The sequence below is a fragment of the Gigantopelta aegis genome, chromosome 4, assembly GCF_016097555.1.
Source record: "Gigantopelta aegis isolate Gae_Host chromosome 4, Gae_host_genome, whole genome shotgun sequence".
Classification (NCBI taxonomy): Eukaryota; Metazoa; Mollusca; class Gastropoda; order Neomphalida; family Peltospiridae; genus Gigantopelta; species Gigantopelta aegis.
In genome coordinates this window covers 66625440-66872939 of record NC_054702.1, presented here as the reverse complement: position 1 = coordinate 66872939, position 247500 = coordinate 66625440, and the positions used below count along the sequence as shown (strand labels likewise).

At 36.3% G+C, this 247500-nt stretch overlaps 4 protein-coding genes across 9 annotated transcripts; 1 reads left to right on the top strand and 3 right to left on the bottom strand.

The window, feature by feature from the left end:
- The first annotated feature begins 33734 nt into the window (after positions 1-33734).
- Positions 33735-212825, top strand: LOC121370965 (activating signal cointegrator 1 complex subunit 3-like). Its single transcript, XM_041496524.1, has 43 exons — positions 33735-33796; positions 36992-37260; positions 38420-38994; positions 39967-40087; positions 40951-41006; positions 41380-41513; positions 41997-42138; positions 43906-44031; positions 45586-45786; positions 46623-46763; positions 49665-49829; positions 50348-50504; positions 51039-51130; positions 51907-52041; positions 52740-52931; positions 53455-53679; positions 60135-60254; positions 60717-60881; positions 61661-61747; positions 62309-62485; positions 64624-64849; positions 66474-66628; positions 67173-67271; positions 67993-68161; positions 68916-69136; positions 70976-71061; positions 72000-72166; positions 73428-73573; positions 75008-75128; positions 76355-76497; positions 94570-94707; positions 95963-96083; positions 99292-99424; positions 101153-101278; positions 198672-198783; positions 202776-202910; positions 204158-204213; positions 205117-205279; positions 206363-206514; positions 207764-207917; positions 208256-208370; positions 209067-209158; positions 211318-212825. The coding sequence occupies exons 2-43, from the start codon at positions 37017-37019 to the stop codon at positions 211639-211641; spliced, it is 6609 nt and encodes a 2202-aa protein (XP_041352458.1). The 5' UTR covers positions 33735-33796; positions 36992-37016; the 3' UTR covers positions 211642-212825.
- On the bottom strand, positions 105180-181339 carry LOC121370966. 6 transcript variants are annotated; one of them, XM_041496525.1, is made up of 8 exons: positions 180560-181339; positions 143630-143732; positions 113521-113636; positions 112612-112893; positions 110940-111284; positions 109612-109800; positions 109076-109151; positions 105180-108608 (listed from the first exon to the last, which is right to left on the bottom strand). In XM_041496525.1, exons 3-8 carry the CDS (start codon positions 113609-113611, stop codon positions 108488-108490), a joined length of 1104 nt encoding a protein of 367 aa, XP_041352459.1. In that variant the 5' UTR covers positions 113612-113636; positions 143630-143732; positions 180560-181339; the 3' UTR covers positions 105180-108487. The 6 variants fall into 6 exon arrangements, with proteins under 6 accessions (XP_041352459.1, XP_041352461.1, XP_041352462.1 ...); XM_041496527.1 differs by lacking the exon at positions 180560-181339 and adding an exon at positions 163487-163607; XM_041496528.1 differs by lacking the exon at positions 180560-181339 and adding an exon at positions 154204-154514.
- Positions 212826-218408: 5583 nt separating the features above from the next.
- Positions 218409-222810, bottom strand: LOC121372406. Its single transcript, XM_041498711.1, has 3 exons — positions 222022-222810; positions 220665-220772; positions 218409-219669 (listed from the first exon to the last, which is right to left on the bottom strand). Exons 2-3 carry the CDS (start codon positions 220724-220726, stop codon positions 219258-219260), a joined length of 474 nt encoding a protein of 157 aa, XP_041354645.1. The 5' UTR covers positions 220727-220772; positions 222022-222810; the 3' UTR covers positions 218409-219257.
- A 14853-nt stretch (positions 222811-237663) lies between these two features.
- Positions 237664-243253, bottom strand: LOC121369949. Its single transcript, XM_041495031.1, has 4 exons — positions 243189-243253; positions 240306-240626; positions 239498-239591; positions 237664-238507 (listed from the first exon to the last, which is right to left on the bottom strand). Exons 1-4 carry the CDS (start codon positions 243238-243240, stop codon positions 237664-237666), a joined length of 1311 nt encoding a protein of 436 aa, XP_041350965.1. The 5' UTR covers positions 243241-243253.
- Positions 243254-247500: the final 4247 nt, after the last annotated feature.

Sequence of the window (247500 nt, the reverse complement as noted above, 5' to 3'; positions counted from 1 at the left end):
GTTCATTTATTTCTTTCAAATCAGTATACTTTTCTGCTAAGTTTTCCATTAAACATTCTGTGAACTGTACATACCAATATATTCTTAGTTGTCTGAATCCAAACTGGTTACGGTTTGTATGGCGTAAAAGTCTATAACCTAATTATGTCGTTTAAACATATTACACCACACATTTACTGTTATGGATAGTGATAGGCCACCACTTTGAGCGTCATCGGTCACGTCACAGCAATTCGTTTCCCGTTTTTTACGATTAAAAGTAACAAATTTCGTGGCTAATATATACGGTAATTAATAAAATAATAATAATAATAAAAAAAGAAAAGACAAAATACACTTTTGAGACATAGCCTAGTGTTAAAAAGCGCTCGCTTGATGCGTGGTCGGTTTGGGATCGATCCTCGTTGGTGGGCCAATTGGGCTGTTTCTCGTTCCAGCCAGTGCTCCACAACTGGTGTAACAAAGGCCGTGGTATGCACTATCCTGTCTGTGGGATGGTGCATATAAAAGGTTCCTTGCTGCTAATCGAAAAGAGTTTCCTCTCTCAGTATCTGTGTGGTCCTTCACCATATGTCCGACGCCACATATAAAAGTAAATAAAATGTGTTGAGTGCGTCGTTAAATAAAACATTTCCTTCCTTCCTGCCTTCCGTAACAGTAATTGTAATCTCTATTATATATACTTAGCACGAAGTCTGTTAGAATCAAACAGATTTTGTGAATTCAGCAGGCTTACGCAAGAAGGCAAGTCGTGAGTGGTTTGTGAGTAATTAAATTGCACCCAGTGTACACCTGTGTGTCCTCCAGTGTCACATCGTCTTGCCCATTCTGCATCTGCATGTTTGAACCTACACCACTTCAAAAGTGTCGTCTGGGTGGGGTAAAATGTTGCTTTCACCGACGTTCGATCATCAGAGTGCAGACAAGAGGCGTTCCAGTTGGATAAGACAGACGAGCAGTGTCACAGGAAATTATAGCCACCTTCGTTCATGTTGATTACGTAAAACTATTATAGCGCAAAGGATTTTCAAAAACGAAAGGTTGAAAAATCCCATCGTCGGTTATAGCAAAGCAAGGCAAGGCAAGGCAAAGCAAATCAAAGCAAGGTAAAGCAAAGCAAAGAAAAAAGAAGAAAAAAAAGAGATTGGTCTAATATACATGCTGTTGCGTTTTTGATTTTTAATAAATAATGTATCTGTCTGTCTGTCTGTCTATCATCAGATTCAAGGCTGGTTGGTACTGGGTTCGCATGCCGATACAAAAATGGTTAACATCCAATAGCCGATGATTAATAAATAAATGTGTTCTAGTAGTGATGTTAAACAAAACTAAAACTTTAACTTTTTGTACCTAGTAAATTCTTCAATTGACGTAACGAATCGAATGCATGCTTCGTACACGCTAAAATTATTCCATTACTTGAATACTTGCAATTGACATTTATATATTTAATTCTATTAATAATAGTTCCCAAACGAGCCATGACATTAAATGTTCAGCCTCTTGTTATTACCAGGAAACATCGAATATTTACTTAAAGGTAATCAAGAGTGAACAAAGATTAATTTAACGTACGAGTAATCCTGTTATTGTTGTAAAAATAGTATAGATAATTATTAGTTTTATAGAAAAGTAAGCACCCCAAAAACATGCTTAGTAATTAATAACAAAAACAGACTTGCTATACACATTATTATCTCGCACTTTACAAACATAAAATAAAATAACAGTAAATTAAATAATAATTCCAGAACAGCAAGTTCGCATCCCAGTAACAGCAACTACCCAGACTGAGATTTTACGGATCTTTCCTGGATAGGGGACGGGATTTAGCTCAGCAGGTTGAGCGCTCGCCTGATGTGCTTGCGTCGCAGGATCGAACCACCTCAGTGAATGCATTCAACTGAAAAAAATTCTCGTTCCAACCAGTGCACCACAACTGATCAAAGGCCGTGGTAAGTGCTTTCCTGTGTGTGGGAAAGTGCATATAAAAGATCCTTTGCTGCATTAGGAAAATGTAGCGGGTTTCCTCTGTTGGCTACGAGTCGGAATTACCACATGTTTGGCAATCAAAAGCCGATGATTAATTAATCAATGTGCTCCAGTGGTGTCGTTACACAAAACAAACTTCTTCTTCTTCTCTCCTGGACAGAAAACCCATATAGCTGATGTGTATGCCTGGACAGCGTGCTTCAAGCTTAATTTAAATCTTTAATAAGAGTATTCTATGTTAGGTGATATGTTAAATACCTCTCACACTAACATAGCGCAAATAAAGTGTCATCATCAAGCTATGATTAATATAAAAAGTTAAAATCGGTTTTGTTTAACGACACCCCTAGAGCTAATTGATTTATCAATAATTGGCTACTGGATGTCAACTATTTGGTAATTTTGACATATGGTCTTAGAGAGGAAACCCTCTATATTTTTCCATTAGTAGCAAGGGATCTTTTATATATGCACCATCCCACATACATGGTAGCACATACCACGGACTTTGATATACCAGTCATGGTGCACTGGCTGGAACATGATTAATATAAAGGTACTATCCTGAGTTTGTTGCCTTTTTAACATATTTACGACCAACAGATCCTTTTTTATGACTAAAATTACATATTAAAATATTTTCCTGTTTACAATATAAATGTTTAAAAAACCAACAAAAAACCCAAGATGTTTGTTGTTGTCCTAATATTGTTTGTTAATAGCCCAAACCAGATTTAACCTTCCAATAATATCGTACGCACGAACAATATAGGCCTATATTGCATAAAATAAATAATAACACATTAGCACACGGACACAAACACATTGGATATACAGACACGAATATTCTAAACAAGAACACGGATTTAAAGGCGCAGATCCTAGTTTCAGTCTGTGGAATTGAACACTAAGTTTAGTTAATCTACTATTTAGATACGGTTATAACAGAGAGAAGCTAAAGTTTGTTATGTTTAAACGGGGCAAACGCCGTCTAAGTATTACTAGAGCTTGTCTCGATAACTATTACTTCTCAGACGAACATGCGTTTTTAGAATTATGAAAAATGCCTTTTGGAGTATTACAAAAAGCTAAATGACCAGAACCACTTCAGGTGCACGAAAATGAATATTCTAAATAATAAAATGTAAGTATTCTTAATTTACATTATCAAAAACGGCTTTAAATTTAACAGTGAAAAATACGTCGCAGGGTTTAAAAACTAGGGTCTGTTACTTTAATATGTAATTTTAGTCGCCAAAACTCAGGATAGTCCCTTTAATGTTAATTATTGAAACGAGAAAATATGTTTGCAAATGGTAATTTCGGAATTTTTTGTTATCGATTTATCTAACATTATAGACAATTTGACATTTACTTCCCTTTCCGTTGGCAAGAACGACAGGGCCATTTCCATTCTACGCCGGAAGTGACTGTAACTTATGCATAATGCATGTCGCTTTAGCACATTTTGCACTTCTGTGTGCTTTTTACAATGACGTTTATTAATAAAGGCTCATGGTAGTTCACTTGATGCTTAACAGATACAGCGAATACAAATGAGACAAATACCATTTGCGTGCTCGCAAACACACACACACACACACACATACACATACACACACACACACACGCACTTACAGAGAGAGAGAGAGAGAGAGAGAGAGAGAGAGAGAGAGAGAGAGAGAGAGAGAGAGAGAGAGAGAGAGAGAGAGAGAGAGAGAGGGGGGAGAGACAGGGAGAGAGAAACAGAAAGAGAGAATGTGTGTGTGTGTGTGTGTGTATTTGTTTTGTTTAACGACACAACTAGAACGTAAAAATATCCAATCAGTTGAATGGATCAAGCGAGGTGGTTTGATCATGCAATGCAAACATATCAAGCGAGTACTCAACCGTCTGAGCTAAATCCCGCCCCAGAGAGAGAGAGAGAGAGAGAGAGAGAGAGAGAGAGAGAGAGAGAGAGAGAGAGAGAGAGAGAGAGATAGAGAGAGAGAGAGAGGAGAGAAGAAAGAGAGAGTGAGTGAGTGAGTAAGATATATTATATATTATATTAAACGTGTTCTGGCTTTTGGTGAAGATATGAAATGATTATTATGTACTAACATATATTATGCGCAATGAACTGAAAGAATACTAATTCACGCAGCTCTCTTCAAGATTAAGGCTCTCAGAAAAAAAACACGGTGAACATCTCCTGCTAAAAAAATCAACAACAGGAAGTGCTCCAAGTCTATAAGAAATGGTTAGTGGCTATCCCATCTGTCATCTTTGACGTTCCTGGAGTCGGAGCAAAAGAAGACCACGCAGCAATAGAACTGAAAACCCTGACCCTTGAAATGTCTTCCTCACTGATTGACGAGCTCTTCTCCAGAATCTTCAGTCCACACAGATAGACCAAATCCTCCAGGACACCAGAAGGGAACTCTAACACACGGTTCCAAAACAAACCTGGTGTTTCAGTGGATACCCTCCCACTGTGGTGTTATGGGCAATGAAAAAACTGACAGACTCTCCAACTCTCCAAGCTGGGCAACAAACAGAAGCAAACTGCCCACGAAATGTCATATGAAGAAGTCAAGACCCTTCTGAAAAACCACTTCAAAAACACGTGGAGGCGGCGTCTGCAGACAGGGCCTGAAGGAAATGGCATCTACCAGCTGGACAGGGCACAACAGATCATCATCTTCAGACTGAGAACAGGACATTGTCAGCTCCTCTCGCATCTTTTCAGGCTGAAAATCTCTCACACGGACGAGTGTCCGTGTGGCACTGATCCACAGACGCCAGCCCACATTCTCCAATCCTGCCCCACCTTTGACACCCTGCGACAGCAAACGTGGCCCAGTGCAGTGGATCTGAGGGAGAAGCTGTGGGGTCCTGCGACGTCGCTAAGGCAGACGGCGAGCTTCGTCCACAATACCAGACTACCCATCTGACATGGCCGGGATCGCTGAAGAAAAAGAAGCCGACCTAATACGGGATGTATCTGATGCGATACGATACGTGTGATGATGCCTGTGATACGATTTTAGTCGATACGAAGCCATCAGGTCGTACCTTGGCGTGTCCAATTTTTTTAAATAAATGTATTGTAGCGTAGATGATCTCGTATCGCACAGCGCTCCTGTCACAGCACTGTTATTTTTGCCGTCTTTCGCCAGTACTGGAGCAAATCCTCAAATTCGGACAAAAACGATAGAGATATTCGGGCAAAACGAGCTGGTCTGAACTTTGTTTAGCATGTATTTCCATCATTTTACTCTCAACATTAGTTGTAATCCATGCAAAAATCCGTAGTGATTCGTTTGCAACACTATATACCTGTTTGGCAGTAATCAGAATATGAATAAAATTTAATGTTATTATCCAAATTCGGGCTTTTCTTTTTAATTCTGGAAAAAATTCGGCCTGCCCCCCACCCCACCCCACCCTCCATACAAAAATGGGAGCCCGCAGCCTGAGATTATCCAAGATGAGTTTTCTTTTATCGTGTATCGTACTGCAGCAAATATGCACCGTATGAGGCCGGCTTTAGGCCCCAGGTGTCTTTGGTACTGTTACATTGAAAAATCTAATAATTTGATGCTGTGGGTTTTTTTTTTCTTTTTCGGATGCCTTGTTAAACAGTGTGTTTGTCTATCAGGGAAATCGTTTTCTTACTGTCGACAATGTAATATGTACTTCAAGTTTTGAAAAAAAAAAAAAAAAACATTTTTTTTTTTATTTAAAAACACGCCACACAGAGACATAGACATTTTTTGTATTTTTGGACATTACAAACATGGATGATGATGAGATGAATGGTGAAGCCGCAGTATTTCCATTTCGGTATGGGACTACTTGACAGGTCCGTGCTCCACGCTTGCTGTCAGTTGAGCTATCTCGGTATTACCCGAACCAGGGGTACACAGAACCTGCAGTGCATGTCGGGTAATCATCCCCCATGTAGGGTCATACACTCGGGAGAGACACCCATAATCGCACCCGTGAAGTGGGTGAAACTCGGTGTATGTGGCCTTACACCTACCGATTGAGCCTAGCGGTGCACTCATCTGGGTTGGAACCGGTACTGGCATGAAAAATCCCCCATTGCCTCAGATGGGATACGAACCCAGTACCTACCAGCCAATGGCAGTCCGATGGCATAACCACTACACCACCGAGGCCGGTCAATATATACTAAGTTATTTATTTCTGAACCGATTGTTTTTTTTAAATTGCACACAAAAATAGTGTTTTTTGTTATTTAAAAACAAAAAAACCCCAACACTTTTACTTTTCTTCTTACGTCAAATCAAAGTAAAATTATTTACAAAAACAAAACAACAACAACAACAACAACAACAACAACAAAAACCCACAATTTTCACAGAGGCTGGGACGGACCATAGGTGATGATACACAAATCGCACAAATCTAAAGGTTCCATACCACCATTAATTACTCCATACAGTTCAATACAATTTCTATGTTAGAATTTTTCTGTGAAAAATACAACACTATCGAGAGGCTCATGTGACTATTAATTTTAGGGAGTGCTCTCAACTGACAACTACAGTGTAAAAAAAATCAACATGGTCGACCACATTTTTCATTTTGTCAGAGTACCGCCCCGTGTTGCTGTTAAACAAGTGGCACCATACCACTTGCACGGTTGTTAGTACTACATTATAACAAGTAGCACCAAACGAATGATTTATTTAAATACTACAAACGTCAACCTACTTGTAGTCATCAAAGAAAGATTTCAAAAGGCATATCAGAATTTTGGAGTATTTTTTTATGAGGAACAATTTCCTAAACCGGAATGTATACAGCAAGTAACGACACGACGAATGGTTGTGTGTTGCCTAAAGTTAAGCGTGAAAAAGAAACGTGTGTGATGTCGCAAAAACAGGTTTTAATAAAATACTTATGACTGGTTCAACACCACACCAGCCAACCCACACGCCTGCTAGGTAACAACCGGAACCGGTTTCATCCTATTTTAGAAGGGCGGGACGTAGCCCAGTGGAAAAGCGTTCGCTTGATGTTCGGTCGGTCTGGGATCGATCCCCGTCGGTGGGCCCATTGGACTATTTCTCGCTCCAACCAGTGCACCACGACTGGTATTCCAAAGGCCGTGGTATGTGTTATCCTGTCTGTGGGAAGGCGCATATAAAAGATCCCTCGCTGCTGATCGAAAAAGTAGTCCATGAAGTGGCGACAGCGGGATTCCTCTCTCAATATCTGTGTTGTCCTTAACCATATGTCCGACGCCATATAACCGTAAATAAAATGTGTTGAGTGCGTCGTTAAATAAAACATTTCCTTCCTTCCTTCCTAATTTAGAAGATCTAAGCAAATTTGTTTTCCAAACCCGATTCGATTAACATTTGTGTAATAATTAAACTATCAAATCCAAATGGATTCGCGTGAAAACGGCTGAAGTTTCAGCATTGCCAGGATACAAAACAACAAATACTATAAGTTATAACATCGACATGCGAATATTGAAGACTAGCCCAGCGAACTGAGTTGCGTATCAATTACGGGATGCAGACAAAATGTCAACGGACAAAACGTCCATGGTCAGTATGCTAACGGACATTTTGAAATGTCAACGAACAAAATGTCAACTGCCACAATGCGTACCGTTAAAGGAGGGGACAATTAAGGCATTTGGTCTGTATTCAACGATATATAATGCACATTATTGCTTAATATTAACAAGTATAATCGTATAGTTAATTAATAAAACGGTTAGATTTGACGGCTATTATATATAACGGGCGCAGCCATTTTGTACCATCTCAGTGAATACGCCCTCTGGCGAGCTGCTGGTTACGTCACGTCAGGAATTAGTCTTCGAACTGAAGAAACAAAACATACCTGATTTTTGCGGATGCATCGCAATGTTCTGTAATAATAGCCATCCCAGTATGCCAGCAACAATTTTATATTATTTTTCAATACAAAATAAACCACCGTTGTCAAAGTGTTGAAATAACTGTATTGTTTTGTACATAAATTAACCCATGTACTGAAATAATAATCGGAGTGTTTTCTTGATTAATTGGTCTTTTCTTTCCGTGGCCTGTACCTGTGGTTCCTGATTGGCAGGTGTATACTTAAACGCTCCCCAATCACTGTGTCTAGACACACTAAAAGGACGTGCCTCTTTTATTAAGATCACAAGGTATTGTGTGATAACCGCACGGATACCCATCAAATCGCAATGGACATTATCAGCCATCCTGCTTTATTACTGTAAGTAATTCTGTAAAACCCTTAATTAAGTAGACTTTCCCATCTAAAATCACAAAACTGACAAATTACGTCGTCCCAAAGAAAAGAAAAGTATCACTTGGGTATTGCGAGTCATCGTTTTTACTCGAACGTATCCTACCAATAGGCCTAATAATATGCATTTTTTCTTTATTTTTTTTTTAAAAAGAGAAATACTTTAACTCCATTTCGTTCTATTGATGCAAACTGAAGTATATTTAGTTAAATAGTTTATTATACTATCAAGTCATTTATGTTGGTTTACAAGTCAGGTTGATGAAAGCGAAGCGCTTTGTCGTACATTAGAGCGTTTGTCCACACTGTGCATAGAGGAGATGGACGGAGCTGACGTCACTTCGCCCCAAGCTATACCACCGGACGTCACAAAAACGAAACAAAATGGCTGCCCCCAGTTAGCAGGAATAATCATGGTTTTTTATTAACTCTAAAATTACGCGTTTTTCGTTTGTTAAAGTATCATTATGTGTTGGTGGTCCGGGTATGTATCTTTCCAACACATAAGGCTCTTGTTTGAGTTGACCCTACCTTTAATGTGGTATATTGGTCAAAAAGGTCAAAAGCTGAAATATTTTTTTTAAATCGATATTTTAAGCGTATGTTGTTTGGTGGGGTTTTTTGGTGGGTTTTTTTCATATGAATAGAAAATTACCAACGAGTGTGAATGTCCCATTGAATACTATAGCTTTTTTATAAAATTATTAATAAACGGATTATAATGGGAAACACTAGTGTTTCCTAACATTGCAATCGTTGAAAGCATGTCAACAGTCGAGAAAATAAGTCCCTAGTTCTTGACAAGATTTTGAATAATTAAACGATGCACTATTGTTAGACTACTCAGTAGCCAACCTGTCATTGGTGTTAAAAAAAAAAAAGTTACTAAGCATGTTAATGTGTGAAAGCGAAATACGTTATCGAAAACAATCGCCTACAGGCAGAATCGGATTTCACGCTCTACAACAGGTGTCGAAATTATCTCGCTCGACACCCAATGGCTGCCAGTTAAACAACGTAATGGGTGTCGTTACATTGCTAGTCTTTTCCGTTTCATAGTGCCGGACCGTACCTAAATGGGGGTGGGTGGTGGGTGGGGAGTGGGCTTTGGAGGAGGGGGCAGTCGAAAAAGAATCAGTGCACACTAATACATGGTCTTCTCCTGCTAAACATAAAAGGGCAAACTTCTGGAAGAGGAAACTGCTATCCTTTTTTCATCGCCAACTGCGGCCCGCTAGGTAGCTACAATCTCATTACACTTGTAGTCCATGGACCAGGACTCAAATTTCAGTCGATTGGTGCCAAATGGTAGTACTAATCAAAACCTGGTTTATTTCACTAGCAGTAGTATGCAATAAGACGTTGCACACGATACAGCAGCCAGTCTAAGTAGGTCACCGGTCTAGATCAAAGGAAAGTGGGGCAAGGTCATAGGGAAAGTAGGCCAATGTCACGAAAAGTAGGTTATGATTCTATATAGGCCCCCATACTACTACTAGCTTATTATCTAAAGTTTTTAAAACTACTTGCTGGACATCCACACCTGGTAGCGTTTTGGTAGAAATCTGCCGTGAAAGACATGCACTGTGACATAACATGTCAGCCGTTTTAGATCCTGTATATTGTATCTGTCATGAATCCAGATATTCTGTGTTTCATCTCAGTATTTAATATGCACCACACTTTAATCTCTGGTATTTGGTTAGGTGACCAAAATATTAAAGGATTTAATGAGGAGTGTCATGTTTCGATTTATTGTGTGTGTGTGTGTGTGATGTATGTGTGTGTGTGTGTGTGTGTTGTAGGGTGTGTGTGTGTGTGTTTGTGTGTGTGTGTATAATTGGTAGAAGATCACAGTTATTTGTGAATCTTCAGCTAAGATTTATGTATGCCATCCCTTGGTATCCTCAATGCCCACCTATGGTTTAAAAAAAAAAGATACAGATATTTATAGTCATACACATACGATAATCAGGGAGAGTTGCAAAGTTGTAGTTTTATTTTTAAACCACTTACAATATTCAAAAGTACAGTATATACATATACACTCATCCAAAAACACCACGCAGACGAAGGCATGTTTCCCACTAACAAATAAATTCATTTCATGTATTCATTTGCTACCATCCGGATTTTTCAGGTCTCTTCAAAATTCGATGGTGGGAGAGGTGCACTCCTTCAGAAGCTCCCCTGGATCCGTGTCTGTGCAACGCTTCAAGAAAATGACCATTTCTCTAAAAAAAAATCTGTCTAAACGTCAAAACCTCATTTGTTAATTCATTCGAGGAACTCTCGCCAGTGACCATACCAATCGTTATAAGCTGCTATCGGAAATTGGAGACGGACCTCATCATTCTGCGAGATGGCACGTCCACCTAATCGTTAAATGTGGAGAATCGTTCTCTCTGATTCCTACATTAAGTCATGGACATGTCTTCAGGTTCAAGTCCAGATTGAACCATCTTTCAAAACAGCAGATCAGTAAGCACAACGGCGGAAACATGGGTTCTTCGTAAGAGGGATGGTGGCGGAAATATATAATTTTCACTAATTTTTGGTGCTTAAGACCGCTACAGACCCCTGTGCCCATGTGCAATTTTAATTGCATGCGACAAAAAATGTACGACATTGCACAGAGAACCCATAACTACGATGAGATTTTCCCTGCATGCAAATGAAATTGCACATTTTCGCAAAGGTCTGCGGAGGGCTTTTAAGATATATTGTAAAACAAATTTAAAGTTACAATCTCGCCTCACCATAGCATCATTTGCTGAAGCCAAACACGAATATACCTACAGGTCAAAGTTCAAAGAGAGTGTTGGTTGTAAGAAATAGTTTCATCTGGGCAAATATTGTATGTAATTCTATTTCATCGTGTACGACTGTGTCAAGTAGCCTTGTGCTTGAAACATGTATGGAGTACCTGTAAAAAAAGTACTAAAATTTTGTGCGGAACTAGGGTAGTCATAGACGCTATCTGTTATCTCTGAAATGAGCAGCTTGACCTCTAATTTTTTTCTGATTCACTTTAAGGGTGAGGGGTGCTAGTATTTATATCCGTGGTGTTTATGTCGATCGATACGCTGTAGGTAGGAGTAGCCTTAGTAACAATGGAGAATAATACATGTTTGTGATCTAGATTTATAAATACATGTATTACAGAAGGATATCAAAGACGTGCGATAGTAAGAAATGTGGATATCTAAGCTAGATGATTAAATAATACAAATATAATCAAAATAGCTGCTTTAAAATATTCATACATAGAATCCTTTTTGAATGCGGGATCCGTTCATGGAGAGTATACATAAATTATCACAATGGACAAATGTAGAAAGTTACAGTTTGCTTTGTTTAACGACACCAGTTGAGCACATTCACCATCGACTATTGGATGTCAAATAGTTGGTTATTCTGACACGTAGTCTTCAGGCGTGACCCTCATCATATTCCCATTAGACAAAAGGGACCTTTTATATAGATAGTACTACATGAATGACCGTTAGATACCATTCATCTTACAACAATATGTTTCAAAACATATCTAATACCCTCAAAAACTAGATTTTCCATCAATGTAAACGTCTTTTTCAACAAACATTTACGGCCACACGGCCACAGTAAACTTGTGTCACAGCGTAATTAGTTCCAGGTTAACTTATACGTCACAGGACAACCAATTTTGATCGTACTTTTTTCATTGGATGGTATGGTTGCGACTAGCGGATGAGCACCTAAGAAGAGCCAATCGTATGTCTCTAAATCGATATCGCATGTATGTGTGTTATCAGTGTGTGTTATCATTAATATTATGATAATCAATAATGTTCTCACCAAAGGGCAAGAAATAAACAGCAGATATCGCGGACTTTCATATACCAGTCGTGTGGCACTGGATGGAACAAGAAAACACCCAGAGGTTCCGCCGAAGAGGTTCTATCTTACGACATAATTGAAACATCTTAGGCGAGCGCTTTACCAACTGAGCTAAATCCCACGCCATTGATTTTATTTTTAAATGCGGACATGGGCGCGTAAACGTAGCAAGTCTACACATTCAAACTGGTGTGTTATTATGACGACATATAGCTGACACAACCTGTTTTGCTACTCCACTAGCCAATGGTGCTTTGCAATTTAAATGCAAATTTCTAATTGCATATCGTAGTAAACTAAACGATTCCAACGTCTGTACCATGGTCATCAAATCACATTTTACATTTAATCCATGTGCGAAATGATTTCGATTTTTGTCATGATTTTTAAATGTGTATTTGAATTGTTTTCTTGTTACACAGTCATTGTAATGTGTCTGAGTGTTGTTTAATACATCTTGAAGAAAGGGAAGAAATAATATTTCACTAATCATATGATAAACGACTAACCCTGGACAATGCAACACACATAAGAGGTCCATCATCATGATTCATGTGGCCAAATGTTAGCAGTCGATGACAACACTGGATTTGTTATTCTAACGTTAAATGAATGTGACTGGACAGGTTGGAAACCAGTCAATTTTTTCTCGAGCGCCCCCACCCCCTCACTACTCTAATGATGCATGTTCCTGGGACATAACTGATGCATGTTCAGGGGGACATAATGCATGTTCAGGGGAAACACTGTGCATGTTCAGGCGGACATAATGCATGTTGGGGGGGGGGGGGGGGAGGGGGGCATATTGCATATTCAGGGACATTACGCTCGCAGACGCTCGCAGACGCCACAGTTGTTTAGAGAGGAGGAAAAAAACCCAAACAAAAATCCTCAATCAATTTCGCTTGGTAGGCATTACTTCCAGTTAGCATTAACAGTGTATGCATTTCCCCCACATACAGGACAATGCATACCATAGTCTTTACTAGTTGAAACAAGAAATTAATTAATGAGCCACCAATCGGAGTCAATTCTATGATTCATAAAATGTGTACCTCAAGCAAGAATTATATCAAAACTAGAAAAAGTATATTAAAAGATTTAATCGGCCAACTACGTGACGGTTGTCACGTAAAGTATGACATTAGAGTTTAAACATTTTAAGAAAGGTTGTAAGGAAAAATCAAACTATATGAAACTATGTATTAGACAAAAGTCCATACTTTATCATTATATTGACCCACTGGTCGCTAATAAGTCGGGGAACGTGCACAAAGACACGAGATTATGGATTCACAAAGCTTTTATTCATATACATCGTGCACCATTTGTTAATATATATGTCATATGTTTTTTGTCATCTTTTAAAAATACTAGTAATTACTTAGTCACGATCTCATTATAATCCACAATCTGCTGTGCTCTTTGTTACCAAAAAAAAAAAAAAGAGAGAGAGAGAGAGAGAGAAAAAAAAGAGAAAAATAATAACAAAATACTGCTATCTGAAATAATTAAAATAAACAGAACCTTAACGATGCTTTAAAGGAGACGGTACGCTCGTGAAATAGTACGCCACGAGCGTTTCCGAAAGCAACTCAATAAAAACATAAAACAGTTTGACCGAAACCCGACAGCACCATAAATAGCATATTGCACTGAATGCATCATTATTTAATACTGTCAGTCAAATGTTTTAAAAACAACAACAATTATCAGCAGCAAAAAAAAACCCGAACAACCCCAAAACAACAAAACAAATAGAGAAAAAAAAAGAGAGAGAGAAAAAAAAAAAAAAAAAAAAAAAAAAAAGAAGAAGAAAAAAGCGCGTTATTTCCTTTGTATCCACTAAATACCTAAACGCATTCGCAAACATCAACGAAAGAAGCGTTTTACATATATTACCATAGGTACCGTCCTTTATCAACATTAATACAAATAAATTAGCACTCTGTCCAATATCATTATTATTTTTTTTTCAACTAGTTTATACAGATATGTACAGGACTATCTCTTGGTTGATACCTGGATTTTGGTTGACAAGTTTTTAGTTTTTAACACTGCGCATTTTCAATTTATAATTTATTTGTGTACATGTTCTTTAATGGAACAACTCTTAATAATATTATAATCCTTTATAAAACACATTCCTCACTCTATCCATCTGACCCGTCCCCTTACCCATATTTTTATTATTTAAATCATTTCTCCTTTTCCACGTCGCCAGCCCAGCCCCTGGTTATTATTATTATTATTATTATTTTTTTTAGTATTATGTTGTTTGTTTTTTTACTTGAAATCGATCTAGTCTTTATGCATAGACACAGTGCAATTACACCAATATTAACTTAATTAATTATTCTGGACGGGAAACCAATTTTCTCTCCAGATTAACCCTTACACGTGTCATAGGTCACAAGCGTGACCTCTTTCTTTAAGTTTAACTGGAATAATGTCAGCATGATTTTTTTTCTTTCTGTCCCAACCAGTGCTACACGACTGGTATATCAATGTCGTAGTATATGCGGTCCTGTCTGTGGGAAAGTGCATATAAAAATCCCTTGCTGCTAATGGAGAAATGTAGTAGGTTTCCTCTGAAGACTTCGGGTCAAACTGTTTGACATCCAATAGCAGATAATTAATTAATGTGTTCCAGTGGTGTCATGGACAAAAACAAAATTTAAGAGGAAGGTTATTACAACAACAAAACATGTTTTGTAGAAGAAATAAGGACTTATCGTAAACAGATCTTTTGTCAAATCAGTGCAGTCTTCGAAATAAATATTTTCCATTTGTGCTGACTGTATTCCAATGGTTATTCAGTGGACAATTTCGAACAGTCAAAAACATCGCTGTTGTGAATAAACAAACCACTTATCTGAACAAACCACTTATTTTAAGAGTGGGGCGGGACATAGCCCAGTGGTAACGCGCTCACAATGGCGGTGGTGTGTGCTATCTTGTCTGTGGGATGGTGCATATAAATGATTCTTTGCTAATAATGGGAAAATGTAGTGGGTTGTCTATCTAAGACTCTGTGTCAAAATTCAATGTTCTCTGGTAGTGTCATTAAACCAACAAACCAACACCCCCCACCCCCATCCCCCCAAAAACCCTTAACAACAAAACAAAACAAAAAACTCCTCTTATTTGAACCAGTGGAAATATTGGCAGATAAGCAGGGGTTTTTAAAAATGTATTTGTCTAGTGAACTACTTAATAGTAAAATATTGGTTAGTTCTATTACTGCAGTGGTGGGCACGCTAAATCTCTCGAGTTAGAATAGGAAGAGGAAGTAGATGTGATACTCTAAACAGGATATGAATTGAAGTACGAATTAATAAATGTTTTTAAAACAATACTAATACTGAATATAATGTCATATTTTGTAGATTACATATATGATTGTGGTTTCTTTTCACATACAGTGTTAACTTTATTTCAAGGCTTCGATTCCTAATTTTCTGAGACAGTATATTACTAGTATTGTTCCTGACAAAAAAATATTACTTGAACAATAAATTTGAAATGTTATTTCTCAGCTGGCAGCAGTTTCGTGAGAAATGCTATTTAAGGACACCAGCACAAAAAAAACAAAAACAAAAAAAACAAACAAAAAAACAACAAAAAACCCAAACAAACAACATCGGCTATTGGACGTAAGTAAACACAGACAAACATACCACGGTGCTTCCAAGAAGAAGACTGGTTTTGTTATTCAGACAATTCCAGAAAAAATAGACCTGTGCAGGGTTTTTTTTTGTGGGTTTTTTTCAAGGAAAGAACATTTAATAACAGCTTGTCTGTATCTGCTACAGTTCCCAAGTTATTATTATTATTTTTTATTCGAATATTGCAAGACAAGACAAGGCAAGATATTTATTCAGTTATTGAGGCCACATGACCAAGACAAGTACTTTAATTTTTTTTATTAATTGTGCGCTACGCGTGTACAAATTACAATACATGTATAATCAATTTAAACTGGCAGATTTCTTTTTAAAAAACAAGGCTATTCCTTTAATACACTTTATATTTTCGGTAGAAATCAATAAACTAAATTTTTCTCTTTGAGGATTTACTATAAAGTATTCTGATATGAAATATTTCCTGCTCAAAGCGTAATATGGACATACTAAAAGAAAATGATATTCATCTTCCACTTGATTCGAATATTGCATTTACTAGTAAGATCATAAAAGTATATGTTATAACATGTCAGTCAGATCATTAAAACTCGAATCCAAAATGACCATTTAAAATTCTTGGAGTGGACAATAAGATCGAACTAGCGGAATCGTTCAGTGGGGCGAGCGATCGCAGTCACCACTTCTTAAAATGCCTGGTTTTTGCGTCTAACGTTAAATCAAAGTGATATGATAGATGACGAAGGTACCAGTCAAAACTTTTGGCTAGCACACGGCCCTCCTGATCAGGAAACAGATGGCATATCCAGTGATTAATATTTTCATTTCGGCAGAGATTAACTGATTCGTGTATTTAGCGGAAACGAACAATTAGCACCGCTAAAGTTCTGACAACTTAAAGGTTTAAAAGGTTCACAGAAGTTGTAAGTGTAAAAACTATTAATTGACTATATGCGTTGATAAAAGGTTAGATGCTTTTGGCTTTCCACTTACCACTATATTGAATTCACTGGTGCACACTACTAAACACTACTCCTATCACAGAGAGTCGTTCAAATGGACTCTTTCCCCCTTGGAGGTATTCAATTATGCGACAGAGTTGAAACAACCGCACTTGTGTACAGCTGCAAATTATTTCCTCCTTTTATCAGTGTTGGTATTTTGGACAGCCGAACTACATGTATGGATACACAGGATAATAAACCGAGTATAACTAATATGAAACAGTATGGTTTTTATAATCAAGAATATTCATAAAGAATTATATTCTGTTTGAGAGAAATTATGATTAAAATTTGTTTCTTCTTCTGTGTTCAACTTGTCCTTGATCATGCATTAAATAGGACTGCGGTCGTGTTGATAATTTAAGATGTGTTTAAAAATAATAAAAGAGAAAGGACGACGCACCCAGTGGTAAAGCGCTCGCCTGATGCGCGGTCGGTCTAGGATTGACCCCCGTCGGTGGGCCCATTGAGCTATTTCTCGTTCTAGCCAGTGCACTACGACTGGTATATCCAAGACCGTGGTATGTGCTATCATGTCTGTGGGATGGTGCATATATAATATTCCTTGCTACTAATGGGAAAAATGTAGCGGGTTTCCTCTCTATGACTGTGTTAAAATGACCATATGTTTGACATCCAATAACCGATGATTAATACATCAATGTGCTCTAGTGGTGTCGTTAAACAAAACAAACTTTTTTTTCAACATAATTCATTTTAATTCCAGTTATATAATGCCGGACATATTGCTAAAGGACTAGACAGACAATGGGAGAGGAACCAGAAAGAAATGGGTTATTTAACGACGCGCTCAACACATTTTATTTACGGTTATATGACGTCAGACATATGGTTAAGGACCACACAAATATTGAGAGAGGAAACCCGCTGTCGCCACTTCATGGGCTACTCTTTTCGATTACAAGCAAGGAATCTTTTATATGCACCACCCCACAGACAGGGTAGTAAATACCACGGCCTTTGATATACCAGTCATGGTGCACATGCTGGAACGAGAAATAGCCCAATGAGCCCACCGACGGGGATCGATCCCAGACCGACCACGCATCGAGCGAGCGCTTTACCACTGGGCTACGTCCCGCCCCAGAGAGGAACCACTGCCTCCACGCAATGGGCTACTCTTTTTGATTAGCAGCGAGCGATATTTTATATGCAGCATCCCACAGACAGGATAATACATATGATACCACGGTCTTCGTTACACCAATTGAAGAGCACTGGTTGGAGCGAGAAACGGACAAGAGGACCAACCGACGATGATAGATCCTAGATCGACCGCGCATCTGGCAGGCTTTTACCACTAGGCTTTTTAAACATAATATACAAAAGTTTTATGTACTAAACAACATGGGGAAAACAACTGGTATGTGGTTCTGTATATTTATATATTAATAAAAAAATAGTCTATATTGACGTAATTTGAACCTATCTTACTGCATCAAATAGCATAAAATTTGGCAGTTCTTGGCGTCAACAACTTAGCAAAAAAAAAAAAAAACAGAAAAAAATAACAGAAAAAAAAAAAATAATAATAATAATAATAATAATTAAAATAAAGTAAATTAAATTAAAAGACTGAAGTGTCCATCTTAATATTCAACATTGGGTATCCTTATTTCAAAATGTTCTGGGGAGCATGCCTCCGAACCACTACAAAAACTTGTTCCTTTGGGGAATTCGGCTAATTTGTCTTCGGGAAACGAATACTTGCCCTTTTTAAAATGTTTGCGACTCCCTTTACTAAATCCTGGATTGGCCCCTGTATTTTCTGTTCAAGAGAATATTACTATATTTAAATATGTTTAAATTAACTCAATTCATCGTCTATTTCTCGTCCCAGTCAGTGCACCACGACTGATATATCAAAAGCCGTGGTATGTGCTATTATGTCTGTGAGATGCTGCATATAAAAGATCCATTGCTACTAATAGAAAAATGTAGCTGGTTTTCTTTAAGACTATATGTGAAAATTACTAAATGTTTGACATCAACACATTCATGCGAAGATTATCTTTTTCATTTATCGGAGAAACTATTGACAGTCTACATTCGATTCCGAACTAGTAATCATTATTTACCAGTTGAAACTGGCCGATGGCAAAACATTGAAAGACAAGACAGAATATGTCCTCTTTGTAACACTGCTTTAGGTGACGAATATCATTATTTATTTCAATGTCCTTATTTTACAAATGAAAGATCAACATATCTAAACAAATACTACTACAACAGACCTAACACTTTCAAATTTTATCAGTTATTTAATTCTACAACGTTATCAACCACAAAGACATTATGTATGTTCCTCACAATCTAATTAAAATGAGCTCCACTGGTTGATTCCTATTACCTGTGGATCTAACAGCACCAATCTAATTAAAATTAGCTCCACAATTACATGTGGATCTAACACCAGCCAGTTGGAGCTCATGTCCACCAATCAAAACCTTACTTGTAGAATCCTGCCAGTGATTTAAAAATAATTTGAAAACATTCCGTATACGACATGTTTCGTGTGAATTACGAATGCCTTAAAACATGTTTTATTTTATAAAATAAATAATTTGTAATGTAAAACTGAAGACTGATTTAGTTGGGTTTTTTTTTATAAATAAATAAATAATTTTTAATGTAAAATTGAAGACTGATAATCCACCCCGTACTTATTGGTATGGTTCGCTGTACTGCGGCCACTAAAATAGACTCGCCCGATATTTTTAGAATTTGTCTGCTCCCAAATAACGTTATAAAAGGCGAAGTGTGATTGGTCAATATTTAAATTATTATTTACAGACGAAATGTTACCTGGACATTGGGGACTACGCAGTGTTGTTAGTTTTAAATCACTGGCAGGATTCTGCAAGTAAGGTTTTGATTGGTGGACTGGCTGGTATTAGATCCACATGTAATTGTGGAGCTAATTTTAATTAAATTGTAACAGCACCTCGGTGGAGCTCATGTCCAGTTGACCTTTCATTCGACCAATCAAAACCTTACTTGCAAAATCATGCGAGTGATTTGAAAAGAATTTGAAAACATTCTCCCGAATAACGTTATAAAAGGCGAAGTGTGATTGGTCGATATTTAAATTATTATTCCTCCCGCCCCGGAATCGACAACTGGCGATGTCAGAGGCTGAATCCGGGGTGGGCGTGCCTGAACCCTCGTGGATAGGGGCACGTAAATACAGTTACCCATACCCATAAATTATTATTTATAGACGAAATGTCACCTGGACATTGGAGTCCATGCAATGTTAGATCTATTGGTAGACCAGTAGAGCTAATTTTAATCAGATTGTGTTCCTCAATGCTAGTAACAAACTTTACTTTACCATTCATCATATAAAACTGTTTGCTCCTCTTTCCCTTCCTTCCTTCCTTATTCCGGTTCCGCATCTTGACTTTTCTATTATTCTGCCTATCCTAGCCATAGGGGAAATAGTTTTATTGCGTTCGTTTCCGTCATCTTCATTTACTAAATATGCGTATGTGTTAAATGTTGGCCAACCCCAAACGCTGTATTTGATTGCCTAATTTATAAATATATGTAAATATTGTTTAAATACGCACGCACGTACACGCAAACGCACAGACAGACACAGAGAGACAGACACATACACGCACATAATACATACATAAATTTCACTGCAGGAACCAATGTGTTGTGTTTTGTATTGATGAAACAATTTTCATTTTGATATATTTCTTACTTGTTAAAAAGTACTATACCAGTGAAAACATACTTAACATCTACTGTAGGTATGAAAAGAGAGGTCCATTGACACACCATTGTTTTATTATTATAGCTCATAATCGTTTTTGTGCAGGATGAAATACACTTTGTTTTTGCCTCCTGGATGTCAAAAGCACTTCTACAAGTGGAATCTTCCACAGGCCACTGTCTATAAGCATACAGTCGAGGGACATACTTGTAAAAAGAAAATCTCAAAACATTGGTGCAACACCCCACCCCCTAAAAAACCCAAACAAAAACAAAACAAATACAAAATAATAATACCCCCCCAAACCCCCCCCCCAAAAAAAAAAACCCAACCCCAAACAAACCAACACATAAAGGAATAAAGAAGTACTTTTTATTGTAGAATTTGTTTTTACTAGTGACTCCCCCCCCCCCCCCCCCCCGCCCCACATACACTATGTCGCAGTAGCGATGATTTATATATATATATTTTACATGTATTTATGATACTATGTGTTGCAGCGCGCGTCATTTTAAAAGTAAGCCAAGTATCAAAATGAAAGTCTTTTCCGCTATTAAACGTTTAAAAAGTAGGACCCTTTTTGTTTAATGACCCAATATATTCAGCAAGTAATGAGTTGCAATTTGGGTTTATGGTACACTCGGTGACTACACAATTCAGCAGCAGAAACACTGACTTGTTAAAGATCATTTCAGTTTCTGCATAGAAAGGTCATATAAAAAGAGCATACCCTAGAGACAATGTGCAGCTGTGCAAGTCAAGCAATTACCCGACGCCTCGAGCTTCGTGGCTAATTTTAAACGTTTACAGATCTTGCAATGGGACAGTAAAAAAGTTAATGTGATTTTAACTAATATTCAAATCTTGTTCATCTTTTCAACATATTCAAAATTCCAAGGACCCCATTGATTCCCACGCCCATGGCACCCCAAAATCAAGGGGCGTATACAAGATGAGGAGAGGGATTTCATAGACGACCACCCTCCCCCGTTCAAGCAAATTTTATTTTTAATACATTTTCCGGGGGAGCATGACTCGACCTCCTCCTAAACTTCGCTTGCCAGTAGCCTTCCAAAAATTCTACACACGCGCCTGAAACCTTATGGTAACGTCTGATTTACATGTATTATATATTATAGTATTACTAATTGGTAAAACAAAATATACAAGCGGTAAAAGATAACTCATCAAGAGATCGTTACACCGGCAAACTCATTATAACGGCACTACAAGCACAGAACAAAACGTGGCCGTTACAACGAATGTTGAGTTTACCATACTGTACTATACTATACTATACTATACTATACTATACTATACTATACTATACTATACTATACTATACTATACTATACTATACTATACTATACTATACTTAAGTTTCCCCTGCATGTGAATGTGAATGCATATGTAGACAGTTTGTTATATATACTATGTGTATCTATAATTTTACATTTATTTATTTTTATAAACATCATGTTAATACTCATGCTCGCAATGTCACTAATGTAACCGAATCATGTGTCAATATGATTTTACGTTATAAATGTTGTATACTAACATTATATCTCTGTATTTATGTCCCCTGCGTGTGCTGTAACCTCACCGTGGTGCAGGGGTGTAACATTCTTTGAGAATGGCCAATACAGCACAAAATTGAAGTTTTGAGTAAAATTCAGTATCCGTAAAATTCTGTGATATTTGTCTTTTTGCACAGTTCTTTACACTGTTTTTGTTTAAACCTTGAATTTTTATATTGATGTTGATCATCACTTTATTTATTTGCATTACCATAGTTTGACACCCAATAGCCGATGTATTTTTCGTGCTGGGGTGTCGTTAAACATTCATTCATCCATCCATCCATCCATCCATCCATCCATCTGTATTTATGTATATATTATGTGTTCAAGGGCCATTTGGCATAACGCGAATAAAGTTATTATGCCATACTGTTGGCCATAGAATTCGTCTTACGAGAAGTATGTTATTTACATGTACATCCTCATACGGGAGGTATGTTATCAACATCATCTTCGATATCTGCTTTAAGTCATTGAACCACATGAGATTTTAGTTCCGTGTCCTACTGATCTGAATAGAATGACTTGCGGATCAAATAATCTTAGACAGCACAATAAATCTTAGTTTTATTGAATTTAGTATTTTAAAGGATTAACAGGTACGGTTCCATGAGTACATTTTCAAGCCGTTTGGGCTGTACCGTGTCATTTGGGTAAACCATTGTATTAGTATATTAAAGCCTAGGACAAAACAACACTTAACTGATATGTCCCCGCATACTACACCCAGCAGGTGCAAACCGTATATACACCAAAGAAAAGTTTAATGTTTCCCACTTGAGTTAAGGCATGATACAGAAGTGTCAGTCGATTCAATCGCTGACAATCAGTAAAAAAATCACATATTCCCCACGACACCACTAGAGCATATTGATTTATTAGTCCCCTACCGGTTCCACCGGTGAGGGGCTATAGATTTCTACTCCGTCCGTCTGTCTGTCCGTCTGTCACACATATAGTTTTTCGGACGTTTTTTTTTTCTCACAATGCCTCAAGATATTGAGTTGATAGCTTATCATGTTTGACTTTCATGGCTATTTAAGGTGCTTTAGTGGTGTCGTTAAACAAAACAAAGTATAACGTTTTCATAGCTATTTACTCATTTTGCATGGAGTTATGGCCCGGAAGGGGAGATGATTTGCTTAAAGCAGTACTCTCAGAATGCTTGTTAATCATTGGCTATTGGATGTCAAACATTTGATAATTTCACTCGTAGTCTTCAGTCGTTCGAGCCAGTGCACCACGACTGGTATATCCAAGGCCGTGGTATGTACTACCCTGTCTATGGGATGGTGCATATAAAAGAAGCCTTGCTGCTAATCGAAAAGAGTAGCTCATGAAGTGGCGACAGCGGGTTTCCTGTCTCTATCTGTGTGGTCTTTAACCATATGTCTGACTCCATATAACCGTAAATAAAATGTGTTGAGTGCGTCGTTAAATCAAACATTTTTTTCTTTCTTTCTTTCTTTCTTTCGTAGTCTTCAGAGGAAACCCGCTACATTATTCCATTAACAGCAAGGGATATTTTATATGCACCATCCGACAGACAGGAAAACACTAGCTGGGTCACTGATCCCCACATCATGACACTTCAACCGATATAGACGTTTATGTGCGTATACATCTTAACGCGAACGCATTAAATTTAGAATGTTACTCGTAACGGTTTACTCAAAATGAAATGGATTACCTAAAATGCTGCTTTGCGTAATGGCCGCCTTCCATGTGTTTGGTTCTGTGCGGGCGCAGAACACGAAAAATGGACGCATAAATAAATCGATTCTATGGTTATCAATAGCAGCGTTTTCATATGGATGATGATGTTTTTGATAACCGCGCCCGCGACGCGTCAGAAACAGCACGCATTAAAAAATTACCGTGAAGGCGATGTCACACAATTTGAGTATCTCGTATGACAATAGCCGATTGAATAGTAACCAGTGAAATCGCTTTTCTCGTGGCTTAGCTCGTACGAGGCACTCATATCGTGTGAAGTCGCCTTCAGGCAACATTTCTTTTCTCGAAGGCCTATTAATTATAATATATGCACCAAAATGTTTTTTAATTACCCACGCACCCTAAAATTATTATAACGATAATAAAATACTTTATCACGAACATGGTTAAAACTATCTTGGTACATATCAAAGTGATACGTCCCACCAGAACGCCAAGTGGGACGTAAAACTTCGTGACGTCATCGACTGGCGCACAGGAACGTCAACCACACGAGTTGAGTGATATAAATTAAGATCGATTATGGGTAATAAATAGGATATTTAACTCGCTATCATTCCATATCTTGTTTATGTCCCTTGTGAAATTATTTCACTTGAGACATAAGCATGATACGAAATGGAAGCTGGTTTAATATCCTATAAATGTTTATAGGTGTTATTATCATTTTGTTATAACGAATTTAAATTTTCTTGTTATGAGTATTGCGACATTCTACAAACTCGTCAGCTTAACGGGTCCAGAGTATGCCATGCAGTGCGTGCTTAAATAGTATTTAAATATGCTGCAGCTATTTGGGTCCTTTCAGCTTAATGTAAATCAGCAAGTATTAGGATTACGGCTAATTTTGTATATTAAAAAAACAAACCTTTTAATTAAATACCTCTAACAAAAGATTAATACAAACTTCACCCACCCTAACATTTTCATAACAGTAGTAAAATAATATATGTGTGATTATTATTTTGTTATAGATAATTTAACGCCACTAGAGCTGAATGATTTTTTTATCTTATCATCGGCTATTGGACGTCAAAAATATGGTCATTCTGACATTGTTTTTAAGAGAAAACCCGCTGTCACCACATAGGCTACTCTTTTACGACAGGCAGGAAGGGATATTTTATTTACGCTTCCCACAGGCAGGATAGCACAAACCATGACCTTTGTTGAACCAGTTATGGATCACTGGTTGGTGCAAGTGGTTTACACCTATCCATTGAGCCTTGCGGAGCACTCACTCAGGGTTTGGTGTCCGAACCCAGTACCTACCAGCCTGTAGACCGATGGCCTAACCACAACGCATCCCTTGCTGCCTGTCGTAAAAAGAGTAGCCTATGTGGCGACAGCGGGTTTCCTCTAAAAAAAACAGTGTCAGAATGACCATATGTTTGACGTCCAATAGCCGATGATAAGATTTAAAAAAATCAATGTGCTCTAGTGGCGTCGTTAAATAAAACAAACTTTACTTTAACCACAACGCCACCGAGGCCTGTTATAGATAATATTTATTTTTAAATATTGTGACATTTTACCAACTCGTGGGCTTAACTCCAATGTATGCCATGCAGTGCGTGCTTAAATGTTATTTAATTATGCTGCAGCAAGTTGGGTCCTTTGAGCTTAATGTAAGTCACCAAGTGTTGAGATTATGGCTTATTTTGTGTGGCTAATCGGACTTGAATTTAGACAGCAAATTAAATCAGTCTTCTTGAAATCTTCATGCTGCATCGGCGAACAGTTCGAGATGTTCCGGCGACGTGTGCAATCGATGACTAGAAACGCACGTCTGCTCGAGAAATTGAAGGCAATAAACGTCATGCGCAAAACAATCTGTACTGATTATTTTGACATGAGTCTCGGAACGCGCTAAAGCTTCCATTTGTGACCTCGGAAACGAGATTTCCTGCAAATGTAAACATACCATCGAACCTACTGTAACGAGCATTACGTGCACAACGGTGTTACAGCATCTAAGTCGCTTAAATGGAATATGGTCCTTTTTATACTAATGCATACTAATGCATAAAGCGAGCGCTTTACCACTGAGCTACGTCTCGCCCCATGGCCATCTAAGTTACTTAACTGAAATATCATACAAATGCATGTATTTTAAAGCTGCAATCTCGCCTGACCATATATATATATTTTTATTACATAATTGTAACAAATACAAATACAGAAAAACCACGCGCCCCTACAAATAAAAAGAAAAAAAGAAGAAACATCCCTCAAAAAAAAAAAAATCCAATCCACCAAAAAAACATCGGTAGACTTTGACTAAACATGGACCTATTATATGGCATGCTTTGGTGGAAACACTATTATATTGAGAGCACGTTTTGGTTAGTTACATTTCTTTGTCTATCTTTCTGTTTGTATGTATGTCTTTCTGTCTTTAACTGTGTTTCTCTCTCAAACAGACCACAAAATAACCACATGTTAGAAACCAAATTGCCATAAAATGTGCAGAGGTGTCGTTAAACAAATATTCCTTTCTATCCATTTAACTTGCAATACATACCGAGCAGCCACACTCTAATGAAGACGAGTTCCTGCAAGTTAATTAGATCTTGTAGAAGGCCTGCCATTAATTGCAACAGGGTGCGAGCGAGAATAGTTACGCAGGGATGTTTAATGGAAGGCAAATGGTGTCATTTCTTTGGGATCAACAATTCTCCATTTTACTCCCAGGTTCTTTTTATAGTCCGTCTTTCTCGTAATTACTCTTCATTTCCTTCACCAGGGGCGTTTCGGTGCTAACACTTCCTTAATTCACTCGTCCAATTATTTTGGCATCGTTGGTTCTTTACTGGTTCTTATACAGACGAACAGTAATAAAATAATGGGAGTGATATAGCGTAGTTTTGGTTTCTCATTCAACTAAGGTCCAATCGTGATAACCTGGAACGCGAATCGTCTACCCCTGGTCTGTCCAAGACAACTGCTAGAGAGAGAAAAAACGGCGGACGTCTTCAGACAGAGAAGAAAAACGCTCGCGGGGATATGTTGCAGAACAGGGTTAAACAACGGGATAACACAGCTTCGAAAAACATATTGCAGGCTTATTGACACTGCATAATAACATGTAAAATCCATTTTGAAACATGCTATAGCATGTGTGTAAAACGTAGGCTGTTGAAACTTGCTATGTAAAAATATTGTTTTATTTTATGGCATTTTGGACTTCGTCAAAAGGGTGGTGAACACACATACACATACACATACATACACGCACAGAAATCCCAAGACAAAACAAAAAACATTATCTCGCCTTCATGTAAAAATTCTTTAATCTCATTGGTTGTTTGCCGTTGGACAAATCCCTTATACCCCTGTGGGCGGAGCCAAATTCTCTTATACCCCGTCTGTAATTTCCAACAGTTTCCAGCCACCCCAGTTAATGCTAAAGCAATAATTAGATTATAAATAACATTGATAATCAATCAAGTATACATAATTAATTTTATTTTTACTATAAAATACACTATTTCAATACTTTTAAAAGATGCAATGTTGAACTGGGCCACCTAATTACGGTCGTGGTGTTATTGTATTAATGCGCGATTAGCAACAGTTTTTTGTTTGTTTTTTATTTTTAATATTTTAATTTTTTCACTACATACATTTCTGATTAAAACAAGATTGTTTTTTTTTCTTCTGTTTTTTATTAATATCTGTTTCACAAACAAACTGTATTACAAACATTTGAAGTTAAAAACTCGTTTATCGATGGAACTATTTTTCGTCACTGGCAAGTGGTTTCGTTCGCGTCCGCGTGGTACAGCTCCAATTGATATACCATCCTTGGTATGTATGTATGTATGTATGTATGTATGCATGTACGCATGCATGTACGTATGTATTATATGCATGCAGGTATGTAAATTGCAATTCACCATGCTTTTGCGTTACCGGGGTTGGTTGTCACGTGTTATTGTATGTGACAACCAACCCCCGACACCGTGTGACAACCTGCCCCCTCACGACCCATTCACAATAATTACTGTCCGTCAGACCAATGTACTAGTCTATTGCTTATAAGTTCACTCCATAAGAAGCAGACTTTCATATCTGTCTAACACTGTACTAATCTGAAACAAAATGTACAAATGGTAAAAACTAGAATATAATGAAATTAATATTAAAAAAATACATACAGAGCGAAAAAAAAATGTCAAGTTTTGAAATCTCAAAAAAATGCCGTGAATTCTTTGTAATTTAAATATGACGGAATACAAACATTTCAAGCCATATACCTGTCTTAGTCCAGTACGCTTACGCCGTTTAATGGAAGAGATATGGCCACTGTGACTACCAACCCGTGTGACAACCAACCCCGGTCTCCCCTACATAAAAATCCATATACCCCTCGTGATGCTTCTACAACTTATAATAGCACCAAAAACCCACCCACCCCACCACAAACAACAATAAAAACGACAACATATATTTAAAAACAATTAAAAGTGATAAAATGCCTTTAAATTTCAACCATAATTTTCAAAATCAAATTTGTTAGATCGTAAAACCACGTTTTCTACTTAATGTGTATTTTCAATTTGTTAAATGGAACGTTCTTTGTAGGCCTAAGGCATGCGATGATTCGTTTAGTATTGATATATCCAGTCTAATTTTAATGGAGCACGGTTTCTAGACACTCGCTTTTGGCCTACAGCTACAGAGGGTCCTCGTGCACACACACACACGCACACACGCACGCACGCACATACACACGCACGCACACGCACGTACGCACGCACACACATACACACACACGCACGCACGCACGCGCGCGCACGCATACGCAACGCTACTATATTACGTTTCTTAGAATAGGTCCTGAACATGAAACTAACTAGTAAGTTAGTAACAGTGAAATAATTGGAATCCACAACTCATTTGTCACCAGTGTTTGAGGGTACCCAAGCATGTGTCTCTTTTTTGTTTGTTGACGTCAGGCCCTAAACCCCTGCGCGTGCTGTAACCTCACCGTGGTGCAGGGGTGTAACATTCTCTTTGAGAATGTCCAATACAGCACAAATTGAAGTTTAGAATAAAATTCGGTGTCCGTAAAATTCTGTGATATTTGTATTTGTATTTTTGCACAGTTCTTTACACTGTTTTTGTTTAAACCTTGAATTTTTATATTGATGTTGATCATCACTTTATTTATTTGCATTACTATAGTTTGACACCCAATAGCCGATGTATTTTTCGTGCTGGGGTGTCGTTCATTCATTCATTCATTCATTCATTCATTCATTCATTCATTCATTCAGGCCCTAATCGGAACTCTCTCATTTTTGTGCACCAAAATACCCACACATGCGTCAGTGACATGTATTACATATCAAATCAAAGCTTATGATCCACTGGACCACGTGTTATGCTTTAATGTAGAATATCCACTAAAATTCTATGACTAAGTCAGCGTTAAGTGACCAAAGCCCACTTTCCCTTGCGGCTTCCCATAAACTATCTAAAGGAACTTTATCCAAGAAATCTGATGATTTCAACCAATTTTCGAAAAAAAAAATTCCCTACATGACCCCACCCCATTCCACCCCCCATTATTTTCTTAAGGGTTAGCATGAAAACTTATATACATTGTATGTAAATTATGTTTATTTTTGACATTGTTGAGTCCATTTAAATTAATTCAAGAATTGATAATTCGATCAAATAATTTTCAGAATCTAAGATGGCCGCAATATTGCTCAACATTCAAAATGGCCGCCAAAATGGTGAAATGTTCTAATGGGTTCACCATCAAATCCTCTTAATATATGTATATGTATAGCTAAACTATTGTAACAGGTAATGTGAAAGACTCGATAAAACTTAAAAATTACTTTCAATGGCGACCGCAGAAACAAAATGGCCACCTACAAAAACAATATAGGCCACATATAGTGAACTGTAATCTAAATTTATTTGTAGTTCTGTGACAAGTCCAAATTTGGGCGATATTGTGTCACGTTGGCCCAAAGCACCAAATTTGGTACAATTGTATCTTAGGACCATACAATTGTTTTGAAAGGGGGGCTACCCGATTTTAGAGGTCAAGGTCAAAGTCAGGTCACGGTAAAAGTTCAAATTTAGACAATGTCAGTAAAAGCACGTTTAAAGCACTAAACTGAACACACTGTACTTTAAGATTATAAACAATATCTAACATAGATCTGCCCACTGTTAAAATTCTAGGTCTTTCCAAGGTCAAGGTCAAATTAAAATTTATCGCACTGGCTGCCAAAACATATAAATTGCTATTTCTCACTTAAGCCAAAACATGATAGGACTTTAGTAGTAATACATTTCATTTATAATAACGTCTTGCTAACTAGGACAGAACCGTCATTTGAATCCAAGATGGCCACCAAAATAGTCGCCCAAAGAAAAATGTTAGTCAGCCGGCAAGGCACTGAACCTTGCAGTTCGAATGTTTTTTTTCTTCGAATGTGTACCCATTGACCTTTAATTACCTCTGGTGACCCACACACACTTTTTAAAGCTGACCTCCAGCACATCATCCTACATTGAATAACCATGGTGGTTGCTTTGACTATCACCGGTAAAACGATATGGTATTTGAAACCATTTTTTTTTTTTTTTTTTTTTTAAATCAGTTGAACTGAGACAAATGACATTAAAGTTGAGGTTGTATATTGAATACTATGCAAATCGACATTTTAAAGCAACAGTGTGGATAATTCAGTGTGTTGTTTGTGTTGGACTATGAAGATAATATTTATGAAGAAAAAAAAAAAAAAAAAAAAAAAATCGTCAAATGTGTACCCCCTTGACCTTTATTGACCTCTGGTGACCCCCCCCCCCCCCCCACACACTTTTCAAAGTTGACCTCCACTGGAATATGATAGCGCACATCATTCTACATGAAATAACTATGGTGTTCGCTTTGATTCTCTTGAGTAGAACGAAATCCTAAACATGTGGATTCTGCCTCGAGACTAATTTAGAGGGAATTAAAGGGACAATAAAAGCTAGGTTAATTGGGGGAAAAAGGTTAAAACAAGTATACAATTCTACACTATGTTGTTGAAAAACATTCCACGGAGTCCACATGCGATTTCTCTCTTCCAGCTTCTGGTGTAAAATACAAACCTGGGACCTAATTCACTAAACTCTCGCATCTTTGCAATATCGCAGTGCAATGCTAAAAGACTTGCAAAGAGGATGCTTTGTTGTCTAGCAGTGACTAAGAGAGCTTTGTGAATTAGGCCCCTTTTCTGTCGCCTTGTGAGTGAACTCTGGTAATTCTAACAATATGGAAGGTGAAAATGTCTCTCTAGCATTTCTACTTTGATTTCAAGAATAGACGTCAGATACAGTTGATAAAGTAGTAAGCCGAACGAACAAAACAAAATCGACACCACCGCTCTCTGGAGGAATGGCCACATGGTTGGACTCATTCATGGAAATGATAGATGTCTTCCTAAATATAACCCATTTCCAACGTACAACACATTGGGAAGAATTCTTAGCATGGTGTTTTGGTTTGAATCGGCAAAACTTTGCCTGAAACATGACTTATGTTTATGATAACATGCAAAATATCAAAACGCAAATCTCTAGTGCTTAAACATATTTCAAAGGAGGTTTTAGTATTTTTCTGCCAGCAGCCACCCCCTCCCCTCTAGCTAAGATACCAGTGCATGAGATGAAGGAAGTAACAACCAACAGACTCCCCACGGCAATCAAAGTGGGCGGGACGTAGGCCAATGGTAAAGTGCTCGCTCGATGCGCGGTCGGTCTGGGGTCGATCCCCGTCGGTGGGCCCATTGGGCTATTTCTCGTTCCAGCCAATGCACCACGACTGGCATATCAAAGGCCGTGATATATACTACCCTGTCTGTGGGATGGTGATACTATTATAAAAGATCCTTTGCTGCTAATCGAAAAGAGTAGTCCATGAAGTGGCGACAGCGGGTTTCCTCTATCAATATCTGTGTGGTCCTTAACCATATGTCTGACGCCATATAACCGTAAATAAAATGGGTTGAGTGCGTCGTTAAATAAATCATTTCCTTCTTTCTTTCCAAGGTGAGCAACAATGCTTTACACATCACCCTCATCATTCTGCATGTGCTTTGCACCAAGATCAGTATGCGTGTAGTTCGTGTCCTTTCTCTCTTTATATACTATATAGTATATGATGTCAGGGTGCAGCCAAATAATGATTTATGTGCATACATCGTTCACTTGCACAAACGATTTCAATTTTACCTGGATTGTTAACGTGAGTACCAACAATTTGGTCACCAAGCCAACCACTAATCAACATTGCAACAGAAATGTCAGCACCCATTGATAAATGTCACCACAGAAGAAATGTCACCATGACACAAGAACGCAGAGAACGAACTAGGAGACAGTTATTTTTTTTGTGAATTGTGGCAGGATTTAACTCAGTCGTTTGAGTGCTCGCTTAAGGTGCTTGCGTTGCAAGATCGAACCACCTCGGTGGATCCATTCAGCTGATTTATTTTTTCTCTCTTCCAACCAGTGCACCACAACTGGACAAGGGAAGGAAATGTTTTTTTAACGACGCACTCAACACGTTTTATTTACGGTTATAAGGCGTCGGACATATGGTTAAGGACCACACAGATATTGAGAGAGGAAACCCGCTGTCGCCACTTCATGGGCTACTCTTTTCGATCGGCAGCAAGGGATCTTTTACATCCACCATCCCACAGACAGGATAGTACATACCACGGTCTTTGTTACACCAGTTGTGGAGCACTGGCTGGAACGACACAACTGGACAAAGACTCAGGTATGGCCTTTCTTGTCTGTGGGAAGGTGCATATAAAAAGATCTCTTGCTGCATTAGGAAAAGATGTAGCGGGTTTCCTCTGATGACTACGAGTCAGAATTACTAAATGTTTGAAATCTAATAGCTGATGATTAATTAATCAATGTGTCATTAAACAAAATAAACATTTTCTTTTCTTCTTTTTTTGCGAATCACACAAACAAATCCGAAACAGTTCTGGGATTCAGCAACCATCTTCAATTTCTTCAGAAACTACTGTCGGCCAGTGTTGTAATGTTGGGCACATTTGAGCAAAAATCAGTTGGCACCACTGCATTCCTTGGAAAAGTTCATTTAGAAGTAACTTCAAAGTAAACACTATTTTCCTGAAGAGCGCAATTCTGAGACCGATATTTCGGATTACAATAGTAAAATTAGGTAAACCCCAATCATGTTCTGTAGGAAAGTGCATACAAAAGATCCCTTGCTGCTAATGGAAAAATGTAGCGGGTTTCCTTTGATGACTACAAGTGATAATTACCAAATGTTTGACAAATGGCTGATGATTAATTAATCAATGTGTTCTAGTGGTGACATTAAACATAAACCTTTTTTTTTTTTTTTTGTAGACTCAGTCTTTTACAACATTTTATTATCTACGCACCTTAGCAAATAGACCGTCAAGGCTTTTCTTTAAAAATATGAGAGACAGTATGGTTTATGTTTATGTAGCTGGGAGAGAGAGAGAGAGAGAAAGAGAGAGAGAGAACGAGAACCATAGCAAGCGTCGAACCCCTCACCTCAAAGCGATAAATCCTCTTTTAACTTCGCTTATCACGGTAAATTTAGACTCCCATGAAAAATTAACTGTACACGCGCTAGCTCTCTCTCTCTCTCTCTCTCTCTCTCTCTCTCTCTCTCTCTCTCTCTCTCTCTCTCTCTCTCTCTCTCTCTCTCTCTCTCTCTCTCTCTCTCTCTCTCTCTCTCATCAATAAACATATACAAATAAAAATAAAAGTATGGAGTGCAACCTGATGTCAAAAAAAAAAAAAAAAAAGGAAGATAACTCTCATTGCTTGAAAATATATTATTGCAAAACGTGCTGAAACTGAAAGTGGCTGATACCTGGCGAAAGAAAGTAGAAAATTAAAAAGGTTAATGTTTAGTTTAATATTTTAGACAAAATACATAATCAGAATATTGGTTTAGGTAGTAATGGCGTTCTTTAAAAGTCTTTATTGATAAATGATATTCTAGCAGCTGGTTATAATTGGACCCTGTCCCTGGTCTGGACCGGTATCGCTAAAGTAAAGATCGAGAGGCGTCCTAAGTCAAGAAGCGTCCTATTTTTACGTACGGCTTGTTTATTACGAATCTGCGCACACGTGAACTTTGACAACAATAATTCTGAACCAGGAAGTACTTGCTATTGATAAAGAAAAAAAATGAGGAAAAAACAGGTGAAAGTTATTTTTATACAAAATGCATTATAGACGATCGTTATTTTAAATAGTAGCATCGATTAAAAATCATATGCTATATTAATACCTAACAGCATCTAAATAATCAACACTTGTCAACAGCGAAAGAATCCGGTCGCTGTCATGTCTGCTTTCATCTTTGGGTCAGGTCACGTGACGTATCATCTTGGTATGTATTATGACGCGGTATGTATTTTGGCACGCTATCTTTAAATAGCAATTGTGCATCATCAAAGAAAAGTTACGATGTCAAATGGAGATTTTATTTTTGACGGAAGTATTTTTTATTGATAAGAATAAAGCAATGTTTACAATTTGCCAGTTTGTGGTAAGTATAAAAAACAATTAAAAATACCATATAAGTAAAAGTACTATTTTCCGTAAGGCACTTTTTTAACATACATAAACATCCCTCTATCTCCAAATTTTCTCAATGAATTTTACTCATCTGCTGCACGAAACATTGTCGTCTGCTACTATTGAAATAAACAAAAGGCAATTAGATCACCCCTACGTCAATCTATTTTTATGGACATCCTTATTTTATATGCACTTCATATGATTATATTGGGTCAGTATTAAACGACGTTCAAGTGCATATTACATCTTAAAATAATATCTATTTCACATGAAATGTAAAGTGGACATTGTTTTGAATAATACAAATAATAAACAAACAAAAAAGTCTCGAATGGCTGTCAAATTTACTCCCACCCTATCAATGTACAAATAGTGAATATGTTTGCATTGGGCTATATGGTTTACATGTGACAATCTGGATAAAATGTATTTTAATGGTGTTATTTTGTACGTGTATTATTAATATGGAATTTATGGACCACCACACATTGTTTCCAGTTGTTTGGAGTTTTTTTTTTTTGAATATTGGTCATTCACAAATTATCTGGATGTTCCGCGTCAAAATAAATACTGCATCAAAAAGATTAGTATATTACAGTATGCACATGTAAGCTAAAACTGAAACTAAAAATCTCACTATATATTGAATTTAATGTTTATATTTTAATGATATATATGTACATTAGGTTATGTCTTTGTAAATAATAACAAGAAAAACATTGTTATTTTTACACTATGCGAGATCGTTGCTTATCTGTGTCAAAACCCATACCGCGAGGATATGTATTCTTTCAACAAAAACAAATTATGGAAGCCCATCTTACCTATAGGACGCTTTCCGATCCAGCCCTCGGAATGTACACATTCAACTGTGGCATGTGTTTTATCTATTGATGGAATACACTGGTAAGGTTATAAACATTTTATAAATTGATATTTGTAGTTAACTGAATACGGTAATAGATCAAATAATCAAATTGATTGTGCAATTACAATGCGTGTGCGTTGTAGCCATTTTCACGTTAATAGGACGCTTCACAATCCTTCGAGGATACTTTTTATTTTGACGTCAAGTTTCGGTTAACAATTAAGTTTGTTTTGTTTAATGACACCACTAAGGAACATTAATTTATTAATTTAATAAAAAAGTGACGAGGAAAATGCAGAAGTTTACTGTATAAATTTGAAGGTGTTTTTTTTGCGCTAAGATGCCATATGAAATGATATCAAAAGTAAATCAGAAATAAGTAACTGATTGTCAGCTGACGTTGTTATTGACTAACTGTATGACACATGCTTTTTCAGGCCCTAATCTTGCCGGTGAAATAAACGTTTTCTTTGCCAAAATTAGTTATTAGCAGTAATGACAAGTCGAGTTGCTGTAATATTTTGAACCTAATCCGATTTTAAATACGAAATCACACAACAGACGTCAAGACCCCAACTTGTTTAGTGTCATAGCTCAGTTGGCACCTTGTCGCTGTATGTCGGTCAGTGTTTTTACTTTGGTGCCAAACTACATCGACGAATGTTGCACTGTTTGCAGTGATCAGTCAAACATTGTTAATCCTTGGCCACATTCAGTTTAGTAATGCCAGAACATACTAATTATTACTTTTATTTTAACATTATAACACATTATCACTACTTAGTATTATCACATTTTTAATGAAACTTAAAACTATTTTGTTTAAATTTTATTACTGTAAGTAGTAATAGTATTTTATATCAAAATATTACGATAAGGACCTAGTGTATACTTCAGAATTTTTTCAAATGAACGCGGAACATTGCAAAACGTTACGAAATTTTCACTTCGCCTATTTTTATCAAACTTCTCCCCTTTCTCCTACTTTTTTAATTCTAGATTAAGTTTATAGTCGGGGTTGTATTCAGCAAACCAATTTTTTTTTCCTCAGATGTAGCACATTTTTTTATTTTAAAAGGCCTCTGCTACATGGAACAGTTTTGGATAATGGTTACAAAATAACAATACTGTCTGCGATGGGACATTGTGACACTAGCCGGGGGCGGGATTTGACTCAGTCAGTTGAGTGCTAACTTGAGGTGCTTGCATTGCAGGATTGAACCACCACGGTGGATCCATTCAGCTCATTGGGGGTTTTCTCATTCCAACCAGTGCACCACAACTGGACAAAGGCCTTGATATGTGTTTTCCTGTCTGTGGGGAAATGCATATAAAAGATCCCTTGCTGCATTAGAAAAAATGTAGCAGGTTTTCTCTGATGACGAGTCAGAGTTACCAAATGTTTGACAACCAATAGCCGTTGATCAGTTAATCGATCTGTTCCAGTGGTGTTAAACAAAACAAACAAACTTCTTCTTCTTGTGACACTAGTCAGCAGTTTGGCTTTAAGAAAAGCGAATAGAGTTGTAGTCCTGTCCTTACTGTTTTTTCTTTTACAGTTTACAAATAGCAGATAACATATATATATAATCAACATTTTGTTATTATTTTGAATATAAATTTGTATGTATGTTTTTCAGAATGGTTTAGGATTTTTATACTAGCATGGCCAATCTGCCACGGCTAACAGGAGCCCTCAGGGCATTTGCAAATGTGTCGTCACAGGACAGTCACAGTGTGAATACAAGCAGGGACCTGTTGGAGAGACGCCGACTGCAGACCGAACTACAGAGCAAGGACAGCGATGCCTGGCAGAGTCTGGTGTCTCTGGTGAAGAACAATGCTGATGCTCAGATACAGGACATCAACGCGGCACTCAAGCAGCTCACTGTCAGTGCAAAGGCTGTTGGTAAGTTCCATTTGACGATGTAGGTTACAATGATGTTTTATTCCTCCTGAAACACATCTGATGGGAACGAATAGTCTGCAAAAACATATTGATGGCACAGACGGCAATTGCCGTCGTTGAGATATAAATTGCCATAGGTAGAGAGCATCACTGACAGCACTTTTGTGTCATCGATAAAGCTCCTCAACAATAATAAAATTTATTACATAATGAAAATATATCTGTATTCTTATTGGTAAAAAACCAGTCACATGACTTTCCGTAAATAGTGATATTGCCCTGAGATGGTCCCACCAGTCCATCAAAAGTGATATTCTGACCAATGAAAATAAAGATGAGACAAAATTCTATTTAATTAATGAGTAAGTAACGTAATACAACGTCAACTGCTAATTCTAATGTAAACAAGCACAAACTTGTAACTGAATGCTTTGCTGTTCTTCAACAAAAAGATAACATCTTTAATCATACTAAGTTTAATTCTGCAAATACTACAAAAACAAGGTCAGTAATCGTCAAGTTGTGTATGGAATATCTTGCAGATTTATAAACATACATGATACATCAAAATGCAGTTGGAATCAGCACTCTCAGGATGTGTTTACATACACCAAAATCACCTTTCAGTCATGTTTATTTGCTGCAAATGTCACTTTTTTCAACATTGCCATATGCAGGCTCAAAATTGCCATCAGTGTTGTTGTTTTTATTGATGTTATATATTATATAATTCTCATCTCTGTTTGGTGACATCAGATTGTTTGGTATTAAGCAATAAAATAAATTGAATTGAACTATCATACGTTGATATAAATGTGCGGGTATATGGACACAATCAACACTGACACAGATTCACAGACTCACACAATACTTATGGAAACCGTGCATATGGAATTGTAGCTTAAGAGGTGTTATATTCTTTCTTCTGGGTGCTGGACATAGCCCAGTGGTGGAGGCTCACTAGAATAAAACCTCTCTAAACCTGATGTATACCCTAAAACTGAGTTTACTGTGTTTATTAGTGTTTCATTTTATTGCTGCAACTTATATATATTTTTAATGACATAGAAAGCATTATATATCTTATAATAATGGTTCATGTTATCGTCTTTGAAAACTATGTCCTCATTAATCTATACATGTTTTTTTTCCCTTTCAGTTGGCAATGAAGCAAGCTCAGACACAGTGGAAGGTGCAGCATCATACCTGTTTGATGTTTTCAAATTTTCCCGACATGTTGGTTCTCGAGAAACTGCCAAGATTCGTAACATATTTGGACCATTCCCAGCCTCAGCTGCAACAAAAGCCTGTGAAGTTGTCCAGAAGATAGTATCATGGCTACCGGAAGACGTTTTGTCCGAGTCGGACGAACCAGGGAGACAGGAAGCAGATGGGGCAGCCATTATTCAAGAGTTTGGAAAAAATTTGAAGTTTTCTTCCCCTGACTCGGATGGTATTAATGAGGTTCTTTCTAGTTCAGAATCAGAGGAGGAAAAAGAAGAACTGAATTTTGACTTAAAATATAACAGCTGTTCTCGTTCAGTGCCCAGCAAGGTAGAGAAAACAATCGAAGGAGCGGAATCTAAACGGTTTGATTATGCCTGGTTGCTAAGCGAAGTGAAGATATATTTTCCACATGAAGAGACATCGCTCGGGCTCACAGTTACAGATCTTGCCACCAGTTTGTTTGATGTTCTGTGTTCCATAAAGACGGATGAAGAGTTGCAGAATGAGGTAATTACCACAAGGGAAAGATTGATTGTTTGTTAATAACTGACGTGGTTATTTTAAACACTTGTTCGAGAAAGTGAGAGGTAAAACCCACTGCCATCACATATGTTACTCATACTGATTGGCAGCAATACATTTGTCATACATGTGCATTTTCCCCACAGACAGGACAGTACACAGAGATGCCAACCATTATGAATTTGGTGGAATCATTACGAATTTAAAGCATAGATTATGCTATTACGATTGTCTTGTTCGAAATTCCGATTTTTAGAAAGACAATCGTAATTTCGCATATTTGGTGTTGGATCGTATTTTGAGAGGCACAAATGTTGTTAACACTGGAGAAATGGAACTTTTCCCCTCTTCACTGTCAACAATCGTAGATTGATTTCCTGCCTTGTTCTTTAAACTTATGGATTCTGAATAGCGAGCATAGCAAGCGTGGCGATATAGAATAAACCAGTCTAGCAATCGGTCTTCTGAACAGCCCTGATGTTTGCCAATTGGGTACGGCCTTGAACTTGACTTTACCAAAATGTTGAAAAACGTGTTCCTGACCCATCACTGATAACATTCCTATTTTGAGGGGTGGGATTCCTATGACACTCTCTGCAGTACTTACCATGGCTTTGATGGGGATGGGAAGACCTGATGAGCAATTGATCCTATAACCCATTAAGCCTTAGGCAAGATCTTTACTACTGAGCAATGTCCACTCACACACACACACACACACACACACACACACACACACACACACACATACACACACACACAGTCCCCAGAATAAGAAGAATTTATATCAAGCAATATAATTTTAATACCACGCACATGACCACATGATATGGGTATGAGTACTGAAATCATTGGTATCCTTGTGAATTATGCATTATCTTTTGACACTGTATTTAATACACATCTTCTTCTATAGATATTTCTGAACATAGTGATGCTAACATCCTGTTCTTTCAGTTGTTTGAATTGCTCGGATTTGATCGGTTTGAGATGATTGAGAGTCTCCTTGGCAACCGACGCAGTTTGATGCAGTCACTGATTGAGGAGTCTGCAAAACCCATTGCTACTGCAGGACAAAGTAAGTCATTTGTAGAGTTTTCCAGGGCTCCGAGTTAACAGTTTAAACTAGGTGCATGAAGTGCCTAAAACAAGGGAAATAAGAGCAAAATATTTATTTTTTGAGCAAAATTTTGATTAATAAAAATGTAAAAATAACAGTAATTTATGACACTCTACTGAATGTTTAACATTTTAAGCACCTGTTTTGATATTTTTGGAGCAAAGTATTTTAAAGTTATGCAATACTGTTGCATGTTTATATTGCACTATTTAGAAGCCAGTTATCATGTTTCTGACATAGACAATTGAATTAAAATGGATAGTATTTTCATATATCACTTGCATCAAATCTAAACTATTTTACATAATGTAATCAACCGAACTTCATCAGTTTTTTAAAACAAGATTACAAGTAGTTTCTGTGGAGTAATATTAGAGAGATGGACAAGACCATGTGTAAATTAAAATATCCATGTTAAATGTTACAAGTACATGTAAGTGCTTTTTGCTGTACAGTTGGTAAACGTAACTGAATAAATGATAATAGACTAATGGTCAAAGTTCAGGTCGGATTAAAGCAATTTATTTATGAGCAGACATCAAATTATGGTCGCACTTGTGAGAAAATAGTTGATAATTTGAGTCCTGTTTTCTATTAACTAACAGGGGACAGTATTTAAAATTTTTAGTTATCCAGAAATCCGTTCACACATGTATGAGTTAATAGTTAGTGAGAGACAGGTCATTGTAGTGACCTAACAACTGCCTTTTGAGCTAGTACTAGTTTGTTTTGTTCAATGGCACCACTGGAGCACATTGATCACATGGATCTAAAACATAAAATGTTAAACACAAAATTAATTTAGAGATTTGTTTTTACAGAGAAAAAAGGAGATCCTCAAAATAGGCCAGCTTATGGATGTCAAGTAACTATTCAAGTAAGTTTTTATGTCTAAATGTTAATCAGCCGGAATAGATAAACATAAATTTTTTAATTTTTTTAAAATGCATTTGTTCTGAATTTATGAACTAATATTTTTCATATAATAATATTGAATCACTTTTCTGAGACTGAACTTTAAAAATAGGTGTCGTGCAATTTAATTGTCTCATTAAGAGTGCTACAACTCATAATATTTTGTACAGAGTTTACACTGGAAATAATGTTGTCTTAGCCAATTTTCAGATATGTTTCCTGAACATTTTTGAAAACTTGCTAATACATCCAAAATTATATTAACCAAATACAAAATGTTTACAGTGGTGAATTATTTTCTGTTAAATTTTTCCCCTTGTTATTTAATTGTTTAGACTGAAGATGAGAAGCTCTTGAAGAAACAAATTAGAAAAGAGGAAAAAAAGATTTCTCGGAGAGATGGTAGGAAAGTGGAGGATGGTTCTGATCAAGGCATGGACTTCGACCCGCAGAAAATGAGAACACAGAGGTAAGACAGGAAGTTTTGTCATCCCATTTTACATTGGTGTGGCCACCTGTAAAATGCACAGTACATTGGTTTCAGTTATTAGCAAGACTCTGCTTTGCAGGTGCAAAATGTTTAAAAAAAATTAATGTTAGAAAAGTGATATGGGGCTGTTCTTATAATACTTTTAATGTCCTAACTCGAGGCTTTAACAGTCTTTCCAGACTTTAATTGCATGCTGTTTGCATGGTTGACACTAAACTTGATTGAAACCTTCAGTCTAGATTTTAAGTTTGATAAACATGGAGTCCAAGCTACATTTAAAAAAAAAACCCACCCCAAAAAACAAAACAACCACTAACAAAATTACAAAACATATATAAATTATTGTCTATTAATTATATATTTTATATCGTATTATAGTGTTTGCATTTCTTTTAAACTGTTGTGTAAAATTGCATGCCAGTTCATTTGGTAAAATAATCGTCTTGATTTTATGTATTGTAGAGAAGAAGCATTGCAAGCTGCGGCTATGACCCCCTTGTTTCCCCAGCGTTCAAGCCACTATCAACCAAGAGAAAAGTTCCCTTTTGTGTTTGATACTTACGAGGAAGCCAGACACTCCTCAGCATATGTTGGTGGATGCAAGGTAAAGACATACAACACTTTGTGTAGTACATTAACATTGTGCATTACCTGGATTCATTTAAATAATTATTTCTTTAGATGAAATATTTATTCCGTAGACATAATAAAATATTAAATTAGTAGTGTGTGGTAGTGGGTGAGCACTGGTGAATGATTCAGTATTACATGTATGTATACTCACGGAATTGATAACATCTTCAAGCAGTAGTGCAGGGCTAGAAATGAAAAAAAAAATCTACATGCATGCTGAAAAAAAGTTACATGCACCATTAAAATTCTGCATGCACCAAAAATAAGGCAACTTCGTTTTTTTTATATATATACGAAGCTATTCGGAATTATTCGGCAATACCTATATTTATTTATTAACAGTACCGGAACGTTATACAACTCTGTTTGAAACTTTCACCCAACGTAAATGTCTTACAGAAATCTATAATAGGCCTATTACAAAAACATACGAATATTTGTGTTTTGTATTAAGCAAGTTATCAACTTTTTTAACTCGATAAGATCTGTTGGAATAATATAAATTAGCCTACGGAATTCGACGAGAAGTTGCGATTGAAATAATCACTGGCTGACTTCGAGCCAACTACGCGAGTAACGCACCTGCACGTTCGCAATCATCTGATCAAGTGCCCATATCTGAGGTCGAAAATGTTCAAGGCAGTTACGGTACTTTGTATTGATCACAGATCTGGCGGAGTTCAATTTGTCAGTGACGACAACAACTGTGTTATGCGCGTTGATACCCCAAAGTCGGTCTCGACCACCTTCCCTAATACCGTTCACGGATATAACTGAGATATTGCCAGCAATTTTCGCAAATATATTTCACGCAAATGACCGAAAGGGCGCCATTGTTGTAAGTAGGATTATGGGATACAAAATGGATGCGCCCATAAGATAAAAGTTATCGTTTTCATGTGGCGAACAGATTACGAAATGCATATATGCAAAATTCAACAACGTGAGTCTGAATCTGGTAGACAACAGGATACTAGTATACGCAATACACAGTACTTGAAAAATATTAGCATGCACTGCGTGCATCCAGTTTTAATAGTTACATGCACACGCAAAAATCGGCATGCACCGGTGCATGTACTAACACTGCATTTCGAGCCCTGTAGTGTCTTCCAATGGTTGAGCACTTGTGATTGATTCAATATTATGTATACTCACGGAATTGATAACATCTTCAAGCAGTAGTGTCTTCCAATGGTTGAGCGCTTGTGATTGATTCAATATTATGTATACTCACGGAATTGATAACATCTTCAAGCAGTAGTGTCTTCCAATGGTTGAGCGCTTGTGATTGATTCAATATTATGTATACTCACGGAATTGATAACATCTTCAAGCAGTAGTGTCTTCCAATGGTTGAGCGCTTGTGATTGATTCAATATTATGTATACTCACGGAATTGATAACATCTTCAAGCAGTAGTGTCTTCCAATGGGTAAGCGCTTGTGATTGAGTCAATATTATGTATACTCACGGAATTGTTAACATCTTCAAGCACTTCCTATTGAAACATGCTACAGTTCTGTAAACAATTGTGATGCACTGTGGGTAAGTGTTTGAACAGTTTGAATCAAAGTGATTTGTTGGTGAACTGGAGTTTGTCAGAGATGATTGGGGATGATATTTGGTGACATCAAAAAGAGATGTAATATCTTTATTAAAATATAAAGATGTGTAAAACTTGATATCTTTGTTATATGATAAATGTATGTAATAGTTACTATGATGTTTATTGCAGCTAGTCCTTCCAGCGGGGTTTGAGAGAAAGGAGGAGAAGACGTTCGAAGAAGTCAATATTCCTCCAATCCAAGCCGGTCTCACAAATGTGGGCAAGGAGCTTATTCCTATATCGTCTCTAGATGAGGTATGTTAGCTTCTTTATTCATGCTAGGATACTGTGTAAGATAACATATTCTCTCATCCTCGGGTATATGGAACAGAGCTACCCCATGAAAGGAAGCTATTTAAGAAATTTCTATCTTACATGGGATATCACGCACTTGCGTTTAACATGACGTCGTTGGTAATATATGATGTCATATTAATTTGAGATGGTGACGTGAGGTCATTAGACACAGTTTTAAATTAATATTTTGTTATTAAAACCTTCATTTTAAAAGATATCTAGTTAATTTGTAGTGTTAAATTTTATTTAACATATGAAACAAACACAGCAAATACAATAGTGTAGTTTATTTGTGATAAAATGGTCAAATAAAAAAGTTACTTGTTCAGCCAACTTTTGTTTGTTTGTGTAAAATAATAGTTTATTTACCGAATGAATGAGAGAAAAAGACTCCATGGTATGCGGTCATGTGGAATACAAAAAGTACACCGTCGGTGGTGAAATATTTCGACCATGGGACTCGAGAAGCCTCGGTAGTGAAAATTTCAACCATGGGACTTGGCAAGCCTCATCCCAGGTCGAAAGTTTCACCAACGGTGTACTTTTTCTATCCCACATGAACGCATATGATGGAGTCTTATACTCCCCACAAAGAATTAAACAGCAAGGTTTTTTTTCATAAATCATCTTTCCAGCTGTATGTTAACTTATTTCAACAATATCAATACTATATGACACACACATGCCTGTGCCAAAACACCCTAAAAATTTTGAGTATCATTACTTGAACTGGAACTGACATCTGTCTTGCTGAAATTGCAATTAAAAGATACAGCATGTGCTGTTATGTCTTTGGGAAAATGCATAATAATTATATATAAAAGATACTTTGCTGTTATTGGGTAGGAGCAGTGTGTTTTGCAGCATTACGTTTCATCTCTCACTGTTTAAACCAGGTGTTGAAATAATATGTTTGACACCATGTGAAAGCTTAGGTAAAGATCATATTGGCTATTTGGTATTCAGACTTGTAGTCTTCAGAGGAAACCTGATGCATTTTGTTTGCAATACCCAACAAGTGATCTTTTATATGTGCTTACCCACAAACTAGACACATATCTCTGCATTTGATATACCACTCATGGGCCACTTGTAGGTAGAGGTGGTGGGTGCCAGTGGGGTGGTCGAGGGGGGTTGATCTTATGACCCAAGCACGTCAGGTGAACACTCTACTAAGATAAAATCTAGTCCCTTAGAAATCATCTAGCCATCATTTAAAATGTGTTGAAATATATATTTAAATTACCTATGCCTTAGTTCTTATTTATAACAACTAACATTGTAAGGTATACACTGTGTTTTGATTTTAAATATTCAGTATAGGGTAATTATTATTTTTTTTTACAATTTCCTTTTCTTTTGAGTATAATAATGTGTGTTTTACCTTTTTTTATCCATGTTTTTATTTTTATTAACTGTTTTTAACACTTGTATGTATCAAAACATATAATTACATTTTAATTATCGGTTTGGTAATGAAAACAGTTAATAATTTTCTTCCTTTATTGACAGATTGGCCAGCTTGCGTTCAGAGGAATGAAGTCACTGAACAGAATCCAGTCGGTGGTGTTTGAGTCGGCGTACAGAACCAACGAAAACCTGCTCATTTGTGCTCCGACTGGTGCTGGCAAGACGAACATTGCAATGTTGGCCATCCTTCATGAGATAAAACAACACTTGTCGCAGGGTGTTATCAAGAAAGATGAATTTAAGGTAGTAATCTTACATGTTTTCAGCAACTGGGTGATATGTACCATACAGATACATGTACTTAAATGATCACACGTTTGTTGATTGATGTCATGTAAATAATTATGTGCAAGGTCCTCAATGTCTTTATGAAATTCAAATTGAACAAGCATTCAGAGAAGACTGCTGAAGTAATACATGTCCCCTACCAAGCTCCACAAATTGGATTATATCTTCTTTCTTCTCCTATATTTCCCAGTCCTTTCCATTCTATGAGTCATAGCAATTTGTTTAGTTTTTTGCCAATCTTTAATTTATACAGTAACATTACAAAAGCATTTATGTATCAAATTGTTATATATGACTGAATAACATTATTATACCACAAATTAGATGTAATGTACTTGTATATAAATTATATCACTTTGATGTAAGGCCATGAATTCAAGGTTTCTCCTAAGTTCACGAACCATAACTCTGTCAAACATGATAAACGATACACAAAATTTTAACTCAATGTCTTGAGGCATTGTGAAAAAAAAGTTCAAAAAAATATATGTGGGACAGACAGAGACAAAACATATAGTCCTCTCTGGTTGGAATAGTAAGGAACTATATTAGAAGGAAAATTTCTCACTTTTGAATTGTTACAAGTCTATGCTATACAGTTATGTATTTAGTGTTTCTATGAAATGGCAAAAATTAAATACTGATGATCTTACAATAAATAAGTAAAACCTTAGACTGAACTAAAACATCATACACATTTGTATGACATTATTATAGACCCTTCAATTTAATCTAAAATATATTTGTAAAATATTTAGTTTTTATAGCTTTGTGTGTTTTTTTTCTTACAGATTGTTTATGTTGCTCCAATGAAAGCGTTGGCTGCGGAGATGGTTCGTAATTTTGGAGGTCGACTGGAGCCGCTTGGTCTGGTCGTGAGAGAACTGACAGGAGACATGTCACTCACCAAGGCTGAGATTCTTAAAACACAGGTGAACTTTCACAGTCTCTGTTAGTCTGTTGTCTGTTTAAAGGAGAAAGTATTCAAAAAATAAAAATAATTTTAAAAGCTTATAAATATTAACCAAGGCTGAGATTCCTAAAACACTGATGAACTGTCAGTCTCTGTTAGTCTGTTGTCTGTTGGAGAAAATATTCAGAGAATAAAAACTTATAAATATTAAAAAAGGCTGAGATTCCTAAATCAGAGGTGAATATTCAGTCTCTGTCAGTCTATTAGAGAAAGTATTCAGAAAATATACATAACTTCAAAAGATCATAAATATTAATTTTTAATTAATGTTTAAAAATATTTTTTCATAAACCTTTAAAGTTCGGAGTTTCACATTTTTAGCGTGTCCAGATGACTGGTCTGATAAGTATTCAAACAGTCCTGCCATGTGCATGATAGATGATGTATCGAATGATCTAGTATATTTTTTAACTGGTTTTAAAATGGCTCATTTCATCTATACTAAGAGGCATTTACCTTTTCTTGATTTGGTATTTTTAAAACATTTTTATAAACAGTATAGATCAGACAGAATAATGTTAAAGGAAACATGTCACGTAAACCATATTTGGCACCAACCATGTACAATTAATTATAAATTGAATCACCTAAAAAAAAAAATTATAAAAAATTAATTACTTAAAATATCTCCATAAAAGAACCCCAGATACGAGCTCTTAGCGGAAATTGCCGATCTTTAATGAGCAGGGCAATCACGAGGTCCGTGACGTCAGAGACGCGTCGCTTGATCTGAAGCCTTACACTTAAAAGCATTAGTCCGTACCACTCATAAAGAATCTAAGACTTGCACAGCTTACCCAAAACAATGGAGTGTTCGTTCGCAAAACGTTTTGCCGTATCAATATGAGCTGTTAGTAAATGAAGAAAGACACACATTTACTTACAACAGTGATACTGATGAAAAAACGGATAGCGAGTCGGAGGGTGGAGAAACTGATGGTGCCAGACCAGACCGGTCGACCAATTTACAGCCCGGAGCCCGAAAGTGACCCGGAGACAAAACCAAAACTCGGATGCTAATGCCGAGGTGTATACTGTTCATATTTAGCATAAAGATACACCTCGATATGATGTATTTAAATATGTAAAAAATATAAATGTAGGACAAACATTTTTTGGTGTTTTTTTTTTTTAGAAAATATCGCATTTTTTATGTTCGGGCTATACATAATGAAATCTGTATGCACAGTGTAAACAAACGCTCTAATTTACGACAAGGCGCTTCACTTTCATTAACCTGGCTTGTAAAACAACATAAATAACTTGAGAGTATAATAAACTTTTAAACTAAATATATTTCTATTTGCATCAATAGAACGAAATGGGGTTATAGTATTTTTCTCTCATAAAAAAAGTAGCATATTATTAGGCCTATTGGTAGGGTGCGTTAGAGTAAAAACGACCACTCACGATACCCAAGTGATAATTTTCTTTTCTTTTGTACTACGTAATTGGTCAGTTTTGTAATTTTAGATGGGAAAGTCTACTTAATCAAGGGTTTTACAGCATTATTTACAGTAATGAAGCAGGGCGGCTGATAATGTCCATTAACATTGTACTATAGTCGCGATAGGTTACGCCACAATACCCTGTGATCTTAAAAAAACTGGCACGTATTTTGTACGTATGTCTAGACCGTGGTAATCACTTACCTGGTCGATACCCTGCAATATACACCTGCCAATCAGGAATCACATGTGCAGGCCACGGAAAGAAAGGACCAATTAACTAAAACAACACTCCAATTCTCAAGTCAGCCCGTGGATGAAACATAATAGTTATTTCGACACCGACAGTAGTGGTTTATTTTGTATTGAACTTCGTTGTTGCTTTGGGGCTTCGGGCGATGAGGAACGTTTTTGTGACGTATTCCGCCCGAAGATTAAAAACATTATTTAAAATTATTATTGTTTTCTACACGTTTTTTAAAAAACATATTTAAATACATCGTACTGAGATGTATCCTCATGCCAAATCCCATGTTTGTATATGCCATATTTAATTACTTGTTGACGTTTCCTTCTTCGGACGGTGAATACAGATTTTGTTATGTAGGCCTACAGCCCTAACATGAAAAATCTTCTTTTTTTTCCAAAAAAATAAATAAATAAAACATTCTACATTTTTGTTTTAACATATATAAATACATCATGCTGAGGTGTATCTGTGTGCCAAATATGTACAATGTACACCTCGGCATTCGCAAACCGAGTACTGTTTTTGTCTCGGGTAACGTTCGGGCTCCGGGCTGTAAATAGGCTGACACCAAAGTACTATGCGGTGTTGGTGTCCAATCTTTTCTTTTGCGATAAAATACACGCGTCTTTCTTCGGATACAATCCTTTGGAAAACCATAAAAAGACAATCCCGATCGTTTAAACTGTTTATTTTTACACCCAAAGGCCGCGCAGTACGGCACTGTTGGACTGAAAAGATCGTAAGCCCCTTACTCCATATATAAACAGTTAACAACAATGGAAGAGTACAGCGGCTCTGACGTCACTTCCCTTTTTTTCCGAACGCTCACGAAGAAATATGCATAAATCGTACTTTGATACTGATTAGCGTAATTTCTTCATTTTAAGTTAACTACACGTATTTTATTGTTATAAAGTTATTTGTATATTATTTTTATATCATTTTTCTTTTAAAATGAGCTATAATATGGTCTCGTGTCATGTTTCCTTTAAATATGCAGTAAACCAAATAATTGTTTTACTTGTGAGTAATGAATATCTGTAATACAATAATATATCCAGTGATCTACAACATGATACAACAAGCTGTTTGAATGGTGCTTAAAATTAATGAATAGTAAAACCTGGTTGTGTGTTATTGAATTTTTTTATTTTTTATTTAGATGCTGGTAACAACACCTGAAAAGTGGGATGTGGTGACCCGGAAAAGCACAGGTGATGTTGCTTTGGCTCAACTTGTTAAACTGCTAATTTTTGATGAGATCCACTTACTGCACGATGACAGAGGACCAGTCATTGAGAGTCTGGTTGCTAGGACGATTAGACAGGTACACTTATTATTATAACATACAGTTTAAATCTGGTATCTGTCATTGTGTTTAATTTTAGTTGTATTTTTTGTTTGTTTTATCATAAGATACAAGTACTCCAGTGCATCCACAGTATATACAGTTGATTGACATTTCATAGTGACTACGGTAATCACAGTCGCATGTTAATTCAAATTTCCATACATGAACTATGTATTTGACAAAACAATTCATCCTTTACAAATCTACTGTAATTTTAATAAATTGTGCCAACTGTATCAAATATACAGATGTACATGTTTGTTATTTCATATCATTCAAATGGATCTTAAACAAACATTTAACCTGAATCCAAACCATTATATTCTCATAGTTTTTATTGGTTTTCTTTTAAGATACGTTGTACAACAATATTTTAATCAATCTCTTCAACTTGTCAGATTTGTGCATTCTTTCTAACAGAGTGGTCGCACTCTAATCTTGACCATCAAGTCATTATCTTCTGCTGATTTGAAGTTTTGACTGTGTACTTGAAGGTGGAGAGTTCACAGAGTATGATCCGGATTATCGGACTGTCGGCCACACTGCCCAACTACCTGGATGTGGCCCACTTCCTCAACGTCAACCCGTACGTCGGACTCTTCTTCTTTGATGGAAGGTTTAGACCTGTTCCTCTCAGTCAAACATTCATTGGTGAGCACTTTAACTTAAGAAGATTATTTCATCAGTGTCAGATGATTTAGAGGATATGATCTGATTAATAAATTAAATAAACCTGTTAATAACTTGATTTTTGTGGTGAGCCAAAAATTGACTCATCTATCAATATTTGGTTTGTTTCAAAGAGATTTTTCATGATTAAACTTAAATGGTATCAGATAATCAATAATAGATTTGGAAGTAACAAAAATATATTATTAGTTCTGTGAATTTAATAATAATAAGAATTTAGAGAGAAGCAAAATTTTCTGGTTTTGAAATTCACAGAAATGTTAAAAAAATTTATGATCTAACATAGTTTTCATTAATTACTATTTCCAGAAGTGTCTTTTCTTTTTGTCTTTAATTTGATCATACTAACATTATATTGAATAAGAATGTAAAAAAATAAATTAATTAGCCTCTAAGTTCAGTTGTAAATGAGTTAATGTATGTATGGGTCGAGACAAAAACAGTGTTGTCTAATTGCTATAACTATGTTTTTAAAAATGTGATGCTTGTTTTCAGGTATTAAAACCACATCTACTATGCAACAGATGATGGAGTTCAACCATGTCTGTTATGAGAAAGTTCTGTTCCAAGTCAAAGCAGGCTACCAGGTTCAGTAACAAACATCTTTCTTTGCCACACTAAACACCTCCACAAGGGACATAACCCACTCACACAGGGAATCAAATGTCAAGTCTACGGATTACTTTTATTTGTCAATTGACCTGGTTTTATAATTCTATTTATCTAGTTACACCTAGATTAATGTGGATCTTTTAAATAATATTTATGTCGGACATTTTAGTAGTATGCATGTGTTTCAACAATTTGGATAAACCTCCAACAGCAAGAGATGTTAGTGATGTCATTTATGTTAATATTTGGTCCCTGCCGAACATCCAGCTTATCTAGTGACATGATTTGGGTATATCTCTGATCTGGGAATCCCAACAGAGGTGTTGACAGTTGTTTTTATCAACAGAGTGATGTCTTTTTTAGTTTAAATATTATACTAACCCCAAAAAGTTTAGCAATTTGGTAAATGTGCTTAAATAAAAGAAGATTTGTGACTTTCAAAGTGAAATCCGACACTGGCTTTAATTGTGCATCATTTGTCAGTATAAGTAACTGGAGATTTTCAATACAAAATGAAATATGTAACTGTCACGTCACTAAATATAGCTTATATTTTAAAGTACTATACAGTGCAACCAAATTGCTAAACATTTTTATTTGGTACATGATGATGCACTACTACTGTTGAGTGGAAGTAGGTGTGAGAATAACACATGCTGTTTAGTATTTAGACTACAAAGGTGTACATGAAAATAGTTGTAGTTTTTTTTTAGTACAACTTGAACAATTGTGAATGTCTTTTCTGCTACAGGTTATGGTGTTTGTCCATGCGAGAAATGAAACAGTACGCACAGCAATGGTGCTCAGGGATTTAGCAAAGAATAAACACCAGATTGGATTCTTCCTGCCTCCACAGGGACCCAAGTTTGGAGAAGCACAGAAAGTTGTGAGTTTTTCTTCTGCTACTATCAAATAATTTTGATTTTACATTTAATTGTACAGTTGACTCTGTCTAACCTGGATTCAAGGGGGACCGATGAAATGCACCAGTATACATAGAGTGCCAGATATCACTCAAGCTATTGACACTGGATGAGACTTTGAGATGATGCCGATTTTGATAGAAATCCAGATTAAAGAGATGCTGCTTTGGATAGTCTGTCATTTAGGATTTTACTCCCCTACCAGTTGAACTGCAGGGGACCAATGGTTTTGTCTCCGTATGTCTGTCTGTCCATCTGTCCCACATATAGTTTTCTTAACTTTTTTTTAGCAATGCCTCAAGCTACTGAAATATTTTGTATGACTTTATTGTACAGAGTTACAGATCAATTTTGACATTCATGTTGATTGGCCAATTTTGACAATTATGGCACTTGAACTTAGAAGATATGAAAATTTGTTTTCCAGACTTTTGTTTTGAAATGCTGAAATTTTATGTATGTAGCTTTATCATGGCCATTTACCCAGTTATGGCCCTTGAACTTAGGCGATAGGAAATTAGGCCCATTCGGGGACATGTATTGCTTGAGCAGTACTCTCAGAATGCTTGTTAAACATTCCTTTCTATAATTTGAGCAAAACTGTCTACTGATGGTGTGGTCATGTTAAAATTATTATAATTATAATTATTTTTTTCTTCAGACAATGAGGTCTCGGAACAAACAGCTGAAGGAGCTGTTCTCCGATGGGTTTGCAATCCACCATGCCGGAATGCTGCGTCAGGATCGTAACCTGGTGGAGAAGTATTTTTCGGCAGGCCTGATCAAGGTTCTCTGTTGTACGGCCACATTGGCCTGGGGCATCAATTTGCCAGCACATGCTGTTATCATCAAGGTAGATTTTAATGTTATTAAGTTATTAGTAATTAACTAATGTTAGATGTTGAAAAGTGTGACAGTATGAATTTAAGGGTGTTCTGATAATCAATTACAACAGAAAATCAAATGATTGGCCTTTAATTATGTGATGGTTGATCATGAAGTCCATAATTGAATATTGGTACTGTAATAATGTAACTAATTAATTCATAGTAAATGTTTCTCATTACCTTTTACTTCATGTATTGTGAGATATTATCAGCCATCGAATTTCAAATCATTGTTTGTCAGCAATTTAGTACAAATAATAACGATTTGAAAGTAAATACCCAATAATGATAAAAAAAAAAATTCTACTTGTCAGTTTTGCAGCAGCTTTTTGCATCAGCTCTGCTGATTGCCTTTGTGAATTTCAAGGGCTGTACTATTGTATATGTGTTTTGAGCTTCAGTTTTGGCAAACAGAGGCTTAATGGTACTGATAAATCTCTGTTGTTTTATATTTGTTTAATGAATGTTTTCACTGATTTCACTAAACAGGGAACACAGATCTATGATGCGAAGAAAGGAACGTTTGTCGATCTCGGAATCCTCGATGTGATGCAGATATTCGGTCGTGCTGGTCGGCCTCAGTTTGACAAGTTTGGACATGGCACGATCATCACAACTCACAACAAACTGAGTCACTACCTGTCACTGATGACTAGACAGAACCCCATTGAGAGTCAGTTCATAAACAGCCTCACTGATAATCTGAATGCAGAGGTAAGACTCCAACCCAGAGCGAGTTCTTACGGGCTCAGTGGGTAGGTGTAAGGCCACTACACCCTCTTCTTTCTCACTAACAACTAACCCACTGTCCTGGACAGACAGCCCAGATAGCTTAGGTGTGTGCCCAGGACAGCATGCTTGAACTTTAATTGGATATAAGCACGGAAATAAGTTGAAATGAATTAGTAAATACAAATTTAGGTATATTTATATAGAGTAGGCACAGTTCTTCAGACACTAATCTAGGAAAGGTTCTGAATTATACATTCAGACCAAATCATCATATTTTGATATCAAATACTACTACTTTTGGTAATAAAATGTGAACAAAACAGTTTAATATTTCCACTGTAAATGTGATGGTATAAGTAACTGATAATAAATGTGTCATTGTTGTATTAAAAGGACAGTCATAATTAGCATTACTAAAATGAATCCACCCAAGAACGGAACAATGCTTGACTTTTCAACTTAACAGCTCATTGTCTTAATGCCTGTTGTGTTATTTTGTTTTTAAAATTGAAATAGGCTTAAAAGATCATGGCAATATCGACCTCTCACTGCTGCTAACAACTTAGTGACGTGAGCAAAAAAAGTAATTTTGCTAACTAGATTTAATTTAAATGTTGCCAGATTGTGTACAGTTAATAATATAAATATAATGTATTTTCCTAAAATTGCATTTAGTTGATAATGTAAAGCACAAAAAAGATTGCCCACTCCTTGTTCCTAATTTTGTTCAGTTAATAATTTGATACGTTTAATGTAAGGCATGTTTGTTATCAGCTTTACAACTAAACGGTTAACTGTATGTAATCCATTTTCTCTCAGATCTGTAATATAAAAAACCCCGTGTGATCTTGGATATATAGTACTTCAGTTGATAATGTAGGAATAAAAGTAAAATAACAAACCCTTACAGGTGTAGGAATACTAACAGAATAACATGTGTTTACAGGTAGCTCTTGGCACGGTGACTAACATGGAAGAGGTGGTCTTTAGTTGATAATGTAGGAATACTAATAGAATAACATGTGTTTACAGGTAGCTCTTGGCACGGTGACTAACAGGGAAGAGGTGGTCTTTAGTTGATAATGTAGGAATACTAATAGAATAACATGTGTTTACAGGTAGCTCTTGGCACGGTGACTAACATGGAAGAGGTGGTCTTTAGTTGATAATGTAGGAATACTAACAGAATAACATGTGTTTACAGGTAGCTCTTGGCACGGTGACTAACATGGAAGAGGCGGTCTTTAGTTGATAATGTAGGAATACTAATAGAATAACACGTGTTTACAGGTAGCTCTTGGCACGGTGACTAACATGGAAGAGGCGGTCTTTAGTTGATAATGTAGGAATACTAATAGAATAACACGTGTTTACAGGTAGCTCTTGGCACGGTGACTAACATGGAAGAGGCGGTCTTTAGTTGATAATGTAGGAATACTAATAGAATAACACGTGTTTACAGGTAGCTCTTGGCACGGTGACTAACATGGAAGAGGCGGTCTTTAGTTGATAATGTAGGAATACTAATAGAATAACACGTGATTACAGGTAGCTCTTGGCACGGTGACTAACATGGAAGAGGCGGTCTTTAGTTGATAATGTAGGAATACTAATAGAATAACACGTGTTTACAGGTAGCTCTTGGTACGGTGACTAACATGGAAGAGGTGGTCTTCAGTTGATAATGTAGGATACTAATAGAATAACATGTGTTTACAGGTAGCTCTTGGCACGGTGACTAACATGGAAGAGGTGGTCTTCAGTTGATAATGTAGGAATACTAATAGAATAACATGTGTTTACAGGTAGCTCTTGGCACGGTGACTAACATGGAAGAGGTGGTCTTTAGTTGATAATGTAGGAATACTAATAGAATAACATGTGTTTACAGGTAGCTCTTGGCACGGTGACTAACATGGAAGAGGTGGTCTTTAGTTGATAATGTAGGAATACTATAGAATAACATGTGTTTACAGGTAGCTCTTGGCACGGTGACTAACATGGAAGAGGTGGTCTTTAGTTGATAATGTAGGAATACTAATAGAATAACATGTGTTTACAGGTAGCTCTTGGCACGGTGACTAACAGGAAGAGGTGGTCTTTAGTTGATAATGTAGGAATACTAATAGAATAACATGTGTTTACAGGTAGCTCTTGGCACGGTGACTAACATGGAAGAGGTGGTCTTTAGTTGATAATGTAGGAATACTAACAGAATAACATGTGTTTACAGGTAGCTCTTGGCACGGTGACTAACATGGAAGAGGCGGTCTTTAGTTGATAATGTAGGAATACTAATAGAATAACACGTGTTTACAGGTAGCTCTTGGCACGGTGACTAACATGGAAGAGGCGGTCTTTAGTTGATAATGTAGGAATACTAATAGAATAACACGTGTTTACAGGTAGCTCTTGGCACGGTGACTAACATGGAAGAGGCGGTCTTTAGTTGATAATGTAGGAATACTAATAGAATAACACGTGTTTACAGGTAGCTCTTGGCACGGTGACTAACATGGAAGAGGTGGTCTTTAGTTGATAATGTAGGAATACTAATAGAATAACATGTGTTTACAGGTAGCTCTTGGCACGGTGACTAACATGGAAGAGGTGGTCTTTAGTTGATAATGTAGGAATACTAATAGAATAACATGTGTTTACAGATAGCTCTTGGCACGGTGACTAACATGGAAGAGGTGGTCTTTAGTTGATAATGTAGGAATACTAATAGAATAACATGTGTTTACAGGTAGCTCTTGGCATGGTGACTAACATGGAAGAGGCGGTCTTCAGTTGATAATGTAGGAATACTAATAGAATAACATGTGTTTACAGATAGCTCTTGGCATGGTGACTAACATGGAAGAGGTGGTCTTCAGTTGATAATGTAGGAATACTAATAGAATAACATGTGTTTACAGATAGCTCTTGGCACGGTGACTAACATGGAAGAGGTGGTCTTTAGTTGATAATGTAGGAATACTAATAGAATAACATGTGTTTACAGATAGCTCTTGGCACGGTGACTAACATGGAAGAGGTGGTCTTTAGTTGATAATGTAGGAATACTAATAGAATAACATGTGTTTACAGATAGCTCTTGGCACGGTGACTAACATGGAAGAGGTGGTCTTTAGTTGATAATGTAGGAATACTAATAGAATAACGTGTTTACAGATAGCTCTTGGCATGGTGACTAACATGGAAGAAGCGGTCTTTAGTTGATAATGTAGGATACTAATAGAATAACATGTGTGTACAGGTAGCTCTTGGCACGGTGACTAACATGGAAGAGGCGGTCTTCAGTTGATAATGTAGGATACTAATAGAATAACACGTGTTTACAGATAGCTCTTGGCACAGTGACTAACATGGAAGAGGCGGTCTTTAGTTGATAATGTAGGAATACTAATAGAATAACATGTGTGTACAGGTAGCTCTTGGCACGGTGACTAACATGGAAGAGGCGGTCTTCAGTTGATAATGTAGGAATACTAATAGAATAACACGTGTTTACAGGTAGCTCTTGGCACGGTGACTAACATGGAAGAGGCGGTCTTCAGTTGATAATGTAGGAATACTAATAGAATAACATGTGTTTACAGGTAGCTCTTGGCACGGTGACTAACGTGGAAGAGGCGGTCTTCAGTTGATAATGTAGGAATACTAATAGAATAACATGTGTTTACAGGTAGCTCTTGGCACGGTGACTAACATGGAAGAGGCGGTCTTCAGTTGATAATGTAGGAATACTAATAAAATAACATGTGTGTACAGGTAGCTCTTGGCACGGTGACTAACAGGGAAGAGGTGGTCTTTAGTTGATAATGTAGGAATACTAATAGAATAACATGTGTTTACAGGTAGCTCTTGGCACGGTGACTAACATGGAAGAGGTGGTCTTTAGTTGATAATGTAGGAATACTAACAGAATAACATGTGTTTACAGGTAGCTCTTGGCACGGTGACTAACATGGAAGAGGCGGTCTTTAGTTGATAATGTAGGAATACTAATAGAATAACACGTGTTTACAGGTAGCTCTTGGCACGGTGACTAACATGGAAGAGGCGGTCTTTAGTTGATAATGTAGGAATACTAATAGAATAACACGTGTTTACAGGTAGCTCTTGGCACGGTGACTAACATGGAAGAGGCGGTCTTTAGTTGATAATGTAGGAATACTAATAGAATAACACGTGTTTACAGGTAGCTCTTGGCACGGTGACTAACATGGAAGAGGTGGTCTTTAGTTGATAATGTAGGAATACTAATAGAATAACATGTGTTTACAGGTAGCTCTTGGCACGGTGACTAACATGGAAGAGGTGGTCTTTAGTTGATAATGTAGGAATACTAATAGAATAACATGTGTTTACAGATAGCTCTTGGCACGGTGACTAACATGGAAGAGGTGGTCTTTAGTTGATAATGTAGGAATACTAATAGAATAACATGTGTTTACAGGTAGCTCTTGGCATGGTGACTAACATGGAAGAGGCGGTCTTCAGTTGATAATGTAGGAATACTAATAGAATAACATGTGTTTACAGATAGCTCTTGGCATGGTGACTAACATGGAAGAGGTGGTCTTCAGTTGATAATGTAGGAATACTAATAGAATAACATGTGTTTACAGATAGCTCTTGGCACGGTGACTAACATGGAAGAGGTGGTCTTTAGTTGATAATGTAGGAATACTAATAGAATAACATGTGTTTACAGATAGCTCTTGGCACGGTGACTAACATGGAAGAGGTGGTCTTTAGTTGATAATGTAGGAATACTAATAGAATAACATGTGTTTACAGATAGCTCTTGGCACGGTGACTAACATGGAAGAGGTGGTCTTTAGTTGATAATGTAGGAATACTAATAGAATAACGTGTTTACAGATAGCTCTTGGCATGGTGACTAACATGGAAGAAGCGGTCTTTAGTTGATAATGTAGGATACTAATAGAATAACATGTGTGTACAGGTAGCTCTTGGCACGGTGACTAACATGGAAGAGGCGGTCTTCAGTTGATAATGTAGGATACTAATAGAATAACACGTGTTTACAGATAGCTCTTGGCACAGTGACTAACATGGAAGAGGCGGTCTTTAGTTGATAATGTAGGAATACTAATAGAATAACATGTGTGTACAGGTAGCTCTTGGCACGGTGACTAACATGGAAGAGGCGGTCTTCAGTTGATAATGTAGGAATACTAATAGAATAACACGTGTTTACAGGTAGCTCTTGGCACGGTGACTAACATGGAAGAGGCGGTCTTCAGTTGATAATGTAGGAATACTAATAGAATAACATGTGTTTACAGGTAGCTCTTGGCACGGTGACTAACGTGGAAGAGGCGGTCTTCAGTTGATAATGTAGGAATACTAATAGAATAACATGTGTTTACAGGTAGCTCTTGGCACGGTGACTAACATGGAAGAGGCGGTCTTCAGTTGATAATGTAGGAATACTAATAAAATAACATGTGTGTACAGGTAGCTCTTGGCACGGTGACTAACGTGGAAGAGGCGGTCTTCAGTTGATAATGTAGGAATACTAATAGAATAACACGTGTTTACAGGTAGCTCTTGGCACGGTGACTAACATGGAAGAGGCGGTCTTCAGTTGATAATGTAGGAATACTAATAGAATAACATGTGTTTACAGGTAGCTCTTGGCACGGTGACTAACGTGGAAGAGGCGGTCTTCAGTTGATAATGTAAGAATACTAATAGAATAACATGTGTTTACAGGTAGCTCTTGGCACGGTGACTAACATGGAAGAGGCGGTCTTCAGTTGATAATGTAGGAATACCAATAGAATAACATGTGTGTACAGGTAGCTCTTGGCACGGTGACTAACGTGGAAGAGGCGGTCTTCAGTTGATAATGTAGGAATACTAATAGAATAACACGTGTTTACAGGTAGCTCTTGGCACGGTGACTAACATGGAAGAAGCGGTCTTTAGTTGATAATGTAGGAATACTAATAGAATAACACGTGTTTACAGGTAGCTCTTGGCACGGTGACTAACATGGAAGAGGCGGTCTTCAGTTGATAATGTAGGAATACTAATAGAATAACCACTGTTTACAGGTAGCTCTTGGCACGGTGACTAACATGGAAGAGGCGGTCTTTAGTTGATAATGTAGGAATACTAATAGAATAACACGTGTTTACAGGTAGCTCTTGGCACGGTGACTAACATGGAAGAGGTGGTCTTCAGTTGATAATGTAGGAATACTAATAGAATAACATGTGTTTACAGGTAGCTCTTGGCACGGTGACTAACATGGAAGAGGCGGTCTTCAGTTGATAATGTAGGAATACTAATAGAATAACATGTTTTTACAGGTAGTGCTTGGCATGGTGACTAAGGTGGAAGAGGCGGTCTTTAGTTGATAATGTAGGAATACTAATAGAATAACATGTTTACAGATAGTTCTTGGCACGGTGACTAACGTGGAAGAGGCGGTGCGATGGCTGAGCTACACGTACCTGTATGTGAGGATGAGGATCAACCCGCTCGTGTACGGGATATCACACACCACACTGGAAGTAAGTTTAATAATGCAGTCTTAACAATGCAGTCTTAAGTAGTTCAGATGAAACACAGAAGGCCACCTTAATGTTATTGATGATATTTGCCCCTTGGTCACATGTAACTTTGCAAAACAGCCCTGTATTTATTATTTAATTTTTGGGGGTCAACATTAGAGTTGATCTCATTCGGAATGCTTAAAAAAATAAACAGCAGTTTTCTTTGTTTTTTAAAATTATCAGTAAATTTGAATGTTCATTAAAAAAAACATGAAGACGTTTTCATTTTTGTGTTTTTTTGGTCATAAAAATGTAAGAATTCTCATTTGGCTACTGACGAATAAAGCGAACGTTTAAGGCACTGTTACGGTATGCCACTTATACAGTGTGTCAAGTGGTTCTGCGGTTCTTACTTCGATGAACATAAAAAATTATCTTAGTAAATTTTTAAGGGTTGTATTGTTACTTTTTCTCATGAAGGAAGACCCATTGTTGGAACTTCACCGTCATGAACTGATAAGAGATGCTGGGAGGAAGCTGGACAAAGCGGAGATGGTTAGGTTCGACGAGAACACTGGATACTTCTTCTCCACTGACTTGGGACGCATTGCGAGCCACTTTTACATCAAGTATGACACTGTGGAGGTCAGTAGTGCCATATTTATCTCTTTTTTTTTATCTTATTTTTTAATACTGCCAGTGTTGTCATATTTTAATGTTTTTACCTTTGTGTGATGAGAACAACTTATCCCAGCAGACTACAGGTGTCTGACAACCCAAGCCAGATTTTAGGAGCAAAAATGCCCTGCTAGCTATTAGGGTTTAGTCCTGTAATATGCTTTTTGTTAAATCTTTTCACGGTTTGTGTTCGTGACAAAGTGCCAGATGATAATACATGAGTAATGGACAAAGGCCAGATTGTTTGGCCAAATTTTTATATGTAATAACAAATTTTATATATCAGTTAATTGCTAACATCTTAATCCTTGTCCCTGCCACACACCTGTCCCAGCCTCGAAAAAGGAACACTACAAAATTCTAATGATGAAAATACTGTACAAATGAAATTGAAAGACAAAAACGTAGCACTGAAGTCAAGATACTAATTGGAAAGACAAAAAGAAGCTATGTTTTTGTTAATGTCAGATGGACAGATAACAATTCAAGGTTCACAGTGGACAATTGTTTGGTTTAGCCTATTTTCAGATATATAGAGTATTTTTTTTTTTAATTATTAAAAATATGGTTTATTTAAAGAATATTTTATTAGCCAAGAAGTAAATGTTTGAGCCACTTTGTATAAAAATTAGTATTTTGCTAATTTTGCAATGGACATGATGAGCCTGCAGATTTTACTATCAGTTATATTTAAGTTATATTCAAGAAAGTTTTTCAGATTGTTCAGATATTGTTTTCTGTTTCAGATGGTGAATGAAACCTTTGTTTCACTCATGACAGAGTCTGATGTGTTTAGTATTTTGTCAAAGGCGCAAGAATTTGATCAGATAAAGGTGAATATTAATAACTGTTAATAATTCAGTGTAGACTTCAATATCAAAATTGGTTATTTGTTTCATCATATAAAAATATGAACACTACAATTACTCAAATATGTTCATGTAAATAAAATGGTTAAAACTTAAACCATATTCAAGAGTATATCACTCCATGACTATTAAATCAGGAGGTGTGTTTTAACTTGGTCGGTAGATCTTTTGTCTGAGGTGCTTGGTTCATAGGATCGAACCTCATTGATGGGCCTATTTGAATTTTTCTTGTCCCAACTAGTGCCCCATGAATGTCATATAAATGGCCATGGTATGTGATGTCTTGTTTGTGGGTGTATATAAATGATAACCTTGCTGCTAGTGAAAAAGTGTAGAAGGTGTTTTTTTGATGATGTGTCAGAATTATCAAATGTAACCGATGATTAATTAATCAATGTTCTCTAGTGGTATCGTTAAACAAAACAAACTTTTAGTTATACTTCATGAATCATTGATTGGAATGAAGTGACAACTATCCCATAAGAAAGATGTATTGCCTGACATTCTGCTTGTATTGTTTAACAGGTCCGTGACGATGAAATGGATGAGCTGGAGAACTTGGTCCATGATGCCTGTGAGATGCCTGTCCCGGGTGGTAAGGAAAACACACACGGCAAAGTGAACATCCTGCTTCAGTCGTACGTGTCGCGACACATGATCGACAGCTTCTCTCTCGTCTCAGACATGTCCTATGTAGCTCAGGTCAGTTTGGGACAGTGGCAAGCATCGGCATCTGAAGATACCAGTAACTCGTGGGGATGGGGGGGGGGAGGGGGAACCAGGCCTGGCTAGAGATTTTCAAAGCTATCTCGTATGTTATAAAATCATCGTAGACAGCACATGCCTTAGTGACATCATAGCCTTCGATGCTTTTACAGTATCGTAGCACTAAGATAGTTTCAAAAATATGGGCCCAAGTGCTTATGAAATGTTTTAGAGTCTAGACTGAAAACTACCGTATTTGACCGGAAATAAGCCCAGGGGGCCAAGACAACTCATTGTAAGCTTAGCATGGGGTGGGCTTATTCCCAGACAAGGGGCCAGTTTTGTTGAAAAAAACACACAAAAAACTAATAATTAAAATAAATAATAATTAAATGAACTAGGAAGAAAATGAAAAACGTCCAGTAGCACATCTATTAATTAGTGTTCCATTTGTTATTAATAAATAATAATTGTTTATTAATTAAATTGATTTTTTTTACTAGTATCTAATTATCAGAATAACACCTTCTATGTTACAATTACTTACCAGTGCTGTTTATTTCCATTCAAAATTTAATGCTGAGAAGACTTAAAACAACAAACTCAATAGCGTATACACACGTTTCTGACAGGCAGCCAGCTTACACTACAAAGAATTGTCAATCTAGGCCATTGTTCTTAGCCAATCAGAATAAGGTATTTGCCTAATTAGCATTAACTGCGGACCCAGTGTGGTGGTAAAAATAGACATTGGTTTTAGTTCAGACTTGGGTTTAGGTACTTCAAAGAAATACTGCAGACATGAAATTGAAAACAATGTTACACACTGTTACTGTTACACTACTAAATCTCACTGGTGGTAAAATATTGTGTTACATTTGTGTTTAGTTATCTGCAGGAGGTATGACCTTTTAAATGAACTTTGAGCACACTTGCAGTTTTGTTATTTATAAGGTGACGAAGTTGGGGGTGGGCTTATTTACGAATGAGGGCCTAATTTCTTAAATGCTAACAAAACGGAGGGGGGCTTATTCAAAGTCATGGGCTAATTTCCGGTCAAATACGGTAATAGAGTCTTAAGTCTTTAACGTCATGCCATTCCCATGATGTCATTAGAGATTTGGGTCTAGGTTCTTAAAAGTTTTATAAGCAGGGGCCCAGTTGTGCTAATTTACCTTTCACTTATGTAGGTGTGTGTATATTGCGTAATATTTTAAGTTGGGGTGGAAGGAGTGCCCTTCTGCCTGAACACTCCCGACTCCTATGTGAAGCTGAACTTTAAAGAAGAAAATCCTTTGGTATCATGATGGTTTTTTAACAGTGTTCTAGAAAGAAATGCATTTGGAGTAATTTTTTTCATTGGGGGATAGTTATATTTTCTACAAAAGAGCAATGTTAAGTAACAGTAAGAACCAAATTTATGAAAGATGTTTATCTTAGTCACATGTAATGTTCCTAATATATTTAATAATTTACGATAAAAACATGTTCAACCCATGTTATATTTTGTCAATTTTCAAGACTTGACATGTGTGATAATAATCTTTTGTAAATTCGTCCCTGTGTGTATAATTTGAAATTCTAATATCTTCTTACTTACTAAGATTTAACTCCGTCTGGCATATTATATGCATTCATCCATCTGTATACCAATCTTGTCTTCTAAGCTGATGATGATAAACCAGTTAAACTTGATCGTTATATACATATCTACAAGACAATGCATTGTCTACCCTTTATGAATTTTTCTGGTTTAACAGGCCTCAGAAAATTGGGAGGATGATCTGGTTTTGTGTAACTCATTTTGTTACGATCCATAAAAATTAAATTTGTTTTGCCAATTTTTAACTCTTGAGAAGTCTGTATAATGTGTGCACTATTTGAGATTGTTCTGTTTTGCAATTTTGGTACATTACGAGTTGTTTCCGTTTTAAGAAAGCTACATGAGTATAATTATGCACTGTTAATCATGCCTCATACAGTTTATACTTGTTACGTTTTTAGAATGTGACACGTATCATGAGGGCACTGTTTCAGATTGTTTCTGATTTATACTTGTTACGTTTTCAGAATACGACACGTATCATGAGGGCACTGTTTGAGATTGCCCTGATTTATACTTGTTACATTTTCAGAATGCTACACGTATCATGAGGGCACTGTTTGAGATTGCCCTGAAAAGGGGTTGGCCCATCATGGCCAGCCGCCTCCTACGACTGAGCAAGATGGTTGACAAGCGACTCTGGGGATTTCAGCATCCACTCCGTCAGTTCATGATTCTCACACATGAGATATTGGAGAAGCTCGAAAGGTCAAGATTGACCATAGATCGCCTCAAAGAGATGACTCCTCAAGAAATAGGTTGGTTACATTAGATATGTTTTCTTTGCTCTGATTTCCCAGATTTCTTACGTTACCTCTATTTTGTAAGTCACAAATGAACATCGTCTTGTCATATTCAAACAGCATCCACTTCTTTTACTGTCTATGTCACATCCTTATATTTTCCTCTCCATCTGCAGTAGAGGCTTGGTTCCTTTTCCATCAGCCATTTATGCCACACACCTTAATAGACATAAATCCATGTGTTCAGTGATCTGATTTTCATTCTGTATTTGTTATATATAAAATATTACACACATTTTCTCGGGATGTAATTTTTTATGAAACAAGTGAACTTCCCATGTTAGTATCTGACTGAACAAGTTTCGTAAAAAATTTTATCTAGTGCAAATGAGTGTAGAATTTTAAATAATGCAAAATCTGAAAATTACTTCCAACATTGCTCTATGCGAATGCACACAGCTTAGACCAAGGAAGATTACGTCACTTACCGATATGACGTTATTTAGCAACAAATATGCACCACCAGATGTGTGCGTGAAATCTGTACGACACACCCAGATATTCACCAGGTGGGTATTAAATTTAAATAGCGAACAACTATCTTCTTGTCGATCAACTAGAAGCAATCCCAGTGATATTTTTGCTGTAGTTAGCTATTTTTAAGACCTTTACTGCAAATATTGGTGCAGTCTTTATTTTGTTTATTGTTAATACACTGAACTGCATTGAAAACACAAATACATTTTTCCCTTTTAATGTTCATTTTCAAAATTTCAGAATCTAAAACACATAGTATTTTTTTTTATATACAGTCAGTATCTTGCTGGTATAGCATAAAGAGTATTGTTTTAATGTTTTAAACAGTTAACCCAGTTGAAAAGGATCCAAAACATCAGTTTGTTAATTTCAAAATAACTTAAGTTATCCGACTAGTTCGTTTTCAATGCTGTTCAGTATACTTAAACTTTATGAACAGTCAAACACAGATATTGTCTGAGGCATACTTTTAATCTATAACAAAACTTATTTGGCCGAATTTACAAAGCCTGTTTATGTCTTACACGCGTGTAACTACATACATTTACTGTGCCTAAACAACTGCGTTTAAGAAAAACAGGCTTCGTAAATTTGGCCATTTATGTTTATCTCGAACCACTGACAATATCCGGTGTCGGTCCTTCACAGAGATTTTTGTTTCAGTTTTGTTAAGAGTGCAGAAGCAGAGAAAGTGAATTACCATTTGTTGTTCCACAACTGGAAGGCTCTTTTCTTTCCCTACAGTGTCGAGATAATGACATGTTACTTTATTTGACTTGTTTTAGGGATGGGATTTAGCTCAGTTGGTTGAGCGCTCGCTTGAGATGCTTGTGTCGCAGGATCGAATCACCTCAGTGGATCCGTTCAACTGATTGGGTTTTTTCTTGTTCCAACCAGCGCACCACAACTGATCAAAGGCCATGGTATGTGCTTTCCTGTCTGTGGGAAAGTGCATATAAAAGATCCCTTGCTGCATTAAGAAAATGTCAGAATGACCAAATGTTTGACATCCAATACTTGATGATTAATATATCAATATGCTCTAGTGGTGTCGTTAAACAAAAGAAACTTCTTCTTTTTTTTCACTTGTTTTACGTTTCAGGTCACATGATCCACCATGTTAAGATGGGTGGAGTCGTTAAGAAATGTGTCAGTCATTTACCCTGTCTGGATCTGGATGCCAACATTCAGCCAATCACACGCACCGTACTCCGAGTGAGGCTCACCATAACGCCAGACTTCAAGTGGGATGACAAGGTGAAATATTTCTAAGTGCAATGCTCCGTAATTTGGAATCCTTTTTTTTTTGTTGCATTAAATAATTACCATATGTAACAGCATCTGTGAAAATGAGTACACTTGAGGCATGACGTCACAGTGAATGTGATTTAAACTGATGTCATGTGGAATTTCAGTGTGGCACGTGTTGGGTACCTGTTTAATGAAACCTCTTTACATTCTGACTCTTTTTAAAATAGCGAAAACTCGAAACATAATTATATATATTCAAGATTCCAGTATTCACATTCTTTTACCACTGGCTAACAAAAATTCCACAATTAATATTTAGCTAATTTTCCTCATCTGTACCCTTTCTTATGCGACATATTAACATAGTAAGTTTCGGTGTTGGTGGTACTAGAAGGAAGCTGTACTATTCATTTCTTTATTATAGTTTTCCTACTGAAATCAGAGTTTCCATAGGTGCAAAATGTTAGAACTTGATGTAGATGGAACACAAATTATGTTTTTTTTTGGTCTTATATCTATGTTATATAGATTTTACTTTTGACTGTTTCAGGTCCATGGTGGTACAGCGGAACCATTCTGGATCTGGGTGGAGGACCCAGACAACAACCATATCTACCATTCAGAGTACTTCATGCTACACAAGAAACAGGTGTGTTACTCTATGAAATCACAATATTTGCTTTTTGGAGTACTTCATGCTACACAAGAAACAGGTACATGTATGATACTCTATGAAATCACAATATTTAGCTTTTTGGAGTACTTCATGCTACACAAAAATCAGTTACATATACAGGTGTGTTACTCTGTGAAATCACAATATTTAGCTTTTTGGAATATTTCAAGCTACACAAAAAACAGGTACATGTATGTTACTCTATGAAATCACAATATTTGCTTTTTGGAGTACTTCATGCTACACAAGAAACAGGTACATGTATGATACTCTATGTTACTTCATGCTACACAAAAAACTGAACCCCGTTTTACGAAGCGATGTTATCGCTAAGATCATCTAAGTGCACAGCTACCATAGGCACTTAAGACGATCTTAACCCTAAGATTGCTTCGTAAAAAGGGACCCAGGTCTGTTATACTATAAAATAACAATATTTGCTATTTGTAGTACTTCATGCTTCATAAGAAACATGTATGTTACACTGAAGTAACAATATATTTACCATTCTGAATACTTTATATGAAACAGATACATTACATAGTAATTGCTACAATTTCAAATACTGTTTGCTATATAAAAAAGATATGTTACTCTTTGGAACAACAGGTTGGAAGTTTTGTAGAATGTTGTAAAAGTTTTGTTTTGAATGGTTGTACTATTGTTTTTGGATGACTGACCTCTTTATTTTTAGGTTGTCAATGCAGAGGCACAAAATCTGGTGTTCACCATTCCTATATTCGAGCCCCTGCCGACTCAGTATTATGTGAAGGCCATATCTGACCGATGGCTAGGATCAGAAGCTGTGTGTCCTATTTCATTCCAGCATCTCATACTGCCAGAGAGACACCCACCCCATACAGGTAAACTGTAGTAATATAGTAATTTATGGGGCAAGTTTTAACTCAGTTGGTTGAGTGCTCGTCTGAGGTGCTTGTGTCGCAGGATCAAATCACCTCGGTGAATCCATTCAACTGATTGGTTTTTTTCTCATTCTAACCAGTACACCACAACTGGTCAAAGGCTATGGTATGTGCTTTCCTGTCTGTTGGAAAGCGTTTATAAAAGATCCCTTGCTGCTAATGGAAATATGTAGCGGGTTTCCTCTAATGACTACGAGTCAGAATTACAAAATGTTTGACATCCAATAGCCGATGATTAATAAATTAGTGTGCTCTAGTGGTGTCATTAAACAAATCAAACTTTAGTAATGTTTTTCAGACATGGTTTGTTTAGGTCATTTTGATAAATATAGAGTCCTTGTCTAAGGTGCCTTGATGGACCAACTTAAAAAAAAAAAACAATTCCTGTCTCAAGCAGTAACCCATGGTATGTGCTATCATGTCTGTGGAAAGGTGCAGAGGCCTGTTATACCAAAAGAAAAGATCCCTTGCTGTTAATGAAAAAATGTAGTGGGTTTTCTCTGAAGACTACTTGTCAGAATTTCCAAATGTTTGAAATCAAATAGCTGACGATTAATACTTAAATGATGTTGTTAAACAAAAAACAAACATTTACCTTAAATAACACTGAATAATGTTGTAAATTCTTTCTATTTGCATCTTGAAATCATGTCTTTAAATTTAATACATCTTTCTTTTTGTGTTTTCCATCCAGAGCTTCTTGATTTGCATCCGTTGCCGATCACTGCCCTGAACGATCCGAAGCTGGAGGTGCTGTACAAGTTCTCCCACTTCAACCCGGTGCAGACTCAGTTCTTTCACACTCTGTATCACACGGACAGTAATGTGCTGCTCGGTGCGCCCACCGGATCGGGGAAAACAGTGGGAGCAGAACTCGCAATATTCAGGGTGTTCCGAGAATATCCAAAGTACAAGGTGAGTGGATGAAATATTCTTAGTACATTTAATTTTAACATACCATATATTGTTTTTCTTTTCATACTATATTCTGACCTCTGACCTATGGCACTCCCCCCCCACCACCCCCACCCCATTGCAGTGGACTGGTCTGAACACCCCAACAGCTGATATGGTTAGAATCTTCCAGGGTATCCTCTTCCAATCACATGATATATATAGAATACTATACGAGTTTTCGCTAGATATCATTTTTACGAAACGAGTGAACTTCCCAAACGTATCTGACCGAACGAAAGTGAGGTCAGATACGTTTGGGAAGTTCACGAGTTTATGAAAAATAAATAAATTAATCAATCAATTTTGTAGCCTATTTCAAGACCGGATGTTGGTTTGCATAACTAGCCGGTGCACGACTACGTACCGCCGCATTGAGAAATAGTTCGTTGTACTTCCGCTACTTCTCAGTGATGTTTTCAGGGGAGTGGTGTAGACGTACTTCCCCATAAATTTCCATCGGGTTTCATTTTTTAATTTAAAGAAAGCTGTAAGGTACATGCATCAATATATGTTTATTTTCATATTGGGTGAAAAATGGGTAAAACTAATGCATAATTCCATATTTTAACAAAACGCCCCCAAGAAACAAATGTTCCTGTTACCCCACTGGCACTGGTTATGCTAATAATGATGAATTCACAAATCACAGCTGACAATAACAATTTGTTGACCAAAAATCCAACCAATAAGAGAATAACAAGTGTTTTTGCAGTTAAAAACGTGTAGCTTGCAAAAGCAGCTGAGTTCACGGGAAAACTAAAGTTATAACTTTAAGGTCGACGACAGTCACTTTTCGCTCCCTTGTTTTGGCTTTCTTTGTACACAATAAATATAGCATATCTTACCGTAATTTCACTTGAAATCCATATTTCGTAAAATGTACAATTTTTCAATCACAGAATTTTCTTCAAAAACATTCAGGTGCTTCAGTAATGTTCGAAACAAAAAAAATCAATAGGAATTTTGCATTGGATTTTTTCCAGCATTCTTAAAACGGAAACGTCATGTACCCAGTTTGTGGTTATTGTAAGGAGGTGCAAAGTGACGTCATTGGAATTCTGACGTCATTCAAATTCAAAATTAGCTATATTATTACAATGCATCGCCACATTAAAATAAAAACTGGTCTACTAACCTTGACCCCTGTTAAATTTCTACAACAAGCAAACAACGCTGTTTACAGGTCGGTATATTTTACTTTTTCATAATTCTACAAAAAATATTAAGTTTAAAAAAATAAAAATCTACCATATCATATGAAAAAAATTAACTTTGGATATGTTTCATTTATTGTGTACGAAGCCAAAACAAGGGTCCAAAAAATGACTGTCGTAGACCTTAATATTGATGAATTCACAAATCACAACTGACAATAACAATTTGTAGACCAAAAATCCACATAATAAATAAAATGAATATGTTTAATTATTGTTCTATTCATTCTTTTATTTTTATTTATTATTTAAAAATATTTCTGAATGAATATTATGAATGAAAAAAATAGTCCCGTTATGCTAATAAAGTCGCTGTCCAACCAATCGAAATTAACTCTGTTCCCTGTTGACAAATCAAAATACAGTTTGTAATACGCACCTGGTGGTGCGTACGAAATTTGTACGACACCGCTATATCTTCACCAGGAGGGTAATAACTTCTTTTTCATGTACATTGTATTCATTTTTCATTGAATGCAGTTTGTGTTTTTAGTACCTTTATTTACTTCAAGTTCATGTTTTTATCACATTTCTTTCTGTTTCCTACTCTGTTAATTCAAACTTTTAAATTGTTCTTGGCCAGGCTGTGTACATTGCACCACTAAAGGCTCTAGTCAGAGAAAGAATGGAAGATTGGAAAGTCAGAATAGAGCAGAAACTAGGGAGAAAGTAAGCTCTTCAATGTTTTTTTCTTGGAAATTAATAGATATCGCAGATTTATCCAGGATTTTTTACCATGGTCCCATATACGATGGGATTGGGAAAATTAGTACAAGGGAATCATACTTGAGATATGTTTTCAGGCCACTAAATGATACAGTACACCACTGTTAAATTAATTTATTAGAACAAATATAATGAAATATATATATATTGGGAATTTTTAGTACAGAAATTAGGAATTTTCAGTGCCACTTTCTTTTGGAAAGGGGTGTATGTTCGAACCCACAGTATGCCTGGATAAATCCATGGATATAGTATGTATTTGAGCATGTGACATATCTCATACACATTAAACTTGCCTTTGTGATGTTCTGTATGACATTTTATACCAGACAATTTCTTTTAAAGTAAACATGACCCCAAACCTATGGCATTCCCCCCAAGTATTTTAGTGGTCTGGTCTGAACATCCCAACAGCTGATTGGCTAAAAATCTTCCATAATACCGAGGGCACCTCTTGTAGTAACATGGTATCCTCTTCCTTCTCTCTCTTTCCTCTCTAATTATCTGTGTGGTCCATAACAATATATCTGAAGCCATATAACTGTAATTAAAATGTGTTGACTCGGTTGTCAAATAAAACATCCCTTCTTTCTTTCTTTTTCATTCTTATCGTCCAAGGCCTCATTTTACTAAGTGATCTTAGTGCTAAAATTATCATCATAAGTGCATGAGGTAGTTAGTCACTTAAGTGATTTTAGTGGTAAGATCTCTTCGTAAAATGGTGCTCTGGTATGTTTTAGTTTGCTTTCTCATCAATCCAAACATCTGGTGTTTATTCATGATCATGTTTTAATTTTTTTGAGAAAACAAAGCTGTTTTGTTTTTTAAAGATATAAATTTTATACACAGGGATGTTTTTTCACCTATTATTTGTGTTTCAGAGTTGTTGAGTTAACGGGAGACGTGACTCCAGACATCAGAGCTATTGGAGAAGCCGACCTGATCGTAACGACACCCGAGAAGTGGGACGGCATTAGTCGGAGCTGGCAGACGAGAAGTTACGTTAAAGCTGTGGCTCTCATCGTCATCGACGAAATACATCTGCTAGGTAAACTGACACTTTATAAACTCGGATAATCATTGTTGTTTTGCCATGCTATTTACTATTGTTCATAAATACCTGACACTTTTTAGCCTGGGATAAACATTGTTATTTTGATGTATTGTTTGTTCTTCATAAATAAAAGGGGGATGGATGTAGCCCAGTGGTAAAGCATTTGCTTGATGCACCATCGGTCTAGGATCAATCCCCGTTAGGGAACCCTTTGGGCTATTTCTTGTTTCAGCCAGTGCTTTACAACTGGTGTAACAAAGGCCGTGGTATGTACTATCCTGTCTGTTGTATGGTGCATATAAAAGGTCACTTGCTGCTAATCGAAAAGAGTAGACATAAAGTGGCAACAGTGGGTTTTCTCTCTCAATATATGTATGGTCCTTAACCATATATCCGACGCTATATAACCATAAATAAAATGTGTCGAGTGCATCGTTAAATAAAACATTTCCTTCCTTCATAAATAAAAGACACTTTTTAGACTTGGATAAACATCGTTATTTTGATATTCTGACAATTTTTTAACTTGGATAAGCATCGTTCTTTTGACATTCAATTTATCTTCTTTATAAATAACGGATACTTACTAGACTTGGTATAAACATTGTTGTTTTCATGTACTGTGTACCATTATTTGTAAATAAACTGTCACTATGTAAACTTAGATAAACAGTGTTTTAATCAGATTTGCAACATTGTTACTGATGTTAAGAAACTATGTTGAATATTAAATATGCTGAACTCCATTGAAAATGCACAGCCCAGTTTTCAGTTATTGTTATTGCATGTGTGAGATTGCTGTAAATACACAATAACCGATAACCTGGTATACATTTAAAGGGTTATTAATTGCCTGCCTTAATACAACCAGTTATACAAAATTGATGTGTTTTTAGTGGAGTTGAGTATATTACACATTTTAGCTTTCAACACCAACTTTTAATACCTGCTATTCAATTTTAAACCATATTTTTCTGTTTATCTAGTGTGGTTTTTTCTCGTTCCAACCAGTGCACCACAACTGGATAAAGGCTGTGGTATTTGCTTTTCGATCCCCATCGGTGGACCCATTGGGCTATTTCTAGTTCCAGTCTGTTGTATGGTGCATATAAAAGATCCCTTGCTGCTAATCGAAAAGAGTAATCCATGAAGTGGCGGCAGCAGGTTTCCTCTCTTGTACAGAGATAAATTTGAATGTATTAATGTTGTATTTTTACTCCAATATTTAATTTAATTTTTACTAATATAATTTCAGGAAATGACAGAGGTCCAGTTCTAGAAGTTGTCGTTTCGAGAACAAACTTCATCTCGTCACACACGGAGAAACCTGTCCGTGTGGTGGGGCTGTCAACAGCTTTAGCCAATGCCAGGGATCTCGCTGATTGGCTGGGCATTAAACAGGTACAGTGTAGTACAACATTATCCAATGCCAGGGATCTCGCTGATTGGCTGGGCATTAAACAGGTACAGTGTAGTACAACATTATCCAATGCCAGGGATCTCGCTGATTGGCTGGGCATTAAACAGGTACAGTGTAGTACAACATTAAACAGGTACAGTGTAGTACAACATTATCCAATGCAAGGGGTCTCGTTGATTGGCTGGGCATTAAACAGGTACAGGTTTAGTACAGTGATTATCAACATGCTTCAACACTTTGATTGACAAGAGGGTGGACAAGGATAGGAATATTTATTTTCTAACCCAGCCATTGTTGAGAACATCATTCATTATTGATAACACACACTAATAACACACATTATTATAGGTTTTATCTCAATCCTTTCTGTCTGTCCATCTACATGTAGCTGTCCTGGATGTTTTTTTAACAATGCCTTGAGATATTGAGCTGGATTTCGTGTATAGCTTTATCATGTACTGTGACATAAAATTTGACTTTCATGGAGATTTACCCGTTTAAAAAAAAGTTATGGCCCTTAAATTTAGGAAATTATAAAAAAATTAATTCCAGACTTTTTTTGCAATGCCTGAAGATATTAGGAGAACTTAGAAGGTATAAAAATTTGCTGGGTCTTGTAGTGGACATAACATCCAATCAAATGGGCACAATTGAAATTGATGGCTCTGTGACGTACAAGTGGTCGTGAAACTGATTACTCTGAAATGCTTTTGCTTGTTAGATATGTTTTTAAACAACTTGTAAGATTAATGGTATCTAATATATAATAGTAATCTCTATTTAAACTACGGCTATGTGGTTTAAAAAGACTACTAGTACTGCAAAGCTATGAAATATCTTTTACCTGCACTTGGATGTGCCAATAGTGGGGTACTGCTTGGGACAAGAAACAAATCCACCAAGGGTGATTGCTTGTTAGACCCATCATACCTCAGGCAAGCTTATATTAGATAGCAGGCTCAGGTGCAGTAGTTACCCTGGGCTTTAAACATCTCTGTGTTGATATCCACTTTGCTGCCACTTTCATTATGATGATAGGGGTGGGATGTAGCCCAGTGGTAAAGACGTTCACTTGATGTGTGGTCAGTTTGGGATCGATCAACATTGTTGGGCCCATTGTGCTATTTCTTGCTCCAGCCAGTGCACAACGACTGGTATATCAAAGGCCATGGTATGTGCTATCCTGTTTGTAGGATGGTGCATGTAAAAGATCTTGCTACTAATGGAAAAATGTAGCAGGTTTTTTCTCTAAGACTATATGTCAAAATTACCAAATGTTTGACATCCAGTAGCCAATGATTAATAAATCAATGTGCTTTAGTGGTGTTGTTAAACAAAACAAACTTTAACTCTTTTTTTTCATTATGATGTTAGTTTTGCCTGGATTATAACATTTTGTTGCTTTTAACTTTCAGGTTGGATTGTTCAACTTCCGACCGTCTGTCCGTCCTGTTCCTCTTGAAGTACACATCGCAGGATTTCCTGGTCAGCATTACTGTCCTAGAATGGCCACGATGAATAAACCAACCTTTCAAGGTGAACCTTTTATTGATGAATACTTCGGTAGTCAGTACTGGAACAGACCCCAAATTGGTTTTCCCTTTAAACATGTTGACTAGGGGCGGGACGGTGCCCAGTGGTAAAGTGCCCGTTCAATGCGTGGTCGGTCTGGGATCGATCCCTGTCGGTATATCAAAGGCCGTGGTATGTACTACCGTGTCTGTGGGATGGTGCATATAAAAGATCCCTTGCTGCTAATCGAAAAGAGTAGCCCATGAAGTGGCAACAGTGGGTTTCCTCTCTCAATCTGTGTGGTCCTTAACCATATGTCTGATGCCATATAACCGTAAATAAAATGTGTTGAGTGCGTCGTTAAATAAAACATTTTCTTCCTTCCTTAACATTACCTGTAATATTTATGATTTGTTTTTTGTTTGAAAAGTTGTTATTGTTGGTACAGACATTATTATTATTATAATGTGGCTTTACTAGTGGCTATCACAGCTTATTATTTTTATTTATATAGCATATTACAAACATTAGATGCATTTAACCTATTTTACAAATTGCCGAAACAACCAATGTGTAGTATTTATGGTCCTATCTTCACTGTATGTTCAAACAAATATTGATGCCGACTCCATGGTAAAAAAAAAAAAATTGATATGCGAATCATGTAATGTTTCCAATAGTTTTGACTCCATGGTAAAATAATAAAAAATTGATATGCAAATCATGTAATGTTTTCCAATAGTTTTGACTCCATGGTCAAATAATAAAAAAATTGATATGCAAATCATGTAATGATTTCCAGTAGTTTTGACTCCATGGTAAAATAATGAAAAATTGATATGCGAATCATGTACAGTTTCCCATAAGTTTTTTCATACATGCATTCTAAAAACTAAATTAATAACACCATTAATTAGTGTTCTGTGACTGGTGTATTTTAAAGGCTGTGGTATTTGCCATACTGTAAATGACCTTGGTGGTGCTATCAGCACTTGGTTTGCACCCCATTACAGGCTCCCACCCAGAGCAAGTTTTAGCAAATCAATGGGCCACTAAACTCTCTCACTAACCACTAACCCATGAATAATTTCTTGAAAATGATTTTAATTTTCCTTCAGTGTACAATTAAATATATACCATGTGCAATACATGCCCACAGAATTGTTCTAGGGTTCCTTCTGTCATACTCTGAACCAAATAATAATAACTAACTAACAGTTTAATAAACTTTTGGTTTGTTTGTGTTTTAGCGATAAAAACACACTCTCCAGAAAAGCCGGTGCTGATATTTGTGTCGTCACGGCGACAGACGCGATTGACAGCTCTGGATCTGATAGCCTACTTGGCTGCCGAGATGAACCCGAAACAGTGGCTGCACATGGAGGAGATGGAGGTAGGGGCCATTTAATTGTGTGACTGGATAATTATAGTCTGTCCCACAGGAACACCTTTTTTCGTACTATGAAATTTACTACAAGTTATTTATTTCTGAGCCGATTAATTTTTAAATTGCACACAAAAAATAGTATTTATTTGTTATTTCCAAAACACATTTACTTTTCTTCTTACGTCAAACGAAACTGGAATTATTTACAGAAAACATTTTAATAGAATGATGGGACAGACTAGTTTGTTTAACACCCACTCAGTGGATCCGTTCAACTGATTGGGTTTTTTCTCGTTTCAACCAGTGCACTACATCTGGTCAAAGGACATGGTATGCACTTTCCTGTCTGTGGGAAATGCATATACAAGATCCCTTGCTACATTAGGAAAAATGTAGCGTGTTTCCTTTGTTAACTTACCAAAGAATTACCAAATGTTATTGACATCCAGTAGCCAATGATTAATTAATTAATGTGCTCTAGTGGTGTCGTTAAACAAAGCAAACTCTTCTTGTTTGACACCCAACAGCCGATGTGTATTTTTGTACTGGGGTGTTATTAAACCATTTGTTCGTTCATTCGATATCCTTTTTTTCATGGTGCACTGACTGGAACGAGAAATAGCCCAATGGGCCCACTGGGCCCACTGATGGGGATTGATCCCAGACTGACTGCACATCAGGCAAGCACTTTACCGCTGGGCTACGTCCCGCCTCTGGTTTTGAAGGAATGCTCCCTACCTAGTTTTACTAAAATAATAAACTGTCTCGTTGTTATGTGGAGGCGGGAGTTAGCTCAGTCGGTTGAGGTGCTTGCTGTGTCGCAGGATCAAACCATCTTGGTGGATCCATTCAGCTAATTTAAAAAAAAAATCTCGTTCCAACCAGTGCACAACAACTGGTCAAAGGCCGTAGTATGTGCTTTCTTGTCAGTGGGGAAGTGCATATAAAAGAGAATTTTATTAGGAAACATTTAGCGAGTTTCCTCTGATGACTACATGTACACGTCAGAATTACCAAATGTTAAACATCCAATAGCCGATGATTAATTAATCAATGTGCTCTAGTGCAGGGTTGAAAATTAGCAGTTGCCTGGTAAATCCGTGGCGACCTTTATTTGACTATGGGCGACTAAGAATTTTAGAAAGATAGTCTGTTGGGCGACCATTGATTTTAGGGTCTGGCGAGTATGGTCCCAGTTGAAAGAGACTGAAATTGACTTATCCAGTAGACCTACTTTTGGACATTATTCAATGTTACAGTAAATATTTATCATATTTAATTAGCTTATATTATTCTGGGGCAAAATAAAAATCTTATCTTGTAATTTTAACTCACACTAACAATGAAATTTTCCATTACTACAGGGATTATTGCAAAAGACAGTTAATTGGCATGTAACTTCATAATGAATAAAGATAAAATTCATATTAAAACATTAATTTATTAAATTGTAAACCCATACCATCTGAAATAACATGTTTTGGTAAAAAAAAATGTTCACTATAAATAAGTAAATATTTTTTAAATTTAAAACTGTATATATGTGGGTTAAATCTTTTCTGATACAGGTTTTAAGGCAATTGATGGAACATCCAAGGTAATCTGAACGACAAAACCATAATACGTGATCAGAGCCGTATCTGCACAATGCAGAGTCGAATGGGCATTTGGCAAAATAGTGGATGATTCCATGAATCTCTATCTAGTGCCTCAGTGGATGGGTAGAACATGGCCCAGTGGTAAAGCACTCGCTTGGTGTATGGTTGGTTTGGGATTGATCCCTGTTGGTGGGCCCAATGGGCTCTTTCTCATTCCAGCCAGTGCACCACAACTGGTATATCAAAGGCCGTGGTATGTGCTATCCTGTCTGTGGGATGGTGCATATGAAAGATCCCTAGAAACTAATGGAAACATTTAGCGGGTTTCCTCTCTATGACTATATGTCAAAATTACAAATGTTTGACATCCAATAGCTGATGATTAACAATCAGTATGCTCTAGTGGCGTCGTTAAACTAAACAAACTTTACTTTCATCTATATGAGGACAGCCACTCCTGAGGAAATCCTTTACTGGAGAGTTCATCCTTCTTGCATCACTACAAAGAGGAATTCCACACTCAGACTAGTTTACAACAAGTTTTACCTTTGGTGTCTTTGTACTGCATTATTGATTACTTCAGAAACAATGCAAGTGAAACTGCATACTTTGGCTGTTTTCCCCTGTATTAGAAATGAGATTTAATCTGTATAATTTAATGATAACTTGTAAAGAAACCTTTTTTTATTAGACCCCTACCGGTCCAACCGGAGGTGACTATAGGTTTCATCTCCGTCCGTCCGTTCATCTGTTTGTCCATCAGTCCTTCTGTCTGTCTGTCCATCCATCTATGCCAAGCTTTGAGATATTGAGCTGAACTTATGTGTATAACTGCATCATGTACCGGTACTGTTACAGATCACGTTTGACTTTCATGACGATTTACCCATTTGTGACAGAGTTATGGGCCTTGAACTTAGGAGATGTAAAAATTAGTTTTTTTGAAGAAAAAAATTCAGAAGACCTTTAGATTTTGAGCTGAAATTTTGTGTATAGGTTTATCATGTATTGTTACAGATCAAGTTTAACTTTCATGGTGATTTACCCATTTTTGATGTAGTTATGGCCCTTGAACTTAGGAGATGTGAAAATCTGTTTTCTGGACATTTTTGTCAAAAGACCTTTAGATATTGAACTGAAAGTTTGTGTATAGGTTTATCATGTACTGTTACAGATCAAGTTCGACTTTCATGGTGATTTACCCATTTTTAACAGAGTTATGGCCCTTTGAACTTTTGCAGTGCCTGAAGATATCAAGATGAAATTTTGTATATAGCTTTATCATTTGTATATAGATTTACAGATCAAGTTCAAGTTTTTTGGTGATTTACCCACTTTTCAGAGTTACGGCCCTTAAATTTAGGAGATACGAAACATTGTTGGGCCTGGTAGGGGACATGTATTGCTTTAGCAGTACTCTCAAAATGCTTGTTTATACTAGATTTATTTTTCAAATTATTTTTTTGGGGGTGCATATGGATTTAAAACTTAATAATATGTTTTTTTATATCAATTTTAACTTTATTCATTACGAAGTTACATGCCAATTGATCGGTTTTCTTTTGATTCAAACAGACTGTATACGGTGAGCATATGGTTATTATTCAACAAAGAACATTCTAGTTCTGATTTTGGCTGTGCAGTTAAATTGAAGGGGCCTAGTTGAATTTGAGAAGGGCTAGTAAGATTTTTCTTCAACTAGCCTTGCTGGCGACCATGGTTTTCATGTTAATTTTCAACCCTGCTACTGGTGTCATTAAACTAAAAAAAAAAGTTTTATCTTTGTGGTTATGTAGACTGATACATGTTTTCACTATTTAGTATATGAAATGCAAGCCCTCATGGCTTTGCCATTCTAATTTTGCTTGGTATCACATCCCAGAAATGGATTACCTAACCTAGGTTCAAGAAAATAAATACTTGTAAACTGTTTGTAGGCTACATTAATTTGTCACACAAAACCCCAATCTGTTGCTCCTTTTCATTCACAAAGCCTTATAAAATTACTTTCGACTGCTGTAAGTATAGCAGGTGCTGAGAAGTCTTACAGTAATCAATGAACTTCTTTGTCCCTTTTCTCTCTCCAGCTGTTCAGGTTATTAAGTCATGCCTTTGTAGTACATGCATACATGGTCCTTGAAACTGACTCTCGGATCAAATCAATATTAAAAGCAATAATTATAAAAGAGGTACTTAACTGTGGGCGTTTCACTTAATCTGAATGACAAAACCGTTATCCACGATCAGATCAAAACAATGTTAAAAGCAATAATTATAAAAGAGGTACTTAATTGTGGGCCATTTCACTGAATCTGAACGACAAAACTGTTATCCACGATCAAAGTTAAAGTTAAAGTTATAGTTATAGTTATAGTTATAGTTATATCCACGATCAGATCAAAACAATGTTAAAAGCAATAATTTAAAAAGAGTACTTAATTGTGGGCCATTTCACTAAAGTTAAAGTTAAAGTTAAAGTTAAAGTTAAAGTTAAAGTTAAAGTTAAAGTTATAGTTAAGTTATAGTTATAGTTATAGTTATAGTTATAGTTAGTTATAGTTATAGTTATAGTTATAGTTAGTTATAGTTATAGTTATAGTTATAGTTATAGTTAGTTATAGTTATAGTTATAGTTAGTTATAGTTATAGTTATAGTTATAGTTATAGTTATAGTTATAGTTATAGTTATAGTTATAGTTAGTTATAGTTATAGTTATAGTTATAGTTATAGTTAGTTATAGTTATAGTTATAGTTATAGTTATAGTTATAGTTATAGTTATAGTTATAGTTAGTTATAGTTATAGTTATAGTTTTGTTCAACTAGACCACACTGATTTATTAATCATTGGCTATTAGATGTCAAACATTTGGTAATTTGACATATTGTCTTGGAGAGGAAACCCGCTACATTAAAAAAATATTTTAGTAGTACAGGATCTTTTATATGCACCATTCCACAGACAGGATAGCACATACCAAGGCTTTTGATATACCTGTCATGGTGAACTGGCTTATCCAAGATCAAGACCATATCTGCAAAATTTTGGCAAAATAGTTGTTGATTTCATGAATCTCTAGTGCCTCATCTGTAGAAGGATAGCCACTTCCAAGGCGATCCTTTAGTGGATAATACATCCTTCCTGCTCTGCTCGGCTCAAAGAGGACTGCCAGTCTAGACTAGTTTACTAAATGAAAACCAGCATAGGACAGAGCTCGTTGGAACAATGGTTGGCTTTTTGTCCCCTCTGGGGGGGGGGGGGGGGGCAGGACGTAGCCCAATGGTTAAACTTTCGCTTAATGTGCAGTTGGTTTGGGATTGATCCCTGTCAGTGGGCCCATTGAGCTATTTCTCATGCCATCCAGTACATCACGACTGGTATATCTAAGGCCATGGTTTGTGCTATCCTGTCTGGGATGGTGTTTATAAAAGATCCCGTGCTACTAATGGAAAAATGTAACAGGTTTCATCTCTAAGACTATATGTCTAAATTACCAAATGTTTTACATCCAATAGCTGATGATTAATAAATCAATGTGCTCATCTTTTTTTGTCCCCTCCGATGTGGGACATAGTCCAGTGGTAAAATGCTCCCCTGATGTGTTTGTTTGTCTATGATCCACCCACGACAGCAAAGGCTTTGGGGGTGAATGAGAGGGGGGTCACCCATGGTGGCATGTGCAAGGGGTATAACCCAAACCCTTTTGGCCCCTTTTGTACGTAATTTGTAAACATATTGGGCTGAATTTACAAAGCCTGTCTGACTCGCACATGTGTAACTAGATATATATTCAATACTTGGACACCTGCATTAAGATAAACAGGCTTTGTAAATTTGCTCCAATGAACCATTATGTTAGCTAGTGTGCACAACCAACTTTTATAATTTGTATTCAGTTCACATTAAACATAAAATAATTAATAACCAAGCAAATATGCAACACTAGTCCATATCTGCCATTTGACAAATCGATTATCATGGCCACAGACATTTATTTTGTTGAAGTGGTTGAAGTACACGTGGCTGTAACCACAAATACTATTTTAATAAGAATTTCAAGATTACTGGCATGTACAAATGCTCCAGTTAAATATCGAACCCTGTAAAAAAAACCCAGAAGAGTGAAATTTGTCTTTGATAGCATCTGCATGATTAGCATAACATTCATTTTCTGTTTTCATGTGTTATCTTATACCACCATCCTCTATTTTTTGGTACAAGAGACAAAATCAGAAAAAGTTAATTTAAGCTTAAGTTAAACTTTTAACTGTGCATTTGAGGCATTGTAACAAAACAAATATAAGCCTCTTATTGGTGATAAATAAGCCAATTTTAAGTGCTAAGTGCATATATATTTAAATAACATGAATAACTGTTTTCATACAAGTGCTAACCCCCGTCACCAATTACATTACACAAGGAAAATGTCAGAGAAATAACGAAACTAAAGTGAATTATAGACACACATACAAATTGTTGGTTGTGCTTTTTTGAACTACTGAGAAATTACCAATAGTTATTTCAAGGCCAAAAGATCAACACGGTCAAATTAAATATAAAACTAAAAAAAGCAAAGGGTTACACCACACTTTGGATTTCAACATACAAAAGATTGCTACATGTATATTTAGAATTTTGAATCAATTTCTTTTTCAGACATCAATCTCACCAATGTTGATGAAGTAATTCCAGAGCTATAGTCATTTAAAAATTAACACATGATACTAATCTTGCAAAAATTGCCAAACTGTGATGGCCCATTATTCAAAAACTGCTAGCTTAATTAAGTAAATATTTTTGACTTTCAGATTATCCCACCACCGTAACCTGGGATACCAACTTTTAGCTAAATCCATTAACACCACTGGGTGGTTTCACATATAATTACCATCTCTTTAACTGTCAAAGCAAACAAAGATACATGTAGGCTTAAGACTATAAACATATACCTTTAAACAATATCACTTTATATTATGTTAAGTCCCAAAAATGTGAAATAACAGAAATGCTGCTGTTTTTTTCTTTTTCTGTTTATATACATGTAACCATATGTTAATAATGAAAAATATGAGACACATTATTCCTTATTAAGATGGTTCATACCTAAATCGATTGTTTTAAAAAACAGAGTGTTTTATCAAATGGTAAATATTTGTAGTTTGGAAAACTAGTGACAAATACACCCAATAAATTTTAGTCTTTGTTTTTCTTTGTAAAGTGGGTTCCCAATAATGGCAACCCCATTTACTTCATATTGTTTTTTATCATTATTTTTTTTTGTTTTTAAAGTAACAAAAATTAGATGGAAATTAACAAAAAATACATAGAGGTTATTACCAGTGTTTTTCAGTATCCTCCGGCGAGCATAATACATTATTTTTATTTCTAATATATGATATTGACGATACTGAAACACATGAGGGTAATAATCTCTTTATTATATAATCTCAAGCTTAATATATGTTTTTGTAAACTGTATACGCAACTTTAATTCCAGTCAACCATTACCCGATATTCAAATGATGTAAAAATATGTGACACAGTGTCTTTTTGAATGGAAATAATGTCATTTTTGGATATCCTTACATAAAAATAAACTAGTGCTTAACATTTTTAGTTTTCTGAACGCTGGACAACTTTCTATGTAAAGTTGCTATTGAAATGTTTTCGTTTGACTATGAATATATACGTCAATTTTGGAGTGTTACCCTAGTAAGTTTGCTTAAATGTCAATAAACCTAGTGCCATGGCCTCGATTAATTTACATCTAATTTGCAAAGTTTTCAAATTCTTAAAGTATGTAATCTGAAAAATATCACATACTTTGATTGCACTGACATGTAAGATATTATATGATAAATCTGTATATTAAAAGAAAGTTGAAATGGTATAAAGACTTATTAATCATGAGCTCATTTGGTTTTCTTTTTAAAATACTTTTTATTGCTGAAAATCCTTCACATAATTATAAAAAACATATACCTGTTGGTTGCTAGAATAAGGATGATTCAATCTGCTAAATGTTTAAAATCACTAATCAGTGATTCTAATTGGTCAAGGTCCTTAGAGATATTTCTCAGCAGTTCGCTGTGGTATAACTTTTTCTGACGGAGTCTTTTTACTAATTCTGTGTTGTTTTGTATTAGAATATTCAGGTCTGCTGTCTCTTTCTCAATCTTGGCAATCAGACGGGAATGTTTGACGCCGAAAATCGAATTTGGATGTGTCGACATCATTTCCAACAAAATGAATGCTGCATCCATAAAACAAAGTACCACCAAGAATCGCCACGTTCCAAACAATCGAAACATTGTTAACAACTCCATTGTTATAACATATTCAGCACATTATTATAGTATAGCCTGTTCAACACGTTGTCGTAGCCTAGTCAACACATTGTCGTAGCCTATTCATCACATTGTCGTAGCCTATTCATCACATTGTCGTAGCCTATTCAACACATTGTCATAGCCTATTCAACACATTGCCGTAGCCTATCCAACACATTGTCGTAACCTGTTCAACACATTGGCATAGCCTATACAACACATTGTCATAGGATATTCAACACATTGGCGTAGCCTATTCAACACATTGTCATAGCTTATTCAACACATTGCCGTAGCATATTCAACTCATCAGCATATTGAAGAATCTTTATAACTTACGTTATGCGTCCGTAAACATTTTTGTTAGAACAACAAGACTTCAGAACACAGCTTTCTTATGTTTGTTATGCATTTTCGTCATCTTCCCTGTGCACTGTTTTAGAATGAGTCCAGATCAGTTGTATTCTGTCAACACCAGTTCAGTGACCTTTTGCTTCTGACCATCACTGACGTAAACTGTATGCAGAATAATATCTCTTTGTTTATGACAGTTGTTTCAATCTCCATGGAGTCACGACTTTCTTCCTCACTGTTTGTTGGTGGATTCATTAACACATTCACTTCATTTTTGAAACTGATAGTTAATAATTGCTTTCTTTCAGATTATTTAAGTCTTCACTTTTAAAAATAAATTGTTTAAAGTTTTCTTTTTTGGTGCTGTTATAATTCTGCAAAACAAATAGTGGTATTGGTTTAATTTCTCTTTTCTTTATCCAGTCAGTTGCTCTCAAATGAGTCATATATTTTGTTTCCTTCAATAATTTTTGTGGGTCTTTGCGTCATACACGTCTTTAATTTTCTGATTACTACATGTAGCTGCAAGATTCCAGTGGAATTTCATTCTTAATAAAGTCCTTCACAAACTTGCCACATATTCCCTCTCAGTTACGTGACTTCTTGTTTCATCAAACATATCTTTTATTATGTGGTGTTAGCTGCAAAAGGTTTTCTGGTAATTGTTTTAAATTTTCTGTTATTCAGACTGCCAAACAGTTCTTCACAAACTTTCAACAAGTCAACTTCAATATATATATATTTTAAATGTCTTTCTTTTGTTGAGATATGAATGCACGGTGTAGTGTATAAATCCAATTGTCCTTTTCTACACATTTCTATGCATGTATATATATATATATATATAATGTAATTATATTATTAATTTTTTTTATGTGTAATTTCTAAATGTTCTGCCTATCCTATAACGACTAGCATACAACTGAGCAGCAGGCATATTGTTGTTTCCATTAAATTGAGTTTATGTCTTTGTATGGTTAAGTTTGCCATACATGTCACAGATGTTCAATAAAATATTAGTGTTCAAAGTCATGTCCATTGGTTGTTTGGTGGTACAGGTTGCAGATTTTAACCACTTACCCAGTGGAACTGCTGTAATATGTTACTGTTGTCCATCCATCCTTCCTTCCATCTTCCCATCCATCCTTCCTTCCATCCTTCCATCCATCCATCCATCCATCCATCCATCCATCCATCCATCCATCCATCCATCCATCCATGTATTCATCCATCCATCCATCCATCCATCCATCCATCCATCCATCCATCCATCCATCCATCCATCCATCCATCCATTCCATCCATCCAACATTCCATCTATACATCCATCCATCCATCCATCCATCCATCCATCCATCCATCCATCCATCCATCCATCCCTCCCTCATTCCATCTATTTATCTATCCATCCATCCATCATTTCATCTATTCATCCATCCATCCATTTATTCATCCATTCTTTATTGACTTTGTAAACTTCAAGAAGCAAACACGTTTTTGTTGGTTTTATTTTATTGTATGGTGCAGTTGAGGTGGGTTTTTTGTGGTGGTGGTTGTGGGTGCGGGCTGCAATTTTTACTCTTTTTTATCAGCTGGCAAAAACACTCAATAGTGTATTATATTTATACATACTATTTAGATAAGTATGGAGTTTTTTGTTTCTTCAAATTTAAATTAGCCTTTGATCAATTAATCATTCTTACTTCCACTAAAGGTTCAAGCATGTCTGTGTTGGGCACATCCGCTTAGTTTCCCGGCGGATGTGTTCAAACATAAAAACCAGTTTGAGCCAGCATGTCCATCTTAAATTCATTTACAGCGTTTTATGTATTCCTGTTGTTTGAATTTGTTTTTCTTTTAAAAACGTTTATTCAGTGAAATGAAGAGTAAACAAAAGTAATGAACTTTGGCTTTGCTATGTCAAAAAGTTGTCAGTAAGATTTCATTGCCATATCGATTTTCAACATAACCAAATTGAACTACATGTATCAGTGTATCACTCGAAAATAAAATCATTAGAAGTTTTGAAAGTTTACCTAAGTGAACATTAAAGGAACTGTTCTGTGTTTACAGTTATTATTGCATGTTCCCAACTTTTCCTTTGATATTTGATTGGATTGTTGTGATACTTTGTACAGTAATTCTCTGGGGCACTCTTCACAAACTAAAAATGTAGTGGCTTTCATTTTCTAGAAAAGAGTAGTAGGGGCCGACCCCGCTTCCTATTTCTTCTTAGAGTGGGGTGGTCAATCTTCCAGTACTGCTAGGACAAGCTCGGACATGTAGAGACTAAATGTGAACAACTGTGGCGTTCTGCAGAATGGATGTCATACGAGTCACAAAAAAACTAATCGACATACGTCAGCCAGAGAAATGACGTGGAGGCAAGGAACCTGGCTAAAAAAGAATCCAACCTGGTGGTGCAGGCTGTTGAAACAAGAAGCGTTCCAGCGTTCCAGCGTTCCAATGGCCGCATACATCCCAGTAGAAAACTCCATTTTACTGACAAAAACAAAACAAAATGGAGGATTCCCAAGTCGAGTACACAAAAGCATGTGCAATATGCACAAGCAAAGCAAACACATCTTACCGCGTCGAGCTCCAGACTGGGAATATTTAACTGTGAAGATTCACAATTAACATGATGTGAAATTCTCTGACCTCAGGTCAAACATGTGACCGTATCAGACCAGAGGTGGGATTCAGCTCAGTCGGTTGAGTGCTCGCTTGAGATGCTTGTGTTGCAGGATCGAACCACCTTCAGCTGATTGGGTTTTTTCTTGTTCCAACCAGTGCACCACAACTGGAAAAAAGGCTTTCCTATCTGTGGGAAAGTACATATAAAAAATTCCTTGCTGCATTAGGAAGAAATATAGTGGATTGCTTCTAATGACTACAAGTCAGAATTACCAAATGTTTGACATCCAATAGCCGATGATTAATTAATCAATGTGCTCTAGTGGTTTTGTTAAACAAAACAAGCAAACTTTTTTTTATCAGACCATGCAGATTACTTTGTATACTTTTGTGTTTTATGTATCCCTGTAGTTTATAAACTATTTGAATCAGATTTCACCTGGTCGTGTTGATGATGTTCAGGTGTGTGGGTATCTTGAGAGTCATGAAGGAAGGAAGGAAATGTTTTATTTAACGACGCACTCAACACATTTTATTTATGGTTATATAGTGTCAGACATATGGTTAAGGACCACAGGTATTGAAGGAAAAAACCCGCTGTCACCACTTCATGGGCTACTCTTTTCGATTGGCAGCAAGGGATCTTTTATATGCACCATCCCATAGACAGGATAGCACATACCACAGCCTTTGATGTACCAGTCGTGGTGCACTGGCTGGAGCGAGAAATAGCCCAATGGGCCCACTGACGGGGATTGATCCCAAACCGATCGCGCATCAAGCGAGCGCTTTACCACTGGGCCATGTCTCGCCCCCTGGGAGTCATGGTTTGTCGGATCCGTTTAACACACATGTTATCTGGATCTGATCAATAGGACTGTTTAACGACATATGAGTCACTAACTTAATAAAGAATACAACCCACTGACCATGAATGGGTTTGATTACATGGATTTTCAGGTCAACAGGCATTTTTGAAATGTCAACATACCACTCGATAAACTTTCTGAAATAATAATTAAAGGGACATTCCCGAGTTTGCTACATTATAAGATGTTTCCGACTAATAAAATATTTCTACGATTAAACTTACATATTAAATATATTTTCTTGTTTAGAATATCAGTGTCTGTATATTCAATGTGTTTCTGGTCGTCTTAATATTTGTAAGAAGCCCAAACTGGATTTTGTCTTCAAATAATTTCGTATGTACGAAAAAATCCTTTTTAGGAAATAAAATGAAATTTAACCTAGTACAAATATTAGAACGATCAGAAACATTTTGAATATACAGCCATTAATATTTTATGCAGAAAAATATATTTGATATGTAATTACAGTCATCAAAAAGTCTTTGTTAGTTCATAACATCTTAAAAATTGCTGCAAACTCAGGAATGTCCCTTTAAAAGTGTACTATTCTTATTTTCAAAATTTAATTTTTAAATTCAATCTCTCTTTCCTTCTATCTTTGTATCCAACCAGTGGCCAACTGGTCGAAGGCTGTGGTATGTGCTGTCCTGTCTGTGGGAAAGTGCACATAGAAGATCCTTTTCTGCATTAGGAAACATTTAGCGGGTTTCCTCTTGTGACTACCTGTCAGAATTATCAAATGTTTGATATCCACTAGCCAATGATTAATTAATCAATGTGCTCTAGTGGTGGTGTTAAACAAAACAAACTTTAACTTTTTCTATCTTTGTTTCTTTCTTCTTTCTTACCGGCCTCGGTAGCATCATGGTTAGGCCATCAGTCAACAGGCTGGTAGGTACTGGGTTTGGATCACAGTCGAGGCATGGGATTTTTAATCCAGATACCGACTCCAAACCCTGAGTGAGTGCTCCGCAAGGCTCAATGGGTAGGTGTAAACCAGTGATCCATAACTGGTCCAACAAAGGCCATGGTTTGTGCTATCCTGCCTGTGGGAAGCGCAAATAAAAGATCCCTTGCTGCTAATCAGAAAGAGTAGTCCATGAAGTGGCGACAGCGGGTTTCCTCTCAAAATCTGTGTGGTCCTTAACCATATGTCTGATGTCATATAACCGTAAAATGTGTTGAGTGCGTCGTTAAATAAAACATTTCTTTCTTCTTTTTTTCTTCTTTCTTTCTTTGCTGAAGAAAGAAAATGTGTACACATGTCCATTATTACTAATGTAATGCATTATATAGATATACATACAGGTATATATTTTTTCTATTTATATATTATGCACAATGTCTAGCCTATAACATGACTGTAAGGTAGTGATATCAGGGCCCCAACCCTGACACTACCGAATTGGTTTCTGGGGTTAATAAACATTCAGTGGATTACATGTAGCTAAAAAGCCTAACCTTATTACTTAAAACAGCATGTGTCACACACAGCTTGTAAGCATTCAGTTTAATGGTGAAACAAAACACAAAATTGTGTTCAGAGTAATTAAATTAATTACTTGAGTAACAGTTCACAACACAATACGTTATATGTATGCAACAGCTGACATCACAATATTTTTTGTAATATGCAATTTGGGTAACTGTTGGCATCTCACAGTACTTTTATAATGCAATACATATACAGGGTTTCTGCCAGAAGGTAAAATGGGTATGGCACCATACCCAAATGTTTCTGCATATTTAATTTTTTAAGTTAACTTTTTGACAAAATTAATGATTCTTATCATTACTCTAAGATTTTCTTAACCCTAACTCTAAACCTAACCCATTTTCTTTCTAGGGGAGGCCCCCCCCCCCCCCCCCATACCCCCCTTTTGACTGGTTGCATTCAATTCCACAGCACGATAACCAAACATTTATTTTTGGCAAAACCCCTGATATAATGGTTCTGCAATAGTTCTGAAATTTGCTACTTTGTCCTAAAATAAATAATGCTATATACTTGGTATTAATTTGTATTTGTGAAATACTCAAACCAAGTCATTATGGTTTTATTTTGTATTGTTTCAAGCTGATCAGATGTACAATGACATTCAGACAACAACTGTATTGCTGTAGTATGTGCTATCCTCTCTGTAAGATGGTGCATATAAAAGATCCCTTGCTACTAATGGAAAAATGTAGCTGGTTTCCTCTCTAACACTATTATATAAAAAATTACCAAATGTTTGACATCCAATAGCCGATGATTAATAAATCAGTGTGCTCCAGTGGTGTCAACTGTATTGCCATTTCATTTATCCTTATTTTTAATCTTATATCCCATTATGTCTGAGAAAATACATTGGTAATCATTGGAATTAATCATTCGGCCTGAACAGGATAAAGCAGATATCCATCGTCATTAACTAGTTATTATCTTTATTCTGCAGACCATAAAAATTAAGGGGAAAAGCTATTATTTCTGTTATTTCACCCACATTGTACAATGACCTGGAGGTCAAATGAGTGATTTTGTGATGTAGCTATGCGTGTGACATCATATGATTGTTTTATCCCTGATCATATTCTGTCACTAAATAAACATACTGGTCAGTCCTAACATCTTGCCCTGAGTATTCCTTTAACACTAGTTTGACTATATGTTCATTGCAGAATTTTGTTAGGAAATAATTTTTATAAGTACAGTAGATACATATGTCATACATGTACGTGGTACTAAGAATCAATATATGACTTACCCATGATACCCATGTCATAAACCCATGTGTTAATTTACTTTATTAACCCGGTTAATAATAGTATGCAAATTTGCAAGGTCTCTAGGTAATGTGTTGCTGTGGATGGGTCATTTGCTTACAAGCCAACAAGTCGCGTGTACCTGAGCGTAACGTTTAAAATGCGTGACGTCAAACTAATCTGTGCTAATCGTGATGACATCATATTATCGATGGTGGCAACTTTAATACTGTGATTTACTAAAAAATTAATTAAAATGTTATTTTAGAAGTGTTATAGGATAAATAGAATTTGCTACTCTTGTTTTTTAATATGTAAAATATCAACCTCGTCTAGTTAATCGGTATTTATATCAGCAGAGCCTCAACAAATACAGATTAGCATAGACGAATCCTCTATATGTGTCAATTAACACCATAAACGTTATATATGTGTTGCATTTTATGGTACTTTGGCTATGGTATATGCATAATATATTACTTTTCATTGGAATGTATGTTGAAAAATGAGAGAGATCGATATATCAATATTTTTTTTTCTTCGTTTTAATTCTGTTTTCATGTTTATAGCTCAATTATGGTTAAAGCACTATGTCCTGGGCATACACCTCAACTATCTGGGAAGTCTGTTCAGGAACAAGGATTTAAGATGCTGTCTGTGAGATGGTGCATATAAAAGATCCCTTGCTGCTAATGGAAACATGTAGCAGGTTTCCTCTCTAAGACTACATGTCAAAGTTACCAATTGTTTGACATCCAATAGCTGATGATTAATAAATCAATGTGCTCAGGAGGTGTCATTCCATGGGTGGTAGGTTTAGAGAGATTTTACTTTATTGTTGATTCTCTAAGTACATGTAAATGACAAATGTATTGTAATTTTTAAGAACCTACTGCTACAATGTACCTGTATATCAGACAAGATGTACTAAATTATTTTAAAAAACCCACTTGAATGACAACCCTGCACATTTTAAACTACATGTAAGCATGACATGTGTTCTATTTCCTTGAGAAGAAACACGTGAATAAACAACTCCAGTTAGTTAGAAGGAATTTTTTATAGGGACTTTCTCAAAGTAAAACAGGATAGTACATTTCTTAGTTTTTAATAAACCAGTTGTGGAGTATTGGTTATAGAATAAGAAAACCAAAAGCATCTGTATATACTGAGTGGTGTTGAATCGTAATCTGTTGCACCTCAATTAAGAAACTGCCATTGTCCTACATCTCCCTGCCTAAACTACATGTACAGTAAAGTACACTTATAACGAACATGCTTAGAATGAACTACTGCATAATACGAACTGATTGTAAAGTCCTCTTTTATCTCCCTATACATTAATAACCAACTTATCCAAATGTGTTCAACAAACTATTGCTATAACAAACTAACTATCATGGTCCCTTCTGGTTTGTTATAAGAGTACTTTACTGTACTTAGTAACTAAGATTTCATGTTTAAAACTAGCATTCATGTACTACACGTGTATCGGCATATAACTGCAGACTTGTGAATAATAAGTCCCTTTTGCCATCAACACAAATCACAACCTGCACAATTTACACGCAGAAACTTAATTAAAAATGTTGTTATCATCCAGTTCTCAATTACCAAAACTAAATGTCAGTTACCACATGCAGTTTGAAGATTATAATTCATTAATCATTGTGCAACATTATGGGGAACTCACTTTTAAAAGCAGTATTATCTCCTATTATTGTTGTTATTATTAGTTAATATTTATTTAGTCAAGAACCCAGTTCAGTTTAGATCTTGAAGAAAAGAAATTTGAAATTAAGTCATCAGTCAGAATTAGAAAACAGTATACTAACTTGTTTATCATAGGCAGCACTTGTCCGTTTGTCCTTACATGTGAAAATCTGCTCAGACAAGCAAACTGTACCTCAATGGTTGTCCAGTAGACAAGTAAAAATGTATAATGCTGTTTTAAAAAAAGCACATTGTCATTGCATTTGAATAAAATTAACAACTTATTTGGACAAGTGAAAATATTGGTGGACAAGTAGATTTCTAGATTTAGTTATCTGGTGGACTATAGTGAAAAATTACGCTTATTTCTTTCACCGATAGGGATCTTTTGCTGTATGCTAACTTTAGCATATGGATCATTTGCTGTACGCTAACTTTAGCATATGGATCATTTGCTGTACACTAACTTGTTTAGCATATGGATCATTTGCTGTACACTAACTTGTTTAGCATATGGATCATTTGCTGTACACTAACTTGTTTAGCATATGGATCATTTGCTGTACACTAACTTGTTTAGCATATGGATCATTTGCTGTACACTAACTTGCTTAGCATAGGGATCATTTGCTGTACACTAACTTGTTTAGCATATGGATCATTTGCTGTACACTAACTTGCTTAGCATAGGGATCATTTGCTGTACACTAACTTGCTTAGCATAGGGATCATTTGATGTACACTAAGTTGTTTAGCATAGGGATCATTTGCTGTACACTAACTTGTTTAGCATAGGGATCATTTGCTGTACACTAACTTGTTTAGCATAGGGATCATTTGCTGTACACTAACTTGTTTAGCATAGGGATCATTTGCTGTACACTAACTTGTTTAGCATAGGGATCATTTGCTGTACACTAACTTGTTTAGCATAGGGATCATTTGCTGTACACTAACTTGTTTAGCATATGGATCATTTGCTGTACACTAACTTGCTTAGCATAGGGATCATTTGCTGTACACTAACTTGTTTAGCATATGGATCATTTGCTGTACACTAACTTGCTTAGCATAGGGATCATTTGATGTACACTAAGTTGTTTAGCATAGGGATCATTTGCTGTACACTAACTTGTTTAGCATAGGGATCATTTGCTGTACACTAAGTTGTTTAGCATAGGGATCATTTGCTGTACACTAACTTGTTTAGCATAGGGATCATTTGCTGTACACTAACTTGTTTAGCATAGGGATCATTTGCTGAACACTAACTTGTTTAGCATAGGTATCATTTGCTGTATACTAACTTGTTTAGCATAGGGAGCATTTGCTGTATACTAACTTAAATTGTTTAGCATAGGGATCATTTGGAGTGATGTCACAGTAATGACAATACTTAAGGTAGCCCTAACAATCATCTCAAGTTTGTTTCTGAAAAATAAGATGAAAACCAGTTGAAATTACAGTTTTTTCCAATTTGTGAATGTAGATCAGTGGTTTTACCATCACAAATTTAGTTTTATTGGCAAGTCATATCCCCTAATTATTATTTTACAGATTTGTTTTGGCAACTCATTATCTCCTCATTTTTATTTTATAGTTTTATCGTCAGCTGATTATACCCATATTTTTTATTTTACAGATGGAGTATTATTGGCAACTCATTATCCCCTAATTATTATTTGACAGATGGAGTTTTATTGGCAACTCATTGTCCCCTAATTTTTATTTTACAGATGGAGTTTTATTGGCAACTCATTGTCCCCTAATTTTTATTTTACAGATGGAGTTTTATTGGCAACTCATTGTCCCCTAATTTTTATTTGACAGATGGAGAATCTGATTGTGGGTATCAAGGACACTAACTTGAAGTTGACTCTGGCCTTTGGAATCGGCATCCACCATGCTGGACTGGTAGAGAGAGACAGGAAGTCTGTGGAAGAATTATTCGTCAATCAAAAGATACAGGTATGGTTTTCTTACGTTAATTAATAATTAATTTGAAAATTTGTATGTGTAAATCTCTTTTTCTTTCTCCATCTCTATCTGCGTCTGTCTGAATGTTTCTCTGTCTCCCATTCTCACTGTGGGTAAAACTAATCTTCTCTAACAGGGGCGGGACGTAGCCCAGTGATAAAGCTTGGTTTGGGATCAATCATTGTCGGTGGGCCCACTGGGCTATTTCTTGTTCCAGCCAGCGCACCATGTCTGGTATATCAAAGGCTGTGGTATGTGTTATTCTGTCTGTATGATGGTGCATATCAAAGATCCTTTGCTACTAATGAAAAAATATAGTGGGTTTCCTCTCTAAGACTATGTCAAAATTACCAAATGTTTGACATCCAGTAGCTGATGATTAATAAATCAATGTGCTTTAGTGGTTTGTTTTTCTTTTGTAAGAGTATTTTTTATCAGTATTAAACACTGGACCAGGACAACTGCATTGCTGTTAAGTAGGTCCTAAATGTACATGTAATGCAACCTAATTTCATTTCCACATTACCTGTCCTCAAACAAGTGCACCCCCCCCCCCCCCCCCCCCCCCTACAGCTAGTAGTCTGGTCCGAACATCCCAAAAGCCAATGAGATAGCCTAAATTCTTCTACTGTATGCTCCCTCTAGTTCCGGTCACGTGACTGTAACTTCCTTCTTTTTCTCCAAGTTTTCTCCAGTTTTATTTGGTTTGGTGTGGGTTTCTTATAAAGACAAATACAATCTTCGTCATTTTACAGAATCATTTAGCAAATAGTACATCTTTATTTTAATACATTTAATAATAAGAAAAGTGAATGCTCACCTAGCACCATTACAGAGTAGTGATCTTCAGTTGGCCATGAGTTTGCTCACAGCAAAGATTGACATTACCAGGTAATTATTTCAAAAGTTATTAGTCAAATGTCAATGTCACTGAATATTCTTGAATTTTAGAGATTAACATAAATTTTTTGTTTATTAGTTTAATTAACTGTATTTTAATGGACTGGTTTTCGGAGATTGCATTTAATGGACTATGTTAAATTGTTTCAGAGATTGTGTTTGGTACTGCACAGTGTTTTTGAGACTGTATTTAATTGTCTATGTTTCAAAAATTGAATTTCTTTTTGAATTGACTGGGTTTCTGAGATTATATTTAATGGAATGTGCTTCAGAGGCTATGTCAGTGTGTTAATGCACAATGTTTTAAGATTGTATTTAATTGACTGTTCTAAAATTGTACTTCCAGGTTCTGATAGCAACCAGCACGTTAGCCTGGGGTGTCAACTTCCCTGCTCACTTGGTGGTCATCAAGGGAACAGAGTACTTTGATGGAAAGACAAAAAGATATGTGGACTTCGCCATAACTGGTAATGATGATGATGATAATGATGATTTTGATGATGGTGATGAGGATTTGATGATGATAATGATGATGATATTATTTAATTCATGTAGCCAGATTAGGTGCAAGCTTACTGCCATGGTCATGCAATTAAGGTGCTTTATCTTCTGCCTGGTTACAAAGTTACATGTTTAGTGTAACAGAACAAATATGCCAATTTAATATGCAATTTCTTAACCTTCTGACTACTGCAGGCGAGATATCTCGCCCGATGTCACGCCAGTTGACATACTGTACACTGTCTACAGTGCATTCCCAAATTCATATTTCCCGCCATTTTGCACACGACACTCACTGAAAACAATTTATTAACAGGAAACAAAAGACAACTTAGCTTCCTGTGTCTTTAAAATTAGATTTTTCACTGTAAAATGGCTTGAAATTTTGAGTTCAAAAAGTGGTTTTCGGCAAGTATTTTCGCCTGACAACAGTGGTGGCACATCGCGGTCATTTTCAGGGATCGATAGCTGATTGTGACAGCTAATTTAATAATAAATTTGATCGTTTTACCAACAACGAAAATCACCATATATTGGGATATGAATCGTAGTTCGTTTAAAAAAAACATTCTGGTCAGAAAGCCACTGTTCTTGGGAATAATGGACATAAATACTGGACAGCTGGCCACAAATGCCCATAAGTAAACGCAACTTTTTAGATTTTTTACCTAATTTTAATCAACAATAACTGATCTAAAATAACATAAAAATTTGAAAAATACACAAAAATAATACATACCGATTCAAATATGAACTTAATTTTCTGTATTTATAAAACATTTAAGTGAATATATGTGAGTAAAAATTATAAACTTGTACCCACTCAACGTGGTTTTTGTCAAAAATTAATCCAATAGTCTAAAGGTTAATACACAGGACAGCACAAAACTGGTCATATTTCATATTTCAGTGCTCTACTGATGCTATCATAGGGGACTATAGGTTTCGTATCCATCTGTCCGTCGGTCCCACTTTTAGGTCTTGCCTGAAGATAGTGAGCTAAAATTTTTATATAGCTTTATCATATACTGTTTCAGATCAAGTTTGACTTTCATGGCAATTTACCCATTTTTCACAGAGTTATGGCCCTTTGAACTAGGGACTTACATGTACCATTTGTTTTCCCGGACATTTTTTTTCGCAATGCCTTAAAATATTGAAGTTAAATTTTGTGTATAGCTTTATCATATACTGTTACAAATCAAGTTTGGCCCTTGAACTTAGAAGATACAAAAATTTGTTGGCCTGTTAAAGAATATATATATTGCTTTAGCAGTCTTTGAGAAAGCTTGAAGGAAGGAAGGAAATGTTTTATTTAACGACACACGCAACACATTTTATTTACGGTTATATGGTGTTGGACATAAGTTAAGGGCCACACAGATATTGATAGAGGAAACCTGCTATAACCACTTCATGGGCTACTCTTTTCGATTAGCAGCAAGGGATCTTTTATATGCACCATCACATACAAGTTAGCACATACCATGACCTTTGATGTACCAGCCGTGGTGCACTGGCTGGTAATAATCCATGATAACCGTAATATTATAGAGCATGATATTTCAAGCTTTCACAAGAATTTGGCTATGTGGTGAACTGTTACACATTTAATTCTAAAGTAAAAAAGTTAAAAAATTCAGAAAATAACTCATTTCTATGCATGTCTGAGGTAATTGATTAGGTTAAGCACCTGTAATTGACAAAACCAATCCTAGGCAAAAATTATGTGAATGACTTGTGGTTACTTACAATTGTAAAATATTGTCATCCATATTAAATGACAGGCACCTTCCTTTCTAGAGATTTTAGTTGTTTGTTTTTTGGCAAGATATACAAGGTACCATATTACTTTCTTGACAGAGGCAAATGCATCAACTTTTATGTTTAACTTCAGTGTCTTGCTTTCATATTTATGTCCATTTCTCACAAACTATAAGTTCTAGAACGAAAATTCCAAAATGGGAAAAGTTTAAACATGAAACACTTTCATTACAATTTATCCCTGTTTCAGCAGCATCCTGTTGTTTCCATAGTAATTCTCTCGGCGATTATTTGTCAATTTTTACTAGTAGATCATTAAAACTTGGTTTATAGTTGCATACATGAATGTTCATCTAAAAGCATTCTTAAAAATTACAACTTTATTTTAAAAATTTAATTAAAACATTTAATTTAATTTAATTAAAAAAAACTTTTTTAAATAATTGAACAAATATTATTTTATTTTATTTATTTCATTTTATTTATTATTATTATTATTATTTTTAAAGAACTGAATTAATCCTGAATGTTACATCACACATTCACCAAATCAGTCTATGACAGACAACATGGAATTCTTGTTTACCCTTAAAAATCACTAAATGCTATTTTACACAAGTACCCATATGAATTTTTAAAAGAAAAATTTAATTTAGTTATTTTTTTTATTTTAAATGTATAGGCAACAATTATACATTTTGTATGTGATCTAGGTCATTCATTTGGATAAGTGGCGGGATTTAGCTCAGTCGGTTGAGTGCTCGCCTGAGGTGCATGCGTTGCAGGATCAAACCACATCAGTGAATCCATTCAGCTGATTGGTTTTTTTCTCGTTCCAACCAGTGCACCACAACTGGACAAAGGCCGTGGTATGTGCTTTTCTGTCTGTGGGAAAGTGCTTATAAAAGATCCCTTGCTGCATTAGGAAAAATGTAGCAGGTTTCCTCTGATGACTACAAGTCAGAATTACCAAATATTTGACATCCAATAGCTGATGATTAATTAAGCAATGTTCTTCAGTGGTGTCATTAAACAAATCAAATCATTTGGGTAAAAAATTGAACATGACATATACATATAGGCATTGCGAATTTAAGAAACTTAACATTTTGTTACATAACAACTACAACTTTTCTATCACATAACACCGATGTTAGACTTAATTATGTAACACTAATTTGAGAAAAATTAAAAAAAAAAATTAATACTGAAATAAAATGCTGATTCTAAAAACTATTTATTTTATCCAAATTTTTACGTAAGGGAGACAACTTATTAAGATCTATATTTGGTTAAAGACAGTTTGCAGTTACCTGCCCACTTTGGTTCTGATACCTTAGCACCTCTTGCAGATGATGATTCAGTTATTAGGTATGCCACTTCCTAACTGTTTGCTGATACAACTTTCAGATGTCTTACAAATGATGGGACGGGCTGGACGGCCGCAGTTTGATGATCAGGGCAAGGCCGTCATCCTGGTTCATGACATCAAGAAACATTTCTACAAGAAGTTTCTGTACGAACCCTTTCCTGTGGAATCAAAGTAAGTATAGCGCCATCATTAAAAAAAAAAAAAATTGTAATCCAACGTACGATTTTAGTGTTGGATGGGGCAGTTAGTCATTCTTATTATTATGGTTTCAGTATTTTTTTCCCCTATGGAACCAAAGTAAGTAGCGCCATCGTTAAAATAAAACAAAAATTGTAATCCAAACTACAATTTTAGTCTTTGGTGGGGCAGTTAGTCATCAGTCATTTTCTTATTATTAGTTTTTAAATAAAAAATTTAACTTATATAGTTGAAAAAGAAAATTAAAAGAAAAAGAAATAATAGATGAAAAAGAAAAGGTGTGATGACATACTATTGAGATTGACCCTAGATTGTACATATTTAAAAGTATTATCACCATTGATTAAAGTAATAAAAATGATCAGTTCATATTTGAGAGGTTATTCTTCTAATCAAAACCTGATATTACTTTGAAGTTTGATTTATAAATACACGCCATTCCTTTTGAGTTAAAAGATAATATAAATTCTTAATACACTAAGACAAAATGGTTATGAAAAGGTTCAAGATAATTAGAATATTAAATACTAATAATAGACACAAATGACATATTATTGTGTATTTGGTATAAGCTTGCACTTCGGCCTCGGTTGTGTTGTGGTTAAGCCATCAGACATAATGCTGGTAGGTACTGGGTTCACAACTTGGTACCGGTTCCCACCCATAGTGAGTTTTAAGACCACTACAGCCTCTTCTCTCTCACCAACAACTAACAACTAACAACTAACAACTAACCCACTGTCCTGGACAGACAGCCCATATAGCTGATACATGTGTGTATGCCCAGGACAGAGTGCTTCATAAATGGATATAAGCATGAAAATAAGTTGAAATTAATGAAATGCACTTTTCAGTAATCCTTTTTTCCAACCATGCATTCATTTTATGTAATGTCTGAATTGTTTGAAATGTTTAAAAAATGAATTATTGTATTTTTAATGTTATTAATCATTTGAAAAACCAATCCTTATATTAAACAATGCCCATGCTCTCACTATGAAATCATTTACTAGAGTCCATGTCGACCAGCATGAACAATAGTTTTTTGTAAATAATTTCAGTTTGGTTTGACATATGAAGAAAAGTAAAAATCAGTTCAGAAATAACTAAAATTATGATACATATACCAATGGTAAAAGTTTGTTTTGTTGAACAACACCACTAGAGCACATTGATTTGTTAATCATTGGCTATTGGATGTCAAACATTTGGTAATTTTGACAAATAGTCTTAGAGAGAAAACCCGTACATTTTTCCATTAGTAGCAAGGGATCTTTTATATGCACCATCACACAGACAGGATAGCACATACCACATCTTTTTTAATGCACACAAAAATAGTTCACTTTTACTATTTCCAAAACACTTTGACTTTTCTTCTTTTTATGTCACACCAAACTGAAATTATTTACAAAAAGTATCATTCATGGAGGCTGACATGGACTATAGTAAAAGATTCCACAGTGAGAGCATGGGCATTTTTTAATATAAAGATTGGTTTTCAAATGATTAATAACATGTTAAAATTACAATAATTAATTTTTTAAACATTTCAAACAATTCAGACATTACATTTTGAATTCAAACAACCCCAACACTTACCTTTCTCCAGTTTTGAATCAACATGGATGGATCCACACAGTACTAGTTGCATGAGCATGCGAGCTACAGTTATTGTTAAAACGAAATCCCTGTTTTCAGTTTGTTGGAAGTTCTGCCCGACCATCTGAATGCGGAGATAGTGGCGGGAACGATCACGTCAAAGCAAGACGCCATGGATTACATCACCTGGACCTACTTCTTCCGGCGCCTTGTTGTCAATCCAAGGTAAGTGAGTTGTTTACAGCTGAACTAAATACGGTGACACCCTTTTAAACCGGACACCCATGGAATCAAGTGAAATGTCCGCTTATTAAGAAGTATCGTACTATCTGATTTAGAGAGGTTCTCGTCTGTACTGATATTTTAGAAAGGTACGAAGTAAAGTGTCCAGTTTTGAAAGAATTCTGATTTACAGAGGTTCTGGTTTTGAGAGAATTCCAATTCACAGAGGGTCTGGTTTTGAGAAAATTCCAATTCACAGAAGGTCTGATTTTGAGAGAATTCCAATTCACAAAGGGTCTGATTTTGAAAGAATTCCAATTCACAGAGGTTCCGGTTTTGAGAGAATTCCAATTCACAGAGGTTCTGGTTTTGAGAGAATTCCGATTCACAGAGGTTCCGGTTTTGGAAGGTTTCACTGTATATTATTTGCAAATTGGTGACTTTTTTTTTTAAACTTAGTATCAATATTTGAAGATTTTGCAAATGAAAGCTTTTAACCTGCATTTTGATGTCTGACTGAGATAATTTATTTCTGTGGAAACCTCCAACTCAATTAGAAATTGTAATGTCAGAAGACACATTAATTGTCTGACATTAATTCAGAGAGCAGGATCGTTTGCTATATATATATATATATATATATATATATATATATATATATACTGAAGGTAAGAATTATATGTCTGGCTTGTTACCTGAGTAATTGTTTTATTGGCTGTATTGTTTCATGTAATTAATTATTTACTTCCTACAAACAGGTAATGAGGGGGAAAAAGATTGCTTCTATTTTTGCCATAAAACTATGAATCAGCTATTTTACCATCATTGTTTAAAATCAAGTGATGGAATTTACTTGTCACAATGGAACGGTGAATATGTATTGGGATGAAGTCACTGAAAAACTGAAAAGTAATAAATGATATATTATTCTGGGTTGGGGTTTTTTCAAAATTTGTATATAATTTATATTGCTTTGATTCACTTAGAATAAGGATGGCATCTATATCACTATTATTACTGGAAACAAACTGACTGATTTTGTCATAAGTTCACTTTACATCATTGTGTGTGTACAATCATATTTATTATTAAAGATTTGTATTTTGCTTACAAGTGCTAACCTAAAACATTTTACTGGTGTATTTTAGTATCTCATAGCTTGTTAAAATGGATACCAATCTAGTGAATTGGTGTTAGATCATTTGAGTTTAATAGGATCAATGCACCTTGGGGGGTGGGTGGGGGTGGGAAAGACCCATTTCCCCCATTTCAACTAATGCAGCATAATTGATATATCAATGGTATGTCCTGTCCTATCTGTGGGAAAGTATGTAAACATTGATACATATTCCAGACATAAAATATTCTGGTTGTGGTGTAATTTCATTACTATAGAAATACTGGATCCTGATTATTTGTTCAATTCTAACATTAGGGTTAGAGTTTGTTTTAACTTTAGACTTGGAATGAACATTCTAGAATAGCTTATAGTTTTTAATATGTAATGTGCTGCAGAACATACATGTGTGTTATGTCTAGATGGACTAGATATACTAAATCAAATAAATATGAAAGACCTCTTGCTGTTCATTGGTTAAGTAGCCTGTATGCATGGCGGCATCTGGTTTCTATCTCACTTTCTGTACAAGATATGACATATGTCCAGCATCTAATAGCTGTAGTTTAAAATGTGTTAAGACATCTAAAAGTGTAATGATATGATGATACAGTATCACATCTTGATACATGATCCATGATTCAATGCATCCATATAGAGCAGCTGTTTTGAGATATACATGATACATGTACATATGTTAATAAGTCTCGCTAAAGAAACATCGTGTGAACAAAAGTTACAAACTTGTGACCATGCCTGAGGAATGACACCATACTTCCCACATTCAATTGCAGGAATTCCTCAGTATATATCTTTAAATTAAATTCATTGTTGCCCAGCCATTGGACATAAGGCTGGTAGGTATGGGTTCACGTTTTAAATTATATTCATTGTTGCCCAACCATTGGACATAAGGCTGGTAGGTATGGGTTCACGTTTTAAATTATATTCATTGTTGCCCAACCATTGGACATAAGGCTGGTAGGTATGGGTTCACGTTTTAAATTATATTCATTGTTGCCCAGCCATTGGACATAAGGCTGGTAGGTATGGGTTCACGTTTTAAATTATATTCATTGTTGCCCAGCCATTGGACGTAAGGCTGGTAGGTATGGGTTCACGTTTTAAATTATATTCATTGTTGCCCAGCCATTGGACGTACGGCTGGTAGGTATGGGTTCACGTTTTAAATTATATTCATTGTTGCCCAACCATTGGACATAAGGCTGGTAGGTATGGGTTCACGTTTTAAATTATATTCATTGTTGCCCAGCCATTGGACATAAGGCTGGTAGGTATGGGTTCACGTTTTAAATTATATTCATTGTTGCCCAACCATTGGACATAAGGCTGGTAGGTATGGGTTCACGTTTTAAATTATATTCATTGTTGCCCAACCATTGGACATAAGGCTGGTAGGTATGGGTTCACGTTTTAAATTATATTCATTGTTGCCCAACCATTGGACATAAGGCTGGTAGGTATGGGTTCACGTTTTAAATTATATTCATTGTTGCCCAGCCATTGGACATAAATAAGGCTGGTAGGTATGGGTTCACGTTTTAAATTATATTCATTGTTGCCCAACCATTGGACATAAGGCTGGTAGGTATGGGTTCACGTTTTAAATTATATTCATTGTTGCCCAACCATTGGACATAAGGCTGGTAGGTATGGGTTCACGTTTTAAATTATATTCATTGTTGCCCAACCATTGGACATAAGGCTGGTAGGTATGGGTTCACGTTTTAAATTATATTCATTGTTGCCCAGCCATTGGACGTACAGCTGGTAGGTATGGGTTCACGTTTTAAATTATATTCATTGTTGCCCAACCATTGGACGTAAGGCTGGTAGGTATGGGTTCATGTTTTAAATTATATTCATTGTTGCCCAGCCATTGGACGTACGGCTGGTAGGTATGGGTTCACGTTTTAAATTATATTCATTGTTGCCCAGCCATTGGACATAAGGCTGGTAGGTATGGGTTCATGTTTTAAATTATATTCATTGTTGCCCAGCCATTGGACATAAGGCTGGTAGGTATGGGTTCATGTTTTAAATTATATTCATTGTTGCCCAGCCATTGGACATAAGGCTGGTAGGTATGGGTTCATGTTTTAAATTATATTCATTGTTGCCCAGCCATTGGACGTACGGCTGGTAGGTATGGGTTCATGTTTTAAATTATATTCATTGTTGCCCAGCCATTGGACGTACGGCTGGTAGGTATGGGTTCATGTTTTAATGACTCGGTGGGTAAGGGTAAGACCACTGCACCCTCTTCTTTCTCATTTCTCACTAACAACTAACCCACTGTCCTGGACAGACAGCCCAGATGGCTGATGTGTGTACCCAGGACAGCGTGCTTGAACCTTAATTGGATCTAAGCACGAAAATAAATTGAAATGAAATGAATGAATCAGTGTTGTTGTGCTGATGTCATGTACCAAAATTAATGTATTCTTTTACAAAATTAATGTATTCTTTTACAAAATTAATGTATTCTTTTACAAAATTTACTTCAAACTTTTCACTGGATATGAAAAGTTAAATATAGTATCACGGCCCACCCAAATTGTAGCACCTCTGAAGATATTAAATCAATGTGCTCTAGTGGTGTTGTTAAACAAATACATTTTTTGTTTTAACTCTAAAAATATCACAAATATTCCTTTCTCGTCCTTCAAATTCTAGCCCATTTGTCACAATCACCATCAATTAAAAATATGCTTAGCTTTTCTTTCCTCGACTAGTGTACAACCTGTGAGTAAATAACAAAAATAATTTTGCATATTCAACATGTTTATTCAATTTACTTTCTGTCTAGTCATTGATGTTTGCGTGAAAACGAATATATTACCTACATGTATGCAGGACAGTTACAAATATATTACCTACATGTATGCAGGACAGTTACAAATATATTAATAACAAAGCATTTACATACGACACATGAACAGCAAATATATTAACACTGTATTATAAACACACATTATTTAAATCACATAGCAGGCATGCCCTATTAGTTGTTTTACATACTGACCTTAAAACCGAAAAAACAACAATCATGATTAAATCTGAAAATCTGTTATGATCGCGTTCCATAAGAGTCTGATTTTGTAAAAATAGTGCCTGTACTAGTTGACCATCATTATCCAGTGTTCAGATTTTTAGGCCAACACTTAATACACTACCAAGAAGCTACATGTATTAAGGCTGAGGTAAACATTAATATATGTGTTTTGCTATACCAGTATATAGGAAAATGTACTGTCTTATCGTGCATTGCTGACTATCCTTTATATGGAAAAGAGCATGCTGTAAACAAGCTTACAGGATACTTTTATAAAAACATTTTTTTTAATAGAAACTTTGTTTTCAAGCCTGTATATAAAAACATTGTTAAAAATTAAAATTAGAAATAATAACTTACACGTATCAAGCTCTTATTGTTGAAATAATTAGGGTGATTTTTTTATTTTGCTAATGGTTTGTATTCAGTTTGAGATGTTTCCAAAACAAAACCAACAAATGCAAATAATATTTTAACTTATTAGCTGTACACTCGAAAATTGTTTGAAGATAAGTGACAGCCGCCTCCCCCCCCCCCCCCACACACTCCCACTTTAGGATGAAAATGTACAGTTTTTAGCCTTACTGTATAAAAAATATAGATAAAAGTGTGTCGCCAGAGAATGTGAACCCCTCAATAGATATTCTTCCTACAGAAACCAAATTAAAACTAAAAAGACAGTGACTTTAAATTATATGTGTAGCTTAATTTATTTTAATTGTTGCACTGCAACATCATTGATAAGAAAGCAGCTTATAGAATGTATTGTGTTTTCAAATTTACTTTAATAAATTATCAACTTGTTCACACAAATCTTAATTATTTACACAATAAATTAAATAAATTAATTATGCTTTGCTTATATATACACATATATGTACACTTCTACACTACAATAAATAACTAAATAATATTTACATCTGGAAAAAAGAACAGAAATTTCGGAATTTCTATTTTCCAAAGTATTGCAGTGTCAGCCTTATTGTTTATGTCTAAACAAATGCTATTTACATAACAGCACAATAAATAATTTAAAATGTGGGAATGCTGTTAAATATCACAGATATGAAATGGTATTTTTTGTTTTTATCTCATCTTCAAGGGAGATAACTATTACAAGGCTGCCTTTTGCATTGGGCCTTTTCAGAATAAATGCATGTAAGCATGTGCTATCCTATACAATATTATTTTGTGTATTTTCTTGTTGTGGTTTGAAAATGGAAAAAATTAGAAATAAATATATCTTTACAAAAATTAATGTTTATTAATCATGATCTGTCATTCTTAAAAAAATCATTAAAATGTGTTTTTGGCATTTAGTTTTTTTTTACTGCAATAAATTTGATGCAGACTGTATCTTCAAAATATGAACCATCAAGTGAAATAAAAACATATTAACATTTCATTATTTTTAAAATTTCAAAATGATGTATGTAATGTTTACTAAATTAATTTACTCTGGGATGTAGCTCTTTCATATATTTTTTCTTTTGAATAAAACTGAACAGAGATAATTTATTATCACTACAGTCTAGTTAACACAATAAGAATATATTACTGAGTACATTTGACCTTCTCATCATTTAAACTGACTAGAACCTCCATATTTTATCTAGCACTGGTACATACATGTAATAAATTATATTGCACATATTCAAATATAATAAATAAATAAAGTATCAATATTTACATCTTGTACATGTCAGTGAATTAAAAAAAAAAATCCTGCAGCATTTATATATCATTTACAATAATTAAAATAAATGTTTCTAGCGATTGTGATTAAAAAACATTAATTGACTTGTTCTGAAAAGTTTCAAATTAAATCATGTCAAAACTGAACATTTTGTTTTAAACATTTTGATTTGTGACAGTTGTTGCTCAGTTAAAAATTGAGTAGCTACTACTGTTTAACATTTTAAAATTGTGTAGCAAACTGAAATTTGTGTAGTGAATCGTGACACGATGCTGAATAAAATGTTCCCTGCAAAATACAAATGGTATTTTTGTAAATATATTAAATAATGTAATAATTTAGAAATCATTTTATAACTTTCATTTAAAACATTGCAGGATTTTTTAAAAGATATATATATATAATCATCTATAGCACAAAATTATGAAACAGGATGATTGAGCATTTGTTTGCATAAAATATGTGAAATTGCATACATTTGTACAAATCTGCGTATGGCACACAACGTACACTTTATACAACTCTTCTTATACATAATATGGCACACTGTGTAAACTGTATATATGAATATGGCAAAGACAGTCAATGTGTCCACCTGTTTCTGTCACAGGTCAGTCGGCACCAGTTTTATGGACGGCTAAATATTTTCTTTCTTCTTTTTTTTTCTCCACTAAAAAGCTGAATGCACTAAACGTTTGTAGTCTGCAGTGACTGACATTTCTTTGGTCCATCACTCAACAGGTAATTAGCACTGTTCATATATTACTCTTGTTAAAGTAATATCCTTATATATTATATATAGCACTGTTTAAATACTGGTCACTGTTCAGAAAATACTTTCCAATTCTTCACTGCATAAGAATTTTGTGTCAGTTCTGAGTTCATCAGGATTCATTACTATTATAGTCTCTATATTGTGATCAGTAGTGACAATGTGTAGCCAATATCTAAATCTGGATAGAAATTGGCAGATCGTTGACTTCTACATCAAATTTGGTCTTGAATTTTGAGTCCAATTTCACTGAATAATCGTCTAGAGTTGACTAGCACCTGCTTCTTGATGACATAAACAGGTATTCTGTATGCAGTGGAATTCGTATAATAACATAGCTACTGCAGTCTTCTTCTATCCCCCATCTTGAACATGTGTTGACTGCTTACTTTGACTGACCTTGACCTTGACCTTTACTGCAGCTTGACTAGACATGTGACTCAAAGATTCTGTTTTCTCGTTTGTTCAAGACACGTTTTGGTGATTGTCTTTGTTACATTGCTATTGGAAAGCATGATGAGAGTTGGTTATGTCTCTGTTTTGTGTACGAGTCAACAGTGGTAGTAGTCTGAGTCAATGCTACATCGGTTGAAGTCGCCACTCTCACGGAACGCGGGATTTCGATGATCCAGAAAGAGGGCCTTGTCTTGCTGGTAGCGTCTGTCTTTTATCCTGTAAGAGTGAAGGAGGTCATTAGTTTACAGTGTTTCTAAAACTAAAAACATGTGACATTTGTCTAAAAGAAAACAAAGAAATTATAAAATAGTGTAGTAAACATTAAAAGCAGAACTTACAAAGCCTGTTTATGTCTTACATGTGTAACTAAATATGTTTACAGTGCTAAAGCACCTATGTATAAAAAAAACAGGCTTCGTAAATTCCAGTCCTATTTTTGGGGGTAACATTCAAGTAACAATAAATACATCAAAAAAGATTTTAAAAACTGCAATAATAATTTTTTGTTCAGTTTATGTGAATCTTTCAACAGTAATGTGGCCCTTAAAACATGGATGGCCTTGCTCTAACTCACTATAGTTATTAACATATAATTTTCTTTTTTAAAATAAATGATAGTAGGTTGTAAATGCTTAACTTTATTTAAAAAAAAAAAAATTCAATGCAAATATCTTATTACTTACCACTTAACGAGCAGTAAAGCCAGTAGAATAATGAGTATAAGAGTCAGCGTTCCAATCACGCCACCGGCAATTTCAGCTGTAAAATAAAAAAGCAGAATGTCAGAAAAATACATGTATTTCAAGTTACTATAGCATGTAAAACCTTTATATGGTGCAGTTATACAAATTTTAAAGTTAATTATATTTTTAAAAAACCATGAGAATAATTAAAAAACACAAAACAAATACAGGTATTTCATTTCAATTTTCATTTCAAATTATTTTTGTGCTTATATCCAACTAAGGTTCAAGCACCAAGTATTTCACTAATCATTTTATTTTTAAAATATATTTCTTCTGTCATACTTTAACACCTTATTGATTATTGATATTCAGTTGTGTATGAAACTGTTAAAAATGTATCATCTGATTGAAGTCATTGTTCTTTGTTTTTCTTGCCAACGGACGTATTGTATTTATTCTTCCGATACACCAAATATCAATCTTCTTTCTTTAAAGATCTACTAATAAGAGAATTATAATTTATCTCTGCTCACCAAAAGGTAATGACTTCTGAGCTGGCGTGACTCTGTACACTGGTATTGGTGTGTGGGTTGGCTCTGTTGTTTTTGTCGTCAGTGATTTCAAGATGGTCGACGTGCTGGTACGTCTGTTTTGTGAACCTGTCTTTGGCTTGGCTGTCATCTTCAGGCTGCTGTCAGTGCTGGATGTCAAAGCAGGGAAAGCTGAAAATTAAAAGAAGAAAAAAATTAATACATTTTTATATATTTTTATTTATACCCAAAATAGCTTTTTGCTGACTGAATACAATGAAATGAACTGTATATGCATATTTATCTGAATTTATTATTATTTTTATTTTGAAAACACTCTCTTGTTACATATGCATTATACTTATAGACCATATTTTTAATGATTCTTTAGTATTTAGAAAACACTCTCTTGTTACATATTTAAGTAAGAGTAAACTATAGAAATGTTTAGAATGTAATCTTTTTAAATGCCACGGAAAGAAAAAAAAACAACAACCAAAAAAAAAAAAAAAAAAACCTTGTTAAGTAAGAGAAACTTAAAAATAAGTATCTTATTATAGCCTGGATCTAATATGATTACTTCTGAATGATATAAAAACTGACATCTCCCACCACCTTGGCAGATAGAAACTCTTCACCCCGGTGATAGTATAATACTTAAACATGGCTGCAGTTCAACACTGACAGCATGTTTCCACTTAGGACAGGAAGTTTGCAGAATTACTTAGTTAAGTAGTTAGCTGTACGGCATCGAGAATGCACCGGTTTCCTGCAGACTAAGTCTTCTGTCTTAATACAGGGATGGGTAATCTGGTTTTCAGAGGTGCGAGTTCATTGCAGTGCTGCCAGTTAAGCAGACAATATAAAGCAGTTGTTTTCCTATTAGATTTTACCTTGAATAGAATGCATATGGTACAGCACGTGCATTTACTTTGATTGAATAGCCACAGGATGTTAACTGAAGGACCCAAATGAAGATAATTTGGAATACCTATTTGAGAGAGAGACTCAACATATAAGCCTTTTAAAAGTTGGGACTTAATTTGGCACAAACTGCATTCAATTTGTATGAAAATTGAAATGAGTTTTTAAATTCTTCAATTTTTTTTGGTTTTGGCTGTGGTAGCAAATCATTTGCTGAACCATTTTTTATCTGTAGTAGTTACTATTTAAAGAGTTCAGGAGCTTATTTTTTTTACAATATATTTAAAATTCCAATAGAGCTCTTTAGAAAGTTTATATAATGACAATAATGCCAAATATGGATAGATAAACAGATGGACATTGACAGAGATATACCTTAAGACAAGCTATAGCCAAGATGTACATACCTTCATAATACAGCCAGAAGCCTTTGCTAGTGTTGGGTCCACTCGTGTGTAGCTCGATCTCGAGATAGTTCCCAAACGTCTTGTACGTGTCGTTGGCACGGCGTCCACACAGGGTGATGGTGTGGAACTTGTCATTGAAGTACATCCAGTCGGCACAGTCTGTCTTGCCTTTTTGTAGCAGTTCAAGATCGATGATGTGCAGTAGAATCCTCTGTGAGGGGTCCACCTGGATGATGGTTTTGCAGCTCATCTGCTTGTGGTAGTTGTTGGGGTAGCGTGGTGTGGCAATGTACCCGCTTTGTTCAGTGAGGCGTGGCGCGCTGCACAGGTCATGTGTTACTGCAGCTGTAAGAAAATAAGATAACATTTTAAAAATTTAATTTCTATGAAAGTATGGTTTTGTGCCATCTTGCAGACTGTTTAGTTAATACACAGTATCAGTATTAACAGTAAATTCCCCCATCCCGAGTCAGGCCACCGATCATATCGGAGGTCGGACTCTGGATGGACGTGTTCGAAACCCCAGTGGTATATGAGCACGTTAAACTAGGTATCTATCTAACAGTGAATTTGTTTTTTTACGTTTTAGTTGATTTTGTTTCAAATGTTAATTGTTTCGGATTTGTCTACCTTCCATATAAGTTGATGTAAAAATGTATTTTATTTCAGTTTATTTTATCATTTTTAAATTAAGTTAAATTATAAATTTACCAGTAATTTAAATATGAATTTATTATATTAAAATTATTGCCTTTTATTTTATTGCACCTTTTTCATCTTAAAATTAGTTTCTTTATTTTTTAATACAAATAAAATATATATTAAACTTAAAAAAAAATTAAAATGTTACAACTATTAATTAATTACTGTTTTTAAAACAAACTATTTCTTATTATTTTCTTTTTTTAAAAATTAAAGCTGTTATTGTTTATAGAGACACCTTGAGGGCTCCTATTTAAAAGTCAGGTCAAACAGAACTCCTTGCCAGCTGTTGTGTAGCACAGCTCAGCCAACAAGCCATTGTTTCTCTTGTCAGACAGAAGCCAGCTAGTCCAGCTACACATATAGCTAGGCAGTATACAGCACTGTGCTCAGTTCACCTGACAGATGTTGTGGAACTCAGGTGCTCTGCTTGGCGCCAAATCAAGCTACACAGTTCTAAATATTCTTATCTAGGGTTTTTTCTTTCAACTCGGCTGCAAACTAGATCACTGTTTTTGTTTGTTTTTCCATTGCCAGAAGAAAAAAAAATGTTTAGAAAAGGTGTGCAGTAATTTGCACAAAAACAATCTAATATATTGTTTTCATAGGTAATATATTAAAAAGTATCTAATACATTACACATTAATTGTGTTTGTTTTTGTTAGCAAGCATGAATGTAAGTAGATTAGTCTAAAATACATCCAGTTTTTAGAAATTTTATTTTTATTTTTAACTATTGTACATTTATAAGGTTTATACATGTATATATTTTTGTTTTGTTTAACAATTTAGCATCAGCTTATGTTATTATCATTTTTATGTTGAACAATATAATTTTTGGGGTGTCTAAATGATTTTTAAGTAAAATTATACCGTAAAAAAAATAGCACCAAAAAAAAAAAAAAAAAAAAAAAAAAATCCAGTAACAAAACCAATTTAATTAAAAAATGACAAATTAGAAGATAATTACCTGCGACACACTCGTATTCCACCTGGAAGTAGTTGCTGTATCGGCCGCACGACTTGATGAGACTCCCATACATGCCGGTGGGCAGGTTAATACTGCACGACTCCCGCCCCACACATGGGTAGTCTTCGTACTCAGGGAGGATGCAGTCCCCCTCCCGGAACTCGCACATCTCTGTGGGACTGTAACCATAGAAGGCCTTGAGGATCCGCACCATTGAACCGGCCCCACACGAGATGTCGATGGATTTCTTTGAGCTGTTAAAACACGCTGAAAGTCGGTCACCTGGAATAAACAAATATTGACATTAATAAAAAATGAAATTTCGGAAATTATAAATTTGAAAGAGATAATATTTGTGCAGGATTTGTTGTAGTTTCTGTTTAAATTTTCTTCTTTTTATTTTCATTGTAATAGCATGTAATGTGGTTCAAAGATGGGAAAGGCAGGAAGTGAAAATTGTATCATCATGTATTGAAAGTTCATCATCTGATAATATGATATTAAAATACATGTATATAGGTGTTAAAATTGTTATTGTACAGACAATAATTAATTAGTTCATGCAGTTTAAAAGAATATATATGTTTAACTGGTGTTAATTAATTACGTGTACTCTACAATATGATGTACAACAATTAAATACTAGTAAATGAAAACACCTCTTATATTTATTATCTCAAGATTTATAAAATAAAACACTTTCTAGTTAATGAACAAACTGTCACCTAATATCCCATTCCTTAATTCCACCTGGTATATACTTTAAATATATCACTGCAGCCATTGAACCTTTAACAAACATGTCAATATTGAATCCAGTGTCACTATATCCATTTCATAACTGTAGCACACCTTAAGCTTAATACGCATCTATAGAACAAGTAGAGAAGATATTTGATATAAACATACCTTGAACTATGGATGCAAGTGTTCCAATCATAATAAACACTATCACTGTTGTGGCACAGGTGCAGTTGTTCTGTTTCGTTCTGCACTTCATCTTTCTAGTCTTATTTCTGTTGGTCCTGAAGAAAAAAAAAGAAAACGCAAAATTAACTTCAAGAATAGTTTTAATAAAAATATTCATATTTAACAGTCAACTGAAAGCAGATTTAAAAAAAAAACACAAAAAAAATCTTAAAAATAATATGAAGCAGAAAGAACCATTGTGAAAACTGCTGCTGAAAGAAGATGACACGAGTTCATCAACTTCATGTAAACAGTGCAGGTTTGTTTACAAACAACCATCATACGTTGTTTGGTAAACAATCCCAGCATGTAGCAGAGATCACCAGGGTTATATCTGCACAGACAAGATATATAGAACAGATTGTCAGGTGAAAAACACTTGACAGTTGAGAAAGAGGAACTGAAAAAGAATGACAGGAAAGAATAACATGTTATAGAAAATATATTCACACATTATGTTCTGTCCCAGGTTGGGCTCCTGGCTATCCAGAGGCGGAGCCCGGGACAGACATGCTCGAAACCTCAGTGGTATATGAGCATAATCAAAAGTTACACACACACACTACTTAACAAAACTGAGAAATACATTCAAATCTGCAAAATATTCTGTATTATCTGATGAAAAAATTTATGTGTTTTCCAATCTTTTTTTTTTTACAAAAAACACAACGTAAAATCCATTTCCAGAAAACATCGTAAGAAAACCACACCATCGAAGTGATTTTTCCAAATGTGAAAGTTACATGTAAAAATCCTTGTTGAGCATTTTACCAACAGCTGAAATAGCTACCGATCACCACATCTAACCACACTCACCCTTATCAAACTGTTCTTCTTTACTGACAGAAAACGACAAGGCGGCCGGCTTTTATACCCCACGGCACACGCCAGCAGATTGCCGCCTAATTACCCACACGCTCTCTGTTTACACTCACTTATCTCATCTTTCACACATGCCCCTTCCCCAAGCTTCACCGGCTCATTAGCATATTAAAGACCAGCCTCCCCCAGTGGACACAAGGGACCCACAATGCCTTGTCCAGCTGAGCTGTCCTGTGATGGACAGATGTAGAATGGATTTTTTTTGGTTTAATGCTAGACTTGCACAGTTTCCTAATGATATTCACACATTAGATGTTCTTGTACTTGCTTTTGTTGTTTGAGATAATACACACAAAGGTGTAGAAAAACGTATGTTTATCATTGTCATGTTACAAACAGAGCTTCATGTTTATAACATTTAACTGTGTATACTACATGTAGCGAACATTGCTCTATACCAGCTTGGAATACCAGTTTGTTGTTTTTTCTGTCGAAAATTAAGCAATGTTGAGTTCATGTGGTACCCAGTGCTGTAGATATTTTGTAATAACTGGTAAATGTTTTGTTGTTGTTTTGATTTTTTTCTCCCCATTGTCCTTCAGTAGATGTGACAAAAGGAAGATGAAAAACCTTTATTTAATGTTATAATGTTTTTAAAATATTAATATATATGCATTCCTGAAGCAGGTTGGGAAGCTGATAAATTCAATTGTTTCAATATAATGTCACAAGCACTTGCCTTCCTGAACATAAATTGTTCTAGTATAATACATGTATCATATAAACTTCTTTCTTCCTTTTTGTTTTTCATATAAAATTACTGTGTGTTAGAAAGGGACATGTGGACATGGTACATAACCATGCATAAATGAAAACTGTTAATTAACAAGTAAAAAATATTTGTCTTCATTAGAATTAGAAATTAGAAGAAAATAAAAGTAAAATTCCAACTTTTAGGCCAAACAGCCACCATTATATCTATTTTAACTATACATTTTAAAATATATAGTAGTGATTAAATCTATCTAATATATTGGTATTCATGTTTTTAATAATTGTTTCTGTATATATTATCTGAAACATGTTTTTAAGTCCTGAGATCTTGTGCAGACTGCAAGTTCCCATTCCAGATTTTAAATTTACTTACCTATGATTATTCATATTTTTGCATAGCTCTTTACGTGGTTTTAATTTAAGTGAATTTTTATATTTAAATAGATGATTGATATGCATATACTTATACCTTTGTGTTTTTAGGGCTGGGGTGTCTTAAGCATTCACTAATTCATTGTTGAATGTTTATATACACTTCTATTTATTAATCCCCGTCGGTGGGCCTATATTTGGCTATTTCTCACTCTAGCCAGTGCACCATGACTGGTATATCAAAGGCCATGGTATGTGCTATCCTGTCTGATGAAAGATTCCTTGCTACTAATGGAAAAATGTAGCGGGTTTAATTAATATTCATCTCTATGACTGTCAAAATGACCATACGTTTGACATCCAATAGCCGATAATTAATAAATCAATGTGCTCTAGTGGTGTCGTTTAACAAAACATGCTTTCTATTTAATATCAGTCATTTGCTTATGTCGTTTTTTTTTTTTTTACAAAATACAAGTTATTCGTAAGTATAGCTTAGCTTAGTAACTGGTTTAACGTGTCCATATACCACTAGGGTTTCGAACGCGCCTATCCCGAGTCCGGCCTCCTTGTAAGTATACGGCAACTTCTTTGTGACCAAACCAAGTCTATGAAGAATGAAAATTAAATGAACAACCAGGTATGAGTGACTTGAGTTTTATGTGCATGTCTCCAAAAATGAAACATCCACATGAGACACCTGTCCAACCCATATCCCTTGGGCCTGCTTTGATGTGGCGCGTGCCGGTCAACTTCAAGGGCCATGGGGGGAGATAAAGGCTATCCAAGCTGTTCGGTCCTGCTTTGAACTCTGCAGTGGAAGCCAGTAACTGGATAGAAGAGAGGAAAAGAACACAATACCTGGAGGCTTGCAGTGAACTGATAATGATACCCAAGAGCACCTGGGCTATGTGCCGGTCCCCAATGAATCCTTTGTGTTCTGTAATAACTACTTTTAAAAAAAAAATTATCAAAGGCAGACAGTTAAAACTTTCAACTGTAAAGGGCGGGATTATAACAAATGGGTTTTTGTATTCGGGGGGGGGGGGGGGGGGGGGGGAAGACAGACTGTGAGGACGCGTGCCTGGTTTGTGCGTGGACCAATCGCGAGGGAGATGGCCCGAATGGTGGAGAAGACCGCACGTGCCAGCTGTCTGGAAGGCGACAATTTGATAAATGAGATTGACAGAGTTCAGCAATGAAGCTTATCAAATGAAGTGAAGTAATGCAGTTGGCTCCCTCTGTGTATGCCCATAATGAACATTTCTCCACTCACGTCTGTTTGATTTCCACCGACCGGGACTTGGCGGCTCGCAATCTGTTGCTGTTTGAACACATTTCCATTAAGATTACATGCTTCTATCAGCCCGTGGCCACATGAAAGTATTACCTCTTGAGACTAAAGCTGTATAAATTACCTTAATTAGCTCCCTAAAGTATACATTATAAATATACAGTACGAACGTCACATTGAATACTTATTATGTATGCAGTTTTTTATTTTAATAAATACTAATTAAACAACAAAAAACAACTAATATACAAAAATATGACTTGAAACCTTTTTTTTTTCTTTATATAAACTGAATTTATTTTCTATATTTTGTAGATTTTATTCACTAAAAAAAAAACCAACTGAAAAAAAAATCAAAAAAAATCTAACCCTGCCCCTGACCCTCCCCACAAGAACTAATGTAAGTCACTTATTTGTAAATCCATTATATACATTTATTTTAATTTTATGAACTACATGTATTTGCAACAATTTGCTTCATATTGACTAAAATATATTCACTTTTTAACATTAATTTTCTCTTCATATATATTTTTTTCTTCATATTTGTAAAGAAAATACTTATTTACCATATATTAAATAATAATAATAATAACACTACATGTTATCAGCAACTTTGTAAATAAATCAATGTGCTGTTTTCAGAAATCAAAATTGTTATGTTTTTATTTTGATAGTGATAGATGTCAAGGAACTATTTTTATACCTTAATATAATTTTAGCTATAATATAATCATAGTTGGACTAATTTTGTTAGCGAAAAGTTAGTTTTTAATAACCATGAAAACATTCAAATAATAAAGAAGTAGATATAGTTACTGTACGTTTAATTCTTTTGTGTAATATTATCTGCTCCAATTAAGAGTCAAACAAATTGTAAACAAATGGAAGCTAACTACTAAAACAACATCCCCCTATTAATATTAATTAATAATAGACCCCAGGCCATGTTACCTTTAAAAATCTTCAACCTTACAGCTGAGCTTCCATCTTTTCCTTACTCATTACATAAATATGAAAGCAAATATGCTGTGTTCTTCTGTCCCGAGTTCACACGGTTCTAAGTTATAAGATATGTGACACAAGCTCATTAATGCTATTTATACCTACCTGTATGCACTCCGTGTGTTATACCCCCTCAGGGCTGTTTACAATTACTCCTACTGCAGTACTTTGATTGAAATACACTATTTCATTGCCCTGTGTGGCTTTCTTATCAGCGTACATGATACATTCCTACTATGTCTCATATTTCATGCGGCATTCAGACACAAATCGAATAAGTCCACGCACATCTATATTTCATTGTTCTTTCATGTATGTTTTATTCTTTATCTCAAGGAGATTGCTGGTAAATGCCAGCATTTTTAAATTTTGGCTTTAAGCTGGTTTAAAGTTGCTACACAGGGAGAGCTGGGTGATTACGTATGTGCAAACCTGTGGGGCAGTGATCTGTTTTGAGATTCTTTGGATGTCAGACATCAATGTATTAAGATCAATGAGATGCATGTACAGATTTGGGTGGGTGTGGGTTTTTATCAGTCTTAGGGAGCTGGTAAAGAAAAATAAGGCCACTGAGTGTACATTATTGTAAAAAAAACACCAAATTCTTATATATCTAAATTTTGTTCCTCATCCGTACGTGGGTAACCCATCATGCTCTGTATGTTCTACCCATCCATCAAGCTAGTTTATTCAAACATTACCTAACTTACATCTTACATCACCTAACAACGTTATTTCATCTCTGCCAATTCATCAATATGATTAACCTATCCATCTATCTGAAGGCACTCCCTTTTACTTCATGTCTAACCCACTTACCTGCATGTTCAGACCACTTGCCAGAATATCTTGCCCATTTATTTGCCTGTCTTACCCACATACTTACTTGTCTCATCTATCTGATTGTCTCACCCACTTGTCTACTTGTCTCACCCACTTATTTGCTTATCTCACCCATATATTGTATTGTCTCACCCATTTATTTGCTTCTGTCACCCAGTTATCTGCATGTCTCACCCACTTATCTGGTTGTCTTACCCACTTACGTAATTGTCTCACCCATTTATTTGTTTGTCTCACCCATTTATTTGCTTGTTGCACCAGGTTATCTGCATGTCTCACCCACATATCTACTTGTCTCACCTATTTATTTGCTGATCTCATCTAGTTATCAGTGTCTCATTCACTTATCAGCTTGTCTCACCCACTCAATTGCTTGTCTCACACAGTTATCTGCATATCTCACCCACTTAATTACTTGTGTTACCTTCTTATTGTCTCACCCATTTATCTACTTGTCTCACCCGGTTATCTGCATGTCTCACCCACTTATGTACTTGTCTCACCTAGTTATCTGCATCTCTCACCATCTCATTTATTTGGTTGTCTCACCTATTTATCTGGTTGTCTTACCCATTTATCAGATTATCTCACCCACATATCAACATGTCTCGCCCATTTACCAGCATATCTTACAAATCCAACTGCATGTCTCCCCCATTCATATCTCATCCACCTACTTGCATGTCTCATTCATCTGTCTGTATGTATAGCCCTGTGTCTGTGTCTTACCCATCTATCTGTGGGTCTTGCCTGCCTGTCTGTATGCTTTTCCCATTTGTCTGAATGCCACACCCACTTACCAGCATGTCTCACCCACCTACCTACATGTCTCACCATTTGCATCTCACCCATTTATGATCATGTCACACACACACACACTTACCAACATGTCTGACCCATATATCTGCATATACCATTATGTCTCAGCCACTTGCAGCATGTTTCGTCTACCTACTTTTCTCACCCATCTGTGTACATGTCTCACCCACTGATTAGCATGTCTCACCCACCTACTAGCATGTCTCACCCACCTACTAGCATGTCTCACCCACCTACTAGCATGTCTCACCCACCTACTAGCATGTCTCACCCATCTACTAGCAAGTCTCACCCACCTACTAGCATGTCTCACCCACCTACTAGCAAGTCTCACCCACTGATTAGCATGTCTCACCCACTGATTAGCATGTCTCACCCATCTACTAGCATGTCTCACCCACCTACTAGCATGTCTCACCCACCTACTAGCAAGTCTCACCCACTGATTAGCATGTCTCGCCCATCTACTAGCATGTCTCACCCATCTACTAGCATGTCTCACCCACCTACTAGCAAGTCTTACCCACTGATTAGCATGTCTCACCCATCTACTAACAAGTCTCACCCACTGATTAGCATGTCTCACCCATCTACTAGCATGTCTCACCCACCTACTAGCAAGTCTCACCCACCTACTAGCATGTCTCACCCACCTACTAGTAAGTCTCACCCACTGATTAGCATGTCTCACCCATCTACTAGCATGTCTCACCCACCTACTGGCATGTCTCACCCACCTACTAGCAAGTCTCACCCACTGATTAGCATGTCTCGCCCATCTACTAGCATGTCTCACCCATCTACTAGCATGTCTCACCCACCTACTAGCAAGTCTTACCCACTGATTAGCATGTCTCACCCATCTACTAAGTCTCACCCACTGATTAGCATGTCTCACCCATCTACTAGCATGTCTCACCCACCTACTAGCAAGTCTCACCCACCTACTAGCATGTCTCACCCATCTACTAGCAAGTCTCACCCACAGATTAGCATGTCTCACCCATCTACTAGCATGTCTCACCCACCTACTAGCAAGTCTCACCCACTGATTAGCATGTCTCACCCATCTACTAGCAAGTCCCACCCACATATCTATGTTTTGTCTGTCTACATCTCACCCATGTACCATCATGTGTCACCCACCTATATAATTGTTTCACCTGTCTGCATCTCACCCATTTATACCGGCCTCGGTGGCGTCGTGGCAGGCCATCGGTCTACAGGCTGGTAGGTACTGGGTTCGGATCCCAGTCGAGGCATGGGATTTTTAATCCAGATACCGACTCCAAACCCTGAGTGAGTGCTCCGCAAGGCTCAATGGGTAGGTGTAAACCACTTGCACCGACCAGTGATCCATAACTGGTTCAACAAAGGCCATGGTTTGTGCTATCCTGCCTGTGGGAAGCGCAAATAAAAGATCCCTTGCTGCCTGTCGTTAAAAAGAGTAGCCTATGTGGCGACAGCGGGTTTCCTCTAAAAACAGTGTCAGAATGACCATATGTTTGACGTCCAATAGCCGATGATAAGATTAAAAATCAATGTGCTCTAGTGGCGTCGTTAAATAAAACAAACTTTACTCACCCATTTACATGTATATTTTTCTTACTTGTTTGTCTTACCCTGTACGTTTTCAGCAAACACTTAAGTTTGTTGTGTGAAATACATGTGGATGCAAAGATGTCAGAAGAATAATGGCCAGTACATTCCAGTGACACTATTTTAGCTGTATAACACTATTAATATGCCATCATGCATATCCACTAAAGGTTCTTGGGACCACCATTCTCTTACCAGAAAGTCTGTCCAGAATTTGTATACATGGTAACTACAGTATTTTAATTGTAACAATGACTATATTGTTGTTATGTGTGTCTATATGTGCTTGAAAACATTACGTAACAATGATAAAACTATCTAAAGTGACGCCTTTGTGATGTGACACATGCCAGTATGCAGTATCTGGACCGTATATGACTTATTATGATTATATATGTCACTTACATTATGTAATACTGCCTAATGTTGTTTGTATCCACATATCTTGCATTTGTAGAGGTAATCACTCAATCAGCCGGGCTAATCGTTTTGTCAGATAATAACCTCCATTAGCAGCTATCCATAACTCTGTTTCTAGCGACAATGGCATTTCACATTAATATAGTTGATCCGAAAATATTTCTTTTGCCTTTTGAGTGATTGGCTGTCTGCTAACAGCTTCTTCTGCAATCTCTGTTCATCTGAGTTAATTAGCCTTAAAAAAAATGTTGGGGTCACTTTTGTATATATGTTGTGAAAGTGAATACAGTAAATGGTATTGGGTTCACATGTCACACAGTAAATGTATAATAATTATATATAGGGAGAACAAATTTAGTCTGGTGTGTTACTTGATCTTGTTTATGAGAAATTTTGTAACCTAACTATACAACCTAATTTATATTTTTAAAAATAACATTTTAAATATTAACCTAGTATTTATTTAAATTTTGTTACAATTCCTCTGTCTGCTGTCTGTGTCTGTCTTTCCCTCCACCATCTATATTTGCCTCTATCTCTATCTTTCAGTCCTTCCTCATCTTTCTGTCCATTCCATCTCCATTCCTGCCATCACCCTCCCCCCTCTGTCTCTGTCTCTCTCTCTCTGTCTCTCTCTCTCTCTCTCTCTCTCTCTCTCTCTCTCTCTCTCTCTCTCTCTCTCTCTCTCTCTCTCTCTCTCTCTCTCTCAATATATATATAATTACACAAATCAGACTTCCAATATACTGCAGAGTCACAGGTACATCAATATAAACAAAGTAACTGTTCACGGACTTACAGTTAGCTGTTTCTTTGTGCATTGTGCCCATGCATCAAAGTGTGCAATCACTTGAGATCTTTATACTTCATTAAGTACTAAAGGAATCACTTATCTAGCTTGTACACTTAGATTAACAAGCCACAGAAGTTAATTAATTCCCTGCCTGCTTCTGGCCATGACGGACCTCCCACGTATTGCACACATGGTTGGTTACCCTGTATTTATGTATACTGCTAGGCACTGTTGTGTTTATGTATATACAGACTAGTCAAGCACAAGTCTTAGAACTAATAAAATATACTGATTGAAAGAAATAAGGGAACATATAGTCTTTGAGACCAAATTTTATTCATTATTATAGTAGTTTTGAACATAAAATACAGAGATGCAGGACTGAATGTATCCTGTCCTGGACGGAGGAGCCGGCGAAAGCTGACACATGCACCCATGACAGGCATGTGCTACAACAGCTTGTTCCGAATTTAAACAAAGTTTGTTTTGTTTAACAACACCACTAGAGCACATTGATGTATAAATCACTGGCTATTAATTGGATGTCAAACATTTGGTAATGTTGACAAAATATAGTCATAGAGAGGAAACCTGCTATATTTTTTCATTAGTAACAAGTGATCTTTTATATATGCACCATCCCACAGATAGGTTAACATATACCACTGATTTTGATACACCAGTTGTGGTGCACTGACTGGAACGAGAAATAGCCCAATGAGCCCAAGCCTGTGTAAAATACAGAAATGTATTGTGGGACTGAATGTCAGTACTATGTCATTGACTGTCTGTAAAACAGTCATCTTGTTGATACTGTGGATGAGTGTTCTGATAACGGCCAATATTTACTGTTAACAGGCCTCTGATAATTAAAACATTGAATAACCCATGGGTTATATGCCAACTGAAATTTAGATAATCCATTTGGTTGATACTGTGGATGAGTGTTCTGATAACAGCCAATATTTACTGTTAACAGGCCTCTGATAATTAAAACATTGAATAACCCATGGGTTATATGCCAACTGAAATTTAGAGAATCCATTTAGTTGATACTGTGGATGAGTGTTCTGATAACAGCCAATATTTACTGTTAACAGGCCTCTGATAATTAAAACATTGAATAACCCATGGGTTATATGCCAACTGAAATTTAGAGAATCCATTTGGTTGATACTGTGGATGAGTGTTCTGATAACAGCCAATATTTACTGTTAACAGGCCTCTGATAATTAAAACATTGAATAACCCATGGGTTATATGCCAACTGAAATTTAGAGAATCCATTTAGTTGATACTGTGGATGAGTGTTCTGATAACAGCCAATATTTACTGTTAACAGGCCTCTGATAATTAAAACATTGAATAACCCATGGGTTATATGCCAACTGAAATTTAGAGAATACATTTGGTTGATACTGTGGATGAGTGTTCTGATAACAGCCAATATTTACTGTTAACAGGCCTCTGATAATTAAAACATTGAATAACCCATGGGTTATATGCCAACTGAAATTTAGATAATCCATTTCCTTTTTGCACAGCCCATGTAAATAATGCCCTAAATTTAATTAGCGCATGAAAAATAATTTACACAAAATTGGATTTGCATGAAAATACAAATGAAATATTAATTTTTGTGATTTTTAAAGGCCTGTGTAGACCTACTGTAACAAATTTAGTTTATAATTGATAGTGTTATTATATACATGTCTCAGCAATCTGTGACTAGAGGTAAATAAATAACTGATATCAGCCATTTCACCTTGTTGTACATTTCAGCAGCTCATTAATTGATAGTTTTACACGGGTATTCACAACATTAATTACCAGTTACCTCAATGTTTATAGATACACAAAGCCAGTGTGTGTCTATTAGCTGTCTTGAAATTCATCATGGATGGTGGCAGCTCAACCTAATATTCAGTTATCCCAAATGTTATTTCCAGCACTTAACACCTTTACATATGTACTGTATATGTACAGTTTACACCGTTGGCATGTCTATTATACTGACACAACACCTGGTGCTGTATTAATTAACTATACACAGTTCTATTGTCATTTCCCCATATTGAGCTGCCATTGAATATATACTGACAGAAAGAAATAAGGGACCACATCTTTGTGGATGGAAAGAAATAAGGGACCACATACTAAAAAGAATACTGTAGACTAAATTTAATTGATTACTATAACAGTATAATATCTGTATAAAATACAAAGATGTGATGTGGAATTGAATGTCATTGAAATAGGTGGTATATATATATAATATATATGGCATCAATGTCAGTAGCACCACCCAAACCCCCAATACTTGCTGCTGGTAGTAACTTGGTACTTGGTGATGCCTCGACCAGAAGCGGTCAGGCCCTTTATAAGGGCCCTATATGGGCAACCTAGGGAGACACCACAGCATTGTAGAGGTCTAACATTAATGGAGCTACTCTCGATTCACTGATATCAAAACCTATATTAGCTTGGCCATTTACCTTTCGACCGACCGTTAAAAAATTGCGCCAAATTCCCTCAATCAAAATTGCGAACCCTTTTCTCTTTGGCATTTAACTGCTCCATTCAAATTCCATGGCACCACCACCACCCCCACCCGCCTGCTACCGATTTGATCAGGCTGCTAGTACTCCCTTGCACCTGCCAGTGCAGGCGGTCCCTCCTCCTCCCCCCCCCCCCACCTTTCCTGTCATGGATGGAGGAGCCGGCCAAGGCCGGCTCTTGTGCCCACGACAGGCGTGCGCTACAACAGCTTGTTCTGAATGTGCACGTAAAACCCTATGACATGACATAAGTAGCACTATTAACTTCCTGATACCATGAATGAGAGTTTTGGTTGCATTCATTGTTTACTCTTACTATTATGTGATGGGGGAGGGGGGGGGGGGATCTACCTGTAATGGTAAAGGTTTTGTATGCTCTAATATGCTAATATTTTTAGCATATTAGAGCATGTAAAACCTTTACCATTACAGGTTTGTATTTTAAATTATGTTTTATTTGCATATTAGGTCCTGAAGTGATATATGTATAACTATATAGTGAAAGCATGATTTGGTGATATTGGAATTTATAAAACTAGTTCAAAATAACTTGTATTAACATAGTTATTAGGATGATTTCTACAGCTTTGACTGCTATTCCAAAATACAAAAACATCTACCCATGCATGCAAGGTACTGTATCACAGCGTATCTTTGAGTGTCTTTTTGTACTTTTAATGCTGGGATGTCGTTAAAACATTCATTCATTCATTCATTCATTCATTCATTCATTCATTCATTCATTCATTCATTCATTTCAAAGAGTGTCTTCTTGATACAGGTGATTGTATAACAGAGGTTATCAGTGTGTGCTTATTTAACTGTCATGTATAATTATGTGCTATGATTGTTACCCAGTGTGGATAAACATAAAATTACTTATATTTCATTATGTGTATTAAATTAATAATCTAATAAAAATAACAACAGTAATAAAAATCTTCTTTCACAATTTCATAAAAAGAAACCATAATCACTATACACGCATACTAATGATCTATATGGAATGATTATTGATCTACAGGTATTTAAAACATCTTATCAAAAATGTTTCTTCATTTTTCTTCAGGACATTATTATGACTGATAGTTTGATAAGTTTGAACATGTGTTACCGAAAGGCATGTAGCTGACTAATTAACACATAGATGTATACCTGAATTTTGTGGAGGTTTTACTACATGTATTAATTACAGTAACAAAATTAGAATAAAGCAAATCCTGTGAAATGTTTTTATGTTTCTTTAACCAGTACATTGAAAAGAAAGCAACAGATATATCTGTAATATAATTCCTTTGATATTAGTCTTATCCATTTTACGTCCTTTCAAAACACCATTAAGTTCTGGAAGAAGATCTTTTTAAACGTTCTTGTGCTGGCTCATTTAGTGGGTTTGACTTTCATGTGTTTTTAAAACCTCATCATTCCAAGAACCGTAAAATGTGAAGTTTCCGTGTTTCTATCTTTAAACGTAATGGAGAAGTGAAAGAGAAAAAAAAAAAAAAAAAAAATAGCCATGCCACTTCATATGTAGAGAAACCCCTCTAAACTGGGCACTCATGGAACCTAGTAAAAAGTCCAACTTTAAAGGATAACCAGTTTTTAGAGGTTCTTTTTTGTATTGATAACATCCAGTTTTGAGGATATTCTGTTTTATAAAGGGTCTAGTTTTGAGGCTTTTGACTGTAGTATTTTATTTGGTTTTATATTAGGTCTGTTTTCGTAACATTCCTATGGGGAGGTGGTGTTGAGAGGCAGTTCTTTTTGTGCCATCATCTTGAGGAGATATTGCTTATATCTGATAGCTATATTACCTTGAAGCATATGCATGCAGTCAGTGCACACTCCCATCACCCACAAAATAAAATTATACTATAAGTTTGCTTAGAGAGAGAGAAAAAAAAGATCAAATTATAGAGTAAATGTTTGCACTGTTAGTGTGCACTGACTGCATGCATATGCTTCAAGGTAATATAGCTATCAGATATAAGCAATATCTCCTCAAGATGATGGCACCAACTCGGTAGTTTATCTGTCAGTTATATCAACTGGCGTTCATCATCAATCATTACGGATATAAGTTAATTCAAGGTATCATCTTTATGGTACTGCATGCACACTTTAGATTATTTCTCAGTATATTGCAAATAGACCACACCAAAGATGCAGTTTCAGGGGCAGATCCAAATGTTTCGGAAATAGATGTTGAAATTATAAATGGTGAATGTGAAATTCGGTCTAGGAAAAAAAAGAAAAAAAGAAATCTGCTGCCATCATGATTAATAAGATCTTTTATATATAATTTTATTGAAAAAGACAATATCATCAACCGTGGCAGTAAATATTCATGCAGTAAGTCCTTAAGGGGATTAATAAAATATTTATGCAACTCATGCAGTAAGTCCTTTAAGGGATTAATAAAGTGTAATTATAGCATCGAAAACAAAAGGTACTATGTTTGTGTATAGGTGATAATTAATTTTTAGAATCATTATTTTCTGTCTGTTTCTCTCTAACTCTCTCTGTTTCTCTCTCTCTGTGTTTCTCTCTCTCAGCCCAGTGGTAAAGCGCACACCTGATGTGTGGTCAGTCTAAGATTGATCCCCATCGGTGGGCCCATTGAGCTATTTCTTGTTCCAGCCAGTGCACCATGACTGGCATATCAAAGGCTGTGGTATGTGCTATGCTGTCTGTGGGATGGTGCATATAAAAGATCCCTTGCTACTAAAAGAAAAAGTTTCCTCTCTATGACTGTGTCAAAATGACCATTTGTTTGACATCCAATAGCCGATGATTAATACATCATTGTGCTCTAGTGGTGTCATTAAACACAATAACTAAATAAATAATTCTCTCTCTCTCTCTCTCTCTCTCTCTCTCTCTCTCTCTCTCTCTCTCTCTCTCTCTCTCTCTCCTCTCTCTCTCTCTCTCTCTGTTTGTGTCCTCTTGTCTCTCTCTCTCTCTCTCTCTCTTCTCTCGCTCCTCTCTGTTCCTCCTCTCGTCTCTCTCTCTCTCTCTCTCTCTCTCTCTCTCTCTCTCTCTCTCTCTGTCTCTCTGTCTCTCTCTCTCTCTCTCTCTCTCTCTCTCTCTCTCTCTCTCTCTCTCTCTCTCTCTCTCTCTCTCTCTCTCTCTCTCTCTCTCTCTCCCTCTCTCCCCTCTCCCCCCGTCCCATCTCCCTTCCCTATCTTTCTCTTTTCATTTGTCTGCTTGTGTCTGTCCCCGTTCCTTCATCGTATGTCACATTTATGAAGGTGACAACATAGACAGGATGGATTGCAGTACCGGTACTTAACTTATATACTGGTACAAGTCATATGTAACATTTAAAATATTTCATCAAAAATGTTTCTTCACTTTTCTTCAGGACATTATTATGACTGATAGTTTGATAAGTTTGAACATGTGTTACCGGAAGGCATGTGGCTGACTAATTAACACATACATGTATACCTGAATTTTGTGGATGTATTACTGCATGTATTGATTACATTTTTACATTAAAATGCGATCCATGCATAGATGACTGCACTTTGACATGGTAAGAATGTTTATCTTTGGCCGAGGCTTGAGCTGACTTGTTGATATTTTGACACACTGTCCATCATGCTGACAATCCCAGTTCATCTGATATGCTCCGCTGATGGAAGGATGGACATGTTGATCAATACACGTGGCAGATGGACATACACTCTAGACATATTAACAAGTCATTCTGAACAAAACAGCAGTCAAATATCCAAGCTAAAAGTTTGGGCAGTCTAAGAAGTTAAAATGGCGGCTGATTTTTTTTTTCATAGATTTTTTAATACTTAATATAAATTGTAGTAATTGTTTGCTGGTTTAGTTAAATATTTATGTTTGAAATAATATTTAATTGTTAATTCTTACAAACTGTAAGTCCTAAGTCATGCAAAAAAATTGGTTTATTGTTGCACCTACATGTATGTTCATCACAGTGCATGCACTGGAAACGTTTATGGTATGACCGTGATACATTTAATTCCACAGAATTCTTTCTAAATAAGATAAATTTTTGAAAAAACCTGTTAAAGCTATGTTAAGAGGTGGGATTGCTCGCTTGAGGTGCTTGTGTCGCAGGATTGAACCACCTCAGCTGATTGGGGTTTTTCTCGTTCCAACCAGTGCACCACAACTGGACAAAGGCCGTGGTATGTGTTTTCCTGTCTGTGGGAAAGTGCATATAATAAAAATCTGTTGCTGCATTAAAAAAAATGTAGTGAATTTTCTTTGTTGACTACAAGTCAGAATTACCAAATGTTTGACATCCAATAGCTGATGATTAATTAATCAGTGTGCTCCAGTGGTGTCGTTAAACAAAACAAACTTTAAAGCTGTGTTAAGCAATTGCAACATTTGACTTGATTTTTAATATAGGTCACTGGGTATACTAAATTAGTTGATTTGGAAGATTTAAAGGTGACCTGATTACTAAGGAAGCCATATGATGCATTTAAACAGTGCTGCATGCTTCTAGAACTGAGTGTTGAAAGATGATTCTCCAGTTCTGTTCCATTAACTTTTTGTTTTGTAGTTTGTTATTTTGACCAAAGACTAAAAGGGGTTTGGTTATATGATACACTGTATATTTGTTAGGTTTTGTGTATTTGGAAACAACACAGCCTTGTTAAAAGCTTGGCCCAGAATTCACTATAAACATGCACATATAAACCACTTCATGTTTGTGACCACAACATGTTTATGAGGTAGATAAAGGCATGTAAACACCTTGAGATGGTTGGAGAAGCCTGCAGGCACTGGACAGACTGGCCATAGTAGATTTGTTATCAAGACATTGTGTTGATACAGACTGCACACAACAGAAGCACGTGCCTCCCATCAGTGGCCATCATTAAAAACACAGAGCAAATCCCCTCCAGATAATAATGGTAAAACAAGCTAGGGTATAGACAGAAGAGCGTGCTGGGTAACTCCATGGCTATAACACATCTGTGGTGTGCCCAGGTTCCTGGGTGTCCACTTGGAGATGTCACTTAGCTCTGGACCTGTCAGATAAGGCTCCATGCAGCCATCATGATGATGATGCTGGTGGTGGCAGGGGTGTTTGAAATTACTCTGTTTCCATAAGCCTATAGGCAGAGAAACACTGAATACCATCTGTCAGATTCCCTCATTAGTAATGATTTGTTTATGTTGTCCATTTAAATACCTGTTTTCTGTATTAGTTTCTGACTAATATGGTCATGAACCTTATGGTTTAAATATATAATTAGACACATTCAAACCTGCTAAATGCCTGGAAATAAAGCATTATGGATGTTGTCTGGTATAAATTTAATTGTCATTTGCCAAACTTTGACATTCGAAAAGTTAATTTTTGTAAACACTGTGTCTGACATAGTATTTTGATTACAATGTACTATGTGTTGAGTCATTTTGATAATAATTTAAATATAGATGTCAAATAATTAATTTGTATTCCTAATCAAGCTTCCTTACATAAAAAAATATAGTTTATTATAAATAACTTTAAGGATATACTTCCTTTTTCTATTCCATACTCAAATGAATGTATTTACCTCTGTATATAAGGGCCACCTGTTTATAAAGCCCACTTGCTTGCAGCCTGACCTTTGGCCACCTGTTTATAAAGGCCACTTGCTTGCAGCCTGACCTTTGGGTGGCCTGTCTATATAGACAGGTTCAAATTTGTTTGTCAAGACCTCATCTGCCATAACACATTGGGCTATTTCTCGTTCCAGCCAGTGCTCCACAACTGGTGTAACAAAGGCTGTGGTATGTACTATCCTGTCTGTGGGATGGTGCATATAAAAAGATCCCTTGCTGCTAATTGAAAAGCGTAACCCATAAGGTGGCGACAGTGGGCTTCCTCTCTCAATATGTGTGTGGTCCTTAACCATATGCCTTACGCCATACAACCGTAAATAAAATATGTTGAGTGCATCGTTAAATAAAACATTTTCTTCCTTCATCTGCCATAATTAATTACTACCACATGCATTAGAATATCACTTTATGTGATCAATATAAAACTTGGATGCAAAGAACATCTTCCGTATTATTTTCTATTATCTTGCATGTCCATCTGTGCATTTCACACTGGTCCATGAGTAGTCCTTCTATACCTGTAAACACAGACTGACATTGAATCCATTTCCTGTACCGGCAGATGTTTGAAAACTCTAGCTATATGGCCTTGTTCAGCCAGCCTATGGTGTGCTCTGACCACTTGTCTGTTGGAGGGAACAACAGAAGGGGCAGCTGGTCTGACTAATATCCTAGTATGCTACCAAAACAAGCTGGTACAGTTGTATAATGTAATACACACAGATTTAATTCGAGTTCTTGATACTTTAGTAACAGCCTGAAATCTTTCAAGAAAACATTTTGAAATTTATTTTAAAATTTTATTATTCATTACTTCACTTTATCTTGTTAACTTTTTGGGGGGGGGGGGGGGGGGGGGTGGGGTGAGAGAAAGGAGGTATTTGTTGAGTGCAGTTAAATAAATAGAAATCTATTTTGAAATTTTATTATTCATTACTTTACTTTATCATATTACGTTTTTTTAAATTCAGTTTTTGTTTGTTTTGGGGTTGTTGTTTTTTTAAATTGGGGGGGGTTGGGGGGTGAGAGAGGGAGGTATTTGTTGAGTGCAATTAAATTATGGAATTTTAAAACATAAGAATTTCTTCAATTTTTTTTAATTTTCAAATATTATTCCAATTTCCAATCCAGATTGAACAATGTTTGCTCAAGATATTACTTCTTTTGTAATTAACCGGCCTCGGTGGCGTCATGGTTAGGCCATCGGTCTACAGGCTGGTAGGTACTGGGTTCGGATCCCAGTCGAGGCATGGGAATTTTAATCCAGATACCGACTCCAAACCCTGAGTGAGTACTCCGCAAGGCTCAATGGGTAGGTGTAAACCACTTGCACCGACCAGTGATCCATAACTGGTTCAACAAAGGCCATGGTTTGTGCTATCCTGCCTGTGGGAAGCGCAAATAAAAGATCCCTTGCTGCTAATCGGAAAGAGTAGCCCATGTAGTGGCGACAGCAGGTTTCCTCTCCATATCTGTGTGGTCCTTAACCACATGTCTGATGCCATATAACCATAAATAAAATGTGTTGAGTGCATCGTTAAATAAAACATTTCTTTCTTTTGTAATTACAAATGTATTTTGTTTTAGGGTTCATTAGCTATTTCAATTGTTATGATTTTTTAAAATTATATCATAAGAAAATTTCATTGATGTTTTAAAAATATAAAGTACAAGAAACTCCATGAAATATAATTATACATTTTTTAATATATTTGTTTTGTAATGTAATTTAATAACCTGAGGTCACATATCACAGCTTGAGGTATTTTGTTTTTTTCTTACAAAGAAACTGGTTGCATAAAACAGCTGTCTATATGGTATGGTTTCTTTGACTAATATCTAATCATGCTGTTACATCAAGTTTAGTAGTTTTCAATACCTTAATGCTTCAGTGAAGGGCACATTTTTTTTTATCACATATTTTTGTGTTTCCAGCCCATGTAACAGCTGCCCAAGTCCATTGAAAAAGTGTTGGCAGCTATTTATTGATTGATGTTTTTGATAAAAATGGAGCAACAAGGACAAAACACAGTCTTAAACTATTGCCGGTGTGATATACACCATGTTTGTAATTGTTTCAAAATGTCACAGGTTTATTGGGGAAGCAGTGACGGCTCAGTACACTAATTAACTCTGGAAAGACATTAATCTTTTTTAGAATCTATTGAAAATAAAACATTTTATAGCTGTAAATTCATGCTCATACCTGTGAACATAAGAAAAATCATTTTTTTTTTTTATTTAATAACCTGAGGTCACATATTTTACAAAGAAACTGGTTGCATAAAACAGCTGTCTATATGGTATGGTTTTTTGACTTTTAATTTTTTTTAGTTTTTCAATACCTTAATGCTTCAGTTAAGGGCACATATTAGATACATTGAATGTTCATATATACATAATATTGTCTTATAATATAATTTAATAAATTTCAAAATATTATTTAAGAAATATTTAGAACATTTATTTTATGACAAAACAAGGTCTACATGTACATGTATATTCATCAATATATATGTGTGTATGTGTGTGTGTGTGTGTATATATGTATATATATATATATATATATATATATATATATATATATATATATATATATATATATATATATATATATATATATATATTATTTTCTTCTTTCTTGAGATAGCCAATATATTTTTTATGCTGGGGTGTCATTGAACATCTATTCTATTCTATATATTCTATTCTATTCTATTCTATTCTGTTCTATTCTATTCTATTCTATTCTATTCTATTCTATTCTATTCTATTCTATTCTATTCTATTCTATTCTATTCTATTCTATTCTATTCTATTCTATTCTATTCTTTCTTAAGTGTTATTATTTAAAAAAATAATACATAGAGATCATATATGCTATGAAAAAATCCCACTTATAGTTTGTGTATTTCTTACAGTGAAGAAATTGGGTTATAATAAAGCCAGTGAATCTTATTTTGAAAAACACATGTCTTGTCCTTCTATAGCTATGGGCCTATGTTTGGCCCATCCCACTGTGAATTGAACTGGGTATTCCCGCCAAAACATTTGTGTCTGTAGCTTTATTATTGTAAAATGCGTGGCGGGCCACTATAAGCAGGTGTTCATTTAAACTCACAGCTGTCATCCAGCCCCCTGCAGGGTGGCGTGTGCCACAAATAGCTGCACTGTTAGAGGAAAACAACAACTGTTGCTATTCACAGGCTTAATGGGGGGTACAGTCTCATTTCTTATGGTCTAACAAAGCCTTCTCTTCCCTGGATTGTATTCATCCCTATAGGGAAATGTATGTAACCTTTAGGAGAGCTTTGTTTATAATTGAATAATTGTACATCTCTGAGGAGTGTGGTTCCTGGGCAGCAGGGGTTGTCAGGTGGATGGGTATATATATATATATAATGTATGAGGCCACTGACGTGCATGTAATGGGTCCCAATTAACATTACCTTGTAATAAAGTAGAGGCAATAGCAGTTAAAATTCTAGATGTATGTATTAGGCCGGAACAGATGCTTGTACCTCAAAGCAATAAAAGAATTGAATTTACTGGCGAACACCATTTGTGATAAAAAAAAAAAAAAAAAAAAAATATATAGTGCCCATGAAGTTATTTATATACCACCTGTTTTCTCTATACCTAAAAGCATATAAATTAAGTATTAATACTGTTACACATACTCTTACATATATATATATAACTTAAATCTCTGTTTGATGTCTGTGCTTATTAAATTGTAACATTTGATGAACCCATATATATATATATATATATATCCTATAACTTACCCATGATATCCATGTCATAAACCCATGTGATAATTTACTTTATTAACCTGGTTAATAATGGTATGCAAATTTGCAAGGTCTCTAGGTAATTTGTTGCTGTGGATGGGTCATTTACTTACAAGCCAACAAGACCTGTGTACCTGAGCGTAATGTTTTCAAAGATTTGTTTAAAATGCGTGACGTCAAACTAATCTGTGCTAATCGTGACGATGTCATATTATCGATGGCGGCGACTTTAGTACTGTGATTTACTCAAAAACATAATTAAAATGTTATTTTACAAGTGTTATAGGATAAATAGAATTCGCTACTCGTGTTTTTTGATATGTAAAATATCAACCTCATCTAGTTAATCGGTATTTTTCTCGGCAGAGCCTCGACAAATACCGATTAACATAGACTCGGTTGATATTTTCCATATTTAAAAATACTTGTGACGAATCCTCTCTCTCTCTATATATAGACACCATTTCCTATATAGTAAGACTTCATAGCTTGCATAAGAACATGAACTATTTAAATGAATGAATAACTGTGCTGTGTATATGTACATGTATATATGTATGAAAAAATTAGAAAATATCATTAATATACAAATTCTCAAAAAAAAAAAAATTGTAATCATTTATTTTTAAATTGATCTTAAAAACTAGTTTCTTTCAAACTTTAAAAATTTATCTCTGTGAAGAAATGAAATGATTTCACATTTGTATTTACATATGATTAAACTTGTAAAAGGGCAAATATTAATAAATTATATACCACCTCTCTGATAGTGACATGTAATATACCATATATTTTACATGCTTGTAACATTTCACACTATACCACATTAAAGATTATGTTTTGTTTGCATGCCAACAGCCAATAAACTGTACCTATACTGGTTTATGACATTTGGAAATGAAGAAAGGAATTTCATGTTGAATATTTTATGAGCTATTTGCCATTTGAACAATAACGCTTTCTTTGTGTGATATCATTTTCTTGTTAAAAATGTGGAGACAATGACTTTCTGCTCTTAGTCCGAAGAATGTGAACTTTAAAACATTCTTGTCAATTAGATATCTGTCATAAATATATATGCACTGTGTTTTGTGGCTCATGCAGGTTATCAGAATACTGGTATATGTTACTGTGAGGAAATGCAATGATAAATATCTTATTAATATTTAATACACAGGCACTGCATGTGACTTCAGCTTTAATGAATTTTCAGACTCTTTGTTCCAGAAAATTAAATTAAGCACATTTTAAATTTTCCCTGCTTTGGTTTTACTAATCATAAGTTTTTAGTTTTTTTTTTACAAAAAGTTGTACAAATATATTTTAAAAAATCTATCATATGTGGTCATGTGAGATAGAAAAAGTATACACTAGGTGGTGGAAATTTTGACCTGGGAGGAGATACTTTTCCTATTCCACATGACCGCATATGATGGAGTCTTTTTCTCCCATCAATTCAATAAATAAACCATTATTTTACACAAACAAAGATGGCTGTTTCATGTGTTAAATATAATTTAACACTACAAATTAACAAGATAGGTTTTATAATGAAGGATTTATTAACACAATATTTATCTAAAACTAACCAACTCGCATTAATATGACGTCATATATTATCAATGACGTAATACTCCCCATGTTAAACACAGTGATTTCATAGCCTTTACAAAACAGATTTATTCCGTATGGGCTGACACCATGAAATGAGTCTGTCTTGCATAGCTAGGGATGGGAGAACATTTAGTAAACTGAAGCAAGTAATATTATTACATGCTGAGTTATAATTTAAGATTCAGTGAACAGCTACATAATATAGACTGGTACCATCACACTAACAAGTCATAACCGCTCATTGTGCTGTATAATACACTGGTATCCACATAGAAACTTAATTGATTGTGGCACCAACAGACACAATCTTACACTTGACTCACTTCCTTTACTTTCATGTTGCCTAGCAATCAGTGTATGAATTTTCTGGCACAATTCTTCCGACACCTTCACTCTTCATAACTCAACTAATATATTTTGTCACTTTTTTTTTTTTTTCTACCACACATGTTACATGATAATATGGATCAGTTATTGCTTTGTTCATTATTGTTTTGTTTTGTTTTTGCATCAGTTTAATTATATAGTTAATTGGGTGACTAACAATAAATAAATGTTGTTTAAACATTATTTAAACATTTTTAATCACTTGCTCACTATTAGAAGTCAGAGTAAAATGAGATTTCAAATAAAGGTTTGCAAATGAAATACCCTGCCACCATGAATATTCTTTCAGTTAAACACTTTTTTTTTTTTTACAGATTGTCAGCACATACCAAAGCTTTTAAAAATATTATTGTTTTGTCTCAGTCATAAATAGGATGGGGAATAATTTACTGTATTAATTAATTTTGTTCAAAAGGATCAGTTGATTCTGTCGTACAATATCTTAAGCAGTGGTTAGATACTACTGAGGTACATAAATACAAATCCTATTACTACCGAATACACATGTATGTATTATACATGCAGACAGAACAGAAAAGATACATAATTATCTGTATACGTTATGTTTTTTAGACTCTACCTATTGACAAACACCTATTAAAGTGAAACTACTCAGAAAATACTTTTAAAAAACATTAGTTGGGTACATGTGGGCAGTGTGTGCAGGCCAGGCCTGAACATGATATAGTTACTCACATTCAAAATATTCTAGTGTGATCACAAATAAACAAAATATAAATTAAAAACACAACCTCTTGTACATGCATGATGTCTATATACCAATACATGTCTGTTAACGATCAGCATTATAATTATTTCCAGCTGTACAATTTATGAGTTTTGTCAAAACACTTTTTTAACACTTCGTTTGTAAAGCAACAAAGCAAATCTGTTGTCTTATCCATTCAGAGGCAAGAATTTTATGCCTAATTTACACATTTTATGAGCAACAATGAAAGAATTCTGAGGAAGATGAATACTAAAGGTAACAGCTTTTGTGTCTTTGAGGACTGGTTCCTTCCAATGAGGCTCATCTTGTCCCACATATGTTGAACATTATGGGTCATTATCAAAGGTCATGACCATGTTAAGATCAAAGGATAAAAGCTTTTCAAATGTATATTTTATGTCTTTACATAAATCTTGTTCCATTTTCTTAGCACTTAGTTTATGGAATAAGTATTCACTTCAAATTAATGTTCATGTTTTATTGAAGGTTAATTTTATTTTAATGATAATTATATGCTTATTATTTTTAGTAAGTCTTTTTTTTGTATATTAAAATATATAATGCATGTAGTATACCAGTATTTAAGCTAGAAAGAAATGTTAGCAGTTTGATGAATTTGTATTTGCCAAATTGAACTACAATTTCCAGTTGTTGATTGGCAAACAATAGCTTATAAATACTGAGAAATCATACTGTTCAAATATGTATTTGATCATGAAAAGATAACAATTGAATATTTGTTTAATGCTATATATATATATATATATATATATATATATATATATATATATATATATATGGCAGAATGCACATTGTTAATTGATAGCTGGTTATAAATGTCAGATATATGACAGGGGAAAACTATTGCTAAAGTAAATATTGTACATGGATCAAGTTTTAAAGATACATGGTCTACTGTTTTTAGCTTTTTATTTACTTAGTATAATAACTGATTTATTACCCATAATTGATTTTAATTTATTTTTGTATTACTTAACTTGTTTGATTGACATTCAGGTAAGTTAGTCATAAGCATGTCCTACTTTACATTCATGTTGATTTTTACTAAAAAGTTTAATATACATGTACTAGCTTGAGCTTACCTGTGAGATTCATATATTTGAAATTTCAATATACTGCACTTTTGCACTGTGTTTTTAAATTTTATATTGATGTTGATCATCAATTCATGCACTTTTTACTATTGTTTGACACCTAATAATTGATGTATTTTTGTGCTGGAGTGTCGTTAAACATTTATTCATTCATTATTTTACATTCTAGTAGGAAAGAAGGAAGGAAATGTTTTATTTAATGACACACTCAACACATTTTATTTACGGTTACCGTATATCTTCGCCTGTAAGTCGATCTCGGCTATAAGTAGAGTCCCTAATTTCAAGCCCTGAAAACAAATTTGTTTAATGACCCATTTATAAGTCGACCCATGAAAAACAACTTATAAATATTGAAGTACAATGTATTTCTTATTTTCAGCACATGAGAACAATAATGTACAATATTTGAACAAAAGAAAATTATTTTACAAACTTCGGTTTTCACGTTTTGTACATCGCAATCAAACTACATAGCTTCAAAATGAAATATTCCTTTAGTAGATAGTGAAAGCTGTTTTACTGCTACCGTATGGCACTGTACAGCATGGTTTTGTGCACAGACAACAACTTTATTTATAAACACTGACAACAGATCACTATGATAAAACTGAAAGTATCAGTTAATCACATGTTTTTCCGCCATATTAATACATGTAAGGAGGATAACTCTAGAAAGTACACTGTTTTTTTGTACCAAATGATGTATGTCCCTATTGCTCTAGTGAACTGCAGAGATCAGTCTAAGTTGTTTTAAGGGAAAGCTCAGTAATATTCATGAAGTTAATCACCGACAAAACATTGTTTGAATAACCATTAATGCCAGTGACCAGATTTCAAAATAAACTCAGGCAACAGGTAAAGTTAGTATTGTTTAAATTTTTGCTATTAGTGATGACTGTTATTTTAACTAAGTGAACTGTTCTCTTGGCATGTGAGTAAGATCGCACGCCTTTTTGCATAACCAAAACCGTTCTAATGCCAAAAAAAAAAAAAGGTTATAAAAATAAATGTGTCAAATTTACATATTTGAGTATATATACAGGGCATACTTCACCAATAAAACTTGTAAAATAATCCTCAAAATGGTAATATTTTTGGGTGAAATTTTTTTACCCTCTTATAAGTCGACCCCCCAAGTTATAAAATAATTTTTGGGTGAAAAAAATTCGACTTATAGGTGAAGATATACGGTATATGGTGTCAGATGGTTAAGGACCACACAGGTATTGAGAGAGGAAACCCACTGTCACCACTTCATAGGCTTTTCGATTAGCAGCAAGGGATCTTTTATATGCACCATCCCACATACCACAACCTTTGATATACCAGTCGTGGTGCACTGGTTGGAACGAGAAATAACCCAATGGGCCCACTGACAGGGATCGATCCCAGACCGACCGCACGCCAAGCGAGCACTGTACCTCTAAGCTACTTCCTCTCTCCCCCCCCCCCCCATTCTAGTAGGACATAATATACTTTGATGTTATCAGAGGTAATTTTAACCATATGAATAATATAAAACCGTCTATTTCCCAAATCTCCTGTTTGTATTCTTTGATGCAAAAGACATTTACACCTGAGATGAAGCTTCCATCTGATTGGATCTGAACACCAGGTTATTTTCACTCCACCAGGTCAGAGGTTAAATGGTTATATATCTTTATAGACTGCCGACTGACATAGTTTTAGTTGAGGTAAGGTAGATAAAATCAGGAAGACGTTACCAAAAAAAAACTTTCTTGTAGAAATATGATACAGTTGAGGTAAACAGTATACAGCTTTTAAGCCATGGCAAGGAAAACAGAACATATATTTTAAGTCAGCATGGAAGCAGTTTATGAATGCCAGTAGATACAGTTGTCCTGAAGATATAATTTAAAAAAAAAAAGAAGTAATTCTAGCATTTGTGTGGAAATGTAAATGGGATAAGGGGATAGGTGAAAGTAGGATAATTGAGTGGCTGTGCAGTTATTGAATGGAGCATGTGATATATATTATGTATGTGATATGCAATTCTTAGACTGGTTTCAAGCTCTGTAGTTAAGTTTTTTTCCCAATTACCTTTCTGCACTATATATGTGCACTATATGTGCAGATTACAAGCACATCTGAAACAGGTGCATGTACAAACACAACTTCTGACTTGTATACATTTCTATAATAATTATGTTGTGTATTGTTAATATAGTGTAATATATATATTTTTATATATATATATAGGGAAGATATCAAAGGAAAATACTTTCGTACTAACTGAATAATTAAATTAAAGTAATATTGTTATAATACAAATTCTTATTATTATATTTAATAAAATAATAATTAATATACACTTATAATATTGAAGGTATACTTTTAGGTTTTACCTAATATATATTACTTAAGTCTGTGTAAAGTAAAAAACAAGTTATACACACAACTCGTTTTAAATTATTTGGTCTTCCATTATACATGTAGGTAAAAAATAACACCTACCAGGAGTGTTGCATTTCACATCTTTTTCTATACAGCATAAATTAATGTCTTTAAAGTATGTAAAATCACACAATCCAGGCATGTTGGATTCTGATATTTTTTTTAATCCAGCATATGTTACATTGAATTTCATGTACAAGATCTGATCTATATTTATATAATTAGAGTCTGCCATGAAGATGTATACAGGATATTGTATGAAAAAAATTCTTAATATGTCTTAGAGTATGTAAATATCACACAATCCAGGCATGTTAGATTCTTTTTTGTTTTTTTAATCCAGCATATGTTACATTGAATTTCATGTACAAGATCTGATCTATATTTATATAATTAGAGTCTGCCATAAAGATGGATACAGGATATTGTATGAAAAAAATTCTTAATATGTCTTAGAGTATGTAAATATCACACAATCCAGGCATGTTGGATTCTGATAAAACATTTTTTTTTAATTCAGTGATTTTCATGCTCAAGTTCTGATTTATATTTATATTTATATAATTATAGTCTGCCAAAGAGCTGGATACTGGATATTGCATAAACAAAATTCTTAATAAGTCTCTTCTTGGATATATTTAGTGTTGTTTGCCTAGGATATAAACACTAACAGATCACCGGTTCCACTCCATTCATGCCAGACCACCTACCTGCATGCACCCAATCAAGACTTTGTGATTTAGACAGTTCTGTCAAGGTGTTACAGCACGGTTTACACAAGAGGTCAGGTCCTTTACCAAACCTACCATCATTGATGCCAGTATAGCAGCGAGATGTAAACCAAGTGGAGATTATTTGTTGTATGTTTGGGTGTTGGCAGCACAAGATAGTAAATCATCTAGGGACAAATAAATCATCTAGGGCCAATTTGTTTCAGATTTCTCCACTGTTTGTGATTTGTTTACATATATACATGCACATACTGTATATGTTTTACAAATAATTTTGATATTCAAGTATTAATATCAGTGGTGTGAAAATGAAAAACATATCTCACTTGTCTGCTGGATCAGTAGCAGAAAACATTTACTATAGTAGTCCATCAGAATTATTACTAGTCCATCTAGCCTATAACCATCTAGCCTAAAGGACAGTAATAATTATAATAGTCATGGCCTTTGAAATACCAATCATAGGGAACTGCTAGTTGGAATGGGTAAAACACCTAATGGGTCCACTAAAGAGATTTGATCCTGTGACCCAAGCACCTTAGGTGAATGCTCTACTGACTGAGCTAAATTCAGGTCAGGTCATAGGGCTTTACGTGCACATTCAGAGCAAGCTCTTGTAGTGCATGCCTATCCTGGGCACAAGAGCCGGCCTTGGAGCTAAATTCTGCCCCTGTTGATGTTAAATACAGAAATGTAAATTCTGCCCCTGTTGATGTTAAATACAGAAATCTAAATTTCCTATAGTCCCACATGTGGACAATATGGGAGAAAAGGAACCAAGAGGTAGCTGCTGTTGATCAGAAGTATCTGATTCAGGTGTATGAACATTAATCTGGTTTGTATTTAGAATATTGCCCTCCACCTTGAAAGCATCAGGGACATTACAGTGAAAACTTGCACTCCAGGTGTATGTCAGAATGTGTTGACTTTCCAAGTGCTGTTTTCTTTTTCATGTCCGTTTGCTGTTTTGAAGACACTCTTGATACTCACCTAACACTTGGCAGTAGGCAGAAATATCACTTTTGATAAAAGAGTTTTATTATAAATGAATGCATGGTGATTTTTCATTTCTGTTTTTGCCTTTCTTCAATCCCATCACTTTATAAAAATCATCAAGAACTTTGATTAGTGAATAGTATTGCAAATTCTGTAGTGTGTGCTGTTTTGTCTGTGGGAAGGTGGATGAAAAAGAGGTTTTATTATTATTCAGCGGTTAATGATTTTTTCTTTTCTTCTGTTTTTGTCTTTGTTCCATCCCATCACCTTTTATAATCATCAAGAACTTTGATTAGTATTGCAAAGTCTGTGGTATGTGTTGTTTTGTCTGTGAAAAGATGGATTTTACGAAAGATCCCTTGTTGTTAATTGGAAGGAAGATTTGAAAGAAGTACATGTATGTGACAACAACTACTTTCATTCTAACAATAGTCCAGTCACACAATAACTATATCTTTTAATGGACACTGTATATAAAGGTATGATTGGGTTTCATTATACAGTCGATATCATCACTCTCTATTCTCACCATTACATGACAGAGATTTAGTAATGGATCTGTACTAGCTACCTTAAAGAATTTGAATGAAAAAATCCCAGTTTGAAGATTTTATTACAATTAAATATAAAAATTAAAAAAGGTATGAATTTTGTTTTTGGCATTGACATAATATTTATGTGGTTTAATAAAATATCAGATTTCAGTTAAGTGCTGAACATGAAAGTGGTTAGAAAAAAATAGTAATTTTAAAGAGAACAGAAGTATGTTTACTGCACCAAATTTATAATCCATTACACATCCGAACTACAGTTTGTTAATAATTTGTGCCAAAATGGAACTGATGAATTGGCATGTAACGATAAATCTTATATAATAACATATTTTTGTTTTAAACCCATATCAATTCGCATAAGATTTGTCTTCATCAGCTCTGTAATTAAAAATTAGATTTAGTCTATGCAATTTGATGGTAATTTGTTAAGAATTGGTTTTTATTCACACATGGTTATTTTTTTTATATAAAATGTTATGGGTTTATAATTTAATAATATGATTTTATATAAGTTTTAATATAATTTACATGCCAATTTATCGGTTCTCATTTGACATAAACAAACTATGGTGTGCTTTATGTTTTGTTTGGTTTTTTATGTACATATCCAACAGTAATTTTCATTTTGTTTATTCATGAAATGGCACTGCACTGGCAGATATATACCAGACTCTTTAAAGTTGGTGCCAAGAAAGCTTTATTATTTCCAGAGTACTTTGTACCACTTTTCCTGCAACAGATACACTTTCTCTTTTCATTCAGCACATAATTTTCTTTAAACTGGAACTGCCGACAAAGTCTTACCTTGCAATTACAGATCTGTTAGTGTCAGTCTTGAGAGGTAAATCTCTCTCGGTGTTTTGGTGGGAACCTGAGCAGAGTGCCCGGTTGAGTTCTCTGTGCAAATCTACAACATAGGTAAAGAATCTGGAGATTAAAATACAGAAGGGTTTAACCAACTTGTTTTTCTGGCCTCTTTTAAAGTCGGCTCTTTGAAAGTGAATGTTTTCAGTGAAACAGCGATAAGAGATAAACAAGAAAAGAAAAAAGATGTTTGATATCTGATTAATCATACTTGAAGAATTGGTTTGTGCACTAGATGCGATCTTTAAAAGATAATGTATAGACATTGCATTAAACATATTAAATGTGGCCTTTTAAAGAAAGTCTATATCCACTGAATTAAAGTATTAAGTCTAATCTTTAAATGTAGTTTTTAATACCTTCATATACACATAAAGGAAATGGGTAGGAATATAAAAACAAGGAATAGACAAAAGTTAAATTTAGTCCAAGAAAAAGCTTTGTATTTTTAGTAAATCACTAAGGAAAAATAAAGTCTGTCTGACAACTCAGCACATTTTAAACTATGGCTGTTTGGTGTCTTATTTAACATAAAACTATTCTGACATTGTGTTGAGAAAAAAGAAAGAGGAAACATGTGCTGCTGCCACATCAGCAATTTTTACCACACAATCAACTTACCATGAAGTTTGTTGTACTATAGTCATGGATAGGGACTGAAAAAACCTGATTCCCTTAAAGGTCATTGGTTATGTGACCCATCACCAGGGCTCACGCTGCAAAGAATTTTGGTTCTGCCAATTTTCAGATATAGTATAGTATCTCCTTGAAAATTATTCAAATGTGGTTGATTTAAGGAATATTTTATTAGCCAAAGACTAAATGTTGTAGCCACTTTGTATAAAAATTAGCAATTGGCTAATTTGGCCATGTACAGGGTGAACCCTGCATTACTCCTTGGCCAAACATGTCTACGACTGTGCTTCATACATACTAGTACATCCTAAATATTTTTTTATTAAGGAGCATAAAATGTTATCTCGTTTGGCTGCATAATTACAGGTTAGTTTAGGGTAGAATATAGCTTGGTGGGTAGAACACTTGTCTGGGTTACTTGGTTTAAAAGACTGAATCTTATTGGTGGACCCACCCTCTGATTCCTCCCATCTCAGCTAGTATATCAAAGGTTGTGGTATATGTGCTATCCTTTATGAGAGAAAGTGCTAATGGAAGAATGTAATGGGTTTCCTCTCATCTCAGCTAGTATATCAAAGGTTGTGGTATATGTGCTATCCTTTATGAGAGAAAGTGCTAATGGAAGAATGTAATGGGTTTCCTCTCATCTCAGCTAGTATATCAAAGGTTGTGGTATATGTGCTATCCTTTATGTGAGAAAGTGCTAATGGAAGAATGTAATGGGTTTCCTCTCATCTCAGCTAGTATATCAAAGGTTGTGGTATGTGCTATCCTTTATGTGAGAAAGTGCTAATGGAAGAATGTAATGGGTTTCCTCTCATCTCAGCTAGTATATCAAAGGTTGTGGTATATGTGCTATCCTTTATGAGAGAAAGTGCTAATGGAAGAATGTAATGGGTTTCCTCTCATCTCAGCTAGTATATCAAAGGTTGTGGTATATGTGCTATCCTTTATGAGAGAAAGTGCTAATGGAAGAATGTAATGGGTTTCCTCTCATCTCAGCTAGTATATCAAAGGTTGTGGTATGTGCTATCCTTTATGTGAGAAAGTGCTAATGGAAGAATGTAATGGGTTTCCTCTCATCTCAGCTAGTATATCAAAGGTTGTGGTATATGTGCTATCCTTTATGAGAGAAAGTGCTAATGGAAGAATGTAATGGGTTTCCTCTCATCTCAGCTAGTATATCAAAGGTTGTGGTATATGTGCTATCCTTTATGAGAGAAAGTGCTAATGGAAGAATGTAATGGGTTTCCTCTCATCTCAGCTAGTATATCAAAGGTTGTGGTATATGTGCTATCCTTTATGTGAGAAAGTGCTAATGGAAGAATGTAATGCGTTTCCTCTCATCTCAACTAGTATATCAAAGGTTGTGGTATGTGCTATCCTTTATGTGAGAAAGTGCTAATGGAAGAATGTAATGGGTTTCCTCTCATCTCAGCTAGTATATCAAAGGTTGTGGTATATGTGCTATCCTTTATGAGAGAAAGTGCTAATGGAAGAATGTAATGGGTTTCCTCTCATCTCAGCTAGTATATCAAAGGTTGTGGTATATGTGCTATCCTTTATGAGAGAAAGTGCTAATGGAAGAATGTAATGGGTTTCCTCTCATCTCAGCTAGTATATCAAAGGTTGTGGTATATGTGCTATCCTTTATGTGAGAAAGTGCTAATGGAAGAATGTAATGGGTTTCCTCTCATCTCAGCTAATATATCAAAGGTTGTGGTATATGTGCTATCCTTTATGAGAGAAAGTGCTAATGGAAGAATGTAATGGGTTTCCTCTCATCTCAGCTAGTATATCAAAGGTTGTGGTATATGTGCTATCCTTTATGAGAGAAAGTGCTAATGGAAGAATGTAATGGGTTTCCTCTCATCTCAGCTAGTATATCAAAGGTTGTGGTATATGTGCTATCCTTTATGAGAGAAAGTGCTAATGGAAGAATGTAATGGGTTTCCTCTCATCTCAGCTAGTATATCAAAGGTTGTGGTATATGTGCTATCCTTTATGTGAGAAAGTGCTAATGGAAGAATGTAATGGGTTTCCTCTCATCTCAGCTAGTATATCAAAGGTTGTGGTATATGTGCTATCCTTTATGTGAGAAAGTGCTAATGGAAGAATGTAATGGGTTTCCTCTCATCTCAGCTAGTATATCAAAGGTTGTGGTATATGTGCTATCCTTTATGAGAGAAAGTGCTAATGGAAGAATGTAATGGGTTTCCTCTCATCTCAGCTAGTATATCAAAGGTTGTGGTATGTGCTATCCTTTATGTGAGAAAGTGCTAATGGAAGAATGTAATGGGTTTCCTCTCATCTCAGCTAGTATATCAAAGGTTGTGGTATATGTGCTATCCTTTATGAGAGAAAGTGCTAATGGAAGAATGTAATGGGTTTCCTCTCATCTCAGCTAGTATATCAAAGGTTGTGGTATATGTGCTATCCTTTATGAGAGAAAGTGCTAATGGAAGAATGTAATGGGTTTCCTCTCATCTCAGCTAGTATATCAAAGGTTGTGGTATATGTGCTATCCTTTATGTGAGAAAGTGCTAATGGAAGAATGTAATGGGTTTCCTCTCATCTCAGCTAGTATATCAAAGGTTGTGGTATGTGCTATCCTTTATGTGAGAAAGTGCTAATGGAAGAATGTAATGGGTTTCCTCTCATCTCAGCTAGTATATCAAAGGTTGTGGTATATGTGCTATCCTTTATGAGAGAAAGTGCTAATGGAAGAATGTAATGGGTTTCCTCTCATCTCAGCTAGTATATCAAAGGTTGTGGTATATGTGCTATCCTTTATGAGAGAAAGTGCTAATGGAAGAATGTAATGGGTTTCCTCTCATCTCAGCTAGTATATCAAAGGTTGTGGTATATGTGCTATCCTTTATGTGAGAAAGTGCTAATGGAAGAATGTAATGGGTTTCCTCTCATCTCAGCTAGTATATCAAAGGTTGTGGTATGTGCTATCCTTTATGTGAGAAAGTGCTAATGGAAGAATGTAATGGGTTTCCTCTCATCTCAGCTAGTATATCAAAGGTTGTGGTATATGTGCTATCCTTTATGTGAGAAAGTGCTAATGGAAGAATGTAATGGGTTTCCTCCCATCTCAGCTAGTATATCAAAGGTTGTGGTATATGTGCTATCCTTTATGTGAGAAAGTGCTAATGGAAGAATGTACTGGGCTTCCTCTAAAGACTTGTGTATCACCATTACTGGTACCAAATGTTTGACATCTATTAGCCAGTGATTAATTAATCAGTTTGCCCTTGTGGTGTCATTAAATAAAACAAACTTTAAACTTTCTTGACAGGTTAGTTTATACTAAATGAAGTAGATGTTTCAGGAAAACAGTAATGAGACATCTTAAATAAAACAGCTGGTGTCTTAATGGAGAGAGAGAGAGAGAGAGAGAGAGAGAGAGAGAGAGAGAGAGAGAGAGAGAGAGAGAGAGAGAGAGAGAGAGAGAGAGAGAGAGAGAGAGAGAGAGAGAGAGAGAGAGAGAGGACAGAGAGAGACAGACAGACAGACAGAGAGAGAGAGAGACAGACAGAGAGAGAGAGAGACAGAGAGAGAGAGAGAGAGAGAGAGACACACACAAAGAAACAAAGAGACAGAGAGAGAGAGAGAAGACAGAGAGAGAGAGAGAGAGAGAGAGAGAGAGACAGACAGAGAGAGACTGCTGTAATTCCTGTTTTAAATTGATATTAATATTTGATTTATTTACACTAATTAGTATCCTAGATAAATAGCAATTAATTGCACCATGTACCCAGATGACCGAGAACATACAGCAGAAAGTGTGTTGTTCCTTATTCAGCTACCTGTGTGTGTATTCTGGACAGGTGTTTTGTTTGATGTCATTAATCTTTCATGACAGATGAGGTGGTGCCACCTGTAAGTGGAATAACTATATGAGAACACGAACACCTTGCTGGATTGGATAACTCAGCTGTGTATCGTGGTTTGCCTGTCACTCAATCTTATAGATAAGATCAATCTTAGGTTTTATAATTCAAGCTCAACCATTTATCCCAACTGTTTATAGTTGGTTTTGTTTTTTTACCTGTCTTGAACAGAACACTGTGGCAAAGTTAGAGGTTGAGTCCTCACCACCACTGGCACCAGTGATTAAAGAGTTCTCTGATGGAAAGCATGTCGTAAATTACCTACTAATGCACTTTTATTTAATCATGTTTTTAAAAAAAATGAATTTTTTTTCTGTATATATTATATTTAACCATTTTAAAACAATACCATTTGAGAGAACACTGTGTAGGATTCATTTTGCATGGTCATAGGGTGGTGACACATCAAATCATCCATTGAAATTAACACATTAATTATATATATTAATTACAAATGCCATAAATAATTCCTTCAGACATGTTAATTTTTTAAAACCTGTTTTTAAATACAACTTATGAGAAAATAGCAGTTTAAAACAACTTGTAAGATAAATGGTATTTAATAACAACCAATGTGGTATTCTCTTGGACTCATTTTCAGAATTTGATGAGATCTGTAACACTCCAACCCCACCCCCCAAAAACCCCCCACAAACAAACAACCCCCCCAAAAAACACCCCCAAAACAACCCCCCAACCCCCCCCCCCCCATCTAAAACAACCCAAATTCACATTAACACAGACTTTGTAGATATACTGGCATGAAATTAACACGATCCTAGTGATGACATGGCATAGGAGGCAACCTCCAAATCTTGTATTTGCATTAGAAATACTCTAATTGAATATGTTTCTGACAGCAAGAAAATTATTTTAAAAACCCACTGTGAAATATTATCTTTAGCCATTAATAATTGTAAACTGGCCAGCATATCAAAACCCTTTATTGGACATGTTCTGGATTGCAGAAAGCTACATGCAGCAATTTCAGCTGGATGTCTAATATCTAATACCGAACTGTGATTTAATTAGTGTCTAGTATCTGTCACCAAGATGAAGCATATGCCAGCATCCATATTCAAAAATAGTGTCACTTTATTATTAATTATGGAAATCGTTTGCAACCAAGTGTTAATTAACATAGAACTGAACGCATGTTTGAGTCTAAATTCCATCAGGTGTTTTTTTTTATAGTGATTAATAATAATCTTAGTTTTAATTACATTTACAGAGCCAGGAATTGAAAGCATTTCTTTGATTTAGGATCAAAGTAAAGTTGTATGTATGCTTATATATTCAGTCTTAATTTAAGCAATGTCATCATTTCAGAAACATAAAGTTTTAAGAATGCTATAAATCAATTGGGCTCAGTTGAATATTTGTTCCTTCATCAAAAAGCTGATGACATGATGGATGGACATTCCAGACTTAGCTATATTAAATTAAAGAACAGAAAGTTGAAAGTTAAAGTTTGTTTAACAACACCACTAGAGCACATTGATGTATTCATCATCGGCTATTGGATGTCTAACATTTGGTAATTTTGACATATGGTCTTATAGAGAAAACCTGCAATTTTTTTCCATCAGTGACAAGTGATCTTTTATATGCACCAGCTCACAAACAGGATAGCACATACCATGGCCTTTGATATACCAGTCATGGTGCACTGGCTAAGGAGGTTCAGTCCCATTACCCATACAAGCACCCCAGACAAGCGCTCTGCCAACTGAGCTTAATCTTGCCCTTTAAAGGAAACAAAAGTGTTCATTTACTGTCACCCACCACATTATTTAATAATCAGTGATTATTAGATGTCTGATATCATATATGATATTTGTGACACATGGTCTAAAGAATAGCAGAAACCTGCTGCCATTGAACTATATGCTACCAATGTCCAATAGATAGCTATGGCCACAGAGTATTAGGTTAGAATGACAAAAGCCACAGAGATTCCACAGAAGGGTGGAGGAATTGATCCACTGACACATAGCACATGCATTACTATGACTATAATCAGAGTGGATGTTACTATGTATTGATAGTGAACAAAAACTAACAGCAAAGAGTGAGAGTGATTGAAAAACATTTTCAGCTACTAGGCTGCAGAAGAAGAAAAAACACAATGGAAAGTATCGATATTCTGTGGTATTATCAACAATAACACTAGACGGTATTGATATTCCGTGGTATTAATCAACAAATAAGACAAGAACGGATCAATTGATCTCCTTCAGTTGTATGAGTGGAGCCAAAACAAACACCAAACGGTAGATCTGATCATCAAATACCCTGGTGATACAGATCAATACACAGTCTCATTCTACAAACGAGTTGGATCCTTATACATGTATGTTTATCTTATAGATATTCATTTCTCATGTATCTTTTGTTTTCATTTCTGAATGTTTTTCTTATTTATATATTATCTTTTTTTTTCTGTCATACCCTTTCTTCTTTGTAATGAAACTGAATTTAGAACTGAGCGTACTTTGACTAGATATCTTTGTTATCTTACATTTGAATTTCTGATCTCTGTTCTTTTACTTTTTTTCTTGAAGTTACTGTGGAACATACTATGCTTTATAGCTGTACTTATCATGCCGATCACACTATCATCATGTACTGGGAACTATGTGTATGTGTAATTTGTATTAGAATAGGTTGAGAATATCGTTGTGCAGCTTCATACACCAAGTGACATTAATAGCACCCTTCATTACTAAGTCATCAGTCTGTAACCTTTTCCTGTGTGTGATGATGATATTCTCAAATTGTGCATGCAGACAGCCCCGATTTTGATAAGAGTTTAAAGATAAAACTTCCTTTATTTCCAGGCATAATCTTCAACTTCCACTGTCAGGCAACATGCTTCTCTATATACAGTGAAACCCCTCTAAACTGGACCCTCAAGGGACCAAATAAAAAAAATCTGGTTTTAAGGTGTATCCGGTTTAGAGAGGTTATGTTCTGTTCTGATATATTTAAAAAGGGACTGTGAAAAGTCCAGTTTTAACGGATATCCAGTTATGTTCTGTTCTGATATATTTAAAAAGGGACTGTGAAAAGTCCAGTTTTAACGGATATCCAGTTATGTTCTGTTCTGATATATTTAAAAAGGGACTGTGAAAAGTCCAGTTTTAACGGATATCCAGTTATGTTCTGTTCTGATATATTTAAAAAGGGACTGAAAAGTCCAGTTTTAACGGATATCCAGTTATGTTCTGTTCTGATATATTTAAAAAGGGACTGTGAAAAGTCCAGTTTTAATGGATATCCAGTTATGTTCTGTACTAATATTTCAAAGGTACAGGAACTGTGAAAAACATCCAGTTTTGAGAGAATTGTGGGTCACAGAGGGTGTAGTTTTGAGAGGTTTCTTTCTAGTACAGAATAGTTCATGCTATAGATTGTAATCAGTTACATCTTGTTGACTAATTGTCACTGCTGCAGGGGATGGATGATGGCTCATCGACACAAACACTTCAACCGGTGGACAGGCATTCCACACTGTCACTGGCCAGCCAAAGAATGATTAGCTTTTGAGGAACCGTGGTTGAAGACTCATAACTCATTGTTTCAAGAGGTGCCTCTCTTTACACACTGTTGAAATGTCTTTGAAGACATGATGGAGATTAATGAGCCGATGCTACAAGAAATTACCAGTGCTCAAAGATCACAGAATTATGCAGTTGTTTACAGTCACAAACCAAACAAGTTGAGTGATGAACATTTTAGTGTTACACATTCTTTCAGTAGCAACTGTATATAGTCACAAATCAAACATTTTTTGTCCCCAACTGGTCCAATTGGAGGGAACTATTAAGTTTCATCTTTGTCCTTCTGTCTGTCTCTGTGTGTGTGTCTGTCTCTGTGTGTGTGTGTGTGTGTGTGTGTGTGTGTGTGTGTGTGTGTGTGTGTGTGTGTGTTTGTCTGTCAGTGTGTCTATGTATCTGTCTGCCTGTCTGTCTGTCTGTCTGTCTGTCTGTCTGATGGTCCCACATATAATTTTCTGGACTTTTTTTCGTATTGCCTCAAGATATATTGAGCTGAAATGTTGTGTATAGCTTTATTGTGTACTGTTACAGATAAAGTTTAACTTTCGTGGCGTTTGACCCATTTTTCACAGAGTTGTGGCCCTTAAATTTAGGAGATACATGTACAGAAATTTGTTAGGCCCAACCAGCCTCAATGGCATTGTGGTTAAGTCATCGGACATAAGGCTGGTAGGTACAGGGTTCGCAGCCCGGTACTGGCTCCCACACAGAGCGAGTTTTAACGACTCCATGGGTAGGTGTAAGGCCACTACACCCGCTTCTCTCTCACTAACTACTAACAACTAATCCACTGTCCTGGACAGACAGCCCAGATAGCTGAGGTGTGTGCCCAGGACAGCATGCTTGAACCTTAATTGGCTATAAGCACGAAAATAAGTTGAAATGAAATAAAAATGTTGGGCCCAGTAGGGAACATGTAATGCTTTAGCAGCATTCTCAGTATTAGCAGCATTCTCAGTATTAGCAACATTCTCAGTATTAGCAACATTCTCAGAATTAGCAGCATTCTCAGAATGCTATTATTATTATTATTTTATTTTGTTAAAAACAATTTAACAGAGAGATGAATGGTAATAATTAAGGCAAGTTTAATATCTTTTGTTACATGAACCCTTTTCAGACGTGGATCCAGGGGGGTCAAGGTCAAGACCCCCCCCCCCCCCCCCCGCTCGCAGGATTTTGATAAGGGGAATATACTTCAAATCCATCTAAAGCTATCTTCAAATATGAAAATTTCCTATCGAGGGGGGCCCTTCAAAGGCTCAAGACTGGACCCCCCCCCCCTGCTAAAATTCCTGGATCCGCCCCTGCTTTTACAAACCTAATGTTAAACGGTTGTGGTCAGGAATATTATCATCCATACATCTCCTTCCACAGTTTGAGTTCAGCTTTATTTGTACATTGATATACATTGTGTTTTAAAAATAAAACAGAACCTATACATACAATGTGAAACAAAATATGTTTCCTGGAAAACCCCCAAAATAACAGAAGATGCAACAGAACCTATATATAAGCTGAATCAAACTGAAACACCCCCCCCCCCCCCCCCCCCCCCCAGTTATTGTTTTTTCCCCACTGAACTACATTTACTTGAATCAGCTTCAAAGACGTATAACAGGTACTATCTGTTGGACCAGCTTCAAAGACAACATGTATCTCTCTTTCCTAAAGCTTTCTTCACTTATCTAAAATCTCACACCCATGAAACACAAGTTACACAGATAGGTTCATGTACAGTACATGCAATGGTAAATATAGGAATGGAGAACAGCTGAACTAGTGAAATGAATACATTAGGACAAAACAATGTCTAATTCAGTAAAATAAATGTCTGTGAATTAAGGTATTATTTCTATTCTGGTATACTGGCTGGCAGGATCTGCAGGTTTTACAGATAATGAATGAACATTTTTCCAGATTTATTGGGAAATCCTAAAAAAAAAAAAATCGTTTGTACATTGTTCTGAGGTTTTCCGCTGTCCAAAACTTCTGATATGGTTTTGGTTGATACTTTATATACATTCTGAATGGGACCCACTGTTTTACACCATTGGGCAACACTAACCCTAGGGCCATTCTCAGTATGAGAATTAAATCTTAAAATGTCTGGACATTTTTTTGGTAACTCATTTTTATCTTTGGTTTAAATAAAACATCCTGGAAATGTTTAACACCACTTGATTTAATAATTTGAATTAGGTTTTTAGATATATATGTGATAAATGTGATGCATGTACTGGTAGTATAAAGTTGAGAAAAGAAACCTGCTACTGTAACATATACACAGGAAACGTATTGTACATATATTTTGTCTACCAGGAGGTCTTTTATATAAACTTTTTTACATATATGTACAATACATACTAAATAGTAAATAGTGCAGAAATGACTGGAATTGGAAAAGAAAAAGTCTCACCTTTATGGTTCTGTTACTTAGGAGATTGATTCTACACCCTAAAACAAACACATGAAATAGCATCAAGCCAATTAGTGTTACAGCTCTGTCTGTGTGATGGGGAATAAATTTCATACAGGATCTTAAGTAGATGTCTTTATTTCTTCTCATGTGATGTGCATCTTGATCTCATTCAGAGTACTGTCAAGAGCAACGGCTTCGACCCTTCATCTTTTTAAGTAAAGCAGATAAGGTCACAGACAGTAATGGGTCTCCAACACTGAAAGTCACTTGAATTATGATAACACAAGTTCTGTTGGTGATCTTTGTGGCACTTTTGAGATCTTTGATTGTCACTGATTGGGCATCACTTCAGAAACTCCACAAAAAGATCCAATAAACACTTAAAAAAACAACCCTCACTAAAAAACCAAATAAAATGAGAATTATTATATATACACTCACACAGGTTAAACTGACATTGTTGGCTTGATACAGTAGATGTATGTTTGTTTGTTTGTGTCTGACATGGCAACCTGACATGGTGTGTATGTTAATCAGGGAGGGTTAGGCCTGTATGTGCTGGAAGAGCGGCATCAAATCAAAGGAGATTGCTTTCCCCTACATCGTGTTTACTTGTTCGAGTGATTGCTCACTTTGATCAAGTGCTTGCCGTGAAGTGCATCCCTCTAGGGAGGGTATTACCTATAGATAGTAGCAGATATACAGTCCATTCTGCTGAAAATAATCACTATCAAACAGCCACCTGCCGTTAAAGGCCACCCTGCTATTCTCTTGATTCACGGTGTATACGGTGTAGAAATATTATGTTAATGACATAGTAAGCGGGCATTGCATGGTCTTATAATTATATAACTATAAGAAGCTAATTTCTGATATTCTCTTACATGACTATAAGCATGACAGGTTTTATGGTACACTAATGCAGTATGGAAGTTGTTTTATGAGGTTAATGTACCGCCGGTGTGTTGTATATGTTATTCACATCATCATCACCATTATCACTATTAAAAAAAATGGAAACATGAGATAATTATTAATTCTGCACTTAAAAGCTTACAAAAAACTACTACAGTGTTTTTTTGTATATATATACTACAAAATGTTATCAGTGATCATGCAGCTATATATACCTTCATGTTTAATGGTTAGGTGAAAACTAATAGGTTTAAATATCAGTTACTGCTTCTGTAATCTAAGGTTGAAAAAAGAAAGAAAAAGATTTTGGTTTATTTTTAACTTGATCAGAAATTAAAATCTTAGGTAAATTTGGCCATAATCTGTCCTAACTTATCTTAAATGACAAGCAAAATGTAACATAATAATTCAACACTGCTGTGGAATGAGGTTATGTATTTTGATCTATATCTTTGGCTTTTTAAAAGCAAAATTTGGTTACTATCTTTTGTGTAGAATTTCTCTCTACATGGGTGGCCATAACTGACACATCATCCATTGTATTTAGGGCCATTTAAAGTAATTAAAATGATTTATGAAAACAATATAATTCTAGGTGTATTGTTTTCATTTCTAGGTTTTTTTATAGCACGTGCCTCAGATACCATTATTTTTACCACTTGTCAACCGACTAAGGGCCGAGTGTGTGAGCAAAATTAAAATAATGTGCCCCGAGTGCCCTGAGTCATTTGAAAGGGATTTCCCCAATCAACTGCACGCGTAATATGGATTCCGTTCAAATCTGATTACTCCTTGTATGGACCCTTAGGCCATCATTATTCTGGTTAGCACAATATGAGGGAGGCAAGGCTGCAATTTATGGCTTAAAGAATTGAACAGAAATTGGAGACTTAAGGTTTTTTGTTTGACATATTTGACGTTTAATAAGATAAAGGAAATGGGTTTGTTTTGTTTGTGATACAGCTTGGTTTTAAGTAGGAAATCTTTTTGTTATGGGTTTTTTTTTCTAGATTCACTGCAGCTAGTCTTCAAAGAATGAAAAGCATTGACGTCAGCCATGTCGCTGAACTTTTGAGTTCATTAATTTCGTGTGATTGTGAATGGTGACTTGAATATGTTTCTTAGCAATATTGAGTCAGCCTCTGAATATTAAGAATAATTTATTTCTGTCCTTTTATGATAGGTTAGTTGTAAAGTTGATGATAAATTAAATCAAATATGGTAACTTTCAATTTTTTATTTTTGTTGTTAACATCAATATATTAAATATATATATACATATTTTTTAATTTCCTAGTTAAAAAAAAAAATCTTGTCAATTCATTACAATTTATATGTCAGAATATATTCTGTAAAAAAATACATTATTGACAGGATAATCATCAAAGAAAGATTTTAGTTTTCAAAATGAGGAACTACAGTTCCTAAACCAGACTATATTAAGCTGCTATAACTGGTAATGACACGATGGTGTGGTGCCTGTATTGCTTTTATAAGGTATCATTTTATTTATATTTAAAAAACCAAATTTGTTGAAGATTTATGTGTGTTAACACTGCATTGCTTGAAATATCCACACGTTGATTCTGCATGAAAATTACCCAACCAATGAGATGGGTGAACTAATCTCACGCATATTAGCAAACTCTGGGGTTTGACAGCTCTGCAGAATTATTATTATTAATATATATTTACTAATTAAACTTGGGGCTAAAACAGTATAGAAAAACAGCTGAAAATATTAAGTAGCAATATTTTTAATTTTTTTCGCTTGAACACTTACATATGAAATTACCTTTCCAATAACCATATTTCAAAACAGTTTTCTTAAAACTGTTTATTAATCTTTTTTTTATGTAGCCTTCACCAAAACCTAACCAGTCAAGAAACTCATTTCCTACATCTCTTGTGGTAAATGTTTTCTTGCTAATGTAGAACCCAGCTGTTTTGTCTTGTGATGGTACAACTTGAGACGTGGACATGGGTTTGATGTGGTAAATTCCTCCCTGGACAGAGGCAGCACATGTCCAGACAGGAGTGGCCTTATTCACTGTTTGTTCTGGGGCGTGTGCCAGGGTGGCTCTAGTTGCAGTCATGACCTGCCCAGTGAAAACATCAAACACTTGAATTCACTGAACACTGACTCTTTTATTACAATGATGGACTCCCCAGAGAGGCCATTGCTTCAGCAGCTGAGTGTAATACATTACAGTAAATATGTTACTTATTAATTCTTCAAACACCAGTTAACTAATTTAATTAGCTTACTCAAGTTAGTTAATTATGAAATTAATTGTATATGGTGATTGCATTCAATAGCAGATGGATTTAAGAAGTTAGTCCTTTGAAAATGATAGGCTGTATTAAATTAAGTTACATTTTTTTGAATGAATGAATGAATGAATGAATGAATGAATGAATGAATGAATGAATGAATGAATGAATGAATGAATGAATGAATGAATGTTTAACAACATCCCAGCACAACCCCATCACCCCCCAGAAATCCCACCCTGAAACAACAGCAACAACAAACAAACAAAACCCCACAAAACCCCCAAAACAAAACAAAACAAAACACAAAATCCCACAGTGGCTATTAGGTGTCAAACAAAGGTAATCAAGTATATGAAAAAAGTGATAATTAGCCATAATAAATTTTTTTGTGTGTGTCTATACACTTTATGGCAATCTGATTGGTCCAGAGGTGCTTACTTTTTTTCGTTCATATCTCGATGAACCCCCCAAAAATTAAGCCACGCCTACTACCCCTCCCCCCCCCCCCCCACCCTCACTACTTTTGTGCAACAAGCCGGATTATTCTGGCAATCATATTTAGATATTTTGAAGAAAACACACGTGAAAGCTACAAAAAATGTATACGATAAATTAATGGAAAATGCTATAGCAGAGTAGACATATGGATCTATACACATTGATTAAAAAACAAAACAAAAAAACAAACAAACAAACAAACAACACTCTCGCTAATCATGACATGAGACTCGGTCGTTCGCCAAAGAAATCATGTAGGAAACTTCACGTCAGTAACTTACTTGTAAGCGATGTTCAACAGCTGTTGGTGAAAATTAAATGGTTCCACTGACAGCATAAATGTTAAACACGTTCCCTTCATTCACTTTCATAAAATATAAACTAAACACAAATAGGACAATTCCTTCCAATATAACTAAATGATCCGTAAAAATGCACAGCAGTTAGAGGAAATGACGTCATTTACAAAAAATCACCTGATTCAAATAATAGTGAATGAACGTTCGCATTCTTATGCGACATAAGTATCAATGAAGTTTACACAAACAATACTACAGGCGTATTTAAAGCTAAACAAATTAAATTCAGTCATGTATTGTTAAAGTATGCATAGAAATTTAATTATAAGAATTGACCGCAATTATTTTTTGGTTCCTGCAAGTATGAACCATACTTGCATGAACCAAAAAATAATTGCGGTCAATTCTTAATTAAATAAATAACACTTAAAAAGTTAATATTATCATGTTAAGATATCCCACACTAACCAAGTCCTTTCAAAATACAAAGTTTTGGCAATTATACAAAATACATGTAGTCCTATAGCTTTGATGTTACACATTTAACTGTGACAAGCTAATACAGACCAAGCATTTTAATGATGGCATTTTTGTTGTTGTTGTTTTTTTGTGGCCCTTTCCTAATTTACTGTCCGATGACAAGAAGCCAGCTTCGCATTGTAAGTAGTAATGGAACTTTTGTGATGGTTGAGGGGAAAAAACCTGACGAAAACATAAATGCCAGCTTTTTTACTACTATATTGTTTACGTTGATGGGCTAGTAGTGCGCTCTGTTATCTTGGCATCTTTTAGCTTGCCATCATGGAATAATAAAAAGATTGCTGGCATGCTGCAACATATTCCAAGGCTTTTGGTTCACACACACACGCACCCCCACCCCCTGCCAAACCGTAACAAAACCAAAAACTGTAGCTGCTGTAACATATTTATGTGTACAACATACAGCTGAGCTACTTGAGGTTTGGAAGGTCTTTTTTATGGGTACAGAATAGAAGCATCTATATAAACAGATGGTGTTTTCCTGTGTAGTATCCTGTATGCAAGAACTTCTACAATAACATTTGTATTGTTTGTTGTGCCAAGGTTGATCCTATGGCTACACAGTTTGTTTTTTCCATTCGACCTGTCTTAATTTGTTAATATTTTCCCTTTGGTGCACTGTTTTTGTGTTAGCAAGAACTTAAGATTAACTTTACTTATGGTTTTTACAGAGTAATTGTAATACAACTGAGGATATGCAGCTTGTTTGTCACATAATTAATTTAGTATAATTTAGAAACTGTTGGCTCTTGACTCAATAATAGTGGGGGCAAAACGTAGCCCATTGGTCAAGGGCTCACTTGATGCGCGGTCAGTTTGGGATCGATCCCCGTCAGTGGGCCCATTGGGCTATTTCTCACTCCAGCCATTGCACCACGACTAGTACATCAAAGGCTGTGGTATGTGCTATCCTGTCTATGGGATGGTACATATAAAAGATCCCTTGCTGCTAATCGAAAAGAGTAGCCCATGAAGTGGTGACAGCGGGTTTCCTCTCTCAATATCTGTGTGGTCCTTAACCATATGTCTGACACCATATAACCATAAATAAAACGTTTTGAGTACATCGTTAAATAAAACATTTTCTTCCATCCAATAATAGTGTAATTGATTAAGTTCAGGTACACATTAATTTGTCAGGTAACAATATTGATTTCTCTTCATTGGTTAATCTGTTTTGACCTTTATTTAAAGACCTAAAAGTCTGGAGAATTTAAGCATTACACATTAAAAGACCAAGTTAAAGTTTGTTTTCTTTCATGATACCACCAGAGCAGATTGCTTCATTAATCGACTATTGGATATCAAACATTTGATAAATTTTGATTCATGCTCAGGGGAAACCCGCTACATTTTTCTATTAGTAGCAAAGGATTGTTTATATACATTTTCTCACAGACAAGACAGCACATACCACTGCCTTGTGAGACACTGGTTGTAAAGATATAAAAGACCCAATCAGAGAATGGGTCCACTGAGGAGGCTCGAACCTGTGATTAAAGAACCTGCAATGAGTGCACTACCATCCAAGCTGGATCCCACCATCTTTTAAGACAGAAAGGAAATGTTTTATTTAACGACACACTCAACACATTTTATTTAGGGTTATATCACGTCAGAAGCATTGTTAAGGACCACACAGATATTGGGAGAGGAAACCTTCATGGGCTACTCTTTCCGATTAGCAGCAAGGGATCTTTTATATGCACCATCCCACAGACAGAATAATACATACCACAGACTTTGTTACACCAGTTGTGGAGCACTGGCTGGAATGAGAAATACCCCAATGAGCCCACCGATGGGGATCGATCTTAGATCGATCGCTCATCAGGCGAGTGCTGTATCACTGAGCTACGTCTCGCACCCTTTTAAAACTGATAAGATCTTTATTACAGTCTCAACATGTCTAAAAGATTCACATGCAGTATAATAAAGCAGATATCAGTCTTTAAAACAAATGCACATACTAATTTATCCAGTTATGTTACGAGAGACTACATTAGTAAAATCGATTTTGTATAAGAGAAAAGTGTATAAAACTAAAGAATTATGTACAACATTCACTTACATCAAGAATTGTTTGTTATAAAGACCAATATTTCCTACTATCTACATATATACATGTATCTAAAAATGTATGGCAACAATAAAAAAAGAGCCCCAAACACTGGCAGAGCTAGTAGCTAGTAACTATAGTTTTAATAATACTTAAATAAGTGGTTTACATGCAGCTTCATAAGCATAAAATATTATACCTTATATATACCTAATACCCCCAAAAAACCCAACCCCCCTGCAAACCCCCCCAAAAAACCCACAACCCTATATAGTTAACTATTCTTTGATCTGCTCTATTTCAAACAGTTTTGAATGCCTGTGTATTTTGGGCAATCAGTTGATTGTTAGGAAAACATAACTCGGTCATCAGTTAACAGTGGGTTGTTTCAAACTGTTAGCTCTTGACTCAGTAATAGTGTAATTGATTAAGTTCAGGTACACATTACTGTGTCAGGTAACAATATTGATTTCTCTTCATTGGTTAATCTGTTTTGACCTTTATTTAAAGACCTAAAAGCCTGGGAAGTATTGACTAGATAACGGATAATTGGAACAGTTGTAATTACGTATTCAGCTTTTTAGTGTAGTCATTTCCTTTCATCAAAACAGCAATTACTCAAATTGAAAGTGTTTTTTCATTACAATGTTAGTCAAAAAACATCTTTTTTTATATACGCCCATCTATGGGTTGTATTATGTTATGGCGTTGTTCATCTGTCCTTCTGTTCCTCCGTCCGTCTGTTAACTTTTTCTTGTCCTGACCATATTTTGCATACAGATGCATACAGAACCATCAAACCTATTACTAGGTTACTGTGACATACTTTTCACTGTCTACTGCACATAACAGTAAATCCTTGTCCGGATCATATCTTTCATACAGATGCATACAGGACCATCAAACCTCAGTTGTATGAACAACTTGGGATGGTATGTGGTTGGTCCAAAACAAACTGTTCATCCATCCCATTGCATAAATTTCACATAATTAGAATTGAATCATACTGTTACATATTCATTAATATAGATATGGTTTTCCATCACACTTCTGATGGGTGTATCATGTACCTCACCGGTACTCTGTTTATTGAAGATTTTGTGTAAAAATTATTTATTTTATCTAATCTCAATTACAAACTAAAAGGATTTACTTTTTTATAGATGTGAATTTTTTAAATATCACATTTGAAATTTCCTTACTTCATGCTTTTATTGGCCAACCCTATTCGGCCTCGGTGGCGTAGTGGTTAGGCCATCGGTCTACAGGCTGGTAGGTACTGGGTTCGGATCCCAGTCGAGGCATGGGATTTTTAATCCAGATACCGACTCCAAACCCTGAGTGAGTGCTCCGCAAGGCTCAATGGGTAGGTGTAAACCACTTGCACCGACCAGTGATCCATAACTGGTTCAACAAAGGCCATGGTTTGTGCTATCCTGCCTGTGGGAAGCGCAAATAAAAGATCCCTTTGCTGCTAATCGGAAAGCGACAGCGGATTTCCTCTCAGAATCTGTGTGGTCCTTAACCATATGTCTGATGCCATATAACCGTAAATACAATGTGTTGAGTGCGTCGTTAAATAAAACATTTCTTTCTTTATTGGCCAACCCCTTATCAGTAGAGTATTTATAGACTTTAAAAAATGCATTCATTCAGTTCATTTGAAAACATGGCTAATATACAGTCTTATCATATAATATCTTACATTTTCAGTGCAATCAAAGTATGTGATATTTTTAAGATCACATACTTTAAGAATTTGATAACTTTGCAAATTAGATGTAAATTAATGGAGGTCACGGCACTAGGTTTATTGACAATTAAGCAAATGTAATTGTGTGACACTCCATAATTGACATATGCATTCATAGTCATCGAATAAAAAAATTTCAATGGCAATTTGACACTGAAAGCTGTCCAGCATTCAGAAAACAAAAAAACGTTAAGCCGTAGTTTGTTTTGATGTAAGGACATCCAAAATGACGTCATTCGAGTTTGACGTCATTTCAATTCAAAAATACACCGCACTACATATTCTTATGTCATTTGAATATCTAGGACTGGAATTAAAGTTGCGTGTACAGTTTATAAAAACACGTTGTATTAAGCTTGAGATTATATGATAAAGAGATTATTACCCTCGTATATTTCGGTACCGTCAATATCATATATTAGGAATAAAAATAATGTATTATGCGAGCCTCTGGCGAGCATAATACAATTTATATGATATTGACAGTACCGAAAAACACTCTGGTAATAACCTCTCTATATGTGGCATGCACATATACATAGATTCTAGAACTTAGGAAATTAACAAAATGCTTATCATATAATATTCCTTTAAGTTTTATTGTAGTAAAATATCTTGTAAAAAAAGAAAAGAAGCTAACAGTGTATCAGATTAAAATATTTATGACTACAATTTATATCTTGAGTTTTTCACTGTGACATTCAAATGCCAAATAATTTATTCATAGCAGTCTGGTAAGAAAGTGAAGACTCAAAACATTAATGTATTAAAATCAGACTAAACTCTTAATGGTAAATACCTTACAAAATAAAAATTGAAGAAAAAAAAACAAAAAGAAGAAACAGAAAGAAAATGAAAGAAATCCAATCATAATATCATCTTGAATAACAATAATATCTTAAAATGCAAGTAATTTTGAACTTTTTACTGCAGTCATACCTTTAACGACCAAATCTTCTCCGCACCTCTGTTCTGTTCTGATTATTGCAGGTAATTTGCTAGAACACCTAGCACTTTGTAAAATGCAATTTTACATTTTACGCACTAACTTATAGTAAATCTGGTTTGCTGCTACAGAAATGTTGATACCTTGCCAACACAGGCAGTAAAAAAAAAGAAAAGAAAAAAAAAGAAGGTATTTGTTCTTACATGAAAGCAATGGATACTGCTGCACTAATGTACGTAGGACATACAGGTAAAAGCGTAACGATGGAATCTTTTTTGGGCCGAGTGCCAAAAGAGGAAGCATCAGCTGTCACTACTATATATTCTCAGAGGTCATCCGGCAACAGAGATGGAAGGTTTTTAAAAAAAGATCTCTGTTGATGCTGTGCATGTAATGAGACCGGGCCTGGTGCCTGGATCTGCCACGGTTTATATATATAAAGATGCAGGTAGAATGTGAGATTGAAGCTGAATGTTAAAGCGATACAGGGCGCACCTGACCTGGATGTGAAGGCAAACATGTGCAGGATGCCCATCATTCCTCATCCAGATTGTCACCATTCTGCTCACTGCCAATAAGCCACAAATAGCAGAACCACAGCAGAACATGTAGTCCCAGGAGTATATACAGAATGTACTGTGTGTGCCATGCTTGTCATTTCCTGTATGTCAGTATAATAGGCTTCGTTGTATATGTTTACATCATGCAGAGCTCCACTGTTTATAGGTAATTTTGCCCATGGTGAAATTTCTCTAACTTCATTGTTATTATATAGCACCCTACCAGCCCAACTGGGACTATAGGTTTTGTTTTCATCCTTTTGTCTGTCTGTCTGTACCTGTCTGTCTGTCTGTTTGTCTGTCCCGCATATAGGTTTACAGACTTTTTCACACAATGCCTCAATATATTCAGATGGAATTTTATGCATAGCCTTATCATGTACAGTTACAGGGTGTATACTACCAAATCAAATCCCATAGACGACAATAGTAACATATGTGGCTAAAACTCCTACCTGCAACGTATCAGCCGACATAAACGCCACGGATATAAATACTACCACCCCTTACACTTAAAGTGAATCAGAAAAAAATGGGGATCAAGCTGCTTGTTTCTGAGATAACGGGTAGTGTCTATGACTACCCTAGTTTCGCACAAAATTCGAGTACTTTTTTTTACAGGTACCCCATACATGTTTCAAGCACAAGGCTACTTGACACATTGGTACTAGATGAAATAAAATTGCACATTTTTTTTACCCAGATGAAACTATTATTTTTTACAACCAACACACTCACATTTATAACCAATCACAGGACTTGTGGTGTTCACTTCTCTATCAAAAGTTCGGTGCACCTCGAACTTTGACCCAGCCGGAAGTTATTTGGTTTAGTACTACCTATAAATCAAGTTAGATTTTTATCTTAATTTACCCATTTTTGACAGAGTTATGGCCCATGAACTTAAGAGATAAGAAAATGTGTTGGGCCGGTTAGGGGACATATATTGCTTCAGCAGTACTCTTAAAATGCTTTAATGTAGTTACAAGTTGAGTACTACTTTATAAATATTTTCTTTCTTTCTTTTTTTGTCTTGGGGTGTTCATTGTTTGATGAGTTTGTCACTAAAACTGCATATTTTAAAGGATGTGGGCAAGTAAGTATACTTTTCCGTGCTCACAATGAATGATGGTAATATACTTTTGTTGTCTCCACTTAATTGTTCTTTATCATGGCCTTGATTTATGTAGATGACTTGCAGTATATGGATGTTACAGATTAGGGCCATACTCTTTGTTGTGGTATGCGTGCAACCTGAGGAATTGTGCAATGGTGTTACCATGAGCTGCTGCATGAGATAGTAACCCCATTCCATCCTGCAGTAGTACACTGCAGAGCTAGTGCACATAAAATGTAGTGCAGCGGTAGAAAAGTGGTCCACTGAGGTGTGATTTTGAGTCATAAGAGCAGTCATTCAATAGCAGTGGTATGTGCTGTCCTGTCTGTGAGAAATCTCCCCATCCCAGCCAATGCCCCATGACTGGTATGTTAATAGCTGTGGTATGTACCGTTCTGTCTAAGAAATCTCCACATCTCAGCCAATGCCCCATGACTGGTATGTTAATAGCTGTGGTATGTGCTGTTCTGTCTAAGAAATCTCCACATCCCAGCCATTACATCCCAATCAGTGCCCCATGACTGGTATATCAAGACAAGACAAGAATTTATTTATACTCGGGCTGTTGCACAATAGATGTGGGATGTACTGTCCTGTCTGTGAGAAATATCCACATCCCGACCAGTGCCCCTTGAGTGTTATATCAAAGGCCATTTTGTATAACCAGTGAAAGAAATAAGTTTGATACTTTTTTTCACTTGTTCATGAAACAAGTGTAGGTAGAAATCTACTTGTCCACCAGTATTTTCACTGGTTAGGTTAGGTTTTTCAATTGCTAAAAATGAAACTGCTTGTAAATGTTTACTTATTCAGTGATAGTCTTATTCAACTTACCGTACTAGCACAACAACAATGCTATACGACCCTGAGTTATAACCTCCACTGCAGAATTATCTCCCCTTGCCGGATGTATAACCTACACCCGCGCATGGGTAGACCGTATATCCTCGTTTTTGATTCTGCAGTCCTCCATTGCAGTCGTGTTCGAGTTCTGTAGTAAAAAATTTGTCAAATTGTCAGATTGTTTATTAATTTGTAATTTTGTTTTACTCTGTCATACGAGGTCTTTTGGGTAATTTACACTTGGGTTAATGTCTGACACGGCTTCCTCGGGCTCCAACCGGTTGGTTGTATGTGCCGAGGGGGGTTGTCTTAAACGACTGCCCCAGTTTGATCAGCATTTGTTATGTCAGGCATGTCGTTCTTGTTGTTTTGAACGTCAGTGTCATATCTGTGTAAATTGGTCCCCCTCCACGTGGGGGAAGGCTAAGAAGCTGTCAAAAGACGCCGAGCGAAAGAGGATGATTAGACGTGAATGGGACGGGCGGAGCACAGTGGCAACCTCCGGGGTCGTGCTCCATACCGATTTGCCGGCGGTCGGCAAGTCGGTGTCCAGTTCAAAGAGTTCGCGGACAAGTGGTAGGCGCAAGGGCGCCTCCTCGTCTGTTCGCCATCTTCATGGTGATAGCAGTAAACCCGAAGCGCCGCTTGGCGCGGAGGGGGCGCTGTTGCTCCCTGTTTCGGCTGAAGCAGGGAAGGTTTCTTCCAGGTCGGGCTCCGTTCGACCTGGGGATTTGCTTTTGCCTCCGTCGGTGGAGGCGGCGCCGGTTACGGTTGTAACGGGGGCGTCAGTCGGAGGGAGTGCAGTCGTGGCAGGAACGACTGTGTCTCTCAGTTCCGACTCCCATCTTGCTGATGGGGGCAAGGTTATCGGTCCTTCTGTGGAGGGGTCGATTAGCTCTAGAATGAAGTCGGCTTCGCGGCACCGTTTGGCTCACCAGATTTCTGGTGCAGGGTTGGTCATGGCGTCCGAGGGCGCCGTTTCGGCCAACGCGTCTTGCGGCGCTACTTCAGTGATCGAGCCACTTGGCGAAATCGCGAAGTCTTACAACGTTGTCTCGGTCACGGAGCCGGGTGGCGTTGTTTCGGGTGCGACGCCAGTAGGCGTCCCTTCTGTTGTTGGGGCGCCTGTACAGCGTCATCAACTTTTATATCGTTCGCATGTGGCTACGTCAACTGGGTTGGCTAATCCACACGTGGTACGTTGGGTTCAGAATTCGGCGCAGGATTCGTACGTGTACGAATTTCCTGACGGTCCGGTTCAACCGACACCACCAGTCCCGTTGTCTGCTTCGGCAGGGATCAGGGAAACCGCAGCTTTCTTGGGTGCGCCTGTGTCTACACCGATGGTCAATCCGGACCTGTCAGATCAGGGTAGAGGTTCCAGGCGTTATCCCTCGACTGCATGGGCGGAACCTTTCGTTCAGGGTCCAATGGTTTCGGGTCGCCCTCAGGGGCGGACTCGGGGGGACTATGTTTCTCTTTGTTTCTCTCTTTGTTTCTCAGCGCATGGAGCGTCGTTAGAAAAAAATTCTTCTTCGGAAGACGATTTTCCCTCCGAATCAGTGTGTGGTTTGGGGGAAGGGTCGGCACCAGGTTCGGTGCTTGACGACATTCCCAACTTGGCCGATGGTACGCCAGACGGCGATTATGATTACCAGGCGGTTCTTGGTTTTGTACGGGAACAGGTCCGACTGGTGTGTGCGGATGCAATTCCGTCGGAGGAGGCTGTTCAGTCTTACAAGGGTGTTTCGTTTGGAAACCGGCCTTTAGCGATGGACGCTCTGCAGCAGGATTTCGGCTTGCCGTTAGTGCACGAGGCGCATGAATCTCTTGCGGAGATTGATGCTTTGATTGCGGGTAGCGATCGTATTTTGGGGGCGGTGGTGGAAGAGTTTCCGGCAGCGTTAGCTACCGGGAAACTGTTGTCTGCGGCGAAGGTTTTGTCCACGTCTTCATATAAGACATTGGGAGCTACCTTCCTTTCCGCTAGGGTGAAGGCAGACTGCCACCCATCTCCTAATGTCAGTGTGCCACTCACGGATTTAGAGACTTTGGAGAGGTTATCTAAACTTCTTTTTCAAGTCAATAACCATTTAGGTACGTTCCTATTTGGGTTAGATAAAGCAGTCACGGGTCTTCCGCCGATGGCTAAGGGTTGTTTGTTGGCGGCTTCTAAAGCCTGTCATCACGTCGCTCAGCTTGCTGGGCGTGTTTTTGCCAACAGTCTACTTCTGCGTCGGGATCACTACCTGGCGGGACTGAGAGCGACGGGTGTGGTTAAAACCTACTTTCGTAGTCGCTCAGTAAGGGAAACCTTACTTTTTGGGACCAATTTTAACTTGGTCATGGACCAAGAAGCGGTGAAATTCATCCCTGCTGCTCCGTCCCAAACTGCTCGTAAGCGCCAGGCGGCGTCTACTTTTAAGCCTCCACCTGTTAAGAAATCGACTTTTCTTGACAGTTATCAGATCCCTGTGGTGTCTGCTTCGGGTGTGCAGTCTGGTAATGCCCGTGGTTCATCGAAACAGGGACGTTTTTGGGGGAAGCCGGCACGTTTTCGTGGTTCCGCTCGGGGCAAGGCGCCCGGGGGTGGGAAGCGGCCGGGATGAGGGTGCGTGGACAATCGACATCTGCTTACGGAGGTTCCGTTAGCAGATCTTCCTGTGGGGGGCAGATTACGCCATTTTGTTCAAAGTTGGTGCGAACTGCCAGATCTGGACCCATGTGTTTTGTCGGTTGTTCGCAACGGATACAGAATTCCGTTTTCTTCACCCCCTCCACTGATGTCCTCCCCCCGGTTACCTGCAGTACCGCATGTCGACAAACGAGTACTGGTGGAGAAGATGGTTGTCGAGTTTCTCAACAAGAAAGCCATCCAGGAGGTGGATTTGGGCACTCCGGGATTTTATTCCCATCTGTTCTTCGCCCAGAAGAAGAATGGCGAGTGGCGACCAATTCTAAACCTGAAGCCACTGAATTATTTCGTCGTTATTCCATCTGTGAAGATGGAGACGGTTCAGTCTGTTCGCGCTTTGCTTCAGGTGGGGGAATGGGCGGTGTCCATCGATTTGAAGGACGCTTACCTGCATGTTCCAATCCATCAGGATTTTTGGAAGTACTTGCGGTTCCTCTACGACGGCAGAGCTTACGAGTTTCAAGTTCTGCCGTTTGGATTGGCCACAAGCCCTCACGTCTTTACTCGGGTAGTAAAGGCAGTGGTGGGGCGTGTACATCTGTTGGGTATACGGATGCACAATTACCTGGACGATTGGTTAATTCTGGCGGCTTCACAGACGGCATGTCTCGTAGGCGTGGAATTCGTGATCGACATGATTCTCCGGGGTGGTTTTCAACCTTGTGGAGGCGTCCGTTCTTCCAACGGATTCGCGACTTCACAATTTCAGGACGTTGGTGCAACGTCTTCTGGTGGAGCAAAGTGCATCGGTGTGCACGCTCCATGTGTTGATAGGCCATCTCGAATCGCTGGCGGCGCTGAATGTGCGGTTCAGACGGTTCAAGAGACCGCTTCAATGGCATTTGTCCCGAGTGTGGGATGGTCTCAGCTGGGATTTGGTGATACCATTGGGGCCTTAGTTCATTCTTCCGATCCAAGAGTGTCTAGTGGACAAGTGTATGTCCCAGGCCGTTCCTTTACACCCACTTTCGGGGTTCGGTGCACACCTTTTGGATCAACATCTGTCAGGGGTGTGGACTCCTTCAGAGAGGAGTCGTCACATCAACCTGTTGGAGATGGAAGCAGTGCGTCGTGCTTGTCTCCATTTCAGGACTGTTATTCGACATCGTCGGATTTTGTTGAAGTCGGACAACACGTCGGTTGTTGCGTACCTCAATCGGTGGGGAGGCACCAAATCCCTGTCATTGAGTCTTGCGGCTTTGGAGATTCTGGAATGGTGCGACGATTGGGGAGTCGTGTTATCGGCCAAACACATTCCTTCGTCCGTGAACATCTTGGCGGACGCTTTGAGTCGTCGTTCCCACGGTTCAGACGGAGTGGATGTTGCACCGGACGGTGGCTTATCGAGTTCTTCAGTTGTGGGAGAGTCCTCAACTCGATATGTTTGCCACTCGCCTGAACAGTCAGTTGCCAGTGTTTGTATCCCCGGTACCAGACCCACTGGTACTGGAGTACGATGCGTTGAGCATGGACTGGACGGGACTGGATTTTTACGCCTTTCCCCCTCCGGTTCTGCTTGGCAAGGTTCTGGCAAAGATCAGACAGCAACCTTGTCGTGTCACGCTCGTAGCCCCGAGTTGGGCAGCTCAAGCCTGGTTTCCTCCGCTCCTGTCACTTTTAGTGCAGGAGCCGGTGTGGTTGCCGTTGATACCCGATCTGCTCAGTCAGAGACTGCGTCGGACAGAGTGGCATCCGAAGCCGGAGGTTTTCTGACTTCACGCATGGTGATTGTCGGGGTTTCCGTCCGAAACCGAGGCTTTTCTAAACGGGTTGCTGAGCTCGTCTCCTCGTCGAAGCGCCAGTCTACGGAGAGGGTCTACCAGTGTCACTGGCGCGCTTGGGTTCGTTGGGCGACTGAGAGGGACGTGGATCCCTTGTCGCCTACTGTTAATGATTTAGCTGAGTACTTTCTGGCTCTTGTCCAAGAAAGACAGCTGAAGGTTCAAACAGTGAGAAGTCACCAGTCGTCCATTTTCACTACTCTGAGGCAGTGTGGACGTCAAAATTTCTCAACGAATCTCGTGTTGCATGACTTGCTTAAGTCGTTGCAAAACACGGTTGAGAAGCCTTCCATTTTGCCTAAATGGAATGTTTTTCTGGTTCTGCATGCACTCAAAGGCAAGCCCCACGAGCCTTTGAAATTCGCCAGTCTTCGTCATTTGATGTGGAAAACTTTGTTTCTGGTCTCACTAGCGGCTTGCCATCGTATTAGTGAGATTCATGCTTTTTTGCATGATTTGGTGGATTACAATACGGACGGGTCAGTTACATTACGTACTGATCCTGTTTTCATGGCTAAGAACCAGGTGCCAGGGGAAGAGTTTCCTCCGGCCATTATTCAGTGTTTATCTCGTACGCTTTCTGCGGATAATTCTGATAGACTTCTTTATCTGGTGTGGGCTTTGAAATTCTATTTGGAGCGTACTAGAAATCTCCGGCAAAACACTAAGAGACTGTTTATCTCTTTCACACGCCAACCAGGAGACATTACGAAGAATGCTTTGTCGAGATGGATTGCTGCAACCATCAAACTGGCATATGAGAAGGCGGGTGATCATGTTCTGCGGAATTTCTCCGTTCGACCTCATGAGATTCGGGCGATTTCTGCTTCCCTTAATTTCCATGATTCTTTGGACATTTTCAAGGTCATGAGTGCGGGATTTTGGAAAGGTCGACACACGTTTGACCGGTTTTATTTCCGTGATATGGCTGTTGGTCTGGACGGAACTCGGCGGATTCAGTCAGTCATTGCAGGGCAGCAACTCATTTCGGTGCGCAGGGCCACGAGTAGGGGGCGACCCTTATTTCGTCCGGTCGCTAGCGGCAGTCTTTCTGGGAGATAGTTCTCCACCTCCTGTTTGGAGAGTGGGGGGTGGATGGTTGACTATCTGGGGCAGTCGAGTGTCGTTTACCATTACTTGGTGTGCGGGTTTCCTCACCTTGTTAACTTGGTTTACTTTTAATTGGGGTTGTAGTTCTTCAATTTAAAAGTCACTTTGACATTTTATACCTCGTATGATGTGGGTTGCTTTTTCACTGTATCATTACTTGAGACGAACACTACTGGTTGAATGGGTAAGTCCTCCTTGTTTTCTTACCTCCTCCCTTTAATGTTAAATTCTCGTGCTTTAATGGTGTTATATCACATCTGTTATAGCATTGTTGTTGTGCTAGTACGGTAAGTTGAATAAGACTATTAGAAAATTTGTTTCTAATTTTCATTATTATTCATACTTATCTAGTACTAGCACAACAACAACCGTTACCTCCCACCCGCCTCCGGACTTTGAATCGATAACGAGGATATACGGTCTACCCATGCGCAGGTGTAGGTTATACATTCGGCAAGGGGAGATAATTCTGCAGTGGAGGTTATAACTCAGGGTCGTATAGCATTGTTGTTGTGCTAGTACTAGGTAAGTATGAATAATAATGAAAATTAGAAACAAATTTTCTAAATAACATCTGAGGTATATTTTGCTTGATTATCACTTTTCAGGACAAACAGATACATATGTAAGTTCTTATTTCAGTTGGAGTGTAATCATTTTTAACAGACACGGAAAGATATATTTGGAAAACCAAATTTACATATAGTTATTATCTGTGATATTCATATACTCAAAATTTTAATATACTTGTGATATTTATGCTTTGAATAGCTCTTTAAACTGTGTTTTTAATTTTATATTGAGTTGATCATCAATTCATGCATTTTTTACTATTGTTTGACACCCAATAATCGATGTATTTTTGCGCTGGGGTGTCGTTAAACATTCATTCATTCATTCATTCATTCATTCATTCATTCATTCATTCATTCATTCATTCATTATTTCAAATGTACATCCTGTCATATGCAGTGACAATTAAAATGTTTATAAAATAGATCTTGCTTATATTTGTTTGGAGTATAGCAGGTTTTTTTTTCTCATTTTCTAGGCCAAATATAAAAGTAATCATGTAAAGACCCCAAATAGCCATAGTTTACAATGTGCTGAGGTGTAAAAAAAACAATTATACAGTGTGCAATCGATCATCCTCAACTAACCCTATTCATTTATTTCATATTTAGCCAGTGCTTAATTCACAGTGGGGTACATTGTCCAAGCCATTTTAATTTTATTTATCTTTATTTCTTATTGGCAGTATGTTAAAAATTATTATTTGTTACTAATTAATACCAGAATTTCCAAAGCCGCATAAAAATTATGTAAATTTCATAAAATTATGATAAGTGATGTCCACGAAAAAACTGATTTCACAGTTAATGTACATTTTGAGTTACATGTTTGAATTACAGTTATCATTACTCTTATATTGTTATTTATATTGGGAAGTGGTTGGAATTTCAACATCAATCATCGGGTACAATTGGTTTGCACCAACTGGCCAGCTTTCAATTACATAATCGGTTACAAAGTAAAAAAAAAGGATTTGAATTAAAAGGACCATGAAACTATTTTCGCGTTCATCAGGATAGACCCTAAAATATCAACACAACTATTTAATATACTTTTTCTTTATAATGGACACATGAAAAGAAACCCCAACCTCAACATATAATTTACATATATTCCATCATCTAAACCAGTGTTCGACAAATGTGTGAGAAAGTCACTATCCCTCACAGAGGCTTTGGCTAGTGCTCTATGTATATACTACTCAAAAGAATTTAAGGGTCAGACGATATTTTCGACATTATTTTCTGAATGTCAATTATATTAGCTAGACCATAATGTCACGCATGGTATTGTTCCATTTTGACGAAAGTGGGTCTAAGCAACCCATAAATGAATTAAAATCCACTGTCGACTAGTTCTAATGGCGAAAACATGCTTACATTTGCACATAAATTAAGGCGAAAGCGAAAGGTCTGCTAAGTGCCCATAACTTGCTTTTTCACAAAGCGCTTCATTTGCACGCTTTGCACGTGTATTCCATGTTCCCAATGCTGAATTTCCGTATAATTGGAGCTTGCGTTCGTGTACGGTGCACACTCCAAATTCGACAATGGTACGACTTCAACTGACTATCGAAGATCGAGGAAGGGCTATTGCTTGGCTTCAGGATGGCAATATGCAAAGAAATGTTGCTCTGAGACTTGGTGTCAGTCAGAGTGTCGTTGGCCGACTGTGGCAACGGTACCAAGCAACGAATTCTGCTCGAAATCGTCCACGTTCGGGAAGACCCCGAAGCACTACAAATAGAGAGGACCGCTACATCACCAATATGGCTCTACGTCAACGCACAACCACTGCACTGCGATTACGTGACAATCTGCGGACTGCGACTGGAACTCGAGTGTCTGATCAAACCATACACAATAGTCTGAGAGCCAATAATCTACGCTACCGTCGCCAGGCTGTTCGACCACCACTCCTACCACGTCACAGAACGGCCAGACGTCACTGGTGCATGCTTCATCTGCGGTGGCAACGTGTTCAGTGGGGTCGAGTGATGTTCACTGATGAGTCCAGGTTTAGTCTCCAGTTCAACGATGGTCGGGTTCGTGTCTACAGACGTCCTGGGGAGCGCTTCGCTGATGTTAACATTAGACAACGTCACTGGTTCGATGGTGGCAGCGTCATGGTGTGGGGCGGCATCTCTGTCCACCACAGGACCCTCCTCTATGTGCTGGATGGCAATCTGAATGGAATCCGCTATCTGAATGAGATTATCTGGCCGTTGGTTCTCCCAGGCCTTCAGCAGATTGGCGGCGGGGCAGTTCTGCAGGATGACAATGCCAGACCCCACTGCGCCAGGGTGGTAACGGACTTTCTCAGACAACAAGGTATCGCCAGGATGGATTGGCCAGCATATTCGCCTGACTTGGCCCCAATAGAGAATGCCTGGGATGAATTAGGCAGGAGAGTTCGGGATAACCATGCCCCTCTGGCCAACCTTCATGATCTGGGTCAACTTCTTATGGCAGAGTGGCAGGCCATTCCCCAAGAGTTCTTCAGACGTCTAATCAACAGCATGAGGCAACGATGTGTCGAGTGTATTCGCGCCAGGGGTGGATTCACACACTATTAAACGAATGTTTTAATGTGTAAAATCCATGTTTGACAACCTTCAACTTTGACAGCATGTCATGTGACTTTCTTGTATACAGTGACGTTTATTTGTGTTTATTTGTAAATATGGAACAATAAATAAAAAATTGGTGTAGTTTACATCATCAATCTAATACACTCTGAAACTTATTTGGTTATAAATTTTTGACCCTTAAATTCTTTTGAGTAGTATATTATAGTAATACAGTTCACAGTTTCCACTAGCCCAGACCATAAATTCACAAGCCAGGACCCAGGGATAGTGGATTTGTTGAACCCTGTAAACTGGAGGCACAATTACAGCTAAATAACATTAATTTTCCCACAGATTCGATTATGGATTTTTATAATTGATCATCACGTCGATAGAGCTAAACCGACCAATTTGTTTTATTATAATCGATCAATACCCAATACACTGACAGGCTTTCTGCCAGAAAACGATTTTAGGGTTTATAGTAAAAAGAAAACAGATCATAAGTGCCCCCATTAGGTAGTAATGGGTTTTAAATCATTCTTTGACAAATTTTAAAACAGCATTTCTCTTATTATAATCTTTGTAAAAATTAATAAAATATACACAGTTGAATCCTGTTGGCTCGAACCCCCTTGGTGCTCGAGAAAGTCTTCGACCCATCAGATAGTTTGACCTAACCATTTGGTCAACAGTGTGTAAGTGTAACTGGGACTTTTGTTTTTGTTTGAGCGTTGCGGTGTATTCCACCCTTCCGAGTTCGACCCAACGAGATTCTACTGTATATTAATTTCCTAAATTTCAGCCTGGCAGAAACCCTGACTGATGGTCTTCTTTCACTTGATGTGTTACATGTATGTAGGAATGAATGAATGAATGAATGTTTAACGACACCCCAGCACGAAAAATACATCGGCTATTGGGTGTCAAACTATGGTAATGCAAATAAATAAAGTGATGATCAACATCAATATAAAAATTCAAGGTTTAAACAAAAACAGTGTAAAGAACTGTGCCAAAAATACAAATAAAAATATCACAGAACTCCAAGGACACCGAATTTTACTCTAAACTTCAATTTGTGCTGTATTGGCCATTCTCAAAGAGAATGTTACACCCCTGCACCACGGTGAGGTTACAGCACGCGCAGGGGATGTATGTAGGAAGTCTCCTCTTCATTGTACCTGTTATTCCACTCTCACTTGCAATTGTGATATGTGTTTTCACTGGAAATATTTTCACAGCTGTTTGATGTGTTAAATTGGATAGAAAGCTGAAAATGATGTGAAGATGTCGGTAAACATTGCTGATCATTTGCAATATGTAGATTAACTCCTGCTTGGTTACAAAGTGAATTTATTTTCTTTCTTTGTATTTTCCTTCTTTTTGTTTTGACATTCTGAATTACATAGATCTATCAGTATATATAAACATATATTTGTAATTTTCAACCTTTGGATATCTTGGCTTGTGGTCTGAATACACTGAATCTCTGTTTACACTGAATATTCTCTGAAGTTCTGAATAATATATACATATGATACCTCTCAAAACCAGACATTTTTCACGGCCCCTTTTAAATATCTGTACAGAAGATAACCTCTCTAAACTGGATACCTCTTAAAACCAGACTTTTTACCTGGTCCAGAGGGTGTCCGGTTTAGAGGAGTTTCAATGTACATGTATTCATTTATGTTTACGAGGAAGCTCATTTAAAAATGACATGTTTGATACTATATTTCTTGTTTTCGTTTTCTCTAACAAGCCCCTCCTGTTTTATTTAACTAAGATAAAATTACTGTGGCTACAGGTTTTCAAATGGCTGAAACTCAGGTTTTGGCATACATGTATATCTACTGCAGTTAACGTAACAAAAAAGCCAGAACCATCACGATAATTGAAAGGAACTTTAATTGGCAATAGAATAATGTTAGAGCTTCGTTCTTCTTGATAACATATCAAATTTTTTTAAATTTTTTAAATTGGAACCTGATACAATTGTGTACTCAATGAACAAATGAGAAGAAAAAAAGAAAAAGAAAAGAAAAGAAAAAAAGCTATTGCTAAGAAGCAGCAAGAGAAAACAGCTGCAAGTTGTATGACCTGATGGCAAGATTACCTGTACAAGGTCTTTTATATTAGGAGAGCTGGGGTGAAGGTGCTCACTGCGGGGAAGAGAAGGAGATATTTTACCTACCTACCCCTCCTCCCCCCTCCGGTTTGGGTCTGCGCCAATTGCAGCTCCATTAGCTCTGTACTTCTACTCCCTCTGATCTCTCTCTCATTATGTGATGCATCTGTTGGCTCTAGGTTTTTCTCATGTCAGATAGATTTGGTTCACAGCAAACCTTCATTCTAGCTGTGAATGTTTGTAATTTTATATCTGTGTGTATGTACATGCAGATGCATATTTAGAATCCAGTGAACTTATACCAGTATCTACCCGTGCCTATCAATTATTATTGCTTTATAAAATTCTGTTAATTTATTATTTTTTTTAATTGCAACCTTCAAAGAACTATAGATTCATTATTATAAGATATAGATTATTGCATTTTGTTATCTGTTAAAGTAATTTTATATAATATGCATTTTAAAGATAAAATGTTGACAATGTGGTTCTAATATACTTTTAAATTAAATAATAGTTTTTTCGTTTTTTACAAAACTACACTGGAGGAGGGGGGTTGCTGTTTGAAAGGAGAGAAATATCAAATAATATTAATTAAGGGCAAACAGATCATAATTTGATAATTACATAAATGCAAACATATTAGTTATACTGTGGGTTTGGAGAGTTTGCTCAAGTTTTTGTTGGTTGAACTTTCATATCCTCCTTGTCCCACCTCCGACCCCAAAAGCCCCAACAAAACAAAACAAAAACTCATCCCCAACAACAACAAACACAGAAGCCACCCAATAGCCCGATGTATTTTCGTGCTGGGGTGTCGTTAGACATCTTTTCTATCAAACACAGAAGCAACAAGGCAGTAACAACATCAACAAGTATACTGAATCATTTTTATGTGCAGTCACACATTTTACCCTTGTGCTGTGAACTGATGTTCACTGGATGGTAATTATTGTGCATATATATACCAGTATTCATATCTTGCCAAATGATTATGCTTTTCAAATACAGCTTTTGCATCCACTTGTGTTTTAAGTTTATTATTCCGAAAAAACACGATAATTATACTTTGTTTTGATCATCAGTATATAAGGTATTGATCATACCTGGGATTTACTAGATACTCAGTCTTGTTTAGACTATTTTTCCTCTCAGATGGTTTAACTATTTGTTGCCTATATTTATATCTACAGTGTCAATGCTGCATATTGATCTGTAATAAACTGGATTTTAGTTTGCCATGCTAACAGTAACAGAAGGCTGGTGTAATCATTCTCTTTACTGAATATTGTATATTGCTCTGTTGGCTACTGTACAATATTGTATGCCAGTCTTTTAAATGGGATATGATACACAAATGTAGATATTTATATGAATTTGTCAATGGTCAAGTGTTAGCATGCACATTCAGAGCAAGCTGTTGTAGTGCATGCCTGTCTTGGGCACAGGTTCTGACCACTGCCAGCTCCTTCGTCCAAGACAGGAAAGCTATGAATCGGCAAAATAGTTGTTTATAATATCAGTCTTGGCTTCATTTATATCTGTTAATTTGACTTCACATTTACATGTATCTTACCGGTACTTTGTCACGTAGTCAGTGGTCGAGATTAAAAATTTTGGGCAGTATATCCCAGTTGGATACTTAACATTTCCAAATCTGGTATACCACTTGAGAATTTAGTATCCCACTTAAATGAAATTCATAAATAACATCATAACAAATTTGGACGACATTCGTTCCCAGTCTATTGCTTCGCCGCAATCGAGATCACGGAATTTGTGATATTCGCAATGAAACAAATTGGCAAAAAGATTTGCTGCATCAATATTTTTAGTAATATTGACATAAATTAATATTTAGCAGTAATCTATAAGTGTTTCTGACATTACTAATGATAAACCTACCTGTATCAATTTTCTGCAGATGTGGAATCAATACCTCAAATAAAATTTGAAGGGAGAAAACATTCAACAAAAACAATAGCGACTTAGCGGTTCCCAGTCTATTGCTACACCGCTATTGCTCCAGTGTACCATTAGACTGGGTATAAGTTGGGGTGGGGATATTGTTATGGCATAGTATTAAACTGGGTACGAGCTCGAAAATACTTTATCTTAACTTACCAGTAAATGACGACTTCCATTGTTTTAGTGAAAACTAAAAACGCAGGATTAAAAAAACAGCAACAACATTATATGGTATCCCGGTGGGATACTGGGTTCTTGAAGTCTGGTATCCAAAATTAAATTCTGGTATCCCTGGGATATCGGGATACCGTTAATCTCGAACACTGGTAGTGTATTCACATTGTTTGTTTGAAGCAGATGTAAAACCATGTTTACAGGTGCATGTACATGACCACTGCCTTTACATGTGTTTGTCTGTTAGAAAGATTGTCCATCTCTGTTTATTTGGCATTTTCTTTTCTGTTTTGTATAAAATTTATTTAATTTCTTCATGACTGGAATATAAGAGTGTGTGGTATATGTTGTTCTGTCTGTGGAAAACATTATCACAAAATGGAATATTCTTGATAATTAAAAGCAGTCTATGTGGTATACATGTACATGTATGCAATATACAGTGAAACCTCTCAAAACCAGACACCCTGTCAACCGGAATTCCCTCAAAACCAGACATTTTTCACGGTCCTTTTAAAAAAAATCAGTAAACATAGTAACCTCTCTAAACCGGATACCTCTTAACACCGGACATTTTACGTGGTCCAAGGGTGTCCGGTTTAGAGGGGTTTCACTGTATATGTTCTGTTTTCATCCAGTAATATGTCTTTTACAGCTTTTAGACCGGCCTCGGTGGCGTCGTGGTTAGGCCATTGATCTACAGGCTGGTAGGTACTGGGTTCGGATCCCAGTCGAGGCATGGGATTTTTAATCCAGATACCGACTCCAAACCCTGAGTGAGTGCTCCGCAAGGTTCAATGGGTAGGTGTAAACCACTTGCACCGACCAGTGATCCATAACTGGTTCAACAAAGGCCATGGTTTGTGCTATCCTGCCTGTGGGAAGTGCAAATAAAAGATCCCTTGCTGCCTGTCGTAAAAGAGTAGCCTATGCGGTGACAGCGGGTTTCCTCTAAAAAACAGTGTCAGAATGACCATATGTTTGACGTCCAATAGCCGATGATAAAATAAAAAATCTATGTGCTCTAGTGGCGTCGTTAAATAAAGCAAACAAACTTTACTTTTTGCAGCTTTTAGAGTTTATCCTTATCTAAGAAGAATGAGCATATCCTGCATGGTATGCTATTATATTATGGTATGTTGCATACATTGAGAAATATATCCTTATAAGGAGCAGTTCATAATAAATGTTGCAAGTTATAGTCTGTCCGATCATTCTATTAAAATGTTTTTTGTAAATAATTTCAGTTTGGTTTGACGTAAAATGAAAAGTAAAAGTGTTTTGGAAATAACAAAGAAATACAATTTATGTGTGCAATTTACAAATCAGTCGGTTTGGAAATAAATAACTTGTAGTAAATTACATAGTATGAAAAAAATGTGATCCCTGTGGGATGGACTATAATTTTATCTTTCAATGTACAAAAATCATGTACATGTAGATAGGGCATAATTTGCGACCATCATATCCACTTGTCACTCTCATATACACATTGCATATTTAATAAATGCTTCACAAATAAAGCTTAATTGACTAAAACCTTACCTTATATTTATGTTGATAAATCACATGACTGAGCAATAATTACAACTCCAGTGTCACATTCACTGAGATGGCTGATGACATCTACCTTGTCCTGTCACTGTTAATTACAACTCCAGTGTCGCATTCACTGAGATGGCTGATGACATCTACCTTGTACTGTCACTGTTAATTACAACTCCAGTGTCACATTCACTGAGATGGCTGATGACATCTACCTTGTCCTGTCACTGTTAATTACAACTCCAGTGTCACATTCACTGAGATGGCTGATGATATCTACCTTGTACTGTCACTGTTAATTACAACTCCAGTGTCACATTCACTGAGATGGCTGATGACATCTACCTTGTCCTGTCACTGTTAATTACAACTCCAGTGTCACATTCACTGAGATGGCTGATGACATCTACCTTGTCCTGTCACTGTTAATTACAACTCCAGTGTCACATTCATTGACATGACATGCATCTTAATTGTTCTGTCACTGCCACAGTGATCGTCATTGTACACTGTACCGACGTCATGTCAATTTTTTGTGTGTCGCAACTCGCCACTATATAACTTGGGAGTCAACAGCTTGTGTGTCTCGACTGGGAGAAAAATCAATCAACGGTCACCTTCAGATATTATTATCTTACAGACTTGGCTATCCACACAGGAAGAGACAGTCCTGCTGGTGGTACAGAATCCTGTTGGTAACAGTGTCAGTGAATCATCTCCAGTGGTTGACATGGTTTTGTTGTTGCTCGTTGCCACAAGTTGAAGCCATGGTGTCTGTATCTGATCGTGAACTCATCTTGTTTTTTGTTTTTTTTCTCCCACACAACACGCAAATCAATACATCCCAACATTGAGTTTATCGGAAGTCTAACGTAATCAGCGGGTTACACGATGTGGTTGTGTGGTTACAACACTCGTCTCTCTGACTTCATGCATGTTTGTATGGGATGTTTCTGGGGTTTATTGATTCGTGTCAGTATATATGGACTTTGTATTATTTTCTGTTCCAACTGTTGGTATATCAAAGGCTATTGTATTATTTTCTGTTCCAACTGTTGGTATATCAAAGGCTATTGTATTATTTTCTGTTCCAACTGTTGGTATATCAAAGGCTATTGTATGTCAAGGAACAGTATCTTAAAATTTTAGCTACTCAGAAGATGGTCCATATGATTTTTACTTAGGTATGTGAATTATATTTGTGTAATTCATAAGTACCTGGGCGGGACATAGCCCAGTGGTAAAGCGTTAGCTTAATGCACGGTCAGTTTAGGATCAATCCTCATCGGTGACCCCATTGAGCTATTTCTGGTTCCAGCCAGTGCTCCACAACTGGTGTAACAAATTCCGTGGTATGTACTATCCTGTCTGGGATGGTGCATATAAAAGATCCCTTGCTGCTAATCGAAAAGAGTAACTCATGAAGTGGCGACAGCGGGTTTCCTCTATATATCTGTGTGTTCCTTAACCATATGTCTGACACCATATAACTGTAAATAAAATGTGTTGAGTACATCATTAAATAAAACATTTCCTTCCTTCCTTCATAAGCACCTAAGCCTAACACACTTGAACAGTGATTCTGCATGACATTAATATTCCAAGTGCTTTTCAAATTAAATGAGTTTTGTGATGCATTATGCATCAAGTATCCACAAATCTGTCCAGAGACCAATGTTTTCACAAAACATCGTAAATCTAATTTTACATGTAAATGTAAATCTATGACTAAGCCACAATTCGTTTTATTACTAACACTGAAATATTTTATTATTTCAAAATATAATAGCTGTACTAGCTATTATATTTTGAAATAATATAATATTTCATTTTCTTTAGTTCTTACAAATTAATGCTCCATCTTCTGTAATGATGTAATTTTCTGTGTGAAATAGATATAAACATATAAACGTATGACACATATAACTGTAGTTTACAAGAGTAAACTTACAATGTTTTGTGAAATGGACTGCAGACCTGTTTGTAACTTTAATTTTTAATTTTAGAATGTAAAAGTTCATCACAAAGCCGTTTGGCGGTTCACATTATTTTAAAGTTGCTAATCAGGGCTAGCTCTGAGTGAGCAAAACAATTTGCCAAATTGTTTATTAAACTTCAAAAATTGCAGAAATTGTCAGTTTATTTTTTTTAAAACTGTCAATTATTACATGAAATTATTTCGCCTAATTAAAATAAAATTTGCCAACTGCTTTCAAACTTCGCAATTGTCGAATTTGGCGAGTGCCAGAGCTAGCCCAGTTAATGGACAAGCCAACAGAACGATGGTTCACGTGAAATATTGTGTACCCGTATATCAGGCCTCTATGTTAACTTTTCCACCTAGGAGCCAAATTGTGTCTACTTGTATTTTTATATAGATAATATATGTTTTAGTCGCCAAATCAGACGCAATGTAGAGAACTGTTTACTCCTTTCTATCTGACCGAAAGTCCATATTTAAAAAAAACCCAGTTAATAAAATGTGTAAGCTGGCAATGACTTTATTCTATAACACTCTAGATCAAGTACAAGTATGCTACATTATAAAAAATAGGAAAAAAGTATGCATGACAAACACTGTACTGACAGAAAGCTGATAATGTAACATTAATCAGTATATATCAAAGGCCATGGTATGTGCTGTACTGTCTGTGGGAATATGCATTTAAAAGATCTCTTGCTGCTACTGGAAAAATAAAGTATTTCCTCTGAAGACTATACATCAGAACTACTAAATGTTTGTCATCCAATGTCTGATGATTGATTGATTGGTGTTCTTTAGTAGTGGTGTTAAATAAAACAATCAAACTGATAACATAACAACTGGTATAATATTTTCATATTTTATTTGAAATTACAGGATATGAAGTCAAACTATGTTTCAAACTAATTCTCCTTATGTCTTACATTATACATTGTATCTGCACATTAAAACAAAATCACTTCTTCATCAGGTAATCCATCTTCTAAAAAAACTTAGAATAAAATGACCGATTTGAAGTGTATCCCAAGTCTGCTTACAAGTGTCAATCTTCAATAACTAACTTAGGGCTCGAACTTAAGAATTTGTCACCCATGGCATTAAAAAACAAATTCCATGAGTGAAATGGCCCACCGCCGGCAAAAATTGAGCCTGCCGCTGTCAATTTTTTTTAAAGATGACTTTTACAGGAAATAAATATGACTTAAAAATTATTTTGTTGCATGTAGACATATTTCAAGTGTACAAATGTTAAATACTGGCAGATAATGTACACAAGATATATTAATTTTGCTGCTGTCGAGGAGTTTTACCGACAGGCCGTAATTTTTATTCAGCAGTACAAAAGTGCCATTGGTGATGCTCCCGACCCACAGCAATTTATATCCCAATGACAGCGATTGCCGTCGGTGCCTTCGTTAAGTTGGAGCCATGTAACAACATGGTAACTATGTCACAATAAGTCTAGCTATTTAAAAAAAATCTGAATGTAACAAAAAACAAATATAAATATATCACAGTTTATGAAGTACATAGTTAGTCTTCACATTAATTTTAACAGTAACACACTTTAACAAATATCAATCAATCAGTTTTAATTATTTTTCAAAATAATTCCCAAACATTATTGAAAATCAGTTTTTAATTTTAAATACAACATTAAGGTAAATTGGGGGTGGGGGTGATGGGATGCCGGGAGTTAGAGCATTCTTTGGGGCTATATGCGTAGGCGGTTCGGCCTTAGGTTTTGTGTAGGGCCGGCCTCCCCTCCCTCCCGACCCTCACCTTGTCACACCAATGTTTAAAATATGACTGGCAGCCCCTTTCCTCTTAACCTCCCATGGGCTTAATGAATATTGTTTAAGAATTATTATTAATATTAGACCAGCCCATCTAAATTTGCGCCGAAAATATATTATATTAATAATTTATATAGGATAGGAATCTTAATATGTTTCTTTAAGGGCACAGCCAAACTTTTTTAACCCCAATTTCCCCCTTTTTATACTTTTGGCGTTAATTTTCAAAATTTCCCCTATTTGTTAGGTTATCCGTGTCCCGAGTCAGACTCCCGATCCTATCGGAGGCCGGACTCGGGATAGGCGTGTTCGAAACCCTAGTGGTATATGGACACGTTAAACAAGTTACTAAGCTAAGTTAAGGTAAATTTTGCAGAAGACACTGTTTTAATCAAGTGAGGGCTCAGTCTATGTAGTGAATGTTTAACACTCAACTTGTAATATACTGATTGTAACAAGTGCAAGCATACATGTATGTAAGTGGAAACAATAGCAGTAACAAGCTTAATTGTAGTTATTCTTGTAGTATTTCTCCACACCATGGACCCATTTAAAGCTATTTGAAGGAATTACAGATTCCATAATTTACATAATTAAACATCTGTCTCCGAAGTAAAAGTCATTCATTTGTACTGGTTTTCTTGCATGAGCAAAGTCACACATGCTGGTATTGCATAACTTACAGCTTTAATACATTTAAAACAACCAACTTTGAACTAAAAATGAGTCTTCCAGTGCTAACGAGGGTTTTTTTCAGTTAACAATACCATTATAGCACTGATTATACATTTATCAGCTTCTGGAAGTCAAAACATTTGACCGTTTTGACACACAGTCTTCAGAGAAAACATTTTTCCATTGGAACCAAAGGATCTTTTATATGCACCTTCCCACCCATAGGACAGCATGGCACATACCATGGCTAATGGTAAACCATTCATTGGGCCCAGTGGTTCTACCAAGATGGTTTGATCCTATGATCCAAGCAACTCCGGCAAATGTTCTACCTATTGAGCTAAATCCAACCCCTTCAGTGTTCACAATTAATAATACAATTAATAATACAATTAATAATTTAATAATACAATTAATAATACAATTAACAAAGCCTTAACCCGTTTATAACCAAATTGACAAACATCAAGCTGAGAAACCTTTTAGCTAATTTACAATAATAAGATTTCCTTAACATTTGTTACAATTTATTGTCATCCCATTGGTCCAGCTGATGGTTCATTTTTCATCTTATTGAGTGTTTTTGTTTAGAAACAAAACAAGCATTCAAAATAAAATATGAACTTTTAGTGTTGTTATCAGTAAGTATGTTTCAAAGTTAAGTGAAAGGATATTTCTTTTACATTCATCTAAGTATGAACCAAAAAAAATCATCCTCAAACTTATGTGTGAACAGCTTTTTGTGGATGATTTGTTTTATTCATACCCTGATGAATGTAAAAGAAATAACCGACAATCATTAAATGAAATTACAAAACTTTTCAACAGTTTACACATTTGAAAGCTTCCATCTCTGTCATAGTTCAAAACACAAAACCAACAATTTAAAAAATAATAATGATTGTTGTCAGTTATTTAATCTCAGGTAAATCAAAATAGCAAATCATGCAACTTTAATCAAAGCTCCATACAAGGTGACATTTTTAGTATATATACACACATGTATTTGTGATATTTAGAGTCCATATGGAGTAAAGGTAGTTAATAATAATAATCATACAGTGGAATGTGCCAAACCCAGGCCACCTTAGGATTCTAATATTTATCCTTTGATATAAACAAGATCCACTTTTCATAGGGAAGGTATTTTGAGGATTAGTGTACTAGGATACAAAATGTAATAAAGTATGAGTTGTCTCCCTTGCCATGTATGCCATTTAGTATTATTGCATCGGTGGTGTCGTGGTTAAGCCTTCGGACTTAAGGCTGATAGGTACAGGGTTCACAGTACAGTTTTAACGACTCAGTGGGTAGGTGTAAGACCACTACACCCTCTTCTCTCTCACTAACCGCTAACAACTAACCCAGTATCCCGGACAGACAGCCCAGATAGCTGAAGTGTGTGCCCAGGACAGTGTGCTTGAACCTTAATTGGATATAAGCACGAAAATAAGTTGAAAGGAAAGGATATATCCATATAAATTATTTTTATTTTTTATTGCTGTAATAAAACCGTATTAAAATGTTTACTAAGTAACTAATTAGTTAGATTATAGTGTTATATATTTACTTCTGATTATTTTTAAAGACTGTTTTCTTTTTAAATTTTATTTTATTATTATTTTAACCTGATTATTACACTGGACCTAAAACAGTATACATAACAGGAACCAGTCTTAGGACTTTAAAATGTGGCCTGTTTTGACAGTATTCTAGTTTTATCCATGGTCCTGTTTTGGCAGGTCCCACTGCAATGTGACATGCACGTACACACAATACATTTCAAAATAATATTTAGAAAGATTAAAGCAAGCCATTGTTTTTAAATTGATGATCTCAGTCTGAGTGATAGCGTTTAGATCATAATCAACAGTGTAATCAAACGGCTTCTGTGAATATACTTTCTGTTCACCTTATGGACAGCAAGCCATTGTTTTTAAATTGATGATCTCCGTCTGAGTGATAGCGTTTAGATCATAATCAACAGTGTAATCAAACGGCTTCTGTGAATATACTTTCTGTTCACCTTATGGACAGCTAGGTTCTAAGCTTCAGGGTATATGGCATCACATTTTGGTCATAGAGTGACGGTCGCTTTCATTCTGTTGATCCAAACCTGTTTTGTTGGTGTATGGATTTGTTTTATTATTCTGTCCTTGTTTCCCATTCAATGCCAAGCTTTCGAAAGCATCATCAGGCAGAGTATAAATGTCATTATCCACCATGTGATCCAAATTGTGTTGCCCATCAGTAAATGGTATGTCTTTGTTTGCTTCAAGCATTTCTCTGCTGTTCTTTAACGCTGGGCTTTGGTCACTGGGTGTTACGTTCATTTCATCATGTTTGATTTGGGATTCGTTGTTCGATGTTGTTAACGCCTTTAAATCGTCATCGACTTCTTCATACAGATGCTCACCTTCATTCTCAAAATCTGCATCAGAGGTTTTCAATATTGTGTCTTCACTCACTGATCGTATTGGCGTATCAGGTTTAACTCTGGTATTCTGGAGTAGATCTACATCAAAAGACCTTGCCTGCTGTAATCTAACTGGTTTAGGGGTCTTTTCTTCAGCATCCAGCCATGGACACAAGCTTTCCTCATCACTGGGTGTGACAGTCTGTGGTTTCAGGAAAATTACCTTAACCGATTCTTTCCGTGTCAATGAAGGACTTTCTTCTCTGGCTCTTGATTTGCTTTCTGGTGGTTTATCGTTTGACTTTCCAGTTGCTGCTTGTAATTCCTTTTTGCATTCCACCTCATCAGTCCCTTCAGAAGAAGTTGAAATGGTGTCATAGTCTGGTTCTTCCTTGTTTGTTGGAACAGGCGGATGTTGGGAATTGAGTGTTGGTGTTTTGGATTCTGTATTCTTCATACCATTTAATGTTTTCACTTGGGTTTGGTTAGCTGTCTTATCTTGTCCATCTGGAAGTGAATTTGGTTCAGAAGCTGCATGCTTGCTTGAGGCTTCAACAGGAGCTTTTTCTTTCGGTAGTTCATCGGGTGACCTCTTAATAGAAGACACTTGGTGAATTTCTGTAGGATCTGTTTGATTTACTGCCTGTATTTGTGGACTTGAGTCATTAAGATCTGTCTTTGTGTTAGTATGTCCTGAGATATTTACATATGGGTCCAAATCATTTGAGCATTCAAGTGAACTTGTTGGAATTGTTTTTGAATGAATACTGTCATTGGAGTAATTTACATAAATGGCATCTACACTGTCTCCATTGTCATCATCAAGGACTTCACTGTCAGTTATTCCATTTGAGGGTTGCACATCCAACTCATCAACTGTTTCCAGATTGGTGTTAGGACAAACTTTAGAGACCATGGTGTCATGATTTTTCTTTGGAGACTGACTTTCCACCGAAGCTTGAAGCGGCTGGTCTGCTGAACCAGAACCAGGATTTACTATGCATAAACTCTCTTTGATTTCATTGCTTTTGGGCAGTGGTTGGTTCTTGCCTGTTGGTTCCTGATTCTGTTCATTTTTGTATGTTGTGCTGCACGTCTGTTGGTTTTTATCTGCACCTGTCTCCACTTGACCCTGGCTACCTGTGTCTTTGTCACCAAGCAACTGCCTGGCTCCATCATCGACTCTGTTCAAGTCTTTCATGGCAACATAATGAGGTTTTCTTCCCAGTTCTTTCAGCTCCAGGTCGATGTGCCCATCTGTATGTCGTCTACTTACAGGGTCATCAGGTGTTTTGCTAGCTGCACCATCATGCAGGGAACTAACATTTCTGGCCAGTGATGGAGACTTGTCATATTCTGAATTGTCTTTGCACGGAATCTTCTTGTCATTTTCTGTTGTCAGGGAAACGGGACTTAATGTCTTCTCCACATCATCATCATCTGTGGATGTATCTTCTTTCTTTCTTTTTCTAAAAACAAGACAAAATAATGAAGTTGTTTTTCTACAAATTATTTAAATTATATTATTTCTGTTTAATGACTAGGACAATAAGCGCCATAAAGTGGAACAAAGAAAGAAATATTTTATTTATCAACACATTTTATTTACAGTTATATGGCGTCAAACATATGGTTAAGGACCACACAGATATTGAGAGAGGAAACCTGCTGTCGTCACTTCATGGGCTACTCATTTCGATTAGCAGCAAGGGATCTTTTATATGCACCATCCCACAGATAGGGTAGTACATACCACAGCCTTTGATATACCAGTCGTGGTGCACTGGCTGGAATGAGAAATAGTAAAGTGGAACAGTAATACAATATGTGCTGGTCCATTAACAGAACTGAATCAAATAACACAACTGAAGATAAAATGTTAATAATGAAGATTGATTACTTCTATTTCTTTTCTTTTCCTTTTCTGTCCTTTCAGTTTATTCAGTCTTTTTCACAAACGTTTACTTTAACTGATTGATTGATTGATTTATTGAAAATTGCATTCACCATTATTGTACAATTTAATGTTTGTAGTTAGGAGAGGGCCTCATAAGTTGAATAACTTGTGCCCAATCCTTTTGTATATATATATATATATATATATATATATATATATATACCCGGTATATGTTATATGCAGTAAAATATGTTTTCAATAAAAAAAATACAACTCTGCTTAAATTATGAGGCATTTGTGTATGATATGAGTATTACAAATTACCATCAAACTGACATGTGCATGTATGTAAAACAAGATATGGCATGAGTTGTAAATACTGTGTAGTGCAGAATATTTTCAACAGTCAAATTTTGTAGATACGTAATATGTTTGTGGCATTCAACCATTGCTCGATTGTGTAGCAGTGGTAGAAAAACATTAATTACTATTGTATAAAGTAGTACAAACTTGTGACAAACCAAATTCATATCGTAAAGTCTGTACATGTTATAATGAAATACCTGCATGTTATGGCCAACAGGAAGATTGAAAGAAGTAGAAATCCTGCACCCACACTGATGAGCAGTATTCCAATGTTCATAACTGAAAAACACAACACACAAACTTTCTTTTATTTCTTTAAATCTATTTTCATTTGAAATTACTTATAAATTAATAAGTTAATACCATTCACTAATAATAATCCATATACTGGAAAACTAGAATGCACTGTATTAGCAAGTGTTTTTTTTCAATGTGTTTTATATTACACAAAAAAGACATGTCAGACACAGTTGTTAAAAAACTTAAGACATCTTCAACAATACCCTGTATAAAATGTGTAGATAAATTAAATTGTAAATGTAGCTATCACCTGTTACCATGAGCTAACAATACCCTGTTACTTTATTAATAATAATGAGACTTAATATAGTTACATGGGTATAATTGAATCAATGAATGAGGATAAAACAACCCCTAATAATTGGTTAAAGTACATAAATATTTTGTTTATACAAGTCATTTAAAACAAACATACTGTTGAAGTAATTTTCTTCAGTTTGCTCTAAATTGGTGCCATTTTTCTGTGGTGTAGTCTGTACAGATGTGGTTCCAGGTGTACTTGTATCATTGTTTTGTGCATTCGTTACAGTACTTGTATCATTGTTTTGTGCATTCTTCACAGTAGTAAATGAAGAGTTGTCTCCCCCACATCCTTGGTCTAAGGAAAATATTGTTGGTGGAACACTTGAGTTACTGCAGTTTGTATTTATGATCCCATCACCTGCAATTACATATATATAAATGTGACAGTTAATTGGGGCTTAGAAAAAAAAATCTGTTTTGTTTCTTGGAAATGGAAAAATGTTTTTATATAGCAAGTTTGTTCTATTATATATATTAAATATTGATAACATCCGTATATTAATTACAGTAATCATGATATACAGTGAAATTCCTTGAAACCAGACACCTTTGGAAGCAAGTAAAAAGTGTAGTTTTTAGAGATGTCCAGTTTAGAGAGGTTCTCATCAGTAATGATATATACAAAGGGGCCATGAAAAATGTCTGGTTGTGAGGGAATTCCGGTTTACAGAGGGTCAAGTTTTGAGAGATTTTACTGTATGTGTGTATTTTCCAATCCAGTGAGACAATGGCACAGTCCATTCCTTGAAGAGGTGAGGTAGCTTGTATATATCAGTGACCCAGAGAGCTACATGTACATGCATGTCAGCCAGCACTTTGACCTCAGGTAGGGTCACCCAAGCTGGATTGGTCAAAGGGTAGAGGCTAAATAATATGGATCATTGCCCAAGACAGAATGGTTGTGTGCGTTGTTAAATAAAACATTTTCTTCCTTGTTTTGTAAATTCAGTTTTATAATGAATTATTGAAAAGGCTTGTTTATATAGTCTTAAGGCAACATGGCGCTGATTGAGACAAGATGGTGTTAGACTATTGAGGCATAGTGCCGCATCATGTTAAAAAAAAAGCTAGGGAAAAAATATATGCACAGTGCACATTTCCTCATTAACAGAAATCTAATGAGAAAACTTGAACACAAACATTTCATGGTTCCTACCTTTACCTTAATTATCTTACCTTTAAGTGTCAAGTAGATGCGCATGTAGGAAGACATATTCTTGTAGAATCCAAATGCTGAAAAATTTTCGATTTTACTCCAACAATATTCCGATGAATTTTGGTCAGGAGAGAAGGCTGCCAGACAGTCTGTGTCAAACGGTTTATTGTAGACGTCCACCAGGTTGATTTTTTCACAGCTGTTATTTCCGTGTTCTCCATTAGTGAAGAACATATCCAGTTGAGTCCCATCGCCTAATGGGTGAGTCCTGATCTTTATTCGTTTTATCTCGAGGGTGAAGCTGTGGTTGGACTGTACTGTGCAGAAACAGAATGTTGAATTGGAAGTTCCTTGTGATCCCGATGATGTGCCATTGTTGAAGAGCATAGAATGATTAGAGTTGTTTAAGACCGGGTTCTGGCACAGTGGTATCCATGCTGGTCCACCTGAACATAAAACAATTGTAGATATCCATGTACTGGGTATATATGTATACATATATTTTGTTTAAGTATATGTATTATTGATTTTGACTGTATCGTAATTTTTTAAATTTCTAATTAATTATTACATGTATGTCATTAAGTGATATATTATAACTACTATACATATAGCTGATTGTAAAAAAATTGTCACAGGATCCTTATAAAGCTATTTGTCAAAGCATTTGTTATAAACTGATTAGGTTGTATCCCAAACTAGATTGTTGTAAACAAGACTGTTAATTAACTTTGTGGATTCTGTTTGCTTCTCTATTTCAGCTTCTCTGTTAAGTATATTTAAAGGGACATTCCCGAGTTTGCTGTATTGTAAGATTTTTCCGACTAATAAAATATTTCTATGATTAAACTTACATATTAAATATATTTCTTCTTTAGAATATCAGTATCTGTATAGTCTATGTGTTTCTGGCCATGTTAATATTTATAAGAAGCCCAAACTGGATTTTGTCTTCAATAATGAAAAAACTATTTTTAGGAAATAAAATGAAATTTAACCTAGTACAAATATTACAACGATCAGAAACACGTTTAATATACAGCCACTAATATTTTATGCAGAAAAATATATTTGATATGTAATTACAGTCGTCAGAAAGTCTCTTTTAGTCGATAACATCTTAACAATTGCAGCAAACTTCGGAATGTCCCTTTAAGAAATTTTTATGTGGGATTTTGGGTTGTTTAAAAATAATATATATATATAAAATACAGATTGACCTCGACATCTGTCTTACAGTTAGTACAAATAAGCACAAAAATATATATACATGTACATGTAATTGCACCAGTGTGCTTTTATTTGTAGTTAAAACAAAAATATAATGTCTGATGCTTAAACATATTGCCAAACACATTTTAAAAATGTTTATAGACTTAAAGTTATCTTTTCTTTTGTATAAACACACATTAGTTATTTGTGTTGTTTTCTGATGTACTTTAGAATGAATCATACAGAACATCACATTTGATTTGGTTTCATTAAACAAAACAAACATTAACTTCTTTTAGATCCTGTCCCCTCAGGTTCCTATGCATGACAAAAACTACATTCAGATGCTAGTGCCAAGAAGACCTATATGCCCCTTCACTGCATAACTGTTAATATCACCACAATAGTTTCTAACATGAACCTCTGAAAATGTCCCTTTCCAAGTCGTTGGCACTGAGCCAAGCTGTTGAAACCAACATGCAATGCATATGGGACCTTAGCAACTACATGGGAGAAGCTTTAGGCATGATAAGTAGATTTATGTATCATTCAGGGAACATTTTGTTCAATATCACAAGTTTCAGAAATTGCTAGACAATTTTAAAACATTAAACAATAAATTCAGCCCTATATTTTTAGTCACTTTAAGCAACATTGAATTGTCCTTGTATGTGGTTTTGCATTGATCACAGAGTTGGAAGAGTTTAATGAATTACCCCCTGGTTGTTTAAAGCCTTAGTTAACTAGGAATCTAAAAAAAATAGTCACAGGTTAAAAAAGTCATAGAAAAAAAGAGAAAAAAAAAGTCACAACTTTTAATTAAAAAATATATTAGGAACTGAAAGACAGATCAAACACATTTTGTCACTGAGGGTTTTTGTCAATGTTCTTTGTTTTCAATGTTGGTGGTTTAAGCGGACGTTCCACCCGATGTTATAGAGAAATTCTGCCACAGTCTTGCGGTCCTCACGACAATCGACACAGGTTGCGAAGGTGCTCTTGCAACTGCACATAGTGTCGATGAACCTGTCGTCGAGGTGGGTTGCCAACTGCATCCTGCTGGATGATGGTGCTCACTGTCGCCTGCACACGTTGAAACCATTCAATAACCCGCCAGGTTGAGGGGTGGTAGTAATTAACCCACAAGGCTGAAAAACATGTTGTTCCAACCTTCACACAAGTTGTTCATATGAGGATTATTATTCATGGTGGCATCATGAACATTCCACAGGACAGGAGTGAACATTGGTGGGAAACTCCTTGGGGTTCGGGCCAACTGTCTGCATGAACTCGACGGGAAGATCACCAAGATTGTTTTTAATTTAGCCACATTCAATACTCTGCAAACCCATACATTTTGTTACTTTTTTTCCTGTGATTGTTTTTTCTATAGTAAATTGTGACTTTTTTCCAGCCACTGGTTAACTTAACCACCAGTTATCTATCTGTCAATGCTGTTTCAATTCTTCAATCACATCATGTAATTATGTACTTTCCTGGTAGTACCACTTGAGCAAGAATATTTAGAAATTTCATACTCTGAAATAAATATACATGTCACATCATTCAAGAACATGTGAATACTTTGTGGGGAATTTTTTGTTTCAGTGTGTGGGATATGCTAAAATATGTAACAGGATTACTTTGTTTCAGTGTGTGGGATATGCTAAAATATGTAACAGGATTACTTTGTTTCAGTGTGTGGGATATGCTAAAATATGTAACAGGATTACTTTGTTTCAGTGTGTGGGATATGCTAAAATATGTAACAGGATTACTTTGTTTCAGTGTGTGGGATATGTATGTAACAGGATACTTTAATGTAACAGGATTACTTTGTTTCAGTGTGTGGGATATGCTAAAATTGTAACAGGATTACTTTGATTAGTGTGTATATGCAAAATATGTAACAGGCATGACATTCAAGCACTGTAGCTGATACACTATAAATGTGTGTATATTTGGAGACTTGACCATAACTCTTGTAATGGGGTGCATGGTGGGGGGGGGGGGGGGGGGGGGTTAAAATCAGGCCAGCCAACTTTATGCATATCATATTTGGAATGGAAGGAAGGAAGGAAATGTTTTATTTAACATATTTTATTTACAGTTATATGGCATCGGACATGTGGTTAAGGACCACATAGATACCGAGAGAGGAAACCCACTGTCGCCACTTCATGGGCTACTCTTTTCGATTAGCAGCAAGGGATCTTTTATATGCACCATCCCACAGACAGGATAACATATACCACGGTCTTTGATATACCAGTCATGGTGCACTGGCTGGAATGAGAAATAGCCCAATGAGCCCACCAACGGGGATCGATCCCAGACCGACTATTTGGAATGGAGACGGAATCATATGTTTTTCCTTGACTTATGTGTATATTAATGCATGGGGGACACTAAACCAATACACAAAGGGGGCACAGGAGCATGCTGATTCAGAATATTAAACAAACAGATGCATTAAAATGCAGTTTCCTGCATTCTGCAAGAACAATTTGTCATGGAATTTTTTTAATGTCATTTAAGCCCTGTCATACTGATGTATCTTGTATAAAGTAATGATCAATGCTTATGCCTCCTGTCTTTTTCTACATTCTGTATCTTGTATAAAGTAATGACCAATGCTTATGCCTCCTGTCTTTTTCTACATTCTGTATCTTGTATAAAGTAATGATCAATGCTTATGCCTCCTGTCTTTTTCTACATTCTGTATCTTGTATAAAGTAATGATCAATGCTTATGCCTCCTGTCTTTTTCTACATTCTGTATCTTGTATAAAGTAATGATCAATGCTTATGCCTCCTGTCTTTTTCTACATTCTGTATCTTGTATAAAAGTAATGATCAATGCTTATGCCTTCTGTCTTTTTCTACATTCTGTATCTTGTATAAAGTAATGATCAATGCTTATGCCTCCTGTCATTTTTCTAATGACCAACATTCTGTATTTTCTACATTTGTATAAAGTAATGATCAATGCTTATGCCTCCTGTCTTTTTCTACATTCTGTATCTTGTATAAAGTAATGATCAATGCTTATGCCTCCTGTCTTTTTCTACATTCTGTATCTTGTATAAAGTAATGATCAATGCTTATGCCTCCTGTCTTTTTCTACATTCTGTATCTTGTATAAAGTAATGATCAGTGCTCTTCCAAAGTATCACCATGCATACCAGAGTCATTAGTATGGTATTAATATGATATGGAATTGTTTTTAGCAACAACAAATTTTTTTTTGAATAACTTGTCACATCAACCACATATTTAACAGATTTCCGAGAAACACAATTTCAAACAGTAGTTATATGACCATGAGTTTGATGTTTAACCCAGAGTTTGTGCTAACTCAGGTAATAAACAAATGGATTATTGAGATCCATCCCTTGAATAATGTCATTGATCATTTTCTGTTTTGAAATAATACAGCTCATGTCTCTTGTTCTTTCTTAAGGTATTCCAGATTTTCTTATATCTTATAAATATTACTTCTAAAAAACAAATAAACAAATGTACTTACCATTTGCCAAAGCAATATGTATAAAACATATTAATCCAGTAAAATTCAAGTATTTAAATTCCATTTTTGATGATCACAGTGTGTGTTATTCCATCTGTCAGTGACTGTATGTTGCGTTTATCCAACACCTCATCGTACAAAATGTTACACCATCGCGTAACTAAATGTTGCAGCTACATCCATTTGACAGTTCCTTTCATAAACTGTGCTACGCCTTTATTGACAAATACATTGTAGTCCTAATTTACCATAGAAATATAACCAGGATGTTCTAGTCGGTGAGCCCAGGAAGAATGTGGGGATATTGTGGTGATACCAGTATTTAACAAAGGATATGGGCCAGTACATGCAGAGACCCCAACAGTTTGAGACGCGCAACAGACATTAAGATGACTGGGTTACAGTTGAGATCTCAATAGACCAAACAGGAAATAAATCATCATGCATGCACAATGTATCTTGACAGTGTGATGTGCTGCAGTATATACATGTAGTAACATTTCTGTTGTACAATACAAAATACCAAGTGATTATTTCTCGTTTAATTTGTATGGACAACCAGGAAGTTAATTGTAGTTACAATAGATCTTGGCAATAGTACAGACATGTTGCATGAGTAATGTTTGGGTTTTTTTATTACGTAGCACTAGATAAATAGAGATTGTTACATAGGATAGTGTGTGCCTTATGGAATATGTAAAACAAGTCACAAATATGTATTAATAAGTTAAATACATTTCACACAGCACACATTTATGATTAGAACACAGGTCAGGTTTACAAAAGCAGCCCATTTTGTTCTGAGATATAGCAGTCAATAGGGGACAAATGAGGGTTGATCCCTTTCTTTTAAAACCCCATAACAATTCTGACAAGTTCAAGTGTCCAAATCACAGCAAGTCTTTCAGTCTTTCTTTTTCCTCAAACGCACAGACACAGGGCCGCGTGACTAATGTTTTCCCCTCACAGGTCTGTTTATAATGGGCAGATAAGCTATTCTACATGTATGTTTTACCAATTTAAAAAAAAGAGAAGTTTTTTGTTTTAATAAAAAATCAATATCTAAAGTTTGTTATCTTACATAAGGTAAATAAACCGATAAGCAAGCATATGGCAAACATTTGTGATATCTTTAAAAAAAATTAAAAAACCCAATTTGTTGATAACAATCAAAGTCTTCAGACTAATATTATGCTAATTCCAATGTTAATTTCATCAAACTGTAGGAGCAGTACATAATGATATATAATACAATTATATACAGTATATATATATATATCTATAAATTTGATGATTTTGTGAGGATGAAAATGTAAATGATAATCATAAGCTGCATTCACACTTACACTTTAAACTAGATTAACATGTATAACCAAACCAGTTTAAAATATAAGTGTGAAAGTGATCTTTTCACTATTTGAGTACAGCTAAAACACTTCTGTATGTGGTTTAATTAAACCACTTCTGTATGTGGTTTAATTAAACTGGTATAACTAAACCACTTCTGTATGTGGTTTAATTAAACTGGTATAACTAAACCACTTCTGTATGTGGTTTAATTAAACTGGTACTGGTATAACTAAAACACTTCTGTATGTGGTTTAATTAAACTGGTATAACTAAACCACTTCTGTATGTGGTTTAATTAAACCGGTATAACTAAAACACTTCTGTATGTGATTTGATTAAACTGGTATAGCTAAAACAGGTTAAATGTAAGCATGAATGCAAGTTGTTTTTGTTAAATTAGTGTAAGGAGGAAGTGACAGTGACGTCATAGTCAGATTTAGCAGTAAGTGTGTTAGCAACATATTCATAGTCCATTGTTGTGTTGACATCTTGCACAAGTGCGGATAACTACACTTCTGCCTTATTCCAGTATTGCATGAATGAACACTCGTCATTTCCAACCAAAAGTGTTTTAGCTATACCAGTATACAAATGTAGTTAAACCTGTTTAAATTATGTACATGTATGTGTGAACACAGCTATAGTCATTTATCATGCTTATATCCATGCAAGATTTAATCATATTGTATTTACCATTCAGCAGCATTTCATTTCAGTTCAACTTATTTTCATGCTGATATCCAGTTAAGGTTCACGCACGCTATCCTGGGCACACATCTCAGCTATCTGGGCTGTCTGTCCAGGACAGTGGATTAGTTGTTAGTGTGAGAGAAAAGGGTGTGGTGGTCTTACACCTACCCATTAAGTCATTAAAACTTTCTATGGGTGGGAGCTGGTATTGGGTTGCGAACCCAGTATCTCAATACCTACCAGCCTTATGTCTGATTGCTTAACCACGACACCACTGAGGCCAATATTCAGCAGTAAAATGTCTTTTGTATATACTTTTCTCACAGCCATTATTAACTTGGGAGTCATGATGCCTCTTTCTCTTGCTGTGGAGCACTTTCATTAAACATGGCGTGGTTTTCACACAAATAGTTAAGGTGTTTCATTTGTCTCTTTGCAGCTACTACAATCTGGATAACACAGACTTTGATGTGGTGAACAAATTCCTGTCTGCCCTGGTGGAGAAGTCGCTTATTGAGTTAGAATCATCATACTGTATTCAAGTGGGAGATGTAGGTTTTTTTCCTTCGTTCTAATATGCCTTTGGAGTATTATACAACAGAGATATTTCCAGAGGGTAAAATGGGTAAAAATCTTCTGATGGTATCGATTCATACCCTTAAAACTGCGGAATGACATTGTTATTAGAAAGGTTAAAAGTTCCTCTGTGCTTTACAAGGAGTCAGTAACATGCGACATTGAAACACAGTCTTTGAGTCATCATCTGTTGATTGGTATAAGTATAAAAACATCTAGTATCAAAACTAGAGGTGATGCATTTTTGGTGATTATAAAAGAAAAACAAGATTTTTCTGGTAGACACCCTGCTATATTTACATAATTTTAACAATATAGACTTGAACTTAGTATCATATATAGCACCACCATTCAGTTTGGTTCAGTTGATGTCTTGGTCAGAGTTTGAGAATTGAGTCTTTAGACTAAGATTTACAAGGACATGCTCTGATATGTTATGCTTGTATTTATTTTAAAAGTCATTAACTTACTATTGATTGTGAAATACAGTACTGTTCTGTATTAGGAGATCACCACAATCACCTGTGAATAGGAAGGAAGGAAGTGTTTTATTTAACAACACACTCAACACATTTTATTTACGGTTATATGGAGTCAGACATATGGTTAAGGACCACACATATATTGAGAGAGAAAACCCGCTGTCACCACTTCATGGGCTACTCTTTTCGATTAGCAGCAAGGGATCTTTTATATGCACCATCCCACAGACAGGGTAGTACATACCACAGTCTTTGATATGCCAGTCGTGGTGCACTGGCTGGAACAAGAAATAGCCCAATGGGCCCACCGACGGACATCGATCCTATGAATAGAGATGCAGCCATCAGACATTATAAAATTACCAAAAATCCATTCGATAAACTGATAATTTATGCTGCTTCACTGTAACCATGCTTTGTTGCATTGAGTAGTGAACATATTAACTTGTTTGTACTGATTTTATGACCCTGGTGTGTCTTTGTATTGCTCAAGTTTAAATCCCATGCACTATTTATAATTTATTAAATTATATTAGCTTATTTACATTAATTTAGTCTTATACTTTCTGGTCCTTAATGAATACTGCGAAAGAAAATGTTGAAACAAACATATTTAATTAAAATATTGGGGTGTTTTTTATTGTTATTCAAAGTATAATAAAGATAACGTACAGGTACGTATTATGAGTGGGTACTTGTGACAGGAAACTCCCAACATGAAAGATTCCTTTGTTTATTTGAAATGGACCATGACAAATCTCAGACAAAACTACCTGGTATATTAAATTTTATAACGTAAATTATAAAACATTCATTTCAAAAGATTTAGCAAGTTTATATTCAGACATCAATCAATCAATCAAAATCAAAATAGTTTATTTGTTCTAGGGTTGAACACCACGTAACAATGAGTGGCATGTTACATGGATAAAACATAAAATATAACACATATATATCAGTATACATGCATGTACATGCGGTCATTACCAATAGCAGTGTCTCCTTTATTTCAAAGAATCTCCTTTATTTCATGATTCTGCTATTTCCTCCTTTTTTTGACAAATCTCCTTTTTGGGAAAAAATTAGATTGTCTGTATTTGTATTGGCTTATTTCCTCACAACTGAGTGTGTAATTGTATTCAAGTGACTTTTATACTTTCAAACTGAGCTCCTTCTGTAATAAAACACTGGTTTATAAGGGTGTATTGTCTATTTTCCCATTCATGTCTATACTATAAGTGTAAAAAGTTCTCCATCTATGGTGTAACAAGATAGGTCTCCACCAGTCCTTGGGTTTTAAAAATAGGGTAGGCGGGGCTGAATCATGATTAGGGTCCTTGCACATGCCAGCTATATCTTTAGCCTTGTGCAGGATTGTTACAGGTAGAGGGCTAGTATCCAATGGGATCAGAACACCGACGGGGGCCTAAGTCATCACACAGAGAATTGGCTTGTCATTAAAATAAAACAGCTTTTAAATATCTGACTTAAAGTATGTTATGTTATAATTTAATACAATATCTTGTTAAAATCTTATAGATTGTGGACAGATTTCTTCAGGGCAAACCTTGAAATGTTGACTCTAGATGCTGTCAGAATGCATCTCAGGTCACTTGTTTTTTTTCTCATAAATTTCGACAGATGAAAGTGGGGAACATCCATCCTCTTGAACTCATCCCCCCATGGCCATGTTGACGTGGCAAATAAAGCCTATGGCTTTATCTCCTTTATTTTCTTTTCAAGTCTGTGGACACACTGCAATAGGTATTTGGCTCCTGCAGACAGACTAGCCAAACTACTGTTTTTAGGATGGCATATTCATACATGTAGTTAATATTAAGCAGCACAATAAACCTGCTAAATGCATAATGTCCGATGCAGCACACACACTACAGTGATTGGCTCGAGCATAGTGAGTGTGTTCCCTAGGGAAGGGACAGAATTATCCATCACACCTCCACACAGGCCTCATGCAATGAGAACTGAAAATTGCCATTAATCATTTATGGGTTATGCAAAAATAAATCCAGGTAACCCGTTTTATTTTTGCACAACATGTTATGACCATATAAATGATGTTCTAAATTTAATACACAAACAAAGAATGGGTTACAGTGATAAAAATAAGCAGAATGTTTTACTAGTCCAACGGACAAATACATCTAGAAATCTGTTTGTCTGCCAACATTTTCACTTGTCCAAATAAATGGTTTGTTTTATTCAAGTACAAGGATAATGTTTTTGATTGCTTAAAATGAAACTGCATTGAACATTTTCACTTGTCCACAGGACAACCACCAAGGTGCATTTTGTTTGTCCGAATAGATTTTCACTTGTCTGGAAATATGGACAATTAAGTGCTTATTTCGAACACTGGGTTATGCTACACTAGACTTGCACAAGTGGCGCATATCCATGACTGCCTTATGCTCTAACTGTGATCTTAGTGCTAAGATCACTTTATGTCCATAACTACCTTATGCTCTTACGGTGATCTTAGCACCAAGATCACCTTATGTCCATAACTACCTTATGCTCTTATGGTGATCTTAGTGCCAAGATCACCTTATGTCCATAACTACCTTATGCTCTTACGGTGATCTTAGCACAAGATCACCTTATGTCCATAACTACCTTATGCTCTTATATGGTGATCTTAGTGCCAAGATCATCTTATGTCCATAACTACCTTATGCTCTTATGGTGATCTTAGTGCCAAGATCATCTTATGTCCATAACTACCGTATGCTCTTATGGTGATCTTAGCACCAAGATCACCTTATGTCCATAACTACCTTATGCTTTTACGGTGATCTTAGTGATCTTAGCACTAAGATCACCTTATGTCCATAACTACCGTATGCTCTTATGGTGATCTTAGCACCAAGATCACCTTATGTCCATAACTACCTTATGCTCTTATGGTGATCTTAGCGCCAAGATCACCTTATGTCCATAACTACCTTATGCTTTTACGGTACCTTATGCTTTTACTAAGGTTATGTCTAACTACCTTATGCTTTTACGGTGATCTTAGTGATCTTAGCACTAAGATCACCTTATGTCCATAACTACCTTATGCTCTTATGGTGATCTTAGCACTAAGATCACCTCATGTCCATAACTATATGCTCTTATAGTGATCTTAGTGCCAAGATCACCTTATGTCCATAACTACCTTATGCTCTTATGGTGATCTTAGCACCAAGATCACCTTATGTCCATAACTACCTTATGCTCTTATGGTGATCTTAGCGCCAAGATCACCTTATGTCCATAACTACTTTATGCTTTTACAGTGATCTTAGCACTAAGATCACCTCATGTCCACAACTACCTTATGCTCTTAAGGTGATCTTAACGCTAATATTACTTTGTAAACCAGGCCCTGATCCTTTACTGCACCATTCATGCACTTGATCACCATTATAATTCATCATCGTTGTGCTGTACATTTGTTGACTAGATGTTTGATTTTGTTTCAGGACAACAGAAGTGTCTCACCACTGACTCTGGGCAGGATTTCATCCTACTACTACCTGAATCACATCACCCTGCGAATGTTCTGCGAGGATCTCAAACCGGACTCCAACATCGAAGAGCTCATCAAGATTTTGTCTGTGAGTGCACAAAGTTATCTTAACTTGTAGACTCATATCCAGAGTTAGAAAAAAGAAGAAGTTTTATCAAGTGCAAAACAGTGTGCTCTTTGGGGAGGCAGGATCTTACTCAGTTGGTAGAGTGCTTGCTTGGGGTGCTTTGGTCATAGAGTTGGACACCCTCAGTAGACCCATTATCTGACTGGGTTTTGTTTCTGTACCAACCAGTGCCTCAAGGCTGGTACTTTAAATTCTGTGGTATATACTGTCTTGTCTGTGGGAAAGTGATTAAAACAAATCCCTTGCTACTAATGGAAAAATATAGTGGGATTTCTCCATGACCGTATCAAAATTAATAAACGTTCAACATCCAATAGCCTGTGATTAAGAAATCAATGTACTGTGGTGTTAAAAAACAAAACAACTTTTTGTCTGTGTGTGCTCTTCAGAGGACCACTTGACCTTTTATAAGTTTAAAACTTCTAAATATACTCCATTTCAAGATAACAAAAAAAGAGAAGAAAAGCTATATTTGTTAATAACACTTCAGCACTATCTAGTGGGAGAACAAAACCTGCTGCTGCCACCGAATAGCAGCAAAGGATCTTGTAAATACATTGTTTCTTTTTGACATAGACAGAACAGCACATCCCAGTATTCCAGCTTTGGAGCATGGATTGTTATTAAAAGAAACTGATGGATCGACCAAAATCATAAATCTATTACTCTTCACTCTAACCACTTCTCCACTACTGGTATATCAAAAGAATTGGTACAATGTATGCTGGGGTCTCACTACATAGCATAAGTGATGGTGGGCCCGCCATCTCTTAAGACTAACTTTCAATATGCCCGCCATCCATTGGCAGTGATAGTAATATCCGCTATCCATTTATTTAGGCCGCCATCCAAAATCACAAGTCATGCCATCGTCTTGAACTACCAGAGTAATCAGGTTCATCGTCGTTTACAAGACATTTTCGAAGTACTTGTACCCTGCAAATCTTAGGTACATGTACCATCCCTTCCTATAAGTGGAACCAGCTCTACCGATTCCCTCCATCCCTTTCCTAAATACTGGAGAGACCACTTGTATGGTCTTCTGTTTATGAGGAAAGTGAACGTGCATATTAAAAAATATTACTAATAATCAACAGAAGCTTCTGATTAAACAGTGTGCCGAGTTGACTTTAAACATTCATTCCCTTTCTCTATTATACATCCAGACATGTTGTGCAATGTATTATGTTGTGTTGCTTTGTTTTCAGAATGCTCATGAATATGATGAACTTCCTGTGAGACACAATGAAGACAGCATCAACAGGTCAGTGATTCAAATGCAAACAGATAAAACATCTTGTCAATAGGTATATGGCATACCTGCCAACAGGTTACTAAAGTATTAATAGATGGTGAACCTACATAAGCCATTTCAAATTCATAAATCTTCCAAAACTATACGTAGCTCCCCTTTTACATTTTGACAGACCGTTCAAAATTGCGCCTAACTTTCTTCACAAAAATGTGAACCATTTCTCTTTGGCTTAATCCTACAGGACATTCCAAATTCCATAGCACCATGCCACGCTCCACCTGTTACCGGCCCCGGTCAGAATGCTGGTGCTCCCTTGCACCTGCCAGTGCAGACGACCCTCCTCCAACACCTCCCCCCCCTCCTTTTCTGTACTGGACGGAGGAGCCGGCTGAGGTCAGCACCTGTGCCCAGGACAGACGTGCGCTACAACAGCTTGCTCTGAATGTGCATGTTAAACATTCTGACCTGACCTGACCGTAATTCTAAGAGTCATGAAAGTTAAGATTTGTTGTGATGTAGTGTCATGGCAAATGCCAAGCAATATTAAGGTGCCCCTATCCAATTAAGGTTCAGGCACGTTTGCTCTGGGCATGGCCTCTGACTTTGCCGATCTCCAAGTGTCATGAAAGTTCCGTGTTCTAAAGATTTGTTTTTTTTGCCAAAGTCTTTTCAGTTATATTCTTTATAATCAGTCAAAATGAATCCGTTAATAAAATGAATATAATAAAACCTATAATTCAGTTAGCTTGAATTAAAGGCTAATTATTGTACAAAGTACAAATGTCTTGTCATTATTTGTTCCTGTCTACCACACAGATTTTGCTTCTTACATATGTATGTAGCCACTTTAACTTGTGAAGATTCCTAGATTGTTTATTAATAATGTAACTTTTAATGGGTTTATTTTTACAGCGAACTCGCCCGGAAGATGTCTCTCGACTTGTATGCCTATGATTCATCACACACCAAGACTCAGATCCTGTTACATGCCCACTTCAACCAGACACAACTTCCCTCAACGGACTACTTCACAGACACCAAGTCTGTTCTCGACCAGACAATACGAATACTACAGGTACACAGAGACAGGCAATACAAGCTCTCTTCTGTATTTATAAATTGGCGTTCCATGTATTAAAAGTTATACACATACTCTTTCTTACATCAGTTCCTTTGTGCAGACAGACATTCATCATGGAATTAATGATGTAAATAGACACCATGGATATTACATTCTCACTTGAAAAGCTGAGATTAAATGGAGACAAATTCTCTGAATTAAGTACAGTTGCTTAATATTCACTAATTAAAAGCATCTGCTTAGTATTTGCTAATTAAATAGTTACGTATTCTTGCCTACTCTTACTTCTTGAATACCAATATGTATATACCTTTACAATGCATCAATGTATACGTTTCACAAATTCAATGTAATTACAACATACATGTAACACAGATTCTCAAAGTCATTAGTATGTTGTAAAAATTAGTTTAACCTGTGCTTTCCAGCAGTGTCCAGCACAGAGAAGTACAAAAATAAACATAAGAATTACATCACTGGGCTTGGTGGTGTTGTGGTTAAGCCATCGAACATAAGGCTGGTAGGTACAGGGTTCACAACCCGGTACCGGCTCCCACCCAGAGCGAGTTGTAACGACTCAGTGAGTAGGTGTACGGCCACTACACCCTCTTTTCTCTCATCTAATCACTAACAACTAACAACTAACCCACTGTCCTGGACATACAGCCCAGACTGAAGTGTGTGCTCAGGACAGCGTGCTTGAACCTTAATTGGCTATAAGCACAAAAATAAGTTTACATGAAAGAATTACATCTGTTGTAAAAAAAAATTGTCTTGCCTCAATGATGGCAGGTGAGATGTAGGTGTTAATTTTCTAGTGGTCATGACACCCACTTTTAAGTCTGTTTTAAGCCCTTTTACAGCATACCCATGCAGTACTGTGAAGTACAAATTTAAAATAATTGTCAATGTCAATTTTATTAAATCAGATTTGCATTTTATTAATTCAGATTTGATTGTCAGGACAGATTATCTATTAAAGATAATCTGTCCTGACCATGACAATCTATGTTTAATTTTTCTGTCAATCATTGATTCTGACAGAGATTATTGTTGTACTGTTTTTCTTCCTTCCAGGCCATGTTAGATGTGTCTGCGGATCAAGGCTGGCTCGTGACATCGCTGCGAGTGATCATGCTCATACAGATGGTAGTCCAGGCTCGCTGGCTCCACGATTCCTCTCTGCTGACTCTGCCCAACGTCATGCCGTACCATCTCCACTGCTTCAAGTAGGCTACATTTTATATTATATTGAGAAAAAAAACACCATCAAGTTATGGCTGACTGAAAAACTGAATTTTGTATGGATGATGTTTTTCAAGTTGGTCGTGTTAAAGTAAACTATTTTTAAAGACTGTCCTTGTTGTTTTTATTAACTGTGCTGTAATATGTCTTGCATTTTAATAATCTGAAAGGATAAGAAAGAAATATTTAACGACACCTCAGCACATTTTGAATACGGATGTTTGGTGTCTGATGGTTATTTTAATACTTTGTCAAGAAAGAAAAAGAGAGAGAGAGAGAGGGTGGAAATCTACTGTTGCCACATAGTGTACTCCTAATAACCTGTGTTGTGTGAGATTGATGGTGTTCTGGATACGGAAATATTGTTGATCACTTCAGCTGTAAAAAGTAATTGTTAAGATTATCACTATCGCATAATTTTGGTTTTGTTTCACAACTTAAATTAATGAAGCTAACTTGCAAAATGTAATACATCATACAAACACCCAGAGTTCCTCAAATGTTCTCTTTTTATTGTACTTTTTGTACCGGTAACTAAATATAAAATAAAAAAAATTAAAAAATTTAATTACTATTTCAGACTTGGCTATGAACAAATTTGAGTGGAGTAATTAATTGCTCCCCTAACAGATCACTGGAACCATGCACTTTAAGATATTGTTTTGAGCATTGGTATTTTATCCGCTTGTAGTACTTTTTAAAAATTCACATGCTAAGGAGAATTAAAAATTACTTCCCTTGAGCTAGTCTCAGGGAAATGATGGGAAGGCACTCTGATAGCTCCCCTGAAACAACAAGGTCTGCTGTTTTTAATTATTGTTCAGTCATGTATGGGTTTTTGCTTATTTATAATACAACACGTTTGTGTTAAGTTTAATTGTATTGGAATCCTATTCAGACCTCGCAGAGAGTGGGATTTAGCTCAGTCAGTTTGAGTGCTTGCTTGAGGTGCTTACATCGCACGATTGAACCACCTCAGTGGATCCCTTAAACTGACTGGGTGTTTTCTCATTCTAACCAGTTCACCACAACTGGTCAAACCCATGGTATGTTCTTTCATGTCTGTGGGAAAGTGCACATACAAGATCGCTTGCTGTATTAGGAAAAATGTAACAGGTTTGCTCTGATGACTACGAGTCAGAATTACCAAATGTTGACATCCAATAGTCGATGATTAATTAATCACTGTGCTGTAGTGGTGTCGTTCAACAAAAACAAACTTCTTTTTTTCAGACCTCGAAGCAGTGGTGGAGCCCGGAAGAAGGGGTCTCCAGACTTGTCTGTTCCCATAGAAACCTTACCCCAGCTGATGGTCACCTGTGATGGCAATTTCAAACTGCTGTCGGCCATGTTGGATGGAGAGATGAGTCCTGCACACATTGACCAGGTCAGTCTGGATAGTATCAAACAAATTACAGGGCCACACCTAGTCTAAACTAACTGACTAACTAACTGCTGAAAATAATTATTTATAAATTTAATAACAACATCCTGATACATCCTGATAAAAATTGTTTTACACCAAAAATAAATAATAAAAACCAACATGTATATATGGAACTTCAGAAAGACAGCATGAATGACTGTTTCTGTTTAAGAATTGGGGTTAACATTTTTTGTTTACAGTTGTATCATACAATATGTCATCAGCATATTAACTGATTAGAAATTCATGTTAGTTGTGTATTTTCTGTTTAAGAATCAGTTAACGTTTTCTACTTGCAGTTGTATCATACAATATGTCGTCTGCCGCAGATTGAAGTGTCCATGGCCATCAAAGGCTGGTGGGCTGGTGACAAGAGGCAGCAAAATGAAAAACCAGTGAACACAAGACACAGAGGTTTTTACTTCTTTTGTTTCACCTGCTATATACTATAGGTGTTTTCTAGTCCGAGTTCTAAATTGACTCTGTTATCATTAGCTATCTTTCATAAGTGCTCTTTATATTATAGGTTTTCCATGACTTAATTATCAGGATTCAGTCCCGATCTTGTAGTCTGTTTAAACATTTTTATTAAGTTCCAAATATGAACAGTACAATATTTGGCTTAAATGGAAGTGCAACAACTTACAAAGAATATCATCAATAAGAACTGATTCAGGTTTTGTGAAATTTTTCAAAATATATAATAGTTTTGAAGGATGACAAAATTGTCTAGGATGTATGCATGGGTACAGTTTGACGACTTCATGTAAATAAAACATTTTGAAAAGGCATCTCTTCCATCGTTGTAATAAGCTTAGAAATCTTGTTAAAATCACAAAATTAATGGAAGGTGTTGGTGTTATTATTTTATTATTACTAAGACAGGGCTAACTCTGGTACTCACCAAGTTCGACAATTGTTAATTTTACTTTAATTTGGCGAATACATTTCATGTAATAATATTGTTATTTTGTTAACAAAATAAATGTTTTTTTCTCACTGTTTGAAGTTTTGGTGAAATTTTCAGCTCACCCAGACCTAGTTCTGATTAGGAGGTTGTTTGTAATAAGATATTTTGGTAGATGTTATATTCACATGTTAAATTTACAGGTGGCCGGCGTCCAGAGAGTTCCTGGATAACTATCCATGCTGACCAAGAGTACGTCTTGAAAATCACCCTGACACGAATCAACAAAACTAAGGTAACAGAATTGGTCGTGACCATGCATTCAGTCTTCCCAAAGCTCAATAACAGAATATGATTACATCAGTGTTCGAGATTAAAAGTTTTGAGCAGTATCCGAGTTGGATACTAATAATTCAAAATCTGGTATCCCACCTGAGAATTTAGTATCCCACTTAAATGAAATTCATAAATAACATCATAACAAATTTGGATGACACCGTTCTCGTTCCCAATCTATTGCTACACCGCAATCAAAATCGCAGAATTCGTGAAATTCGCAATCAAACGGAATTGGCAAAAATATTTGCTGCATCTATTTTTGCGTAATATTGACATAAATTAATATTTAGCAGTAATCAATAAGCGTTTCTGACATTACTAGCGATAAACCTACCTGTATCAATTTTCTGCAGATGTGGAATCGATCAGTGTCTCAAATAAAATTTGAAGGGAGGAAACATCCAACAAAAACAATAGCGACTTAGCGGTTCCCAGCATTAGACTGGGTACGAGTTGGGGGAGATATTGTTACGGCATGGCATTAGACTGAGTAAGAGCTCAAAAATACTGTTACTTAACTTCACCAGTAAATGACGACTTTCACTGTTTCAGCAACAACAAAAAATGCAGTATTAATAAAACCAAGAACCTTATATGGTATCCCGGTGGGATACTGGGTTCTTGAAGTCTGGTATCCAAAATTAAATTCTGGTATCCCCGGGATACTGGGATACCGTTAATCTCGAACACTGGATTACATGTATGTTGATGTACCCACATAGGAAGCCAGTATTATAGTAACCTTGGTGTAATTTAATCACAGCTTAAATACAAATGCTGTAGAATTTAGTTTTTATCAATTTAACTTTGATAATATATAGAGGATACTCCCCGAGTGTCCTGTGATATCATAATTTATCAGCACGAGTTGATAGAAGTATGAAAACCGAGGCTTGCCAAGAATTTTTATACTTTCATTGACGAGTGCTGATAAATTATGATATCACAAGACACTTGGAGGGTATTCTTTTTATCATTCATTATCATTCTTTTCATTTGCGACAGTTATAAACAATGTCAGTAATGTGGGTTGAATGTCACTATATTTGGTAGCGGTAGACTCGTTAACTAGCAGAACAGCAGTGGTGTGACATCACTAATGATAGGTTTAGCGCTGAAACAAACACAGTGACGTAACAAAATTTGTCTAGTGTGGGGAATATCACAAATTATAGTGCCAACGATATCTTCTACAAAAGCCTTTAATGGATGATAAATCTTTTTAACAGCCATTATAATAATTGGGATAATGTGTAATATTTTATTGCCTATCAGCTAACCCATTACGGTATTGAACAGTTTACAACAGACGTCATCAGATGATACATTAAAAATAATAAGTGCATGGCTGCTTAATAATTATCAGTATTATTTGTTATTAACTGCAGCCATCATGTTTTATTTTAAATACTTTCGTTTTATTCTAACCATTTCTGGTTGCACACAGAATTATTTTTATCACCTGTATTGACAACAGGTAACAACACCACTTTATAATGAGCTCATATATATATTAGAGTCATTTTATTTAGTTAAATCTGTCTTGTATTTGTGTTTTGTGCTGGTAGCTAACTGAGGTTGGAGAACATCAAATACTATAACTGCATTGAATATTGTTGAGTTTGAACCATTTTGAATTAAAGTAACAGGTACTCTATACAACAATAATAACAATAATAATAATAATAATAATAATAATAATAATATATGTAAATTGCTTTTATTGTTTTGAAAAATACATGGTCCCAACAGCTACATGTAGATCAGGCATCCAATTATAGTAAATGACTGGAGTCAACATGAACCGTAGATTCATCTGATTCTTATGTAATGGTGCACGTCCAAAATTACTCAGCATTCTGTGTATCGGGTTGTGTGGCTGTGTTGTGCCATTTTTACCTATAAATAAATTAATAAAAAAATGCATATAAATTTTCTGTTTGCACCCAACCTCATCGCAAAATACACGCATTATTTTTAGTACTGATATGCATTGTTCACAAAATTTACAAGTCGCTAAGGTGCGTATTTGTGAACAAAAAACACATCGCAATATTAATCTGGTTTAAAGTATATTTATGTTATATATATATATTTTTAATTTCCTACCAACAGAAACATGACAGCAAAGCCTCATCTCCGAAATTCCCCAAGCCTAAAGACGAAGGATGGGTGCTTGTTGTTGGAGACATTGAGAACAAGGAGGTTATTGCCTTGAAGCGTGTGGGGTACGTCCGAGGCCGAACCACAGCACAGTTGGCTCTGTTCACCCCAGAGTCGACCGGACGTGTGATATACACGCTGTATCTCATGAGCGACGCATACCTAGGCTTGGACCAGCAGTACGATTTGTGTTTGAATGTCATTCCTTCCAACATTGAGGCTCAAGTCAACACAGAACTTGAAGGTGAACTTGCTGACCTTGACTTTGGAGACTGACCTTGAGTTCGGTTAATGTTGACCTTGAGACTGACCTTGAGTTTTTCTGTCAAGCATGATGGATTTTGACCTTGAGGACTCTTTGGTGATTGGTTCATTATGATAGGATCATGACTGATGGCTGTGAATTCACAACTGGTGCCAATAAAAAGACAACTTGTTTTCTGTGACAAACAAATGATGTTTTTGTGACAAAGAAGTGACTGGATGAATTAGTAATCTAGTATTTCTAATAGTGTTATGACTACATGGATCAAGAAGTAGTGAGGATGGTTAAGTGCAATGTTTCTTTCTTAGATATTATCTGAAGGACCTCATTAAGTGTATTTTCATTTAAAATATAATATGTTATATATACTGATGGAAAGAAATAAGGGAACACATGGTATTTGAGACCTAGTGTAATTCACTACTGGAGTAGTTATTTCTGTATAAAATACAGAGATGTATTGTGACACTGCATGTCAGTACTGTGGGGTTGACATCCAGTAACACAGTTAATTTCCTGATACTTGAGGATAAGGATTTTGGTTGCAGTCAACATTTGATGTTATTACTCACGTGTTCCTTTATTTCTTTCCATCAGTATATTTCATTAAGTACAATACAAAGTCTATATACAAAGTAAAATATTTATGATTTTTAAAAATATTGAAATATTTTCCAATATAAATCTATATTAAATGCGGTAACCAGGACCATGTAACTTATTCCTAACTTTATTATTGTTTGAAATCTATATTCCTTGTGGATAAATGCATAACTGAATCTAATAACTGGAAATGGCAAGTGAATCGGGTATCAAATCCAGGTTGAACGTAAAGGTGAAAGGTGTTTTGTGTCTGATATATACATGTATATCAGAGTGGAAAATGGATCATCTAGGATTGACAATATGATTGTACAAAATAAGAGGTTTGTTAAATATAAATCATTTTGAAAAGGAATTTACAAAAAATTATTCTCAGTTTAGCTTAGATTTTTATAATCTGTTCTTGATCAGTCATAAATTCAGGACATTATTACACAGCCTGGAATGTGAAACATTTTTATGTTGCATTCTGTATGGGTAAAAAACGAGTGAGAGAAAATGTATATTTATTTTTATTTTATCAGTAATGTATTTCATCACAAGTAATGTATAATGGTATAATTTAAATAAAAGAATGTATAATATGAAAAAAGTGTTCATATGTCTTTATTCTGAAGCTATTAAATTTGTAATACATGTACATCAAAAAGTGAGTTATATCTTTATATTGAAAATATTTTATTGCTTTTAAAAACAAATGGATTAGGCACTTGTTACACAACTTACTAGGCCTTCTCTTTTGCTTGTTAGTGTGTGTGTGTGTGTGTGTTGTGTGTGTGTGTGTGTGTGCCTGTGTGTGCATGTGTGTGGGTCAAATAAATATAAGAATATACAATATATGGATATATAAAACAAAAGTGACAACATAATTTAATGTTTGTTTGTTTAATAACATCACTAGAGCACATTAATTAATCCTTGGTTATTGCATGTGAAATATTTGGTAAGTCTGATACATGCATAGTCTTAAAGAACACTTGCTACATTTTTTCATTAGCAGCAAGGGATCTTTTATATGCACCTTCCCACCTCTACCGACTGAGCTAAATCCTGTTGCCAGCATAATTTAAAATATGTATACTCAGTCTGTGAGTTATACAAGAATAATTGTAATTTATATCCAGTATGATTTTTACATATAAAAAATAACTTAATTCTGAAATCAATTTTTTTTAGCTTTCCACCCCAAAACAAGGAATTCATGAATTGATATATTAAAAGTAATAAAATGTAAAAGTAAAAAACAATAAAATTGAATAAAGTTAAAGTTTGTTTTGTTTAACGACACCACTAGAGCACATTCATTTATTAATCATCGGCTATTGGATATCAAACATTTTGGTAATTTTGACTCATCAGAAGAAACCCACTTCATTTTTCCATTAGCAGCAAGGGATCTTTTATATGCAGTTGAATCCATTGCATATTGGTTTATAGCATTAGTCTGTTATTAATTTGCATATTATTCTGCTGCACAGAACCAATTGGCATTAAACCAATACAAATTATATCGCATAATTGAATAGCTTTACAAAGACAAATATCGGTTAATTGCATACAAAACCCAAAAATATCTAAAACATTTTATCAGAAAATGTTCCACAAATCTTTAATATTTTATCAGAAACAATTGTAATTGCACAGAGAACAAAGCTGAATGTTCTATGTTGGTTAAAAATTAATGTGCATACAATATTGAAAGAAAAAATCATGTTAAAGCACTCATTGTCTTTAACCAGTTGTGGTGCACTTACTGGAACGAGAAAAAACCCAATCAGCTGAATGGATCCACGAAGGTGGTTAGATCCTGTGATGCAAGCACATCAGGCGAGCACTCAACTGACTGAGTTAAATCCCACCACTGAAAAAGCACGAAACAGCAAGAGCACAATTGTACAATTACCACCAAAGATACAGGTATATGTAGACTAATACAAGGACAAAAGCCAGATAAGGGGACATAACTCTGAATATTCTGTACCATGGGTAGGTCTGTGGTATCGTTTCCTGCATCAGAGCCTGGGGTGTAGGAAACATAGCAGAGTAAATGGGTTATAACTAGTGAATGAGAATGATAAAAATTAAAAACAAATGTTCTAAATAAGCTCTTAAAAATATATCTGTATAAAAAAAAGTGTAAATTGATGCATTACAATTTTTTAATAAAAATATGTGATGATCCCGTAAGCAGATTCACCTTATCATTATTGTACACTATGTAATGGAAAGACGCAGTGTGGATATGAAGTACTTCTTCAGCACTTTCGCAAATGTAAGAATGCTACAGCAGTTCAAGTGAAGTACAACTGACATGGTGTGCTAAATGTGTACCACCTATTCAAAAAAGTAAAGTAAAGTTTGTTTTATTTAATGACGCCACTAGAGCACATTGATTTTTAACTTATGATCGGCTATTGGACGTCAAACATATGGTCATTCTGACACTGTTTTTTTAGAGGAAACCCGCTGTCGCCACATAGGCTACTCTTTTATGACAGGCAACAAGGGATCTTTTATTTGCGCTTCCCACAGGCAGGATAGCACAAACCATGGCCTTTGTTGAACCAGTTATGGTCGGTGCAAGTGGTTTACACCTACCCATTGAGCCTTGCAAAGCACTCAGGGTTTGGAGTCGGTATCTGGATTAAAAATCCTATGCCTCGACTGGGATCCGAACCCAGTACCTGCCAGCCTGTAGACCGATGGCCTAACCACGACGCCACCGAGGACAGTACCACCTAATCAAATCCCAACAGACAACAATAATAACATATACAGCTAAAACTGCTAAATGCAATCTTTAAATAACATATACACCAAACATACAAATACTACAACCTCCCACCCTTAAAGTAAATTACACAATGACATGATAAGGTGAACCTGCTTACAAAACCATCACATATTTTGATAACAGACTGCAATGCTTGATCTACAGTTGATTCCAGACATGATAAGGGGATGGATCTGCTACAAAACCATCACATATTTTGATAACAGACTGCAATGCTTGATCCACAGTTAATTCCAGACATGACACATCTGCTTATAAGACATCACTGCTTGGACATTAATAACTAAATGAATTAATTTGATATTTCCCATTCTGGACTGTGATTAGTGTTACTTGTAGGAACATTGTCCCTGACACTATTGTATATTAGCAACTGTGAAAGATTCTAACGACAACTTCGACTGTATTCAAAGGACTTTTTCCACTCCTATGACGGTTGGCGTCGCTTGTTTTGGGGGTTTTATTGTTGTTTTTTTGTGTGTTTTTTTTGTTACTGTTGAAATGCAGCTAATACTACTCATATTAGACTTTGTACTGCCAGTAAATAACTTTGCTAGGAACGTCAGTCTGTTGAAAGCAATTAACATTACAACGGCTAAAAGGTCACACAGTACATAGGCACACCTGTATTTTTGTTTACAAATTTGTTCAGTTGAAATTCATCATAATTATGTTTTACTACAATTTCGCCAGATCAATTTGAAGACTCAATTGATTACGTGGGTGGTCTAAACAAAATAGATCTCCAGTAATAATATTTCGATCACCCCAAGCTACCTTATTACGAAGCCTGTCTACCAGACACAAAATATGTTTATTTTTATTCTTTGTCAAAAGCTATGTAAGGTACTGCCAAAACTAGGGTTTATAACCTTGAATACATTGGTCATTCGCATTCACATATCCAGCCTGCTCTATGTACGGGGCATTGTACAATCAGCATAAACGCCAACAGGGGTTGGAGTAAAGCAATATATCTCACAATGCCCAAATGAGATAGCATGTCATCCGCTGGATATATGTTCTAGAATATGTCCTTAAACAAAATCAACACATACACTAATTACCTGCGATGTCCAGAACTAAGGTGCAGTCTGGCGGTTTCAGTAAATTTACCGAAACAACTCGAACATTAGTGTGACTGGACGAACGTAGATTGTTAGTATTTTTAGACTGCATTTGAAGATCGTAAGTAAATATTTTCAAGTGAAAATTATTATCGAATTGATCTGTATATTGAAGGGAAATCAATCTAACAGATGAGATAGAGAATAATACATGAGCGACCGTTAGATACTATTTATCTTATGAGTTGTTTTAAAACGTATCTGATAGCGAAAATGAGTTGGATACGTTTTTAAACAATGAGTTGTGAGATAAATGTATTATTCTATTTCTACAGAAAACAGTTAAAATAAATTTAAACGCCTTTTCCAACTAAAACCAACGTACCGCCCTAGCGTTTAAAGTTAATGTGTGCGTCACAGACAGGTGCTTTTCCATTAGGTGGTATGACATTGGTGACCTGGTCATCACCAAGGTACAGCCAGTCGTATGTCTGTAAAATGTTATCGGACGTATATGTGTCAACAAGTATGTATTATCAAAAATTACGGAAGACATTTTTTTTCACCTCATTAAAATATTATTTCTATCGTTGATATATATTGAAGATATATACAGCGATAAACATATATTCGATCTAAACCACAGTGTTTACACATACAAACTATGCACGATTAATTACCATATGTCGGGACAACAAAACCCATAATACAGAAGAATAACAACATGACTGTTTTCTAGTTCTCCGATTACATATGTCGATACCTTCCATCTTTGTTTGAACGATATTACTCGTGAATCGTTTAGTATTGCTTTACTGTTGGTTTCACCAGCAAAATATCTTCCTGGTTCGTTTGTATAAAATTGGTTCAAAAGGTGTGCATAAAAGAAGATTTGTTACTGCGGTATACAGGAGATATCGCTGTTATTTATGGGACCTACAACAGAAAGGCAAAGCCCGATTCCGTTCATGTATGTGTGTTTTTGTTAAACTAAGAATAAGCTCTACAGAGATTAAAAAATCAAAGCCCATTTATTCTATAGTCTCTTTATATATTGGCAAGATATGATGACAAAATACATTTCTTATGCTAGGTTCAGACTACCAACTACCTGTAGAAAGTTGGCCAATTTCTGCTGTCACGACTTCTGCGACTGTCCAGTTGAGTTGTGAATGCGCTCAGAGTAACAACGGGGCGTCGTGTCGAGTTGTAATGCGCGCTCAGATTAGCAACAAATGTCGGGCCCGATTCATTTTTTGAATCGGATACGACGAGACCGTCGTAGAAGTCGTGACAGAAGAAAATTGGCCAACTTTCTGCATTCAGTTAGCAGTCTGAACCTAGCATAAAATATAGCTTTTTAGGTCGGAACTAGTTTTACCCTAGTTATTATCATCAAAGGAATGTTGATCTTTGACCGTACCTGCAAACTGTAGCCTATATATCTGACTAGAACACCTACGGAATCATCTGAAAACAACAAGTAACATACCGTAATATCCCTGAGTGCCTGCATTTGTGTGTTTGTTTCTGAGTAAAATAAACTAAGAAATATATTTTCCCCTTCCGTAATAGAATATATGTACGTATATGACACTTTGCCGATTTCATTGTATGGAGTGGGATGAGATAATTTAAAGGAACCCGAGCAAACGTTTCGCTAACGTTCGCGAACTATTTGATTGGTTCCCGACGTGGTCATTTAGTTTAACGTGAAGCGCATAAACCAGTCTAGCGGACGTTTTTCGGTCTGGCTGAACCAAGCCCTCATACCTAGTAATCTAGCCAATGATAACGTGCAAACGGTTGCAGAACTGAACACACACACACACACACACACACACACACACACGTGCGCACACCCACACCCACAAATACACACATAGACGTAACAAAAGGAGGGTGGAGTGGATTGGATGAAAAGGGGGAGAGAGAGAGAGAGAGAGAGAGAGAGAGAGAGAGAGAGAGAGAGAGAGAGAGAGAGTGAGCGAGTGGATGTGAAGAGAGACGTATACTGCTGTTACACCCAGTTCCGTCCAGTGCCGAGTGCTCTAAGACTGTGGTATGTTCTACCCCATCTATAAGGAACATCGTTTGCTGCTAATCAGATAACATATTAAACAGCTACAACTTTCTTCTGTAACCGTTCAAACACAATGTCACAATATTTTAATATTTCACAGCTGATAAACAATGTTTTGAAGTGTCGTTATAAAACTCCTTGCTCCTTTCCTTCCAGTTATATTTAGTCTCAGCAACGTAGATGTTTCACATGCATGGTTTACAACACAGAACAAAATGTCATACACACATTAAAACAAACTTTAATATTAATTAACATATTCCAATTTTAATATGATAGTTCTAAAGTATATACAACTATTAACAAGCAAGGCAAAATCTATCATAGTTACTTGTTCATACGTCAGACAGTGTATGTACTGACTAAGCAATAAAAAATATCTCATCATGATAAAAAAAAAATGTATGCAATTTTATTTCATCTATACCACTGTGTGAAGTAGCCTTGTGCTTGAAACATGTATGGGGTACCTGTAAAAAACCCAGTACTAACATTTTATGCGGAACTAGGGTACTCATAGACGCTACCCGTTGTTTCTGAAATGAGCAGCTTAACCACCAATGTTTTTCTAGTTTACTTTAAGGGCGAGGGGTGATATAGTACTTATATCCATGGTTTACATGCCGATTGATATGCAGCAGGTAGGAGGTTTAGCCATATATGATACTATTTTCGTCTATGGGATTGGATTTGGTGGTATACACCCAACACACCACAGCTTTTGCGGTAACTAACTTGTAACATGACGTTGAATGGTAAGAAAAGAAGTTTAGCCCATTGAGAAATGGGATTTAAAAAGTGTGTGGTTATATAGATTTACTGCATACTGTTGTCCACGGGAACACAACCAAAACATGGTACGAAATGATAACACCTACAGTTCCCATTAATTAAAACAAAATCGTACACAACAAAAATAACAGACTAGTTCGACAGATGCACTGTCGTATTCATATACTGTTATACTTATAATGGTCAAGGATTCCAGGTGTTTGCTGTAGATAATGACATCATGACATCCACACTTGACATCTCAGTTTGAGATGACAGTTGTTCATAGAGAAGCCCATTGACTGCATCCTAAATGTTAGTATTTTCATTCAACTTTTCATATACATTTTGTGATGTCATAGATGGATCCAAGTGTTCGTATTCATTTGGTTGGTTGTCTTGTGAATTAACATAATCTCTGTTACTAGACGAGTCTAAATCGTGATCCTGACCATCGCGTCCTGAATTGACATAGCTGCCGTTACGCGTGGATCCACGGGGACTCTGTTGCTCTGGCGTGCGGCGAGGAGATGCTGAAGAATTAACATAGTTTCTCTGTGGAGAAATGTCACCAAGGCGTGGAATGTTGTTTGTTTGGTTGGGGTCACTGATTTCGTAGACTGCATCACTGATGTTTCTTTCTTGGACTGTTGGCCTGGTGTCTGTGTTCACCATTTCGTGGTCAGCAGATTCGGACTTCGTTCTGTGTCTTTTGAGATGCCTGTAATGTATATATTGAGAAGTTGTTTTACTTCATTTCAACCTATTTACTATGGAAGAAGAAGGAATGTTTTATTTAACGACGCACTCAACATATTTTATGTACGGTTATATGGCGTCGGACATATGGTTAAGGACCACACGGATATTGAGAGAGGAAACCCGTTGTCGCCACTTCATGCGCTACTCTTTTCGATTAGCAGCAAGGGGTATTTTATATGCACCATCCCACAGACAGGATAGCACATACCACGGCCTTTGTTACACCAGTTGTGGAGCACTGGCTGGAACGAGAAATAGCCCAATGGGTCCACTGATGGGGATCGATCCTAGACCGACTGAGCATCAAGCGGACGCTGTACCACTGGCTACGTCTCGCCCCCGTATTTACTATGGGTTATTATTGATTGAGATTGATTTCTGGATGAAATTCTGTCGACAGACATATACACACACACACACACACACACACACACACACAGCAGATAGATAGATGTAGTTAGATTGTGTGTGTGTGTGAGAGAGAGAGAGAGAGAGAGAGAGAGAGAGAGAGAGAGAGAGAGAGAGAGAGAGAGAGAGAGAGAGAGAGAGACAAGGTGGAGGGAGACATGATGGAGGATGAATAGAAAGATAAAAATTAATTAAATAACGAGATAACTCATGATAAAGTGTTTTGTAAAAATTTTCATTCTGATCGAAACCTAAGAAATGTAAATAAAACAAAACAATATGACAAAATCAACAACGGATAACCAACCATTCACACATCGTAATTTGTAATGACGTTTTGGCAACAAAGAGCAATGCAATAATAAACCTATAAATCCACTGCCTGTCACGGACACAGCATGTTTATACAGTCGAAAGGAAACATCTTACTGTCACAAGTCCACTACCGTATTTGAGTGGTGACACTAGTAATATATTTCGCTTTGACAGTCCCATATTCTCTAATTTCCCTCTCTATTTTGTGATAGGTTACAGAAATATACTTGCCAACAGAAAAGTCCGGATAATGTGATAAGTGAAGTGAACAGTATTCCAGTCACAACAGCCATTGCTATAGTAGAATGCTTGTAGTTCTCGATAACAGCGACATCTACACTGTATTTTTTTTAAAATAAGAATGTTTTAGTTGAAATCTATTATTATTAACACCTACAAAAATCGAAGATTAAATAAAATAAATAAAATGAAGTTTGAAAATTATTAACAACGAGATTGTTTTTCTAAGATACAGCATTCCAGCCTTAAAACCGGCCTCGGTGGCGTCGTGGTTAGGCCATCGGTCTACAGGCTGGTAGGTACTGGGTTCGGATCCCAGTCGAGGCATGAGATTTTTAATCCAGATACCGACTCCAAACCCTGAGTGAGTGCTCCGCAAGGCTCAATGGGTAGGTGTAAACCACTTGCACCGACCAGTGATCCATAACTGGTTCAACAAAGGGCATGGTTTGTGCTATCCTGCCTGTGGGAAGCGCAAATAAAAGATCCCTTGCTGCTAATCGGAAAGAGTAGCCCATGTAGTGGCGACAGCGGGTTTCCTCTCAAAATCTGTGTGGTCCTTAACCATATGTCTGACGCCATATAACCGTAAATAAAATGTGTTGAGTGCGTCGTTAAATAAAACATTTTCTTTCTTTCTTTTCCAGCCTAAAGTCAGACATACATGTATCTATCAACGTTATTTACGTGTTTGGTATTAAAACAACACTGCCACTAAGACTGGAAGGAAGAAAGGATATGTTTTATTTAACGACGCACTCAACACAATTAATTACGGTTATATGGCGTCAGACATAAGGTTAAGGACCACACAAATATTGAGAGAGGCAACACGCTGTCGCTACTCTTTTTGATTAGCAGCAAGGGATCTTTTATATACACCATCCCACAGACAGGATAGTACATACCACGGCCTTTGTTACACTGGTTGTGGAGCACTGGCTGGAACGAGAAATATCCCAAATGGGCCCACCGACGGAGATCGATCCCAGACCGACCGCGCATCAAGCAAACGCTTTACCACTGGGCTACGTCCGGCCCCACATTGCCACAAAGACTGTTAACTGGGTTTAATTATGTTTTAATTGTTCAGTTTTCAGAGAGAACTGATAAAACAGTTAATTTCTTTACAGACCACGATTCTATCATCTTATTATTATGCAAACGTGCAAAATGAACCAATAGGCCTAACTAATGCAGCCATTTATACTTATAAAAATCTGCTCTTACAATTTTTATAATGTCCCGTCAGAAAATTTTAATTGTCTTAACTTTTAATAAAAATAATAAAGATCTATACAAAATAGTTTTAGATTTTTTACGTTTTACTAATTGAGTGCATACATACATTGACTGATATCGTATTCAGATGAATATTCTGCAGAAACACTTGTAGTCACCTCTGTAGATGTTGATGTTGGCGGTGATGTCTGGGGTTTGCGTATTGTGTTCTCTTTAGCAAAATATGTTGTTGAGCTGCAGGTCAAGTTCATTTGAACATCCCTAAACCCTGTGCATGAAAGATACCTATATTTTAGATAGTTAAAAACACCCACAGTCATAGACTAGACATACACACATGCATTTAACCTGTTATCAATTCTGACTTCTAAGACTCACCATTTTGTTAATATGTAAATGCATCACCCTCACGTTTGATATACGCCATAGAACTGGACATACACATTGCTTATTTAGCAATATTAAGGAATATAATTATGTTTAACGACACCTCAGCATATTTTAAACTACGGCAATTCGATATCTAACATATAATGGTTATTTCGACACTTGGTCGAGGAAATCCGCTGCAGCCTTTTATAGGTTACTCTTTCCAAAAAACAACAAGTGGTATTTATATGCGCTTTTCCATAGACAGGGCAACACATATCATGAAAGCGACACGAGTCCACCGAGGGCGGAGGATTCTGCGACTCATCGAACATCAGGCGAGGCATCTACCCCTATGCTAGATTCTTCCTCTTCCATCCCTCGATTAGGAAACAGTATATACAAGAATAAAGGTATTCTAAGACATTCTGAGTTAAGTTATTGTATTGTCTGACTTTCTGTATCTTTTAACATATAAATGTAATATAAAAGGTTTGTTGTAAATTTGGTCATCCCCCTCTCTCTCTCTCTCTCTCTCTCTCTCTCTCTCTCTCTCTCTCTCTCTCTCTCTCTCTCTCTCTCTCTCTCTCTCTCTCTCTCTCTCTCTCCCTCCCAAATTTCGAAATAACTATACGTTTCACATCAAATAGTTATAACTTTATAATCAGATGTACTGTTTAGAGACCATTTCTCTACGGCCATTGTATTGTGTCTCAGTCGTTCCTAATGACAACACTCATGAATATCTTATTTTGAAGTTATTTCATAAGGAACTGACAGACAGATATTCTATATATATATATATATATATATATATATATATATATATATATATATATATATATATATATATATATAAGTCACACATTAAGTACACAGTAATTATAACTACTATTAAACGACTATTCCTGTTGAATCATGAAGTATGATCTAATTCATAATTGTACCATGACACGGTGTTTTCCCCTTTGATGTTGTATGTGATGTAACTATGATACCATTTTGGGACGTCACTGTAGTTTGGAGGCATGGCCTGAAACAGCGTGCACGTATACTATATTACAACTTCTAATTTTGTTAGATATATCATGGCTATGTTAAAGGCATACTGTCACAGATTTAAGGACCTTATTTCTCTAAAAATGGATAATAAATAAAATTTACATTAATTGTTGGAAACCAAATCTAGCTATCGCATCACCTTAACTGAACCATGATGGAGTGAAATCCATGTCATCCCTCTCGGCAATTTTAGTTTTTGAATTATGGACCATTGCTATAATTTAATTATTTTTACAAAATGTCATTAATAAATGAAGTATGGCGGTTATGAAGATGGTTGAATAAAGTACATTTTGGAACAAATCGAATTATTTTTGTTCAGGTAATACTTTGTGAAACCATTAAATAGGTCAGTGTTCTGTGACAATATGCCTTTAAATTGCACCTTTTTTTTTTTACTTCATGTGTGTGTGTGTGTGTGTGTGTGTGTGTGTGTGTAGAGGTTACAACAAAATAACACAGTAAATTCTTACAAATATAGTGTTACTGTTGGCGCACAACTGACGCATTCGATTGGCGACTGTTGTAAAGAGACGCGATTTTATATGGACTGTGCTTGACAGTTGGTAAGTCTAGATCACATTATACGACGCGACTCAACTGTTGAGTTGAGTTGAGTCGCGTCGTATAGTGTGATATAAGCTTTAGTCCGCGTACTATGTTGTTCGAGAGCTAGATGGACATTTGGACGGTTGTGGTCGCTCTTTTAGCCAGAGATAACTCAATATTATAGTGAAAACACGGAATTGCTGCCTACTCCACGGTAGAAAAATATCCCAGCTCTAGTACAACAGTAATCCTATAGTTGACGCTAAATACCTTTACATTGATCATTTTCGAGTTCTCTGATAACAAATATTTCACATAGTAACCACTAATACACACACACTACAGGAGAAGAAACCCGTCAACTCCTACGTATTTAACCGGGACATTATTAAAAGGGCTAGTCAGTTGTTAATGTTAGAGGCGTGACTTAGTGACCGATACCGGCCTCAGTGGTGTCGTGGTTAAACCATCGGATATAAGGCTGGTAGGTACAGGGTTCGCAGCCCGGTACTGACTCCCAACCAGAGCGAGTTTTAACAACTCATTGGGTAGGTATATGGCCACTATACCCTCTTCTCTCTCACTAACCACTAACAATTGATAACTAACTCACTGTCCTGGACAGACAGCCCAGATAGCTGAGTTGTGTGCCCAGGACAGCGTGCTTGAACCGTAATTGGATATAAGCACGAAAATAAGTTGGAGCTGAAATGAAAGTGACAGATGTGTGCCAGTCATGGTACAAACCAGTTATTGTATGGTTGTAATTCCTTATCTGTATTTAAACGCTTGTCAACGACTAAATACAGTTAACACATCAAAACCATACGAGATAGCAGTGGTGGCTTACCTGTGAGTTCTATCCATATGTTTTGATTGCTGGGATCCTCACTGTAATACATTATATGAACAATGTCATGAAATCCACCCAGTATATTAAATAACAATCGTATACGTGATGAGTTTGATGGTATAGAATCATTTAGCATAAAACCGGATGTTATGTTTAAAAACCATTTCTCTTTGTCCGTCATATTTGCACGGAAATCTGCTATTTGAACTCTCATGTTCTGCCCACACGTTTTCATTTGCCATGCTTGATGCTGTTAGATTATTGCACATGTTGTAGTTCACTGGTTCTTAAAAAAAGAAGTACAACACAAAATCATTTCTGATTAAATGTACACGGACTGTCATCGATATCTAAATCTTGTTTATGTCTACAGATAATAAATATAGGTTTAACTAATGCTTTAACTGGTCATTAACATGTCTATCTGAAATAACAATGGACTCGCACTATGTATACATGGAAAACTATTCCGCGCGTGTTTAGGTAATATTTGAAAACTGACCACCTCTTGTATTAAACAGTTTGTACATATAGTTTTATTATAGAAACAGCACCCATTTTCGATTATAATATGAAAATAAACACTTGCCCCTATACATATGTAATGAAATTGCGCTGATCGTGTAGGTTTTTTTTGTTGTATATACCATTTTTTACATACCTAGAACACATTCATAATTGACTTTTGCCAAACGTATCCCGGAACAGATAAAGTAAGCTGGTTCCATAATTTCGTTACATTTTGTTTTTCCATTGCAGGTAGTCTGTAGTCTGATGTCTGTAGATGTTATTCTGTTGTTTGTTACTGTCAGGCCGTTACACTTGGTATAATCTAATGTGCAGGTATCATTCGAACTGCTGTTGGAGTAAGTCTCTTATAAGACGTGGATCACTGAACCATCCATGCATATTAGTCCAATTGTATAATTGATGCTGTCGCTTACAAAACATTTGCTCGGTTTATGTCTTGGAAAACCACACACTGAATAAATATTGAAAAATATTTTACATAATAGACTGTAATCAGATTTTTTTTTTAGATACGTATATTTATTAGTACAACTATGATACAGACCTCTAGTAAATGGATTGGAGTAATGAGGAACACGAGCGATATTTTGAGGACTACAAAATGTACGTTTTTGTCCTACTGTATATAAAAAGAAAAACAACTTTTTAAAAAGCTGAAAACTGTTATCCAAAACTGCTATTTTGTCTCCACTAAAGCTTCAGCTCTCCGCAAGTATCACACCGGTGTATAATTAAACAAAGTTCATAAGGTTTATTCCAAATATACTAGTATATAGACGTCACGTAACACGTACAAACTAGTCAATATTACTTACCACTTGTCGGTACAAAATAATACAAAACGCAGAAGAATAACAAAATGAATATATGTTGTTTAGTTCTCTGATTACACCTGTCGATACTTTCCATCTTTGTTAAACGAAATCACACGTTGATTAAGTACTATTGCTTGGCTTAAAAGGCGTTATGTATAAAAGGTGATTTCTTTAGTGTAGCCTGCAGTAAATATCCTATTATTCATTCGGCAGGATTTGCGCAAAGAAACATACAACAGACAGTCACGGCTGAAGACATAACTGTGTGGAAAATATGTGTCAGACCTTCTCCATCCAACACTGCGGAGACATAGTGTATTAGTCAGGTCTCATTAAAAAAGTGCTTATTTATTGAAGTGCGAGCATTTCTTCAAGATTATATCAAACATAATGAATTCACTCATATATGTTGAGCATTTGGGAAATTACATCCAGGAGATCAAATTGACAAACACAAAATGGCAGTATACAAAATTAGGATTGTGTTGAAAATACATTATATCTGAATATAATATAGTGTCACAGACTATGTTTTTATTTATTTTCGTGCAATCATTTCTTTAGAATTGTATCCAACATAATTTTTATAACCAAATTTAAAGATGCTGAATTCAAACATATATGTTGGCCATTCGAAAAATAATGCTTATATGGTCAAAATAACAACAAAAACGCACTTTTATACTTGGATTCAACGTATTTTCAACACAATAATAATTTTGTAGACGCTCATAGTATGACCTCCATCAGTGTAAGTTTGCGTACTTAGACACATCATGCACTATTAAACGTTATCCCCCCCCCCCCCCCCCCGCAAATCATACTAGTATTTCAAACAAGAAACTACATTTATAACAAATTCTACACTAGTGCCTAGTTACACCGGGTTTGACGAATAAATTGACTCTCACTTCCTTGTTCGCTATGCATCGTCAAATACTTACGGAGTTCATACAACCGCTGCCTAAATGGTTGTAATAATATTATGTGATATGCTTGTTTATGTAAATACAATTATTTATTCCCCATATACATAGGCGTACGGGCTCCCATTTGTGTAGGGAGCTGGTCGATTTTTGTTCGAATTAATCAAAAGTGCCCGAATCTGGATTACAACGTTTATTCATATTCACATTTACTGCCAGACAGCTATATACGGTTGTAAACGAATCGCCACGCATTTTTACATGGATTACACCTAATATTGTGAGTAGAATGATGGAAATACACGGTGAAAAGTGGTCAGGCCAGCTCATTTTCCCCGAATTTTCCTATTGTTTTTGCCCAAATTTGAGGATTTTCTCCAGAACTGGGGGACAGTTGCCCGCATTACCCCGACCCCGTCTTGTACGCTAACGCCTATATACTAATAAAAAAGGCGTTTGTTTTCTTTAACGACACCACTAAAGCACATTGATTAAGTAATCATCAGCTATTGGATGTCAAACCTTTGGTAATTCTGACACAGTCATCAGAGGAAATCCTCTACATTTTTTCCTAATGCAACAAGGAATATTTTATATGCATTTTTCCACAGATAGGATATCACATACCACGGCATTTGATATACCAGTTGTGGTGCACTGGCTGGAACGAGAAATAGCCCAATTGGCCCACCGACGGGGATCGAACCCAAACCGACCGCGCACCAAGTGAGCGCTTTACCACTGGGCTACGTCCCGGCCCCAATATATACTAATATACTTTTATTTGTAAAATTACTACGCAATGTACAACTAGAGGTTGGAACCGGTGTACGGTTCAATAAAACATGTAACCACGCATTTCTGCTAAATAAGGATCACTAACAAAAATTTCCTTTTAATCTCTCAACTGCTTGCAGGTGGCTTATATAGTAAGGTTGTGAAACCAGGGATTTAACGAACGAAATCCCTGACCATTTCAGTAATTTCATGAAAACCCTGTTTTGGTCAGGGATTTTATGCAATCCCTAAAATATTCAGTGATTTCATGAATTCACTGAATATAATGACCAGTGATTTCATGAATTCACTGAATATAATGACCAGTGATTTCATGAATTCACTGAATATAATGACCAGTGATTTCATGAAATCCCTGAATGTCTGGCCAAAGCTACTTCAGTTCGGTGATGACATTAGCTGTGAACTCTGAACCACTGTCAGACTGTAGAATTATAGGATACCACATTTAGCCACAGAGAGTGAATAATAAACAGTCCCCAGGTATCCCCTGACGCTTTCTTCAACATGGTATACCCTGCGTGTGCTAAAAAGATGGTTGTGGGATCATGTCATGTAGGTGAAAAAATCTTAGAATGTTTTGCACCTCAGTGTGCACCAAATGCAAGGGTGAAACCTGGAACAATACAAGATCTGCATTGTTGAATAATGATGAATATAAAGATACTGCACCAACGTTACTGAATAGTGATGCAAATGATGAAGATGAGAACGATAATCAAATACTGCATTATTAATTCATAAGCTTGTATGAAAACTGGCTTTGAGGTCATATTGTCAACATGAACTGAAACAACTGTGGGCTAGTTACTTGCTTTTGAAATTCCTTGTAGGCCCCAAATAATAGATAATAGGCCAGGAGTAATAGCTTAAAATAGTTCCAGATCTGAACAAAATTGCAGTTTGGTAACAAGCTGAAAGTCACAAAAGTTCTTTAAAGTGTGGTTCGTATTGGATATACTGACCGCCGTAGTGGCCAACATTTTATTGTTTTGAGATTTCTCTTTCATAAATCATGTAATTAATGATTTGATGTTATTAATTGTGTCTGGAAACCTATGTTTAGACACTTTATTTGCGGCCATCTTGGACACTATCTTAAAATCCCGAGTCCGTATTTCGCAGATTTGCGGATGTGTCTTATCATCCTCTTGGGTAACTTTTCTGAAAAATTCAGCTTGTTATCAATTTGTTTCAGGTTTGATCTAATGCTCTTGGGGCCTAATTCACTAAACTCTCGCAACTTTGCGATCTCGCAGTGCAATGCTAAAAGACTTGCAAAGAGGATGCTTTGTTGTCTAGCAGAGCCTAAGAGAGTTTTGTGTATTAGGCCCAAGATATGTTACCTAAAGAGGGAGATAGCAATTAATGGTAAGCAGACCTGGGGCCCAATTCACTAAACTCTCGCAACTTTGCGATCTCGCAGTGCAATGCTAAAAGACTTGCAGAGAGGATGCTTTGTTGTCTAGCAGAGCCTAAGAGAGCTTTGTGTATTAGGCCCAAGATATGTTACCTAAAGAGGGAGATAGCAATTAATGGTAAGCAGACCTGGGGCCCAATTCACTAAACTCTCGCAACTTTGCGATCTCGCAGTGCAATGCTAAAAGACTTGCAGAGAGGATGCTTTGTTGTCTAGCAGAGCCTAAGAGAGCTTTGTGTATTAGGCCCAAGATATGTTACCTAAAGAGGGAGATAGCAATTAATGGTAAGCAGACCTGGGGCCCAATTCACTAAACTCTCGCAACTTTGCGATCTCGCAGTGCAATGCTAAAAGACTTGCAAAGAGGATGCTTTGTTGTCTAGCAGAGCCTAAGAGAGCTTTGTGTATTAGGCCCAAGATATGTTACCTAAAGAGGGAGATAGCAATTAATGGTAAGCAGACCTGGGGCCCAATTCACTAAACTCTCGCAACTTTGCAATCTCGCAGTGCAATGCTAAAAGACTTGCAGAGAGGATGCTTTGTTGTCTAGCAGAGCCTAGAGAGCTTTGTGTATTAGGCCCAAGATATGTTACCTAAAGAGGGAGATAGCAATTAATGGTAAGCAGACCTGGGGCCTAATTCACTAAACTCGCAATTTTGCGATCTCAGAGTACAATGCTAAAAGACTTGCAAAGAGGATGCTTTGTTGTCTAGCAGAGCCTAAGAGAGCTTTGTGTATTAGGCCCAAGATATGTTACCTAAAGAGGGAGATAGCAATTAATGGTAAGCAGACCTGGGGCCCAATTCACTAAACTCTCGCAACTTTGCGATCTCGCAGTGCAATGCTAAAAGACTTGCAAAGAGGATGCTTTGTTGTCTAGCAGAGCCTAAGAGAGCTTTGTGTATTAGGCCCAAGATATGTTACCTAAAGAGGGAGATAGCAATTAATGGTAAGCAGACCTGGGGCCCAATTCACTAAACTCTCGCAACTTTGCAATCTCGCAGTGCAATGCTAAAAGACGTGCAGAGAGGATGCTTTGTTGTCTAGCAGAGCCTAAGAGACCTTTGTGTATTAAGCCCAAGATATGTTACCTAAAGAGGGAGATAGCAATTAATGGTAAGCAGACCTGGGGCCTAATTCACTAAACTCGCAATTTTGCGATCTCAGAGTACAATGCTAAAAGACTTGCAAAGAGGATGCTTTGTTGTCTAGCAGAGCCTAAGAGAGCTTTGTGTATTAGGCCCAAGATATGTTACCTAAAGAGGGAGATAGCAATTAATGGTAAGCAGACCTGGGGCCCAATTCACTAAACTCTCGCAACTTTGCAATCTCGCAGTGCAATGCTAAAAGACTTGCAGAGAGGATGCTTTGTTGTCTAGCAGAGCCTAAGAGAGCTTTGTGTATTAGGCCCAAGATATGTTACCTAAAGAGGGAGATAGCAATTAATGGTAAGCAGACCTGGGGCCTAATTCACTAAACTCGCAATTTTGCGATCTCAGAGTACAATGCTAAAAGACTTGCAGAGAGGATGCTTTGTTGTCTAGCAGAGCCTAAGAGACCTTTGTGAATTAGGCCCAAGATATGTTACCTAAAGAGGGAGATAGCAATTAATGGTAAGCAGACCTGGGGCCCAATTCACTAAACTCTCGCAACTTTGCGATCTCGCAGTGCAATGCTAAAAGACTTGCAAAGAGGATGCTTTGTTGTCTAGCAGAGCCTAAGAGAGCTTTGTGTATTAGGCCCAAGATATGTTACCTAAAGAGGGAGATAGCAATTAATGGTAAGCAGACCTGGGGCCCAATTCACTAAACTCTCGCAACTTTGCGATCTCGCAGTGCAATGCTAAAAGACTTGCAGAGAGGATGCTTTGTTGTCTAGCAGAGCCTAAGAGCTTTGTGTATTAGGCCCAAGATATGTTACCTAAAGAGGGAGATAGCAATTAATGGTAAGCAGACCTGGGGCCCAATTCACTAAACTCTCGCAACTTTGCGATCTCGCAGTGCAATGCTAAAAGACTTGCAAAGAGGATGCTTTGTTGTCTAGCAGAGCCTAAGAGAGCTTTGTGTATTAGGCCCAAGATATGTTACCTAAAGAGGGAGATAGCAATTAATGGTAAGCAGACCTGGGGCCCAATTCACTAAACTCTCGCAACTTTGCAATCTCGCAGTGCAATGCTAAAAGACTTGCAGAGAGGATGCTTTGTTGTCTAGCAGAGCCTAAGAGACCTTTGTGTATTAAGCCCAAGATATGTTACCTAAAGAGGGAGATAGCAATTAATGGTAAGCAGACCTGGGGCCTAATTCACTAAACTCGCAATTTTGCGATCTCAGAGTACAATGCTAAAAGACTTGCAAAGAGGATGCTTTGTTGTCTAGCAGAGCCTAAGAGAGCTTTGTGTATTAGGCCCAAGATATGTTACCTAAAGAGGGAGATAGCAATTAATGGTAAACAGACCTGGGGCCCAATTCACTAAACTGTCGCAACTTTGCGATCTCGCAGTGCAATGCTAAAAGACTTGCAAAGAGGATGCTTTGTTGTCTAGCAGAGCCTAAGAGAGCTTTGTGTATTAGGCCCAAGATATGTTACCTAAAGAGGGAGATAGCAATTAATGGTAAGCAGACCTGGGGCCCAATTCACTAAACTCTCGCAACTTTGCAATCTCGCAGTGCAATGCTAAAAGACTTGCAAAGAGGATGCTTTGTTGTCTAGCAGAGCCTAAGAGAGCTTTGTGTATTAGGCCCAAGATATGTTACCTAAAGAGGGAGATAGCAATTAATGGTAAGCAGACCTGGGGCCTAATTCACTAAACTCGCAATTTTGCGATCTCAGAGTACAATGCTAAAAGACTTGCAGAGAGGATGCTTTGTTGTCTAGCAGAGCCTAAGAGACCTTTGTGAATTAGGCCCAAGATATGTTACCTAAAGAGGGAGATAGCAATTAATGGTAAGCAGACCTGGGGCCCAATTCACTAAACTCTCGCAACTTTGCGATGTCGCAGTGCAATGCTAAAAGACTTGCAAAGAGGATGCTTTGTTGTCTAGCAGAGCCTAAGAGAGCTTTGTGTATTAGGCCCAAGATATGTTACCTAAAGAGGGAGATAGCAATTAATGGTAAGCAGACCTGGGGCCCAATTCACTAAACTCTCGCAACTTTGCGATCTCGCAGTGCAATGCTAAAAGACTTGCAGAGAGGATGCTTTGTTGTCTAGCAGAGCCTAAGAGAGCTTTGTGTATTAGGCCCAAGATATGTTACCTAAAGAGGGAGATAGCAATTAATGGTAAGCAGACCTGGGGCCCAATTCACTAAACTCTCGCAACTTTGCGATCTCGCAGTGCAATGCTAAAAGACTTGCAAAGAGGATGCTTTGTTGTCTAGCAGAGCCTAAGAGAGCTTTGTGTATTAGGCCCAAGATATGTTACCTAAAGAGGGAGATAGCAATTAATGGTAAGCAGACCTGGGGCCCAATTCACTAAACTCTCGCAACTTTGCAATCTCGCAGTGCAATGCTAAAAGACTTGCAGAGAGGATGCTTTGTTGTCTAGCAGAGCCTAAGAGACCTTTGTGTATTAAGCCCAAGATATGTTACCTAAAGAGGGAGATAGCAATTAATGGTAAGCAGACCTGGGGCCTAATTCACTAAACTCGCAATTTTGCGATCTCAGAGTGCAATGCTAAAAGACTTGCAAAGAGGATGCTTTGTTGTCTAGCAGAGCCTAAGAGAGCTTTGTGTATTAGGCCCAAGATATGTTACCTAAAGAGGGAGATAGCAATTAATGGTAAGCAGACCTGGGGCCCAATTCACTAAACTCTCGCAACTTTGCAATCTCGCAGTGCAATGCTAAAAGACTTGCAGAGAGGATGCTTTGTTGTCTAGCAGAGCCTAAGAGAGCTTTGTGTATTAGGCCCAAGATATGTTACCTAAAGAGGGAGATAGCAATTAATGGTAAGCAGACCTGGGGCCTAATTCACTAAACTCGCAATTTTGCGATCTCAGAGTACAATGCTAAAAGACTTGCAGAGAGGATGCTTTGTTGTCTAGCAGAGCCTAAGAGACCTTTGTGAATTAGGCCCAAGATATGTTACCTAAAGAGGGAGATAGCAATTAATGGTAAGCAGACCTGGGGCCCAATTCACTAAACTCTCGCAACTTTGCGATCTCGCAGTGCAATGCTAAAAGACTTGCAAAGAGGATGCTTTGTTGTCTAGCAGAGCCTAAGAGAGCTTTGTGTATTAGGCCCAAGATATGTTACCTAAAGAGGGAGATAGCAATTAATGGTAAGCAGACCTGGGGCCCAATTCACTAAACTCTCGCAACTTTGCGATCTCGCAGTGCAATGCTAAAAGACTTGCAGAGAGGATGCTTTGTTGTCTAGCAGAGCCTAAGAGAGCTTTGTGTATTAGGCCCAAGATATGTTACCTAAAGAGGGAGATAGCAATTAATGGTAGCAGACCTGGGGCCCAATTCACTAAACTCTCGCAACTTTGCAATCTCGCAGTGCAATGCTAAAAGACTTGCAGAGAGGATGCTTTGTTGTCTAGCAGAGCCTAAGAGACCTTTGTGTATTAAGCCCAAGATATGTTACCTAAAGAGGGAGATAGCAATTAATGGTAAGCAGACCTGGGGCCTAATTCACTAAACTCGCAATTTTGCGATCTCAGAGTACAATGCTAAAAGACTTGCAAAGAGGATGCTTTGTTGTCTAGCAGAGCCTAAGAGAGCTTTGTGTATTAGGCCCAAGATATGTTACCTAAAGAGGGAGATAGCAATTAATGGTAAGCAGACCTGGGGCCCAATTCACTAAACTCTCGCAACTTTGCGATCTCGCAGTGCAATGCTAAAAGACTTGCAAAGAGGATGCTTTGTTGTCTAGCAGAGCCTAAGAGAGCTTTGTGTATTAGGCCCAAGATATGTTACCTAAAGAGGGAGATAGCAATTAATGGTAAGCAGACCTGGGGCCCAATTCACTAAACTCTCGCAACTTTGCAATCTCGCAGTGCAATGCTAAAAGACTTGCAGAGAGGATGCTTTGTTGTCTAGCAGAGCCTAAGAGAGCTTTGTGTATTAGACTCAAGATATGTTACCTAAAGAGGGAGATAGCAATTAATGGTAAGCAGACCTGGGGCCTAATTCACTAAACTCGCAATTTTGCGATCTCAGAGTATAATGCTAAAAGACTTGCAGAGAGGATGCTTTGTTGTCTAGCAGAGCCTAAGAGACTTTTGTGAATTAGGCCCCAGGGCCCTATTCCACGAAGCGATCTTAGCCCGAAAGTTGATCTTAGGCCTAAGATCGCTTCGTGGAACGGGGCCCTGGACTATACTCATGAGCGGCTACAGGATTTTTCTAGAGAGAGGGTGGAAAGTCGAAAAAGGGCACCTTTGGTATTCCAAACAACCCTACAATGCATTGTAATAGAGTGTTTCCATGGAACTTTCAGCGAGTTCACGGGTGGGGTGCCCACCGACAGCGCCCTCCCATCTGGATCCACGCCTATTACTAGTATCTACTTTTAATTGCAGGAATTTGAGTTTATCATCTAATTTCCTCACATTTATTCACAGGAGCAGTTACGATCTTACCAAAACTTCCTTTATACTCTGCCGTGTGCAGAAACACAATTTGGAATGCGTTAATGGTATTGTAGTTCCGATTATTAAAAAAGCCTTTTTGATTTCATTGGCCTCTAGGAGCGTGTGAACCTCTCTACCTGTTATAAAGACCAGCACTTATGTCAACCCGACCCACCGGGGGATCATATGTTGTTGTACAAGGATGTGTTGTTAAAACGAGCTATATGAGGAAAACGTCAACAGAAAGAGAAAGGTTTATATTGCGTTTTACGTGACTAAATACAGGGTGGATTGGTTTCACATTATAAATGTCTCATAAATTGTAGATATTTAAATGATTATCGCGGTTGCTGACTTGTATCCTGCCCTTTTGAGCATAGAATTAATTATTTTTTTGTGGTTCACCCTAATGACAAAATCATGAATGATAAAACGTTTAATCATTTACCATACTAGTCGGCTTGTGAAATAATCTTTGAATGTTTGCCGGAAACCGTTTCACGTGATTTCAAATAAGTTCAACTAGTCCGTCGGTGTTATGGTTCTAATAAGAGCTATGTCTAGAATGGTAAGAGGAAGGCGAAAGGCGCCCGAAGTTTTTGTTTGTGGGTGGTTTGTCTATTTTGTAGGTTGTCTTTCATTCATTCATTCATTCATTCATTCATTCATTTGTTCATTCATTCATTCATTTCAACTTATTTTTGTGATTATATCCAATTAGGGTTCAAGCACGCTGTCCTGGCCACACATCTCAGCTATCTGTCCAGATCAGTAGATTGATGATTAGCTGTTAGTGGTGAATGAGAGAGAAGTCGGTGTAATGGCTTTACACCTACCCGTTAAGTCGCTGAGCTCGCTCTCCGTGGGAGCCGGTGTACCGAGAGGTGAAGCTGATGTAAACGGAATGCAAGTCCGTAGGAACAGTTGTCTGCCCGGACTTAATCTCCTAGGAATGCAGGTCCTAGATCTAATATGGTAAATGTTAAATGTACCTACCAGCCGTATGTCCGATGGCTTAGCTGCTGCAGAAGGAATATTGTTTGACATGATATAACAACCCCATTGTATTCATCATATATGCATGTTGTAAATATGCTAGTATTATAGCAAAACTAGTATAATAGGTATATTTGCTATTAGCATTGAACTAATTTATGATGCAAAAAGCCCACTTAACACAGACCGCAATGACAGACGGACAAATGGGGTGGGGTTAGGGGGTCAGGGGTTGGGGTGGAGTCCCTCAACAAGCAGATGTCGAGGGATATTTAGTTTTTTAAGGTTTATACCTGTTATTTACCAAAAAATAAGAAAAAAACTGTTTTTGCTAAGTTTTCCCATGTGACGGCTCATATTATTATGTTGCTATGATAAGAAGAGTTTCGTGTGACACTACATTTTTGTAAAGCTCGTGTACATTTCCAATAATCTACACCACTAAACAAAGCAACAAAGCTACAACAATAACACTGAATCCACTCCCAGTAAAATATACCGTAAAAATCAAACCTACATAACATATACCTACGGAGTAGGAAACACATTTTCAACTATATTACAATAAATCTGTTTTAATATTTACTCCTGAAGTGTTAACAACTTTGAGTAATAACACATTAAACACATACTGATTAATACTGTACATAATATAATATAAAATTGAAAATACAGTAAAGACAAATGCTATGAATATATATTTGATTCAAATTTTGTATGAATATAATACAAATATCCGAAAAGAATATGTGTATACATAGTGAGAATCAACGGATGAACGAGTGAGTAAATGAACGAATATAAGATGACTGATAATTATGGGGTGTTATTTTACTACTAATCAGTATGTTCTTGTTCTGAGAGAGAGAGAGAGAGAGAGAGAGAGAGAGAGAGAGAGAGAGAGAGAGAGAGAGAGAGAGAGAGAGAGAGAGAGAGAGAGAATTTTTTAATATTATATTCTATAATTAATTAATTGAAATAAACAAATACATCTGAATTCTGGATATCAATAAATAACACACACAACTACACAGTACACATTTCTATCATACGAATAATGAATTAAATACAATGTTGTTGTAAACGTAAATATTTGAAACACAGAAATGAGGACTTTTTTACACCAAAAAATTGCTTCGAGAACCAGAAAATATCTGAAAAATCAAAGATGCACAAATCCACCACGTTTTATGAAACTCATTTTAGGTATATCTACACTTTTAGAAGTTGCTCATTATGAATACTATTATCTTCAAGTTTGTAACTGCTAGAGTCAAAGGTAATGTGAGTTGATTGTACTATTTTTACTAATCTGGAAGTCAGTTTCGACTATTCTCCAAATTAGTTTTATCTGATTGTCTGTGCACCACATCATCTCAAGTAAGAGTCATTATCTGCCATGTAGTAACTAGCATTATGTTTTGTTCATGTCTATTTCTTAAATAATGCTTTGATTACTGTCATGTCTTTTTTCAGTAACACATGCTTGGTGGACTTATCTGTTTTTTCACATGTGTCTCTTAAAATACAGTTCTGATCGCCATCTTCTATGTAGTAAATATAATTGATTTTTGAATCCTTTTTAGGAATATATTGTGCAAGATTGTCCAACCTTTCTTCATTCCCGTCACCTGACATTTTGTCTTGAGGAACAATTATCGGTTTATTGTCTCTCACGTTATAAATGGGATTCATCATCATATCTTCGTCTGGCTGGAACACATGATTCTGGCATTTCTTATTCTCTTTAACGAGAATCGCTTGGCATGTCTCGTGGAATCATTACTTGTTTATTCCCCATCACGCGAAAAGCTGGATTAAATTTTAAATCTTCTTTGGACCTCAGTTTACAGAATCTTAGAATTTCGTATCATCCATGCTATAAAGGAAATTATCTTTCATCTCTTCTTCAGGAACACAGATTTGAGAATCTTGAAATTCCGTATCATCCATGCTATAAAGGAAATTATCTTTCATCTCTTCTTCAGGAACACATTTTTGAGAATCTTGGAATTCCGTATCGTCCATGCTATAAAGGAAATTATCTTTCATCTCTTCTTCAGGAACACAGATTTGAGAATCTTGGAATTCCGTATCGTCCATGCTATAAAGGAAATTGTCTTTCATCTCTTCTTCAGGAACACAGATTTGAGAATTTGAAAGTAATCTATGGAAATTAATCTCTTCTTCAGATTTGAGTATCTTGAAATTCCGTATCATCCATGCTATAAAGGAAATTATCCATGCTATAAAGTCCATGCTATAAAAATTATCTTTCATCTCTTCTTCAGGAACACATTTCGAACTGCTTTCAGGAGTTGTAACATGTTTAGCATTAACTTTAGTATCTATATCATTTGAGTTTGTTTGGAATACAGGGTGTTCACCCAACTCACTAGAAATGTCCCCCGATCCCTCGTTTTCAGCTTCTTTATTGCTGAATGCCGCTCGAGATTTTCTGGGATTTATAGGTGGACGGTTGCTTTTCTGAGGAGTGTTGTCTAGTTTACTTGCTGGCAGATCATTGGCTATGACCACAACCTGTACATTTGTCTTGATTTGATCTCTATTAGGTGATTGAATTACATCGTCTTTGGAATAACAGTTATTTACAGCACCATCATCAGTATCACTATAAACATTGCTATTTCTTTTAGAAGTAACATTATCTCTAGACTTGAGGGCATTTCTTCTTCTTTTTCTGAAAGACAAAATTTTATCTCAATTAATCGGCCAAAAACAATTAAGCATTTAAAAAAAAAAATAACGCATTGAATGGACTTGGGGTCATTCTTCTCTTTCTGAAATAAAAGTTACAGTCAACAGTTACAGTAAATCAAGCAAGAAACAAAGTAAACATTAAATAAGTAATAGCAACAACAATGCCGACGGTAATGGTGGTGACGTATAAGTTGTTTTACGGTTTTGTATTAATATGAACTGCCGTCACCGACTCCATCCAAGTACAATGTGTACAAAGATATGAATAACGATTTCGCTTTGTTCATTAGGTGATTCTACATACTTCAGTATTGTATAATCATCTTTTATGCTTTAATTTAGTACCCTATTAGATGATCAAAACTAATAGGATCCATGCCCGAAATTGATGATCAGATTGTAAGTTAAAATCCAGCTAATTGACACTTGTGTTTTTAAATATTACTATTTCAGTCTACGTTTCTGCTGTTGGTCTCTTAGTCCCTGAGTGCGTCATTAGCTCCGTTGCAATTCAAACATTGCTGTATATTACTACAATCTGTTACATTAGTTTAGAACTGAGTGTCTGCCATCAAGCTTTCATAACTACGGTTAATTGCGCTTCAATATTTTGTGTGGAAGACCTGGTTGGCCATGTGGTTAAGGTCTCGGGCTGTTGAATGTCATGCGAATCGGTGCGGTAGGTTCGAATCCTGCTAAATGACACTTTGTATAGTGGCCTCTGTTGTTTAATAATGTCCTTGTACTTGATGCAAAGTATTAGAGGAGAAACCCACATAAGCAAATCTTTATAAGCACTGATCATATTTCTAGTGGGTCTGCTGCTGTTTAAGAATAACAAGCAGACATGCATGTTCAAATTACAGACGTTTATCCCATAAGTGATAGATATTGAAAACTATTCATTGTCATCCAGCCTACGACAGCTCCTATATACTACACAGTTTTAATTACACAGTGTCATGCTTACCTATAAACAATAGCAACAGCAGCCACAACAGCTGAAACAAACAAAGCCACTGCCACAACGACCACGGATATTACTATGGTCTGTTGGTCATTTTCTGAAAATGCAAAATGTGTACAAATATTACGTTCTTCTTTGCCAAGGTTCATAACAAAACGAACATATTAACACTTGTTTTCAAATTGGATGTACAGAGTATATGAATGCAGACTTCTTAAATGATTAAGATTTATGTTACCTACTATGCAACTTGAAAGTAATATTTAAAAATGTTTTGTTTAACGACACCACTAGAGCACATTGCTTAATTAATCATTGGCTACTGCATGTCAAACATTGGTAACACATTTTTCTGTTAGTAGCAAGGGATATTTTATATGTACTTTCGAAGAGACACGAAATCATATACCACTACCTTTGGCCAATTGTGGTGCACTGGTTGGGGTTGGAACAAGAAAAAACAATCAGTTGAATGGATCCACCGAGGTGGTTCGATCCTGCGACGCAAGCACCTCAGATGACTGAGTTAAATCTCTCCCCTGATAATAATATAAAGACAGTGACTAATATATATATATATATATATATATATATATATATATATATATAAAACTATAAGAAGTATATACATGTATATGTGTTTATGTGTGGGGGTATATGTAAGGATGCGCGCGCGTTTGTTTGGACGTGTGTGTGTGTGTGTGTGTGTGTGTGTGTGTGTGTGTGTGTGTGTGTGTGTGTGTGTGTGTGTGTTGTTAATGTCTGTATATATGCATGTGTCATGTAAATAATTAGCTGACCACAAACATACCACGGCTGGAACTTTGACCAGAAGAATAGGTCTCAGAGTCATTTGTAGTCACTTCTGTAGGTGTTGTATTTTCCACAGAGGTAGGCACTGATGATGTAGGCGTCTGTGATGACTTAATAACGGTAGCTGTTGTATTTGCGAACGCTGTCGTGAAGATAGTGTTATAATTAGCTGTTAATGTCTCAGTGATGTTCATTGAGTATGTTGACGACGGTGTCACAGGTGTGCCTGTTTGTGATGGTTGCGGTTTGTATGATGTATTCATTGTAGCTGAATAGATCCACGAGCTGCAGCTCAAATTCATTTGAATATCTTTAGATCCTGTATATTAAACATTAATACATAGTTAAGATGTTGACTCGGACAATACTGGCTGGACATATACATTGAACCACTTAGATGACATAATATATAACAATAAGCGTGCATTCTGGCTTGTAAGATACCGTTTTGCTAAGGTGTAGATCCATTATTCTCGCGTGTAGTTTGCAGATATATGCACAATTGTACAAACTCGATACATTACAAATATTTGTGTTTCATTATTGAACATTGACCGTGTTTTATTTTTTAAGTTAGCTCATAAGGAAGTAATGTAAATTGTCCATCCCATAAGACTAAGCAATGGCATAATTCATAAATAAAGAACAGCACTTGTGTTCTGGGCGGAAGAGCCGACAGAGGCCGGTACCTGTGCTCAGGACAGGCGTGCGCTACAACAGCTTGCTCCGAATGTGCACGTTAAACAATCTATCCTAGTTGTGTTGGACTCAATGGGTAGGTGTAAGATCACCGGTTATGGCTCGAGAAGTAAATAAACTTGTATAAATGGTCCTAAAATTAATTCTACTTAGTGGGACAACTCGTTACTTACAATTACAAATATCGTCTTCCCGGCACTAATTAATTGCCCCATTACATGTTTGTCGGTGTGTGCAGTCAAAAGGGAATAACGAGCTGATGTCACTGTACATATATTAGTACTACGAATTCACATGGCTGGTTACATTGTGGGTATTAATAATAAATAAAATAAGAATTAAAACAATAATAATAATAATAATAATAATTAGTCCAATAGCTGAGACCCTAGATTTTACCATCCGAGGGCACCAAACTTAACTATGCATAATGGTTATAAATAATAACCTGTTCATTCTCTTTACCTTTCCTTCCTTCTATTTCCCCTCTTTGTTAGTAAATTAGGAACAAGTTAAATCATTATGTTTCATTTTTATTGCTTCTAAAATATTCATAAATTGTAAAATGTTGGGAGAGGCCTTAATATAGCCTAACGTCTGTTGGCCAATCCCCAGACTGCTACTGTTTAAACCAACTATACGTTTTTGATAGATGTATGTATCTGGATCTCAAAACAGCATGATGGACGTTTCTCCATAATAATCCGTATGCCATTATATAGCTAATTTTAATCATACAAACTGAAATGTACTTGTCAACATTCACCAGGAATTCATTGTGAACATTCAATATAATTCCCCCAATCAATAATTTATACCTCAAATACAGCGTTTTATGTGAGGCAAGGATTTCAGTTCTCGCAATCACTTTCTAATAAAGAGAAATGTATGAATCCAAGATTTCAATATGTTTTCTAAAAAAACACTCATCTACATATAAAATTACATGACATGGGCCAAAGTAGTTCACAATGCCAACCTTGCTTTGATAACAGGATTTCTTTTTTACCATTTCTATTTTCTATTTCTATATCATGGAAATATACTTTATAATTGCATTTTTTTTTTCGACCAAGACAATTTATGTCACAAACTGTATAATAGTGCGACGCCAATATTTCTCACCATAACATAGCAATTACTAGTGTACTAGTATGTTTCGACTATGCAAGTGATCGACCATCACCAAGTGAACTTAGTAGCCAATATATTCCCACAAGAAATATACCACCCAATGATCAAACAAACAAAAATTCCCCCACAAAAAACAACAAAACAAAACAAAAAACAACAACACGGAAGCTACTAATCCTATGCGAGTACGCTCCCTCATTTCGTTGTTAAAGCGACATATCCTAGTTTTTTAAAACGCACGTTCGTAATGGTTAATGAGACAAGCTGTAGTCGTTTTAAACAGTATTTCCCAGTTTAAACATCATATACTTTAGCTTCTCTCTGTTATAACCATATCCAAATGTGTGTTGCAGGTTTGTAGATTAACTAAACTCAGTGTCCGTTTTTACGGGCTGAAACTAGGGTCTGCGCCTTTAAAGAAAACACTGCTCATAATGCAATGAAGAACATGCAAATCAAATAGACCCTTCTACTTCCTGGGACATTTATTATTCGGCTTACCGGTACTACCCAAAATAGGAATACACCGACTTCTCTCACACTAACCACTAACCTATTGTCCTGGACAGCCAGCCCATATAGCTGAGGTGTATGCCCAGGATGGAACCTTAATTGGATATCACAAAAATAAGTTGAAATGAATGCAGTTGTGTTGGCTTAGCTAACAGTTCTATCCACATGCAGTGGTTCCTGATAGTCTGACTATAATACATTAAGTAGACATTTTGATTACTTCGTTCTAGCATATTATTTAAAAATCTATGAATTGTAGTGGTTGACTGAATATAATAATTTAGCATACAATCGGATCATTTCTTCTCGTACTTTGTATTTGTTCTAAAATCGACAATTTGAACTTTCTTGTTCTTTCCACGTATCTCACAATTACACAACATTAATACTAGATTTGATGTTTCGTATTTAGAATTTAAAAAGAAAAAAACCCTTTCGATGGTGATCGACCCAGCGACACATCGCACCGCAGACATACTATCTACTACTGAACTATACCACCTAAGTAAAGACCAGAGACAGCTGTTTGACTTACCTGTGAGTTCTATCCATATGATTTGATTACTGGTGTTCTCACTGTAATACATTATATGAACAACGTCATGATATCCTCCTAGTACATTATTTAACAATAGTATACGTGGTGAGTTTGATGGTGTAGAGTAATTTAGCATAAAACCAGATGTTATGTTTAAAAACCATTTCTCTTTGTCCGCCATATTTGCTCTAAAATCTACAATTTGAACTCTCATGTTCTTCCCACGTATCTCACAACTACACACAATAGGATCTGATGTTCCAGACTTAGGATTTTCAAGGAAAACCACGCTTTCGTTTAGCTTGGTTGATGCTGTCAGATTATCACACATATTGTAGTTCATCGATCCTGAAAAAATTTAAGTACAACACGTAAGCATTTTTCATTACATATATTCATGTAATGTTGTCAGTATTTAAATGAAAGTCCTTTTTGTCCCTATATATATATTATAAATAACTGATGTTTTGATTGCCGACTGTCTAAAATGCCAAAAGACACGTTAAACAATCCTGCCAAACAAGTGACCTACTATTTATAATTACAGACCATGGTATGTACTGTTCTGCTTAAAGGAAAGAAAACAAATGTATGTTTAACGCCATCAGATAGATTAAATTACGGCTGGTAGTGGAACGGTGTGTTCTATGGAAGGGTGGCGTATTGGTCTCCCCGGTTTGCACATACAAGAAGTTATGATGTAAAGACAAACCATAATATGTTGATACACATTTGCCTCCAATAAATACGTCTTTAAATCAGTGTGGCATTTTCCAGTGTCTTCTCTCTTTCGTTACAATGGTTTTGAAAACTCGATCTTCATATTTTCATGATATTTGCAATTTAATATAAATATAGAAAACAATTTTTAAAAAGATGAAAAAACAACAGTGTGTTGTGAACATGAACGTTTGCTAGGCCGAAACAGTATAGCTAATACAACATATCTATTACATATGAAACTATTCGGATCGTTTAGATTCGCTCTTGACACATGTATGACATACATTATATACACACCTGGAACACATTCGTAATCGACTCTTCCCATACGTCTACCCTTACAGTTGAAATAAGACTGATCCAGCGTTTCGTTACATTTAGTTTTCCCATTGCAGGTAGTCTGTAGTCTGAGGTCTGTAGATGATATTTTGTTGTTTTCCACCGTCCGTCCATTACATTTGTTGTAATCTGATGTGCAGGTATCACTCGAACTGCTGTTTAAGTAAACCTCTTTTATGACGTGAATCAGTGAATCATTCGTGCACTTTAGATCAATTGTGTAGTTGGTGTAGTTTGTGAAGCATTTGGACAGTTTATGTCTTGCCAAACCACGCACTAGATAAATATTTAAAATATTATTTTTTAATAAAGACTATAAAGCAGATGTTTACATAAATAATTCGTTTACTAATAAAACATGATAATATTAAAGGCTACTAAACTAAGAAAACTAAGAAAAAAAAATATTCGTATAATAGAATATAATGTATTACTCGAGTGTTTGAATAGACATATCAGTTATGATTGTAAGAATAAGACTTGTCTTACTCATACGTGCATCTTTAAATGGTTATTCCAGATATAATGAAATAAGGGCGAGAAGAGGAACGGCATGTTTGACAGCACATCTAGTCCATCAGTGATGATCATCGTTCATCAGGCATAGTCTCAAAAGGGACACCTTTGGCTACACAAATTCATCGAAGGAAGGAAATATTTTATTTAACGACGCACTCAGCACATTTTATTTACGGTTATATGGTGTTAGACATATGGTTAAGGACCACACAGATACTGAGAGAGGAAACCCGCTGTCGACACTTCATGGGTTACTCTTTTCGATTAGCAGCAAGGGATTTTTTATATGCACCATCCCACAGACAGGATAGCACATACCAAGGCCTTTGATATACCAGTTGTGGTGCACTGGCTGGAACGAGAAATATCCCAATGGGCCCACCGACGGGGATCGATCCCAGACCGACCGCGCATCAAGCGAGCGCTTTACCACTGGGCTACGTCCCGCCCCCAAATCCATCGAGAAAAATCCCAACAACCTATATACAAAATGTCCAGGTTAAGTCATAAATTACTTCTAATGTGAAGCTGGCCTTTCTCCCTCTCAAGTCGTGTGTGTGCGCATAATTAATAAACAGATACGTTCACATAATACTACATTCGAACATTGTCCATTGTTTCAAATTAAATATAAACTACATAATAGTATACACTGGGTCATAAACAATAATTATCAGAGCAAATAGCAAATAAAATACCCACCACTCTGGATACCAAAATGAAACGTACGTCCAAGAAAAAAGAATAAAACAGAGCAACATAAGTAAAGACGTATGTCCGCCATAATGACACTTGGGGATTTCCCTCTTTACTCCTACTCTGTTGTGGTGGACGAGGAAAAAACTCTCTCTTTTGTCGATCATACAGAGCGGGCTATAGACGACCACAACCGTGAGATCCAGGAACAAACCTGACAAGTGAAGGCAGTCACAAGGCTAACTGTCTATTAATACGTAACTAGACCTGTATTCAAAGTCAAGGTTCGTGAGTCACAAGCTGAATGTATTATGTGAGAAAATATCATTTGTGTTCACTGATGCACTAAACAACACGGGTTGTAAGTGTTGTTATTTAATACCAGTAATCACAGTGTTGTATAGAATTAATTATACAACCACACAACCAACACCACCAGCAAACTCTCTCTCTCTCTCTCTCTCTCTCTCTCTCTCTCTCTCTCTCTCTCTCTCTCTCTCTCTCTCTCTCTCTCTCTCTCTCTCTCTCTCTCTCTCTCTCTCTCTCTCTCTCTCTCTCTCTCTCTCTCTCTCTCTCTCTCTCTCTCTACACACACACACACACACACACACACACACACACACACATACGTATGCACGTACACATATATGGACAAACATACACATAGTGTAACTAACAAAATAAACACTAAAACACGAGTGGTGCTTATAATTAAAGGTACTTGGTCATCTTACAACGTGACATGGTATTTTTGTTTTATTAAAACGTAGTTTTTTGCATGAAATAATAATTTCTTCATGTGAAGTCAAGTGGAAATTATTTTGTAATGTATTGACTCTTTATGACCACGCCTCCTCCCCACTAAAAACGTATTTGATAAATGTTGAATTCGAATGGAATATTGTTATTAACAATTTTGTTGATTTTGAAAGCGTACGCTGACATTAAGCTCCTCCCCAACAAGCGTACGGTTTATATGCAGGTTTTCAACATAAGGTTTTCCCTTCCTTCTTATCTACGTACACTACTCACCTCATTGATACACTGCATATAATAAATACAAATACATATTAAAGCTGCAAGCAGAGAACTGTATCCAAGCAATTATCTAACATCATCCAAACATGCAATTTCGAAATCAGAATCCCCCAAAATATGCTATATTTTCACTTCAAGTTGCTAAAGATGTTTTCTCAATTGCTCCCCCCAAAAGATTAATCGTTTTTAAAACAGTACTATATTTTAAAATTCAGTCTTTATGAACTAAATCTTTACACTAAATACATTCCAAAATTATATTTTCCTGACACTTGTAAACATGACCACATGATTATATAATTTTATCAGCCTATGAATTAAGAATTATCTCAGCAAAGATGTTTTCCAGAAATCTTCAAATGATAGCTATTCATTTTTTTTTTTAGAAATATTGTTTGATTAAAAAAAAGGTTTTTTTCTTTTCTTTTTTTGTGTAGAGATACAAAATAAGGTAATGTGATTTCTACAATGTTGAAATTTTACATTGACATTTATGAGACTGTATTATATATAAACAAACTTTATGAAGATGAGATTAAAATTGTGTTAAAACAACATCAAACTTTGTTCTAAGAATATTACAAATGCTTAGAAACAAATGATAAAAATAGTGATAATAATATAATTTATTTCTCTGATTATTACAAAATTACAAAACATTTCTGTTTCTGTCAAATAAGCACAACTACGAGAAGATAAGAGTATATGAATATATAAAACTAAGCTGACCATATAAAATAAAATACAAGAATAACTGTATCCAAGTTAATGTTTTTCTGTATAAAAAATAATTAAGCCATTGGCTCCTCCAATCCATTACACATTACGAAAGCACTGATACCATGTCTCTCTTTCATCGTATATAAAATAATTGAATGTTGCTGTAGATCATTCAGATTTAACAAGCCAGACCCATGAAACACATGCTTGGTTTTCAGATATCTAAAACGATTCTTGAGTTACATCAGACACATGGGATATTTACAAATTAATG

Excerpts from the sequence above, each read along its gene's own strand:
- LOC121370965 (XM_041496524.1), top strand. The coding sequence starts at position 37,017 with ATGGCCAATCTGCCACGGCTAACAGGAGCCCTCAGGGCATTTGCAAAT. Across the intron at positions 38,995-39,966 it reads ATGAAGAGTTGCAGAATGAG|TTGTTTGAATTGCTCGGATT; the intron begins GTAATTACCACA and ends CTGTTCTTTCAG. Across the intron at positions 60,255-60,716 it reads TATCACACACCACACTGGAA|GAAGACCCATTGTTGGAACT; the intron begins GTAAGTTTAATA and ends TTTCTCATGAAG.
- LOC121370966 (XM_041496525.1), bottom strand. The coding sequence starts at position 113,611 with ATGAAGTGCAGAACGAAACAGAACAACTGCACCTGTGCCACAACAGTG. Across the intron at positions 111,285-112,611 it reads GGAATACGAGTGTGTCGCAG|CTGCAGTAACACATGACCTG; the intron begins GTAATTATCTTC and ends ATTTTCTTACAG. Across the intron at positions 108,609-109,075 it reads GCTTTACTGCTCGTTAAGTG|GATAAAAGACAGACGCTACC; the intron begins GTAAGTAATAAG and ends TCACTCTTACAG.
- LOC121372406 (XM_041498711.1), bottom strand. The coding sequence starts at position 220,726 with ATGGCTGTTGTGACTGGAATACTGTTCACTTCACTTATCACATTATCC. Across the intron at positions 219,670-220,664 it reads TTATCCGGACTTTTCTGTTG|GCATCTCAAAAGACACAGAA; the intron begins GCAAGTATATTT and ends TATACATTACAG.
- LOC121369949 (XM_041495031.1), bottom strand. The coding sequence starts at position 243,240 with ATGTATTACAGTGAGAACACCAGTAATCAAATCATATGGATAGAACTC. Across the intron at positions 239,592-240,305 it reads TGGTCAAAGTTCCAGCCGTG|AAAATGACCAACAGACCATA; the intron begins GTATGTTTGTGG and ends TTGCATTTTCAG. Across the intron at positions 238,508-239,497 it reads GCTGTTGCTATTGTTTATAG|AAAAAGAAGAAGAAATGCCC; the intron begins GTAAGCATGACA and ends TTTGTCTTTCAG.